The sequence below is a fragment of the Indicator indicator genome, chromosome 1 (assembly GCF_027791375.1).
Source record: "Indicator indicator isolate 239-I01 chromosome 1, UM_Iind_1.1, whole genome shotgun sequence".
NCBI classification, from domain to species: Eukaryota; Metazoa; Chordata; class Aves; order Piciformes; family Indicatoridae; genus Indicator; species Indicator indicator.
In genome coordinates, this window is record NC_072010.1 from 57,347,556 (window position 1) to 57,588,288 (window position 240,733).

The 240,733-nt window shown below is 41.0% G+C and overlaps 1 protein-coding gene across 1 annotated transcript; it reads left to right on the plus strand.

Moving 5' to 3' along the window:
* The first annotated feature begins 9,115 nt into the window (after positions 1-9,115).
* Positions 9,116-234,690, plus strand: FARP1 (FERM, ARH/RhoGEF and pleckstrin domain protein 1). The gene is made up of 27 exons (XM_054389576.1): positions 9,116-9,146; positions 52,290-52,485; positions 160,977-161,081; positions 166,129-166,171; positions 167,284-167,362; positions 170,729-170,826; positions 175,472-175,586; positions 176,727-176,874; positions 179,024-179,119; positions 179,631-179,794; positions 181,375-181,443; positions 182,613-182,688; positions 184,890-185,130; positions 199,135-199,322; positions 201,185-201,274; positions 203,389-203,522; positions 214,532-214,613; positions 217,020-217,257; positions 219,445-219,575; positions 222,278-222,346; positions 225,322-225,411; positions 226,491-226,573; positions 226,928-227,040; positions 227,518-227,681; positions 230,084-230,191; positions 233,007-233,158; positions 234,254-234,690. The coding sequence occupies exons 2-27, from the start codon at positions 52,315-52,317 to the stop codon at positions 234,333-234,335; spliced, it is 3,129 nt and encodes a 1,042-aa protein (XP_054245551.1). The 5' UTR covers positions 9,116-9,146; positions 52,290-52,314; the 3' UTR covers positions 234,336-234,690.
* Positions 234,691-240,733: the final 6,043 nt, after the last annotated feature.

Below are 240,733 nucleotides of genomic sequence, written 5' to 3' on the forward strand. Positions count from 1 at the left end.
GTTTTGTTGGTATGTTTTGGAGGTCTATGTCTCATGTTTGACACAACTGCCAATGTTTTTCCTTAGGAAAAGGACAATAAAAATTAAACTTTTAACCCCCCTTCCCTCCCAAACAACTAACTTCATGACAACAAATCACCTGGACTTGGTGCCTAAATATTTTCTCTCACCTGTGTGCTGAAACACCATCCCTAACAAAAAAATGCAAGCAAGCTTCTATCAGATCATCTTAAAAAAAAGAATAATAATTAGTTTCCCACCGAATTCTAAATTTCAGTATTACTATTATAATTATAGTGGAAGAGCATGATCGTTTTGATTGGAAAAAAGGCAAAGCTAAATGACTTTAGACTGGCTTTCCTTGTAAGAATTCCTCTTACTTCCTAAGGGGAGGAAGTTGAGCGGCAGGTGCTGCACTTGTCACTACCTGGGCTGTGGAGTGTAAGCATCTGTGCACCTCTGTCTCGACTTCGTATGCAATCCTGATGTCAGCACCAGAAAAGTGATATAGCAGAACTGGAAAAGCTGAGCAAGAGGTGAGAAATTAAGAAGTATGCAATGCTGCTATCTGAGGTGAAACTAAAGAGGTTAGGGTTCTTCTGCCTGGAAAAAGGCCACAACTCCAAGGGAAGTAGAACAGATAGCCACACAGTTGTAACAAAAAGCAACAAGAAATACTTTTTTCATAATCTGCAATTAAAGCACGAAGCTAATTTCTCATAAAAGTATCTGGAAGTCATAAGAAGAATTGGACCAATTATTTAAGTGGTCTGTGAATGGTTAATAAAGAAGGTGCTCCTGAGGAAACTATTTGCTCAAGAAGTCCATAAATTGTTGGCTGTCAGAAGCTGCAAGAGGAGGCTAAGGAAGGATTCACTCTACATTTGTCCCGTATCTTGTACTCTTTCCCTCAGGCTCCCTAACTGTATCTCCTGTTAGAGTTCTCTGATCAGGCTTCACATCACCATTTGTACACATCCATCGTTACAGCACTCCTGACCTTTTTTCCCTTTCTAGTTTTGTTTATACAGATCAGAATTTCCAGTCTGTTTGCATGGGGCTCTGAGATACAAATAATCCTTCACCCAGGGTCACACAGAATCAGCTAGAAGGGGAATCACTTCATATAAAATATATCTCAGTGCTAATATTCACGTAGACACTGGCTCTGAGAAGGAGAAAAGTGTTTTCTTACCTTGACGCTCGGGAGCATTACGTGGATTCTAAATATAAGACAGAGGAGGAAAACAATCAAATAAAAACCTAATAAAATGTTTGTTTTGTTTTTCTCTGCAGCATTTGAAGGAGCTAAAAGATTTTTGGTGCATTCAGATGTGGCAAATCTGAAATGCTGAATTTTAGTCATTTGCACAAAGGATCAAAGTGCAGAAGGCATGCAGTGAGGCTTTCTGGCCTTCCCTAGTAGAAGATTAAACCATTTTAATCTTTGGGCAACTTTCTAAGAACTGCAGCTCCTTTGTTACTGATCTGCCTCTTTAGGAGGAGAGACTGCAGCAGGAAATAGGGATTAAGATTTCCTCCATAGTGGCAGAGGGAGATGGGACACAGTACAGTTGTGCAATACTCAGTGTTGTCAGCAAATGCTGATGGAACAGACTAAGCAGGGGATGGTGAAACAAAAATGTTGAAGAAAAGAATGCATTAAGCACAGGAAGATAGACATCTATATTATAACGAACTAGTTAAATTTAGCACAGGCTATTACTAAAACTGGTGCTGTAAAACATTTCCTGGGAACTACTCTGATTAAGCCTGCCCTATTTCAGCAGAGTGAATTCAATCCAGTTACATGTTAAGCTCATGTTCAATTTGAAATCTAATATTTAAAAAATAATATTTGGTTTTTTTAGTTAAATTGCAAATAACGAATGATCACTGCAGAAAATTAATATTTTTTGAAGGACAAATGTATCAGAAAGGTTACTGCTAAAACAGAAATGAATGCATTCTATGTTTCATTGTCAGAGCAAACAGGGAATCTTACCTTTAAAATATTTATGAAGTGGAAACCTGTAAAATAAACGGAAAGACCATGGAACACTGTAAAGCTGAAGGGAATGCATATATGACATGCAGACTACTAACTGAGAAGCATCCAAAAAAGTACTACTAATAACAGACAGAAGGGATTTTTTTTTTCTCTTAAGTACAGTGGGAAAATTATCAAATTGGAAGGAATGGTAACGAATTATGAACATTAGGGGGGGAAATGGGGGTGGGAAAAACTTGTATAACTTTCACCTGCACCCTGCATCTCAGAAAAACAACAGACTGTAAACAAAAACTGTTCCTTGTCCATCTTTCAGCATCAGAAGAGCAGGAAATAAGACAACATTCATCACTCACACCTGAAACTCACAGGCAGAGCCCAAGTTGCTACAGACACAGAACAGGTTAAATAGGATCTTTGACAGCAACAGACCTGCTAATGCATTTACACAGGGAAGAACATGACCAGCAGTTCTTGCCTATTATGACAGGAGCTGATGGGAGAAAAAGTGTACACTTCATCTACCTAGCCTTTAAGGAAAACTTTCCTTCCTGATTCGAAAGTAGACTGTAGCAGAAAGTAGACTATGTCATTGAGGATGACTTTTCTCATCAGCAAAATGGAAATGATGCTTCATATTTTTTTTAGCCTAAATCTTACTTTTTTAGAGCAGTTATTTTGTTTTCATTGACTGGAATTTTATTTCTGGGAAACTTTAGTGGGAAGAAAATATAATAGGCAGGAAAATGAATGCTTTTCAAGACTCCAATAATTTGATTATTTTATTTTATTAAGCATAAATTATGCAGATCTTGCTATGCTTTCTGCAGTGAAATATTATTTCTGTAAATTATTTAATACCTTTCACTTTCTTAACAGAAAGTTTCACAAATCCTTTTAGAAGAAGGAATTTCGTTAATGATAGAAAATAGATGGCCTTGTTTCTCTTTGCCTATGTTTCTCATATGGGAAGCAAATAAATTACCTCCCTTAGAAGACCCAGCTTCTGGTCTGACATTCAGAAATGGGCTAATTTCAGAAGCTGCATTCTGAAATAGCAAAATCATGCTGAATTGATGTTTGCTTTGACAGGTTATACAATTGCTCCCTCTGGCCAGATTTAGATGTTCTTAAAATTAAAACTGAAGTATATGGCAATGCAGAAGACAGTAATTAAGCCACCTGTTGTAACTAGCTATTGTAAAAATAAAATGTCTTATCATCCAGTATGAATTTAGAAAGGACCCATGAGAGATTCTGAATGTGACAGAGCACTAGATAAGGTTCCCCAACCACCACTTTGAAGTGTGGATTATCCCAGAAAGATTTATTCAGATGCACTGATATGTTCCAGATGTATTGCCTTGCAGGAGGTCACAGCACAAATATTAGCAGGGGGGTGAGGGGGCTGAGGAGTGGAGAGCAAGAGTGTTATTATTTTCATGGGAATCTTTAAGTCTGATAATGCTAAAAGCCATGTTTCATGTTCCATAGTCTTTTTCATATTTGCAAGGGGACTCTTTTCAACTGTGTTTACTCATGGTAAAAATTCTGAGGGGCTGCAGAAAGGTCACTTTTTTTCTGTCTTAGAACTATACTTCCTTATATCAGTCCAGGTGCTTAAGTAGCTCTTCTTCATCACAGTGTTAAATAGCTTCAAAATCATTTAATGAATTCAATTGCAGTGTCCTTGTGGAAAGTACCACTTTTCTCTTGGTTTCTCTCTCCTCTTTTTTGTCTCCCCTCTCCCTCTCCCTTTCCCTTCCCGTCCCTTCCCTTCCCTTCCCTTCCCTTCCCTTCCCTTCCCTTCCCTTCCCTTCCCTTCCCTTCCCTTCCCTTCCCTTCCCTTCCCTTCCCTTCCCTTCCCTTCCCTTCCCTTCCCTTCCCTTCCCTTCCCTTCCCTTCCCTTCCCTTCCCTTCCCTTCCCTTCCTTCCCTTCCCTTCCCTTCCCTTCCCTTCCCTTCCCTTCCCTTCCCTTCCCTTCCCTTCCCTTCCCTTCCCTTCCCTTCCCTTCCCTCTCCTTTTCCTTTCCCTTCCCTCTCCTTTCCCTCTCCTTTTCCTTTCCCTTCCCTCTCCTTTCCCTCTCCTTTTCCTTTCCCTTCCCTCTCCTTTCCCTAACCTTTTTCCCTTCCCTTTCCTTCAAGTTGGGTTTTTTAAAAATTATTTTTAACAAGCCTCCATTTTTCCTTGGCTTCTATTTTCTTGAAGGTTCTGATATTTGTAATTTGATAAATGATGATTTTACAGATAATTATAATAAATGTTATTAATGTTTTCATTTACTTTGCAGTAGTTGATAATTTTGTTCATTAACGACTACCCCGGAATCCTCGGTGTCATTTGAAAAATTAACCTGGTTTTTTTTTGTCTCCTTGGATTTGCAGATGGGGAAAAAGCAAGCATAAGGCAAGTATAAGCTGACACAATCTATGTAGTTTTGAGGAATATAAATTGTCCATGAATTTGAAGTGAACTTTTTAGCTCTGAAGGTTCAGGGATGATTCATCTATTAACTATTCCACTGGCGATCATCTTAGCACAGATATGCAGCTAACATAAAAATGCATTAATTCTGAAACAGGCAAATATGTTGGGCAACAGAAGTAAGTAAGATGATGTGTAACAGAAGTGATGTATGTTATTAATACTGAAGTTGGGAGAGGGCATTATTCCAACAGCTTGAGACACAAAAGATCTTCATATAAATTCTTAAGGACTCAGGAAATTTTTTTATATATCATTAAAAGGGATATTACACACTTGGAGCAGACAGTAAACAAAATTTGTTAATTAGCTTATTTTCAATGATTTAGCTTTTCTTTCACGTGGAAACTATGGAATCATAAAATGGCTTAGGTTGAAAGAGACCTCAGAGATCATCTACTAATCCTGAAGTTTGAGAATGGAAATGGACTCCTTGGCTAACTGGCTAAATATTTATTTGGGTTTTTGTTTAGTTTGTACTTTTGCCTCAGAAGTTAAGATAGAGTCTGCTGCTAGTATTGTACACTATTAAGAAAATTGTTAATGACCCTTGCTTCTACCTATAGTTTGATGTTGCATTCTGATGTAGGAGCAAAAATGTTCAATGTTGGTAACCTTACCAGAAGAACCAGTGGTATGATAAGCTTAACAACTGATGACTGTAATAATATTTATAGAAGATATGGATGAAAATGTATTGCAAACAAAAGCCACTGAAATGGTGGGAAGCATTTATACTACAGAATATGTAATACAAATAATGGTGAAATGATTCTGAAAGAGCTGGATGAATAATTCTGTCATGTTCTTGCATGGAAATTAGCAAAAACAGATGACTTAACACCAGGTAACATAAAGCCCTGTGATAAAAAGCCTAAAACTAATCAAATGCCATAGGTTTACATGACTGAGCCCCCAAACCCCATTTATTCAAGAACACACTGATAAATCTAGCAGAAAAGTGTTTGCTGAAGGGATCTTTGAAGCAAAATTTCAGGCTCCAGGGAAAACATCTGTGGAATGTTTTATGAAAAAGAATTGCTAGACAAAAGACATAGCTGAAATATAGAGATTTTGATTAGGGCAGCATCTTAGTTTTTCACCTGAATAAAACACAGAAAAGCATTTGAACTCGAGACATATTTTAGTTTACAGAAGAGGTATAGATTCTGAGGCCAGAAGGACCACTGAAGAATCTAGTCTGACCTTAGCATAAACCTGATTGAAGAAATTAATCTGCATACTTGGGTTTTGAGTCCAGTAATTTAGTCTGACAAAGCACACAGATGAGGCAAACAAGTTACCACATGGCAGGTGAGAATGGGTATTTGCAAGTAGCCTGCCATAACTGCCTGCATACATGTATAGTGTCTAGAACTTCAGAAGTAGGAGAAAATGTCAATGAAAAGATAACTGGAAATCATCCCAGCATACAAGAGCTTTAAAAAGTGAAGACTTTCCAGAGATCCACATTTGCATTCCATTGTAGTTGTTACTCTATGTTTTTGTACAGGGAAAACGACAGAGTCCTTTCAATGTATTTGTCCCCTTCCTTTGGGTTATCTCTTATCATGTAAGGCAGACATGAATGATCATGCCAGCTTGGTCTTGCTTAGTATGAAATCCATTTTGAGCTCTTCTCTTCTTTGTCAGTGGCTGCAGACAAAGCCTATCTGTTTTCTTTCAGAAATGTGAACTGTACTTGAACAATTTTTTCTAATTTCAGAAATTTTTCAAAAGCAAATGCTATTTCTCTCAAATTCTCCTGTTTAGTTGGTGTCCCAACGAATTCCACATCTCATTCAAGACAATGTAACTCTATGTACTACAGGAAACTAACAACAGTGATGAGTGCTTTTCAGTAATCATTTTAGATGTCAGTTCCTAGCTCTCCTGATACCTTCAGAAGGTTCAAGAATCGAAGGGTTAACTAAATAAACTCATGCAAGCTTGTCCATGGCTCCTGGATAAATGAATGTATTACTGTGTTTGATGCTTCAGTAAGTATATCATTTGAGATAGTATTTCACTGTTGTTTTTTGCAGCTCAGCAATAAACGCTCAGTAGCTGCCAGCCAACCTGTTACTTTCATTCAGTAGTGAGAAATGTTTCAAGGTCGTTCAAACTTGGAAGGCACTGAAAATGACCTCACTCATTTGATGTAGATTTACAACACTTCTTTTGTTAGGTGTGAACATTAGTCATCTGGAAGTGTACATAAAAAGCACCAGGAAATTCTAAATGCTGTGACTGACCCTTGCAGTTCTGTTCTTATTTTAACTGCACCTTAAGTAAGAGTTAAAAGCTGATGACAAAAAAAGTATTTGGAAAAAGGCATTCTTTTTTATTATGGCAGTGTTTTTAACCACAGTTTGCATGGTCTAGAAGTTGAACTAGATGTTTATTGCAACTCCCTTCCAACTGAAATTATTATTTCTATTCTATTCTAAATTCTAATTCTATTATATTCATTTTTATTCTATTCATTTTTAGTCTATACTATTCTATTCATTTATACTCATTTCCATTCTATTACTTTCTATTAATTTCTGAATCTTCTCCAGGTAGACCATTTATTTTCTGTGGAAAAAGTTTGGAGCAAAATAACAATAATTACTGAATGGGGTCTGCTAAAAGGCTGGAGAGGGACTGTTTACAAAGGCCTTCAGTCATAGGATGAGGGGCAATGGTTTGAAATTAGAGAAGAGCAGATTTAAATGGAATTTTAGGAAGAAGTTCTTTAAAATTAGGGTGGTTGAGCACTGGAACAAGTTGTCCAGAGAGGTGGTTGAGGCCCCATCCTTGGAGATATTCAAGGTGAGGCTTGACGCAGCTCTGGGTGACCTCATCTAGTTGAGGATGTCCCTGCTCACTTGCACAAGGGTTGAACTAGATGACCTCTAGAGGTTCCTTCAAACCCAGGTGATTCTGTGATTCTACTACCTTATCAGGTCCTGACAACTAAAGGCAATTTCTAGCCTTTTGGTCAGTGACACATGTACTTGGGTTAAGGTTTCAGAGCTGACCAAAGAAACAAATTTCTCTTGATTTCACCATCTTGGTTGACATATGCACTGAGGTATTTGTAGTGAGGTGTTCATGCCTAGATGCATTGCTGTTGACAGCATAGGAATTTGTCTTTTAGAGATTAAGCAAGGCCATTGGTTATGCTACCCAAGTGGATAGTGGTGTTTTAAGAGGTGCTGTGTGCAGACAACTACACTGGTCCTAGGTGTGTCAGCTTTTCTGCTGTAGCTCCAACTCTTCTCTAAGGGAATGTGTAGGGTCTGTGGAAAAAAGACACCCCCCAGCCCTGGCCTTTTCCTAGTGGTCTCCTTTCTGCTGACATACTGGAGTAGAGACTGTTTTGAGAGACAGCATTTGAAGACCAGATTGCTACTACTTGTGAAAATCTTCAGTGCTGTGGTCTGTGGTGGCCTAACAATGAAGAAAATAGAGATTACTGACTAGTAACCATAAATGTGAATACACTACACACACACTTAGTATTTTGGTTTCTCTGGCATCTCAGGCAATCACTTGGGGAGTATGATGCCTGTAGAAGGATATCTCTTGATGAACCAAGCACTGATGGTGTGGATGATACCTCTTGGTGAACCAAGCATTGATCTGTTTTTCACTGATTCCTGAGGCCTCCTAAAGCAAAAGGCTGGGGTATTACGGGGTTTGTACAAACCCCTTGGGGCAATGTCCTGGTTCTGCCGGAACGAGCCACCTAGTTTAAATAGCCTCTCAGCTGCTGGTGAATGAACCAGTTCCCTCTCCAAGGGCAGCAGGGGACAATCTGCCTGCGGCTTCCCCTTGCCTCTGAAGGCATCTACATCGGATGGTAACACAAACCCACAGTAAAGGGCAGTGATCGCGAAAGGCACTGCTCCTCCTCGCCCCAGGGCAGCAAGTCGAGGCGGGAAGGGAGGCCCCGCCACTCTCACGGGCTGCCTCGCTCCTCGGTGCCGCCCTCCGCCCCTCATCTGCCGGACTGCAGCCTGGCTTAACCCTTACCTTACGCCGCGGCCACCTGGGCTCTGCATGGGAGGAGGAGAGCGTCTGGAGCACCCTCCAGCGCCGCAGCAGCTCAAGGTGGTGGTCGCTGCTTCCTATCCTGTCCTCTCGACGGGCTGCGGCCGGGCGACACCGCCAAGGCGGGCACCCCACTGCCTTCGCCGCCGACAGCGCTGAGCCGAACAGCCATGGCGAACCGCCGCCACCGGTGAACGCTGGAGGGGGCTCTCGGCCACCTCCTGCCGCCGGCAGCTCCCCCTCCGGGAGGGGGCAGGGTTAGGGGAGGTGCAGCCGCGGCAGCGCCGTGAGCGGCGTCCAGTTCCCGCTCCCCTGGTCTGCAGGAGGCAGCAGGGACCCCCATCTCCGTTACCGCCTACCCCCTTTCTCCTCAGCGCCCGGCCCAGTGGGCTCACCCCACTGCAAAGCCGGACATGGCGACCCTACTCCTGCGAACCTCCTGCTATCCTCCTCCCCCCGCCGCCGCTACCACTTCTGCCGCCGCCTTCTCCTTCTCCTCCCCGCGGAGCTTTTAATGGCTCGGACCTCCGGCGGCCAAGCGCTACTGCCCCTGCTCCAGCCGCAGCAAGGAGAGCCAGCGGGAGCCCGCGCAGCCCCAGCCCCGCGCACGGTAAGGACGGCACGGTGAAACAATGGGGCCGGGTGGTAGCGGTAGCGGGTGGTGCCTGCCCCTCCGGGCACCGCGGTGAGGGCTGCGGGGCACGCGGCGCGACCCGCCCGCGGGGCGGCGAGGGCGTGAGGGAGCGGCGGTCGGGAGCAACACCCGCCCCGGCCCCGCCGCTGTGTCCCCGGGAGGTGACAGCCGCGAGGCCGCGCTGCCCAGCGGACATCCCGCGGGCGCCACTCAGCCCCGCTTAATCCCATTATCGCGGATAATCCGCGGGGAGGCACCGCAGCGAGCAGCGTCCGCACCTCCTTCTCTCCCCAGTTTTCCCCAGGGAACCGCGGCCGGGCGCGTTCCGGGCGGCAGCGAGGGCGGCCGCTCAACTTGGTGTCTTTTGTTTTGCCCCCGGGCTGGAACTCGGGCCCAGCGCCGGAGCGTCCCCGCAGCGGTTGCCAGGCGGCGGGGCGGGAGCCCTTGAAGGGGTGCTCGGTGACGGGCGGAGTTGGAGGGACGGACGTCCCCGTTCGCCCGAAGAGAGGTTTAGCTTGGGCCGGGAGCTGGCGGGGAGGCGGCGCTCCAGGGGGGCGTGCGAGGGTAGCGCCTCGTTCCGCGCCTCGGACACAGAGCGGCTCGGGAAGTACGGGACGGGACGGCCCAGCCCCTGCGGCGGTGGCTTCCCGCCCGCCTCTGTTCCCCAGGTTTCCTGGGCGGCTGTTACAGCCGCCGCCCGGGCCACCTTCCGCCTTCACACCCGGGGGTGCGCCGAGGTGCCTTCGGCCTGGTTCCCTCGACGCCCTTGCCATCGGCTCGTCCGTGCCCGAGCAGGAAAGTTCGCCACTTTCAAAACAGAGTGTTTCCCGGTCTTTGGTGTGATCGGACTCAACCAGGCATGAACTGCTGGGGAAAGTTTTGAGTAAACAGAAGTTTATTTTCAGAGTGGGAGCTCATATGTAGTAGGCCTTATCTTTTATAATTCAGCTGCCTTTCTTTTTAAAGCAGACAGAAACTCTGGGGAGACTTTTTTTTTTTTTTTTTAAAGTTGCTGGATTTGCTTGATTGCTGGCATGAAATAAATGAAATGCATAACATGTCTTTTTTGGTCATAGGTTTCTTACCAGGGTTTTCTTCAAAGGCATTTGTCCCTGGAGAGTGGAAAGATGACTGCTCTGAAGGAACAGTATCACTCAGCTGTTTTATTATTTCTATCTCTCAGATACTTTGACTCTTGCTCCTTGTATTGCTTCCAGTGTGTATTTACAGCAAGGAGCTGATGTTGGCATCAGGCTAACGAAAATAAAATTCTGAAGGAGTCCAGTCAGGAAGAGATGCAGTTCTCTTCATTTAAGATTTCCCCTTCCCCTACTTATGGATGTTTAAGCGAGGATTGCAGTATCTAGCGAATTAGCAGATCTGAGCCTTTTAGAAATGGGCCTGCGTACCAAGAAAGTACAAAATCCTCTTAGCTATGCCTCACGTGTCCGACCTGCTGGAGTCTTGAAGCTCTGCGCTGGTTGACACAATAGGACAGGAGCTGTCTGCTGTGCCTGCCACATTGCATCCTGGGGCTTGTAGTTACCCCAGCGTGCACCTTATTGATAAGCCGTGTTTAAGGGCTGGGCTGCTAATGAAGCCCGGTGAGAGCTTGCCTTCCCCCTTTGCCCTGGCCTTTCTTGGTACCAGAAGTGTCAGGTGTTGAGCAAAGTGTACCAGTTCTGTGGCTCAGGGATCCTGCTTAATGTTTTTGCCTTCTAATTCAGAGCTTTATTCCCTTAGGTATTACTTTGCTGTAAGATTGGATGGCATCTCTTTTCCTTACTTCGCAAATAGCAAAGATGAGGGGAAGGGATAGTTGACAGTAGGGCCAACTGTCATCATCACAGGAAGGGGCTAGAAAGCTGTATTTGCTCCTTTTTTGCAGTATCTTGTGTGTAGTCAATGAAATCGTGTTTTGGTTTTTTTTTTCATTTTCACTGTTTTCTTGAGCAAACAAACTAGAAAAGTGTGCAGAATGTTTAACTCACAGGCCTTCAAAATGTCAAAAGTTGGTAAGAGATTGAATATGTAATACCAAAGCCTGAGTTTTATTTCATATCTGGATTTCAAATTGGATTTTTTTTTTTAAATTCCCCAGGTTGACACAGTTCATTAGTCATTTTGTAATCAATATCTTAAAGCAGGCTACTTGTTACAAACTTTTGGAAAGAAAACTGTGGATGATAAATGACCAAAGGGAAAACACCACTTAAATGTGGTAGCTTGAAAAAAAAGAAAAGGAGATGACTTTCTTTAGGAAATATATTTCTGTATTGAAATTTAGATAGAGAATTATACATTTGTAGAGCTGTTCAGTAAAATTTCCCTGATGATTTTAATTTGACTTAGGAAAAAGTTCAGACTTTCACTTAAGAAATGGATATATAATCAAAATCAGCAACTCTTTATAAAAATATAAAAAATCTTGACACTGATGAGTATGAGGCTGCTTATGTCTGCTTGATGATGGAGCTATGCAGAAGAAATGCTTCTCTGGTTTGAAATATCTTTGCATTAAGTCTTTGACTTGCTCTTGGGCACTGACTGGTGCAGTGACTTCCAAACTGGGATCTGTTAGGGTACAAGGCTGGGCAAGATGGTCCATGGGACTGTGTTTTTTACAGTGTTTGCACTGGCAAGTTGCCTGGTGGGCAGAGAAATTTCAGGGCTGCCAGTTGGCGTGTCACTGCCTGGGTGTGTCCCCTCAGGTTTTGCAAGGTGGAAGACTGTGTGGAGAACAGTGTTGCATCTTTGCTGGTTGTTAATGGTTGTCCATCCCCAATTCCTGAGACTGGAATTTGAAGTGCAGGTCAGTGCTCTAACCTTGTCCTCCACTCCACTTGGGGAAATGCAGTTCTGTGTTCTGCTGACTGCAGTAGTGATCTGGGTTCAGAACTTCAACAGAATTGACTCGACTCAGCTTTTTAAACTTATGTTCATGACCGGGGTTGAAAAACCAGATTAAACCTCAGTATTATTTATCTTGGTTACATTCTAGTGCAGAATCGATGTATTTGCATGATACTTTCCATACTGTGCTGTGATGTTAGTGATGGGGACTAAACTTGCTGGCTTTGGTTTCTGTTTTCTTTTTTTTAGTCCCACTGTTTGTGGTTTTTTTTTTTTCTCTCCATCATGCTTGTCTGTGCCAGTGTCCTTATTTTATATTGTCTTTTTTAGAAAAGCATGACAAAAATCCTATCTATTCAACTTGGGTCTACCAACTTGCCCTGCGTTTTCTGTTTCCTCTTTTAGAAATTGGTATGTTATCTTAAAAGAACCTTTCCAAACTTAATTTCCTTACTTTGAAAGGTTGCAGTTTGTGTGCTTTCTTTTTCTTTTTTTGTGGGTAGTTTTCTGACTGGTAGGTACTGAGTGCATGGTGGAGTAGTTTACAGATGGATTGCTTGAATTGGGCAGAGTAAAGGCGCTACTTGCTTTTTCCGTTGTAAAGGCACAGAGGATGAATTACAGAGGTATAAAAGGTCATTAAACTCAGTCAGCTTTGAATGTGTGCAAAATGTCAGTAAATTTGGCTTTCAGAAATGGAGGCAAATCAGACAATTAGGTCAGTCTTTATCAGATGTGGGCGCTATCTTGTTTGTAATCCATTTCAGCATGGTAAGCTTTTTAGCCTGGTCAGTAATGAAGTACATTTCATTAAATATTATGAGAAATGAAAACAGGACATGCCTTTTGGGGGATTTGAGGAAGAGGGCATGGAACTATGGTTTTGTTGATTTTTCTTTTTTTTTTTTTTTTTACCTTGGAAGTATAAATGAGGGACGTTATTTTTTAATGTTTCATCATCAAAAAGGACTCCAAGAAAAAAAAAGAATGGTGGCTCTGTTAGTTGGTACTCAAATAAAATGAAGCTTTGTTGGTTAAGTTCTCAGAGGTGCTAAAGTTCCATTTTTCTGTTGATCTCAGAGGGAACTTTGATTTTTGCAGTGTGCCCTTAAATGCTACGCAGTAAAGTCTGTACAGTAAATCTGGCTTTATGTTGCTGTATAAAATGGAGAAAAGAACTTTCTCAGGGCATGAAGTCTGGATAGTGAGGGTTACAGTAGAAGATTTCTGGACAACATGCGTTTGTTTCTAGGCACGAGGAATAGTTGGGAAGTTGGGTGGTATTTAACTACAAGGTAAGGATGGTGTTTCCAGACTTTGTTTTCTTTCCCAGGTTATAAATTGGGTGTAGTGTTAAAGCCCACTGGAAAGTGAGAGACTGTGTTTCTGAGACAGTGTTGCTGGTTCCCTTACTGGTGATGCCTTGCTTATATAGCACTCTGCTGCTTGCCTTGACGATAATTTTAAAATTTTGCTACCTTGGCAGCAGTGCTGGGGGTTGCTGTCTCATAAAGCAAGATTCCTCAAATGAGAAATATTTACGGTGATTTTAATCTCGGTTTCTTTCCAAATAAGCTGACTCAAGGGGGCCAAGGTAATGGCTCAGACTTTGCACGGTGACCGAATTTACCATGGTGAAAGTATGTTAAGAGACTATTTATGCTCCAGTGTGTGTCTCCTGTCTTGTAAGGCTTCTTAAAGTGCCATTTCAAGCTCTCTCCCTCTTTGGGAAGTGAAAAACAAGAGTCATGCAACCATAGGGGATCTTCCCCTCCTCCCTGAAGGTTTAGATCTCCCCAGAGCATCTATTTCTGTAATACACAAAGTAGAAGTTCTGTGATGGGAAAGGACATGGACAGTTTTTCTGAGGAAAAGCTGTGAGTTTCAGAACAGAGATATTACTAGCAAGCCACCCCTGCTTGAAACAGCTGCCTTTGAGTGCAGGCAGTAAACTGTTTCCATAGAGGAAGTGGAATTGCTGCCTCTGGGACAAGCTGCTCAGATACCTGGAGTGCCTTGTACAAAACATTGCTAGGGAAGTGCACGCTTTTCTATATGTCAGTAGCAGTAAACTGGAAAATCTATTAGTGGTAGAAGAAAGTTGGTATTGTTGGATACTTCCTTCTCTGGTTTGGGTGTGCTGCTTCTGCTGGCCGCTCCTGGCCTTTCTGCATCTTTCACTGGTGATTATTGCAGGACCAGTTGTTTCATCACTGGCCACTTATAACACCGACGACTGTGTCTCCTTAATCAAGGACCCTTGTTTTCAGTGACCTGCACCATGGATACAGGTCAAGAAGGCATTTGTTAGTTTATTCAAATAGCAAATGTGGCACAAAGAATCTAGCTGCTCAGTAACCTGTGTACATTTAATTGGCTCTTTCTGCTGTGCATCATGAGATTTTCTGTTGGTTATTCTCTTTCAATTTTTTTTTTTTTCTGGGCCTGGATTAAGCGTTTGAGCTGCAGGCATTGTTCATTTCTTCCATCTCTTGAGTATTATTTTTGGACATGTCCCAGCCTTCGTCTCCCCCCTGAACAATACCAAAGGTGCTCTGTAGGGACCTTTGCTAGCCCAGCAATGGCGCACCAGCAGCCTCCTTATTAGTCTTTTATGTCTCTCCTTATCAGTTTTACTGTGAAACTCCCCATCGCTTCGGTTGCACGTTAGAATAATTAGGCTTCCTGTTCAGCAGGTTTGTGTGGCATTGATTTTGGCCTGAAAGTTCGGTGGAGGGGAAGGTTACTAGAAATTTATATGAAATGGCAAGTGTGTCTTTGGTAGTTGCCTTTTTCCATTACAAGATGGGTTTAAAATACAGGATAGCACAAAGAAAGGCAAGAATGCTGAGCAGGCTTTCATGTTACTTGTATAGAAGGTGTTTTCCCTTGCATTGTTAAATAAGTGAAAATAAAGCTTAACCCCCCGCACTCTTTTAGGAGAAAAAGTGGTGATATCACTGTTCAGTTGGAACAGGGCTTGCCATCATGCAGATGCTCTGGGAACACAAGAGGTATCAGGTGGACTTGAAGCATTTCCCTGGCCACCTTGATCTTCCTACAATTATTGGAAGGGGCAATGTGGTGTCTTTTGGAGGTTGTGGATTTTTCTTCTGGTTGTTTCTTTGTTTTCTTCAATGGTCCTGGAGTTGCTGCTGCTTATTATGGCTTACCATCAGACTGAAATGAATTTGATTTTATTTTGTTAATTCTCTGCAGTCTTATGATTGCAATAACAATGATTACAACTGAGAAGTCTCTGGCCAACTGTTGCTGTGATATGTAATAGTAGTGTCTCTTTCTCATTAAGAAGTGTGCTTTGTTTCATTTGTCCTGCCTGAGGTTATTTTCTCAAACATTAAGGCTAAAAAGGACAGTAAAGTTCTTGTAAAAGTAAAGATCTGCAGTAGTTGTGGTGTTTTGTTTCAGGAGTTTCCTATTTTCCAAAGACCAGTTAGTATTAAGGCCCTTATAAAAAATATGAAAAATATTAAAAGGAGAATGGGGAAGAGACATTCATCTGCAGTACCTTTTAGAGAGTATATAACTTTATATATCTAGTTGTCTTGGTGTGTCATAGAAGTTAAACTTATTTTGGGGAAATCTGTAAGATTAGCTGCCTTTGAGGCAATTTTAATTCATTTTATTTGAAGACCTCAACTCTTATCTTACCTTTGTGGAAATTCCTTCTGTTTTGCATTGTGTTTGTAAGACTGAAACCATTAAAATGTTTACCATTTTAACATACTAAACATTCAATAGTTTTGCTGCTTTTTAGACAAAGCCATGAGTATGTGCGTGTAGGATCATCAGCTGTATGGTTGTGCAGTTGTAACCTGTGTAGTTCATTAGCCATTTCTTGAAGTTTAGCTGGAGTAACTGGTGTGCTGTGGAAAATAAAATTGTTTAATATTTTGGTGCAGAGCACCATTTTTTCCCTCCTGTGTGCTTTGAAATGTTGTCCATGATTTTCAGTGCTATGAAAAACAAAATACTAAAAAACATGAAAAGAGACAAAGCAAGCAAAAAGGAAAAGGTACCTAGAATGCTCAGTCAATAAATATGGCACCTGAAGCTAGTAGAAAATAACCTCAAAGTGCCTTAATAGCAAATAAATAGATAAGGCAAAACCAAAACAGATGGTGTGGTAGTGCGGTGGAGAGAAGGGCAAGTGACTTTCCTGTTTGAATATAAAGAAGCATCCTAATTAAGTGCTGCTCACAGCTCTGTGTTTACTAATAATATTTGAATTTTGAGATAAGTCAGAAATGGCACAATTCCAAGGGTATAGATTGCCTCAAACATGTAAGCTGGAAGTTCTAAGGACAGAATTTCTGAATCCACCTGTAAGAGACAAGTTGCTGATGGTAACCTTATGGGGCAGATTTTTCCATCTCTTCTCCCCTCCCCACCCCCCACCCCCCACCCCCCCCCGTATGATTTACAATTAAGGCTTCAGTGGTAGTGCTGCCACTGTTGGGCGTCTTCAACCATGTTAGATAAACAATGAAACATAATTAAAAAAGTAAGTGTTGATAGAGGAGAGACTCAAATCACTGCAGCTGTTGCTAGAGGTCATCTTGTGTTGCCTGTCAGCTGCCTGATCAGCCCAAGCATTGGCTAGGCAGTCACATAGGTACTACTCACAGCAAATGCAGCCTCATGCCATCTAATTAGCAGTAAGTAAATATGACAGTGTTGAGAGAAGGGTCAGGAAAGCTGGCAGGACAGGAGGCGTGTGGCAGAGTGAGCCATGCAGCAGCTGGCTTTTTGTCGTGCAGAGGCTGAAGGCAGAGCATTAGTTGGGTGGAAAGTAGTTTTTATTAGCTCTGTTGGTCACCAGACATCACCACATATTTGCATTGTGGCTCTTAGTGTGGTCTTGACCTTCGAATGCATGGGTTGTGGCTTAGCCAATACACAATTAGTTGGTCTTAGAAGAAAGAACAGTAAACCATTTCTTTGTGCCTGTCTCTTTTTCTACCCTTTATTTCCCCCTCCTTTCTCATCCTTGAAGTTCCTATATGCATATATTATCAGTGTTTTGGGAGAATATATGTTTTTGGGTTTTATTTTTTTCTGATTCACTAATAAGGCTTAATTTCTTTCAGGGTGAGAGAAAAACATGGTGTAAATCAAATTCTGTAATTCTATTTCTGTATATAATGTGTGCAGCTGTTGGCAGTCCGGGGAAGAACCATTCCTCTTGTCTTAGTTTTAATGGCCGTTTGTGAGGGAAAATAAACTAAACAGTACTGTTAATGTTGCAAGACTGAGGTTATGGAAATGTGTTTAATCACTAGAAATTAATGAATGTATGGATTTTCTTCCGGAAATGAAGTACAAAGAGTCTGAATCATTCCTTTAATGAGGGTGGGATGTTCCAGATGCTACTTTTATCAGGTTTTCAGGTAGTAGGAATTATTTGGTTGTCCAAAGCTGGCTATATTGCTGTTGTTGTTGCCTTCACACCCCACCCCACCCTGCACCCCCCAATTTTTTGTTTTGGTCTACAATATTTGCTAGGGTTTTTTTTTTCTTGATTTCTGTGCTGTTTTTATTTCTCAGTCTCTTTTAAAATGCAGGTACTGTCTGTGACAGCATTCTATAGTATTTATCTGATATTTGTATTTATTTCTTCCCCTGGTAAGTTAAATGTGATGGAAGCATGCACTGCCTATGCCTTGTAAAGTTTTAGTAATACTTACAGCTAAAACTGTTGCTGGTATAGAATCCCAGAACTTGTTAACTGCTCATTTGCATATTTAACAAAATGTAAATTTTTACTAATATTGTTTTTCCATTAGTCCTGCAGCTTTCTTAACAATAAGGAAGGAAAGCAAATCTTTGGAGACTCCTCTGGAGTTTTGATGGTCCAATAAAGCTAATGTTTTTTTTTTTTTTTTTTTCAGCATGAAGCCTTCCAGTGCTGCAATAGATTTTGTTATATGACTGGAATGATTTAGAGAGACTGCAAATGGCAAGCCTAGTGTTGGACGGTTATCTTGATGGATTTGTTAGAGGCTCTTTTCCCTTCTCCCCTCTGGCAAAATACAGTCAGCTAAAGATTTTCTTTGTGATCATCACAAGAGTCAAATTTAAAATGGTTTTTAAATTCTGTGCTCTGTCGTGTAAGTTCTACATGAACTTTGTGTGTGTAGATTAAGAAAGACCTTTAAGAACAATGCAACGATAACGAGCCAGTTATCAACTATTAAGAGTATTGACTATTAATGTTCCTGATTTATTTATTTTGTTTGGTCATTATTCCACTAAGAGAAAGCCATCTTTCCTTTTTTTTAATTGGATTTACAGGTCAGTATCATTTTCTGTCTCTTAACAGATTAGGCACCTTGAACAATAAACACTTATCTTTTACTATGTAATGGACATGGCCATAAAATCTGACTGCTAATTGTGCTTGATATTACCTGCTTCAGCTTTTGTTCAGTAATTTGTAGGGTGAAGTTCCTGTTCTTTCCATTGCTTGCAGAGCTGTATTTTCACTGATTGACTGAAGGACAAGATTTAGGTAACTACAGGCTTGAGTCAGTGTTTGTAGGAATCTTGGCAATAATCCTAAATTGCCTTTTCAGTATCCGTAGTCTGATTCAAGGGTGTTCCTTATAGGAACTGATGTTTTTGTTCAGGCATCTTTCAGATGTCTGAAATACCAGTGCTTCAATTAAGAAAAAGAAGAATAAAAAAGTCTGCTGTATAGATTACAATCTTTCTGTTGGGGATTTTTTCTGCTGGTATACTGGCCTATGTAAAACTGTTCTATTTCTTCCTTAATCTTTAAACTTCCTACTCAACTTGAAGACCACATCCTTCTACGCTTCATGATCTTGCAAATGGTTTGTTCCCTTGCTGCTTTACTGTGGCAACCTCCTTGGTTCTCTGGGAAGCTTTTGTTCTACTCCAGGTTTTCCAGTTCTAGTACAAAGAGTTAACCTGTGGGCTAGAGCCCTTTCGGAAGGGCTGTGTAGGGGTTTTTCTTCATGGCAGTTGGCTTTCCAGAAAGATCATGTGTAACCTAGTTACTGGACCAGTAGATCTATTAGTCTCTGTGCTTCTGAATTTTACTAGTTTTTCTCTAACTGCTATCTTCCATGTTATATAAAATATGCTATACAGTTCTTTAAAATGTGTTCTTATTTTTTAAGATGAGCTAAGGCAAGTTGTGATTAATAATCTCAAGGTTCCCTTTTCTACCATATACGTAGTTGTTTTATCTATGGTAGTAAGGCATGATGTCCTATTTTGTTTATTATGTCTGGTTTTTGAGCTGAAAGATGATAGCAGAAGTGTGTCTTGGGATTTCTTGGGTATGATAGAGACAAGAAAAAAAAAAAGGGAGTAAACTACCAAAATGTTATTAAAGTGTGTATTTTGTTCAGTAAGATGCTAGAAGCATGTTAGGCTATGAAAGCTTTAAACTGTAACCCTTTCTTTTAAAAACTGCCTTTTAGTAAGGAGTACATTCATATATTTCTGATCATTCTAAGACACTTCAAGCAAGCCTGACTGTCCTGTAGGAATTCAGTAAGGTGTCACTATGCCATACATCCATTTACAGAGGTTCTCTGCTGTCTGGCAATGTGTGTTCCTTACTGCAGAACATGCAAAAAGTCAGAGTCACTTTGCAAAGCTGAGGGCTGTGGTAAAATACTGTTTACTTCCCTGAATGCAGTATTCCGTTTGGCTATTCTGCTGGTTCTTCATGCTTAGACTTTACTAATTGGGAGGAAAAGACTTTTAAAAAGGACTTTTTAATTTTTTTTTTTATTATGTTGTCTTCCATAAAAAAAAAAAAACACCCCACAACGTTGCTTTTGTTACCTTACAAGATCTATCCATTTACTCATCTTAAGCATTTCAGATGGATGAGAATCAAGCCATAAACCTCCCCAACTGTACACATAGGTTCCTCTAACTGACTAGTAACTAGTGCTAGTAGTTGCATAACTCATACTTTGTTGCAATACAGGTAAAAATGTTGGGTTTGTACCTGTGTGTCTGTTTAGTTTACAGCCCTAGTGGTTTCCCTAGCAGTTTTATTTAAACTTGATTGATTGAACAGAGAAGTGTAATTCACTTAGAGGCTGAACTTTCTAAGGCAATGATACAGGAAAAAAACTGTGTAGGCCTGGTAAACAGGGATGAAATCCAGAATCCATCAGAGCAAACATGGGAGATAACATGAATGGTGAAACTGCAGGGTTTGGCCTTGAACACAGCTGATAAATGAAGGGTGGGAACAGATTATCTTCTGTCCATGGGATGCTCCTACTGACCTTGCTGTGTTGCATGGACTGAGAATACTGCAGTTTTCACAAGCGTGCCAGAGGTGATCTGGAAAAATCTTATTTGGAGAAAGGGAGAATTAGGGCTTGCTGTAGACACTAGCATGATAGTGTTGTTGCATGTGGCCTTTTTCTTTACTTTTTAAAATAAATATTTTCTCCTGTAGTCCCTTGCTCCAAAGATTGAGTATGTTGTTAACTTTTCGGTATTGTGGTACAATTGCTGAAGAAAGTGAGTTCTATTTCTGTAATCTTCAACAGCAAATAGAGCTTATAAGAATTATTGCAAGGATAGAAAATAGGCTGGTTTGTATTTCAAGTTAGTTTACTGTAGTTAGCATTTCAGGTCCTTTCTGGTGTGCACCTGGGCTGCTTCCACACCTTCCAGAGATGGGGTAACACTTCAGGGGAGGTATACACAATCTGGTCAATTAACACTTGCAGTTGATACTACAGTTGTTATCAGTTCTTAGGTACCATTGTGTAAGTACTTAAAAATGCCTTAGGTTGCCTCTGTACAGCTTTCTCTTGATTTCTGCAGAAACATCACTTTTTTCAGCCAAAAATATTCCAGGTGGTGTTTTGTGGATGGGCAGGAGGGGTGAAGGTCTTTCATGCCTCTCATTAGGTAAATAGGCTCTCTTCCAACACCTGTTTCTTCCTTGCTTGATTCCTTTGTAATCATCTCTCAGAAAACATCCTTGCCTGCACACTGAAGCAGAAAGGTTGGTGTTCTTCAGCTGCATGTAACTTGAAATTCAGCCTCTACTGGTAGGAAAAAAGAATTTGAAACATACTTTCTTTAGTAACCTTATTAAAAAAAAAGGTTTAGATGTGTAAACTAGTAAGATTTCTTCCTTAAGCAGGGCAGATAGCTCTCTTTCTGAGCATTCTTATGACCTATTTTTGCACAGATGTGTTGGGAATCCTGTAACACAAAACGTTCATTTATGGTCTTACTCTGTGGCCTGATTGAGGCAGAGTGCTGCTTTGATGGCTGCTGCACACCATGTCTCTGCCTGCCCTTCCTTGGAGCCCCATGAAAGTCTGTGGGATCTGCTGGAGTGGTTTGAAGGCTTCTATGTTGTCCCTGCTGCGGCAGCATGAGTTCAGAGAGAACTTAAATGAGGAGCCATGAAAACACTGAGAAACTGGCAAAGACAATTTTTAACTTCTTGGATGAGTTTTCTTGAAATAGTAATGAGAGGTCAGATCCTGAATGCTGGCAGCAATCTGCTGGTGTTTCACCAGGAATTTAAGTGAAATTGTTTCCATGTGGAAGCAACAACTTGGAAACACTAAACTGAGGTCCGTAACCTGAGATGGCTGCAGTGTTCAGTACAGACCTTGTGAACTGGTAAAGCTGTGGATGATAATCAGGGTGACACCAGGGTAGATACAAACTAATTTAAACTTTGTTTTTTAAAAAACATCCTGTTAAGAATAAAATGGGCAAATTAAATTTGGACCTTCGGGTAAGGCCTTACCTGCACCTACTAGTAAAACACTTGGTATCAGTGACTTCTCAAATTAAACAGGTCAAACAACATGACTTTTGTCTTGTCATTTACTGTATACAATCATTTAAAATCACAGAATCAACCAGGTTGGAAAAGACCTCAGAGATCATCAAGTCCAACCTATCATCTAACACCACCTGACAACTAAACCATGGCTCCAAGTGCCACATCCAGTCTTTTTTATAACACCTCCAGGGATGGTGACTCCACCACCTCCCTGGGCAGCCCATTAAAGGCATAAAAATGTATAAGGCAACTGAAGGGGAGATACCCTTTAAATTTTTTAGATCTCTGTTTTAGGGTCTCTACACTGGATAAAATTATGCAGAAAAGCTTTCATATTACATATTCGCTTTTAATTCAGCTACCAGATGCAGGGAGGATATTTACTGTTAAATAAACTCAGGACTGAGAACTCGTGTGGGAACTCAGAAAGTCAGAAAGCTTTTTCTTCTTCTTTGTTCATTTTATTCTATTAATAATTAGATGGGAGAAAATTAAGATTATATGCATTAAAGCTTGAAGCACACATAGAGTTCCAGATATCTAACTGAATGCATCATGCAAATTTGGTATCTCGCAGTGTTAGTGGTTTTGAGATACCTAATAGAATTTATTGGTATTTCAGTAAATAGGACTATCAGTGAATTGAGAATTAATTATAGTCACCAAATCTTAATCTTTCTGTTGCATAATAAATTATTCTGTTTTAAATAGTAGTCTTGCTTGTGGTAAAAGGTTTTTCTGTAGTGAGTTTTGTTTTTTAATGTTTTTGGGTACATTTTTGGGGTGACTTTTAAGACATCTTAGTGGTTTAAGTTTAGTTCCTTCCAAATGCAATGTATTGGAAGCTGTAATAAAATTGGCATCTCAGTATAAAGAAACAAATCCACTGCTGATTTTAAGACAAAAGATGTAAAAACAATTAACTTTTGTTTAAGTATTGTGTAACCTGCTGCTTATGGAAACAGATGGATCACAGTATGTAAAAATTAAATGTAGTCTTTAACTGTAAACTTACCTTTGCAATGCATCAATGGATATAAATGAAATTCCATATGAAAATGACAAAAGCAATCTAAGTGTCTTTACTAATGCATCCACTTTCCAATAATGACTTAAACTATCTATTTTATCCTTTCTTTAGTCTTCGCTGACTTTTATTTTTTTTATTTTTTTTTTTTTGCTTCCTCAAGAGCAAGTCAAAAGGGACATTGTCAAGGTGCAGACTACAACATAATGTGATGAAGGACAGACACATAGAAAGTCAGGTGTGGTTTGTTTTTTTTTTTTCTGCAGAAAAACAATCAGTTCTTTTCAAACAAGACTCATGATACAAGTCCTAGACTGGGAAGTTCAACATCTTCTGAGATGTATGAGCCTCAGACATATTTTCAATGTCCTTGTTTCTCAGAGATTTTTCGCCTCATTTTCCCTTGCAGGCTACTGTGTGCATGATTGGTTGTATATTCATATGAGATTTCTGTCCCCTACACATGTGAACTTGAATTTCCTGCCATTTCACATGTTGTGGTGGGGAGAATGAAATAACCTACAAGCAGATCCTCCTGAGCACAATTCCTGGAAACTGTAAACTGTTGTGAGTATGTTTATTTTCTACTTGTGTCCTTACTGTGATAACCTCAGTATTTTGAGGAAGGGAGCACACAGTTTGTTTTAAAACCTGTTAGAGCAAAATGCAATTTACATAAGCAACAGTAGAAGCCTTCTTGCTTCTGAACTCTCTTTTCCTTTGCAGAAACTAGGAAGACTTTTTCTGTCAGTCTAATTTAAAGGATGCCTGAAGTCTAGAGCTACATTACCTTGTAATGTTAAAGACACTTCTTCAGCAAGGCAAGGCTGAAAGCTTAATCTCCTGTATGTGTAAAGCAATTGGAAGGGACTATACTTGAACTTTCCTTTTCAGACTGAAGAGCTTAGCTCAGTGTTCTGGTTCCTTTTCGATTTGTAGTCTGAGGCTGGTTTACCTTTGGGTCTTAGTGAAGTTGGAAGGTAAAAAAATGTCCTTGATGCGATGAAGCTCTGCAGTGCCTTTTCGTGCCCTTCTTGCTTCACTCAGCTGTTTCCCTTGTGTTTGCATCCAGTCTTAACTTTACATTATTGAGACTTTTAGTTTTTGCTTGGATTCTACCTGTATACTGCTTGACACCAGAAATTGGCTGCTTTGCATAGAAGCCTGCTGCCCTTTTTTAACAATACAAAAACCTAAGCATTTCTTCTTTCTGCATCTGGGTCTAGAAGGAAAAATGATACTGCTAGTGGTGGTCCCAAAAATAGTCATCTTGGATTTGTGGGTAGTCACAGACCCAGTCAAGGACAACTGGAATGACAATAGCTTTCCATTTGGGTTAAATGAAAGAGCACCGTTTTGTTTAGGTGAGATAATGACCTTGTGAGACTGAACAGAGTTTTGTGCTGAGCAGTTAGAGCACAGCTGGGAGCTGGCTTTGTTTTATGAGTCCTCAGCTGAATGATTCCCGAACAACACAAAGCAGCATACTAAAACTCATGTCTTTTTATGACACTGAGTATTGTATTACCATTAGCAAAATTTCCCTGGAAAGAATTCTCTGCTACAGCAGTTCAGCTTGTAAATATAACCTGAATACAGGAAAGACTGGGTGATTTCAGACACTTTGTAGATAAGCTGTGTGGAGCACCTAGCAGTTTACAGGAGCAAAGTCTAGATGCTGTATATAGAAACAAATGATGGCAGGGCAGTGCAAAATACCCAAAAATACCTCTTCCAAGTAGTAGTACATTAAAAATGTGTCAGGAATAGGTCTGATACTGGGCAAAGTGTGAACCATTGTGACAAAGTTTCCTGCTGGTGAGGAGGTCTCACAGAAAGCTATGAAGCTTGCTGCAGCATTGTTTCCATTCCTTCATAGATTTTTTTGAAAAATAGAAGTATCATAAGCTGCTGAAATTGGAAACATGCAAGGAATTTCAAGGGCTGGAAAAAAACCATGACAGATGAATATATCTTAATATAAACTTCAAAGGACCTGTAACACAGAGGAAGTTGTTAAGGCTGATTTCTTGAGTTTCTGCAGTACAAAAGGGGAAGAGTTAGTGCTGAAAGCCTGAAAGCACGGAACAAGATAATACCGACCTCTGGCCTGAGAGGGAAGAGCTGGCCTCTTCATTTGGTGAGATAGTTTTCAAATATCTTCTAGTCAGACCTTGGTCTGTTTTTTCTGAATCTGTTAAACTTGCCATAAAAGTACCTGGTGGTGGATCTCATGACTGAATCAGCATGATTTTGGGCCCCCCAATTCAAGAGAGTCAGGGATCTGCTGGAGAGAGTCCAATGGAGAGCTATGAAGATGGTTGCAGGACTTGAACATCTCTCCCATGATGAAGAAAGACTGACAGACCTGGGGTTGTGTAGTCTTGAGAAGAGAAGGCTGAGAGGGGATCTTATCAATATGTATAAATATCTGAAGGGTAAGCATCAACATGAAGGTGCCAGTCTCTTTTCAGTGGTGCCCAATGATAAGACAAGGACACAGTGACAGGTGCAATCTAGAACACAGGAGGTTCCACCTCAACACAAGAAGATACTTTTTTACAGTGAAGGTGACAGAGCACTGGAACAGACTGCCCAGAGAGATTGTGGAGTCTGTTTCTCTGGAGATTTTCAAAACCCATTTGGATGTCTTCCTGTGCAGCCTGCCCTAGGTGATCCTGCTTTAGCAGGGAGTTTGGACTTGATGATCTCTAGAGGGCCCTTCCAACTCCTATCATTTTGTGTTTCTGTGATTCTGGGTGTTTATAGGAAAATACTGGCTGGGGCTCCTAATGGCCAATCACTGTCCAATTGGGCTAGTTGACTAAAAGTATCCTTAGAATACTAAATTACCTATTGTTAAATGATCTGGGGTCGTGGATTCTAATCTGTATCTAGCCCTGGTAAGTTACAGAGTAGTACCAGTCAGACACCCGAAGAGAGATGCCTCATTTTGTCAGTTTGAAAACAGACCAATGGCACTTTTATTTTAGAAACAATTTCAGAATTGGTGGAAGCTCAGAAGCATGCAAAGAGGAATGAAGTACCAAGAACCAGACTAGTGCTGTAGTCCAAATGCTTCTACTGTTTTGCAGAAATTGTAGATAAGATGGAGAGTTGTGGGAACACAGCATTATCAGAAGAAATAGGGCAGCAGTTACGTGATGTTTATCCTCTGAATGGAGTCGCACTTCGGTGAGATAAGTGGCGCTGTTTTGAAATCGCAGTGAGTCACTGAATCAGTCCTCTTAGTGCTAGAGTTGAAATTTGTGGGATAATCACTGAGCCAAGACAAGTAAGACCAAGAAGGTGATAAAATAAGTGCTAACAGACTTACTGCCATCTGATAAGCAGTGGTGATATCTCAAGGAAGAGTTGACCTCTTCACGCAACCCCATAAGGCACATCAGTGACTAAGCTCTGTTGTTTAACAAGTTGCTCAGATGTATTTCATGTCACGCTGAGTTATTGTTAGTTACATCTTCAGCACAGGAAGGAAAATGCGGGCAGCTGTTCCATTGCATGTCTATCCTATTGAGCCAGAAGGAACCAATCATGGGTTTATTTGGAAGTTCATGTGGTCAGAGCTGCAGAGTGGATGAAGGTCATCTCCTCCAGTCTCTGTGCTTTGAGTGATTTGTGCAGAACAGGAAAGCCACTACCCACTGCAAAAGCTACAGGGCTGCTGAAACGGCAGTTGAGCCCAAAAGAGAGTTAGAACAGATTGGTTGTTGATTAGTTTGGGTGGGTTTTTTTGGTGAAACTGTGTGCGCCTGTTTGCAGAGCATAATAGAAAAGTGTAAGAGGTGATGTGTGGAAGCAGAGGGAGAGTGCATGAGGCAAGAGAGGTCTTGTTGGTCAGGTTACTCTCTTTAAAGAGATTTCATGTTGGAAGTTACCACAGGGCTGATTTTTACTTCTGGGTTTCAGCTCATCAGTGTTTCCTAAGAGAAATACCATACCTAAGCCTCACTATTTTGTAGGTATTTGAGCTAAAAATGGGTGATACTGAGAAATGCAAATTCACTTCTCACTGGAAGCTCAGTTAGTGTTTCTGAAAGGGAAACAAAGTTTATATACTTTCTTAAGGGCACTTTGACATTTTTTTGTTTGTTTTTTAAAAAAGATGAAAATCTAACAGGTTAGCTACTAGGCACAAAATATATTTATAATGTGGTGGTAAGGCTGTGCAGGTGGGCACAGATCTCACTTTATGAGTGGCTGCATAGATCTTAGTGCCTCACATCTAATCAAGAGGCCATTTTCCTGACATCTCCTGGGTTCATAGTTTGCCTGCCAGCCATTTTAGGAGGCTCTTGGGAGGAGAATTGCATGAGTGGCAGGGGACATGGCAGAGCAGGCTTTAATACTGTCTAGTGCCTTGCCTTCCCTTGATGATCAGCTTCTGAATCCCTGTAGAAGTGGCCTCTTTCTTCCTCCTTCATCTTACTCAATCCTCTTCTGCTACTGCTTTTCAGAAACCGTGTAACTTCTCAAATTACTTTTGAATTCACTACCACAGCACAGCAATTGAGCTCAGCCACCTCAAGTTGGGGGTGGGAGCTCTTTTTGTATGATTCAGCTTTAACGATGTTTTTAGTACCAGGCCACAAAACAAGAGTAGGTAAATCTGATTGTTTAATGTATGCAAAAATTACAGGTTGGCCACACTTAACCCAGTCTAGAAACATGTAGCACAGCTGTGGTTATGTAACATAAACGTGTAATCAAGTGCAGCTCTCCAATGGGAAGTAAATCTTCTCTGTCTTGTGGCTTCAGTGGGTGGTGCTTATGAATGTTTCCTCAGCCTGGGGTGGTAATGCTTTAGGAGATGGACATCAAAAGATGGGGCTTCCCAGCACTGCACATCTTGCTGAGAATTTCTGGGCCTGTAATATGGGATTTAGCCCACTTAGCTGAATATTTCCAGCCTGAGCCTGTTGTCCTACGTTTAGTAGTAATGCTCAGTGGGAAAGTGTCGTAGTAGAGACAGTAATCCCTCGAAGCTTTTGGCAGGCTGCAGTTCAAGGAGTTTGAGCAAGAAAGTCATGTCTGCACCTTTAACAGTCCTTGACATACTTTCTTTTATAAATTCATCTAACCCTGTGTTAATCTGTTTTAAAAAGTTGCCTTCACAACTTCCTGTGAAAATGGGTTCTGCTGTTAAATGTAGTGTTCAAAAAGTACCTCTTTTTCCTCCTGTGTTTAAACAGCCTTCCGGATAAACTTCATTTTTATACTGCCCAGTTCATTTCTTCTGAGACATGGTTTCCTATTTGCTTTCTCTGTAGCAGCATTCATGGTTGTATGTCTGTCATCCATCTCCCCTTCTAATCTAAAAGCCCTTACTTTAGTTCTCCTTGGGTTAAAGCTGCCCCAAACCTCGCATTGTTGTCATCTTTCTTTGAACCTTTGCTTGTTCTGCTATGTTCTTCTCTGAAAACTGCTTAGAGCAGCAGCCCTAGGCTGCACCAAGGATTTGCAGTGGTATAGTGGTTTTCCCTTGCCTGCTCACTTCTGATGTTCTCTTTGCTATCTCAACTGACACTAAGCATTGCATTCTGTGAGTGAGTGGTTCCTCACTTTAATTAAACTGTGGTGGCTTCAGGGTTTCCATTCACTATATTGGCTATTACTTCATGTTGTCTCTCTATAAATACCTGACAAATCTGTCTGCAACTCTTCACAGTTAGTTCTCCTGTTTCTGTAATCGCCAACAAACTTCATCATGCTGCTGCTTGCTCCATTTTCCACATAAATAATGAATATATCAAGTAGCATAAATGCAAAACCACAGCTGTTGTGAAAACTGCCTATTTATTCCTGTGCTGTTTCTTTTCATCTAACCAGTTGTTACTCACAGAAGGACCTTCCATCTTTATCCCGTTACAGTTCAATTTCTTTAAAAGCCTGTGGTGAGGGACATTGTCAAAGGTTTGTTTGTGTTCCAAGTACACTATATATAGCGTGCATTCCACACTTATCCATTTGTGTCATGGGAAGTTTGTTGTAAAAGAAACCAGGCCATGGGGACTCTTTCCTGTACTGTATTTATTTGTGTGCCTGCTAGTTTATTCTACAGTTTTAATAAATCTTCTCAGTGTAGGGGTGGGTCTGTAGCTACCAGCCTGTAGTTGCTGCAGTCCTTTTATTGAAATTGGCAGCACATCCTTGGCTTTTTGTATTGTGCTTAAGTCTGTCTTGGAGGGAAACATGGTTAATAGTTCTGTTTGTGTGCTGAAGTGCCTTTAAAAATCCTCATTGAGTAGCATCTAGTTCTGGTAGCCTGCTGTTGTTCCTAAAGCCTGATCTAAAGATGCTGTGTTTTTGACAGTCCACTTGCATCCATACCATCTTCTTGTTCCCATATTCCATTTTTCAGTTTCAGTAGAGTGGTGGCCAATTTGTCTCCATGGTCCCTTGGGTCTACTGAGTAGGTGAACTCACCTTCTTTCCCCTGAATTGTTGCCCCAAATGCTTCCTACATGCAAAAGAGGAGCTGGAAAGAAGGAAGCTGCTGTAGAACAGGAATATGTGGCCATGGGGGAGCACTTCTTTCTGCCTCAGTTCTAGTTGGCTTAATAATGTGCAGAAGCCATGGCAATAATTATTTTTATATATATACATGCACATACATGAAAATTTACTTATATTGCACTAATTATTTTCATGGAAGGTGTACTTGAATGCAATTGTTTCCAGTCCTTGTCACTCAGAACAAATTTCAATTCAAATAAAATTATACAGTTAAGCTCTTTCAAATTTTTGCATAGATGATGGATTTATTTAGTATATTAATGTATTCTGATTTTTTTAGGACTGTGTATGTAACAGGATTGTAACACAACTCTTCAAATGTACAATCCACTGATATCAGAATAAAGGGGAAGACATTTATTGTTCAGAAGAGTTAATATGCTTTTATATTTTGAAGCACTTCAAAATTAAGTGTTTCGTATTCGTTCCTGCCATTGATCTTTGATATTTGTAATAAAGATCCTCAATTGTGTGTAAGATGTATTTTTGATGTGGATCAGACTTATGCTTCCATATCTTTAATGGCTTTCTGGCCATTTTTGTGGTGTTTACACCCTGGAACAGAAGATGGAATTCATTGTTCAAGTCTCAGAATAGCTGAGGAGAGACAGCAGTGGTGTTGTTCTTCCTCTCTTACCTGCTTCATTTCCCCTTCTGTCTTTATGTACATGGATGTATTTTTAATTCTACTTTAGTTTGTGTGTGTGTCCCACAGTTTTCTTTAATTGCTTTTTGCTCTGACTGTGCAGGATCTTGGCTTGTGTGTGTGAGGTTTGCATAAGCATTTTTATCTATTTTCTGCCTTTTTCAATGGCTCTCTGAATCAACTTCCCTCCCTTGAATCAGTTGAGGTAATGTGTCATGATGTTGCTTAGCAATGCCAGGAAGCTAATAATGACTGGGTGATGAGTGCACTGTAACTGCACTGAGCAGAGAGACTACCTCTCCTCTGTGGTCCATGCAGACAAGATCTTTCATTTTCTAATATTTTCAGTATTCTTCCCTTTATGTGCTTGGGGGTTTTTGTGTTTCTTTTTTCCTTTAATGTAGCTGAGTAACAGTTTTGTAGACTTAGAGATGTTCCTCCCCCTCCTTCCGGATACATGCAAGTGTAAAAAAACTTTCAAGCATGTAGAATCAAAATATGATTGGGGTATTGATTTTTGAGGAGCTGAGTATCTAATTAACTCTCTTTGAGATGGGTATGTTTTCTGTCTTCCTCCCCCACATACCAAGCAAAGCTGTTGTGAAGACAGAGATGAGCTTTGTAGGATGTTTCAGTCCTCCAAAGCAACATAGACTGACAGCCAGTCTAGTGTGCATGGCAGAGGATTAAAAACCAGGATGGATTTGATATTGCCAACCATGTAAAAACATAGAATGAGTTATTTCAGCAGTGGATGTAAAGCTGTTAATAGAAGTTACAAGCTCTGAAACATACCTTTTAAATTGTTGATGGTTATATCTGAAAACTCTGATGTTTCGTTTCCAGATAGATCTTAGTCTCATTTAAATGACAAAAGAACTAAAATATTTTCCGCATCTTTCTTTTTTTTTTTGTTTTGGTTATTTTCCCCAAAGCCAAGGAAATATACATAAAAATACCCCAACCAACCAAAACCAAACCCCCAAAAGCCAACCACAAACAACAAAACCAAACTCCTGCTACTTTGCTTCTCTTACTTGTCTTTTTTTTTTCTTTTTTTCCAATAAGCACTAGAAAAATATCAAAGGTTCAAATACTTTTGAACCACAGCCTTACCAGGTGGTTGCTCTCATTCTTCACCGAATATTGAGTATTGTGGGATAATCCCATATTTAAGTCACAGGGTAGGATAAATGTGATGGTGATATTTTTCCCTTTTAAACCAATTGGAATACAAACCCAGGTTTTTACTGACGCTCTTGGGAGGAGACAGAGGGGGAAGGAGTTGTGTATGTACTCTGACATCTTTTTTTTAATTTGATGGTAATTGTACTGAGTGTAGCTGGATAGCAGGTATTAAAAAACTGAACAAAAATAAATAAATCTCTGATCACTTAATGCAGCAATATTTATGCTTCATTAAGTGCAAGCCCACTCTTCTTTTTCAGAAAATCTTCCTCAGTGCAGGAAGGCTTGCAAACTCCTTGCAAACCTTGTGTACAGTTAGCCAAAGCAATGGCCAAAGCTTGAGTAAGTGAACCTAACCTTCAGGTGCCTGGTACCTGCTGTCTCAGCACTGCCAGATCACCTGTTCCTTTGAGCCTGGCTCCCAGTGACAGACTGTCTTAGAAAGCAACCTGGAAAACAGCTCTGCTGATCGGGTGGAAGAAAGGTAATGATGAGGTTGGGGAATAGACTTCTGCAGCTGGATCATGAGGGAGCCACTCTGAAGAATGAATCTGGATACTGATAGTGCAACCATTGATGTCAAAATACATCCAGAAGCAGATGGTGGTGGAGAGATGCATTCTGGAGGCTAGTCCCACTTCAGTGCTGTTTTTTAGGGCTTTAAAGGATTTCTTACTAGATATGGGATTGTTATGCTCTTGATCTCTCTGATCTAGAGACTCTTGCATGTCTTAACCAGCAGTTTTCATAACTTGTAAATGCATTTCCAGTAGCCTGCTAGTTGGTTAATTTCTGGTTTAGACCATTTAATTCATAGTACGCACCCATTTATCCTTGTCCATAAGCAAACAAAACATTGAGCTGTGAGGGGATTTATAGCAGGTTCATTGCCATGGTTTCAACAGCCTTACGTAGCCTAAAAATAGATACAGAAAAGAATATTCTCTTCCCTTCTCTCCCTCCCTGTGCTCTCTAATTGGAATTTCCTTTTTTGTTTGTATGTTTTATTGTTACGGATTTGCTGAGTGACAGGTCAAGCAAATTTGTTTGATGTTTTGTTTGAAAGAGGAAAGTTCATCGTAGAATCTAATGCATTGGGGAGTGACTTCCCTGGTTGTGTGCCAAGGCAGCTGCTCTTGTTTCTTTACACTTGAGTAGTGCTGCTCTGGTAGACTGTAGCTTATTACAAACTGGTGCAATAATCCAAACTATGTAAGGAACCATCCTGGGGATACCTTCAAAAATTATAACCGTGACATTGCCTTGTGCTCTGAAGTGAAAACTGGCAGAATACATCATGATGTGCCCTGAGCAGCCTGCACTGCTGCCTGAACAGACTTCTCTGTTGTGGAGTCAGGCTGGCCACTTAAACAACGGGTAACTCTGTCCTGCGACTCTGCGACTAGGATGTTGCAAACAGGCTAAGGATCATGGCTGTAACTGTGGCAGGGCAAGTTTTAAACTAGGCTGTGGGTACAATGGTGCTGGAGCTGCAGCAGCAATATGGTGGGGGAGGCAAACCAAGTGACCACTGCTTCCTCTTCTCCCTGTCTTTGCTGAGACAGCATGACAGTTACATAGTCTTGGATAGCTTGCTTAAAGCTTACATAGGCGTGACATGGGCAGCAGTGTTCATCTATGTATGTCAGAAAAATGGAGGTGAAACACTGCTCAGCAGTTAATATGATCTCTTCTGACAGGTACTGGCTAAACTATGTTTAGCTTTGGGTTGGGTAGTTCAATTTCCCTCCTCCTCGCCTTCAGCAGAGGTGTTGACTGTTTCTGTTAGCAGGAGTCCCAGTTGCTTTTAGATCTTGCTCCCCAGACAGGAAGGGCATGGATTGGAATCACACCGATGCCTTGGATTTCCTGCATTGCTTCCTGTTGAGTTAATGGGCCAAAGGCTAAGAGGGGAGTTAGTGTGTTACAGGGCCTTTATTTAGTGTGCAGCTCCTGAGGCTATCAGCATGCCTATTTATGTTGGAAAGCAAGTACATAGCCCCACAGGACACTTAGCAACTCGTATCTTTTAGTGACAGATTTTGAGGCAAAGGGAAGGCATTCCAGGTTGAATTGCAAAGGGGGAAAAAGCCTGCATGGCCATCTAGCAGATTGTCTGGCAAACAAGGTGTTGGTTCTGCTGATCCATTTTTCATGACCAAGGCTTTGACTGCCCAAGAGAAGCTGCATAAGTTACTGATTTGTATATGTTGCTACTCTTACCAGGCCTTTTCTTTCCTCCTGCTGCTGCTTTTGTGGTCAGGGTGCCCTAACCTCTCCCTCTGAGACTAAATGGAGAAGGGCTGATGTGATGTCAGGGTGTAAATGTGTTAGTGAATAGCTGCAGGATATTGCTTTTTCCTTCACTTTTTGGCTTATTTACTGGTTGTAAACACTTTTAAAATTATTCTGTGTTTCTGAAACAGTTACAACTTCTTTTTTTAAGTACCATATTGGACAAAATGTGTATATTTAGGAAGGAGATGGCTCAGGATAGATAGGACTGTGTATAGGACAACTTAAGGGAGGACTGCTAGTCATAAGAGATTAAACCTAACTCAGGAGTCTGGATATGTGAATGTGTGTATGAAGGGGCAGTAGGTTGAGATACAGCCTGGCAGTTGAGTTTTTGATGTTCTGCTATGAAGTCTTTTCTGTTGCTTGTGTCCTGCATTGCATTTGTAGCTGCACCATGTGCTTGTACCTCCCTGCTTCTCTGTGTGATATTCTGCAGTGTTGACTTTATTAGTTGGAGAGCAAGAGAAAAGCACTGTCCAAGTGCAGATGAGGGAAATCTACCTTTTCAGCATTCCACGGAGACATGGACCTACCTTGGCCTAGTACAGAGCAGAGTATTTGGTGCAAGGCTATGGTGGGTCACAGGGTGGCTGTTGTTCTGAAGAGCTGCTCTGTATCTCTTGAAGCAGAGGTGAGTTTGACATCTTTTTGAAGGATGCATGCTGGGATTTCCAGAAAACACAGGACTTAGGGCTCTAAGGGGTAGCAATGTAGTGTTTTCACGTTTACTGGTGGGTTTTTTTTGTTTGTTTGGGGTTTTTTTTGGTTTCCCAGTCCACACTGAAGCTAAAAGAGTTCCTCCTAGAGGCCCCCAGGAATGAGAGGATGACTGCCATCTGTGTTTGGCCATACGCTCCCTGGGGAGAGGAGCAGACTGCTTCAGGCATGCCAGCCTAGATTGCAGAGCCAGGCCATGTTAGTGACCCTAGGAAAATACAATGTGGTCTGATACAAGAGAGGAAAATTTTCCATACTTGGCAGATGTTTACATATTTTTTTAAGTGAACCTTCCTTCTGCTGTAATGATTTAAACTCTCAGAAATACTCTATGAATTAATTTGCATAAATCAACCTGCATAATATTACATCAATGCACAGTGGTTGATCATCTCTGTCTCCTCCCATCTACCCAACACTTGTGTTTCAAACACAGTCTGTTTACATCCATTTTTTTGTTCTCTCCAACCCTTCCAGCCACTTCGATGTTCCACTCACAGAGCACCAGCGCAATCCATGTGAGAATGCTTCTGTGTGTGCATGCTCCTAAAATATTTGCATGAGTGCTCACTTCCTCTGTCAAAAGATGCAGTGACTGGTGTGCGTGTTTATCTGGGTGTGGTGGATGGCTAGAAGCAGAGATAGGGGATGTTGTTCCTTAGGTTGCTGTCTGCATCTATAGGAGTAGAAACATTGGGGGAGAGGTGAAAGCAATGCCAAAAGCATCAAATTGTATGCTGTTTTGTCTGGATAGAGAGGTGTTACTTGAAGGCAGATGCTTTGCTAGTAGACCTTGTAGGAACTGGAGTATTCCTATTCAGGAGGTAAGAAAATCAAGGATAGTGTTTTCTGGACTCTTAAGTTTGTGCTAGACATGTTATGTGTTTTTAGAGTTCACTTAATTAGTAAATGCATCTTAATATCTCAAATATAATTCATAGAATGGTTTGGGTTGGAAGGGACCTTTAAATGCTATCTAGTTCAATGCTCTTGCAGTGAGCAGGGACATCTTCAGTTAGATCAGATTGCTCAGAGGCCCAAACAACCTGACCTTGAATGTTTCCAGGAAAGGAGTTTCTGCCACTTGTGCCAGTGTTTCAGCACCCTCAGTGTAAAAATGCCTTCCTTCTAGTCCAAATCTACCTTCTTTTAGTTAAAAACCATTACCCCTTGTCTTGTCACAAAAGGCTCTAAAACACTGTTCCCATCTTTCTTACAGGGTCCCTTTACATACTGGAAGGCCACAATAACGTCTTCTTGGAGCCTTCTCTTTTCCAGGCTGAACAACCCTGACACATTATGGATAATGTTTAATGAACATGATTAGTGTTGTGAAGCAAAAATCCATAGCAAAAAGGTGCAATTCTCCCTTTTTGTGACTTATGGCACAATCTTTAATTATTTAATTATCCCCCCCCCCATCTCACAATCTCAAACTTGTTTGTTGAGTGTGGTAGTTTTCCTCTTACAGCAACACACTGTTGTGTATTATGTTGTCTGTGAGAAAGGTCTCATTCCTTTGCAGATGTTGGAAGAGGAAGGTGGCTGAAGAGGGTTGATAGCTTCCTTCTTTTTGAGGAACTAGATTCAACTCTTGACATTTTCCTGTGTTGTTAGGAATTGATTTAAACCCAGAAAATTTTAAACTCTTGATAAATGTGAGATTCATGAGGTAATTTGCAGAAAATCTTTTTCCTGGATGCAGCCTGCAGTAAAAGGATCTGCAATTGTGTGTAAAGAAAGCTGTGAGATGTGAAATACTTGAACAATGGTTTGGCCTTAGGAGTCTCACTTTGGGAATACAGAATCAGTGGGTTTGCTTTGGCCTTCAGTCTCTTTGACCTAAATCAATAAGTGGATTTAGATAACAAACTTTCAGTGGAGCCAAAATCCATGCGACTTGAGGATCTGGATTTTCTATCTATAATTCCCCATATACGAAGTAAGGATAATGCGATACCTCCTCCTCCTCTCACAAGGGTATCAAAGGGTATTGATCAAATATAGAGTAAGTACTTGTTGAGAGAGCAAATCAGCCTGCTATATAGAAAGCACATAAAATTGTTAATTCTATTTTAACATCAGAGTAAAAGTAGTTCACAGAATCACAGAATCAATAAGGTTGGAAAAGACTTCAAGGATCATCAATGTCCAACCTGTCACCCAAGACCTCATGACAACTAAACCATGTCACCAAGTGCCACATCCAATCCCCGCTTGAACACCTCCAGGGATGGTGACTGCACCACCTCCCTGGGCAGCACATTCCAACATCTAACAACTCTCTCCGTGAAGAACTTTCTCCTCACCTCGAGCCTAAACCTCCCCTGGCACAGCTTGAGACTGTGTCCTCTTGTTCTGGTGCTGGTTGCCTGGGAGAAGAGACCAAACCCTTCCAGGCTACAACCTCCCTTCAGGTAGTTGTAGACAGCAATGAGGTCACCCCTGAGCCTCCTCTTCTCCAGGTTAAACAACCCCAGCTCCCTCAGCCTCTCCTCGTAGAGCTTGTGTTCATGGCCTCTCACCAGCCTCGTTGCCCTTCTCTGGACACGTTCAAGTATCTCAATGTCCTTCTTAAAATGAGGACCCCAGAACTGGACACAGTACTCAAGGTGTGGCCTAACCAGTGCTGTGTACATGGGCACAATGACTTCCCTGCTTCTGCTGGCCACACTGTTTCTGATACAGGCCAGGATGCCATTGGCCTTCTTGGCTACCTGGGCACACTGCTGGCTCATGTTCAGCCTACTGTCAACCAGTACCCCCAGGTCCCTTTCTGTCTGGCTGCTTTCCAGCCACTCTGACCCCAGCCTGTAGCTCTGCATGGGGTTGTTGTGGCCAAAGTGCAGCACCCGGCACTTGGACTTGTTGAATGCCATCCTGTTGGACTCTGCCCATCTGTCCAGCCTGTCAAGGTCCCTCTGCAGAGCCCTTCTACCTTCTAACAGATCGACATCTGCTCCCAGCTTGGTGTCATCTGCAAATTTACTGATGACTGACTCAGTAAGATAAAGGATAGAAGAAGGTGGAAAATAAATAGAATCATAGAGGTCTTTGCCAGCTGAAACAATTCTAAGATTGAGTCCAACTGTCAACCTAAGACCACCGTGGCTACTAAAACATGTCCCGAAGTGCCATGTCTACAAATTTCTTGAACATCTCCAGGTACTGTGACTCCAGCATCTCCTTGGGCAGCCTGTTCCAATGCCTGGCCACTCTTTCTGTAAAGAAATTTCTCCTAATACCCAATTTAAGCCTCCCGTGGCACAATTCTCAGGCCATTTCCTGTTATTCTATCACCTGATAGTAGGGAGAAGAGACCGACCCCCACTTCACTACAATCTTCTTTCAGATAGTTGTAAGAGGGCAATGAGATCTCCCCTCAGCCTCCTCCAGACTAAATAATCCGGATTCCCTCAGTTATTCCTCATAAGACTTGTTCTCTAGGCCCGTTTCCAGCTTCATTGCCCTGCTCTGGACATGCTCCAGGAACTCAATGTCTTTCTTGTAGTGAGGTGCCCAAAACCAAACGCAGTATACAAGGTATGGCCTCACTAATGCCGAGTGCAGGGGCACCCCCACTTTACTACTTCTGCTGGCCACTCTATTCCTGATATAGGCCAGGATGCTTTTGGCTGTCTTTACCACTTGAGCACACTGCTGGCTCATATTCAGACTGGTGTTAACCAACACCCCGCTGGTCTTTTTCTGCCTGGAAACTTTCCAGACACTCTGCCTCAAGTCTGTAGCATTGTGTGGGGTTGCTGTGAGCCAAGTGCAGGACCCAGCACTTGGCTTTGCTGAACCTCATACATCTGATCGCAGCCCATTGGTCTAGCTTCTCCAGATCCCTTTGCGGAGCCTTCTTACCTTCAAGGGGATCAACACTCCCACCCAGGTTAATGTCCTCTGTGCAGACTTTCTGAAAGTGCACGCAATTTCCTCATCCAGATCACTGATAAAGGTACTAAAGATACTAATACTGAGCATTGGGGAACACCATTAGTGGCTGACTGCCAAGTGGATTTATCTCTGTTCACCAACACTACTTGGGCCTAGCCAGCCAGCCAGTTCTTAACCCAGTGAAACGTCTATCCATCCAAGCGTTAAGCAGACAGTTTCTCCAGGAGGATGCTGTGCTTAATGGTGTCAAAGGAAATGTCTTCTCCATAACTGACTCTGCTTCCCTGTACAGTGAAAGAGCCAGACTGATCTTTGTCAAGGTCAAGGAGGGAACTGTAAAAAATTATGGTGTGCAAGAATAGGAAGGGGTAACTTGTGGTTTGATAGCATGCTTAAAAGCAAATAATTCCCTAATTCTTAACCCTTCCTTTAAGGTGTGCAGTTTTCCCTTATTTAAAAAAGAGTGAAAATCCATTCTATTTGAAAATGAAAGCTGGCATAGTAGCTGTAAATTTTATTTCCTCAGTGGAGATTAGTGGTTCTGAGTTGAGAGCTCTGAGTGACAGTGGCAGCAGACCTTCATGCTCCTCTGTGTGGCTCTCCGCCATGAGAGTGAGGTCCCTCAGTTGTTGTTGTGCACGTGCAGTAAAGGACTGTTTACTTCAGGTCCCAGCTCTGGAATTAAATGGATGTAGTCCTCCATCAAAGATCACTTTTTACGTCTGTCTCATTTGTCTTGCCCTTCCTCGTGGTGATTTTTTGCTTTTTAGGGCCTATCTCCGGTTCTTAGCTTCTTACTAACTCTGATCTTTTACTTGTGGTTTCTATTTCCTTCCAGATTCAGAGACCAGACACCTTGCGTGTTCTGGGTCCTCTTTCCCCATCCTTGTCCAGTTTTTCTCTCACCTATTTTCCTTTTCCTGCCTTGTTTTGTGCACTGCCTTAAGATCCCTGGCTCCATTCCCTGCCCATTTTGCTCTCTCCCTCTCCTCTTTCAGGCCCTTGTCCCAGTCTGCTTCTTTGCCTTCCTCAGGTCTGGTGCTTTTTGCACTGTGCTCCAGATGCATGCCTTCCGCTTCCTTACTGCCCCAGTGCTGGCAGCCCTGCCATGGCCTGTGCAGAAAAGATGGGCTCTCTTTGCTTCAAGGCCTGGACTTGCTCCAGGACCTGGACCTGTTCCAGTTTGGGCAGCCATGGAAATGAAAGACGTCTTGGGCTGCTCCGTTCCCAGGTTGGTGTGTGCTCACCCGCTCTGTAGGGAGAGGATTGTCACAGGGAAAGTGTACAAAGTTTGAGCACACTTGGCAAAGATGATCAGCCATGGGTATGCTGTATACTACTATCAGATACGTGTATAAAAGCTGCTTTCCGTGTTCAGCATAATCTAAAGGAGGCCCTGGACAGGAATATGAGTAGAGGATGCTCTCCAAGGGAAGAGCAATCTAATACCCAGTCTTCGTGTTTGCCTGGTGCAGCAGTATGCTCTGCTGTGTTGCTTTACTGAGAATCTTTTATTTATTGAGAGTATCTGTCAAAATCTTTCAGGCAGCATTCACTTTGAGTGATTTGAAATGCATTATTTACCATGTCCCTCTTTCTGCTTGGTCTTTCATTGACAACTTCCACCTCATTATCTTAATTTTAAAAAAGAATCTGAGTTTTACACTTCTCTATCCTGCTTGGATTGTAAAGGCTGCTTTGGGGTAATACTTCCAATGGTATTTGAGGAGATCTGTGCAGACCAGCAGTCTGCTTTGATGGTATTTCTGCTTTCTCTTCTTGCAATAAGAATGGAACATGAAAACTGATGCTTTCTACTGTAGTAAAAGTTTCACAGGTTTCACAGGTAGTGCTTTTTCACACTTCTAAAGAGGTGAATAATTAATTTCAAGTATAAGAGCAGCCACAGGGATGCGATTTGCACTGAAAACAGGTTTGTTGATGAAAGGATTAATGGGGAGGTTCAATAGGCAAGCCCTTCTCTAGGTATAGCTTCTGAAAGCTTTCACTAAAGGTGCTGTGTTTTGGAGTGGCTTATGCCAGTTTTCAGTGTGAATTCAGTCACAATGGGAAAAGCAGTTTATTCTGCAGACACAGCTGCAGCTAATAGAACTCTTTTTGGTTTAAGTCTGTCTCATATGAAAACCAACCCTGGTCTGTCTTCGTGCAGCTTATATGATAATTCAGCCATGTATAAAATGAGGATTTACCTGTGGCAGCAGTATATCTGTATATCCATCTCACAGGGTTTCTTATAGTTCTTCCAGAATAAAACCAGTGTTATTGATTATCTAAAGACAGAGGAGTACTGTATCTTGAAAGATTGGGAGAGCTGGCCTCAGACAAACAGGGGCAGACAGTGTCTAGACTGTGCTGTTCAGCACAGGTAGAGTTTCTCCAGGGAGTTTTTAGTGGTACAAGTATTCACACAAAAAGAAATGAGATAGAAACCTAAAAAAATTTGAAAGTTCTACTATAATTTAAAAAACAATTTCTGAAGGAAGAATACAGACATGATTTTAAAACTCTGTAGGATATTTGAATTTAGGTACTACACAGTCACATCTCATGACCCATTAGGTCTCCACCAGGATGCCAAGGAATCTCTCGAGTAGTTTTCTAAACAACAGTATGTAATGCAGTTTGTTTTCTTTTCTTTTTTTGATTGTAGGAGCACTTCTTACTGGAAACTATGTCATTACTAAGTGTGGTATTTCCTTGGTCAAGCATAATAAAAGTTTCTGGTGAAAGAATAATAGTAATAACAATAAAAGTATATTCAGTTATGTAAGTTTGTAAAACTGCTCAATAAAAAGTCTCTTTGGGGAACATATGTTTAAATATGCAAAGCCTGAAGAACTTTTTTCTGTTTTTATAGTGGTTTGTGTACTGAGCATACAACTGTGACCATAAGTACGTTTTTCCTGGTGGAAGACCTATGTAGTAATTTTGTGGGAGTCTGATCACAGGCTTTGGGCAAAAAGAAACTAGTCAAGGCTATTGTGGCTTCAGTTTAACATGTTTGGACAGGCATTTTCCCTGGGTGCATGATGCTGAACGCTGATGTCGTGTTCCTCTGAGGTTTTGAGTCGCTGTGCCATAGGAGTACTTCTTTGGTGCAGTGCAACACACATGGTGGCACGCTTGCAAATGCCTGCTCTGTAACTGTGCACCATAACATCAACTCAACAAATCACAAGCAATCTCTCTCAGCAGGAGAAAAGGGTCTTGACATGCTGACCACTGTGTTTTGGTCTTCTGCCTGTGCTGCACTTGCCCAAGGAAGAAGAGAGAAGCTCTTCCAAAGGGCCACTGAACACCCAAATTAGGCTCTGATGCCTGACAGCTCTCTGGAGGAGCCAGCCTGAATTTAGCCAATGTAAATACCTCTGTGATATACTCATACTTGGTTCAGAGAAATAGTATTTCCCCTGAGCTCTTTTATTTCTCAAACCCAGGACTGTATCAGATTTTCCCCAACTGCTGAACAGTAGTATTAGTGTAATGTGTTATTTATTCTTTTGACATGTTTTTATTTCATGGAAAATGTCTACATTATGCTTGAGGCTGGGTATGAGTTGCTGGATCCCTTTCAGAATTCTGTTAAATCTGGAAGTAAATCAGATTACTTTCTTCTACTATAAGAACATTCGGCTTGGCTTTCACATGAGGTGTTGTATGGGTGAATGAGCCCAGAGCACTCCAGCTGGTGCAACAGCTTTATTTATTCAGAGTGATGGCATGAAAGGGTTTTGGAAAATGTTTTTAATGGTTTCAGGAGTGATTTGTACTACTATTGAACTTCCAAAGTGCTTTAAGTTCTTACTCACTTTGGTTGTGTTTTCCAGTGACAAACCGTGGGCTCAGGTGGTGACCCAACTGATCAAGAAGCTATGCTGTCTGGAAACACAAAAAAGAGGGGTTTTCCTAAACTCTCTTTGTATGTTCCTGGCTTTAACCATGTACCTACAAAGCTTTCACAGCCTTTCTGTTTCTAACATTAAATAGCTTTTTGCCCACCTGGTGATGCTTTTATATCTCAATTGTAAAATGCTTTAGGTCTTCGTAAAATATTAATATATACTTTTTTACCTCTACAACAATTTTATTATCAGTAAAGGACTAGCTGGGTGACTTCAGCATGTATTTTGTGCCCTCTTCACTCCTATTTTTTTTTTAATTGAATTTTGTCACTTGTGCAAGAATGTTAAGGTTTACTTTTTCGTAGGTTTTAGTGATGGAATTGGCTCAAACAGGTTATGCAAAATGGAAGGGCTGTCAATGAAATGGAATAGCTTGCATCTTCTTCCTAAGCATTATTTCTAAAGCAGGCAGTTTTGACAACATGTTAAAAAACATCTCAGAAAGCAAGCTTTGAGTTTCACAGTAAAGAAGAAATATCCTTCTCCTGCCCTGAGCAGAAACTGTAAAGAAAAAATGTGGCCTGTTCAATTAGGAAGGGAAAGTGGCAGGAAAGTATTTTCAAAAGAAAAAAGCTATCTTGAACTTCATGTACAATTAAGTAAGAAACACATACATGGTAGCTATATGGTGATACAATAAATGCAGATCAAATGGGCAATATTTAATTTAAATTTTAATGTGTTTGGTAACAAATGAAGTGTTTATGTAGAAGTGTTTCCCAGTGAGACATTAAGGGATTCAAGGCTCCAGGAGCTCCCCATTTTGCTCAGACTGTGCCTATGGATTTGCAGGGAAAACACAGTTGTGGGAGAATCACTTACTGAGCAATTGAAGCTTATCACCCCCTTGTCTTAGCAGATGAGACATTAATTTTCCTTCCAGGAATAGCTGGAATTGCCTGTTTATATAGTGCCTTCAAGTTGGTTGATTTAAAACTTGAAGAAATAGCTACAAAATTAGCTGTGTTGATTTGAACAGAATACTGGCATTTTTGATTCAAGTAAATCAGTCATAGTACAAGGGTGCCATGAAGGGGTACTGAAGACAAAATAGGTAAGTCCTTGGGGGTTGGGAAATGGTCACAACCAGTCCCAAGAGACCTTGCATGAAGAAGTTTCCAAGGGGGGTTCCTTTGAGAGGGTAAACATGTGAAAGCTTTGTTTAATTGCTCCCACATATATGATGTCTTTGCTTGCTTGTGTGAGATACATGAAAGAAAAGGAAATATTAGTTGTCTGCCATAAGTTTCCAATGCAGGCTTGTCCAGAAAACAGCACACAGCAAATCAATGTTTACTGTCTTGTTTAATATGATTGACAGTCATCAAAAGTAATTTTAATTTTGTGAGTTTAAACGTAAATAGTTGCAGATTAGACTGGCTTGATTCACAGAATGATCTGTATTTATGCTTAAGGGGTGAGCTTTTTCATAGAGGAGGACTGCAAATGCATACAGAAATCTGCTCCTCCACTTGTGGATAGATCCACTGACAGGTGTGTGGTTAAGGAAAAAAGATAGCATACATCCTATTTGTGTGAGATGGGAGTGCTCTTTGCTGACATCTGGCAGAAGACTTGGAATATGGAACAGCTGCTACCACCATAGAATTGCAAACAGCTTTAGGACCTGAATGCAATGAAGATAAATGAGCTCCAGTTGAAAGCCAAATGGCCCTAAAGGTAGAAGTGGTTATAAATGTGGGCACTCCGAGTACTCTACTGGTAGGCTTGGAAAAGGTGGGGTTTTTTGTCCTGTACATACATAAATGTTCATTGTTCTGGATTTCAGACTACATTATCGGTGTACTGAATAGTTTGAGTTTGTAAAGCTTTGTGTTACATACTGGTTATGTCCCTAAATTTGACATTGGTTTCATGTTCTAGCTAGTTTGGTATTAATAACTAAGCTCTACACATCTGGGCACTTCGTCTGTCCATCTACATGACCATACGATAGAAAAGGTCTTAAAACAGCATGATTTAGGGATTTTCAGAGTCTGACTGAGATGTACAACTTTGTGAGATATCTTAATTTTTGTGACAGGTGAAAAATTTTATTTTGCTATGGATGCTTTGCCTTAATCAAGGGATTTTCTTACTGCTGCACATCTTAGAAAGTTGCAGAATGCTGAAGTATCTCATTCTGAGACTTACAAAAAGTAGACAGCCATGGTGTTTTCTTGGGCAGACAGGTTTTAAGAATTTAATTTGCTGTATCTTTAGGGACAAGAAAAAGAGAAAAGGGGAAAAAAAAATCCGTTTAGCAATTAAGCCCAGTTAAGGAGCTTCCCCTCCATCCTGTTCTTCACTGACTCTACAAGAGGCTAGACATGAGCCTCTCTAATGCTGATCTTCTTGAGCATACCTCACTTAGAGCCTTCCTAATTCTGAGTTTATGAAGCAGCCATCATTTACAATGTTGTTTTATTTTTTTTTTTTAAATTCCAGAAGACAGCCCAGTGATACCACATGATTCCTTCTTTATCTGAATATTGAGGATGTGATCAAAAGTGTTCAGATTCCATCTTCCCCGAATCAATAAACTACCTTGAGCTGCAACATTTTCATTAGTCTCAACCGCCAAGCTTAGTCTGCTGGGTGGAAGCAGAGAAACAGGCGCCCAGAGCCTGTGTCTAATACTCCTGCCCTTCAAGCTTGAGCTATTTTTATGTTAACAACTTTTGGTGCCACGTTTCTTTACTTGCCCAAAAATGCGGGTCCATTAGCCTAATGAAAAAACTCTGGATTTATGTCAGTTTTCTAATGTATGTTTTTCTTTGTAAGGACCCTTGTGTAATTTCAAGGGTATATGAGGTTCTGTGCAGAATAACATGAAGCGTGAACAATGTGTTAGTGAGGAAGCTGTTTGTGGGGTTTGGTAGTTCTTTCAGAAAACCAGACTTTAAGAATAAGATTTTTGAAGAAATCTGTAGTTTTTTTACCCCTATGAAAAACTTCCAAAGACTCATAAGGTTATGGTAGCTTCAAAGCTTTAAAAAAAAAAAAAAATCCCTCCTTCTATGCTGTGGTCTTCTTGTAGAATGTACTTGTTTTGTGAAAATGATAAATCTATCACTTCTAGGTATTCCCACGCAACTGTCCCACTTGTTACATGGTGACTTCTTCTCAAGAAATGAATTTTGGTTATTGTTGTTTGCTTGGAATGAGGCCAATGCAGTCACTTCATGTAACATGACTTGAAAATTTGCTGTTCATTACTGCAGTGGCTGACTGCATGCATTGTGTCTGCCACCTTGCAGGCCAGCTTTACCACTGCTTTGCTTGGTGCACACATGCTGTCTGCTGAGCAAGTGCTGGGGATGTTTTTTTCCTTTTGCATTCATTCATCATAACTCTCAAAACTGTGGTTCATAGCAAAGAAATATTTTTTTGTGTTATTTAGATGAATAACCTAGATTTTTTGTAATTGCCATATTTGATTGGTAGAACTCTTTGTGGACTTCCAGAAATTAACTGGGATAATGTTTCGCAAAACATAAATACCTGAGCTGTAGTGATCTGCTGTCTGCTTTCTGTCATTTCAGACTAAATTTGATTGCAGTCTTCCTGACCCTCTTGCTTTGTGACTTTTTTTTTTTTTAATATGATTTCAAGAAACTTGCTGTCTTACTTCATCGTGATAGTAATTCTGGTATGTTACTGAAAAAGCAGCTTCAGTGACAAGTCATGCTGTGGGAATAGGATTTTCCCTTACTGAAGGTGTGCAGGTCTCCTCCATGCATTTGACAGGACTATCTGTTTATATCTACTTTGCTTGTGTCCATGGGGAGGGAAAATAGAATGTGAAGGATCAGCGCATCATACAGTAAGTGGGCTTGGTTGATAAATGAGCCTCTGCAGTGGGGTGGCTGAGGTACAGACACGTCCTGCTCCCTCTGCTTTGGAGCATTCATGCCTGGTGCAGGGGTGAACTGGGCCTTCGAGAGGCCCTAATTTTCACCCCCATGCTTGGATTTGTCACAGTTGCTCTCTCTGAGCCCCGTGACGTGCGTATTATCCTGTCTTTCCTCATAACTTGTTTATAATGATTCTTAAACTCACTCCAATTTGTCAGGTTTTGTTTTTCTGCAAATGTGAAAGTGCTTAGAACTGAAGATGAGTACTTGGCAGGAGTGTTAGATAGCAGTATTCACTGTAGTCCTCTCCACAGCTGAGGCTTTACAAAAGCTTCACCAGAAGCTGAGAGTTAAAAGCACATGTGAATTTGTTTGCTTGAATTGCCCATCTTTTTTCTTGCTGCTTCATGTTTATCCTTTGGAAGATCTGGATTGAATTTGTTTTTTTCTAGACTTCTGGTGCCTTCCTAGTTCTTACTAACGATTTATAAGGCATTGAGTCAGTTCGAGTTGTCTCATCTGGTATTATATTGATTACTTTAATCTTTTCTGTTGCCATGTGATCTGAGACAGTGTTGAGGCACCATCTGGGAGGCCATGACTGCAGCTTTAGCTCTGCAGCTGATGTGCTCAGTGACTTTACAGGCCAGTCACATCATCCCACTGTGCCTTGGGCTTTCACACCTTTAAAAGGCAAATAGTGAGCAGTATGCAGCGTTCTGTTTTGTGCTGTGAAAATGTGTTTTAACAAAGGAAAAAAAGTGTAAAAGGCCTAGAAACCTGATATGATTTTCCCCCTATAACAGGAGTCTTCAGGCTTTAGGGACCTCTTGCATCAAATGCCCAAACCTTATTGTCTGATCTAGAAGAGCAAAGTAGTTAATGGATCAGATTAGCATCTATTCCAACATGAACTCTACTCTAACAGTGCCTTATTGCTTATTGCTTCTCTTTTCCTCGTTTTTGGAGTAACTTTCAGTTACTTTTACCCAACTTCCCCCCACACTCCCTGCCAAGGGGACAAAAAAGAAAAAAAGAAAAGTAAAAAAGTGCTGTTTATACTTCTAGCTTCCATTCGACTAGGCAGTTTGATTGTTTTTTTCATCTTGCTAGAGAAAAGTATGTGGAAATTTTAATTGATCTGACCCTTTCCAATGCTATAAAATGCACCTGTTTTGAACACTGAGAACTACAATGGAGTAATGCTGAACTACATCAAGGCCTTTGTCCAGCTACTGCATGAGTATATACAGAACTTAAAATTGTCATCTAAGCATTTAGTATCTGTGTAAAAGGATTGTTACTGTGATTAGGACAAAACTGCCTTTACTAATGATAGTTACAGCTTTTTGTGCCTTTTTTTAGATAGAGGTAGGTGAGATGCTTGAATCTCTCTAGTGGCCTGCCAGCAGCTGGCTGAGCTTAGCTCACCCTGGTCTTAGGTTTGCTAGCCTGCCAAGAGCTTATTTAATTTAATCAAGCAAAGAACAAAACACTGAGTTGTTTTCTTTGGGGTTAGAGAGGTGCATGGCTCAGCGAAGGATTTGAGGTGGGTGAGAGTCAGTGCACATGGCATTAGGCAGGACCACATGGGTGGGAGCTGGAAAGGAGCAGGAGGGGTCAAGGCTTCTTTGAGGGCAGCTCTGTTGTCTCTGTAAGTTCCCCCTTCACACAAGTTAGGATGCAGGGTAGCTCTCTGCAGCATTGTCTCCAGCTTTGCAGATTCTACAATACTACTAAGAAAGGAACTGACATACAGTAAATCTGCAGCAGAAATAGTAGATGTGATTTTGACCCTGGGTTTCACCAGCTGTCAAAAAGAGCTGGTGGAAAATCTTAATTTCAGATGAGTCCTTTTTATTTGCCATTCCCTTTGCACCTGTACTGGCGGTCTGTCTCCTCTTATGTTTTACTTAGCATTGAAGTCTGGTAGCTACTGCTGCTTCTTCTCCATTAATACCCTACCCAATTCATCAATGTTTCTACTAGAGTATCTTTATAATTCTCCATCCTCTCTCCAAACTTGATCCTCATTGTGACATATGTTAGGTGTCCTAATACCCTCAGGTCTTCTCAATATTTACTTAACACTCTCCTGTTGCATTCTGTGACCTTAGCTTGCTGTCTTCTAGATCAAAGTGATTTAAAGATATGCAACTTGACTGATGCACTTTTATTATTGTAGAGAGGGTAATTGTAATAATTTTTAAAGCCTTTTACATAAGGGCATAATAAAGATACTATGCTGATACGGCAGCATCAGAGTAGTGAGACTACTGTCGTACAGAAAAAGCCTTGAATAATGTCCAGTGCAGCATGCTGATGTTTAGATACACATACAGATGAAAACTGGAAAAGTCTGCTTTTAATTCTTATAAGTAGCAGATGGATGTGATCAGAATGGCAAATATTTCCTAGACTTCTGCTTCTAAAGGGAAATGTGTGTGTGTGTAACTGAATGATTCAGTTCATGTGTCACAAAAGCTTCTATGTTACTGTTTATAATAATTTAAAAAAATATCTCTCAGCTCTATATACATAATCAGAGAATGTTAGGGGTTCAAAGGGACCTCCAGAGATCATAGAGTCCAACTGCCCTGCCAAAGCACGATCACCTAGGGCAGGCCACACAGGAATGCATCTTGGTGGGTTTTGAAAGTCTCCAGAGAGGGACACTCCACTACTTCTCTGTACAGCCTGTCATCCTTGCAGTAGGGAAATTTCTCCTTGTGTTAAGGTGGAACTTCCTGTGTTACAGCTTATACCCGTTGTTCCTTGCCCTATTACTGGACACCACCTAAAAGAGACTGGCACCTTCACGTTGATACCCAACCCTCAGATATTTGTAGATATTGGTAAGATCTCCTCTCAGCCTTCTCTTTTCAAGACTAAACAGCCCCAGGTCTCTCAGTCTGTCTTCATAGGAGAGACATTCAAGTCCCTCAATCATCCTTGTAGCTCTCTGTTGGACTTTGTTCAGCACATCCCTGTCTCTCTTGAATTGGGGAGCCCAAAACTGGACACAGTATTGCAGGTGTGGTCTCACCAGGGCAGAGTAGAGGAGGAGGAGAATGTCCCTAGACCTGCTGGCTGCACTTTTCTTGATTCGCCCCAGGATACCATTAGCCCTCTTGGTCACAAGGGCTGTACCATGAATAACTTACTCTCCAGTAAGACTCCAAGGTCTTTCTCTGTGGAGCTGCTTTCCAGCAGGGCAGCCCCTAACCTGTACTGGTGCCTGTTGTTATTCATCCCTAGATGTTGTTATTCCTCCCTGCGCTTGTCCTTATGGAACTTCCTGAGGTTTGCCTGCACCCAGCTCTCCAGCCTGTCCAGGTCTTGTTGGATGACAGAACAGCCTGATGGGGTGTCAGCTACCCCCCAGTTTTGTATCATCTGCGACCTTGCTGAGGGTACTCAATGCCAGGTCACTGATGATGAAGGTATTGAACAAAACTGGACCCAGTACTGATCCCTGGGGAACACCACTGGCTACAGGCCTCCAAACAGACTCTGTGCCACCAGTCACAACCCTCTGAACTATGTTGTTATGCTAATCTCTAGTGGTTTGGCTTGTACGTTTCCTCTGTGTTTTTCTTGTTTCCTAACTTTGGGTCTTTTTTTCCTAAATTTATAGGCTGGCTGAATGTCTGCACAAGCCACTAGATCAGGAAGGTTCAAGTTCTGTAATATTTCCTGGCATTGTTTGTTTAATGGTATCGCTTGAATTGACTGGATTGATTCCTAGTTTTATGAGTCAATGCAAATAACAGATTTCTTCTAAATCCGCTTTATATACCTGTACCTAACCTAAAACTACCAGTAGTAGCACAGCAATTGTAGAGGTCCTTTCTGTCATGTTGGTGGTGTCCATGGTATGTGGTGACTTAGAAGAGTTCTTAAAGCAATTCTTTAATTAATAAGGACGTGGATGAGTTCTTTGTGTGTTAGTGGCGCTTCCAGATAGGGTGTCTGTATTACCTTTTTAAATATTCCTGTGAATTTCACTGACAAGAAAGTCATATTTATCTGTAAGAAGGCTTGGAGTCTTGCTGTACAGAGCTTGGTGTCTTTTCTTCTGGACTTCCTGCCTCCAGCTCTTGGCAATGCAGTTCCTGCTGGCAGGTCTTGTCTCATAAAAAAAAAAGATTTAATTTTAAGCAATGAAATAAATTTAATTGATTTATTTTACATTTTTAGATTACAATGCCAGTTAAGGAAAAATTTGCCTCTCTGGTAGTTTTTGTCATGCACTTGGGTAGGTTTCACTAGCATCTCCCCAAACCTGATGACTAGGATAGTGCTGATTGATTGATTGATTGATTTGGTGCAGAAGTTTGCCTGTGTTGTTTTTGTTCTCTTGTGCCTGTTAAGCTGCATGTGGAAGCGTGTGATCCCTAAGTTTTTATTCTGTTCCTTCTCAGCTAACACTTCTTTTAATCAAAGTGCTGTTTTAAATAATTATTTTTTTCTTCAAGCTATTTGTGGGAACAGATTAGTCAGGACATGGAAGAGTGATGTGTTAGTGAATACTATAACTTGCCAGACAGGACTGTATTTATTCTCTCTTTATGGAGGGTACTAGTCTCTTATTACTTGGCACTGTTCTTTATAGTACAGTGTAGAACTGGTGATGCATTCACCAATCTATAGCCTGTCTTGTGCTCCCTATTTTTCCCACAGGCTTCTCAATAATTGTAACCTCAGAGTAAAAGCCAGGCAATGATTAGCAGTCGTCTTCTTGTGCCTCTCTTCAGCTGGAAAGTTCCATTCCCATTCTTTCTGTGTGCTGCGTGGTTTTTTAATGGTCATTGATCAGCATGTAAAAGTCATGCAGAATGAAAATGCAATTACCAAGAAAGATAAATAGACAGAAGCAGCAGGTTTCATCAGAAACCCAACTAGACTGTCAAAAAGCAAGGGGAGGAAGTGAAATACAATTCTAGTATGATGTGTAATATTGAAAAGTAAAACTAATGGTCCTTGAATTAAAATAGAAGGTTCAAAGATACGCCAGTTAAATGAAAAATCACACTCTACTCCCTTTTTAGGACCTAATAGCAAACTGATAGCAACCTAATAGTACCTGAAGGGGGCCTACAAGAAGGATGGAGAGAGACTGTTTACAAAGGCCTGTAGTGATAGGATGAGGGGCAGTGGCTTCAAACTAGAGCAGAATGGATGTTAGGAGCAAGTTCTTTACTATGAGGGTGGTGGATTGCCCAGGGAGGTAGTTGAGGCCACATCCTTGGAGAGATTGAAGGTGAGGCTTGACAGGGCAACCTGATCTAGTTGAGGATGTCCCTACTTACTGCAGCTGGGGTTGGACTAGAGGACCTTTGGAGGTCCTTTCCAACCCAAAGCATTCTACGATACTATGATAATTATTTAGCAGGAATGTGCTGTGTAATGTGGTACAATAGCTGCATGGAAACAAAATTAGCAATCCAGTTTCAGAGGTTGCTTTCTGTGGATACAAAGCAGACATCCGCATGCAGGTGAACCCATGCAGGTGTAGCTTTCTCCTTGCAGAATGAGGAAGGTGCATTTGTTGCTCTTCCTATTCTGCTTACAGAGCTCTGTGGGAAGTCATATTTCCCATGCTTTTATCAACTGGTGTTACTGCTCTGGCTTTTTCTAGCCTTCCCAGTGACATGTCCTCACAATCTGTGGTTCAGCAGTCGGATCAGGCTGGGCTCCTAGTTCTACATCAGTTCTGGTCCCAAAAGGAAACAGAATATTTAGGCTTTGCAATTGAGGTTACCTTATATACCTTTGAATTTCCAGCTTCACAGACCTTTAAGTGAGGTGGCAGCTGCAAAGAAGCTGGCCAAAGATGACTGCAGGGACTAAGGTGAAAAAATGCTGATATAGCCAGGAAGAAATAATGGTCAGCCAGTAGCGAGTTGTCTTATCTGCTCTCCTCACTTTCCTCCCTTCTGGGAAGCTGGTTGTGGCTGATAACAGCCTCATTCATAAATACATAAAAATTAGCATAATTCTTTGAAACCTGCATTCTGTCCTGTTCCGTTTCCAATGTAATGGTCTTACCCTTTCCAGGGGAAAAGGAGCATTTTCCAATTATGCAGTACTATAGCCAGTCTATCAACCTTACCCTCAGCAGTTGATGGGCCTATGTGTTTTGAACAGCATCAAGTTTGTCTGGTTTTCTTGTCTTTATATGAGACATTAAAAAAAATCAAAATAAGTATAATGGTTATTACTGTGTGTTAATGGTTGTATGGTTTATTAGCTGCAGGTATATATACCATAATGCTTATATGCAAAACTCTTATTTGTTAGTGACATGGCCCTCTTTGTCCTTATTCTTTTATCAGATATAAGAAACGTGTTTCCCTAAACATGGGTGAAACAGAGCAGAGGCCAACAGCAGGATCCCGATTAGGAGCTCAGGAAAATGCTGGGATCAGTACCTTGGAGCATGGACAGAAACCACCTATGACACCTCCAGGAAAACTCATCTCCATCAAAATCCAAATGCTGGATGACACACAAGAAACTTTTGATGTTCCGGTAAGGACATGAGGGTTTGGGTGACTAAAGAGTATTTAGGCATTTCTACAAACACTTTTTCAAACCACTTCTCTTTTTTTATATCAGCTGTGAATTTTTGGCTAATGAATTCACATTGCAGAGAAAATGGCTGTTATATCATCATTAAATAGATGATGGTGCAATAGAATAACATTAAAGAGTGAAGTGAACTGTGGATTACAGTTATTATTCTGTTTGAACAGCTTCAGAAGAGGTGAAAGTCCTTGGTGTTTGGTGCTTTGTTGGGTTACCTGTGTTGTGGTTTTGTTTTTTTTTTTTATCTCTTCAAATATTACATCAGTGGTTTCTTCTTCTTTATGAACAGTTACTACATTACCGTGGTTCTGTTTTGCTCTTGATCCAGTAAACCATAGATCTACACAGTTGTTTAAATTTTCCTCTGGCAAGTCCTTAGGATAAAAACATATCAAAGTTTTCGCTGATTTGTACCCCATGCAGGCACCAAGTGCTCTCATGCAGCTTGAGTGCAAGGAAGGAATCAAAGCAATGTCATCTAAAGTGTTTTTTATACCCTGTTGGAATGAATCTAAGTTTGTATTTGCCAAGGAAACAGTTGCTACTGCTTGTGTGTGATCAGAAGAATTCATTTGAATTAGTTTTGATAAAAAGACTGATTCTGTTTTAGACTATCTAGCTGTTAGTGTGAAAGTGTACTGGAATGTGTATTTCTCAAAGTCCTCAGGGTTCAGTGAATAGGAAACTGGAAACTGAAGTTCAAATTTCATCCTTTGTTACTTGCACTTTATGTGGCTATGGTAACTTCCACACCTTCATTGGGTCAGTTTCCCCTTCTGTGAAATGGAGGATTACCAGCAAGATACACAGACCTTAAGCATATAGTGCTCTGTGAAAATCTTTATGGTCACTGAAATAATATTATGTCTGTATTAAAGACGAAGGAGTTCTATTCAGGAAGATTCTCTTAAAAAGAAAAAATAAGGTGTTTATAAAGTTTTGTTTGTTTTGTGTGTGTTACCTGCACATGCTTTTTGGTCTGCCCTCTGCTGCTGTTTGAGTTCAGTCTCAGATTTTGTTGAGGTAAAAAGTTAAGTTCTCTGGGCAAGCAATTTGAACGAACTGAATTGTAATCAAGTGAAATGCTCAGGTGTGTAGCAACTTGTTATGCTTTTGTGCCCTTCAGAGTGTCTATCCAATACCCACAGCAAACAGACTAAAATTAGTGGTCTTTAGGTAATCATCACTGTTCAAAAGCCCCATTCTAGATTAAAATTATCAAATGCTAATGAAAAATGTGCTGCTTGTCTTATATGGTACAAATATGCCTATTATCCCAGAGACAATTAGCCCCCCCCCCCACCCTCCGCCAGCTGCTACTTCATCATGCTTTGGAAATGATGTTCAAATTGTAAGAGCTCACAATTCTATTTAATAGGCACTTGTTAGGAACTGTTTTGGATCAGACCCCTTTCATTACATTATGTAGAATGTAAACATAAGTAACGTGGTTGTAGTGCACCCATTAAATTCCAGCTTTGCTTCTGGGAGTTTGAGGAAACTTCTTCAGTATTAGAAGACATTCAGATTACTTTTTTGTTTTTCAAACTTCAGCAACACCTGGAAGACCTGGATGTCTAAATAATTCTGCTCTGATCGCTCCAATATTCTTCTCTGAGGATTTTGTTTCATAACCGTGTCTATTCAAGGAAAGCCCAGTTGGTTTTGAAGTCAAATTTTGTGATGAAATTTGCGGGATGCTTAGATTATGAAGTCTTTAGAGCAGATTCCTAAAGTCATTTGTTTTCAAGGTGTGCATAGTGAAATGGAACAACACCCATAGTTTTCACTTTGCTTTAAAAGGTGTTAGTTTTTTAGTCTTATCACCCAAACCTGGAAAACATTCAATATATCTAAGTTGAGATGTTTGTTCGTGTTGGAAAACCCACATTCCTATTTATAAATAAGTTTGCTGGTTTTAGCCAGATTGGTGCAGTATACACAGAGAAAGAGACAACACCATTTCCACAAAATATTTTAGGAGCAGCAAGTGTGACTGTGGGCAGAGGATTTTAAACATACATGCCTAAGCACATCTGTGGGCTTGGTTTTCAGTGGAGAAGTAAAGGCTTTTTGCGTGTTTGAAGGTCTGAACTAGTCTTGCCAAAGCCTTAGCTGCCATGAGTGTGAAAATCACCTTCCAAATATGACACATGTATAAACTGAGAGGGTTTTGTGTTTCCTACAGTTTCAGAAATTTTTTCTTCATTAGCAAATGGGCCAAAACTTTGAGTGGTTTTGTTGCTGCTTGTAATGTGTTGTGTAGGAGGGTATGAAGTTTAGTTCCATCCAGTTTTTATTCATGAAGTCTGTGGAAAAAGTAGAAACAGATACTAGTACTACTTCTTTCTGAATTTGGGGGAAGTAGTTGGGACTGTCCATCTGTCTAGTTCTTCCTTGCTATTCCTACAGTTTGTTTTCTCATAGGTTCACTGTCACCACCTCATTAGCTAAAAGTGGGAAAAGATCCTATCAGAGTGGTGTTTTACTTGGGTTTTGTTTTGGGGTTGTGGTTTTGGAGGGGTTTTTTGTGTGTGTGTTGTGGGGTTTTGTGTGGGGATTTTTTTGTATCGTTTTTTAATACACATTTGTTTGGTTTGGGTTTGTTTTAAAATTATTTTCCAGGAGAGAAGTTTCAACACCCTTGCATTTAGGCAGTCCCCTTTCTCACACCATATGTAGATGACTTTTTTTTTAATTAAAGCAAATCCTTCAGATTTCTTTATCTGTTCTTTATATAGCAAAACAGGAGAAAAAATTGACCTATTTCCATTCCCCTTCCAGTGTTGCTGCTCTTTGGGCTGTTTAGAGGTGAAGTAACTCTGGTGTTATTTTTCCTTCTAAAGGAAAATGGATTCTTTTGGTGTTAGTGTTATGATGCTATATAATCATACCATGTTCAGCTAGTGTTAGCTTCTCACAAGACAAAAGAAAGTTCTGCCCCCTGTCCCCCCCAAAAAAACCTCAAACCAACCAACCAAACAAACAAACAAAAAAAAAAAAACCAAGAGATGCACATGGCTTCATATGAGCACGCAAATTATTATTTTTTTTTCCCCAGAAGAACTCCGTGGAGAAGGTTTGTATGGGAGACTTGAAAAGCAGAAACCACAGTGAAGGCCTTTTCATCAATCTTTGCAAATGCAGTATTGTAAAAGGAGGAGTACATAAGATTCTTACATGCTGTATGTTGTTAACAAAAAATATTTCATTCCAGAATTGACCAACATTCCTATATTCCAGCAACCCAATGGAAGTTTGAATAGATGATCCTGGATCTTTTACATATGTCCATTTGGCTGGTTGCATGACTCCTTTCAAGCAAAGACAGATGCTTGAGGAAGGCTGGAGGAGATCTAATCACTGCTGTTTTCAATAAAAGATAGATTGCTTTCCCTTCTTGTGTTAAAGGCAGGAAATACAAAGAAAGTATAGAATCCATTAATTATCTTTTCAAGAATATTTTTTGTTTATTCTGCAGAGAAAAGGTAAATTATGTAGAATAACTTTCCCCCTTTTAAAGTTTTTATGACTGAATTTCTGTACCTTTCATTTGAGTCTGTTGTGAACTGTTGGACAAGAGCTGACTTCAGCCACAGTTGTAGGTGATTAGTGCCTGAAAATCGGGCTGTTAGTTGAAAGTTCACAATCATTCAGCACTTATAGCTGTTGGTCACAGTGTTGGCTTTATTGAGGGGCTGCATGCAAGTGTGGGGTGGATTTTTGTGTCCTGCTTTTTGTTTCTAATTTCCAGTTTGGCTGTATTTACTGAGAAAACAGTTAGATATGCTAACTCAAGATTGCAGAGGTCCAAAATATGTGGTCTGTTTCAGCTGTTGTTTGGCTGAATGATAGAATGATCCAATATAATCTCTTTTTGCTAGTCAAGAAGACAGCAGCTTTAGCTAAAATGACTCATGTGAAGGAAAAACATTTTTTTTTGTATACATAATGATGATCATATAGGTAAACCTTAGGCATTTTGAAAGAATGACACTTTTACTGTAAGACTTGCAAACCCCAACAGTATCAGAGAGAAGCTGTGCATGTTTCAGGAGAGTATGGTGTACAGTTCTGCTTGATTTTGCTCTGTGTTTATTTCTACCTTCTCATCTGACTTAGTTGGATTAATTCCATAAAATCATAGTAAAACATAATGGATTTTTTTCTGTTTGTTTTAATACAGTCTCCCCTGTAGATTCAAACCAGATTAAGTAAAGAAGAAATACAGTTTTTAAGGAACAGTAAAAATAGCTGATTCAACCATCTGCAGATCATTCTCGGAAAGAAAACCTTTTAATGTTTAGTGTGTATTTTATTTATATTATATTTACTTTTATAGTTGTTTCAGTGCCAGAAGTAATTGGCTTTTAAAACTACTCCAAAGTAGAAAGAGTCAGTATTGTTCCTTTTTAGTAAAGCTGAAGACATGACTGGTTTTTGTGTTAGACTGTTGGGGTAATTTTGTGACTCAGACCAGGTTTAACCTTGACTGAGATGATGCTTGTCCCTGATAAAATCCTACTCTGTGGATGAATGATATTGATGTGACTGGAATGATACTGCTGATGCTAAGTAGAAAGTCAGAGCTGTTTCTTTCTCATTAGCATCAAAGGTGAGATCAAAGTATATCATAGGAGGTAAGGGTTTGTCTTTTGGTTATGATCTGGTCTGTTTAATTAAAAGCAAACCAATGTCTTCTTTATTGTGTCTGGAAATAAATAGTTGCTTCCTTTTTGTGGCTGTTTTGGAAAGAACAAAACATACTTGCCTGTCAGATTACTCAAGTTTATTAAACATCTGTTTTGTGTCTTATGTAAACTTTCCCTCTGAATGTGTTCAAGCCTTGAGAAATATGCAGAGTTGGAAAATGTCATCTGCTTTGAAGGATTAACACAGGGTTTCTTAAGCAGCAGGAGTCTCTTAATAGAAAGCAGGGCGAGGGTATAATCCTTAGTAAATATCAGTGGTAAACATTTCATTTCAATTTGCTTTTCTCTCAGAAGAGAAAGACTTCCTCATCTTTAGGTTATCTGAGAAGAAAGATGATGAAGACCAAATGCTCTTGGTCTACAGCTTTTTGTCTTCTGCTGGTGTTTGGATGTGGTACCTTGGCAGGGAATTTCTGTGCCTCAAGTCCAAAATTGGAAGAGAAGAACTGCATAATCCTGCTGGGACTCTGTTTCTAAGGGCTAACATTCTGGGTAGATTTTTTTTTTTTTAGGGCGGGGGTGTGTGTGTGTTTTTAGTTGGTTGGTTGGTTTGGTTTTGTTTGGCTGATTTTTTGTTTGTTTGTTTGTACAGCCATATAATGGTGGTTCATATTTCCTTTGTGGGGAAATTGCCTTTTCTGAAGTGTACTCTCCACCAACTTCACCAGTGTAGTATGCCAAAAAGAAAAGCTTAATATTAGAAAATCTCATTACTTAATGAAGATCATATGAGCTTTGTTACAAATTTGCATAAGCATTGTGTTACTCTATTAAGTTTGAAATTTCAGCCAGGGTTTTAGAAATGTTTAAATTATATTCTGTAACATTTATGGGTTATGGTAATCACTTTGTTCTAAGTATTTACCCTTCTCCTCACGACACAGTTATAACCAGTGAATAAAACAGTTTTATAAAAAGAGCATTAGACAGTAAGGCAATACAGAAACATGAAACAGTGTTTTATGCTTTCTTAGCCAGCTTCAACTTCAGTTCAATATGAACTGCATTTTTTTCCAGCTTAGGAAGTGAACAGCAGGTCAAATGTCAGTTATTCATCAGTCTGAGACTTTCTTTTCTTCTCATGCCTGACATTATTTGCCCATCACTGTCAGGCTATTTCCAATGAATATCAAGCATTTAAATATTCACACCATTTTAAATTGTCACACTAACCCTGCTGGATCTTCTGAAACTACAAGAAGGAAAGCACTTTTCCCCCTATAATTCTAAAACACATAAATTGTATTTTTTGCAGCAGTTTATTAGTGGCTACCCAGTAAGCTGTGTTTTTTGCTGACAAATGATTAGAATGTCCTTGTTGGAAGAAAAGGAATTTTAGTGATTTGTGTTAGTAATTTACATGCTTCTCAAAATGGGAGAAGAATCCACAAGCAAATTTCTGTAACTTGAGGCAGCAGGCTGTTTAAGCTGCTGATTTCTTTGCTGTGATACTCCCTAGAATGAACAGAGTAAGTGGGGATATAATTTAAAGTGCCAACAGATCCAGTCCATTTTCAGACTGGATTGATGCGTTTGAAGATAACTGGGAAATGAATGTAATTTTCATGAATGAATTAGCCTAACTTGTAATCAAGAAAGACTTCTCAAATAATGCCTTTTCACCTCTCTGTTCAGCTGACTCACCAAGTCATGCACCACTGTAAGCTGGCAGAAAGCAGAGCACGGAGCTGGCGCAGGGAAGGGCAGCTGTGAACGAAGAGGCAGTGCAGGAGCGTTTCTGAGCACTGCTGCCCTGACTGAAGGGGTCAGTGGAACCATGCTGGTAATTTTGGTAACCATGGCTGTGCCTGTAAGTTGTTTTGCCCAGTACTGATGAGGCTAGATTGCTTGCTCTGAGGGCTGCCTTCTCAGCTACAAGGTGTTCCCCTTGGCCACCCCTATTTGAAGGTGACAGCTGTCCAAGTGGGAGCGTAGCCAGCTAGTAACAGAATTCCACTAAGATGTTTTCTTCTTTCATAGGTGATAGAAGACATGTTCTGCCTCTGCTCAGAGGAAGGAGGGGAGATTAACTTTGTTGTGTGCTTGCTTCCTTCGTTGAGACAGGTTCATACCTTTTACCTTTAAAGATTTTAAAACTAGATGTCAAAGCCTCAGCTAATCATTCCCTTCACAGGGTGAAAACATGGTGCCTTCAACAGGCTGTTCATCATGCCTGTCTTGAACATGTATTCTAGGAGGAGATTAATTGCTCTCTGGAGGTGCTTGTATATCCCTATAAGGGAAGCATAGGGCAATAGCTTAGACTTCATTTATCATTTAGGCACCTAACTTGTTCCCAACCATGCCAAAGTGGTATGTAAGTCTTGCCTGCACCCCATAACTGGCTGTCAATGCTGTCTAGCTCAGATGTGCTGGGGTGAGTGAATTATACCTGTCTCGGTGCTGCTTTTCTTTGTTCTAGATGTAACAGAAGTTGCTAAATAAAGTGCACTGTGTAGGAACAGTGTGTTGGTGCTGTGCTGCCAGGGCCTACATGCATGCCATGAATTACTTAAGCCTATTCTTTGTCAGCACTAGGTGGTCAAGCTTAAGTTACTTTCCTTAAGCTCTGTAGGAAAACCAGTTGTCTTTGCTTGTGGCCATATGCTCTGGAGGGACATAATAAAGAATCAGCATAAGCTTCTGGGAGAAAAGAACTGGCTTTCCTCCTCCTCCTCCTCCTGAATTAAAAGTGTGTTGTCTACAGCTAAGGAAATGCAGCAAAAATGTGATGCTTTGCCAAGAGTGCAATCTGATATTAGACTTCAGACTTTTCAGAGTACACCTGAATCAGAAAACCTGGGCTCATATGTAAAGCACTACTGCTACATGGTTATATCACACAGCATGGTGAAAAGCCATTCGGAGCACTGGGCATTTTAGTAATGGCAAGTAAAAGCCTATCTCCCTGTAAATTGTGCTCTCACCTGCTTGAAAAATGAAGGATCTTTTATTGTGGAATATACCCCCGTGCAGTTGCTTTCCTCCATTATTTTGAACAGAGTGGAAAGCTATCTGTGTAAACAAAGGGTTAAGCAGTACAGGATAAAAGAATAGCAAATTGTAATAAATTGTCCAATCGTTTCCCTTTCAGTTCATTCTCAGCTGAATATGGTCATGTGTTAAGAATTTTTGTCTAGTGATAATGCAATTTGTCGAAATGCCTTTCTCCAGATTTATTTGTCTGCTGTGGATTCCTTGCTCTGCATCCAACCTTGCTTTGCCTTTTAGCTTGGGATACTAATTTTCTCTTTTTGCACTGGGATTCATGTCTGTGTATTTGTCACGGGTCATCACCTGTGCTTTTTGTTTCCTTAAACCTTAAGCCCCCTTCCTCTGCTTCTGCAGGATGCCTTGGTTGCTCAGCCAGTGGAGCACTTAGCAACTGCTGGTAGTCCCACTCACCCTACTGCACTGGCTGGGATGCTTCTCTGACTCTGTGGTATGGCAGCTGTGGGGCCAACTCTGCATAAAAAAAGTGGTTTTCACCAGTTTAGCTACAACCATGATCTTGCTACAAAATTGGATAGGTGCTAATGTGGGTGCAGTAGAGGGGAGGGAAGGAAATGAACTGGACCAGTACCTAAGTTGTTCATACTTGGGTGAAGATGCTCTGGAAGTACAGAGCTACAGAGGTGGGAGAGAGAAAAAAGTTTAGGAAATCCTCCAACCCTTAAAATGCTTAAGAATATGACTTTGTATTGGGTCATATTTTTGGCATTTCCTTCATTTTCTTATTGGTGTTTCTTTCTTGCTTGGCACTAGAATATGCCACCTTATCTTCCTTGTCCTCTCTGCCTCACCAAAGACCCTTTCTAACTGCCAGTTCAATCCCTTGCTATTGATACTCTTCAAACAAACAGGAGATAGCAGTGCAGGACTCCTGGGTTAACTCCTGGGTCTTCAACCAACTGTTTTCTCCTACCTCAGTGAAGTATCAGGTTTTTGTATTACAAGTCATGTGTTATACTGTATAGGGGAGAAAAATGCTCATCGCTTGCACTGGAGAACTAGGGATGGTTTCTGCAATGGCATAGTCCAATTCTTATCCATACCCAAGCTCTGCAAATGACATGATTTATTCAAATTTTACCTAAGATAATGTGTGCTTTTAAAGTGAAATTTGACTGGCATAAAGAAAGCTAGAAAAATACCATGATCAGGCTGAAATAATGAAAACGTTTGTGTAATCTTGGTACATCTGAAAGGGATCCTCTAGTTCCCATGTATAAAAGCCTTCAGAAAGACTTCATAATAGGGTGCTTACCTATAAACTTGCCTCCACTACTCCAAGGAGCTGCCTTGACAAGCTATGATTACAATACACATGCACAACTAAAAGCTGCCTTTTGCATGCCAATGCATAAATCACATAAAATGCATGGCTCAAAATGTCTGCCAAAGCATTTGTACTTATTTGAATAAGACTGGTGTCTTAAAATCATTCTTGGATAAAGATGTGAATTCTCAAATAAGAAGTGGTGCATGAGGCACACATCAAGTACCAGATAACTGGGCAAATACAAACAGCAATAGCAGAAGCAGATTACAGTATCTTCTTTTCTTATCCCCCATCCCCGAAAAGGAAGCTTTGAGTGATAGAAATTGCACAAACATAACGCTGCCAGAATATAAATAGCAAATGGTGAGTTATGACTTAGTGCCAATTTGCCTTCTGATGGCCTGTTGGCAGATGCAAATATTCACACAGCAGCAGGCATTTTTTTTCCTCCTCATTTCTTTCACTGTTGCCTTCTCACATTGTTATCTGATTGGACCTGGAGTCCCTTGTTTTTTCATTCCAGTATGCCTTCCTTTTAAAATTCCAGTCCTGTTCTCATGACATAATATCTTCATACAGTTTCTGCTGAATTTGTTTGTAAGAGTCTCCATTTAGTAAATTGTGGACAGTGTTTATGTGTAGATCATAGAATGGTTGAGGTTGAAAGGGACCTTAAAGATCATCTAGTTCCACACACACCCCCACCCCCCACCCCCCCACATCATGGCCAGGAACAGCTCCTACTAGACCAGGTTGTTTAAGGCTCCCTCTTGTAGAGAAATGGCCAGAAGAGGCCATGAGATGCACAAGCCAAGCTATACTGACTATACACAGGCTGACTTGTCCTTGAGAGGCTGATAAGAGAAAGCTTGGCAGAGCAGTAAACAGGAGATGAAGCCAGGTGCTGAAGCTGCAAGGCAGAAAAACATTGCCGATAGCATATTCCAATCAGCGTCCAGTAACGGACGCGTCACCAATGTGTGTTAGCCAGTTGCAGGTTAATGTTACCGCGTGGACAGCACATAATACTATAAAAGCCTGTGTCTTGTAATAATAAAGGAGCAAGATTCTGAACTCATATTGGGCCTGTGTCTTGACTCTGGCTGAGCAGGACTTTAACTCATATTGAGTCCGTGTCCTGACTCTGGACAATCTCCTACATTTGGCGCCCGAACCGGGACAAATCAGGAAGTCTCTATTAAGGATCTAATCGCATCGCAATGAGGAGACAGGCTATGCCGAGAAGCTGTGGCGGAAGCTGGCAGAGAGACGAGTTGCTCTGCGACTATTTCTGACCCTCAACAGGAGTGGCACTGCGAGGCAAAAGTGGCAGTATCTGGGTGTGAAGTTACGTCTCACCTCCTGTATTGGGACCCAGGAACCCCATGTCAGAAAAAGGTGCGTACGAGGGACAAGGAGATTGAAGCGGGTGGCATCCTAGAGGGAGAGCTGGAATTCAACTGAGCGCGCCAGTTGTTGACCCGCTACAGAAGACCGCTTAACCAAGTATGGTTGGGAGGCAGCATTCACGCTATTGCTTGCTAAGCAAGGTGCTGGTGTGAGCATGAAGAGGCTCAAAGAGCTCTGTCAATGGGTAAAAGAAAAAGGACATTTAAAGGACCTTGAACTCATGTTTAGTATCACAGAGAAGCAGGAGGCAGGTACGGCTGAAGTGCGAACAGGATTAAGAGCAGAAGGCACTCACCCCATCGGAGCCCCGCAGACAAGACAAGACGGACACACAGATGCAGGTTGCTGGACAAGCGGTGACACCACGGCCCAGCCCGCCCGGCCTGGCCCTGGCACGGGCTTGCCGCCAGCTTCCGGTGGCTGGAGTCCAGCCAAGGGCAGGGCAGCACCGACCCACCGCCGTTGCCACGGGCAAGGGACCCAGGGGCCCCCCTGAGCCGAGAGAACTGCGCTGCGGCCCGCCCTCGAGGTGTGCGGCCCTGCAGGAGAAGCCCCCCAACCTGCATCATAGGAATCTGCCTGGCCCGAACCCGTACCTATTAAGGTGAGCCACCAGGAACATAACGGGACAGAATCTAACAAAGGAGATAGGATTTAGTCATTGGAATTTGGGAAATGCTCCTAAAGCACAGAGGTATAAAAGCTAGTGACTATGATTTAAAGAGGCTGCTTCTATGGGGGAAGCAGTAAGGAATTTCTTTCGCAGCTCCACCTTTAGTGTTGCTGCACAGCAGAAGCTGGCTAATTATTTATGGTATGCCTTAACGAAAGGAGATAAAGAACTAAGCAAGAGCAAGGTAAAAAGGAGGAGGAATTTAAAACGGAGCTAAAAGAAAAGGGAATTGAGCTGAGTGTGGGGGAGATAACTAAAGCAGTGGATGACATACCAGCAGTCTCCGCGCCCCTGCCCCTAGCTGCCCAGCTGCTCCGTCGGTGCCAGAGGAAAAGGGTGCTGGAGAGTAGAAAATCCTGTTCCTAATGAGCAACTTAAAATCCCTATGAAGTGGAAAAGTCCCCAAGACTTTGTTCAGCCGTCATTGATCTTCCCTAACGATCCTCAACAGCAGCAGTAATTTTCCTCCCCCACCATCTGACAGTGAGGAAGAAGGTGAGAAGGAGATCTCACCACGGGCTGTGAGGTCGGAAAAGACTGTGGGAGGAGGAGAATGTCGACTTTTACCTCCCTGTGGTCTAACTGTAACCCCTCCATCATCATCGAGACTTTGGCAGCTGGTTCACTAGAAAGCTGCTTCACGGGGTGACTTGAAAGTGCCACATACCACTCCAGTGCAGATGCATTCCCTTATGAGTGTTTCTGATAACTCTAGTGAGCCCATGACTTTCCCTGTGGAAAAAGCAGCTCCAGGGACTAGTCAGCAGCTTAATCACCAGTTTGGGCTCAACAGTTGTACAGGCCTTGCACACAAGAAAGTAAACTGTTTTGAATACTCTTAGAGATATTGTTAAAGAGCAGTGGAGAAGCATGGCTCAGGAGCAGAAATCTGTCCTAGAGGCCTTTCAGCTTCAGCAGATGCTCTTTTCGGCAACCAAGCACCACCTTTCTAACTTGACCCAGGAATCCGGGGTAAGATCAGGGCTAAGTTTTGGGACTGTGCTAAGAAGGAAGATAAAATCAGAGAGATTAAAGCGGTGAGGTTGCCTTAGAAAAGCAAGTGGGAAACATTGATTGCCAAAGAGTTTTGTATGCCTTGGGAAATCCTGCTGTGAATGAGGTGCTAACAGCCTGCACACATAAACATCCAGAGACTGGCAGTGAAGCTTTTTGTAGCTTCTCTCCCCAGCCTTTGAATTTTCAAACTGTACGGACATAAGTGCAGAAGTGGAGGAAGCAGAAGGCCCCTGATTGGGACATTAGGAACCTCAGAGCGGTGATGCCAACCTGCCCTTAGGCCCGAACCCGGGAATACCGCGGGAGCAGCGGCAGCATGATGGCACAGGAAGGGCCGCTCACTATCATAGAATCATAGGATCAGTCAGGGTTGGAAGGGACCACAAGGATCATCTAGTCCCAACCCCCCTGCCATGGGCAGGGACACCTCACACTACATCAGGCTGGCCAGAGCCTCATCCAGCCTGGCCTTAAACACCTCCAGGGATGGGGCCCCAACCACCTCCCTGGACAACTCATTCCAGTCTCTCATCATCACTCTGTGGCCTCTGTCAACATCGCCATAATCAAGTACTGGGGCAAGCGGGACTGCAAGTAGCCCCGGAAAAGGTGCATCAATCAGCGCCTTGGAAATATCTTGGGTGGTCTATTAACGACAGCATCATTGTCCCCAGAAAACTACGTTTAAGACTGAGTTAAAAACTCTTGCTGATATCCAGACACTTATGGGAGATTTGCAGTGGATCAGATTTAGAGTCACTGAAACCCCTACTCAAAGGCTCTGAAGCAGCGAGCAGAGCAGAGCATTCACCAAGAGGAGCCAGGCTGAGAAGAGGATGAAGAGGAGTTCTTGGGGATGTCACCTCTGCCTTGTGCAAACATCAAATTTCCAGAAGCAGTAGAGAACGAATCTGCCCCTGCAGACCTGGAGGTAAGCTACCCCACTGCTCCCAAGAGACCCTCAGAGGAGAGCTGGGCTGTCCTCCCTCCGGAGCCAGCCCCAGCAGAGGGGAGCCCCTCTGAGAGCAGTGAAAGCATCTCTCTTGTGACTCAGATTGCAAACTACGCCAAAGCCCTCAAAATCTGCTCATCCTTCTGCAACTGCATGGCAGTCAGCAGCATCCTCAGAGCCAGCAGAGCACAGGGCAGGACAGAGACTCTGAAAGAAGAAGGACCAACGGATCTCTGAGTCTCTGAGCTGAACTCGGATATGGGAAGTCCACCTCCTCCAGCAATGGCAAGAAAGGTTCCAGCACTAACATCAGTGAGGACTCAGCTGCAGCTGCCCACAGAGGTGAATTGGTGGCAGCAGTGGCTTCAGGCACTTACATGAGAGCATTTCTATCCTGCAAAGGCCACAAGGACTGAGCTGCAACTCAAATATAGCTGTTTTTTCAAACCTTTTACAGACTCATAGTTAGCAGCAATTAAAGGAATTCTACAGAGTCAAATAAAAAAGAGAAGTGCCTCCCCTCCTCCCTCCTTTCCCCCCTTCTTTCCCATCTGCCTTCCCCCCCCCGTCCCTCCTCCCTCCTTATCTCACTCCCTTGTTTTGCAGCTGTTGTAGGTCTGCACAAACCTGTGTTCTAATTTTAAAGTAACAGTTAAGTTTTCTTAAGAAAGGTATCTCGCCATTTTATGATTGTAAGGCATTTGGGAAATTTATTATTTTAGTGTTTGCAATTGTTGTCTTTTCACAATGAGCACTCATATGACAAATTTGGTACTTTGGTAATAAGGTATATTAAGTGTTATAGAAAATGAAGTTTGTTTATAAGTTTTTAGTTATTGTGTTAAAGTATTTTTTCTAATCAAGCATAATGCTGTGTAAGTGCTACTGGTTTTATGAGTTTATAGGTTAAAAGGTTTTTCTTTTTTCTGGTTCGAACCTCTTTTTTTGAGTCTGCCAGCAAATTTCAAAAAAGAGCTCTATCTATATGGTAAATAAGTTTTCATTTTGAAAAGCGCACATTATCCTTTTTTTTGTTGTTGTTGTTTTCTTGCACATTACATTGATGGTTTAATTCTCACGTAATTTTTTAAGTTTTTAGGACCTTTTTTGATATTAACAGGACATAAGACTTTATTTTAGGAATGTTATAGAGTGTTGTTTTGGTTTTTGTGTTTATAAAGGTTTTAAGATAAGGTTATAAGAATATGAAAAGCGACAAAAAAAAAAATTCTTTTCCTTTTTTGGTACAGAGGTTTACCCTAGGGAAAACTCAGGGCTAGGAAGGGGATTCATCTTTTCCCACCTACAGGTTTTCCTGATGCCAGCATGTCTAGGCCCAGTGCAAGACTCAAAGGATGGGACAAACAGCAGCTCCCGTGAAGCTGACAAGCAGCTGACCACTGAGTCTGACCACAGTGCCTGTTTAACTGAGATCAGAAGCGTCGACCTGAAGCTGACTGCACGAGTGTCCCCCAAAGAAATATCTCATTTGGGACTGAATGTCTCAATGCCTTAATGTCGTGTAATTAGAGAATATGTTTATGTGCATTTATATGTTAAGTCACCAAAATGTTATAGTTAAGCAATGTTTAGCCAGGAACAGACAAATGGCCCAGCCTACGTATCTGGTAAAGTTAATTCGTTATTGCAGTTGTGGGCTATCACTCATGTTCCCATTATTCCCCATTCCCCTACATGGCACACTGAAGCAACTTTTGCAAAAACAAAGAGGGGGAGTGGCAGGAGATTCTCCAGAGGCCCGGTTAAACAAAGCTATGTATGTTTTAAACCTTTTGCAGCTCTTGAATGATTCTCAGGAGACACCACTGATACATCATTTCAATTCTTTGACCATCACCAGTGTAGTGCCATCAGGTGTCAAAGTTCGGGACCCAGAAACAGGTCAATGGTCTGATCCCTGTGAATTAATAACCTGGTGTGGAGGATATGTTTGTGCCTCAACAGGTTTTGGACCACATAGGGTCCCAGCAAGATGGGTTCAACCGGTGCCTTCATCGTCCTTTGGATGCTGACTGCAACAGTGGCCTTGCAAATCCCAAAGCAGCTACAACACATCAAATTTAGGAAGACTAGCTTGCTGGGTAGTCAAGCAGGCGAACGCCACTAGTATGGGTGTGATGAATTTGAAGGATTGTGTTGTATGGATCTGCAAGATCACTCTAAATCTATTCATAAAAAATTCAGCAATTAATTGCCCACTCTCAAAAGGTAAAACAACACTTCTAGATGCTTGGCTGGGCCTGAGCGTTTGGCTGAAAGGGTTAGTGCAGACTAGATTCTTAATATTAGACTCTTAATATTAGCAATAGTGTTAATTGGTTTGCTATGCCTTAGTTGTGCTTTGTCATGTATAAAACGCTTATTATTTCACATTACCAATTAGGCCTGGCTTGTGCGAAAAGGAGACAGGGGAATTGTAGAGAAATGGCCAGAAGATAAAAGGCCATGAGATGCACAAGCCAAGCTATACTGACTATACACAGGCTGACTTGTCCTTGAGAGGCTGATAAGAGAAAGCTTGGCAGAGCAGTAAACAGGAGATGAAGCCAGGTGCGGAAGCTGCAAGGCAGAAAAACATTGCCGATAGCATATTCCAATCAGCGTCCAGTAACGGACGCGTCACCAATGTGTGTTAGCCAATTGCAGGTTAATGTTACCGCGTGGACAGCACATAATACTATAAAAGCCTGTGTCTTGTAATAATAAAGGAGCAAGATTCTGAACTCATATTGGGCCTGTGTCTTGACTCTGGCTGAGCAGGACTTTAACTCATATTGAGTCTGTGTCCTGACTCTGGACAATCTCCTACACCCTCTAACCTGGCTTTGAACATTTCCAGGCTTGAAGCTTCCGCAGCTTCCTCGGGGAACTTGTTCCAGTGCCTCACCACCTTCATGGAGCATACTTTCATCCTGATGTCAAATCTAAATCTATCTTCTTCCAGTTTGAAGCCATTGCTCCTTGTCCTGTCACTACATGCCTTTGTAAAAAGTGCCTCTCTGCTTATCTTGTTAGGCCCCCTTCAGATACTGAAAGGCTGCTATAAGGTCTCCTTAGAGCCTTTTTGTCTCCAAGTTCAACAATCCCATCTCTCTCTGCCTGTCCTCATAGGAGAAGTGCTCTAGCCCTCTTCTTATCTGGCCCCACTCAAACAGTTCCATGTCCTCCTTGTGTTGGGGTCTCCAGATCTGGATACAGTACTCAACGTGGGGTCTCACCAGAGAGGAGTGAATGGGACGAATTACCTCCCTCAACCTGCTGGCCATGCTTCTTTTGATGCAGCTGAGGATGCAGTTGGATTTCTGGGCTGCAACTGCACATCGCTAGCTCATGTTGAATTTCTCATTGACCAGCACTCCCAAGTCATCGTCTTCAGGACTGCTCTCTATCCGTCCTCTGCCCAATCTGTATTTGTTCTTGGGATTGCTTTGACCCAGGTGCAGGATCTTGCACTTGGCCTTGTTGAACTTCATGAGGTTGGCATTGGCCCCACCTCTCCAGCCTGTCAGGGTCCCTCTGGATGGCATCCATTCCTTCTACCACACAGCCCGCTGTCATTGCCAAACTTAATGAGGGTGTGTTGATCCCCCTATGTTGCCAACAAAGATGTTAAGCAGTGCTGGTCCCGGTACTGACTCCTGAGGATCACCATTCGTAACTTGTTTTCACTTAGACATTGAGCCATTGACTGTTACTCTTTGAGTGCAGTCGTCAAGCCAATTCCTTATGCAACGATCGGTGCACCCATCAAATCCGTGTCTGTCCAGTTTAGAGGTCAGGATGTCATGGGAGACAGTGTCAAATGGTTTGCACAAATCCAGGTAGATTACATCAGTTGCTCTTCCCTTGCCCATCAACACTGTTGCCCCATCATAGAAGGCCACCAAATTTGTCAGGCACAATTTGCCCTGGTGAATCCTGATTGGCAGGCACCAGTCACCTCCTTGTTCTTCATGTTCCTTAGCAGAGTTTTTAGGAGGAAACTTTGGATGTTGCTTAGTATTCAGAGGCTGGTTCTTTGTGCACAAAGGGGGACATCTTTTGCTCTTAAATGACTGTTCACATTTCTTCATTGCTTCATTACCTGGTGCAGATTCTGTTTTTTTCCTGCCATCCTGCCCCCATCTAAGTTCTTGGTTTTATCCTTTCTTATAAAACATCCATCTTTGTATGAACAAGTTGTGTAATTCCTTGTAATACTTGGTTAGAGAGCACTCTTTCTGGTCTTTTACAAGAAGCACATTTGGGCAGAGCAGCTGATACTGGATCTGAAGTGACTGTAAGTTAGGGGAACACCTTCCCTTTCTGGTTATTGGCAGGAACCACTCTGCATTGTCTTAGATTGACAGGAGTTACTGGAAATAAGCTGTGTTACATTATGCAGTGATGTGATCTGGAGGTCTCCTCTGAGAGCATCATCTATTGAAATGAATCTCAGATACCACAGTTTTGGTGAACAGAATTGAAATAAATGGGATTTTCAGAATTAAGTAAGTTGAAACATGTGAGGTGATTAAAAAAAGAATGCTCTATTAAATCTTAGAAGAAGTGTAAAAGAACCCTATAAAGTATTTTCTAGCACTGGATTCACAGAGGTTAACACTGCAACCAGAAATAAGAGTAGCCTGATGTTTTATGCTCTTAGATGTTCCAGAGTAATTCAGAAACAACCCTTCACTTAGGCACAACCATTGGTGGCTGGCAAAAGGCAATGTTTTTCACAAAAGCACTCAAATTCTCATTCATTGTGTGATGTAAATTGGAAGGGACCTTGGGAGGTAGTCCAGTCCAATTCTTTGCTTGAGGCAAGACCAGTAGTGGGCAGATTGCTTAAGGTCCTCAAGAAACACTAACTGTAAGGATTCAGGACTACTGTGTTTTAGGATCTTTTTTTCCTTTGAGAGCATATGGAAAGCTTCAGGTATCTGTGTGGCAAATAGGCATTTGCAGCCATATCTGAGGGCTTGTAAAAGAAACAAAGCAGCAACTGTTTTATGAATTGAGAGACATGTAATAGGCTTGCTTATGTTCTAGAGTTCGTTAAACCTTTCAGATTTTCCTATTTTTTTACTTCATGTCAGAATCTAGCTTTAGGTATGTGCATTTTGAAAGACTGTGGAAGATTCTAGAAATAAAGTTCAAGTGGAAAGCAGACACTTGAAATGGCTGAATGTCACAACATGTTCAACTCTGTGATATTGGCAATCTCAGGAAGAGCAAGGTAGAAATATCAGGCTGCAGGAGAGCAGGCTTTGTGAACAGAGGAGGCTTTTGTAGCTGCAGCTGCATAAAATAATTCAACAACCTTCCCCTGAAAGTCTTGTGAAAACCCTCTGGATTCACATCATCTCTGCAAAGGCTACATTTTCAGACTCTTTTCTGTCAAGTCAAACTGTATTGCTTGTTAGAGTTATTGAGTTATAGAAACAGAATCGTTTCAGTTGAAAAAGACCTCCAAGATCATCAAGCCCAACCACTGACCTAACACCACCATCACTGTTAAACCATGTCCCAAGGTCCAATGTCCACATGTGTTTTGAACACTTCTGGGGACAGTGACTCCACCACTCCCCTGGCAGCCCATTCCAATGCCTGACCATGCTTTCCATAAAGAAATTTTTCCTAATGCCCAATCTAAACCTCCCCTGGCAAAACTTGAGGTAATCTCTTTGTTTCTTTAAAACAGACTGAATCTAGCTGTTGCCATTTCTTTTTGTATCTGTTCCATGAAAGCTCTTTGGGCAGATAGATGCCTTTCAGTGGAAAGGTCACTTCCACAGAGCATTGCAGATCTGTACTGCTTGCGTTTTGTTAAGGGGAGGATCACATACACAGGGCTTAGCCAGGAGAAGTGACAGAAGGTTACGAGGAAACTGTTCAGCATTTTCTTGAGCTGAGGGAACAAATCTTTGAGGTGTCAGTTAACACTGGTTCTGGTTGCACTGAAATGACTGATTTCCCATATAGGTTGAGCTGTGAAGTAAATTGTTTGTACATGTTTTTCCCCTTTGAGCTTCTTCTATTTAGGATGCTGTAGGGGAAGAAAAATCCAGAACTCAAGTCCTCAGACTCTGCCCTTGTATTCTGCTGGGAGCTAAACTGAAACTACTTCAGCGCTCAGAATTAATTTGCTGGCCACTGCCTGTTAAATAATTACTTGAAAATGGGACTTGTTTCCTTGGCAATAAAGTAGCATGAAGTAGCTAAAATAATTAACACAAACTAGTATTTTTGAATCTGTTGATAGCTTAAGTGTTAACATTTAAGTGTTCTATTCTTATTTAACAGGACTTGCCTGGCTAATTTGATTATGAATTATTATTACTCCTAAAGATAGATAACTTGCCCTCCTCTTTTGCAGACATCTTAACATCTCTCACAGGTAATTAATTTGTCCTTGGCTATCAGATCTTCACACTGATATTTCCCAGGTGAACAGATGCTGCCAATTACTGCTGTTTTCATCTGGGGGCATTTGAAGGCCCTGAAAGGCTGTCTTGTGTTTGTGCAAATTCCTCTGAAAAGGTCATGCATGGGGAAAGTGATACCATATCAATGAGCTTCTTGTAGAAATGGTTCATGGACTCCTGGGCAATTGTTGCCATGGGGTGAAAACCCTACGCTACAATGTGAAATGCTTGGGTGCATATATAGATAGCCATGTTACCTTGGCATGTAAGCTGTTTTTCACTCTTCTTCATCTTTCACAGTTGTACACAGTATTCGGGCCCTGAAGAGCACTGTAGCAAACAAGTGGAGTGTGTGAAGGGAATGCCTTTGCCTTTGTTTTTAGGCTTCAGACCAGGAGTAGGTTTATTTTGCATTCCTGTATACTGGTAGCAAAGAGGACCAGAGACTGAGCTGCAGTATTAGGTCCACGGTTTTCCATGCTCCTTAGTTATTAGCTGTGGTTTTGGCTGTGGTTTATGCCGTTCCAAGGAAATGTCTCTCAGATAATTCTAGCTTTTGAATGAGGACTCATCTAGAAACACAAGTCAGTACATTCATTTCTAGTCGTTGGAATTGGGGTTGCTTCGTCATCCACTTCGATTTACAGCCATAAGGATAGCCTTTGGGTACAGTTGAAGATGTGACAACTCTTCTAGCATGCCAGATAGTGAAATTGTTAAGTTTTCTTCTTACTTTGCTATGTATCAGTAGATGTTGGGGGCTGATCTGCTGGAGAGCAGCTCTGTGCAAAAGGACCTGGGAATCCTCATGGACAACAGGCCTACCATGAGCTAACAATGTGCCGTCATGGCCAAGAATGCCAATGGTATGCTGCGGTGCATTAAGAAGAGTGTGGCCAGCAGGTCAAGGGAGCTTCTCTTCCTTCTCTACTCTACTCTGGTGAGGTCTCATCTAGAATAGAATACTATGTCCAGTTCTGGACTCCTCAGTTCAAGAAGGGCAAGGAAATACTTGAGAGAGTCCAGCAGAGAGCCACTAAGATACTGAGGGGACTGGAACATCTACCTTGGAGAAAAGGCTGAGAGAGCTGAGTCTGTTGAGCCTGGATAAGACTGAGGGGGCTCTCATTAATGTTTATAATTATCTAAAGGATGAGTGTAAGGAGGATGGGGCCAGGCTCTTCTCAGTGGTGACCAGTGACAGGACAGGGGGCAGTGGACACAAACTGGAGCACACAGGAGGTTCCATGTAAAGGAAAAATGCTACTAAGGCTGTCAGTCCTTCTGTTTTAACGTTTTGTCTCCTACTCTGGTACATGAACTGGGCTCTGTGTCTTTCTCTCACTGTCCCCCAGCATCTAAAGTCCCTTTTGAATCTCCTGATGGCTCCTACCTCCACAGTCTTCTGTGGCAGAAAGTTCCAGCAGTTTGCTGCTGCTTATATAAAGAAGCTCCTTCTTTTACCTCCCCTAAACCATTGTCTTAATTCCAGTAACTGTTCCTATTGTCTCTGCTTTATAAGGTTTGAGCTATTTTCTTTAAATGTCATCACAAAAATAAGCAAAATGTTGTTATTTGGATGATTACATTTTAGGTAAAAATGATCTCTTTGGTCACTGACTGACTAGCAGAGTGTTAGTCAGAAGAAGATGTATCTGTTTAGGGGAGGGCAAATCTACTTTGACAGATCAAGTGCAGACAAGGGAGTGATGGGAAAAGGGTAGGATACGTGGGATAAAGGGGCACCTGCAGGTGCAGATGTATAAGAAAACACATTAAGAGAAGGGGAAAAGAAATGTCCTGGGCTTGTATAAATCTGTAACTTTCCTGATTTTTTTTTTAATTTTTTTTTTCTCCTCTTCAAATATACTTACAATGCTGGTGGTCTGATGCATTGATGTCTTAAACATCACAGCATGACAGAGTCACATGAAGGAAGAGTACTACAAAATAGCAGTGACTGTACAGAGCAGTCTGACAGAATTGGAAGCAAATCCCTCACTCCTCTGTTTAATTGCCTCATATCAGATGCTTGCACAAAGCAGAGAGTTAATGATTTAGCTCTTAAAAATTACTGCAAGTTGCAAGTCCGTTACATTAATATGATTAATTTGAGCTAAAAGCTGTAACTGAGATACCGCTAAGGCACAGTTACATATACAGCTGTGAAGTTGTATGTGCAGCCATAGCATAACTATGCCAGTTCCTTTCTCTCCGTGCTGTGTAAGGGCAGAAAGGGACTGATCTGTTAATGTTATTTTTGGCAGTATCAATACAGATGTCAGTAGACTTATTCTTTAATATTGAATCCGTAATACAATGATGTAAAATATATTTTATTGAAGAAAATACTTTCAATAAAATTACCCCAAATCTATACAGACGGTTAGAGATATACCAAAACGATAGACACTTGACTTCCAAAATAAAACCTAGGTGGTAAAGTTAACAGTAAGGTAGTGCAAATCAGCTTATGGCAGCTCCATCCTTTTATATTGCAAGCTGCACCAGTTTAAAAAGAAAGTCAGGCTTTTGAAAACACAAGTGATAGAGAAAGTAATGATTTAGTTTTGTTTTGACTTTTGAAGCTGTTTATCGGAGAGTCAGTTTAATGTTTCAAGTTCTCAAAATGTAGAAAGATAGGGGAATTTTGATCCCCTCCAAGGAACTGCCTTCCCTATGTCCTGCTTGGCTTCCCATCTGCTCATTGCCTCTCTGCTGCCCCCATCTTCACACCAGAGAGCAGGAGTTCTGTGGCTCTCCTGTTTTCCTTTTTCCTATTCCATGGCTCAGCTTCTCTTTTGATAGGCTCCTGTCCCTGTTTGAACTTGTTGCCAACTGCCCAGGAAGCAGTTGCCATAGGATGCCAAGTGTTGAATACCATGTGAGTGCTGACCCTTGGCAAGGAGAGGGAGGATGGTGTAGTCTGGCTCCAGTAGGACAGGCTATCTCTTCCTGAAGGGCAGGGAAGTGAGGCAAGAGCCGTTGGAGCAAATTTCCCAGCATCCGGCTGAAATGGCCACGAGGTAGTTCCAAATTACTGGAAGGATAGGCTTCCTGCTGCCATGGCAACAGAAGTTCCAGTCCTGACTGAATTTGTGATTTATGAAGAAAATAAGAATTGGCAAGGCTAGTCCTGATCAGTCTACACTTTTATTTTCAGTGTCTTAGTGATGAAGTTTTGAGAGAGACACTGAATGGGACTGTTCATGTTTAAAACAAAATTGGAAAGATTTGGGGTTTTTGCATTCTTTTTAAGAGAGTGGAAGCGTTTTCACCCTCTGTACAAGAAAGCTTTTACTGAGCCAAGCTTGAGCTAAGTATGATCAAAAGTCAGCAAAACTTGTAAGTAGCTTGAAGGGGTTTTCAAGTTTACCATGAACTTTTTGTTCAGCGAGCCTTGGTCCTGGAGAGAAAATGTTTAGCTTGAAGGTTAAGATGAGTTAGGTGACACTTGATTATCCGAAGAATGAAGGCTGTGTTGGTACCCTTATTCCTGTTCTTTTGCGTGTGGTTCTTTCATCCGTTCAGCCTGTGCTGGTCAAGGAGGAGGACTGTTTGAAGAAGGCACTATAGAGCACTTTGTCTCATTCAGCAACAGCTGAATACTTTATGGAAGTATATTAAGTCCTTGACAAGAGAAGGTAGCCAGCTGGCTGCTGCAGCAGGATGTTCTTGTTCTCTCTTGCAGCTGAAAAAGAAGAGTTGGCAGAGCGCCTGTGGAGCTTGCTGGAGAAAAGGGGAGGCACAGAGTCTTGCAGTGTTTTAACTAGGTGGGCTGTTAACCACAAAAATAAAGCAGAAAGCACACATTTCAAGAGTGCCCAGGCCACCAACTGGAAAATGGTAAAGGGCTGGCTTTAAGATGAGTAATTGCCACATGAGCCTTCATGGTCTGGGATAGCTTAGGAATCTGCTTACTTAGAGACTGCAAACAAGTAAAGTAAGTGCCCTGCTTGAAAGAGCATGCAGAGTAGTGGTATCTCACTGGTTAAAATATTGATGTGACAGTTCTACAAAAGTAGTAGGTTGGAAATTGTTTCACTGTCTGTTCTTGTCTTAATGTTCAAGTCAAGATGTCAGCATGGGTTACCGAAAAATAATAGAAAAGGAAGGAATTCACATTATAATTGGCAAGTTCAGAAAAGAAAGAACACTATAACAGTGCTCACTGTGTCATGGTGCCGAATCCTGCAACAACATGAGATACTATCCCACTCAATCATCTGTTTCCAAAAAAAAAACCAAGCAGGTGAAAACAATTTTAAGGCACAACCAAGTAGGACAGAAATAGCTGTTTTAGGGGTGGATGACCAAATGTGCAAAAGTACAAATATTTGAAACAAATCAGTCCTAACGCCATTAGTTTTCAGCCTGTGCTCCCCTATATGTTTCCTTCAATGAACCCAAGAAGTGCTGTATTCCATTGACTGATAAAGTGAAACTCCTTATTTAAGCACTGACTTTGGTTGGTTGTCCAGTAGATGTTTTCAGTAATGTAATGAAGGAATCTTACTGGCTTTATAGACTCAAAAAGACAAACCAGATCTGGGTTCTGTGGTCATAGATGCTCATCAATGACTTCCGTTGTATTTTGGAGCAGACCTTTTCCCAGGTTTTTCACGACTAGCAAAGATAAAGATGATATTAACAATAAGTGCAGAGGCCTGTTGGGGATTTTTAGTGATGCAGTTTTGTGTATTTGAAACAAACATATCAGAGATTCAACTATGACAAATATGCATTCAGTTCTTTGACTATATAGTCATACTAAGCTTCCATGTCCAAGACCCAGGTGACCATTTGAGAAGATGACTAAATGTTCATGTGGTCTGGATTGATCTTTCAGAAGGCAGAAAGCATTGGTCTGAATTGCTTTCCCCCAATTTTCTTTTGACCTCTGAGGTAGATTTGGGGGATGGAAAGGCAAAGCACCAATGCTAGTATCAGTTTACTCTCCCTTCCCAAACTGGCAACATTTAAGTAAGCTGTGATACTTCTGTGTTAATCAGGTGTGAATCAGATGTGTTTAATTTGAAAAAAAAAAAAAAACAAACAACAACCAAACCCCCACAAAACACCAAACTTTTAACCCCTAAATGAACTAATTACAGCTCTGGTTTCAGATTACAGACTGTTTTAATAGGCGTTGTTTTAGTGCTGTCCTTGAGTCACTGTTCATCTGCTTCATCAGATTTAAGATTATCTGGCACTGTTTGATGCAAATAGCCAATATGTCTCAAAGTAACAGAACCACACAGAGGTGGGTGAGCTGTGTTGTGCATCCATCTGAAATCCGTTTTTCCTTAGATTTCATTAGCAGGAAGCCTAGTCACACTGGAAGTAATTTAAAATATGGGAACGCTTTATGTGTATAATGTAGATGTGGCTACTAATTGAGATGTTGAAAGTAACTTTGACTCTTTGTCAAGCATACTGCGTAGTCTTTGCTTTCAGATTTGTTTTGCAGCTTGCAGATCTGCTTCAGCTAATAGTAGAGCTCTGTGGGCAAAGGTTGATAGGAGGGCTGGGAATTTATTGTGCTTTTTCAGTTTGTTCAGAGAAGAGAAAATGGATACAGCTCAAGTTTCTTTTTGCAAGTTGAAGGAATTCAGCCCTTGTTTTTGGACTCACGACTGCCTGAGGCTTCAAAGCCCTATATGTGTGAAAGGGAGTAAAGGAGGGGTGGGGGAATATGTAACAGTGCTAATCTTACCTTAACATAAATGTAAGGGTTGCAATCCCAGCTGCAAGAAAACATTTGCAGGAACAGAGAGGATGGTCAAAACACATGCATTCAGTGCTCTCAGAAACAGGTAATGCATCATAAAAACCTCAGTAATCCTGTTCAGCAGGATATTGATTGGATATTCAATTTTTTAAAAGTCTGTAGCTATTTTTCAGTTTTGCTTCCAATGTAACTAGGATATTTTTAGTTACAAAAATATGTGACCATCAATTTTGTTGACCAAGTAATCTATGTAAGGATAACGTTTAAAAAAATATTGTCATATATTGAAGGATTGGATATAAGGAGAGAGGTTAATTTAAGAATAAATAATAATAAATAAATTAGTTTCATTTGGAAGAAGAAAATAGGAAGCCTTAATTGCTTTATTTTACTTCTGGCTCAAGTGCTGAGATCATTTAAATGTCTCTCTCATGTTTTTTACTGTGTGTTTTGTCAGACTTCTAATGTCTCCAGCTGAAGAAGGAAATTAAGTTGGAATCCCAGTTCTGTCTGTTCTTTTGTATAGTGCCACTTTCTCACAATAGGGCAGCTACTTGAAGCAGAGCAGGAGTGTGTTGTTAGCTTGTGTCAAACTCTTGCTAACCACGTTGGAAAAGCTCAAGATCAGAAAGAAAAAATCTTAGCCTTAGTCTGTTTTGTCCACTTGTATTTGGGGGCAGAGGAACTCAGAAACCAGAAGAAACTAAAAGTGGTTGCTTGTTTTTGAGAGGGAAGTAGCTCTGCTATAGACTTGTGTGACAAATCGAACTCTGTGGGTTGCATTAAAAGAATGCAGTTAATAGTGAAAATAAAATGTCTCATTTCTCTCCTACAGTTAGATAAATCTATTTCAAATTCCAGATCACTGAGCAGAAGTTAGATTTTGTATTTGTCAAACAGTAGTTTTGTGTTAATACACTATTTTAAAAGAAAGTGTCTGTGTGTGTTAGTACAGGACATCACAGGATCACAGACTGGCTGAGGTTGGAAGAGACTTCTGGAGGCCATCTAGTCCAACCCCCCTGCTCTGTCAGGGCTACCCAGAACCAGTTGCCCAAAACTATGCACAGATAGCTTTTGAAAACCTCCAAGGATAGAAATTGCATGATCTTTCTGGCCAGCATGTACCAGTGGTTGGTCACCCTCACAATTTCTAGATCATTGATGGCTGTACTGACACTTGCTCTGCAGTGCCCCATATATGCACTTGTCACTTTGGGGCATGAAGACTGTAGTGTTGGCAGGGAAATCTCACTGAATGCATTAGGTTACTTTTATTATTTAACTGGTGAATTCTCAGCAGTGGACAATCCACTCCTATGCTCCACGAGTTAAGGGGTAAACAGCATTTGAATGCTTGCCACATATGGAACATAAAGACACAGAATCTCTTATCAGGAAGGCTTCAAAGGCGCCTGTCATCAGCTGTATAGAAACCTTTGACACATGGGCTATTTCCTACATGAAACTAGGTAGACTGGATGCCATACAGCCCCTGGAATACACTGATTTATGGTGTTAGGCACAGTAGCTGCAGGTGGGTATAGAAAGTTCCTGTTTGTAATCTGTACAAATAATTGTTTCTCTCTACTTTCATTTTCCACTCTTTCTACTTTGCAAAAAGAGAGATTAAGGGATGAAGAAATTCTTCACTACGAGGGTGGCAAGACTCTGGGATGGATTGTCCAGAGAGGTTGTAGATGCCCCCTTCCTGGAGACGTTCAAGGACAGGTTGGATGGGGCCCTGAGTAACCTGGTCTAGTTGAGAGGCATCCCTGCCCATGGGAGGGAGGTTGGATTAGATGATCTTTAAGGTCTCTTCCAGCCTAAGATGTTCTATGATTTGAGAGTTTTGCAACAGAACTGTGAAAAAGTAGAGGTTTTTTTTGGGACTGGGTGCAGTAATAGCAAACTAACCATTTTCTCTTATACGAGAAATTATAGATACTTTAGCAGAGTTCCTGGACAAAGACTAAGCATTTACATTAATTTCTAACTGTTAACGATATCTGGAAGCACTTCTGTAATCCCATGTGATGAGGCTTCATAAACTGCAAAACCATCTGATAAATATATACTTAGAGTTGGTTAGGATCTGTGTTCCCTAGAGACATGCTAAGCTTGGGTTTATCTCATGTGCTATTTGTTTGGGATGCTTTTATTCAATAAACTGTCTTTGATTAATCATAACATTTATTCAGGCCCACTCTTGTTTAATGTTCCTTTATGTTATTTTTCCAGCTAGAAAGAAGGTAGTGGCACATAGGGATGTAAGTGCCTCTTCACTGCAGAAATTTCTTTTACAAGAGTCCACAATAGCTCAGGTCCAAGATTTTTGTTGAAAACATTCTGAACAGTGGTTTTAGTATGTCAGAAATGCTGGATTACTAACTTCATTGATTGTTTTTGTCACATTAACCTTGAACTACTAAACCAGGCAGTAGTTGCTATTTTGAATGCAAGCAGCTACTGGCAGCAGCAGCTATTGTGCTACTTTGCATTCTCTGTCTGCAGTCAGATTCTTCTGTTTCATTTTGGTACCTGCTGACATTTACAGACCTAAATTCTTGAATGACAAATGCACTCACGGTCAAAAATATGCATGCACACTTACCATACTGAAATGCTTCACAAGGGAAAGGAATCCAAAATGCAAAGCCAAGATAAACTATCAGTATAACTTGATACTATTAGCAGCTGTTGTCAGCTTCTGTCAGACAAGTTAAGTGTTTATAAAGCATCCTGTATCCTTCTACCTGAATAATTTACTGCTAAAATTAAGAAAGTTCAAATATAACTATTTTGAGCTATCTGTAGAACAGGGTAACAAAAAATACTCAGACTTCTTTTGTCATTTTTTAAAGTGACAAAAATATTTGCTCTGAATACTGAGGTATATACTTTGTATTAAAGGGATAAGCAAGTCTTTTTCCTTATACTGTATCCCCTGCACGTTTTTTGCAACGTGGCAAAAATCTGAATCTTCTGTTTCTGAAGCCTATCTGGAAATATCCCCCTGATTAAGCTCCATATGAGACACTGTTTATTTGATTTATATGTGAGTGAAAAATACAGCCATAAACAGGAATCTTTAGCTTTATCGTTCTTGTTCCAGTGACTGCCAAACCATGGATTTCCCACCACAGTTCTGGTTTTTGAATATCCATCAGCCACAATTTCATGAATTCTCACTGCTAGCAGTGACACACATGTTTTCATTTACTGCATTACGGGTATTCTCTCGACAGCCAGTCTGTTGAAAAGAAATTAATCCCAGCAGTGAACTAAGATACTGAATTCTCAGCAGTTTGTGAATTCATGTTTTTACATTGAGGCTATTTTTATCTGGATTGAATTAATTTGAATATGTAACCAGGTGGTTGTGGTTACATCTTTTATTATCCATTGGATGTGAAAAGCCAGCAAAATGCAACTGCAGTATGGGAAAATTCAGTAAATGCAGTTGGGAAATACAGCATTGTATGGCTGAAGGATCAGCTTGTACTTCTTTCACTTCTGTCCATAATTTTGGGCATGGCCAGGATCAAGGACAATACATTGTAACTAGAATATCTTAAGTAAGGCACACTATGTGCAATTTTTAGATCTGATTCGTTTTAAAATTGCACTGAAGATGAGAATCTAATACCTTGTTGCTATTTTATGCTGTGGTCCCCGTTTCACCAACAGTGAAGAACAGCAAATTATCCAAATATCTTAGCCTCTTTTGAAGGAGACTGGAGACTTCATAGATAACTCGCAAAACCTATTACTAAGCTGCAGATTCCTACTGAGCAGGGTTGTACTTTTTATGTACATTGGAGACAATGAATATTCAAAACCGTTGGTTCAAGGAAGAAATGGACTTATTCCTGAACTATGTTTTACATGGAGCAAATAAAGTAAAAAATTTCATGTTTTGTGTGTGTTTATCTGTAAGATATTAAACACTTTACCATATTAATTTTCTTCAAACTTGCTTGCTCCTTTTAATAGGAAGCTTGCTTCCAATGAAGTACCTTTCTGTAGTTGTCTCCTATTTCATTAAGATGAAAGTTAGAGGTAAGTGAAAATCTGAAGGGATTTTCGGTATCAATTCTTGATTTGTTTTTCTGCAGTTTGAGAGAGTTTCATAGCAAAAACTGGAGAAAGTGGAAAACTTGGAAAAGTGTGAAGGCAAGTAAAAACTCCACTGGATATTCTTTAGGGTTATATTAATCCTCAGTTAGGCCTGTCCCCAGGATGTTAATCTTAACTGCAATATTTGGTCATTCTTGCTGACTAAGCACCAGTTCCATGGAGTGGGTAGTACTGACTCCTGAAATCTCTGTCTCTCTCTGCCAGAAGAAGAGCGTGTTGGTGGGACATGGATGGTATGCTTCCCAACACTGAGCAGTTTCTGATCTCTGGACAGATGATAAATACACTGGGCTTTTTGTTCCAGAGCTTGCGTTGAAACTAGTCTTGCTTCCTCCTGGGAATTCACCATTTGTGATGTATTACTTTTAGTAGCAGTCTCTAAACATAGCCTGCCTTTTTTCAAGGTGAAAACATGCGTGGAATCAGAAGTTCCTGAAGTGTTAGTAAATAATTGCATACTTTCTTTATAAAGCAGTGTGTGGGCAGTGAATTTAAGTACATGCAGATAACTGGCATTTTTAATAATAAGAGTCTGCACAGAGGATGAGAAAATATCTGGTTTAGAAAGTGTTTCTTTCTTTTTTCAATATCGATTTTTACAAATTCTTTTTATCTAGTGACTAATATATGCATGAATAATATTTTTATAGTCCTTTGTGTCTAAGGGGCAGCATCTCTGTTGAAATGGGTTTTCCAGATCAGTCTCAATCAGAATATTCTCTTTTATCTTGAGTTGATATACAAAGAAGAGGAAAACTTAGCAGATTTATTTTGTAAGTGGTAAAGAGAAAGGGAGCTATATGGTTGTTTTGATAGGGAAACACTAGGACAATTTTTTTCCCTGCTCTGTGTATACATGATACATGTTGATAAAGCAGCATAAATGATTTTGGAAATACCTATCAGACTCACTGTGATCTCATGGGAAACTTCTCATGTGTATTTGGTTTAGAGAACATTGTAGTCTATTCTGGTTTCCCTTCTGCAAATTGATGTGTTTGAATGCACTAAGTATCTTTCTTACTCATTCACTTACTCCTGTGTCTGTCTTTTTTTTTAATTAAATAATTTCCACAGGAGCAGTTTGGGCATAGTGGTGGTACTTTCTTATGCCACAGCAAATAATGTTAAGCAGAGAAAGTACGTTGGAATAGGCTTTTTTTTTGTAAAGAATAACTGTTACTTCTGCAGCGAACACCTCTCTATATTGTGGTAATGGAGAGAAATACATCTGACAGAGAATTTTTTTATTTTGAGGTTTAATTTATTTGTGCTTCAGGGAGCAACCAAACTCCAGTGACTCACACTCATGGCAGGCCTCCTCAAGTTTCCTCTCCATGAGCAGCAGCAACCTACTCTGGCTTAGGCTTAGTTCCCCTTGGTAGGGAGTGCAGGTGCAGAAGACAGCTGTCAGGATACAGCCACTCCTTCCATAGAAAACATGAAATCAAGAGGTTCAAGCCTTGGTTGGCATCTATGGGTGTTGGCATCTATGCAGCTACTGTTGACAGTAGCCCTGAAAACTTCGAGATGCAAAAGAGCATAGAGGCATTGTTCTTTGTGCTGGCATCGTCTTGTGTACAAGGAGGGACATAATTAGGTGACTTGTAATAGTTACAGTATGTCTAGTAAGATGAAAGCTGAAGCTGATACAGGAGAGAAGGGATGGAGAAAGGTCAGGAAGCTGAGCTGTGGATGGAAATTGGGCTATGGCAGCATGTTGTCTGTGTATGAGCTTCAGTCCTGTTCCGCAGGAGATCAGCAGTGTTTAATGGCAAGTGTACTCCCAGCATGCCTTGCTGATTTGGTGGGATGTTAAGGAGGGCTTTACTAGTGTCTTGTCCTTCCTTTTCCCTGCCCCTCACAAAGCTGCAGCATCACTCCTGGCTAAAGGTTGAACAGCAAGTTCTGTAAAGTTACATGCTGCCTTAAGTGGTTTTGTAGCCATCCTCTCTTTCTGCTATCATATTTAATGCAGTGACTTCTCAGAGAGTATGCATAAGAATTTAAATAAAAAAGTAAGTTCTCAGTAGTTCCTGAGGTTCTCTTCAATTTTTCTGGTCTCTGCAGGAATGCCGCTAGGCACTATCTTTCCTTTTTGTGTATGAGAGAGTATGTGCAGGCCATACTAAATCACTGCCTGTAAATGCAGAACAATGTAGAACATGCACAGAGCAAAATTAGGTTGTTTGGAGCAGTCAGTTTTGTTTTTTTTCCCAATGTACAAAATATGTATCGGGGGTGGGCAGGGGAAGGCTTCCACAGCAGGTCATTAGATTTTGAGCGCAGATACAACTCTGTAAGTGTATGTTCTCTAACAGTTGTCTGTGAAATTGGTTTCTGTGATAGCTGCTGTATTCTTAGAGTTTCTAGCTAATCCATAGACTTTGAGAAGGGAAAACAGGCTGGGAAAAATGTGTGTCCATGAAACTTAGGAATGACCCTGGGCAACTCTGTGTAAAAGGCACCAATTGTTTGCACACCAATTTAAGGCTAAATGGCCTACTTCTTATTAGCTAAACCTGATTTTGTTTCTAGTCGGGAAACTAAATTTCAAGGCAGAAAGGGCTTTTTGGATTTTTTTTTTTAAATGACTATTATGTAAACATGTAATTTCAGTGCACCTCTCTAAGGAACAAAGCATGAATGGAACACTTCTGAATCCTCATGGTGTTATTGGAGTTTTCTTTTTTGCTGTTACCACTGTGGTTTAGAAGAGCTTCTAACTTCTGAGAAAGGCTTAGCAGATGTACCATCTCAGTAAAAAAAGCATTCAACACAGCAGTAAAGCCGTGCTCTTTCCAGTACACTGGAAAGTTAAAATTTCACCATACCAAAGTTATCAGCAATGTCACGGTTTTTTTTTCCAAATCAATCAAATCAACCATCCTTTAAGAAGAAAAATCAATTTAGTGTATTAATTAGCTGAACTCAGTATAGTGCCTGAAGGCCAGAATGTAATTTCCTATAAGATTTACTGTTAAAAATATAAACTAAATCAGAGCACTTACAGCTTGTCATCAGAAAGGGTTCCTAATATTTAAAAATACACAAGTAATCTTTTCTCTGCCTCATACAAACCTAACTGAACATTCTAATTAGGTATTTTTAGTTGTACTTGTTTGGATTTTCTTTCTGCCATGTGTTAGAAATGGGAACTTACAGTCAGACAGCATAGCCAGTGCCTGGGCAAAATGTTGCCTACTGCAAGGTATCAGCTGGTTGCACCTGATAGTGGATTATTTTCCTATAGTATAAGACTCTCTTGTTTCTCAGCCCTCAACATAAGAGATTGAGTTGGTAATTAAATTTTATAAATAAGGGAAAACAAAATGAAAAAAGTTATTAAAGTTGGTATGTTGTACTCTTAATGTTGTTAGTGTTCCTCCACCACACTGTCCTCAAAGCTGCATGAAGAGAGTAATAATTCTTAGTGAAAATCTATTTTTCCATGACATCTTTTTGTGAAATGTGTTGCAGTGGACATTCAGAATGATTCTGAATTCAGTAGCTGGTACATGTAGCGTGATTTGAATGACTATCAGGAATAGAGACAGTAAATTCATCTCAAAGCTCTCTACAGAAAATCCCAGCTAATACTCAGTGTCTTACAGTCCATGAAGCAGAAGGAATTCAATTACTATTCAGAAAGACAATGTATAGGCTTGTATGTTCCTGGCTGTACCACGAGCAGAACTCAGAGCTAACACAGTTCTTGTACAGAGGCTTGCCAACCTTTCAGTGAGCCGTTTGTGCTAAACACCACACCAGCGATGGCAGCAGCTCAATAGCACATTGGATTTCTTGCTTGCTGAGCCTGCCAGCTAAATGCTGTAGGAAAGGAAACCCTGGCATATTCAACCCTAAGTAAACTGCAACTGCAAGCACACAGTCTCTGGTTTTTTGTGTGGTTTTGCAACTGCTCATCAGCTAGCAACTTCTAAAAGTGAGAGCTGGACTGTGCTAACCCAAGCCAGGCAATGGGCTCAGCAAAGTAGAAAGGTTCTTTTCAAACAACAAAACAAAAAGTCCTGACAGAAAAACCACTTAATGTTTCGTTTCAAGCCACCTTACTTCTGACTTTGGTATGAATTTTAGGCCATGTTTAGTACTTCCAACTCTAACCACTAACTTTGAATGATGCTGGGCAATGAAGCTTAGTTTTTGTTTGTAAGAATTGTGTGATTCAAGTAATGAACTCTTGCAGTGGCAGTAAGGGGCAGCAGTATAGTGTTCCATCAGTTCCCCTTGTCGTGCTGTTCAGAGGATTTAGATCCCTCATTTGCCCTGATTTGTGTCTGTATTGTACAGTATATTTTTCCAGAGTTGCCACTGGTTTGCACTGCTTAAAATGAGAAAGAAAGAAAGAAAAAGAAAACCGTAAGAACTCTTTATTTGTTAACTGTGTGTTAACCACTTAAGGAACTTCCCTCTACGGAAACACATCTGAGTATCATTTAAGCAAAGATCACATTCTGCAGCTGATCTGACCAGGCAGATGCCAGTGGGGTTCTGCATAGCCAGGCATAGAACAGTATGTGGGATTGAGAGTGAAAAATTCATTAAAACCATTCAAATATTAAAATCACATGCAGAAGGAGACATGAAAAGGAAAATGGAAACCATGGTAATTAAAAAAAATTAAGTTTCTTGTTGCTTCTTCAGCTATTAAAGTGTGCTTTTTAAAAATAGCATTTGCAGAAATATTCTCAAATGTACCAAATCTAAGAGCTTAAACATCCAGTTGAAGATACTTAAGAATCATGTTGGTAGTTCTTACATTCATAACTTTTCTTCTTCAAGCCTTTTTTCAAAATTTCTCTGACCTTCCTGGCAATATCTGTATGACAGCTGTATATTGAAAAACTCAACTTGCAGCACATATAGAACATATGCATGAAGATTGTCCACCTTTCTCTGATGCCTACCCTGTTTTGTCTTGGCACCACCCCAGAGTGGTGGCATCCTTCTGCCTCCTCCCTGTGAAAGGAGTTGTTACTGGACTGACTCTTCTCCCACATGGTGGCTGAGTGCTAGTTCGGGTTACTGCTACCACACTCTAATGTCACCCTCTAGAGCCGAGGGTCTTGAAATTTCTGAATGGAGGGCACACATGTGGGATAAATGCTTGACTGTTGTTTCACAAACACTAGCAAATGTATGCTTATGTCACCTAAGTGCTCTGAGGGATTGTTGTTCTTTTTTTTTATGGATGGAGAGCACTTTGAGAGCACAAGCACAAGCTCTTGACTCAGCTTGACAGGCTTTACACTAGCATCTCAGTTTTCTGGGGTCACCTACTCTTAACCCCAAGCAGAGGTCAGGATGGGAAGGGGCACTTTAGGAACATATTCAAGGTCTGTGCAGTATGTAAAACAATGATGCCAAACATAGACCGCATCCCCAAAACTGAATTAAGAACTGAGAGAAGGGAATCTGCAGTTCTTGGTGCCTTATGCCAGAACAGATTTTGCCTTAATCGCTGGATAGGGTCGTAAATCTGAATAGATATTTAAAAACACTCAGTTTTACAGAAACCAAACATTATGTTTTCTGTGTTTTTGAATTGGTAGGACCTTTGCTTGATTTCCTGTACTTTGGGATTAACCATTCTTGTGCTTGTGTGAGGACATCCCAGTTGCTTTCTTTGGGAAAAACTTTAGGATCTGATGGACTTCTGCAGTGAGACGACTGGCACGGTGGATGAGGGGAAAGCAGTTGTTTATCTCAACTTTAGCAAAGCTTTTGAGACTGTATCCCATAACATTTTCATAGACACTGGTGATGTGTGAGTTAGGTAAGTAAATGGTAGGATGGACTGAAATCAATGGTCTGAAACTTGTGTGAACTGCTGGTGCTCAAAAGTTATCAGAGTTCAGCTAAGGACAAGTCACTGTTTGACACTGAGACCAATATTGTTGACCATCCTTTTTAATGACCTGGATGATAAGGCACGAAGCACCCTTAGCAAGTCTGCACCAAATTAAAAATGAGTAGTGGTTAATATACCAGTTGTTTGTGCTGCCATTTAGATGAACCTTGACAGGGTGAATAAATGTGCCAGTGGGAACCTCACAAAATTCAGCAAACTCCTGCGTTTGCAGTAACCCTTCACACCAGTACAACCTGTCGATGAACTAACTGGAAAGAAGTTTAGCAGAAAAGGCAATGGGGGTCCTGGTGGGGACAGTAAGTTGAACGTGAACCAGTGATACATCACTGTGACCAAGAAAAAACTTTTTCCCTGTGAAAGTGGAATACTAGAACAGGCTACCCAGAAAAACTGTGGTGTCTCTATCTTTGGAGAAGATATTAAAAGCTTTAATTGAACAGGGCCCTAAGGAAGCTGACCAAACTTTGAAATTGGGTCTAGCTTTGGAGCTGGCCTTGCAGAGGCTAAACCAGATGATCCTCAGAGCTTCCCTCCAACGTAAGTTACGTTGTAATTCTCTGATTGTAGCACAGATGTTATAAACAGCACTCCCTTCCTCCAAAGAAGCCCCAGGGGACAACACAGGCAAGGGTCTTCCATGTTCCTGTGCTGCAATACAAGCTAAATCAAAGCATGTTTCTGTGGCTCATCGTTTATAATAAAGATTTTCCCATATGTTGAGTGTATTTGGACTAAAATGGTACAGTTTATACTCTACTGTCATCTTCAGTATTGTACAATTTCTTTGCCACTTTCTAACATGTACTAAATGCTGTTCCGGGTCACTTTGTTGCGTTGGGGGTTTTTTTGGGGTACTCATGGACAGTGTGTTTTTCTCTTTTTCTCCTGTCAATTTTTCTTTTTTGGAAGAAAGTTCTGCAAGACACAATCACTTGAATTATTATTGTAGTTCCTTTTCAAGAGGTGCAAAGACACTACAGTGTTTCCTTTGCTGAAGATGCTGCAAACCAAGCTCTCAGAAGTTTTATTGTGACAACTTAACTTTAATGGAGGACTATAGCAGAATTACACAATTTCTCTGCTAATTTTTTCCCTTCTCCCTCAGTGAAGTTGAGTTGATCCTGCTTTCCCCATCTAACGTGGAAAAACTAGATAATTGTTTGAGTTGACTTGAGTCTGAAAAAGATGAGAAATGGCATATTTATTCTCAGAGGAGTCTACTTTTGATAGGAAATGGAATTCTTCTGAGTCCCTCATAATGCTAGTGTTCTCTGAATCTGTGAAATCTAAAGCAGTAATATTAGATTTGAGTATCTAGATATTTGAGTAGAATGGGAGTTTTGCAAAGAAAAGTTTTGAGTCAGACCAAGCCAAACACCTCCTATCTGACAAACTTTTAGTCAGCCTAGATCAGGATACCTACTGATACCTTGAATTTGTGTTGGTCTATCTGAGGGCCAGATGTAAACATTCATGCAGAAATATTTAAGGTCCTAATTTTCTACTGATCTTGGTAGAAAATTAGGATTATTAGTGTTTGCTATACCCTACACTGTGAATCTCAAGGTTATTTGGAGTCATCTATCATAAATAAGAAAACCAAGCCCCATGCTTGGCAAATATTAACCGGAAGATTATTTTTGCCTTTGAAACATTTTATTTTAATATAAATTGAGCCTCGTGCATAACTCTGAATGATTTTGGCCAAAACTGATTATGCTTGAAGCTAATGTGTCCTAGCATTTTTAGATTGAAATAATTTTTAAACCATTCTGGGAATAAAGGAAGCAAGTGATAAAACCCAAGAAAGTACCCACTTTTGTTTAAAGAGAATTGAAGTGTGAATGTTTTCTGTACCCATTCTGACAAGCTAATGATCTGTGGAATGAGCAGGAGATATGCTAAACATTCCAGCTCAGTCATGTAGTTTATTGCATCCTAGATGCTTCTGCATTGATGTCACCCTAGACTGTAACCTGTTCTGGTTGCAGACCTTGTAAGTTAATGAATGCTCTTCTGTTGCTGTGTATACATATTGTTTTAATTTTGACCTTTGAGATGCCATTTTTAAAAAAGATAATATTTAAGAGCCAACACGTTTTAACATTCCAGTTGGTATTTATGTTAATTTGAGTTGAATTTGTTGGCCAAGTTTTTGAGATCAGCTATTTTTAGCCTGGTTTCCTGAGGAACTGAAGCTTATAGAATGGCTCTGTCTATCCATCTGTCTTCCACTGAGCTTTATGGAGCCAGTGATCAGCCATCCTGATTTGGTGGAAAGTGAGATTTCTGGCAAGTTTCATTAATAGCCTTGGTTTGGTAGAGAGATGCACAAAATACTTCCCTATCTAAGGGAAAAATCTGTAAGATGAGTTCAGCGGGTGTTGTGTATGGTTTGATAGGAAATTAGCTGATCTACATCTCTGTGCTGCTTCTCACTCATGTCGTAGTAGAGAGAACAGGGTTGAGAACTAAGAGTGCTGTTCCCTGGGATTCCAAGGAACTGGAAATATTTAGATTGTGAAACATAGTGGGATGTGTGGAGGTTATAGACGAGGACCCAAGTTCCTGTGCTGAGGAGAATGTGTGAGCATGAAGTCTGTAGGGCGTTAGTTTTATTGTTCTGGAAACTGCTTGCCTTTAAGGAAGGAAGTTTATTGTATGGACACAATCAATATTTCTGGAACGTGGCTTATTCTTCATGTTGAGAGAAGGCTCTTGGACATGGCACACACACTTTTATATGGTGAATTCGAACCTACAAAACAAATGATCTCGAAGTCTTTTAGAAACAGTGGGCTTTGTTTCTTCTTAACCCCTGTATAAATCAAGGTAAGATTTATTTCTCTTTGGCAAACTGAGCACAAGGGAAGAAACAAGACCTAAAATTTTCGTTATTAATGGTAATGTGATTGTGGAAACAAGCTCTGAGCTGAGCTCTTAAAATCAAGTCTCAAAGACATGACACTTAGTGATGTTTTTTTAAAAAACTTTTCAAGCAGAAGTGGTGCCAATTGAGTTTACTGCTAAAAGACAGTTCTCTGGTTTTGGTGACTGAACTTAAAGTATTTGTATGTGCTGGTTTCAGGCCAGACAGATCCTCTCTTGCCCTGAAAGGGACGAAAGAATGACACTCACACAAACGGATTGGAGAGTGATGGAAAGTTTAAATGGAAAAGCAATTGGTGAAGCTACAAAAACACTACAAAGCATAGTGGCAAAGAACATCCTAAAGCATACACAGTCCCTTACATAATCCCAAAAGTTTCCCAATCCTTCCCTTCTCCCACCTGAGGGTATTCCCAACCCCCAGGGCTCTTTCTTCCCCCTCCCACTGCTAGGCAAGTCTCAGGCTGGCCAGGTCTGAGACTGTTCCCCCCTCCATTCTCCTCCTGGCATTAGGCCTAGTCAGGCCTCAGAGGCCTGAGATACTCCCCTGGCATTACCCGATAAGAGAGCATCTTCCACGGGAGCAGAGAGGGAAGAAAGAGAAAGAGAATGACTCTGCAGATGGATTTATAGGGCGCAGGATTTATGGGTAGCAATACGCCGTTTCCTGTGTCCACCCCTATTGGGTGGGCACCTGGGACACCAGAGGTGTATCTCATGTGGCAGTGGCAGGGGGCACCCAGCCTAAATTGCCACAATGTGCTGAAATGTAGCAAAGTTTTTAATTTTTCAGGAATTTACCTTGTCTTCTTTGGTATTTAAATATTTCTTGAGAAGCGTAGCATCTAGATAATCAATAGCCATGATACTTGTTAAAGGAAGAACATTTCCTCTACAGAGAAAAACAAGTAAGTTCGAGACGCTCCTATGAAGGGTAGATTAGCACTAAGAATCATCATATGGCCTCTGCAGTTGTGCTCATTGTAAAATGTAGGAGTTGAGTTTTGTTGAAGTGCCTGACAGCTGTGACGCTTTGTTTCATAAGCTGTGTTAGCAGCAAAATCTTTTCAGCTTTAAGTCTCCAAAAGATTTTGGTTTATGAATGCTTATAAACAAAATGAATGTTACATTGTATTGTTCTCTCTCCTGCTTTATAAAGCAGGTCTAGTTGCAGATAAGCTTGTAGAGAAGCTTCTGTGACAAGTAGACACCCTGTGTTTCAATCTGGTTTGGTAAATTTTGTTTCACTTTACAGAAGTCATTTCTCAAAGAACAGAAAATGTAGATTTGGGTTACAATAAATTAGAAAGGCAAGACAAATGATAAGTTTTGCGTTCTCTTCTTTAAATCTGATTATCTCTTGAATTTGCAGAATTGAAATTAAAAAAATCAACCCCCCTGCCTTAAGTCAGCTTGTGTATCCATTCAGCTCAATTTGTAATGGAAACTTAAAAGATCACAAAGTAGTTGTCTAGAATGCATGTCTAGAAAATGTGGTCATGTTATTTGACCTACAGTTGATTCTGCATTGCCCTCTTGTATCACTGGAAGGCATTAATAAAATTCAGTGCATGTATGATTTCAAGCATTTTAAGATTTTACAATTCTTTTACTGCTTGTTTCTGCAGTCACATTTGGGTTATTTATCCCAATCAATCTTTCTCTGTGCCTCATGTATGAACATATCTATAAAGTGTCTGCTGTATAGAGATCTATATACAGTAAAGATCTGTCATTTGTGAGCTTGTTTTATTGAAAAGCTTCCATTTTTGGTAGTGACAGTATATTAGGAGCTATATTTTTGTTCTGCCATTGCATAGCCCAACGTAGACTTGTTGAGTGAACTACCATTGGAAGATAGCTCATTGGAAGGTCTCTTCTTGTTTCCTTGTTGCCTTCTCCAGGAGAACATCAGAACTGTCCTTCTGCTGGGCTTGGTGGCTGTCACTGACCCACCTAGAAGGGCAGCAAGAGCTGGAAGAAGTGTAGAGTTAAGCTAGAGGAGCTTTGGGAAGCACTGCTCTGACACACAAAAGCATCTGCAGCACCGTTCCCTGGAAGTGCCTGGCTGCTTTCCCAGAGGAAAGGGAGACACAGGAGCTGAACAGCACAGTTTGGAGTGGGGTTATACACGGAGGTGTTAAAAGGGTCAAGCAGTTATCATGGTGCTGTGCTTTGGACAGAGCAGTGCTTCTACATTTGTGTGCTGTGGTCCTTCATTCTGCTGTAGCCACTAGGCTGGTAGAACCTAGTGGAGTGAAAGGCAGGTGGCTGCATGGTGAGGGAAAAGGCTAAGATCCTCATTGTCTGTGTGGATGAAGAGCTCAGCTGTGGGACAGAGTAAGGAAAACAGTAGAAAATGTTTATTTAATTGATTTCTTAATGTTCTTATTCTTTCTTTCTCCTATGTTAAAAGTACAGCATGCTATGCTTTCAGTTCTGTCCCCTTCATGGCCTTTAGGCTAGAGAAACCCATGCCTTACCATGAAACTTGCTCCTGACAGTTATTTTCAGGTACAGCCACATTGTAATGCTTAAAGATACTGAAAGCAGCAAAAGAAATGAGGATACCAGGCAGGAAAGGATAATTACTGTGGAAGAAAGGGAAGGCAGATGAAGATTAGACAAGGTGTTGAAACAGAATGCCCCATGTGAAAACTGTTGGTTCAGGTACACCTGTGTGAGATGTAATTCTGCTTTTACAAAAATGACTTTTTCATTGTAGAAGATAGCTCAACCTGAAGGGGTGAGGCTGGGCCTTTTGCTTTTGCCTTGAGCTACTTTCCTTACCACCCCTTAACTTTAAATTCCTATTTGAGAGTTTGTTGATCAAATTTCCAGGGTACCAACTTTATTTTCTAAAGAAAATTGAGTATGCTTAACATAGTAGAATTTCCTGGGTTGCTTGATTAGATATGGAACTCAGAAAAACATTTTCACATTTTTGTCAGATAAATTTTACTACAAGGAGATAAATACAGTTATGTGCAAATACATCGGCATTTCCATGTAATAACAGATGTGTGTACTGACATGCAGGTGCATGAGCAGAAAATGGTATTTAAAGACATGCTGAGAACCAAGTGTGAAGTATGTACTGATAGTAGCAGGGCATTTGCCACAAAGCTTGATGTCATGTTAGCAGGTAGATAGGCTGTAAACATAAGCACTTAACACAAAAAAGAGCAGATACAAGGGTGACAAATATGAAAGGTTAACAGTCTTACCTTCACAGCTTCTTGCTAATTACATGTCTAAGGATAGCACTGATACTTTGCTTGACAAGGGAGCTTTGTGTGTTTCCATTTTTTCATCATCAGTGCATCAGATACATTGCACTGAATTTCTGTTGACACATTAACCTAAACAGTAATTTTGCCAAGAATTCGTGTTTGAAGGCTACAGCTATTCTTAACGCTGAAAGAAACCAACCAACCAACCAACCAACCAACAAACCCCCGAAAAACCAAAACAAAAACCAAACCAAACAAAACCAAACAAAAAAACCCCAAACAAAACCAAAAAACCAACAAGTGAATTACATTTCTTTATCAAATACATCTTGTATATCATACACCTTTCCATTTCTTTCATACTGGTTTCTTCTGCTCCAGAACTGGAGAGGCAGTTAGCAGAGTAGTACATTATAAGCAAGAGGTTTTGAAGCTATCAATAGCCACTACTTACATTTAATATCGTTATTGAAATCTTTACCCTCCCTTTTGATCTTTAAAAAATGCTTTAGGTAATTTAAAATTCAGCTGAGAAAATGATTTAATTTTTTTCCATTATAATATTTACTGCTACAAGAAAATAAGGAATCAAATATTTCTCCTGATCTTTGAAGAGCTGTGTAATTTTTTTACCGTATCAAGTGTTAAGGTAATTGTAATTAAAAAAAATAAAAATGTAATCAAAACAAACCAGGGCATAAAATAGTTGTGCTAAAGAGGCTAAGAAGAACTCTGTGTTCTCTTGGACCCCAAGCTCAATAGATCATAGCTAGGTGGGAGGTGACTAAAGACTTTGCTCTCCTCTGCAGGGTCACATCAGACCCAGAGCACTGAAATGGATTGGCCGTTGATAGGATTTGCCATACTGGGTCGTGCTTTCAACTGAGTGCTTCTTTTCTAGCTTATTACAAGCAGGCAGACTGCATGCAAAGGCTGTATTGAAATATAGGTTAGCTTATATATAGTACAATAGATAAGAATAGCCTCTATTTAATGAGAGGTACATTCTGAAAGTGTCATTTTTATTGTTATATGCAACAATTATCTTTTCAGTTCAGAATTTGGGTTGAGATGTTTCAAAAAGTATTTTCCAAGTATTTCTGACAATTAAGAATAGAATCCACGTAAAGGTAGAATAGATACATTTTAAGTGTTTGAAGCTTGATCTTTTGCATTGAAGAGTAGATGAGGTACATGGAAGGGAGAAAATAATAGCACATTGTATTGTTTTCTGAAAAAAAAAAACATAACTTGCCATTTCTTAGTTCTTCCTCCTGGAGAGAATAAATAAATTGATGGTTAGAACTTTAAAAGCTGATAGAATACATCCAGAGTTTTAAAAACTATTTTTGGATTTGCTTTAAAAAAATCCTGAACCTGGCATTTCCATAGAGTTTAGATATGATAGACCTTATTTCTTTTAAGTACATTATGTTGTTGGTCAGCTTAATCTAGTTCAGTAATTCAAAGAACAGCAGCGTGGCAAAGCAAGATGCAGTTGGCAGAGCAATGGCAGAATAGGTTGATCTGGTAGCAACCCTGAGGTTTTGGAGTGTTAAATTCATGCTGCCTGTGTTGTCAGTGTTTCAGGCAGAGCTCTCTGGGATGATTATAAGGAATTCTTTACAAAGGACAACTCCTCTGCATGTCATGCTTCTCTGCTTTCTGACCATACAGTCAGGGGCACCACCACCATGTGCTGGGTGCAATTTTCCTGTACCTTACAATTCTTCTGGTTTCTGTAGACGTGTAGTGACCAAACTCAGAATTACTTTTCAAAATAGTCAGTAATCCACACTAATGTGATGGTGATCCAGATATGTTTTGAAGTTCAGAGCAAGAACCTAAGCTAAAGACACAGGAGGAAGTGACCACCAGTAGAAATGGAGGTGACTTGTCAGCTTCAACAGTGGAAACCTGCAATTTCATCTTCATGTCATCAGTGACCACCGACACCCAGAAGAAGTGCTGAGATACAGGGCTGCAGGCTGGTCCCAATCTGTCGAGCCACCCTAACCCTACAGGTCTTGCTAAAGCAGGACTTGCTTCTGGCTGAAAATAACCTGAGTGATGGCAAAGACAAGGCTTTTCTAACAGCTCGATTAAACACTCAGCACGTTTAGACAACGTACGACAATACGTGTGCCAGATAAGAAATGGTGATCTAAGAAGCCAGAACATTTGTGATCTGCTTATATGAGCACCACAGTCCTTGCAGGATCTAACAAAATAATTAGATAATAAGCTTCCAGCCCTTGCTTTTGTTATACCTAGTCACAAAAAGAGGAAGAGGTAAGTCTACACCATATCAGGAAGTGATACAGAAATAAACAGAATAGAGATAAATTGAAAAGGCATAGGTTATTATGGAAATGAAAGGTTTGCACACAGGAGCCTTAAACACTCTGATTACTCAGCATTATATTCTTGTTTGTATGTGACTTACTTTTCCAGAGGACAGGGTAACAAAACTGAACAAACTGCTCTCAGTCAGGGAATTCTTAAAGGCCAGATTTCAAAGGACATTGCAACTCATTTCTGTCATAGAAAAAGACATCTGGTAGCGTGAGCAGGTTTTGTTTGTGTGTGTTTGTTTTAGGACAACCAAATGCTAGTGGTATAGATGAGAAAGAACAAATCATCAGTAACTATTTTCTGCATCTGCTGCCTTGTCTTGCAGAACATTCACTTTTCAGAGATAAGATAAAAATAAAAAATATAATAAGCAGATTCTGTTACCTGTTTACCATCCTTTTATCCCTTGCAGGCTTTCTGTAGTCTCATTCTTACAGTTTTGCTTATTCCTATCCATTTATTAGCTTTTCTTCCACTCCATTCGAAACTTATATGTGTAGTACAGTCTCTCGGCAGGGCACTTACTCTGTCTATATTTAAATCTTTCTTGATTCAGTTCATTGAAAGTGAGTTTTCAAATGATACATATTTGCTCTGTTTTCTTTAAGTTCTTTATACTTCTTTTTCTAGCCTTAGGTTTTGACTTAGTCTAAGATGGTAGATCTCATCTTGAAAAACTAGAAAGACCTTCACGTGTTGTTAGCCTACATAAACTGAAAGCTAAATACTGGGACACTGTTGAGGCAAATGGGAGCATGACTGTTGCCACTGAACGAAAAAGTAATGGCAGCGGTGCTCCAAGACAAAGCTGTCTAAGGTACCATGATAATTATTTTAGTAAGCAGAGTTGGTTGAGTGGATTGACCAGCTGCAGACACAGTAAGTGAGACATTGATCATGCCCATTAGGTTGGATGGTTTCAAGGAGGAGGATGAAATTGGCGATGACATTTCTGTACGTATTAGAGCAAAGCTCTGGTCTGTAAAAGAAACGAATGTATCTGCTCACAGCTCCTGCCCTGAGTGGAAAGCATATAGAAACATGGGAAGATTACAATTGTCACAGTCTGTGGATTGTCCCAAATATATGACCCTATGCATGCATTTGCCTCAGATAATTAAAAACCAAACAGACAAAATAAACCCAAAGCACCCACCTATTTTTACTGAAAAAGTCTAGTATTTGAGGTGGCTGGTGTCACTGGTAGCTATAAAGCAGGCTCTGTCTCTCTAAGAGGGACAGAGAGCTCACTAAGAGCTTGCTTTTTGGATCCAGGGTGGTATTTTGAAGTTTGCTTTTCTGTTCGCTCCCTGCAGCTACTGGTCTGACCTTTGTTGGCCTTTGGTCAGGCTTCCATGTTGATGGGCCACATCTTACACAACTTGATAATACAATCTCAGGAAACGATTCAGGCACATGTGTTTGCCCTGTAAGCATTCACACTGTTTTTTCTGGACTGAGCACAAGGAGGGCAACTTTTATCCTCTGAAGCCCATCCTGTGAAAAATGCTAATTCTGAGTGGTCTGTTACTACTCACTAGTTACCTCCTGCTTACATCACAATTCTTGATTATGTAGAGTCACTTAACAGCCACCTACCTGAGCTCAGCTTCTTCTCTTTGCTTGAGGATTCCTTTGGGATCTCTGCTCAATGCAAGTAAGATATATTGCAGGCTTTAGAAGAGGCCTCTCTTGCCTGCACGTTGAGTGTTACAGCTCCTCAGGGATTCAACTGCAATAGTATTATGGCAGTGACTTACAGCATACTGATGTTAAGCGTAGATCATTTAATTGCATTTGATGCCTGATATTTTCAGGCTTATGAGATACTTACGTTTTGCAAAACCACCAGGTGAAACAGGTGTTATCAAATTAAAGCACCAATTAAATATTTTTTTAAAACCTATGTTGGAACATACCCACTGGTGGCTAAGTGTAATTTGTTTCATATGCACATCCTGATGCCTTTCTGGCATCAGATGATACTTTGTTCTGATCTCAAGTTGGATCACTTGGAGAAACATTTTCTGCATGAAATGAAGACTTGTTCTGCATCAACAAGGGAACTGTATTAAGATGAGAGTTGTTTTTTTTTTTTTCAGTCTCTCTTAATCCAGTAGACAAGGAGGAGCATTTATTTCAGTCCAAAAGTATAAGATCTAGTCAGTAGATTGGGCTTTGTTGTTGTTTATCCACAAAAAGGCTAGAGGGGGAAAACGTGATAGTGAATGCTTGTTAGTGAGATCCTTTTCTCTCAGAGAACTGAGCCAGAGCCTAAAGTGAAAACAGCATTTTCTTGCAGTTGTGAATTCAGTTTTTGAATGGTTGGTAATGAAAAATGTCTTTTTAAACATAAAAGGATTGTAATTAAATTTGCAACAACAGGTTGTAGTAGGCAGGAATGTGACTTTTGGTTTAAGTGAGATTGTGTGTTCAAAAAACCCACACATTCCAAAACTGAAGAATTATTTTCTCTCAAGCATAATAAAATTAAATTTGATAGTAATGTGGGCAAATATATCTCATAAGTCTGGCTGAAGAGAAAACTGGCATTGACCTTAATGTGAAGATACAGCAATGTTTAAGGTTTTCCAGGCTGGATCAATTCCCACTTAGTCAGAAGCAAATTTAGAGGGGTGACTAGGAAAGAGATGTATAAATAATTGCCTTCCAGTCTGGAATTTCTGCTTGGTTCCTGTCCAGCTGGAGGAGTGGACATCTTGAGGCAGGATAGTGGTTGGTCGTTTTTCTCATCATTAACAGTCAAGAAAGCTTGTTCTTCAACTTGCTGTTAACTGAGAAAAGATGTCGAACATGTGAAAATAAAGCTGTGCATGGATATGTTCTGTTCATGCAGCAAACCACATCTTTTAAATGCGGTATCTTAAATTAACCATTAAAAATTGCTACCATTAACACATCTACTATGTGTCTGTTCCTATACAAGACTTATTTTAGTACGTAATTTAATAATTATGCACTATGAGTATTGATATCACAGGCATTCTTAAATGCTGGTGTGCTGCATGTGCTAACATGAATGCTTAAATGTGGCCATGTTAGTAGCTCCATAAAATGCAAAGGCTGCTGACTTGTAAGGCAGGCCTAGCTGGATCAGGGCCTGAGGGACAAGTTGTCTGTTAGCCTTGAAATAAATACAAATAACTTTAACAGAAATAAAACAAAAACAAGCAAAAAATTCCATTTTCATTTTGTGCAAATCAGAGGATTATCAGGCTTGGTTTGCTATGGGCTACAGGAGTAGCAGTGTCTGGACTGTGTGAGCCCAAGTGGCATCTTGAGCCTTGTTCATGTTCTCAGTGCTGGGAAACATCTTACAGCTCTTTCCTCCCTGCCTGAGCCTTGCCACTGGTGCCTCTTCATCTCGTAGCCTTGGCTGGCCCGGCGGAAAAGGTGTGCTTGCTTTCTGTCTGTTTGCCAGGACCCTGAAGGCATGGCCAGGCTTGGCTGTCCCTGCCCATCCCTGCCTGTGGCCAGGACCCCATGTCAGCTCCCAGGCCATCAGTCCTTGACCCAGAAATGGCCCAACAGGACTAGTCTCCTGGCCATGTGTCCTTTGAGCTAGGCTCATATCCTGGCCTAGTCTCAACCAGCGCCCACTGGCAGCCCAGCTCCTGGCTGGGGTGGTGGGATCAGCCCTGGTTGTCAGACCTTGCCCTGCCACCCCATGGGGAGCCCCTACTTCTAGGGGTGGCTCAACCCATGGGGGGCCACTAGACAGTGCTGCTCCTTGACACTGCGAGACAATGTGTCATCTTCAAACCAGATTGCTAATGTTTATTGCGGTCAGTAGGCCTAGAGGGGTTTCATAAGCAAACTGTAGCACAAAGCTTAGGGATACATTCCCGCTTCCACACAGTGCCCTTGCTCCTGCCAAAGCCTGTCTACAGCTTGTGGTGATACAGGTGACAGTGGAGCTGTCTACTTCTTGATGTGCCCTCTGCATCCTCAAAGCTGACTTCTTCTGCTAGATCTTTCAAGCACTGACAAAGCAGCTGTTATAATTCTCCTTTAATGCATGATGGGGAGTAGGAGGGATTGAAGATGTGTTTTGCTGTCACACAGTACTTTCAGTGCCAGGAGCCCCACTCCAGCTCCCTTCAATTACTCTGAGTAAATGTCTGACTTTCTCCTGAGTCATTTGTGTTTAATTCTACCTCCTAACCTTCAGGAATAAATTGTCTTTCCTCCACCTCCTCCACACCCTTTAAATGAAAACTCATTCACTGGCTTTCCATCCCTAGCAGAACAGAGGGAAACTGAAGAGACTTAATTACCAAAGATGTGCTGCAGTACATACAGAACTCATTGATAGCAGAATTAAACCTTGGTGAGAAAAATTAACGCTGAGTGGATCTCAAATAAAGCCAATTAAAAGAAATCAGTGACTTTATGAGCACTACTGTCTGCTGCTAATCAAAGCTGTTATTATAGAAAAAGCTCTGTGCTTATTTATAAAGTTACTTCCTACATGGCAAGACACTCATATCTTCAATAAACTAGTTATTTATATTCCTTGTTCAGTTTTCTAATGCCAAAATTCTATGGAATCTGTGTAACAAGAAATGTGACAACACTGTATAGTTAAGTATTGTGATGCAATATAACTCAGAACAAGTAATGAAAAAGAGGTGCAATGAGAGACCAGCCTACTACAAACCTTTCTGTCTTCCCCATTGTTCAGTCTGTGGGAATAAGAACAATGACCATTTTGGCCACAGAGAATGTGCTTACCCGTTAAATAGTCATGAGAAAAGACCCTCTGTATATTGCTGTGTGTCTTATGCCTCTCAGTAGGGCATAATGCATGCATAAGATCCCTATGTAAGGAACACACACTTACTTGTGCATAAGATTTATGTATTAAATTTTATCTGTGCCTGGAATGCTTCTCTGATTAATGACTATAATTATAAGGGTGTGTGAGCCATAGCTGTCATTCCCACAGGCAGCAGTCCCTCACCCACTTATTCACATCCCCACAGTAGCAGCATCCTTTTAGCAGCAAGCTCAGATTTCCTCAGCTCATCCTGTTCCTTCCATCCCCTCTTTGCTTTTCCCTCTGGTTGGCAATCCTAGCTCTGCACTATCCACTGTCCACTGTGGGCTCTCAGCCTAGACATGGGTAACATAATGCCAGTACAGCATTGCAAACTGTGTTTGAAATGGTTTTTCTTGGTGTACCTTCTGTTACTTTTAGGGCCCAGCTAGCAGTGCGTGGAATAAACAGTAGTTCTCTTTCAGGTTATATTAGAGGAGTCATAAGGATTTTGCAAGTTGTTTTCAAGTCAGGTTAGGTTTCTTTCAAAGATACTATATGCTTTTAAGGTTTATTTTAAAAACAGAAGGTCTTAAATAATTTCTACTGTTGTTCCTTGAAAAGCAAAGATTTTGATTTTTTTTCTTGAAATTGAAGACCTTGTGTATTACAACTTACCTTGAGTGCTTCAGACTCATGTTTATGGCTATGTATCAAGTTACTCTCACAATGAAAGTGTCAAGGAAGACACAAGTACCAAGGAAACAGTTTTTTGAACTTTTTTGAACATCAGAGGGTGTTGTCAACCTGTGCTGCATGAGCATAGTCAAATCCAGAAGTATTCATTCTTTCTTTCTTTCTCCTGAATGTATTCTGCACTTTTTGGATTGTAAATTTACCCTCAAGAATGAGCCAGCCTGGCTCTGTAAACATAGTGAGTGGTCCAGTCTCCACTTCTCCCAGATATTTGTCTCCTGGCCCCTGTGTGTATATCTGTGTAGGCTGTGTGTCTATGCAGTGGGACACAGTGTCCTTTGGTAGAGCGTATCTTGAGACCTGAGAGGTAAATTTAGCTCAAACAATGGCCTCTTATGTTGCCAATCTGATAATAGCCATCCTGGTTTGTGGAGATTGCTATCTGTTGTATGCTTTGTGCACTGTCATTTTTTTGCATGTTAAAAATCAAGTACAATTTATACAAAGAAACAAAGTGGAAAAAATAGTTTTGTTCCTGTTGAGAACTTGTCAATTTATGTTACTAAATGTCATATGTTGTTCCTGCCTGCAATCGTTTTTTGCTCCATCAACTTATGGGGGAAGTGCTGTGCATCATCTCATGGAGAGGAAGCTGCTTGTTCGCTTCACTGACCTCGGAGCGTCTCCTGGCAGCCTGTCCTCAGCCCACTTCCTACAGCTTTTCCCACTGCAGAGCTCTTCCTCTGGGGACCAATCACACTGGGCTCGGGATTCACAAAGTCTGCTAAGTATATGTGCAGCTTGGGAGGTTTTTAGAAACTGTTTGCGGAGTGCCATCAGTGTAGTGGCTTCCCTCTGATGTGGAGAGCTGAGGCTGAGCTCCCAACCACAGAGATGCAACCTCTGGTGGTCTTGCCACCCACTTCTAGCTGGGTGTTCAACATTACAACAAACCGTTGTGAGCCAGATGGTCACCCCTCCCACAGCAGCTCCAGTTTAGGGTGGAGAAACACTGGTGGCATGAGGCAGGGAAGAGCAAGGACAGTAACCTAGAGAGGTACCTGTGTGGTTAGGGGTCCATGGGTACTTCAGCCAGGTCCTAGGCTGTAGTCTTACCAAACCTAAATTCTCTTAATCTTGCAGCCCATGCTACTGTATCTATAAAGCATTGCCTATTCATGAGAACAAACCCCTCCAAAATCCTATTTGTACAATTAAAGTCACTCTGACTCTTAGCATGCAGATACTCTTGCCTTACCTTCCTGACACTCTGAGGTGTAGCCAGAGATGTTTACTCTTATGCTGCAGGAGCTGTTTCACACTTTTGCACTATTCTTTAGTAATGAAAGGCTAATCTCACAGTTGCCTTAAACTGCAAGATGGAAGCTAATTCTGCGATCTTCAGACTTCCTGGTTTGGTGTGGGTTTTTAAAAATTAGTTAGGTTGAAAATAAACATGCCTTGAAAAATCCCCTTTTCAAATACATGCTGTGCCATTTTACTGGTTAATACGCATCCCGCAGTCTTACTACATGTTGTGCACTAACAGCTTTAGATCTCTATGTGATACATGAGAATATGTTACCAGTGTGAAGCAACGGCATCTGTGTTACAGGTCTGGTAATCTGGAGTCTCAAATTGCGTGCCTGTCAGTAAGGGTGCAAGATTCCTGCATGCTCTTAACGAAAAGGAAATTAAATCTAAAAGTCTTTGCACTTGAAATATTGAGAGATGGTAAAGGTCTAGTGTGAATTGCCTCAAGGGAAAAAACAAACCAGACATCCAGTCATTTTTTTGTTCATATGACTGAGCATAATTATTTCACAGTATCACAGTATATCAGAGGTTGGAAGGGACCTCAAAAGATCATCAGGTCCAACCCCCCTGCCAGAGCAGGATCACTTAGGGTAGTCCGCACAGGAATGCATCCAGGTGGGGTTTAGATATGTAAACCCATTTGCTGTTTGACAAAGACTGCAGGATCAAGCTTTACAGTTCCTCCTTGAAATTCTGCCACAGTAGCAAGGTATCATGTAATGAAATTGAGGTAAAGAGCAGCTCACACTGCCTTCTGGGGTTTTTTGAGGGGGAGACTGTGTTGCTTGGGCAGCACTTCATGTTTAGTGTAGCATTCTGAATGTGATTGATCTCACGACACTATGTGGGTTTTCATTATTTTCTTCAGTACTCTTAAGAAGGTCTGTAGGAGAGGTGGCTTTGCTGTAATGGCAGCTAAGTAGTTTAACTTAATCCTGAATAAACAAACAGATGCTCTCACTGAGGACCTGGCATCTGGGGCTGTCAACATTTATTACTGCAAGGCTGAGAAGAGATAAAATTATCATTAGCCTTCACCATGGATACATTTTGAAAGGAATGTGCTTTAAACTGAAACTAGTTTAGATGTTTAGGTGTTTGTAATGACACAAACAAAATGCTGCTTTCTTTACTTGATTTGTGCCACGTGTTTGTGATTCTTCCCTGTGGGCCAAGTCTGAAATAGGTGTGCATCTTTAATACAGATGCCTGTGTAAAATACCAGGGTCTAGGATTATTCAAGCTTTCCAGCCATTAGTTTTAAACCTGTATGTGTCAAAAAACACTAAATCCATAACTATGTGCTTTACTTAATGTGCAAGAAGTTGGTGTGTTTGTTTTCTCTCTGATCATTGCTCTTGACAGTAGTTTAAACACAGCCCTTCAAACCCAGATTTCATCCCAAAGAAAGGTATTTTAACAAAATTTGTGTAAGTATTTGAAAGCAAATTTATAATAAAAATAGTAAGTTAAAAATTTACTCTTAAGTTTTTCTCTGAGCAGAACCACTCGTGCCCCAGGAGAGAAATCAAACGATTCTTGGATTTCCATCTGAACATAAGGAAAAACTTCTTCAAAGGTGACAGAACAGTGGAGCAGGCTGCCCAAAGAGGTTGTGGAGTCTCCTTCTTTGGAAATACTCAAAACCCACCTGGACATGATCCTGTGCAACCTGCTCTAGGTGAACCTGCTTTAGCAGGGAGGTTGAACTAGATGATCTTTAGAGTCCCTTCCAATCCCTACCATTCTGTGATTCCAGTATTCTGTGGATGGACCACCATTCCTTATAAGTCTGGCCTCAAGAACCATATTTCAGTGAGAGAGAAAATGTTTTTTGAAGAAACCTTTTTTCCTCCAAGCAATGATCTCCCTCTTTTCTACTAAAGCTAGTATTTTCTGGAACCTGCTAGGAACCCTCATGCAGCAGGATTATTGACCACTCCTGCTTGTGCTGTCAGAAAGATTCTGTATGTGTTTTACATACAAAAGTCAAATACTGAGTGGAACTCTATGCCATCCCAAGGTCTCATCTTCTATTTATAGCTGTCCTTCCCTAAAAAAACCCTGTGTGTGTACATCTCAAAGAAGTTCCTCCAGCAAGGTTGGAGAGTTATGTGTGATATATTCAAAATTTGACTTGTAGTGAAGTTTCCCAGTAATGGGTTTTTTAAATTTATTTCTGGTTTATTTTTTCAAAAGAATGATTCTAGAACGCAGATTTGGAATTGAACAGATCAGAACAATTTGGTTAAAACATTGTAAAACTGCATGAAATTTCCTCCCAACATCATCTGAGAGGTCTCCAGTCCCCATTACTTAAGTTTTCTTCTTACTCACAACTTGCAGTACCTTATGCCAGATGTAGTTGAGTTAAAGTCAATAGGCTAGATTATATCCCAAGGACTTGACCCACAGTAATTGTGGTATGTTGCTGAGCAACCTTGCAGGACGCCCAAAGAATGAGCTATGCTTAGGGAGCCACAATTTACTCTTCCTCTCCCCCCCTTTCCCTCAGGGTTTTGGCAATTTTTTTTCCAGTAAACTGCTTCTACTTAGCTTTTTTTCCAGTACTTACTCGGTTCTAAACCTTAGTTGTTCTCCAGCTACCTGTCCTAGGGAAAGCAAACAGAGGCCTGTCCCCTGGTCCCCCACATGCTTGTATTCCAGCAAAGAGCAGAAAGGGGCTAGTTACATCTCTTTTTTTTTTTTTCAGGAGCCAGGAGCCCACCATATCAAAATCAGTCTTGCGAGGTCTGAGCTGCTTATTAGTGTTAAAAAGACAAAGTGCAGTCTGGGTTAACATTTTGATAAAAAACGAACTTCTTTTTCTGTTGTTGGTTTTTTTTTTTTTTTTTTTTTTTTTTTTTTTTTTTTTTTTTTTGTTGTGTCTATCAAGGCAAGAAACTTTTTACTTTGAGCAAGTTATTTGCATGAAGTTCATATTCTGTGGTTCTTTGTGCTATGCACTGAAAAGAGTCGGTTCTTTCAAGGCCAGATTTACTGCTGAGCTTTTTGAGGAAAATAATTATTTTCAGAATAAAGTGACTTTTATTTCAGATCAGTGTGTCTGCAGGGAGAGTGGAGCTATTCTAATGTCGTTTATTATTCAATACCTCTTCCCATTAATTTCTCCATATAAAGAGGACATCCGCTCTAGCATTCTTCAGGAGCTATGCCACCAGTGTTTAAACTGGATGACCATCTTGTCAGGAGAACAGTTTGTAACTTAAACCAGCACCACAAATAGACTTAGAGTCATAGGTGTTTGTCTGTGGGTTCGAACTGGTATTATAAATAGCTTACAGGAAAATATTTTTATATCCACAAATAGTCAGCAAACATTTTTTTCTTAGGTGGAGAAACAGTTTGGCAACGGGACCTTAAACATTTTAAAATAATGTTGCAGTAAACTCATAAAGCATTCTGTTAATATATGGAGGGGAGGAACCACCCCCCTGTAATATTAGTGCTCTTAATTTTGACATTAATTGTATCTGTTAGGACATATAAGGAGTGAGTGATGTGAAGGTACTTTTTCATTCTGTTTGTGCACAGAATTTCATGTCTCTTGTCTTTGTGTAAGCTGAATGAACTTGCAGTAAGTTTGTAGCTTGTAGGAGTGGGTTTTCAAAATAGCTTCTTTGATGATGGGTGTGACATTCGTGCCTGCAAAAGGTGAAATCTCTCCTTTGAAGTTTTCCCTGTGAAAAGTGATACCATTAAACTGCTCCAGATGAGACTTGGGAGTATTAGAGGGCTAGAGGTGTGAATTTTACTTGACAACACACACTTTCTGTAGGTATTGGTTAAGTCACCGCTTCAGAAGGTACAGAAGCAACTTCAGTAAGAGCCTTTCCCACAGACAATATTTGAAATGTATGAGAGTTCAGGGGGATTTTTGTTTGATGACGATAGAGTTACATAAATTATTGCTTAGTCTGCTTGGTTTTTGTTTGCAAAACTCTTGTATTTCTTGACTTTGGTAAAGGGAAAGCTAATAGACAACAGAATTAAATTAAATGATGGAAAAGACAGAAGAGGGCATTCTAGGCTCTGACGTTAGCAAATCCATCTCCCTGTCAGGGTAGAGGCAACTAATTAGCTAGTTCCATTGAGGGAAAATTTGAGGTTTCTCCCTCTGCACAAGTTGCTGGAAGCTGAGCATGTTGTAGCTGTTGTTCTCTGCTATGATAGCCTACTGAAGAAGCACTGCAGTTTTGGTCCTTACAAACTATGAACTGCAGGCTGGCTGTTAATCATTATGGACTTTTATCAGGTTTGGGGTTGGGAATCTGTAAATAATCTACCTGTTTTATCTTTAGCTTTGTCTGTCAGTTGGTCAGTCATCCATACTGTTGAGCAGAAAACCCAGAGTAGTTGGCTCAATGTTTAGCAGCAATCTCATTGCATGGGTATCTCCTATATAGTGCTTAAGTAGGGAGGTTGTTAAATGTCTTCTTAAATGGGTGCAGTATGAGACATATGTATACCTGCGTAGTGGGAGGAGGGAAAGAGAAGATAGCTCATTGCTCAATTTGAGAATCTGTTTACTTAGTCAATTCTAGTATTAGTACACTTCAGACAAATACTTGGAAAAAAAAGCCCTGCTTGCAGGCTCCCTGCAGGCTTTATACTGCTGTGTGGCTTCTGTGCAAAGTTGGTCTCAGCATTACAGTATGTAGAAAACAAAAAGCCAACATGAAGTGATGCAGAGTCATGGTTGATAGACAGGTGAGCAGAAGCTGAAAGTGTAGTTCTTCCATCATGACACTTAATGTGCTGCATGGATTAATTGCCAGGAAAATGTCAGGGCTTGCAAGGCTGTATTACATTTGTTTTTGATATTTGAGAATTACCACTGGGATGTTGTAGCTGGGTTTGTTACACAGCATTGAAAAAGATAGCTGCTTAATTTGCAGATGTTTCAGGAAGTAGCCGCAAGAGTGAATAAAGGGAAGAGATACAGAAAAGCTCACTGTGGAGACGTGAGGTCATTTAGGAGAAAAAGCTTGATGTTTGAGTTGTGGTAATAGAGGAAAGAACACCATGTGAAGCAATATACTGCAGTGAAGGAAAGAAAGTACTGGCATGCAGTTGAAGTACAAGCAGCAGGTGGATCTATCCTGAATGCTGCACAGGGATTACTCAACAGCAAGATCAAAGGTAAAAATGAAGATTTGAGACACCTGTAGAAAGAAGATGAAATTGGATGCTGTTCCGGCCAACCATCACAAATGTTCCTTATACTTGTTGGAAACCTATTCCCATCACTCTGAAATGAACCAGACCTTTTCCAACCAGTGTCAATGTATCATAAGTTCACAATTACATCCCTAAGTTCTCTTCCATCTTTGCTTGCCAGAATTCCTCTGAGTGTCTGCCTTCTGCAAGCTTAAAATAATTAATTGGATTTTTGCTTCCAAGACTTCAGTCAAGCTGAGATTCACTGATTTGTGATACCACCAGATACTGAAGTGTGAATCCATCTGCTCACCATGCAGAGGAGAAACAAAGGAAAGTACTAAGGTAAAAGCTTGGCAGCTAAAGAATATTGGCAGCTGGAGCCTCCTTGGTGGTATTTCTTACCGTGTCCATTCTTCCACGTATGTAGGTCTTTTATACAAACCCTTTTTTGACAGACTTTGAAGGTTTCAGAGAAGATAAACTAGAGGAGCAATGTAAGTAAAAATCCAGCATTTTCCCACCCAAAAAATATAGAATAATCAAAGTGCTGTAAAAGTAGCTGAATTTACGCAAAATGATATAAATAATTATTTGCCATATTGGCTGGAAGCAGATGGTGATTGTCCCTCTCAAATCTGCTTCTAGCTGTTGATTTTGGGAACCTTTCTTGGTGGCCAAGATGGTTTTTTCAGCAGAAAATTATTTGGTAAACTGCTGTCTCCTACTAACAGTGTGCAGTATGCAGCACAGCATGCTGTCGAATCACACCTTACTATGAAATTTTTGGTATCGCAGCAGTCTGTTAAGGCCCATGCAGCTTGTTAGCAGAAGAAAAATTTGCATAAAGTGATAAGGGCACTTTAAGGATGAGGGGAAGAATACGTTTTGGTGCAGCTATTTAAAGTTTCTTTCTGATTCAGGTACTTTCCAAATTGCTTGACACTAAGTTGCTGACATACTTCTGTTTTGCTTAACCAGTGAGGGATCTGGAGCACAAGCCCTGTGAGGAGCAGCTGAGAGTGCTAGGGTTGTTTAACCTAGAGAAGAGGAAGCTCAAGGGAGACCTTATTGCTCTCTACAACTACCTGAAGGGTGGTTGTAGCCAGGTGAGGGTTGGTCTCTTCTCCCAGGCAACCAGCAACAGAACGAGGGGACACAGTCTCAAGCTGTGCAGGGGAAAGTTTAGGCTTGATAGTAGAAAGAAGTTCTTCACAGAAAAGAGTGATTGCCCATTGGAATGGGCTGCCCAGGGAGGTGGTGGGGTCAGCGTCCCTGGAGGTGTTTAAGAAGAGACTGGATGAGGCACTTAGTGCTGTGGTCTACTTGATTAGATAGGGTTTGGTGATCGGTTGGACTTTATGATCTTGGAGGTCTCTTCCAAGCTGGTTGATTCTGTGTGATTCTTTGTAACTTTTTCTAGATTGCCAGGGGAGGGAAGGAGAAGGTGGTATTTTATTGGCACCTCCCCTGTGGCTTTGCCACAAAAGCATTTTATGAGTTACACAAGTTTTTCTTTCACTGTCCGAGATGTAAATGTGGTAAATCTGTGCATAAGTCCAAGTTACAAACATCTCTGAAGCAGAATGAGAAGTCTCTGCTCTGGCATGCTGTTTTGAAAGCTGCGGTCAAGGAAGATTTCAAGGGCATGTTCACCTTCAGCATTTGTAAACCTCCCTAAATCTGGAGAAGGTAACTTTAGAGGAAAACTTTAATAAAAGAACAGATATCACTCTCTTTTGTTTTGTGTGGAGTTTTGTCATGTGACATACTAATCTGATGTCATTTTAGGAATTTCTCCACTTTTTTTGACTCATTATTCATATTTGATGTGTTTTAAACTAGGCCAAATCTTAACGCAAACTAATCTGTCACATCTAGATGAGCTCTTTTCTTAAAATTCTACACTGCATGAAATCCAGCTGAGTGACACAGTGTGTTCCACTATTCGTATTACTAAATACTAAAATAAATATGGCAATTTAGTTTTCTCTGTGATAAGTTGATCAATGGTGTCTTTTTCAAAATGAACAAAATATGACCAATGTAATTCATTGCATCCCTATTACTGCAGTAATAATCATGAATAGCAATCATGGTTTCCTCTCATGGTTGTATACAGGAAACAAATGGAAGGTTTTGTCATTATTAGATTTTTTTTCGTACAATAGCACTTACGTTATTAATGGAGTAAGGAATAGAAAGGCAGGTTTAAATTGAAACTCTCCCTGCTGCATCAGGAAAGCTTACACCACTAAGAGTTTATTGTGTGGCATTTAAGAGACTTCATGTGAAAACAAGTACAGCAGAAAGCTACACTGCATCACCTAGGAATGCTCTGAAGGACATGGTTTACCGAGAACACTCTTAGTAGAAGTTAGATACTGTTGTACTAGCTCTGTACGTTGTGATTGATGTTGAACTTTCATCTGCAAATATAACTGAATGCGGGATGAAAAATACTCGTGTGTAGTGCACCTAGTGACTGTAAAGAGGCAACCTTGTAGCCAGCTTTTTATACACTGGAAAATGCAACCTTACAACCACTGAAAGGGCTTATTCAACCAGCTGTAGAGGTGAACTAAGCTGGCAGGATGTGTTTTTCATGATAGTTTGTGTTTCAAGCTGAGCAAACTTGTAGAGCTCATTCGAAAACAAATTCCTGAACACTGCTTTAAGCTCCAAAAATTTATAGAAACGTTTGTGTCTAGTAAAACCTTTCCACCTTGACCACAATACCTGTAAAACTGACTTTGCTGCTCTCTCCATTTTCTATTTTCAGTGAAAACACACATGCTTAAGTCCAACAGAGGGAGGTGCATGAGTGACTCGGTAGACTTCTCTAGGCACATTATGGCAACCAAGCTTTTGATTTGGAAGGTAATTAGGTGTTTACAAGTTTGGCTAAAAGTAAAGTCCTATAAAGCAGGAAGAGAATGAATTTTTAAATTCATGGGACATAATTGGTATACACTAAGTATAGGATGTAACCATAACTTTGTATGATTGTTTGCTGATGTAAGAAATAGTAAAGGAAAAAGAAAGCGTGATGTTTTAAACAGTACAGATTCATCCTGGAATTCCCCCTTTATCTGTTGTCCAGTTTAGAAACATTGCCTTTACTTACGAACTTGCACATTTAAGCCCTCTGACCTCACTGCTAAAGACTAGCCACGCTTTGAGACACTGGGAAAACAGAAAAATCAGCTGGTTTCACTTTCTGCAGAGCGAGTTCTGGTGCATGTAGGGTGTCTGTCATTGCTTAATACTTTTTTTGTTACTGTTAGGATAATCATCTTGATATGAACAAGAGCATGTCTCTGTTGCATCCAGCAGCATAGTGTAGCCTAGTTAGATGTGAAAATAACAACGAATAGCATAAGAATGTGTCAGCAGAGAACTCTGTGTAAAGGGATTTCTCCTCCTTAGTGTAGAGAACATCAACCCACACCTCAGTGTTCCCAGTGGTGCATCTCTTCTGGTACTGTAGATAGCTGGGAGATCACCTGAGTGTCACATAGGCATATCTTTATATTGAATTGGCAATGACTAAGGTCACTGTCTCCTGGTCATACAGGAAGATACAAATGCAATTAACTCCAACAGTAAGTTTACTGTTTGACTTCTACAGGATCCCTAATCCTGAGAGACAGTGTAGCTCCAACATACTTAGTTCATGTAATAAGCTGTGTTAACTTTTCTTGTCTTTCATGTGAACAGTTAGTCTCAAACGCTGTAGGTAGGACGGACAGTTCAGACTGAAAGCCATTTTGCTCTTTTGGTAATGACTTACTTTTGATAGAAATTAATTTAGATGTGGTCACTAGTCCCCACAAGGATTTTAACTGCACGAACTACTCATCTTTGGAATATTCTCCTTCAAAAACCGAGCTTTCAGTGCTGTCCTTCTGTATCTGTCTTGACCTTTGCTATGTGCCATTTTGTACAGAGCATGAACAATTTTGCTCCTGCTTGGATGAGGGAGGGAAACAGCACCTTGTACAAATAGCATGTTGAGGTCAGATGGTACTAAAAAATGAAGCCAGTTTGTTTCCCAAAAGGTGGTTTCCTAGATTTATGGACTCAAATAGTAAAATTAATGTAACTGTGTGTCCTGGGTGTTCTTTGCCCAATGCAGTTAAGTATCTGTAGCTCTCATTGTCTTTAATTACAATTGATTCTGATATTGCTCCAACTTTAAGTGACTTTTGAATTCGAAAGATACTTTCTTCTGAAATTTTGTCCGAGTTGCTTCGATTTTACTGTATCCTCCATGCTCTGCTTGTACCTTCTTTGTAGGAGGTATTTCTGTAAAACAGTTTAACTGTCTATGCTGAAAACTGAGGTTTTTTAAAATTTCTCCCTAGTGAAATGTTGAAATTTCCTTTTGCTCCCTGTTTTCTGTCCCTGCAACAATTGCAGTGGAAGACAGAGGCACTGTACTTTCCATTTTTATGGGTTTGCAGTAGTGCCATTGCTTAGGGGCATGTTACGAAAAGCTTAGTACATCCTTGTTCAGCGCCTGGAATTTTTCATTCCTACAACATTCACTCCAAGTGTAAGCTTTGGTCTGGTGTTTAAATATAGCACAAGCATTCAGAAGGATTTTTCCCTTCTCATGCCCTCCTACCCTCGAGCAATCCTCTTGGATGGTGTTGCTTTCCAGATGTTCTTGTGAGAAGCAGAGGATAATCACTAAGGTCTGCACAATGGGAGATAAGTTGTGGGTTTTTTTCCATTAGCTCTGCCAGGCAACAAGAAATGTGAGATCCCAACAAGTTAAATTAGCTTCTAAACTTGGATGGACGAGAAGGAATAAATATTCTGTCAGTAGCAGAAATTTTTTATGTCACTGTCTTATTGCTGTTCTTCATGCAAACAATAACTACTGGTGTAAAGGTGAAAGACTGTAGGGAATAAGAATTCTGCAGACTGCATGGGTCATTTTACATTCTGGGTTTGCAACTGAATTTCAATGTACAGCTAAATATAAATGTGAAGATTCAGTTATGCCAGTCCTGAGCCTCTAAGGCATGAATCCAAACCTAGCAGTTCAGTGGTAGGCTGCAAGCATCACAAGTTGTTCTGCTGTCTATGAGGTCTTTAGAGTAAGGAGTGGAATACTAACAATGGAAACAGGACAAATCCCTTCTGGGTCAGAGTGTTATTGGGTTCCCTTTCTGGAATTTTAGCACTTTGCAAAAGCTGGACCCTTTCCTTCTGGAATACACGGCATAACTTGATTGTGAGGAAAAGTCTTCTGAAATAAAACTCCTTTTGTCTGGTTCATTACTCCTTGCAGTTTGGACAGGTGTAATGGGGAACCTGCTGACCTGTGCCATCCTGGATCCAGCCTTTTGCTGTCTCATGAGCTTGTACAGACACTGAATTGTTGTCTTGCTACTCCTGAGTTTCTCTCTGACTCTATCTACTTACTAAGGTCATTGAAGAAATGTTCCTGGTAGTATTCTGGTAGTAACATTGGGATCTAATTTGATATACAACACAGTGGTGGTTTTTGTTGCCTTTTATAGTGCAGAAAGGTGTGCCAAGGGCCACCCAAACCAGATAAGGCTATGTAAGACTTTTCAGTCTGATTTTAACCATAATTAGAGTAGGTCATATATAAAATATGTGCTCAGACAGAGAGTTTTGGCTTCTTAAGAAATTAAAAATACATACCTTTGACTCTCTTTTTGTACGAGTACTGTGTTAAAAAGGGTCATTCTGAAGGCTTACGCAGGGTGGGCACTGTCTATGTCAAGAAGAGTAGAGTAAAAAGGGTAAAGCAGAAGTTGAGAGAAATGAGCATATGTTGTGGATGGAATTAATAATGGGCCTTTGTCAGTAATAAGATACACAATTTATGTTTGACTGATAGGAGCTTCACTGGAGAATCTTCTTAGTTTCTAAAGAGCTTTCAAGATCTCCCTGGCTTTCCACAAGAACTTGCAGTTGACAGAAGTGTGTTGGAAATGTGGTGGCACTTTCATGTTCCCAGAACACCTTTCCTGAAAATGAGGAGTTCTGCAATGAACTCAGTAGTGGTTTTCCTTCTGTCATTTCCAAAGTTTGAGTATTTTCAAAGTGAAGTGATGACATTAAGTCATATGAACGCTTTTTCCATTGGATTTGTCCCTGAAAACATTGCAAGCCATTCATTTCCACTCACTCCATATGGGAGCAGAGAGCGCACAGGATCTTGCTAATTTTGGCCTTTAAATTGCAAATGAATGTAGAGCTTTTGATGTTGGAACACTCAGGGATACCCTTCTTTTTATAGAGTAGCTGATTACTTGACTCATTAGAAGTGGTACTGTATTGCTGTGAATGCAAGTCTTCCTTTCAAACCTATTGCTCAACTTCCCAAAAGCACAGTACGTGAGGTCAAACATGTGCTTATTTTACACCCAACTCGTGTATCATAACCTGATGATCTGATGGCTTCTAAAGGGCTCCCCACCCTTCTGTAAATTGTATTTGGCAAAACAGCTGTCACACCACAGTTTAGGTACTTAAGCATCTACATATACTTTACATATACTTTAGAGCAGCAGTTCATATTTATGAGATTTCATAGAGTGGAATTGTTAAATACTGATAGATTTAGAGGTTGATGGTGAAATGCCTTTCTTCTCTTCTTGAAGGTTTCCGGTAAATTTGAAGCTTTACTCCCCTGTAGCTGCTGTTCTGTCTCTGTTTCCTTATTGTTGAGGGGGCCAGCAGGACATCTAGTTTTATTCTCATTTGCATGCTAGGTTCTTCCTCCTGTAGCAGTGCCTTGCCATCTACTGTGGCTGCTTTTACTTCAGTAACAGCTGTCGGTGTTAAGTGTATGTAACTCCCACCTGGTTTCTTTTGGACCAGGTAGTATGTCAGCATAGCAGGAACTGTTCTGCTTGGTGTTTTGGTAGTTCCATGCTGTAGCTTCTTAACAAAACTAAGCCTCAAAATATTTGATGTGTCTCACACTCTGGAATATGGCATTGCACTGGTGTATGCTTGGTTGAACATCTGTGCAGGTATTTTTGCCACCATGAGAAAGCAAGAGAAATTCTAGGGTCTCTAAGAAATTGGTGTATTAAGTCCATGCACATAGAATGATAGACTTGTTAAGGCATGCAAAGCCCTCTTAGATGTTCCTGGTGAACTGAATTCTTATGCACCTTGAGTGTTTTTTGTTGGAGCAACGCTAGTGTGGTCTGCAACAGTAAAAAATGATCACGCAGTTGCTGTTCAGCAGAAGATAACTAGTAGTACAGGTAACCCCAGATAGTTGCCATTTAGACAATTTCTGTTCTGATGTACATTTACAAGTGATTTTTACCATCTCTTACGTTGTTTTAAGTGTGAGGCAGGACTTCCATTTGAGCTCAGCCACTGGATCAGTTCATACAGTTGGTCTGATTTATATTCTGCTATCTCAGCTGCTTACTTTTTCAGTTAAAATGCAGCTAGAGTGAGTCTAAAGATTACTCTTGCAAAGAATAATGTGTAATTATACATTTACAACATTGAAGTAGGCTACACTTTAGTAATACTGTGGAAGTTGCAGAGCAGTAAGCAAGTGCATTGGAGTGGATAAAAATTTATCAGGTAATTTCTAGATTCCTCTGCTGCTAAAAAATGTCCTAATGAAGGCTCCAGAGATTAACTATAATGTGTGAGTCTATTTGTCACACAGTCATTAGCTGAGATGTGATTCATATTGCTGCCATCCCCCAGTATAGTGGTGATTGGTAAGTTAGAAAAAAAATCCAACAAGTTATTCTTTCAATTTGCACTGTTGGTGGAAGATTCAAGACATGGTACATAAGTGTATATGTTGTAAGCATCATCTAAATTTTCTCCATCTCACATATTTGGTTCCTCTGGATTAATGGCAATGTAGCGTGAGAAAATCCACACTTTTTCCTCCGATTTAGACATCTCACTGGAGTTTATGAAGGCTGCCCCTGCTTAGTAGGTGCTTAAAACCTTCCAAAATTACTGTTGCACGTCATCGCAGCCACACAGTTGGCATTGTCCCAGTGGTCAGAGTAGTTAAGTACAGCTGAGAGCATCTTTTACATTGCCAGTAGGCTGGGTGATTAAATTCGTGAGAACAGTTTTTCAGCCTCACAGAGAGGTGTGCTTGAGAGAACAGGCACTTGCAGTAGCTTATGCATCTAAGCCCCTGCCCAGGGAAGGAGGTAAAGGGGTCCACATGCCTGCTCTGCAGCAGACCATGTGGGGATTCGCACAAACAGGTGAAAATACCTGCTGCTCTGGGGACTGGAAAGGGTGGCCCTGGGGACTGCGTGGTTTCAGGCATGCACCTTGGTTTGGTATGCTGTCTCTGACCTTGTGAGCAGAGAGGAATGGTTGCTGGGATGTGCCAGGATCCTGCTCCCTGGGAGATCCGGAGCACAAATGAGCCTAGCTCCTTGCATGGCTGGAGGGTGAGTCATGCCTTAGAATAGCTGACGTTTTTAACACTGTTGCTGCCCTGAGTTTCCAAAAGCTGATGGGTCTAGTCCCAAGCACAGTTTTCTTGGGCTTCAGCACCTCAGCAGCTGGCACTTTGTCCTTTTGTACATGGGCTAAGCTGTTACGTTAAAACTGAAACAGCATGCTTATGGTGGCCTGCAAAAAGATCATGTAAGAAGGGCTTTTTCTGTTGGAGACCTGAGACCATGACTTGAGGGAACACTCACTTTGCTGAACTCATGAAAACTGAGTGAGGCCATAGTTCCCCTCATGTTTCCACCCCGCAGGCCTGCCAGTATGACTGGCCAGTCCTGAGCCAGTCCTCTACTGCTGCTCAGTCCCTGCTGTTACAACCACCCTACTGAGGGGGGAGGCCATGGCTTGTTCTCTCCTCATCCTCCCCAACTGTATCACTTGGCCTAATTTTAAAAGACCCAGTACCTCCACTTCTTCCTACAAATCATGCCTCTGCATGAAAATGCGCCATATAAATTTAAGCAACTGATGATTGCTTGCAACTGGTGCAGCATTTGGTACTGCAGCCTGTTTGTGCTACTGTTGTGCCCTTCTGATTCTTCCTCCCACCCCTCCCTCCCCCACTATCCCCTTCGTTTACACAGGCAAATTACCGGCATGCTCGTTCTCTAAATTGGCTGCTGTTCCTGTTGATCAGAGAATTGATTGTGCTAAAACCCAATTCCTCCCTGCTTTTCCTGTCTCTGAGATCCCTTTTAGTTAGGCTGGTGCCCTGCCCCAACACAACAAGTGAATCTGTGGCTGCAGATGCCAGTGGCAGGGGCAACCAGGATGAGCCCACTCCTATCCATGGGAGGTCAGGGTGGGCTTTGGTCTGCTCTGTTTGTTAGAGTCAGCCTGGGGAGCATGGTGATGGGCCATGAAAACACGTGAGAGGAGAGATTGATTTTTGTCACCAATGAAAGCATGTGGGTGACTACATCCAGAGTGGGTCAGATCACATCAGTTTATATCCTGGATGAAAGATTTCTTGTGTTGACCTCTACTGCTAATTAACATGGAAAAGTAATCTGAGGTGGCCCAACTATTTTGGTACTTCACTGGTAGTTGATGCTGATGATCAGAGCAAAAAGCAAATGAACCCTTTATCAGTTTTATTTCATATTTACCTGGATCAGGTAAGTGTTTGCTGAACAGCCCAGAGCTTGTGAGAACAAGAATGATATGCAGAAAACATTTTCCTCATAGCATAACTGCTTCAGATGGTTGTGGTAGAAGAGCTGCACTGCCCTTTGCAAATGGCCTGGCTTTAATCAGCAGTGGTTTTCTTCACATTTTCTCAGCACTGTATGCCTTATTTTGATTTTGCTACCACCACTTCAGTCCAGCTGCGTTTGTTTTCTTTGCAGGGAAGCAAAGAATCTCCCTACCTCTTCCACTTCTGTTTTGAAGTTGTTCCCTCTCCCCTGACTCACCTTTCAGCTTGTGGTTTGTAAAGGAGTTTGTGTATGTCGTTACTATGGCACACGTTTTTGATGAGAGGTTCTTGTTACGTCTATGGAAATTGTGCAGAAGAAAGAATTACTTAAATATATCCTGGTGACACAGTCTGCAAATCACATTTTACACTGAGAGATTTCCTTTTGATCTCTCTGATACCTTAGCGTCTTGGATAAGACTCAAATTTCTGTGTTCTTCTCCAGGGGTGTTTACATGGTGCTTTCTAGACTGCATTAGGAAAAAGAGTTGTGGAGTTGAGATAGGATGCTGTTTGATACTTAGAGTTTTGTCTTCCCTTGGAATTACTTATCTTTGCATATGTAAAAACCTAGCACTGTGCTGAAAGGGCTGTTCTATAGCAGCTTCGGCAAGTGCCACTAAAAATTGCAAGTTCACCTTCTCTTAAGTTGCTTTTTATTTTTCTTAGTGTGGCTTGGTGAGTGAACTTTGTTCTTCGAAGAGCTAAGCACTTGCAGAGTCTATATAAATCCCAATTTTTTTTTTTTTTTTGGATTGTTGTTACTGGCTATGCTGGGCAGGGAGGAAAAAAAGAACTCAAATTTATAGACTACTGTTTTTCCCAGATCAGCAGTCAAGACACCTACTTAGTTCGTACACAGGGTACACTGGGTGTTAAAGATGTCAAGGAAATTATGTATATGGATTCCCACACCACTTCTCCCAGGAATGCTTTTCAGGTATTATTGAATTATAAGTAAGCAATCATTTTAGATGAGATGATGGTGGGAATGCCTCCTGTTTACAATCATTACTCCTGTTTACAATCATTGAAATTTCCTTTCCCTTCTGCCTCCACTCCTATCAGTACCACTCACCTTTCTCCTCTACTGTCTCCTCCACACTCTCTCCTAGAAAAATTTTGATTTGCGTGAAAAGAGAAATGATAAGCCATTGGCTATTAGCATAAGCAGAAATTTAATCAAGGCATATGTTCTCCTTCCTTCACCTTTGACGCTAGAGAAGTTTATATAGGGTGAACTGTTAAAAAAATCTTATCTGCTTTACAGAGTTTGTTTGCACCTATTGTCACTATTAGACAACAAACTCTTCTATATTTTTAATAGCATTGTATTTGGTTTTGCCATGGTGCTTTCCTGGTTTGGCTTTTCCCTTCTTTTTGTCTAAATATTCAGGAGATCATATCAATGCACTTGAATTTCAGCTTTTGTACAGATTATCCTCAAAGAGACACCTACTTTTCCAGTCTGGAGAAATCTGAATGATTCAGTGTTTGTTTGATGGGCCGTATAAAGATTTTCTTTTCATGCTGAGAGAAAAGACTTTTTGAAATGTGATGATTTTATTCCCTGTTGATAAATTTGCAATATTTATCACCTTAAAAATATTAATACTTGGCCAATCACATTTTTATACCAGTGCTGTTCTAAACTCTTTTAATTTATTTTCAGTTCCTTCATTTCAACCTTATAGACCTTATTTTGCAGCTTTTTGAATCAGTCAGGGTTGGAAGGGACCACGAGGATCATCCAGTTCCAACCCCCCTGCCATGGGCAGGGACACCTCACACTAGATCAGGCTGGCCAGAGCCTCATCCAGCCTGGCCTTAAACACCTCCAGGGATGGGGCCTCAACAACCTCCCTGGGCAACCCATTCCAGGCTCTCACCACTCTCATGGTGAAGAACTTCCTCCTCACATCCAGCCTGAATCTCCCCACTTCCAGCTTTATTCCATTCCCCTTAGTCCTATCAGTACCTAATAGCCTAAAAAGTCCCTCCCCAGCTTTCTTGTAGGCCCCCTTCAGATACTGGAAGGCCACAGTAAGGTCACATCGGAGCCTTCTTTTCTGCAGACTGAACAGCCCCAACTCTTTCAGTCTCTCCTCATAGGAGAGGTGCTCCAGCCCTCTGATCATCCTGGTGGCCCTTCTCTGGACACGTTCCAGCATGTCCATATCCCTCTTGTAACAGGGGCTCCAGAACTGGATGCAGTACTCCAGGTGGGGTCTCACCAGAGCAGAATAGAGGAGGAGAATCACCTCCCTTGGCCACACTTCTCCTGATGCAGCCCAGGATCTGGTTGGCTTTCTGGGCTGCAAGTGCACATTGACAGCTCATGTTGAGCTTCTCGTCCACCAGCACCCCCAAGTCCCTCTCCTCAGGGCTGCTCTCCAGCCAGTCACTGCCCAGCCTGTGTTTGTTCTTGGGATTGCCTCGACCCAGATGCAGGACCCTGCACCTGGTCTTGTTGAACCTCATGAGGCTTGCCTTGTGCCCACCTCTCCAGCCTGTCAAGGTTCCTCTGGATGCCATCCCTTCCCTCCAGCGTGTCTGCTGCACCACACAGCTTGGTGTCATCAGCAAACTTGCTGAGGGTGCACTCAATGCCAGCGTCCATGTCACCAACAAAGATGTTGAACAAGACTGGTCCCAGGACTGAGCCCTGAGGGACTCCACTTGTCACTGGCCTCCACTGGGACATGGAGCCATTGACAGCCACTCTTTGGGTGCAGCCGTCAAGCCAGTTCTGTATCCATCTTGTGGTCCACCCATCCAACCCATATGTCACCAGTTTGGAGACCAGGATGTGGTGCAGGACAGTGTCGAAGGCTTTGCTCAGGTCCAGGCAAATGACATCAGTTGCTCTCCCCTCATCTCTTAATGTTGTCACCTGTTCACAGAAGGCCACCTGGTTTGTCAGGCAGGATTTTCCCTTGGTGAAGCCATGCTGACTGTACCCAATCACCTCTTCACTATTCTTCTGTCTCAGTAGTGCCTCCAGGAGGATCTGCTCCATGATCACAGAGGGCACAGAGATGAGACTGACTGGCCTGTAGTTCCCTGGTTCTTCCTTCTTACCCTTTTTGAAAATGGGAGTTATGTTTCCCCTTTTCCAGTAAGTGGGGACTTCCCCAGACTGCCAGGACTTCTGGAATATAATAGAGAGGGGTTTAGCAACCTCATCTGCCACTTCTCCTAGTACCTGTGGGTGTATCCCATCAGGTCCCATGGACTTGAACACTTTCAGGTTCTTCAGGTGATCACGAACCTGATCTTCACTCATGATGGGCAGTTCTTCCTTCTGGTTCTTGCCGTTAGCTTCCATGACTATTCCAGGAGTGTGCTGTGAAGGTGGACTACATGTCTTGTGAATGTCTGGGTAATCCTCTGGAAATATTCTCTGCATTTGTAGCATTTGGGGTTTTTTGACACTGATAAGCTAATTGCTAGCCCCTTGCAGTTTCTTCTACATGCTTCTAGGCTGGCTAAATAAGAGATATCAGCCTTTGGGAGAGGGCTGCTGTTTGCCAGCTATGTGGTTCTCCTAAATCCAGGGGGAGAGGGCAATCTTACTCTCTAAACTGCTGTCAGGTCATTCAACTGATTTTCTGAGGTAGTCAAGTCCCTGCGATAAGCATCTCTCTGATGTTTATCCAATAGGTAATCTTGCCTGGGTGAATAGACCGAGAAAGGGAGCCCAGTCCAGACCACATCCCTTTAGATGCCTCTGGTAGTGTAAGTGCTGCTCTGTTCAGAAGTGAAGGTCATCTTGATCTGGTAATTCCCTGATATCATTTAAAGCCTTGGCTTACCATGCATATGTATATGTGTGTGTGAGCCCAGATACATGTCAGAAGAAACTATGGCTCCAGGTTTTCAATCGCTCTTGTTCTCTGGTTTCTGGATTCTTGGAAAACCCCAAATACATCCTTAATACCTATGAAATAAGGACACATCCCTTTCTCTCGTTCCATCCCCCAGCTTATATGGATGGGTGATTGTAATTACATGTTGCCTTTACCAATAGCAAAATTTGCTGCAGATGAGCACAATTGAATGGAAGTCACTCAGTTTTTCTTTCTGAAGAGACATAAAGAGCACTTTGAAGTCAGAGTTTGGAATGGGAATCAGTATTCACTAACAGGAGTACAGATTATTCAGCCCACATATGTGCTCCCCACTCCATGAAACTCTAGGCAAAGTGAGGGCTGTGAGATGGCAGATCAGCTGTGGCAGAGCGCTGCTAATCACATGCTGCCCTGGGTAAGCGTGTGTAGATTGCTGCTGTAAATGGGTCTCAGAAATCCTTTTAACTGGATGATGGGCCTTAATTTTGTTTTTGACATTTGTTCTGGCAGGTCAGTAACTCTGTATGGATTTGATGACATTTCTGCTGTTGCAGGTGTCCTAACAGAAATAAGGCTGTTTGCTTAGTTGTCCTGAGAAGCCACGGGCATTTGGCAGAAAGCCCAACCTGCTAGGATTTTGTTTCCAAAGAGGTTTTTTAACTGCTTCCCTTTGTACTAGTTGTTCTTTCTAAATATGGAGGCAAGGAGCATCCCAATGGAAAGTAGCCAGGATGAGTGTACATCAGGAGTAATGGAAGCTTTTAAATTGAGTGTCAAATTCAGTGGATTTCATTACATTTACACTAAAATAAGATTTCAAGATTTTAGAAAAAGATACAACTTCAGAATCATAGAATGAATCACAGAATGACCTTTTAAAGGTCATCCAGTCCAATTCCCCTGAAGTAAGCAGGGACATCTTCATTCTTCACCAGGTTGTTCAGAGCCCTGTCCACCTGACCTTGAACATTTCCAGGAATGGGGCTTCTACCACCTCTCCAGGCAACCTATTCCAGTGTTTCACCACCCTCAATGTAACAAAATTCTTCCTTGGGTCTAGTCTAAATCTACATTCTTTTACTTTAAAAATATTACTCGTCGTTCTGCTGTGACAGCCCTTGGTAAGATGTTTTTCCCTGTCTTTCTTGTAGTCTGCCTTTAAGTACTGAAAGGCCTCAGTAAGGTACCCCTGCAGCCCTCTTCTCCAGGCTGAACAACGTCAACTCATTCAGCTTGTCCTAGTAGCAGAGGTGCTTCAGCACTTGGATCATTTCTATGGCCCTTCTCTGGAACAGCATCAACAGGTTCACATCATTTTTACGTTGAGGGTTCCAAATGTCATACTTCAGGTGACCTCTCACCAGAGTGGAGTAGAGGGGTGAACTCACCTCTCTCACCATACTGCCATGCTTTTTTTGATACAGCCCAGGATGCAACTCGCCTGGGCTGCAAGTGCATATTAGCTAGCTCATGCCCAGCTTTTCATGTAGCAGTCCACCATCTCAAGTCCTTTTCAGCAGAGCTGCTGTCTATCACATCATTCTCCAGCCTGTATTTATACCAGGGATTGCTCCAACCCAGATGCAAGACCTTGCACTTGGCTTTGTTGAACCTAGTGAGGTTCACACAGGCCCACTTCTTGAGCTTGTCCTGGTACCTCTGGATAATATCTCATCCCTATAGCATGTGAACTGCACCACTTAGCTTGCTGTCATCTGCAAACTTGCTGAGGGTGCCTTGCTGTCTATGTCACTGATGAAGATACCAAGCTGCACTGACTCCAGTACAGACACCTCAGGAACATGACTTGTCACTGATTTCCATCTGGACGTGGAGTGGTTGACCACTACCCTCTGAATGCAACCATCCAATCAATTTGTAATCACCAAACATTCCACTCATCAGATCCATATCTCTCCAATTCAGAGAGAAGGGACTGTGTCAAAGAAATATTTCTGGTGAAATGTTATCTCTGGTTTGGTTTTTTAATTTTTTTTTTTTGTCAATTTACACTTTCTATAATAGTAGCCAATAGTATACCCTCTGTGGAGTGCTTGCCATAGGCAGTATCACAGCGTTAATCTCCACTTACATTGCAAGATATAGAAGTATGTGTCCAGAATAACTTACTGTCATAGATCTTCCATTCCCCAAAGGAAGATTTTGATGATGTTTTTGTCTTGTCAGCAGGTTTTTCCATATTAACATGCAAGTCATGGACCCTCAGAGATTAAAGGTTGTTACAGTTGTTTTACTTTGCACAGTAATGCAAAACTTGCGTTAAAATCTTCTACATGTGTATTTATTTCATCAGTTTTCTTTGCACTGCAGTGCAGAAACAGTCCTGGAAGTCTTCTACAGCACTAAAGTTCTCTACTACTCTGGTGGAAGAAACTTGCATGAGTTTATTTAGAAAGCTGCATTGCCAATATGATGGTGTACTTCAGCTGCAGTGCTCTGAGATTTGAAGAGCCTCACAAACAGAATGGTTGTAGGCAAGAAGAACATTACTGTGCTCTGTAAGACTACCAGAGGTTATCAGGTATCTTTAGAAACACGATGCACTGTCAGAGTTAAAGCCTAAACACTTCACTGCAGGCATTTATTCATTCTGCATGTGGATGGAATATATGGAAAAGACATCTCTTTGGGTGAGAACATAAACCACACTTTTAACAGGGGTGAACTGTTATGTGTGTTAAACAGCATGCCACACTAAAATAATGGTGCCAATCTGCCAGGAGAGTTCAGCCAGCCAGTGGTTTGCTTTCCTCTGCCCTCTTCTCATGACCTGTGCAGGGATAGAGCTGTGGCACTATGGACTTCTGCAGTCTTCTCCTTGGTATTTTCCCCACTAGGAATCCTGGAACAGGACTGTATCTACCAAGGTACACAGCAGGTATGCTTGCATGAGTTTGATGATGTGTGATAGGGATGGTCACAAACAGATCAGGCAACAAGCACCGCTCTGGTTATGCCATACAACCGGGCAGAAGCCACAGCATCTCCCTTGCTTCACCACAAGAAATGCTTTAGGCTCTTTGCACAGTTGTTGGCCCTGCTGTTTTTATTTCAGTGGTTGAAAGAAACTGGTTTTGACAGAAGAACATTTGATATTTTTAACGTCTGTTGCTGAAATGAGTCCAGAGCTCCAGAGTGATGTTTAAAGCCCTGAATGGATCAATGCCAATCTTGGTGCATCCAATAAATTCTTATTTAGGTCGAGCCTCCGTGGGGCATCCTGTGGAGAGCAGTAGGCTAGATTCTGTGGCAGCTCCCTGAACAGAATAAGCCAGCCCTCTGTAACTGGCCTACTTTAAATTTGGTTTTTTTTTTTTTTTTTTTTTTTTTAAATAGACCTGTCATCATGCTGACAGATGATTTTTATTTCTTTTGTCACAGTAGACCAGCTGTCATGCCAGATCCATACTTTCCTCTTACTTAGCAAGATAAAGAGTACCTGTTGCACAGTTATCCTTTTGCTGTCTTGCAGGCACTGTAAGGACAGTTGGAGGAACAAGGGGTGCTTTGAAACGCAGCCTTATCTCTAAATGTGCCTCTGGCTCATTTCCAGCCTGAGCACTGAAGAAACTGAGCTGGCCCAGGGCAGGCAAATATTGCTAAAAGCATCCAACCATAGCTTCTGTCACTGAAGTACTCCAACCATAGACACTGTCACTTGCTGCCCATTGTCCTGCTTTGAAGACTATGAATTTTCAAGAGCCTGAGACAGATTTCACAGACCCAAGCATCAGAGAGAAATGCTTTTGGTGTAAAAGGCAAGGGCACCCTCTTCCTGCCTGGAACAGCCTGAACTGGTTGTGAGCACAGAGCCGCTATTGTTCAGCCCTGGGAGATTGCGCTAAAAGCTTTGAAGCGGCGTTTGCACGTAGGTGTCAGTTTTCTGAGCACTTGGGGTTTTTTTTCTTTCCTTGTTAAAAATATAAAAAGGAACACAAAAGAAAGAGACCTGCCACTCTCCCCTCCCAGCCTTTTCTCGGCAGTAGCTGTTTGACTTGTTAATTGTTGATTTTATGATGTGTTGTTTAGGCTTCCCGGTTTTAATTTGGCCTGCCTATTCAACTTCTTTTCCTTTGTTGGATCAAAATCAGCATGTACTCAGTGAGTTAGTGCAGGAGCTTTGCCATTACAGATAGTGGAGATTGATAACATTAGGTTATGCATTATATTTTGTGAAATATTATAGGTGATACGTGATAAACTATTGTGCATATCCAGCACGCACGTTTTAAAAGTCCTTTGTGAAATCAAAAGATCAATCAAATGGCTGCAGTATAAAATGTGGGCAGGAGCTTAAGAACTGCAATACACAGTAGGAGTGCTTCTGGAGTGAGAACCAGGTGTCAGCAGAGGAGGGAAAGAGTAACACAAAGCCATTCAGAAATACGGTGCAGAAGCTGGAAAGAAGATGTAGTAAAACTAGAAAGGTGTAAAGGTACAACAAAACTATGGGCTATGATGTCATTGGCATTGAGACATGGTGGGATGGCTCTCAGAACTGGAGTGTAGAAATAGATACGTATAAGCTCTTCAGGGAAGACAGACAGGAGAAGGGGAGGGGGTATTGCCCTCTATATCAAAGACCAACTGGAATTCATGGAGCTTCACCTGGGGGTAGATGAAGAGGTGACAGAAAGCTTATGGGTATTAAAGGGAAGGCAAAAGAATGTGACATCACAGTGAGGGTCTGCTACAGACCACCTGAGCGAGAAGACCAAGTGAGTGAAGCTCTCTATAAAAAGATAGGAGCAGCTTCGCATTTACAAGCCCCAGTCCTCACAGGAGATTTCAGCTACCCAAATATCTGTTGAAAGGACAACACAGTGGGGCACCAGCCAATGTAAGAGGTTCCTGGAGTGCACTGACAATTTCCTCCTCCAAGTGGTAAAGGAACCCACAAGAAAAGGTGCTATGCTGGACCTTGTCCTCACCAACAAGGAGGGACTGATAAGCGATGTGAAGCCTAAGGGCAGCAGCAACCAATTTAAGATCCTCAAGGCATCAAAAAGGGTGCAAAGCAAGCTCTTCAAGGATCTGCTTGGCAGAGTGTCATGGGATAAAGCCTTGGAGGGAAGAGGGGCCTAAGAAAGATGGTCAGTATTCAAGGACCATCTCTTCCAAGCCAAGGAACAGTGTAACCCAAGAAGGTACAAGACAGGCAAGAGTGCTGGGGGGGCTGGCATGGATGAACAATGTGCTCCTGGATTTACTTGGGGAAAAAAAGGAGTCCAAATGGAGACCAGTGATGTGTGGGATATCTCCAGGGTCAATACTGAGACCAGTACTGTTTAACATCTTCATCAGCAATATAGACAGTGAAATTGAGTGTACCCTCAAAGGTTGTAGATGACACCAAACTGTTTGGTCCAGTTGACACATTGGAGGGAAGGGATGCCATCCAGAGGGACTCGGACACGCTTGAGAGGTGGGCCCAAGCCAAACTCATGAAGGCCAAGTGCAAGGTCCTACACCTGGGTCAGGGCAATCCCTAACACAAATATAGGCTGGGTGATGAGTGGCTCAAGATCAGTCTCAAGGAGAAGGACTTGGGCCTGTCAGTTGACAAAAAAAATCTCAACGTAAGCTATCAATGTGCACTTACAGCCCAGAAGGCAAACCGTATCCTGGGCTGAATCAAAAGAAGTGTGACCTGCAGGATGAGGGACGTGATTCTGCCCCTCTACTCTTCTCTTGTGAGACCCCACCTGGAGTACTGTGTCCAGTTCTGGTGCCCCCAGCAGAAGGACATCAAACAGCTGGAGTGGGTCCAGAGGAGGGCAATGAAGATGATCAGAGGGCTGGAGCACCTCCCCTATGGGGACAGGCTGTGAAAGCCTGGAGAAAAGAAAGTTCCAGCAAGACCTTATAGCAGCCTCCAGTACCTGAAAGGGGCCTGCAGGAAATTTGGGGAGGGACTTTTTACAAGAGAGGAAATGGATTGAAGCTTGAAGAGAGTAGATTTAGACTGGATATTAGAAAGAAATTCTTTATAGTGAGGGTGATGAGACATTGGAACAGGTTGCCCAGGGAGATTGTGGATGCTCCCTCCTTCAAGGTGTTCAAGGCCAGGATGAGGCCTTGAGCAATCTGGTCAAGGTGGTGGTGGTGTCCCTGCCCATGGCAGAGGGGCTGGAACTAGATGTACTTTAAGGTCCCTGTCAACCCATTCTATGAATCCATGAAAACAATGAGATACTATGTTTTAAAATTAAGTTATAAAGAGTATAATGAATTGCAAGAGCTTTTGGGGTGGGAAGTGAAAGGGTAATAGCACTCCATACCTTTAATCCTCCCATAGGAGGAATAATACTTGGATGAGAAAGTAAAATCTGTGAAACCTCATTTTAAGGTTAACAAATAAATTTTTCTGGGATGCTGATGGAGGGTGTTGAAAATGAAGCCATTTGCCACCTTCAAAAGGAAGTGTGGATTTTTTTGTTTTGTTGTATAAATAATTCAGTAACTTCTTACGAGCATTTGTAGGCAAGCACTAGCATGGGGAAGTTAAGTTCTTTATCATCTCTTTTGATCTCTGCTAATTTGTTGTTGTGAGAAGTGTATTTTGTCCTTGAGTTTGAGCTGCTTAGTGCTGGTCGCAGCGCTTAAGTACAGAGTGCTTATTTGACTAGGACTGCACTGCCTGTGCTTGAGCCAGATGAGAGAGGAAGAACAGTTCTTAGGGTACTCTTTACCAAAGAGGGATGCAAAGGTTTCTGATGGAGGAGAAGATCTGGTGCTTTGTTTCTGATATGTCAGAAAAGTTGAAATGATCAAGGAGCTGAGAAAAATTCTGATTTAACTGAAAAAAATAGTGCAGAACCAAGCAGAGGGAAAAAAAGGCAAAGCTGGCATATGTGTATATCGTTTTGCCCATTTAGAGAGCAGATGTGCCCAGAGGAATGTGCCTGCCTTCAGGTGGGGCTGGGAGAGTTGATGGGGTGGTGTGATGGAAATGGACTTGGCAGCTCTCCCTCAGTGGCTTGATTAAGGGGAAAAAAGTGGTAGTTGCTGCATGACAAGGGAGGCTGATAAACCCATCAAAACACACAGAGGGAAGGTATTTTCAGCAGATGTAAGACATTTGCTTTCATATTTGTCCCTGGAGCTTACCTGAGAAAGCTTTGTCTGCTTTAAATCATGAAAAGTATACATCTACATATGCTAAAAATAGTCTCTTTAAATTGCCGCTTCACTTTTACTTTAATCTGATTTTTATTGTGTAGGTTTCAAAACAACCCCTTAGCAATCTTAAGCATGTTTAAGTTGTAATAAAGGAGAATTTCTGTGTGTTTGTCTCTCTTCCTGGCCTCCACCAGGGAACCTGGAGGAATGTTCTCTAATGAGCAGTTTTGAGACCAGGTGGCAAGATAGAACAGGGAGAACCAGAGTGCCAACAGCAGGGATTTGGACTTGGAATACAGTCCTAAAATGAAGAAGTGGTGCATTTTGATGTGTTTTTTTCAAACTGCATAGATAAAAAAATGGCTCATCTGGGTAGTTTGGAGCTATGTTTGATGTTGCAGAATTCTTTTTTTTTAAAGGTGTAGATTATGAGGAAGTAAACTCAGGTGAATTTCTAGAACACGCTGTTTGTTTCTTTTTCTGATAGGAAAGAGGAAGGTGAGATCAGTGTTCCTGATGTGTCAGTCACAAAATTTATGTTAAATATGTATGCATGTTTTAGTTTGCCATTCAGAGTACTGAGTACTTTGAGGGGGAAGAAGAGTCAAACATAATTCAGGTTCAGAAAAGTTCCCAGTCAATCTTCATAGTTTCTACTTGTATAACATGGCATATTAGCTTCTTTGCACCCTACCTGAGTGATCTTCATCAATCTTAGAGAGATATGTGACAGTCACTGTAAGTTTTTTCTCTTGATAGCCAAGTAAGGAATACAGCATTTATCTCAGTCATTATGTTAAATTTATCACTAGAAAGATTCTTGTGATGTTTATAATGATGCATATGAGATGTTTTTTATTGTGCCTGGTTCTGACCTTGTCAAGGTGGGAGCCTATGAGTGCTTGAAAAGGAAGGGATAATAAACCTGTAACTGCTTCCTTGGTTATAGTTCTGGTTACCACAAAGCTTACTAGTGCACACGTAAGGGCTTGGTGCCCAAAGAATCATAAAATGTTGCATTCTGCCAGCTTCTCTCCTCCTGTAATTGTAGAATAGGGAGGAGAAAGTTGTTCAAGACAGGAATTTTGCTTCTCATGAGTGGTAGCTTTCCTGATGAATTAATAGAAGTGCAAACAGATACTAGGCAGGTTGTGGTTACTCTACAGTAGAAAAACAAGATGCAGTTCTCATATTAGCAATTTACAGCCCCTGCCAGTAGGATTTCTATTGATGAAAGATCAAAGTGTTACAATTTTTATTTGGGTTTTTGGGGGGGTTTTTGTTTTGTTTTGTGGGATTATTTTTTTGGTTGTTTTGTGGTGGCGTTTTCTGGTTGGTTGGTTGGTTGAAGGTTTTTGGGGTTTGTTTGGTTTGGCTTTTTTTGTTTGGGTTTTGTGTGTTTGGCTTTTTTTAGTTTGGTTTTGGGTTTGGGGGGTTTTTTGTTTGTTTAGTTTGGAGTGGGTTTTTTTGTTGGTTTTTGTGGTTTTGTTTGTTTGGAACAACTGGGAAAAGAGAAAAATTGACTTCTGAACCCGGTTAAGGATAGGGTCGTTGTAGGAAAATACATATGTAGTTTTGTGAAGTAGCATGTAATGCCTGTAATTATTTTTCTGGGCTCCACAGGAGCATCTCTTCAGAGTTGCCTAAAACTTGCCTAAAATTTAGTTGGAGAAAAACAAGGTCAGCGAGTCATATAGGAAGTTGGCGGGGGGGAGGGGTGTTCAGCACCCAAGCGTCACAGAAGAGACAACAGGAAACATGCTGCTCAGAAGGTATCTCTTCCAGTGAAGGGCTTGCCAGGGAGTCACAGCCCAAATGACAACAATGCAGAGCAGAAGGGTAACAATAGTTTTCCCACCATGTTAAAAATGTGGCTTAGAGAGCTGTGGGAGGCCAGCTGGAAGATTCATGCTGTGAGTGTGAGACTTAACATTCTTGTTCCTGCTTATGGTTGAAAGTTTTGATGTAAGAGTAATACGAATTTGTGTTTCCAACAAATAAAAGATAGTACAGAATTCTGGAGCTTACTCTTTGCTCCAAAAGGCAGGGAGAGTTTTACACATGAGCCAGCTGTATAACTGGATGTTGTCACTTATATATCTTTAACTCTGAGCGCCAGCCTAAGAAAGAAAAGAAGAAATCTCTTGTCTTCAGGTGAGAGTGACTGGGTGGAGGTTTACCTACCAGCTGGGGTCAGCTCACCACAGGGCAGAAGGTTCAGCAGAAAAAAATTGTTTAGAACGTGTTTTAAAGCCTACTCATTTCAAGAAAGCTTGCTTGTTACAGATAGTGCCCATGTCCAGCAAACCCACTCGGGTGCACCAGGCACAGGCACTGTGCGTGGACATGGCCTGCAGCAGAAGCTTTGGGATGATGGTGAACACAAATCCTGTTGTTCCTTAGAGGTGCTGCCACCAACACAGGTGTGAGAACAGAGGAAGCCTCTAGGCTCATTTTAGAAGCTCTTCTTTTTGCCTGCCTTTGGTTCTGCCAAACTCTAAGTGCCAGGATTTCCCGAGAGACCAGTGTTAGGGATCGTGGTTTCTAACTCTTGGCTTTATTGCAAAGTTAGGATGGTTGCTTGCTCTCAAAGAATGCATGCAGTAATGCTCTTTGCTTGCTTTGGTAGAGTACACTTGTCAAGTGCCAGTGTTTGAGATCTATTTCAGCACAGGAAAAGACTTCACCTTCAGATTTTAACATCATACTGCCAAAAGGAAAGGAGCATTTTCTTCCTGACAGATTGTTTCTTCTTGGATAAGAAGCAAGCAGACACTATCTTGTTCAGTTTACCTCTGAAGAAGTGACTAGATGGTTTAATCCTACCCAAAGAGCATAAGCATTTCTACAAGTTTGTTGAGGGCAGGATGTAATCTATTATGAAAAGAACATTTTAGTTAATGTTCTGTTGTCCTTCTGAGGAGCAGAAGATTTGAGAAGATTTGAATGAAGGTAAACCCCTAGGAAGGCTGTTCTTATAAAGAATGGGCTGTCCCCAGGGTAGGCAAATCTCAGGATTTTGAGCTACCCTAGGAGCTGGCAGGGCTTGCATCTTCAGAGCTGGTGGGTACAGACAAAGAGAAAACCTCCAGCCTCTAATCTGCAGTACAACTGAAGTTAATTTTGGTCTCTTGTTTACTAAAAAAATTATTGTCATTACATCTCTTTGTGTTCAGATTGTGTAAGGAAGTTCTCAATTCTCACCCTTTTCTGGTTTTAGGGGAAATTTCAGAGTGACTGTCGCACACCAAGATCTTCAGTTGTCATAGGTGTGGGGATGGCCAGGTGCCAAGCATCCCAGCACAGCTCTCCTGGGCATTTAAGAGCTGATACACTCACAAACTGCAGTCCCTGTTGGCAGTTACTACCACACTAATGCAAGCTTCTCTGTGATTGAGGTGCATTTAAGGGGATACAGCAGTGCAGTCACAGGGAGAGAGAGCTTGAAATGTAGGGATCTCCTAGGGGATTTTGAACAATATCTCAGTTTGATTTTGCATGTTCTTCTGGGTATATGCAAATGACAGCTTCAAAATAATTTCAGTCTGTGTTCCTTTCTACTGTCAAAACATCTGATGCTGCAGTGGATTCCATAGTTATAAAGCAAAATCCTACATTAGTTTCAGACTATAAGAAGCTGAAATCATTAAGTCCTTCCAGAAGACAGTGTTGGAGTCAAAAGGAAAGCAATCTTACGATAATAATTTTCACTCTGTTCACTGTCTTCAGCTCTCAATCAATCTTTTGGATGTTTGTTGGTATGAAGAGCTGGATGTGTGTTTGTGTCAATTCTTTTATTACGAGCTGTTTTGGTTCACTAGGATGGAGCTTTCACGAAAATGATTTTTTTTTTTAATAAATCTGAAATAGTTGAATAAAAATGTCTAGGGTAATGTTGCAGTTGTTAACTTGAGCCTTCAAACATAAGCATATTGTAGGATTAAGGCTGCAGCCTTATTCCAGGCTCTGATCCAGGTGTATTATGCCATAAATTAGACTTTCTTAAAACAGTATACTTCTTCCTGGAATGGTTCTGACCTTAGGCTATTCCTTGTCGATATTTTAAGCTCTTTCTCAGAAGCATGATACCAACTGAACCTTTGCAAAGTAATATTTGCAAGACTGGTTAAGAGGGGGGAAAAGTGGATGCTTCCATTTTCTCATGTTTAGTAGTTTGCCTAAAGCACTGTGGTTGAAACTCTCCTAGGAAAATCTGCTTAGTGTGGAACACAACCTAGCAAAATTTTAGAAGTGCCTGACAAACCCAGGTGTAGAGTGCACTACTTACTTCTATGCCCCATAGCATGTTTTTCATGTGTTGTCTACTTAAAATGAGTTATACAAGTAAATGTTGCAGCATTTGGAGGCTTTATGGCTTGTGTAATCTTTTCATGTGTCTCCAGTCTGCTTCAGTGGGAGCTGCTAGCTATATTTTCCTGCCTCAAATTTTTGCTCATGGAGTATTGTAAAGACTAAGAAAAATCTTTCTGTTGCTGTCCATATCCAGTTAATTTTCCAAGTAATGATGGTTCAACAGCAAATGTTACAATGTTGTTGGTGGTGTTGATACACCAGAAGGATTGGATGTCATCCAGAGGGACCTTGGCAAGCTGGAGAAGTGGGCCCAGGTGAACCTCATGAGGTTCAACAAGAGCAAGGGCAGGGTTCTGCACCTGGAATGGAACAATCCTCACTATCAATACAGACAAGGGGATGAGGTGATAGAAAGCAGCCCTGTGGAAAAGGACTTGGGGGTGCTGATGGACAAGAAGCTGGACATGAACAGACAGTGTGTGCTTGCAGCCCAGAAGGCAAATCACATCTGGGCTGCATCAAAAGATGCATCACCAGCAGATCCAGAGAGGTGATTCTGCCACTTGACTCTGCTCTGGCAAGACCTCACCTGGAGTAATGCCTCCAGGTCTGGAGCCCTCAATATAGGAAGGACATGGACCTGAGGGAGCAGGTCCAGAGGAGGGCCACAAAAATGATCAGGGGGTTGGAGTGCCTCTGCTACGCAGACAGGCTGAGGGAGCTGGGGTTGTTCAGCCTGGAGAAGAGAAAGCTCCAGGAAGACCTAATAGTGGCCTTCCAGTACCTGAAGGGGGCCTACAAGAAGGATGGAGAGAGACTGTTTACAAGGGCCTGTAGTAATAGGACAAAGGGCAATGGCTTCAAACAAGAGAAGAGTAGATTTAGATTGGATGTTAGGAACAGGTTCTTTGCCATGAGGGTGGTGGAACACTGAACAGGTTACCTGGGGAGGTGGTAGGGGCCCCATCCCTGGAGATATTCAAAGTGAGGCTCAACAGGGCTCTGGGCAACCTGCTGTAGTTGAGGATGCCCCTGCTTACTGCAGAGGGGGTTGGACTAGATGACCTTCAGAGGTCCACTCCAACCCAGACCATTCTCTATTATTCTATGTTGTCACCTATTCTATAGCACTTTCCTTTTGTGTGTTTGACCTCAGTGAGAAAGCATCTCTCTTTTCATCCCTCTCCATAGCTGAGTTGAAGTGTATGCCCTCTCTTAACTGATGGCAGGAGAGCCCTGTGCTCAGTGATAGGGTATTCTTGTAAGGACTTGTAGTCTTGCAAGCATTGGGATTAAATCTGAGGGTATTTGTTGGAAGTAGATGGATTCAAATGGATACACAATGATTATTTAATTGAAGAAATTTTGGGTTGCAGAGAAATGCATGTACAACACAATTCTGTGTAAACAGAGTTCAAGAGAAAGATGATGAGGTGGAGAAATAGTGGTGGCTTCATTACCAAAGCAGCAGTTTCTTGAGCTGCAGGCACTAGCTGCAGAAAGAATGGCTAATAGTGAATTGAGTATTTTTTGAAATGCACTTAACTGGTCACTTTTTAAATGTGACCACATCTTTTTTAAGTGAATGGGCATGACTCAGAAGGTCATTGTATGTGTTTAAAAATTCACAGCATGTCGGTGCATTGCTGGATGTTCGGTTTGATGGAGAAAGATTAATTCACAACACAATCCATTGCCTCTGGTGGGTTGAGGAACACTAGCATGCACATTATTATGGTCATAGATAAGCAGACAAAATAAAATTGAAGTATTAGAGATTGTAACTTTAACACACGGTGCTTACCAATTTCTTTCTTACTTTTAAAGAAAAAATTAGTTCTTGCCATGTGATAAGCAATGCTATTTATATTGCTATCTGTTAAATGTAATGCTGTTTCATTAATCTTTAAATTTTCTCCATACCCAGCATAGCTCAGAACTACTGTACCTTTAAAATATGAATGTGAGATGTAAGAATTACAGACTTTAGAAGTTGTTGACATTAATTATAGATTAAGGACCTCTTGAAGATGTTAGCAGACTTTTCTTCTCTTAGCTGTATTGTAATTTGCTTTTTGGATTCGAAAGAGGACAGGCAGGGTTATGTGTGGTAGGTTAAAGGAAATCAAGAATTAATTGGTATAACCACCAAAAAAGTCCTCAAAGGCTAGAGAGAGTCCAAGGGAGACAGGCAATTCCTCCCAGGATATTGAAAGTTGTTATTCTATTCTGTTTCCTTGTATTCCTCTACTTAAGGAGGGTGCACAGCCAATATCTTTCACTTCTTTTCTCTTCTCCTTGGGAAGAGCACACATCATATCCTATGTGGGGAAGATGACCTTGGCTGGCAGGGAATTTCCAGCTATGCCACAGGGCCTGTAGATGCCTGCAGTAGGCCTGCTCGGGGTGGGGGGAGGGCAGGGGCAGTTTGGCTGCTCTTGGGCCTGCTGAGGATAAGGGGGGGTGGAGGTTTCTGGAAAGCTCTGGAAGGTTTTGGCCTGGTAGGCCCAGGTGAAGGACTCAACCTAGATCGTGAATGTATTCCTTCTACATGAATACCTTTTGTGTATATTTGTAAATAGAATTTCCATTTAGACATCCAGTCAGTGTGAAGCAATTTTTATTTTTTATTCCTTGGGAAAGGGGTAAAATAACTTTTCTGTCCTTTTGCCCTGTGCAGTTTGTGGCTCAAAACTTGGACAGTTATACTTGTATATTTTTCTTCCATCTGTGTGTTCAGAAACAGAGTTCTTTAAAAAAGTGGAAAGGGATTTGAATTCTCATCTTCTGGATGACAGACAAAACAGCCTAATGCAGCTGTAGAGATGTGCTCAAACGAGGGAGTTTTATGTTGTGAAAAGGTTATTTCTGAGTAATCATAAACAAAATCATGGCCCTTGGGATAATATAAAACTATTACTCATAGAACAGTTGTTTTGTTAGCACCAGATAGTTAACCTTTTCATACAAAGTCAAGGTTGGCCACTGCTTTCAAGGTCCAAAACAGCAATTCCACTACAGCAGCCACAGTGCTTGAGGGAAATGGATGGCTCAGACTGTGTCCTCATGGCCACTTTTCACTAATGTACAAGCAGTAAGCAGCAAATAACAAGAATTTTTTAAATAGTCTTCTGTTTTTGTAATTATCTTCTAAAATACAGAGGGCAGCTGAAAGGTGGAAGTAAATCTGTAAATCTTTCTATTCATGGATGTGACACTGTTCTTTACTGATTCTTTAGGTAACAAGCGTGCATTACAGATTCATTGAATAGCTTTGGCTTTGCTCCGCTGGGTGTTAGGCACCTGGAGAGGGATAAAGAGGCACAAAAGGAGTTTGCCATGTGAAATGTTGACCAGCAAGGGCAGAGTGCTTTAGTTAAATGTCATGCCTTGCACTGAGTGAGAATCCTGAACCCAGCCAGCAGAAATTGCTGAAAGAATTTTATATGCTTATATGTGACTGTAGGCTCAAGGGAGAGCAGGTTGAAGGGGCTTAGCTTTGGGCTTTGCTGATGAAAATGCTTCAGTTGCAGTCATGAGCTCACCTCCCTGCTCAAGAGGTCATGGATGTTATTTTCTCACTGAACTTGAATTTGATTGGAGGTGTACTTGGTGTTGCAATGGAGAAAACCAAAGCCCAGGTCAGTGCCCAGGAGGAATGTATTTGTGAAGGGGCTTAGAAGTTGATACTCATTACCTTCTGACTCATATTGCTCGTTAGGGTAAGGCAGGGTAAAGGTAGAATAGTTTTAGTATGACTTGGCACCTTTAAAAAAGAAAACAAGTGTAAAACAAGAGGTTATTCTTTTACTACTGATACTGAAGTGTTATGCTGTATGTAGCCCATTTTTAAAAGGAATTTTCTAATGCACTCTGTTTATCAAAGCTGCCTGACATATCTTCCCCAAATTATTTTTTTTTGTTTGTTTGGGTTTTTTTTTAGTATATGCATTCCCTTGCTTGGTATCAGACCTGACCTGGTCCTTTCATTTAGACAGATATTTTCTTTGGACAGTAATGGGATGCTTGCTTACACACTGTTCAAAGTGCCTTCAAATACAATTTGAGTGCTAAGCTTACAGAGTGGAACCTGTATGCAGCTCAAACAAAAATGGAGTTGTTTGTCAGGAGAGGGAGAGGTTTGGAGGTTTGATTTTTCCATCAAGAATCTAATCAACTCTTGAAGTGCTTTTGCTCTGTAAATAATGGATGGCTTACTGCTCTTAGTATAGCAGAGTCTATTGCTGGTTCTTACTGTTTTGTTTGTTGTTGTTTTGTGTTTTTTTCCCCTTGTATCTACACTTTGTCCAGGCTATCAAGGTGGTGGTAAGGTCTTACTGTGTCCTGATGTTGTACCCTAGGAAGAGATTCCTGCTTCTCAGATGTGTCATGTCAAAGGTAGCAGATGGCATAGAGTCAGTCAAAGCTGGAAAAACATCAGCGAAATGTGAAAGGATGAGACTAAATAGCCATAGCAGTTGTGGAAGTACTGTGGACAGGACAGCATATGGAAGAAGGGAGTTCTTCAGAGACTCAGCATTTGTGCTTGAAGGTTGTGTCTGCCTACATCTTGAAAAATTACTTAGAACTCACAGTCATCCTCATTACCTCTGCCAGATACTTGTGTTTGATCCTGCCTTGAATGCTGAGCAAATTGCTCTCGAGTCTGCTGGAAGTAATAGAAATTAATTTTATAATTGTAACAATTATTTTTAGTATTACTGCAGCACACTGGTATCATTGAAGTGCAGATATACAGAAACAATATGAGTAAATGTTTGAGAGGTAAGTTGCCTTTTGAAAACTGAGGTGAAGAAGGAATCCTAAGTCTGAAAAAAGCTGGAGTTTTTAAAATTAAATGGAGTTTTATAAGTCTGTTAGTGGCAAGATGGAGTCCATGGTTTAACTTATGTATCAACATAATTTTAAAGGGTTTTTCTTAATAGGCCCATTGACTTTTGCTTAGAATCAATCAGCTTCTCAAGGAAGAGGAACTGTGACTGGCTATGAATCAGGACAAAACCAAGGGAGAAGACCTCAAAGCAGCTGAAAAACAAAAAATCATTGTGGCTTGGACAACAGGCTGAGAGAGCTCCTGCACAGCCAGAGGTCTGTGGTCAAAGCTCATAGCTACTTCCTGCTCAAAAATGGTGGCAGCAGCAGCAGCAAAGTTCAAGATGTCTCATTTCAAAGTGGAATATTTAAATTAGACATCTACACTCTTCCATTTTTAGGCATCCTAGTGCTTTTGTGTGCTAAATTTTGGACTTTTTCAAAATTCACTTATTTGAATTGTCAACCTAAGCATTCAGAAATCATGAATCAGCCTCCCTCTGCCCCCAGTGGCTTAGAAACCATGAGATTTTAAGAAGTAACAGATGTTTTGTTCTTTTTATTTGCCTTCTGGTTTTTGAGCTTGCAGAGTTCATATTTTGAAAGTGTTTTTCCTCAAACCCCAGGCTAGCACTTTATTTATTCACTCTTTAAATTTAAAACAGATTCCCCTATCAGCCTTAGTAATGGGGACCTAAAGAAGAAAAAATTCCATGCTCATGACAAAATCATGAATTATATTTGTTTGGTTCCTTTAGGTTGTCTGGGAATATAGGATAAGACTTGATTTTTTGAGTTACTGAGCATGGTCCCATCTTAGTGCAAGAGCTGTATTATGTAATCTCATCCAAAATGTATTTTGACTCTATTTTAAATACGCTTCTATTTATATACTTTTATTTATTGTCTTGTGTGTTCCCTATGGAAAACTCATTCAGAACATCACTAATCAAACAGTTTGGGATTTCTTCTAATTTCTAGTCTAAACATAATCATAACCAGGCTAATACCCATTTGTTCTTGTCTTGATATAGTGCTTCAGCTGACATGAGTGTAAAATGTTCCTTGAGCTTTATTTCTGCTTTTACTCTCTTTCTTGACACCCAGTCTTTGTTCAGGTGTGGTCAACAAATTCATCATTGCAGACTGTAAGAAAAATTGCATTAAATCAGCATGGCCTCCAGTGATTTGAAACTTGTAAACCATGCTCACTACACAGTGGTCTATCACATATTTGATGTGAACAACTTGAGGGATTTTGTAGATTTATGTATAAGGCTCAAAAATTTGACTCAGTTACAGTCCAAGTACCAATAGCCTAGAATGAAGTAAGGTTACGTTGCCCCTAGGAAGCAGTGTAATCAAAAGTCTGCAAATGCTTTTGATTAACAATTCATCCTAAAGATTAAGTAGAAGTTAATATGTAAAGTGATTTAATGGCAGTATGAAAAAGAAGTGGGGAAGATATGCTGCTTACCTCCCAGGTTGTGTAGTCAAACCTAGCCATGTTACTAGCTAATTGGTGGTGTATGGAAAGTTTTAGTGGAAATGATGTAAACATTCAGGCAGACTGGAGGTTTCAGGCATTTTCTGGAGGTTATCCCAGGTAATCATTGCACATTATGTTACCTCGCATTTCAATCATGCTTTTCAAATTTGAATAATAAAAAAAAATAGGCTGGCATTCTGGGGCTTTCAGTGGTGATTCAATGCACCTCAATTGCCTAAAAGATTTTGTTTGAAATTTGTGAGTGCCCTGGGCTTGTTCAATGAATTTAAAGCCATGTATGTGGATATATGTGATACTGTTGTCAAAGCCTGTGCAACTAGGTTCCTGATAGACAGCTTTGTAGAGGCTTCTATCTCCATCTCAGATCACCTCTGTGTCTCAAATTTGGTTTTGGGCAAGGAAGGTGAAAAGTGAGATGCCTGAAAGTAAGATACTTTTCCCATGGCTGTCTGTTCTCTGTTAATAAGCAATCGTGATCGTCTGGTTCCTAGAGGGTCATGATTGTTAGTGGTTGGCAGGTAAGATGTTCACAGTGAAAGACTTTGAAGACACAACCTTGAAGTAGCTAAATGAGGAAAGATCATAGAATAGAATAATAGAATCGTTTGGGCTGGAAAAGACCCTTAAGACCATCAAGTCCAGATGTCCAGTTGCTAGTGGCATTACCACTTTCTCAAATGGTAACTGCAAGGTCATAAGGAGGGATCTTTTATGCAGATAATTCATCATTTAAATATATAAATTAATGTTATTCCATGTTCATCAATCTGATACACTGTGGCCACACCTAGATTACATGCATGACCATTCACAGTAACAGATTTTCTGGGAGTGAGTTTTTACAGAAAAACTTGAGCTGTAATAGTAGGGGGTTGTGATTTTTTCTTGTTTTTTCTGGATAATTGTCACTGAATGTAGGAACAGTAGACTGTGATCAGACATGCTGGATTTTACCTGCATTTGCAGAAGACTACTGCTGCTTTTGTCAAAAACATCTTCATTTGGTGTATCTTGGTCTCACTGGCTACCATATTTTGAATGATGTCTCTAGAACTTTGTTTTACTTTTGCAGGGATTGTTTCTATTTTGCACTGCACAGAGAATGGTAATAGGCTAGAAATTTGTTCAAAAAGGTATAAGGTGGTTTTTTAATTTTTTTTTTTTTTAGGCATTAATCTCTTTTAAAGAAGAACTTGCCACTTTGAAGATAAAATAACAGCCTAAGGAATATTAAAATACACTGTGCATGGTTGTTTCTATTTTGTTCTGTTTGCCTCCCACTCAAAATTGTTTGGTGTTCCTCTCTCTGCTCTTGTCCAGCACAAGTCTTCTCTGAAGTGCACTTACACTTCCTTCTCTCCAACTTTAGTGCATGAATACCACTAATTTCACGCTGCTGTGGTATGTATGAGTCACTGGACCTTTTAGGAACAGGAGGTCTGGGTGCTTCTGCTGTGGTGACTTGCCAGACCTAGTGGAAAAACAAGGTATGGTGACATCCACTTACAACATAGATGCGCCCCAAAAAATTTTATCACTTACACAAGTCCCTGCGCTTGGAATTAGTTATGAAGCCGATTGCCACTCCAGTGTCAGGGACTACTTTAAAGCTTTTTATGTGACAATAAAATAGATTAGCTCATATTCCTCATCAGAGCTCCCACTTGGACTTCTGTTCACCTCTCAGGGAATCTACAGTTGGTTTTTTTTTGTTGTTGTTGTTGAAGACATTCAGACTTTTGAAGTGAAAACACTAAGCAAACTCACATTCAACTCAGAGCAGCTGTTGTTTTAGCTGTTCTCTCTTTTTGTTAGGGTACTTGGCTAAAAGGATGGGATTTTTATTGTTTATTTGTTTGAACCGTATAAACAAATGCCAAGAAAGCAAGATGGCTTCTAGGCCTGGGGCCTTGTGAGAACGTAGGGGGAATTTCCAAAGAGAGAGCTGCACCAAATCCTAGTGGACTTTAGGAACCTCCCATTCTTGCCTGCCCTGTGCTTGCTCTTGGTTTAAGAATACAAGCCAGTTTCATAGTAGTAAGTGACTTCTGGGCAGCACTCTCATGTGCAGGCTGGTGTCCTTCACATGGTTGATGCCATAGGGGTAAGCTTTCCCCAGCTGGACCAGTGAGCACAAGCATGTGCTGCTCCCGGGGTACCTCTGTGTTGGAGGAGCAGGAGCTGAGGTTACAATAGCTACTATAGATCACCCTTCCAGTTGCAGATAAAGTGACCTCTTGCCTTTTGTGACTAGAAACTACATGTTTAATAATCAGCAGTGTAGTGACCAGCATAACAAGGATGATTAGGGGACTTGAGCCATCTCCCCTATGAAGAGAGACTGAGATCCCTGGGGCTGTTTAGTCTTGAGAAGACTGAGAGGGGATCTTACCAATGTGTATAAATATCTGAGGGGAGGGTATCAAGTGGAGGGGGACAAGCTCTTTTCAGTGGTGCGCAATAATAAGACAAGAAACAAGGGGTATGAGCTTGAACATAGAAGATTTCACCTCAACATGAGGAGAAACTTCTTTACAGTGAGGGTGACAGAGCACTGAAACAGACTGCTTCTCTTTGAAAGTCTCCTTATCCAGAGACATTCAAAACCCACCTGGATGCATTCCTGTGTAGACTACCCTAAGTGATCCTGCTTTGGCAGGGGAGGTGGACTCGATGATCTCTTAAGATCCCTTCCAACCTCTAATATACTGTGAGACTGTGATAATCACTGTCAAGTTTAAGAAAACTGAAAAACAGAGAGAAGAACATGTTGCTGAGTGGGAAACTCACTGTTTAGTGAAAGCAACACTCACAAAGTAATTTAGACATAGTGATGCTCTTGGTTTAGGAGACATTGTGGAGACATCAATTCTGGTTCAAGGTGTATGATTTTAAGGGACCAATGTTTGTAGTTCTTGGCAGCTTTAATATGAAGAGTGAAACTGCTCAGAAAAGTAACTATTGAAAGGTGAATTTGAGGACAAATTTTTGGTTGAAATTTTCCAGCAGTCTTCATACAGGTAATCGACAGTTTGAAAATGTAATACATGGTGTTGTAGCAGTGGCTTCTGGTTCTATATGAATAATGCCCATTGTTTCCATGTAAAGGCCATCAGAAATATTAGTGTATGATGTATTCAAAGTATTATATTGATTACTCTGACTGCAGGATCAAGTCTCTAGTTTGACACCTGCTGAAAACTTCATAAGTGATATTTTTCTTTCCGAAGCATGGATCTAGCATACAGCTGTTTTATGGCATTATTAGAGTCTTATTTCTACAAATATTTAGAGGTTAGAGAGCAGTTTTGTTAAAGATGTTCTACTGTAAGGATCTGAATATTTTTACTATTTCTATTGTCAGCTTTGGGTAGCTTCAGACATTCTCAGTAGAGAAAGGAAAATCTTTTTTTGTTTGCATGATTTTATTTATCCGTTCATTGTGTATGACTTCTGTGATGCTTGGAGCCATGATTTACAGTGTAGCATTTCAGGCCCATTGTGAATACTTTAAAGGTATCTCCCGCCACCGTGTAGGATACTTAGCTAACAGTGAGAGCACAAAACATCTTAAATGCAATCACAAAACCAGATTTCTCAAACCGCTTAACAACAACGTGAAATGTTAGTGTGTTTTATGCTGCTTAGGTTTTTGGGGTGTTTTTACATGAGACTGGCTCTTTAGTAAAATGTACTCTTGCTAGAAATAAGAGTAAGCAGATTTTTTGCCTTTGGCAAATACAATCATTAGAACAGGGCTATAAATTGCCCCTTGTATAACTGCATGCATTGTACATGCTATGGGTATTTTTCAGTCTGTTGCTCTTAAGTGGTTAGGGAAAAAAATGTGTGTACATGTTTTCAATATAACTGTATAAAGATATAGCTATCTAATGCTTTTTAGAAGGTGTATTTTTTCGCAGTCACTTATTGATCTACCAGTGTGGAGATACTGAAATCAGAGACTGAGTGTATCAGGTACTTCACTGTTTCTTTTAGTTGATAGTGCCAGTTCTTCATAACTAGAAAAGTAGTAACTATTGAACAGACATGTTCCTTTATTTCACATCTATTTTAAGACCTTAAGCATCTGTCTACATGTAAAGTACTTTGAGCTCCTTCATTGTTCTTGAAGACTGTTGTTGAGCAATTTTCTGCTAGCAAAATTTTGCCTATGGGGCCATGTGTGCTTTGGGAAATACTGTGAGCCGTTCCAGCCATCTGGCCTTGCAAGCTGCTTGGTTTCTGAAGAGCAGCACCACGTGTTTGCTGGGCTGGGGTCACTCAGCACAAGGGCTCAGCACCTTATGAGAGGGATCTGCTAAGATGAAAGTAGGCTGCTGTTGGAATCTGAATCTCCTTAACACTACCACTTGAAGTCTGAAGGAAGACAGATTTCCTTCTTTTGATCAGGATAGTGCTACTGAATATTGTGTTGTTGGGTCTTGGGTTTCCTTTCATTGATGCTCTAGATATAGAAAACTGCTCAGTGTTTGTGTTTAGGTAACAAATCTACTGGACTTCCTTTTCAATATAGGTCTCAACATGAGATTGAATGGAATTGTTTTTACTGTGAGAAAACACGGTATTTACATTTTGCTTCTAGTTCCGATTTGTAAGTGTTGGGCAACACGTTTTAAAAATGGAGGATTTTTCTTACAGTTTGCACTTTAGCTCAGCTTTGGGGACTTATTCTTCTTGTAATATATGTATTCTCAGTGCTACTCTCTTCTGCATTGCCTGATGTTGTTGTCTTAAACCCTTTGCTTAAAACAAATACACAGCTTTCTAAGAATGCATCTTACATTTCCCCTCCTTGCCCGAAAGAAAATGCCTTAGGTGTCATATCTTAGGCATGTGGAAGAATTACAAGCTAAAATTGTGCCAGACTTCTCCTAAAGTTTTAGAGTAAGACTGGTCTCACCTGAGTTTTGTTGTTTGAGCATTAGATTTGCAGGGACTAGGAAAGGCTCTCCTAGTTTTTGGTGGAATGAGTGGTGCCCTCAGTGAGCAATTCACCTCAGGTGTGTGTGATGCATCTGTCTTCAGATGGGATGAATTTTCTCTGATGATTCTTCTCCCTTGTCTGACTGCAGAGGGACAATCCAGATGATGAGCTTAGACTAAACACACAACTTCTAGACAGCTGAAGCTGAGTGAGTTGAATTCCACTGTGGTCACCAGTGCAGCTGTGGGAGTGCTTTCCATGAGTTCACTGCTCATCCCACAGCTCAGCCTTGACAGAAATCTGTTACTTCTAATGTACTCATTGCCTTAGCTAAAAGCATATTTAGGATCATCTGGGGACACTGTTGCCAGCAGTTGTGAGGACTTAAATGGATTTTAATAGTGCCCTTTCCTGATTGTAATTATCAGGAGTGGAAGAGAGTAGGTCATGCTTTTGTTGAAATGCTGTTGATAGGGCAAGTTTCTGTCTCCACTGCTTTCATGGTGAATGTCTTTTTGTGTGTCAGCAAACATGTGGTCTGTGGAAATTTTATGTTCAGTATTGGATACACACGTGGTGTCAGAGAAATGACCTCAACAGATCTTGTGATTTCTCAGGCTTTTGAAATTACTCAGTGTAATGCTAACCCTAATTATAAATCTCCAACAAGGGCACATATCCAGACACACTCAGCATCACTCAGAAAAGAAATATAAGCCCTTCCATAAATATTTGATTTAATGTCAGGGTATCCTGAAATAGCTGGTGGTGAGAGCTGCTTAATGGGTATGAAATACATTTTTTTATTGGAGAATGTTTGTCTTTAGTAGTTTGGTCATTTGAATTCGGTTTCAGGCGGCTGTTTAAAATATGCTGATGATGTCAGCTAATATGCGTAATATCTTTTGTGTAAGCACTTATCTGTTTCCTAACAACACAGTAGACAAAATAGCTCATGAATGTTAATGACAAGAAAAAAGCATACCACCACGGTAAAGATCACATAATCCAGAGGGAGAAGCAAAGCAGCAATGAGATGAGGGCCAAGTTTGTCCTTACAGTTTTGGCTGACGTCAATGTTTCTCCTTTAGCCATGAAGGAAGTCCAGGGCAACTAAGATGCTTAATTGTGTTTAAAAAGGGATGAATCACAACCCAAGACAGGCACTGAGGGTCATGGAGGAAATTATGCCCCATCAAAATGTCTCCTGGTTTAGCACGTAACTGTAGGTGAAGAGCACCATGTTTTGGTGCTGGGAAGTCACGTTACTCTACTCGAGAAAAAAGTGTGTGCCCTCTGGATGAGCGTTTTCAGACAATGATGATCATAGCTCACTGTTTCCTGGTCTTAATTGTTCACAGTCAGCTTACAGTTGTGATGGATTAGATGGAAGGAATCAGCTGGAGTGGGATCAAATTCTTGGTTTAGATCACTTTCATGTTTATAGCCCTTTTCCCTTTCTCTGTAGGCTACAGAGAGAAAGTAGGGACAGCTTGTGGCTGCATACAGGAGCAACAGGACATATTGCCTGCTAGCATTTGCTCTGTTCTTAACAGCAGTAGTAGTCCTCTCCAAGGCAAAGACTGTGCCTGGGTATGATGGTTTCACAGGTGAAAGCCACATGCTAAATCCATTGTTGGTCTAATTTCTATAGTGTACTGTCACTGGGTAAACCACTCTGTTCTTGGAGCAAATTGCCTGTGCCGTAAGTACCCTTAACGCATATTGATTAGTTATGTAGATATTTTGGTACCAGCAGAAGTGATTCGTTATAAATTCCAGTGATGAAGGCCCCCTGTGTTTGCCAGTCCTTGCATTTCCTCAGTTATTTTACTACACAAACGAAGACTATTTTTTCTTGATGAGATCTCTGAATTGCTAGAAGCAGAACTGCAGCACCTTTGTTTGATCACCAGGTCTGAGAATCATAGAATCATTAAGGTTGGAAAAGACACCTAAGATCATCAAGTCGATCTGCCAACCCAACACCACCATGCCCTCTAAACCGTGTCCCAAAGTACCATGTCTACACATTTTTTTAACACCTCCAAGAATGGTGACTCTACCACTTCCCTGGGCAGCCTGTTCCAATGCTGTATCACTTTCAATAAAGAATTGTTTCATAATATGTAATCTAAACTCCCCTGTCACAAGTAGGTCTTAGGCCTACCTGGAATGTGATGGTCAACCTCCTAAGCTCCCCCACTGTGTGGTCTGCAGGAGTCTCCTCCTGTAACTCAGAAATCGTTGCCTTTGCTTAGCTTTTATGAACCTGCTAAAGAGTGTCAATGAGCTGGTAAGAATTAAAAACCAGCAGGATGCCAGTGACTCATGGTTCCACATATCTTTCTCATCCTGTGCTGTTCTGCTGGTCAAGACCTTGTTCAATATTTGAGAGTAGACAGGATGCCTTAAGCTACCAACAATTTAAGAACTATTTACATTCTAATAAAAAGCAAGAGCTTGATAATATTGTCTCCTTAATGGCAAATCAGGGTTCTAGCTCTCCCTGGTTTAGTCACATGGTGTTTTGTCAAGCATTAGGAGACACTGTGATTAAAATGGAGCTCTCCCTCTTTTAGTCACATGGTATTTTGTCAAGCATTAAGGAGACACTGTGATTAAAATGGAACACAGTCTAGTACAAGTAATGGAATTAGTAATCATGGTTCAGTGCCATTGTGGTCTTCTGTATGCACAAGTTATTTCCCTGTGGAGATTTATTCTCATTCTGATAGAGTAGTCCAGTTTCTCTAAGTAAATTATGATGAAGAAAGATGATTTCGGAAGCTGGTAGCAACACAACATTTGGATGGAGATGACTAAAGTATGTATATATGTGGATCCAGAAGCTCACTTGAGGGCTGGTGAGAACGTTGATAACAGGAGTGCCTGTTGATACCTGAGGTTTATCATAAGGTTTCTATATTCTGTTAAAGCTGTTTTCTAGAGAAAAATTATTTGGTCCTTTTCAGTACTTTGGCAAATCCGATCTCATCAGTGCAGCACTGATCAGGTGGGCCCTTGCTGCTTTGTAGAAGCCCATTGCCCTTTCTTCTTACATGCCTGGCTAGGAAAAGGGTAGTTGCTCTCGAGCAAGCAGCAGCTGATGGTGTGGAATTCTGGCTACTACTGGTAGAGCCAACCTTCTACTGACTCAGTCTTTGTGTGCAGGCATCTTCAGCAAGTGGTGTGCTCTCTTGTGTGTGAATTTGCTTAGCTTTATCTCCCTTTGCTTTGTATTACAGAGTTTCAAAGAAATGAGAACAATCTGCCTTTTTTTTTAAACTTAAATATTGTAAAGAATATATATTCATGTAAAACTGTCTTTCAGTAGCATATTTATGCCAGCTCTAGTTCCTCTAGTTTATTAAGAAGTGGGAGAAGAGGGACCACATCCCAGATGATTCAGATTTTAGGCTGACTGGCAGGTAGTCTGAAAGCACTTATTTCCTCTCTGTTAATCAGACAGGAATCTGGGAAAATTACTTTCCTGCCTTAGGCAACTCGGTTAAGTGCTTAGATTTAGAATGGGACTGATTTAGATTTACTCTTAAAAAACAGAAGATGGAGAAATTTTTCTGACACGTTGCTCAAACCCTGACTGATAATAACTCCATGGCAATCAAATACATACTCAATGGCAATCAAACATATACTTAAATACCATCTCAGTAATAATAATTTGTGGCATCCAATTATGTTGTTACGTTGTAGGGAAAAAAAAAAGGTGTTACCTCTACATAGCCCAGGAATTTGGAAGTTACCTGAATATTAACATTAAATAAAGTGTATTTGTAAATGTAAATTTAAAATGAGATGCATGCTATCTTTAAGCACATAAGGGCTTGGTTTTCAGCACTAAACCCCCCCCACAAATTAGATAAAATCATTTACACACATTGGTCTCAAGGTTATACACCTTATTCTCAAGGTATTAAAATCTAAGACTGAAAATGTGGTCCAAAAAGTTGCATTGTGTCAGCCTGACGTTTGACTTCTGATAGCACATCCCCAAAGACTTCTCTTTGACGTATCTTGAACAGAGAAGGTTTGTTTCCCACGAAGTCTGTTGTTGCTGATAAAGCTCATCTATATCACAGCGGTATCTAATACGGCACTTCTGTGATTTGTCCTTACCAAAAAAACAGTTGAGTGGCTCAATTTGCCTTTGTGAATCTGCTGCACCTGAAGATTTAACACTTTGTCCAAAACCCAAACCACAATAACTGAGTCTATACCACACATGTTTTTAAACAGAGCATAAAAGAGGACAATATTGTGTGTTTAAAAAAAAAAAAAGTCATAAAATTTGTGTTTCAGCGATTGCGTTAATGTGCTTGTGCTTTGGTGCTGCATTCCTTTGATGTTTGAGGCCTCAGAGTGACAGAAAGCAGATCTATTAGGAATCTCGTAAGCATTCTGTATGGTTAAATGAGCAATGAAGCAGAAGTGGGCAAGCTATCCCTTCTTTCCCTGGTTTGCCACAAATGTATAAGGAAATCTATGGTCTGTGTGCACTGTGCTAGACTCAACGTCTGGGTCAGTACCAGAAGCTTTGAATTCCAAAATCCAAAGTCACTGGAGTCTAAATCACTGTTTCTCCAGTGCACACCAGCATCTCTGTGCTCTACAACGATCGCTGTAGTTATGTGTTGTTTGCTAACATAACCATTTGTCAGACTTCTGAAATCCAGAGGCAGTTTCATCTGTCAAAGACCTGGAATGACTCATGAGTGGATTTTTCAAAGCATCTACTGTCTTAGAAGACACTGCAAGCTGCAGGCAGGCTGCAAAGAATGAGCAGAAAAACTTCCAAGGACCTTTCTGAAAAGATGTGTAGCTGTGAGAGGGTTTTTTTTTCTCTCCTTGAAAATGTGACTTGACTACATGATTGTGAAGTGCCTTTGAAATCTGCTGATAGAAGCAGCCATTATTTTAATATCCACTGCACCAATTTCCCTTGTTCTTCTTTCTGTTCTAATTCGTGTCTCACCAGAGGTAGCACATTACAGTGGTGCACAAAACATAGAGCTCCTCATACCTTCCCTTGCAAAATCCCGTAAGTGTATAGACAGTTCTCTCTTTTTCTTATGCATCTTCCTTTGCATATTTGAAAGACAGTTCAGAGTCTCAGTGTATTCAGTATTAAGGTCTCTCAATTTGGGGCGGGGGATTGGGGGTTCTTGTTTGATGTTGTAGTTACTTCTTGGAGTTCTTGCATTTACATGGTTTCTTGTCTTCAAAGAGTTTTACTAGAGTCATGACTAAACTAAACTGTATCCAAATAAAAAAAGTATATAACCACTCTGTGCTTTTATAGTTAATAACTCCCTTATAGTCATAACACTCCATATTCTCATGTTTCCAGCTTGCATATAAGAGCTCAGTTTTCACATTTGGTGACTTCAGAATTGCCCACTCCTTCATTCTAGTAAAGTATTTGCTTATGGCTAAACAAAATAAGGAAAAATGAGCAGGCAAAAACAGACCAGAGAAGAAAGCGGTATGAATAGTAGAATGATTTTATTCTTTTCTCAAGCACTACTTAAAAAAAAAAAAAAAGAAAAGAAAACTCAAGTAGATAGGTGGATGATTTTTATGTTGAAACAGACAGGAGTGGTAAAGTGGGAGACAAGGGATGAGGGGTGTCACAGAGACTGGGATTTCTATCCCCAATTATGCGCTGGCTGCTATGCTGCAGATTTACACTGAAAGCACTGAATGGTCCTATTATATTCCTTTTTCAAAAGTTGTGGGCTATGAAATTCAATCTGAGGTATTTTTAATGAGTGTTCTGAGCCTCAGTTGCAGCTCTTCCCAAGAAACAAGGAGCACAGTGTGCTGCTAAATAGCACAAAGGCCGGGGGTTAAACTCATTCAGTTTTTTTACTCACAGGGAGTGAAAGTAATATCAACATTTATTTGACAGGTATATACTTGCTTCCAGGGTTGATCTTCAGTAAAACACCTTTCCATAAAGCAAACATTCTGAAAAATTAGGTTCTATCAGCTTCACATCAAGCTTCCATCTAGTTTCTGAAACAAATCTTGTGGTGCATTTTCCAAAGCCAGTGCCCATAGCACAGATACTGGGCTTGTGCTGTGGGTGTTCCTGCACTGCAGGATGCTGTGCGTGTTGCCATCAGGTCTCATCTCTGTGGGCAGAGGCTTGTGGCAGAGATGCAGCTTATGCCAGATGGGATACCTGGCTGTCACTTAAACATAGATAATTCAATTCTTTGTCAGAGAGGTGCCTGCTGACATCCCTGGGCCTCCACTAAGGGTTTTGGTGGTGTGGTAGTGATGTCTCCTTTCTCGCATCTCTCAGTGAGACACAGCTCTTCAGGGAAGCTTTTTGGTTGTTGTTTGGTGTGCATGGTTTTAGAAAAGCCACATAAAACAAACGTGCCTTCCATTTTTTTTTACTTGCTGACGTGCAAAGCAGTTTGTTTCAGGTCATGAGAAAAGCACTGTTTAATGCATTTGCCCTGCAACTGACTCCAAGATCTGAAGTTCATAATGTCTGGCTCTGGTTCTTGCAAGTCATCACCATACAGTGTCAAGTCTCTGAAGCTAGAATATGTTGTACCAATGATACTTTTCAGAAAGGAAAATAATCTCTTCCAGCAGAGGATGTTGGCCTTGTTAAGGGGATAAAGAACAGCCACAAACCACTTTTCTTTTCTTTTCTTTGTTTTGATAGTAAAATTAGACAGGCATGACTCTGCATTTGCAGGAGCTAATTTAAGAAGTAAGGTGACGTATTTTTGGTACACTTTCTCATCGTTCTTTTAATGCCTCATTTTTCTCATCCACACTCTGCATTGGAAAAAACGTTCAAGGAAAGTAATTTGATTTTAGCAATAGTGGCTCTGGCAAGTGTCTCCTGCTGGAAGTCTCCAAGAACTGAATGGTTGCTGTGTGAACTTTTGCAGCCTTAAACAGTTACTTAAAAGACTCACTTGGCCACCACTGATTGCCCACAAATATTTTACATCTGTCTGAAGGAATTTAGCAGTAATGGTTGTGCTACAAGAAGCAAAGTTTGTCGTGTTTTGGGTTTTTTTTTCATGACTAGTTAGCTTGGGTTTTTTTGCATCTCAAATGAAGGCATGCATTGTCCCCTTTGGGGCAATTTCTTATTGTTAGGCAGACAGCAATGAAGTTTTTTAACATAATTGATTAGCAGAAGAGATCAGAGCATCCCTTTTAATTTGATAAAGTGATTTTTAGGTGCATATGTCTCAAAAAAGTAGTTTCTTTTTAAATTGGTATAGAAAAGTTAAGACAAGGTCTAGTTGTACTTCCTAGCTGAGAGGTAGATGTCAGCTACTTAAAATTCTGTAAATGCAGGAACCAGTCAATCAGAAAACTAATCATGAGGTTTTTTGTTAATGCTTTTCACCATGAATAAGACTGTGTAATAAACATGTGTAATCTCAGACTACAGTGACCAAAGGCTGAATGTTTTATTGGCCCATAGAGGTTGTGGTGTTTAGCTAGTGAGAAGTTCCAGATTTCCTTCAGCATTGATGAGAGTGGGATGGATGTGCAAAAGAAATTCTCCTGTGGGATTTTGTCCCTACAGCTACCCAAGCAGGTGTCGTGGTAGGGCCAAACAGGCCCAATACAAATCCAGAACAAGTCCTGGCATGTCCAGGCATGATCCCCCTCTCCCTCTCCTTCCTGCAGAGATCTGGGAAATGTAGGAGAAAGACAAAGATCCCAGGCATCAGAAAGTCTGGTAAACAAGGGATATGTCCTCCCTTTGTGGTAAACACGCATGTGCACTGCCCATGCTTCACCTAGACTAGGCTTATGTCTTCATATGGTCATGGCTTGGTGAAATCCCATTCTATTAGTCACCAATTGGCCAAATTGATTCTCAGGCAAATGATAAAAGCAAAGCCAAACTGTAAACAAGTGCCTTGCATTGTCTTGATGCGCCTAAAATCTGGGAAGAGAAGCCACAAGCCTTGCAACTCAGAATCTTTGCTGTGCCTCAGTTTACCTGATGCAAGCCCCTTCGTGTAAGCTGCACTGAGACTGTAGTCAGCCTCTTCATGTCATAAAAGCCCAGGAGCAGACAAAAGTGTCTCACTGGGCAGGAGGGACAAAGCCTGGGTGAGCCAAGACCCTGGGAACTGTCCCCTTGCAGTGATAAGTCACTTCCAGCTTAAGCGCCCACTCCTCAAACCCAGACCTCGCAGCAAAGAGTCAAGAGAAACAGACTATTGGTGAGAGCCTGAAACCTTGGGACAGCCTGTGAACCCTGGGAAGCTTTGAGAGCCTCCTGCTGCCGTGCCGCAGGAGCCCAGACATTAGGACAGTGAGACAACCCTGCCAGCAGCCACTGCCTGAAAGCACCCCAAAAGCCCTTACTGGCTAATGTACAGCAGCAGCACCCCCTCCACGTGGGTGGAACTCTCGTTGCTCTGTGTAACCTGGACTACATTGCAGCCCCGGAGAGAATTCCAGAGAAATAATATTGTGAGTAATTGGTTATCTCTATAAAGCCTCTTTGTAAAAGGTTCTATCTCTTTAACTGCTGCCGTTTTGGCAAGGTTCCTGTTGAGACTGCCCCTAGTGAACAAATGGCATCACAAGCTGCAGATTCTTTCCCAGTGTTATTTCCCTCGTTTGCTTAATAGTGCTCGAATTGTTAATATTGCCTATATACTGTACATATCCATTGGAAATATACTGCAGCCAGACACCGAACCTATAAGTAAGTTCTTGGCAATTTTTCATATTAATAAATAATAATTAATAGTTTTATTAATATATTTTTTGCCTTATTAATAAACCATAATTCATATTCATAACAGCAAGAAATTCTTCAGGCTACAAGAATTTGCCTCTTTAATCCCCTTTCTTCTTCCACACAAATGGCTCCAGTAGCTTTGTGGTAGTTGCTGCTGGCTTTGCAGTAACAAACTCCTTGTCAACTAGACACTGGAGTAATTTGAAGGTGGGAAATGCAATCAGTATTAATATCAGTTTGCATTTTTTAGAACTGCAAAGAAATCACATGATTGGAGAATTGCACTTGAAGATGACAGGCTGCTCTGTGGTATGAAAGGCTTACTTCTGAAGGTACCCAGACCATCTCCTCTCCTTTTATATTTCATCACTTGCACATTGAAATGACACATATAATACATGGTGGGTAGTATTTGCCCATTAGGTTTCAAAGCTATGATTTTATGAGCTAAGTGAAAAGCGACCAAACAGAGCCTCCAGTTCCATTGTCTTTACTGTAATTATGAAGATGTACAGTTACCTGAGAATTTACTGTAACTGAAGTTTGTATTAGCCTGACTCTGCTGAAAGCAAAAGTATAACCAAGCATTACTGAAAATAGCCTCATCATAAAACTTTACATTAGTTTTCCAAGACAATATTTTTGATTTAGTCCTTCCACACCATGCAACTATTAAAGGGAATTGTTTAGATACTTCTTTTCCTTATAAGTATTTAATTTTCACACAAATTTTACTGTTGGCTATTTCTAATAAAGTTGACTTGGGGCACTGGATGAGAGTTTAAAGTCTAGTCAGAGCAATTGTTCTGCTTTTGCCTATTTTAGAAAATTTTTTTTATATAAGCCAGTTTGCTGTGATAAGAAATCCAAGAGCGTGGTTACAATAACTGTGTATTTTCAAATGTAGAAAATAGCGAGTTTCTTTTGGACACTATGCTAGAAGCAGAAGCGAATGAGATGGTTATTAAAATTAATCTCTTTGTAATTTTCCTTCAGTAATTGTATCTACGTGAATTCTTTTTTTATTATTATTAGTAGCAATCTCGTACCTAAAATAGTAATTTTTGAAGTTGTTTTGTTTGCTGTAGCAGATAGGTGGGCAGAAAAGAGGTAACTTTGCTGCTGTATTATTTTTTTAAGGGTAGGTATTCGGAGCAAAACACACAAGAATTAAGAAGCACATTATCTTAGTCATGCTGTTGAAAAAGACAGCACTGCCAACAAAATAAACTGGGGGGTTAAACTATACATCAGAGACTATGGAAGGCAAGCCACAGGCATTAACAGGAATAAACTTATGTGGTGAGTGTAAAGAAGGAAAGCAGTCCACTAAAATCTTGAAAGAAAACGACACTAAATAGTCTTATTGTACACGCACAGCAGATGGTCAGTTGCCTGTTTTTAGGCAGTATAAGAGACTTATTCTGTTACTGCATTTGGCCTCAATCCTGCCTTTGATGGTGTGTGCAGAGTCTGTGCAAAAGTGTGTGGGATACATGCCAGGAGTGGAGCCTTCAGCTACATCAAAACAGAAAATATCTTAAAAGGAATGAGGTGTCCGTAGGTTATCATGAACATTTGCCTCTTCTAAATCCTCCTTCTGAATGGGGAAATTAGCTGGTGTCTGTAGGTATACAGTGGACATCTGCATACTTCCAAATAGTGGTTGGAGAGTGTGGCTGCTCTGTGTAAAAGTGTCTCTTTTCTTTGGTTTCACCAAAGGTAACGAATCAGGCTTCTTACAACACTCCCTAACTACACAGCAAAGTAAAAACTAGTAAGCCCAGGTGTAAGAGCTATCTTTATAGTCTAAAGCTATTTTTATAGTAATCTAATCCTTTCTATAGGATTAACACCTATGCTTTGAAAGGGAGGAGAGGAGAAAAAGGGCAGAGGACATCCAAATGTCTTGGCAGTGTTAGGTCCAGAGCAACAATGCTCAGACCAGTGCTTCTTGCTTTTAATCCCAGTCTTTGAGCAATAGGTTTTCACTAAATATGAATTATGCATTTCATTTTATGACAGAAAGAACTGTTTGAAATATGAAATTTATCTTTCTATACTGACAGCATTGTTCTCCTGTGAGTAGTTTTCCAGTCTCCTGTGAAGTATAACTTTCTGGCAGGATTGTTTAAGAATACTGTTGCTCAAGCTCATCTTTAAGGTTATTTTTATTCCACTTGCTTATCATGAACACTTGTTGGTTGGTTTTCTGTCCTTTCAGAACATATATCATTTTAAGAGCTTTGAATAACTCAGAAAACTTACGTTGTTAAGAATGTGGAGTTGTTATTTTTAGTATTGATTTTGACTATGTGTGACTTCAGAAGTAGTAATGAAAATACTGGATAAAGTTTTCACTGTCATTCCATGCAGCTGTTAAACTGGAGTATAAAACATAATTTGAGAAGCAGACTGAACTGAAGTACAAGGGGTTTTCTGTGTGACTACCTGCAAAAGAACACATAAAATTTTAAACTTTATGTTTAAGCTTTGTTCAATTAAAATATGTAAGTATTTGTAAAATACTTGACATGACTAAATTGTCACATTTCATTTTTGAGCACTGAAAGTGTGATAGGAACAGGGCATTAGAAACAGGGAAGAAATATCTTCCTTTATATTGTAAGAGGTATGAATGATGAGATAAACATAAAGGAATTATTTCCTTTCCTTAGCAGCTTTTTTCTGATCCCATTTGCATCAGTCTTGAGGAATAAAGGAAGGAAAACAGAGTGTCCATGCTTCCGTATGAAGCTATCTCTTCCTATGACCAAAACACTGATGGAACTGATGCGTTTCAATGTTCCAAAGAAAGTTCTTGGTTTATTTTTTGGTTTTTTTGGTTGGTTTGTTGGATGGGGGTGGGGGGGTGGGGTTGTTCGTGTGGGTTTTTCTTGGTTTTGGTTTGGTTTGTTTTTTTCTCGTGATTTTCTTTTGTGATTTTTTTTTAACCTGGTATTACTGCTCAGTAATGTAAAAACACACAAATGAAGAAAAACCTTTCAATCAAATATGTGTCCGGTCTAGCATCTGAGATTAGTCGGCTGGACAGATAAAAAAAGTAAAATCACTATTTGGTGCTAAACAGACATTTAGTGCTATGTAATAGGTAAATTAGCTGGAGGGTGGGGAAATGTGTCCAAACTCACTTCTTTTAAAGTCCTGAATATCTTCCAGATATTTCTATGCACCTTCTTTTTTTCTTTCTTTTTTTTTTTTTGTTAAAAAAAATAATTTAAAAAAGGTCTGTATTGCCATCTGTACCAAAGACTGGCCTAAACATGTAAAGGGAGATTTTTTTTTTTTTTTGTTACAATGATTGGTGGTTGCTAGAACGTGAAACAACTGTGGAACCTATTAAAATATTGGAAGATCATAAGCAATGTACTGGTTTGGGTTTTGGTGCGAGTAGAGGGAGGGTGAATTGAGTAGGACTGAAATAATGAGCAGAGAGCACAATGTGTAAAGCAGGCTGCTTTGACTGGGTACCTCATAGCTTGCAGCTAAATGTGGTAATGCACAGTATTCATAAGTTAGAACTAGTGGCCTGAAAGTATAAAGCAATTTTTAAAATCTGATTTTACAAAGCTATAATGAAATGCCAGTTCAAAATGCATTAAGCAGTAAGGATGTGTGGCTGAGAATCAGTAATCATCTTCTCACCGCAGTAAATTTATAATGTTATTTTGGTGTAACTAAATACCACCTCAGGAGAACAATAGTAATTCCCTGCTGTCAGTACAACTGGGAGTCACCTCCTCTAAAATGAAGCCTATAACACAGGTGTCTGGTCCCCTTGTCAGGAGCAAATGAGTACACCTCTATTGCTAAGGAAAAGTTCATTGCCAATGTACTCAGGTGGGCATTTTGAGGTGGGAGGAATTGCTCCCTGGAGCTGTAATATTTCTTCATTGATTATACAAGAACCTGGCTGTCAACAGAGACAGAAGCAACACCTGCTGCAGCTATTTCCTACCTTCTGGGTGGCAAATGGTCTGGCAGTATAGTCTTGCCACCAACCTTCATTGTGACACACTCTATGTCAGTATCTCACTTGCATGCCTTCTCCTCCTCCTTGTCCTGCTTATCATCACCTCTGGGATAGTTCTTTCCCTTTCTAGTGCCAGCTCTTACTTGATGATGCTCAGGGAGAACAAGAGAGAGATCTCCTTGCTCTCCTTTCCCATGTCCTCCATGTTTGGCCACATTGATGACCTTCTGTCATCGAGTGTGTGAAGCCTTTGTGATGGTCATGTTATGGGCCTGTGCTCTCTTGCTGTAGCAGGGAAAGGGCCTCCTATAGCACAGTCTATAGTGCAGCCTTTTCCCACCCTGCAAACTTACAGGCATGTGTAGTTATACTGGGGGAGGCTCATGGGCCCCCATGGATCAGACCAGCAGTGGCATGGAGCAGGGAAAGCATCCAGGCTTTGGCTCATGGAACATGGGTGCAAATGCAGGGCTGTGGAAGGGAAGCAAATCAACCTTGCGTAGTAGGGCAGCAGGGCCACAGTTGATGGCTGGAAAATGCCTTCCAAGTTCTGTGGAAAACTTGTGTTGCCCCATAGCCCTTGTAACTACATTCAAGTTAGACACAGCTGTTGCCTACAGATGATGTAATCGGTGTGGCACACTCATTCCTGAATGCTTCCTCTGTCAGCTTGTGTTTGCCGTGCTCTGAGTGTCTGCTGCTTTGCTTCCTTACCTATCAAACTGAGATTTTAATTTATTGTGTTTAAATTTTTTAGTGGCGGTGTCATGGAACTGCACTGAATCAACATCACTGTGAGACACTCCTGCTTTTGTGGATGTCGTACTTCTCCTTCTAGTCCTACAAGACTGGAGTGTCATCAGGCTCTAAATCTCAGCAGATTTTATGTGTACAGTTTCCCTTGAATAAACTGTCAGATTTTATTTTGAGGTCGACTGATCACAGCTAAGATGAGTTTAGAATAATAATCTTATTTACAACTACTTGAGTAAGAAGCATTTCATGTTACCAAGGCATGCTCCAGACAAAATGCCAAGTGACATAAATGCTCCAAGACTGACGTTCCACCATCTAAATGGCTTTAGGAAAAAAAGAAATAAAAGCTTTATGGAAACACTCAGCAGGTTTTAATCAAATACTTTTACTCATGGTCTGAGATCAGACAAGCTTGCTCTCCTCAGCTAACCTTGGGTGGTAGATTCTCTGCCTTTTTTCCTGTTGGTCAAAAATTGTTGCTCTCACTGAGACAACTTTTTTCCCTGAGAGGAATGATGAAGTTTGGTCTTCATCAGGCAGGAGTCCATCAGGTGCTTTAGTAGACCCATGTGCCGGTGTATTTCCATTGTTCTGGTGGTGGATGAGGGGATAAACAAATATCCTATGACTCTTTCTGTGAGGGTGGCTGATAAACACATCCTTCCACTCAGCCCCATCCAAGCTATGGAGGCCTGAGACTAGTCTGAAAGCAGGAGCATTTTCCTGAACTTTCTAAGTCATTCGTAGGCTTATTTTTGCAGCAGTAAACAATATCATTATTACACTAATTCTAGTGTCTTTTAAATATTATTTTGTTGCCTCCGATAAAACGAACTTACTGGGAAGCTCTTTTAATAAGGGATGATTTATGTTTGAGTATGCTTCCACAGAGTGAAAGGAATGGGAAGCTTTCTGCTACAACTGGAGGCTGGGCAGTGGTCATTTGGGATGCGTTCACTTTAATGAACTACTGAATGTGAAATGAGTGTATTCAAATATATTTGCACTTGAGACTTGGATGGCATTACATCAGATCAAAAATGTTCTGTCTAGAAAAACAGACGTCTTTTTTTCCTCACATTCTCTGTGTCCTCTTATTTGGCATTTTGGTATGAATTATTTTAGATACTGCAAGGCTGGTTAAGAGGAATGCTTAAAAGACCCCTAGTACTTCTGTCTACAGTTGTTCCTGATGTGTTTTTCTGACATTATTAATGAGTCTAATGTTTGCTACAGCTAATATTAACAAACAGTTAATAAAATAATCTAACTAAGTGATCATTGTTTCCTGGTGGCATAGGTCTGTTAAAGGCAATGGGAGTACGTTGGGCAAAAACCTGCTCAGCAAGTTCCTGGGGAGGTGAGGTTGGCTTTTCCCTTCTGACTTTCAAAACCAGCCAGCATTGAAGGGTTTGGTCGTTGTGTCCTGCATCACCAGGGTGACAGCGCCACTGTGGTGGCACGTATATTCTGAGCCTCCCCTAGAAAAACATCATCCTTTTAATTTCCCTGATGTAAACCATTCTACTGTATATTTGCTTTTCTCAATTTGTATTAGATAATATTAGATAAATTGCTTGTGGGAAAATGCTGTGTACTTTGGGTTGTGGCTGCAAATCAAGTATTACGCTAGGTAGAAAAAAACCTAGGGATTTATATTTTGGTATCCCAGTGAAATAGAAACAAAACTGTGTAGTGACACATCTGGGAGGAGGTGGGATTTGGCCAACTGCCTGCTAGCAAGTAGACTGTGGTATGGGCACTTCCTGGAGATGGGCTCAGACTCTTGTTTGAGCCAGGTCAGCCAGACTACCCACCTCTAATGGTTTTCTTTTCTTTGTTCTGTTATTGCTGTTTTATTTTGCTGTAGTAATTATTTACTGGGCAGAAAGGGAAAGGGCCAATCTGTAGGTTGAGTGCAAAGGTACTTGTCTGGGGTGTGATGGGTCTCTTGTAATAGAGGAGTCTGTTCACTTCAGTGGGTTATTACTGTTTTGAAGTGAGTGGAGATCTCTGTTTCAGGGCCTCTTGAGTTAAAATAGGTACATTTGTTCAAGGAACAAAAACATTTGATTTCAGTGATTGGCCTTTTTATACAGAATCAGTGTTTTTTTGCTGAAGACGTGCTGGTGAGCTGTAATTTACAGTATTTGCTGCAGGTGTGGATTTAACTGATATGCTGATGAAAAGAATCCTTACAATGAGCAAAGCGGCTGCTCTGAGAGCTAATATTGGACTCTGAGAGCTAATATTGGACTAGAACATCTGGTCCTTATAGAGGGAAGGCTTTCAGTGTGTGGAAGGAAATGCTTGCTTTTGACTCCTTCAAATTGCTCTACAACTCTGTTCAGTAGCATAGATGAGCCTTGATCAGCCTCAGCGCCTCACAGCAGGAGGCTCAGGATAAGACCATATGAAGTCAGAACCCAGGTCTTGAGCCTGTTGTGTATCAAGTGGTGTCCACCAAACCCTCAGATTCTTGTTTAGTATGACAGGTCTGTTAGTGAGCATTTTGGTTTCAGTATGTTGTATACAGATGTGCATTGCACCATCTGACACAGCTTGAAGGTCCACGGGATGAGATGGTTATCTTGCGAAATTCACAGTAGAAATAAGCCTTGGCAGGCATAAGAAATTTATAACCCATATCCCCCTCTTCTATCTCTTCTATTTCATAGTATTTTTCCCTCAAAATGCTTCAAAGATGGATTCTGAACTGCCATCCAGGGATGGATGAATATTTTCTGTAGCTTTAAAGCTTGTGTAATTTTTGTAAACTGCCCTGTGGGTATGGTTGGAATATCCACTGACTTTATACACTGTTTTGACAGTGTTGTTTGCTGGACAATTTCTTAGCACAATAATTTTTCTGCCACTAATTGAAAGCATCTTTGTAACCCTAGGCTTTGTTTTCTTCTTACAGCAAAGAGCTCCAGGGAAAGTTCTGCATGATGCTGTTTGCAACCACCTGAATCTTGTTGAAGGCGACTATTTTGGCCTTGAATTTCCAGATCATAAAAAGATGATGGTATGTAAAAAGATTAATTCTCAGCTGCTTTTCATCTACATACACACTGTATTCTCTCCTTCTCCTACTTACTTAAAAGATATATTTAATATTCAGTCTCCAAAAGAAAAAAAAAAAGAAAATTAAAAAAGTAATTGTTCTTGCCTGCTAGAGTAGAAGAAATGGTTTTTAGAACCTGTCATCATCCATGGTGAAAGTAACAGCCAATTCAGACACAAGCTGGAAGAGCATTTTTTCTTTATCAGTTGTAGTAGAGAAGCCAAAGATAGGACTGTTGCAGACTCTCAGCTCTAATTTTACAGTCCTGCTTAATTTTGAGTGTGGAAATAATTCTTGTCTGTAGACAAAGAGTTGGAATGATTGTGACTCACTGGAATGAGTTCCATGAAAAACATCATAGAGCAAGAAAATGAATAGAGAGAATATAACAAGCTTAATAAAAAGGAAAGCAAAACCAGAAGATCCAAATAAATTGATGAAAATTGTGTCTGGGGAGCTGAGTGGTGCAGGCAGGTGGCCTGGTCCTGACACTTTGGACTCAGAACAGCTGCTGACTACATTCACTCCTTGCACTAATACTTCTAGGGAAGAAGCAGTATCATGTAGCAGAGAAAGCCAAAGGCTAATGACTTCTCAGCCCTTAATGACTTTTTTTTCTGAAGTTTCTTTTACTTTAGACTTAGTATGTGACCTACTGGCATGTGCGCTCATTATCTGGATAGTTTGACCATTACATTCTAGTGTATACTGGATTTTTGCCTGTTCAGTGAATTCTGGCTGATCTAAAGGAGGTTACTTTGGGCAACTAGAAAAAAAATTTCTTTTCTCTCCATGCATATAAAATTTCTATAGGAAGCAATGTTTCTTAACAAAAGAAACAAAAGAGAGTTTCTCTGCTAGTACAACAATGCGTCATCATGCCTCAGTGGAGGCTTACGTAGACACTAAAACTGAGCACTAGTGGTCACGGTATTTTAGGTTGGCTATAATTAAAGAGGAAATATTTTTAATGGGCATTGATCTTTAAAAGTGATCCACCTCACAGTTTTCTCCTGGATTTACACGAAACATAGTTTACTAGAAAGTTTTGTATTCTGCCAGATGTCCTTGACTAAAGCTTTAGGTAACTTGAGAGCTTAACATAAATCTTCAAAATGATGCAACTCTACAGTACTGTTAAAGCAGAGGGGTCATGTAGCTATCTTAATAATGACATACTAACATTCCTGATGTATGTATGTTTGTTAAGCTGAAGCAAATCCTAGCATCTTTTGTATATACAGTTGCCTAGGATAACAGTAACAGTTTTCTAGAAAATAGAGGTCGTTTGATCAGCCTTCTCTTCTTCACAGGTTATTAAGTTTCAAATAGATGACTCTCTTTTTTATGCTCTGGGACCTGAAGTAAACTATTAGTTTTCCGTCTTGTGAAGCCAAAATGGTTGGTTTGCTTGAGGCAGGACACAGGAGAGACTGAGGTGCTGCTTGAGGCCTTCGCAGCAGTGGGAGTTGACTGGCTGGAAATAGGCCTAGACTATCACACTGAGGAGGTCAGGGCTCTGGTGAAGAGAAAGGTGGAGAAAAACACCTAAGGCTATCACAAGCTTGACCTGAAGGGAAATTCCTCTATGCATTGAGCCTAGTAACTCACCTGGCCCCTACTCTTGCAAAAGGAAATATTAGCCAAGTATCTGAATGTGGCAGTTTAGGCTGGGTGCCCCCTGCCACTGCTACATGAGATACACCTCTGGTGTCCCAGGTGCCCACCCAATAGGGGTGGACACAGGAAACGGCGTATTGCTACCCATAAATCCTGCGCCCTATAAATCCATCTGCAGAGTCATTCTCTTTCTCTTTCTTCCCTCTCTGCTCCCGTGGGAGATGCTCTCTTATCGGGTAATGCCGGGGGAGTATCTCAGGCCCCTTAGGCCTGACTAGGCCTAATGCCAGGAGGAGAATGGAAGGGGGGCTGTCTCAGACCTGGCCAGCCTGAGACTTGCCTAGCAGTGGGAGGGGGAAGAAAGAGCCCTGGGGGTTTGGGTATACCCTCAGGTGGGGAGAAGGGAAGGATTGGGAAGCCTTTGGGAATTCTGTGAGGGATTCTGTACGCTTTGGGATACTCTTTGCCACTATGCTTTATAGTTTGTAGTTTTCTGTAGTTTCACCAATTGCTTTTCCATTTAAACTTTCCATCACTCTCCAATCCGTTTGTGTGAGTCTCATTCTTTTGTCCCTTTCGGGGCAAGAGAGGTTCTGTCTGGCCCCAAACCAGCACACTGAGAGCACCAGTCCATGTTCCTGTATCTTCCAGTCTTTGCTTCTGGAAAAGGGCAAGATCCCCAAATCTTGCCCACAGTCAGCTGTGCCCCAGACTGATGAGATTCAGTGGAAGTAACACCTTCAACCACCTAAAAGCAACTCACAGAAACTCTGAAGCAGGAGATTTGATTATGCACCATTTCAATGTGGAGCAGCACTCTGAAAAGAGTATTTACACTTAAATTATCATAACCAGTTTATATGATGCAGTTGAGATGAATGTACCTGTGGGATGTAAGACTTTCTGAGCTTCATCGTGGCCCTAATGTAGAATTCAAGCATTGTGCAAATAATAAAAAAAAAATAAATTACACTTAATGGTGTGTCTGAGAAATAAACTACACATGCATATTTTACATTCATATCATCTAAAGAGAGTGAGTTCCTTGTCCAATGTGGAATGCAATGGAAAAGGAAAAATAAGCATTTAGAACATACTTGTTTGGATGTAATCATACATACATAAAGTCATATATTCACAGTTCAGCTGTGTTTGTTTCAACGTGCAAGGCTCCAGACCTCCCATCTGACATATTGACAGCTGTATACATTCATGTGTGCTGTGCTTATGGCAGGCAAGATCTGCATGGGAGGTGAGCATGGATTGTTTGAGGGCTGCACCTCCTGCTGGGACAGGGAGAAATGAGGCACTCTTGCCAAGCCTAGGGTTTCACAGTGTCCCATTACACTCGATGTCTGCCTAAATTCTCCAGCTGCTGAAATACAGTCACTATCACAGAATACCAGACCTTGTTTAAAAAACAAATAATTTAGCCTTTGTAGATCTGGAGAAAATTGAAAGTGTTAATCTTAATTCAATTCTCAAGCTATTTTTCATTTCCAGTTTATAAACCAGTTGTAGGTTGGCTGTGTTTAGATACAGTGTGGGAGTTGCATGATGTGTAAGTCTTGTTTGCTTGTGTCTGGTGAGCAGTAAGTTCATTGTTTTGCCCACTGTTCTCCCCACACAGGCTCAGTACACCTTTCTGTTATTCAGCATTCTGGTCAAGGGTGTTGTAACTCGCTTGTAGGGTGAATGGAAAACTGGAGAAAGGAATGAGGCACTTGCATGCTGATGCTGTATTATAAACTCTCCCTGGAGACCAAATATTCTTGTGAACTGGCTGTTTTGTATTCAAGATTTATTTTTTTTTTATCCCGCTAAACTTGGCAAAGTCTCTGACCTTCACTGCAGGTTTTGTACACACCAACATTATGAAACAAAACAGTTTTAAGTTACTGAAATGCCAAAAAGTGTCAGAACCAGTTTAATGTGTGATAAATACTGTGTTCCTGTTCTTGGCTTTCCTCAGCCCTTCCAGAAAAACAAAAACTTCCATAGGCTGAGAAACATAGAAAGAATTCAATTGAGAAACTGAGGGAGTATGAAAGAGCAGCAGTGTGAGGTCTTTGTTAGTTGGAGGCACTCAAATTAGTACTGATGAAAACAGCAAGCAGCATTGGAGCAGTTAGAGCAGCAATACCAGGCCTGTGCTTGTTTAGCTTCTCAGGTGATTTTCTAAAATGGACGTTAGGAGTATATTTCAGCCTCTACATAGTCTGAAATTATTAAAGGTCAAATATGTATTCGTTTCAATATATATTCTTTTTCTAGAGGAAGGCTCAGTTAATTTCTTTTTTAATGGCTTTAACCTTTGTGATGGTTGTAAGATGTTTCTTCGCATATTCCAAATGTCTCCAAGGGAGGCTTCATGCAATTTAGTGAGATAACAAAATACAAATCTTAGGCATATGTTGTTACAGGATGAGGACTGTGAGCTGTTGCACTTATCCAGGCTTTGGAAGTCATCTGGCTTTTACGTTCTACGTCCTTTGGCTTTTCATAGCATTTTCTCGGGCCTTTCTGACTGCTCAGAGTAGGGATTAGGATCTGAAAACATTTATTCCAGCTGCTGCTTCTCTTTCCAAAACCAAGGGAAAGACCCATCAACCATCCTGAAAAATGGGCTTTTGGAAAACAGATGAAAGGAAGCTATATGCAGAAATTATGCTCTATGCAATTGAGAACGCATAGATCTGAGCTCCCCAGGTTTATAGAAAAGAGAAAATGTAACACAGCTCAAAAGTAAGCTTCCACCCACCCATACTATGTGCTGCTGTCTGCCTCATGCCGTTGACCTGAGAGGACATTCCAGGTTGTAGTAGTGAGACTCCTTTATCTCCATAGGGCCAAGCTAGGGAGCTCCACATTTATGCCCAGGCTTTACAGTGGGACTTCAGTTGGGTCCCCAAAACCAGGAGAAGGTTGCACCTTCTCTTTTCTCCGTTTGCCCAGCATTCCCAGCTCAAAGGCAAGCACTAGACCCTTTCTCTTGCCTTTCTTGAGATTAATTAGGGTGAGAACAACAAATAACACTATAGGACTGTCTTTTTCTGAACTCCATGTTTCAGGTATTGTTTCTACAAAATGAATGGTTCCTGGTCAAAGGTGCTGTGATTGTTGTTATCTGAGACGAGTGAGGTGGAGATTTCATTACTGTTTCCCAGCTCATTCAATCTGTATTGCTTCAAAAGCCATGCCATGGAGACAGCCTATTAACAGTGATGTTTCCTGAACGTCTTCCATAGCTCTGGGGAGAAAACTAGGGAGAGCACAATGATCACAGTGTGAAAAAGTAACTGCAAATTTAAGTAGTGCAATGAGAAATGCTCCTCTGTGAGCAGTAGTTTTGTTCAGAGCTGATAACACCACCTTCTTCTGTTTTCAGGTATGGCTTGATCTTCTGAAGCCTGTTATGAAACAAATTAGAAGTAAGTGCTTCCTTGTCATTTATTTTGTTGATCTGAGAGTACTTGAATAAATTAGGACTATGTCAGTTGGGATCTTCTCACATTTGTTCACTGAATTTTGCATGGATTATTTTTTATTTCATGTGTCTCCTTAAAAATGCACTGTGCGTGCTGTAAAGTTATGTCACATAAACACATGAAGGGACTAATCCAGTAGGAGGCTTAGATTTAGTCAGTCTCCAGAAGAGACAGTGGTGTCAATGGAGGGAACAGTTTTATAGAGGAAAAAAAAAAGAGTACAGTAAAATAAGGATTAATGGAAGTATATACTGCCAAAAGGTAGCAGAAATTAAATAAAATAAAAATAACAGGAAGATGTTATTATTATTGGAAGCCACTAGCAGATATATTACAACTGTGTGGGACACTGCTCTGGAACTTGGAACTATGAGAGCAAGAAGAGGAAACAGCATAAAGCCATCAGGAAAGTTATGGTGTTTGGTGGGAAAGGACAGGAAACTGTAAATAGCCATCAGCTCTGGGAGGAGTAGAAGCAAAAATGAAAGCTTTAGGTGATTTTTTTAATTTTTTTTTTCTCTGTCAAATATCAGTAATGTTTTTTATTTATTGAGTTTTGCCAATTGAGATTAAGTTTCCCTAGGTGACTCTCTGACCATATGAGTCTGAACATTTGCTCTGGCAATTCTCATGAAAGAGAGATGCATTGGTCCTTTTATCACTGGTTGCACTTGTAAGAGTCAGAACAAATGTGCTGCTGTTTAAACAGAAATTTGCAAGTGGAGTTGAAAAATAGAGTGCATTTTAGCTCCCTCCTGTTCTGAAGCAAGAAAAATAGGCATGTGTAATGTATTTTATTGGATTAACTGATGCAATTACTAAAACCAGACACAGTTTTGGCAGAGTATCCCTTGACCAAGCTACTGTTCTCTTTTATTGTGTGTAAATTTTTATTGTGCAGTCTCTAAATAATCCCAATGCTATCAAATGACAGAAGGTTAGGGTGTATGTATGCATGGCAGGTTCCATGAGCCCTCCTTGTAATTCATTCTGTGTAATAAGATTTGGCCAGCACGTTACTGATGTTCACTAATTTCCTTTAATGTTTGCCCTAGGACCGAAGCACGTAGTGGTAAAATTTGTGGTAAAATTCTTCCCACCTGACCACGCTCAGCTGCAGGAGGAACTGACAAGGTTAGTGGCTACATGGCTTTCTGGGGGTTTTTTGTGTTTGTTTTTTGGAGTTTTGTTCTCTTTTTTTTTTTTTTTTACAAATTAAATATCTGGTGGACAGAGGTAAGAACCTGGAATCTGAGATGACTGGGCAATGATCAATGGCTGCCCCTTAGTTTTATCTTGATGTTATTTGCCCCAACCATGAATGCACCTGATAAATAAGCCCTAAGGTTTGGTTGCAGTCTGTGCTGTTAGAGATTCAGCAAAGCATACCAGAGTCAGGAAAGCTTTGCTCACCCTAAGAGAAAGTAGATCTGTAAGAGTTCTGCAAGCCCCTTTGGCAGTGGTTGGAAGAGACCTGCCTAAGGCTCATGTTGGCATCCTGGGGAGCACTTCTGCACTCGTTTTTGGGAGAGAGTTGTTTGGCATGAATTGCCAAGTTGCAGCAGCATTGGACCCTGTTTGTATAGTCAGTGCAAATGCCAAAGGTTTGCACAGGGGGAAGCGTGAATTCAGAGGTGAAGAAATGGGAAGGAGAGTGAATAAAATGAAAGGTGAGAGGAAGGTAGACAAAGATATACACATATGCTGTACACATATTAGGTGTACACATTAAAGGTGTGTTTATTTTAAGTACATTTCAAAAACTTCATTTAAGCTCTGAATTTCACACCACATTGGCATAAAGAGTCATATTTCTCTCTGAGAAAATATCTATGTGAGGGACCAGTTAAGGTTCTTCCTCATTAACGGATCTTTCTTTTATGGTCAGAAGCATTGTTTTATTGCAGTATTTCCTCACTGCAACTTTTCGACTCTTTTTCTGATCTACAGTGTTACTACTTTTTCATTATTTTTCCCATTCTGATTCAGTATTTTCCTTATTAATTTTTATTTTTGATCTTCCCACAAGATGAAATCCCCTTTTACAAAGAGCTCTTGTGTCCTTATGACCTACACAAGTCCACATTTGTGTTTAATCTTTGTGATTGAGTAATTGAATGGAAAAAAGAAATTGTTGGCATCTCTTGTTGACCTGGACAGATAAAAGTAGAAAAGTAGGGTAGGAAGATGGAATATTTACTTGAAAGACTGAATAAAACCAATAGAAGTGTAAATGAAAGCTCACAATATGATGTTATTAATGAAAGATTTCTGTTTCCAAATAGATATTTTGCATATCATTGGCCTATTACATGAGCTATAGATTGATTTTTGGTGATCTCTTTCTGCACCTGGGGAGGTATCTCTGAATCCTAATATATATGTACACAGCAGTGCATAGGGTGTGAAAACATATCCACAGGGAACAGTTTCATTACTTGAATAGGCAGAAAATACAACACTTCAGTGCTCTCTTCTTCTAGTAGGTTAAATGTTGTATGGGTAGGCAGAGAACTGCAGGTTTCAAAGGGACATTGTTTAGATCTGCCATTCTATTTCATATACTGTGTATGTTTCCATAATCATCTTCTTCAAATCAGCTCATCCTTTTAATTTAATTTACCTTCATCTCCTGATTCAGAAATTCATTGTTCAAATGAGACTTTTTAACTGAACCTGTTAAAATTTAATCTTATTAAAAGCAATTGAGATCCTAGTGTGAGTTCTCCAGAGGAGCTGTAGTCTTGGGAAGGCTGAAACCTTAAGTTTCAGGTTTCATACCACCTGTAGGAGAAATGCCCATTAGGGTTAGAGTTAGTCTCTAGGTTGTTTTTTGTAGGGACTGATTTGATACTGAGCAAGCTAAGCATTTTCTGTTCCTATTGAAGCCAGAAGAAATTTAAATGTTGAAATAAGGTCATAGAATGCTTTGAGTTGGAAGGGACCTTTAAAGATCATCTAGTCCAATCCCCAGCGCAGTGAGCAGAGACATCTTTCACTAGACAAGGTTGCTCAGAGTCCTGTCCAACCTAAACTTGAATTTTCAGAGATGGGGCTTCTACCACCTCTGTGGGCAACCTGGGCCAGTGTCTAACCACACTCAGCATAAAAATTTCTTACTTGTGTCTTGTCTAAATCTATCCTCTTTCAGCTTAAAAACATTAACCCTTATACTGTGCAGGAGGCCTTGCTAAAAAGATTGTCCCCATCTTTTATATAGTACTTCTTTAAGCAGTGAAAGGCCACAACAAGGTCTTTCCAGTGCTTTCTCTTCTTCAGGCTGAAAACTCCAACTTTCTCAGCCTTTCTTCATAGGAGAGCTGTTCCAGCCCTCTGAACATTTTTGTAGCCCTCTGGGACCAGCTCCAACAGGCTCATGTTCTACTTCTGCTGAGAACTCCAGTGCTTGACGCAGTACTCCAGGTGGTGTCTCACCAGAGTGAAGAGAGGAGAAGAATCACCTCCCTTGACCTGCTAGTCATTCTTGTTTTGATGCAGCCCAGATTACGGTGTTCAGGGACGTGAGCACACACTGTCAACTCACATCCAGCTTTTCATGCACCAGTACCCCAAAGTTGTCTTTCACAGGGCTGCTCTCAATCAGATCATCCCCCAGCCTATATTGATACCAGGAATTACCTCAATCCAGTGTAGGACTTTGCACTTGGCCTTGTTGAACCTCATGAGTTTTACATTGGCCTACCTCTCTGACATGTCAAAATGTCTCTGGATGGCATCCTGTTGCTCAGGTGTGTCAGCTGCACTACTTAACTTGCTGTCATTGGCAAACAAGGTTGCACTTGATCTCACTGTCCATGCCATCCAGGAAGGTATTAAAACAGCACTGTTCCCAGTATGGACCCTTGAGAGTCTTGGACCCTCGTATTGATGTGGAATTATGCTATGCACTTAAACTGTTGATGCAGAATTGCTTTACATGACTGAGGTGGTTTGGAAGCAGTGTTAAAAATGTCTGGTGCACAGGCAGTGCAGTTAATGGGGCCACAAAAGTATCAAAGCTAGCTAGACTCGTTTGATCAAGATTTTACTCCTTATTACCAGGTCAGTGCCAAGGTGGAAGTTTAGAGCTCACCTTGTATTCCAGAAGAATTAACTGATAACTCTAAATCACTGCTTTATCTGGCATTTCTTCACGGATACAGGCATCTCCATTATCTAGTGCTTCTTCTTGTGCAGTTGCTGAGCACTTAATAGCTGTCACATTTGCTTCCACTGTCATATCTCACTGCTATAGTTCCAAGGGAGGGAAGGAAAGAGAAAAAGAAAGACATCTTGGTTCTGCAAAACAGCCACCATGTAAGACTCTTAATGGTTGTAATAAGGTATCTATTAGGTTTTATTTAGCCTTTAAACCTAGGAAATTCAGATCACTTCTTTGGATTCCAAAAGTGAAAAGAACATGTAGTTAAAACCAGAGCTGGCATTGAAATACTTGCCCATCCTGCATTGTGTAACTTTTTGTTCACTATTGTTTTGCAGGTACCTATTTGCATTGCAAGTGAAGCAGGACCTGGCACAGGGAAGGCTAACATGTAATGATACCAGCACTGCCCTCTTAATCTCACACATAGTACAATGTAAGTTCCCTTTTTTCTTCTTTCCAGGAGGATGGAAAAGATGACTGGTTGGACATACCTGTCTGCTTACCTTGTAGTGGCTGCCTTAGGGACAGGTTTAAGCCATATGTACAATTTATTGTATTTTTGTATAATGGCATTCAAACGCAGGTAACAGTCCTGAGCTCCTGGACACTGGATTTCCATTTTTAAAGCACTACATTTAATAGTATTGCTAAGATTATTATTGCTAAGAAAAGAAAACTTTGCAAGCAGTGGCAAACGGGCCATGTTCTTCAGAATCCCTGTATTCCTATACTTTATATTATGTTGGTAGAGCATTCACATTCCATGAGGAGATCTGTATGCTGTCCACAGAATATAGTAAATAAACATGCTTAGAATGCCAGACTAGTTCCTGAAAGGAAACTAGGAAGTTTTAAACATTGGTTTTTTTCTCTTTTTTTTTTTTTTTTTTATATTGCAAAGTATGTGCGGTAAGATTGTTCAGTAGAATCACACATTAGACTTTTTCATCACATCAAAGCTTCTTTTAGCTTCCAGGTCACTTGAAAGGTAGCATATGTTTTCCATTTCAGGATTTTATGGATATTCATCTTGAGGAATAGTTAGGAAAAGCCCACTTAGTAGCGTGCACGATGGTTGTAGCAGACCTTTGTTTTGAATGGTCATTGTACAATTCAGTATTACATGTTTCCACTGGAGTGCTGTTGTAGGGAAATTGCGGTCAACAAAGACATTAAAAAGTCTCACGATCCTTTGTTATAATCTGAGTGTTAGGGCTGTTCCTCATGAATTGCTGTTGGAAAAGCAGGTATTGCATGGCTTTCTAATTGCCAGGTTTATCATTGCCCAGAATGACTGAGTGGCAGTAAAAAGCTGTGTAACAGCCTCTGTGAAATTCTGTGTTCCTTGTACCATTTTAAAAACAAGTACTGTACAGACTTAAAAAAAAAAAACAAACATCTTTGGCTAGTGAGCTTTTTGTGTCTTTTAGGTTTTCCTGTTGGAGTGTTCAGCATGCCAACTACAGTTCTTTTCTTGGTTAAGCTAGTTCTACCCTTGGTTAAGCTAGTTTTACCCTTCATCTCAGGGTAAAAAAAAAAAAAGTCTTGATCATTTGGGGGAAACTGAGTATCATTTGTTACATTGTATTCTAGGAGGGTGATTTTCCTCCTAAATGTCTTGTGCACCAAAGAAGGATGTTGGGTAGAGGACACCCTAATACATGTGTATTAATTTGAGGTGTTGCTTCATGATCACCCTTTCTTGGAGCTCTTATACTTTATATGTGTTATTTTCCTTATGATTTCTACTTATAACCTATTTCATATGTTACTCGTCTCTAATAACTCAATTAAGTTCTTCACTAAGCCATTGACAGCTCTGGTGTCTGAACTTGCTCTGAGTGCTAGCTTATTTTCCTAAAACAGCAGCACAAGAGGATGTCTTTTGACCTTTACAGGCTGTCCCTTTTCCTTCTGCTCAAACTCGAATTTAATTCAGTGGTTTTTTTTCCCCTGTTATGCACCTGGCCACTCACCCTGACACACCTATGCAGGCCAAAAAGGAGGATTCATTTCAAAGTGTGCAAAAATGTCAAGTTACCACCCTTGCTCTTATGTTGATGCAGTGCATTGTATTATTGTAATAAATACTCTTCCTTGGTTGCTGAAAGCAATCGTGATGCATTTGAAATCTTTCTAGTTGTTTGCCCCCTTCTCCTGTGAGCTTGAGGTACAGAATTATTCTGAACTGGGAATTTTAGGAATCAGTACTCTCCTTGGGGGTAAAGTAAGAGAGCTCTGTACTGAAAACCACTAGTTTTCCAGTGTGTCAGAAGGAGCAATGTGAGAGATTCATCTCACAGAACTGCAACAGTATTCACAGAATCCGAACTGCCATTGTGGTCAGGAGGATGTTGTGCCTCATATTGCATCTGCAGTGATGCTTCCCCTCATCATGTCTTTACTGCAAGCTGGACCTATTTCTTTACTGTTTATGATTTTTCTACTCTCCCTTTTATTGTGTAACAATGTTTGCTAAAAACCTCTGCTAGAAGTTTGTACCTACTACATTTATTTATCCATCTTGAAATCTTTGAGTATCTTGTCTCATTAACACTTTTCTATGAACGTTTTCTCTGGTAAGAATCTAAGGCTATGTCTTACCTATATGGCTGTCTTCTGCATTTGTTTTCTCTCTAGCTTATCATTCGATAGCAAAAAGACTATATTATGTATTTGAACTGGAAAGCTGATACGAGTAATGATATCAAAGTGGAAAGATGGAGAATGCAGGAGGTTAGGTATTGTAAGTCTTATCAGTGCTGTGTTTATGAACAGTTTCCATGGAGGATATCTGATTCCAAGAGGCCCTCATATTAGGTATACAAGCTTATGTCACTGTTATATACTCTTATTTATATGAATATGACAGCATATATATGACAGCAAATAAATTTGTGTTAAATTAGCATGTATATTGCAGGCTGAAATTTATATTTGAAACACAAAGTGTTAGAAGTAAGAGGACACTTTGATACTGCAAATGGTGCAGTAAAGCAAGTGTATGAAGTATGAAGATGGACTGATTAAAAGAAAAGAGCTGAAATGCAATGTGTTAGATTATCAGAAGTTTTAATGCAGGCAGAATACAGCATGGTGTAATGCACTTGCAAGATAAGAGAACAGGGAGCATCAGTGGAAATCAATCTTTGGCTAAAACTTATGGGAAGATTTTAAACAGTTATATGTGAGGCTGATAATATTAAAAATATAGCTCCCTCTCATTCTAGAGGGAGTGCTACTTAGAACGGCTTTTAAGGTAGAAAAGGAGGGCTAAGGAGAAAAGTAAAAGCTATTGAATGCAAGGTCAAATTCAAAAGTAATTTTCAAGTCAGGACAATTTTGGTAATGCGTTTGCAGTTGACAAATGCACAGAACATTGTAGAAATCATGTAGAGGTGAAATAAGAGTCCTCTTTATTCTTTGCTCTGAAGAAAACGCTACAGAAGGTGGTTGAAGTTCACCTGTGTACAGGACTTACAGTGTAACACCTGCATTTTAAAAAATCAAAGCCCATGCTATTTGAGGTGCCACAAACTTAGGTGGTCTTATGGCTTCCTTAAAGAAGTTTGCCTTTCATTTGAGTTAGGGTTAAAAATAGACCCTAAAGATTTGCGATGCTTGGGCAAGCCAAACAAGTGAGGGAGATGTTTCTGAGATAGGGGACAAAAAGGAGAAATTCTCTTTTACAGAAGAGAAATCTCAAAGATTCTGTAGTATTTCTGCTGTCTCAAGGAATGATTCAGAGTAGACGGGGTGAGGGAAGGGGTGGAAATCAAATAGTATCAGTTGTCAGCTCTTTTCTACCTCTGACCTCCAAAGTATGAAAGTCATTGCATGGCTGCAGGCAGTTTAGGTTGAAAGACTATTGCTCTGTCATTCGTAGATGCATTGGTTCTCACCTTCTCTTCCTACTACTCCCCTTCTGCATTTGCAGGTACATCTGATCTCAGGCAAACGTTTGTCAGAAATCACCTGCAGTGTTTTAAACATTATCTGAAGCCTTTCTTATTTTTCTAAACTGGCTTATTTTGGACAGAACTGGATTAAAGGTTCATTTACATGGGCAGAACAGAAGTAAGGATGAGACAAGGAGCTGAGCTTGGGTTGGCAATATCCTAGGTCAGCTGCACAACATGTCTGACTGAAACCTGGATCGAATTTGAGGGTGCTGCGATTTAATTTCACTGAGGTTACTAAGGAAGCAGCCTTTGTTGTACTGATGTTGCTATTATTACTCCAATAGGTTTGCAGGCAGAAGCTGTTACGCTATTCAGTGAAAAAGCTAATGGCAGGATTTTTCAGAGGCAATCCAAAAATAGCAAGCAACAAGATAGTAATCTGGCACCCACACATAGATTGCCTGCTTCATCCCCCTCCCCACCATCCCAACCCCCTGTCAAAAAAAAAAAAAAATCTGACTGAATGGGCTGCAAAATGGAAGGTGGGTGTGACATACTGTTGTACACACAGTATTGATTAACTGCAGCAGATGGGAGCAACTTTGAGGAGGAGGGAAACAGAATGTGTCTGAAGCGGCTGCAAAATTAGAGGAAGACAAATGTTTCATAGCCCCATGTGATGGAATACATGCTCGTGTTCAAACAAGCAAACAAAACCATTTTTCAAATTTTGCCCCAAAGCTTACAGTTTGGTGCATGGGCTTGAGGAAGAAGCTTGTGCTTAGCTGTCATGGGAAAGGCACCTGAGCACCATAGTGGGAAAGAGGGATGAGTTCTGCTGAATTAGTGCTATCCTCCCAGTGATCCCCGACCCTTGCCCCATACACAAGACACGGCAGCACTGGGATGGCTTCATTTGTTCAGTTGACATCCAACAGCTACTTACTTGATTGTGGTGAAGGGAGGAATCCTTGGACTTCTCACATATCATGTAGTAAGAGGAGAAGGGAGGAATGCGTGGAAGATAACATAGTGGGAACCATGAAACCATGGTACAGCTTGCAGGAAACTTACTTGCTTCTCTGCTTTCTTCCCAGCTGTCTGCACCTTTTGGATTGCCCAAATAATTAAGATGTAATATAATGTTTTAATAAATTTTCTTAAAATTCTTCATAGCTGAGATTGGAGATTTTGATGAAACCATAGATCGTGAACACTTAGCGAAGAACAAATATATACCTCAACAAGAAGCACTAGAAGACAAAATCATGGAATTTCACCGTAACCACATGTAAGACTTTTTTGTTCTTGTCATTGGCCTTCTTTCCCTTCAGAGTAATTCTAACTGTAAATATATCCTAGATCATAAGTACAAAAGAGATTTGGACTTCTGAGTTTCTCAGCAAATGTTCAAGCCTATGAATTTCCTGAAGGCACTCCTGCCTTTCTCCTGTCATTCTAACAAGGTGTTTAAAGAGCAATTGATTTTGATATTCATTCAAGCATGCCATTATTTTACAGTCTTATTTCATACGAAATGCTTCACTGCTGATTTTGTGCATGCAGGTTTGATTGCCAATGATAACTGCTTAGTCAGGCACTTCCCACAACAGTCTTTTTGAATTCAAGGACATCAAATGTTACCTTTTCACCCTTCCATGCTGTACTTGGAGATAGGTGAAGAAGATGTTCCGTGATAGTTTTAAGAAAAGCACAAAGTGCTTGCAGACTTAGGGATTTGTGGGAATAGGATTCAAGATGATGCAAATTGTTATGCTAAGGCCTGGAGAAAAAAGTCCTAGTAAGACGATGGTTAAAAGAACTATGAGTAAGGTATAAAAAGGTGAGGGGCTTGCTGTCAAGAACACTTCAAAACTTGAACAGTTTTGATTTGAGCTACACTGAATTAAATATGAGTGGTAGGGAATTTTATAGCAGTAATTATCAAGGTTTTTGCATAATTGCATCATGATTAATTTAGTGCTTATGAGTTCCCAACATTTGTATCAAGGCTTTCATGTCTTCTGTTTTACTTCCTTTTGGCATTGCATTCACTTCTAGAATGAACAACATTCTTACATTCATGGTGTTTTTTAGGAAAACAGCATGCTTTTCCAATGGAAAATACAGTTAGTGAATTCTGTTCAGTTAATGGTTCAAAACCTAGTTATATCAAGTGTCTCAGAACTGGAGCAATCAAAATTTCTAATAGACTGTAAAATGTGTGATTTTTTTGGTATTGATTTAGACTGAGATGAAGTTGTTGTTCAAAGTGGTATAGGGACATAGGAAAAACACAGAGATACTGTGTGTCTGGCAAGTTTTAGTCTCTTTGATGAAATGTCTCTTTCCTCCCTTCTCCAGAGGACCTGTTGATCTGTATTAAAAAGGTGTGAAGAATTTGTGTGTCTTCTCTGTCTTGTTTCTCAAGGGGACAGACACCAGCAGAGTCTGATTTCCAGCTTTTGGAGATTGCCCGTCGACTGGAGATGTATGGAATACGCTTGCATCCAGCCAAGGACAGGGAAGGGACAAAAATCAACCTGGCTGTTGCCAACACAGGCATTCTGGTGTTTCAGGTTAGAGCTGCTCAGGACATGACTTTGTACTTTAGAAACTGGAGAGATTTCTTAGAGCAATAAGAATTAAGAACCTCAGCCACGTCTAGAAGAATTCAGTTGGAAAAATTCAGGAGCTTACAGATTTTTTGCAACAATGACTGTTTAAGAACAGCTTTTATAGCTGCCTTAGGCCCTTCATTTCAAGGAACTCTTACCTTAATTGCATGCACAGGGTAGAAATTTATCTGCAGCAACAATGTGCTAGTCAAGGTGCAAACTGATCCACAGGCCACAATTTGCAAACTGGTCATGCTGACACCTCCTGCATACAGGAGCAGGTAGGTCTTGCAGGCATGATGCATACAAAATGAGTGTGAAGCAGGGACAAATAAAGCAACAGACCTGAGTACCTGGAGAAGGATGTGGGTAGTGAATGTAAGCTCCCTGTAGCATTGCTTTGTCAGAGTTTTTACAATTTTCACAAGCAGCATTGGCCATGCTAACTTTGCTGAATGCATGAATCTTACTTCTTTCCTTAAAAGATCCTGTTGTGGTTTTAGGCCCAGATAGCAGCCAAGACCCACACAGCCGCTCACACAGCTGCTCTCCCCATCCGGTGGTGGGATGGGAAAAAAAAATCAGGAGAAAAAGGCAAAACCTCATGGGTTGAGATAAGGCGAATTTAATAGAACAGGACAAAGAAAGAAAAAAATAATCAGGAGTAATGAAATAGTATATAAAAGTCAGCAATACCAAATCCAGTACTGACCTTGATGGCCACCTGATCCTAGATTTAGTGTCATGCTGCTGCTGCCTGCTCAAAACACTCCCCCCTACCCTGACAGGTCCTCCACATATCTAGCAGGCATGATGTCAGTATGGCATCAAATACCACATTGTTTGGTACTGCTGCCTATCTTCATTGTGGTCTCTCCCAGCTTCTGGGGGGGGCACAATAATTAAACCTGTTCTGGCAAACCCAGGACAGATCCAAAGTATCTTTCTTCTACTTCTTGCCTCTTCTCTCCTTCAAGCATTTCATAGTGCGAGAGCCTTAAGTTCATCTTTTTGTTTTTGGATATAAACTGAAATATGAAGATGTCATTAGAATGACCTGAAGGAAAATAAAGATTCATTCACAAACAGTACTCAGACAGACTTATTTTGAAACCTGACATTTATTTAGAAATCTGTGCCAGTGCTGCTGAGTATTCTAAGGGAGATTGTCATTCTTAGACAGCAGGTTGACTTAGCAGAGATATCATGATGTCACTACTCCTACAGCAGTCTGGTGCTGGTGCCCAAATCAGCATAGATTTCTGCATTTAACAATCCTGTAATAGCTCTCTGAAAGTTCTGTGCTGTGAGAATGCTTGTATTAAAGTCTTTACTGAACAAACTGCTGTAATGAATCTTTTTAAAAATGCTTTCCATACCTTCTAACAGATTAAGAGCAAGTCTCTTCTAGAGACCTCTAGAAAGGGAGGAGAGGCTAATGATGCAGCAGTTGGGAATTGTAGTATTTTGGAGGTAATTTTTTTCAGGGTTTCTGTTTGTTTCTGGTTGCTTTATTTTTGTGGAAAGCATATTGTTACTCTTCAGAGACAAGTAATTTATTCGGGTCCCTTGCTCCCTATGAAAGGTCAAAATCATCCCAATATTTTGTATTTCCAATAAAAAACTTTCAGTTGCTGGATTGGTTTTTCCCCCTGTTAAGTAGACAAAGAGGAAGGAAATGACCCCATCAAAGTGAGGTGACATGTTGTGTGTCTGGATTCTCTGCATTCTGTGTTGCTGTTGGAAAGAGGAGGAGGCAACTCTGAGAGGGTGGCTTCGTCCACTGAAGATCTGAGTCTGTATAGTGGAACAAAATACCATCATGCAGGCAAAAGCTGGGACACTGTTTTGTGCAGTGGTACTGGATCAGATACTCTCCATTCAACTCAATGTCCCTAGTCCTGTAAATATCCAAGAGTTTACGCAAAAGTGCATGCGTTTAGTCACAGCACCAGATGCTTATGATTTGCATTATCAGATGAATGATAAGAAATGCTGTAATCTCAAGCAAAATTTATTGATTATTAATATGTTACAAGCCTTCTTTAGTGGCTTAGATTTCTCCATTGAGATCTGGAATGCTTAAACTCCGCCGGTTTTTTGCCTGTAGGGTCATACCAAGATCAATGCCTTCAACTGGGCTAAGGTTCGAAAGCTGAGCTTCAAGAGGAAACGCTTTCTTATAAAACTACGGCCTGATGTGAATGTAAGTCCTTGTCAGGAGTTGATGAAGTTGACAAAAGGTTATTTGGTAAATTTCTACTCACAGATCAAACATCTGTTTTTATCTTCTTGAGACTGTTACTTGCCTATATTCACTGTTGGTACAGCATGCCTCAACTTGGCATCTCAGGTGAGCAGTTCTAACAAAGGAAACACAAACCCAATATCACAGTGTCATCGTCTGGCTGTCACTTTGGTACTATATTATTAGTTCTTAAGTTGCAGCATGTAAACCACCCCTTCTTATTAGTGTTAAGACCACTGTTTTATCTCTGTCATAATTACCAACAAAAGGAAATTGGAGTAATAGCTCTGATACTGCAAGGCAAATCAGTAATGTCTCAAAGTGGCAAGGGGCTTGTTAAGCCTGAAAGGACAATCAATGAATTGGGAAAAGCTTTTTTTTCCTGCAGCACAGTGCGTGCTTTATTAATGCATCTCTGTAAGGTATGTTGCTTGTTTGCTTACGTTGCAAATGCCATCTCAATTTTCAGAGTTCATTCCAGGACACCTTGGAATTCCTTATGGCCAGTCGAGATTTTTGCAAGTCTTTCTGGAAGATTTGTGTGGAGCATCATGCCTTTTTCAGGCTTTTTGAGGAACCTAAACCAAAGCCTAAACCTGTTCTTTTTTCTAGAGGTTCATCATTTAGGTTCAGGTAAGACCTGCACTCTTCTTTCCACCTTTTTGCCTCCTGATTTCAAAGTCACACCCAGAATAATCAAGGATTAAAACTATTGTTTTCAGCTCCCCTTTTAAAACTTGTAGTTAGCTCTTCTATATTTTCCATTGCATCTTCTCAGCCAACATTAATGTTATAGTAGCTTTTATAACATAGCTTTCTGAAGGTAAGACAGAAAGTAGCTAGGTTCCAGATGATTTGACATAAGAAAATCCATCTGTGTCCTAAGCAACACTAGCTAGGAACTTTTTGGCACTCTTTGGATTGTCTGCTTTTAAGATTGGATCTTTCCTCTGTATCAGAGTAGAGATTTTTATTTTCATTGCATGAGACTTTGGTAAATCCATCCTATGCAGTTAAAAGCAAAGGCTTGTCTTTATGCTTACAAAGGATTTATGTGAGAAGACCACTTACGCCAAGACCAGGTCTACCCAAGATATTGTTAGAGCTGTAGAAAAGTTTTTAATAGTTGAGGGCATTTGTGGTTTGTTTTTTTCTTATACTGGCAAAAGCCTCATTGTAGATATTGTTCTTTGTATGCTAGGGGGGAAATCCTTTTATTCACAGAGTTGGTTTTGTTTGCAAAGGTGGTACAAGCTGAACAGCCAGAAGCTGTCTTTGCTGAGATAAACTGTACACTCTAGTTACCTTGCACAAGAATATAGTAGATATGGCCATTCTAACTCCCTTCCCACTTTGTTTCCTGCCTGCAAAGTAAGTAACTGAGATGAAAAGGCCTATGTTAGGGTAAACATGGTCTAACTTGTTAAGTTTCTGGCTGAGCAAATAGAAGAGCGTAGGCGCTTTCAACTTATCTCCTGATTTGGAGAGCAGGTTTTGGCTACCACCTTCATTCACTGTGATCTGTGCTTCATACATGTAGTAACTTTTTCCAGGCTTTGTGGTAATTCAGTTAGTTGAAAATTTCTAATGAATGGGAAAGATATGGTTCTCTGTTGAGCCTTTTTGAGGCACAGGTTCCCTCAGTTCGCCTTGGAGATTGTAACTTTTCACATCAGGAATTGTGCTTTCCCACTACTTTTTCACAGCCTGTAGCAGAAGGAGAGAAGGATTTCCAATATAAATCTCTGCAGAAAATGTATATATGTGTAGTTGATGTGTTTAATAATAGAAACTGAGTCATGGAATGCATTTCAGTGGTTTTCATCTTGGTTTCAGGGTTTGCTGATAAGGCTGGAATTTGACTCAAAATTATTCAATGATGTTTTTTGTTCATGACAAGAAAACATAAACCCTGCTTTGGTTTCTATTGTGGTGCCTTCCCAGTAATGTAGTGCCCTATAAAGGGCACACAGCTGAATTCAAGCAATTCTGAAATGGCATCAAAAAGTTGTTCTGTAGCAAAAGAGGCTAGTAACAAGCAAAATTATAAAAATTTGTATGTGTCTGACCAGGTCCCCTTCCTTATGATTTTATATGAGTTTCTGCTGATAGTGACAATTACTTTTCTTGTTACTGAGACTTCATCTGTAGGCCACATACATGTTTATGATGACCAGGTGCTATATTGATTAAATATTTGAACTTTCTTCCAGTGGTCGGACTCAGAAGCAAGTTCTTGACTATGTTAAAGAAGGAGGGCACAAAAAGGTGCAGTTTGAAAGGTGAGAGGAAACAAATCAACTATCCAAATGTTTTAATTAAAGTAATGATTTCCAGTAAGTTATAATCTTAAGATCTTGGCACTGTCTAATAGATTAAACCCTGAGAACAGGTTAACCTGTCTGTTTCCCCAACACAGAAGTGAGGGAAAAACACAAAACAATTCTGGGTTGAGACAAAGAGACTGAGATAAGAGTTTAATATAAATAAGACAACATAAATGCAATGACCTTAGCCTATTTGCAGAAAAAGCATGGCAGAAATCAGCAGCAAGCAGAAAGCCAGCAAGATAAAGACCCAAGCCAAGGAGCTAGTCCCCCATCCTTCCCTGTCCTGCTGCCATCACAGCACTAGAGAGCCAACACCCAAAACTCCAGAACCCAAAGCAGCACAGGAACCCACAGCAGAACCGGGAGCCTCTCATGTTACAATGTGAACTTCAAGCCCCACAATACTTTGCTCCAGCCAGCACTTTCGTTTTGAAGCTGGCATGAGGCAGGATGGTTTTAAATAACAGCAGCAAATGTTCCACTTAACCCATGACACAGTGGTCCAATTAAAAAATTCTTTCTTTGATAGTTTGACAATTTATCGCTTGTATAATATCCCCTTGGTCCTGAATGTTTTGGTGAAAGTCAGCATAACTTATAGTCAACTTAAAATCAATAGTCTTCAATCTGTTTTTCAGCAGTGAGTGTCCGACCATGACAGGTAACTTCCTCCCATGTTCGTTTGCACCCTCTTTGGTGGGATGTGGTTAATGTGTGTGAACAGACTTACTCACCTCGGAACAAAACTGTGAAAGTGACCAGGAATAGGTATAGCCAACTTCAAGAGGTCTCTGGGGAGAACTTACTGGGGCCTGTCCTATCTGAACTGGCCATATTGCTTATGGTGGGCTGACAAGACTGTGACAGCAGTTCATTGCTTATGACCCATGTTCTGGTGACAGACCATTCTTGTTTCAGGGCCTCTTCGTTTTCTTACAATGCTCTGTTTGCAACATGTAGCGCATTTAAATTTTACAGAAAGGTGAAATGTTAATCTGTTTTGGATGAAAGCTGCTGTTAAAAGGTTTTGTTTTAAAAAGGCATGTCTGTTGATCCCTATTCATGATAAAAACAAAACAAACTGAAATGGCTTCTTATTGTGACTTTTGTTTTATCTCCAGGAAACACAGCAAGATTCATTCCATCAGGAGTCTGACTGCACAGCCTTCAGAACAGCATACAGAGGTGCCAAAACAAGTCAGTGATATTGATGAAACCCTGGATCACGCCTTTTAAACTTTTGTTTTTAGAGTACCCTCCATTAACTGCAGCTTTGAAACTCTAGGAGCATAGTTTTCTACTCACTTTAACTAGGAGCCAAGGAGCCCTGGGTGTCATAAATTTTAGGTTCTGCAAGTGGAACAAGTTGATTTCCACCATGGAACGGCATTGCTTCAAGACAGCCAGACAAATGTAAATAGTGAGCTTGTCCGAGCTGTACCAAGGACCATCTGAAAGGTTGCAATCCACAGTGTTACTGCTGGGCTCCTAGAATGTTACTGTTTATTGCATCTGGAAAAATTCTCTTCCTTCACTGGGGAGTCTTGTTTGCCCATGGCGACGCTTTTGTCCTGTTAACTAGGGAACAGAAGAATTACTTCTTCAGAAAAATTACAGCTCTAGATTTTAAGCCAATATCTCTGGTAGATAAACCTAATGTGGTTTATGTTAATATTAATACCTGTTATGTGATTGCAAATCCAATAGTGACAAGGTTGCAGCAGCTACATATTCCCAGGTCCAGCTAGTAATAAGGCTGAGCATGTATTCACTACAGGCACCTGTGTAAATGCACATATTCAATATATATATACACAAATACATACACAGCCAGCCATGCAGGTAAACACAAACACAGAACAACACTCCCAGAGGTGCATACAGTGCCAGTGGCCTCACCTTGTTCCACTCTTTGGCTGATCAGGATGAACGTTCATTAGTGAAAAAAATGTATACACACCTACAATGTGGATTCTTCCTGCAACTGCTCTTAGACACTCAGCCCATCCCGTAGTGGGCAACTGGATCTCCAGGTCTCTCAGTGGATGGTGCCTGGACTTACAAGTCCCCAAGGCTCACAGCCCCACTCCAATTGCTAATACTCAGATCTTACAGAAACAGGCACGCACACACACACTGTGGGTTTCTCCAGTAATCCATCTAAAACATTGAGTCTATCCAGTAGCTGACACTTGGATCCTCTGGTTCCCAGTTATTTCATGTACAGAGGCACATGTGCAGTAGTGTCTCTCCAATAGCCAGTACAGATGTAGGACACTGCCAGCAGTTGACCCTCAGGCACCATGGTCTTTCCAGTGTCTGGGCTGATTTATGGCTGCTCTAGTTGGCTCCCAACTCTCTTACCCTACTTATCAGTTAATCCAGTTTAATGTTTGCTTGCAATTACACATTGACCTAACCACCAATATGTATGTCCTCTGGTCTCTTCAGCTGGTGGTGTCCCAGATACACCTAGACCTTAGGCTGAGATGGCTGTCCTGGAACAGCTCCCAGAGGACCTGGTTAGAGAGCGACATTTTCCTGACTACATTATTTGGGTTTCTCCTGCCAATGTTTCTCTGTACTCATCCATGTTTGTGGAAGCAAACCTTTAATCACAGGTTAGGTAGAGCTTAATGGCAGGAGCAAGCTACTAGGTTAATATATGTAAGAATGCTACCTAAACCTTCGCCTTCCTTTTATTGTTTCCTTTTGATATCCACAGGCTCTCTCATTTCTGCAAATCTAAGAACTTCGGAGAATTCTGTTGTAAATGCATTTCAAATATCTTTTAGCCTTTTAATATTACTAAGACAAGCACATGTAGATGGAGCATAGCTACTGGGCAGATTTGACATTCTTATGTGTGGAGAAATGCCAGCCCATGAATTAGTGGCAGATACGCTCCAGGGACTGATTTTGGGTGCTCAAAAGCCCATACATGGCTTTTTGTAGTGTGTATAAGTAGGCTGTGCACACTTTGTCTTACGTGTTTATCTTTTCTTCCACCTTCTTAAAACAGTGTAAATGGGTTGATATTCTTAAGTGTTGATGGCTGCCTTAGGGCATGGAAGCAGCTCAAATACACGTTTTAAATATCACCACATTCTGTCTGCCTTCTCTTCCCTTGCTTAGCTTACATATTTTTCTGTTCTTCAAGATCAGAGACCTCTTTTTTCTTTCTCTCCTTTTTTATTTTTAATTTTAATTCATTTGGAAGCTCAGGTTACCTCTTTGCTTTCAAGAAACCCCTATCTTGCTGCAGATGCGGTGCAAATTCTGGTGTGTAATTACATGTAGCCTTTTTTCCTCTGATTCCCTTCCCTTCTCAACCTCTCCCCTTCCACCCCTCCCTCCCCCTTTGTCTCCCCTTTGTCTCCCCTCTTTTATCTTTCCAGAGCACTAGCTTGGCCCATGGAGACGACAATGATATTGCAGCAGTACAGAGTTCCCGACAAGAAAAGGAATTGAAAGCTTCCACAGAAGACACTGGACAGCACAAGAGCCCTTCCTTGAAGAAGAGCCCAAAGGAAGTCAAAAAGGTGGACGGAGCAGTGGTCTCAACAGTGGAGGAAGAAGAGGAAGCTGCTAAGGACAGGATGCAGCAGAACAGACCTCAATCCCAGCAACCAAGCACAGGTCCAGCTTCCAGGGCTGCTCATGGCAGCAGCACCTCCATTCCTTTCATTGACTGCAGTGATGTAGATAGCGAGTATGATCTCCTCAGAGGACAAATAACCCGGTCATATTCCCAAACAAATGACAACTATGAGGGTGATCTGACCAGTGGTGCCTATATTCACTACAGAGATGAAAATCGCAATAGAACTAGATATAGGGATTCCTCAGCCTCTCTAAAGTCTTCCCAGTATCTCTCAGAAGAGTACCTTGATGATAATGCAGCTAATGTCTCCTTCTACACTGGGGGAAGCCCCAGGATGCCAAGGCACAGCTCATTGGTTGATGAAATGTTTAGAGGGCCAGGGAGCCGTAGTCCGCTGGCCACTCCATTGCCTCCCAGTAGCAAAGGGTCAAGCCCTAACATGAGCCTGAGTAGAACTGGCTCTCAGGGCTATGTCTCAGAAAATGGTAATGACTGCAGGGTGAGGACTGGGGAAGAGGATAGCCATGCCAGTAGCTGCCATGGCTATTGCAGATATTCTCCAGGTTCTCAACGGTCTCATGCACAGAAAATCCAAAATCTCTGTAATAAATCTGTTACAGATCCATTTATTTTAAGTCAGATATCCTCCACACCTGGGCAGGAGTATAAATCAGAAAGATACTGTAAAGGAGGTGGGATGACTAAGATGTCTTCTCCAGAAAGCAAGATGATGCCCAATGGTATTCCAGTTGGGGCACAGTCAAAGCAGAGCCCAGTCATGCAGTCACTTCATGCCAGTGGTGTGATGGATCACATGGCTGCAATCCAGATGATGGAAGGCTCCACCAGCAGTGGGACAGAGTCTAGTGACTCTGACTCCGAAATCATTAACCCCTTCACTCACCCCCTGGTGTTTGGAAATCCCATTGTGCTGAGTTCCTCTCCCATGCCTAGAAATAAGTACTCCTTTGGAAGCCTTCAGCTTGAGGAGGAGGTAGAGGAGGATGTGTCCGTTGGCCTCAGTGATGAAGATGGTATGCAGGTCTTCAGCTGCTAGAGACTGGAGCATATGAAACCAATGGATACTGTGATTGTTCATTAGAGTGATTGCATCTTCTGGTGCTCATGGAGAGTGGCTGGTACTTATTTCAGCACATGGGCTATTTCAAATATTGTTGTACTGAGCCGCCAGAGGGGAAGGATGCTAGAAGTACAGTAATAAAGCTAAGTCTCCATGGAGTTTAACAGTAATGCATCTCCTCTGAAAGAAAAGAGGAGAGAAAAATTATTGCTGAGTTAGGTACCTTTGTACAAGTTTATGCACTTACCTGTTCTTTGTGTGAAGTCATGTTGTAGGCATATACATTGTAGCTTCTTTGACACTTGACTAGTTATTTCAACAAAGCAAACAAAAATGAAATTAAGTAGGTACCTTGTGCTTTTTTGTATGTATATTGCTATCTTATTTTTTTTCTCTCTCTCATATAAAGAGAGCAGTTTATGAGTGCCTCAGCAGATTTAGGGGAAAAAAATTAAACTTACGGCCAAATGCAGGCAGCTTGATAGTCAAGAACAAGATTTGCTGAAATCTTGAGTTATACTGGAAAATATTTTCATGGCAAGAATGTGTTTGGTCTACTCATCTTCATAACCCATTTTATAAATTTAATTGATGAAATGAGGATGCAAATTAGGCAAGGCATGTGTATAGTATTGGCCTTTTTTTCCTTTTTTTTCTCAGTGAATTCAACAGGCCAATTTGGTCATGGAGACTTTAGAACTCCAAACTCTTGCTTAGGCAAGAAAGAGAACAAGATGAAAATATAGTTCAAATGAAAAAAAATATATTGAAACAGCTCTAATGAAGAGTAGTATGAGAATTACTTGCAAGGCAATCCTTTCTATCCGTTATCAATGTGGCAAAAAGATTAATTGCAAGAGATTTTTTTTTCCCCTTATTCTTTCAGTGGAATTATCGTGGAGACATCAAAGTTCTGTTGTGGGTGATTTTTGATCGGGGGGGTTAGAGATGGTGGCTGTTTCATTTTATTTTTTGCTTTGATCATGAAAAATCTTTTATCTGTACAGGACCCAATTAGTCTATCACAGGCTATTTTTTTAATAGTGTCACCTCATAAATTTTTCATCCCCTGACACAGAGAATGATGAGACTGTTGTCCAGGCTGATTGTCTTCTGTACTGTACATAGAGTAGTGAGATTTGCAGAACAACAGAGATTATGTCTTTGTAAACTTCCTGTTCACAGGCTAAAAGTATTGAAAATTAAGGTTGTATCCTAATAAAATCCGATTCTAGTTTTTCTGACTTAATTAAGAAAATCCAGATGAAAGGTGTCCTGTATGAAAAGTGTCCTGCAGTTATTAGAGCTGAGAGACAAGATGTGCTCTTTAACACTGGCCTTAATTTTAACTTTTATATATTTCTCTTGTGGGGGAAGGGAACCGAACCTGAGAATTTTAGATGATGAACAACAGCATTGACAGTACTGCAGGTCACTTGCAGCTATCTGCATCACGCAGTACATGCATGCAGCAACAGTGGATCCACCCACATATGTAAGTTACAGGACTTTGTAAATCTAGACATTATAAAATTTTCAAGATTGTTTTTACAAAAATAATTAAATTAGTCTTTTTAAAATTTTTCTAATGCCTTGGTCTATGCACACTTTTAAAAGAGTTTAATCTGAGTGAGGATATTTTAAAAGATACCTACAGTAGTTAGGCATGTCTTGTGATATACTTTACTTTTTTGCAGTAAAATCTTTGTGTAAATATAAGTTCTAACCTGCTCATCTCCTTTAGTGCGTTGATTTTCTTAAAGCCTAGATACCTCATTTTTTAATAGGAATAATTTAAAGCATCTCTTTAGACAGTGAAATTTTTGGTCACAGGGAACACCCCTGCTCTTTCCTGTAGTTTAAAACATGAATCTAGAAACAGTGAGATTGATAACTAGGGGAAAGCTTGCATGTTTATTATTCTAAAAGAAGGTGGTTTGTGTTTTGGATTTAGAATAGGTGTGAAGTAATTGCCTTGAACTTCTCAGTATTTAACGTGAAATATAAGTAATTGAAGCCTGCATTAGCAGATAGCGCGAGCATGAAGAATGGGTGCATGAGCCTCCTTTTGATTTCTTTTTGCTGCCTGTGCAGCAAAAGTACCAGTAGTTATATTATGCAGTAAAATAATAGCAAACTGGACAGATTCATTAATTGCTTTGTTAGCCAGTAGAATTAGAGTTCAAGTATTGGGTTTTCAACAGAAGGATTTGCAGTCGTTTCTGCTACTTAAGAAAACTGAATAGATTTCATGTTGTTTCAAGTTAGGTGAATATAAAATTTTGTAAGTGGTGTTTAATATTTTGCATCCTTTCAGATACTGTTTTCAGGCTTGATTTCTTCTCTCATATGCCTAAGATAATGGATATATAATTTTATAAGAACCGATCTGCTGGTAGCTGCATTAGTGTAGTTGCTAATAAAATATCGCAACAGCTTTTGTTTTCCCTTTTGAGTATTATTCTAAAAAATGAAATATGAGGATTTTTCTCAGACTGTTTTCTGACAGATGGCATTTTTTCAACTTTAAATGTTTAAGTGATTGTCATTTTAACATGTGGAATTTTTCCAGTTTCAAGGAATAAAGTTAGTCAATTGCATAGGAAATAATGTCATTTAGGATTAATCATTTATGCAGCATTCTTGTGCCACTGAAGTTCCATTTAATATCAGTAGACAAGCATTTAATTAAAAACAGTCTGTGGGCCAAATTCCTCCACCAGACATGTGGTTAATATCTGAGCACTTGCCAAGAATGGTAAGTGAGGGAGCAGTTTTAAACTGCCGTTTTCACATAGGATCAGGTCCCTCAGAATTCATCTGCAAGTTTGTCCCTGTGGGACAAATACAAAAAGACCCTGCAGGAAAGAATGGAAACATTCAGGGCAAGAATGCAGATGAGATGAGATGGGGGAATTCCTGTTCTAGTTCACAAAGCACACATGGGAAGAAGAGCCTGTCAGTTCAAGTTAGCCATTGCAAGCGTTGATTAATGTACATACACTTACGAACAGCAGTGGTCTAAGCATACCTGTGTCTCAGGGTAGTAATAACAGAGGTATCTATAGTCTAAAAGATTTGATTCTCTCACCAATTTCAGTATATTTTGGAGTATTGCTGTAGCTGTTCTAAATTTTTTATTTACAATAATGACATTTTAAATCTCATACTAATCAATTGCCCAGATACCCTTAGGCAGTTGCTACAAATGAGGCAACTGATTCCCAGCAAGATCAAGCAGCTACATCTGCTCTGAATGAATAGTGCTAAGCCTCACATCTCTTATCTTTGCAGAGGATGTGAAGGAAGCCTCTTCTTGGACTATCCAGACAGCTTATCATTGGGATGAACCAACTCTGTCCATCCAGTTGGGTGGATATGGAGACTGTTTGCAAAAGCAGTTTAGTGTTTTGTCCCCCAGAAACATGCAGATGTAGTTAGTCTATGGATAGAGGCACTCTGATTCTTTCCTTGCCATTCCAAGTACTTGGTGGCATTCAGTCATCTTCTATGATGACAGCAGAGAAGTAATGTCAGACAATTTTAAGTATTCTCAGCTCAAACTTGCTATGTCCTTTTGGGATCTTCTCCTTGAGTATTTTTTTTTTCATATTAGCCTTTCCTCAAATCTAATTTTCCTTGGTTACTTGGGATATAAAATCTGTGAATAAATTTGGCTTGTTGAAGGAAACATGGACAGTGGCAAGTTGATGTAGGAACCTTTGTAGCGTATTGCAGGTATGGGGTTTTGGATAATTAGTATCTGAATGGCCTGAACTGCACTGGTTTTGGTTTAAGTCCATATCCCCTAGGAACATATTCCTTATGCATGACAGAGAAGGGTGTTCCCTGAAGGTGATTTGCACCCTGTCACTGGGGTTGTCTGAAAACACCCATAGCTCATAGTCCTGCCTAACAGGTACCATCCTGTTAACTATTGTAGTGCACTCTAAATACAAATTATGCCAAAGAGAATCTGGAATAGAAGTTCTGTAGCTAAATATGTCAACATGTAGCTGAAAGCTTTTAGGTTTATGTTTGTATGTACACTATGTAACCTATAAGGAGCTGAGGTCAGTTAGAAAGTAGATGGATGAGCACAATGAAAGAATTGCTTGTTAATAATTTGAAACATTATTCTGCCAGTTTGCTTCAAGATTAGATGGGAGGCATGCCAAATTAGACAGAATTTTCTCAACAGAGCAGCATTAGCAATACTGAGTAGAACTCAGCAAAGAGCGAAAAAACAATGGTTTGTGAATTAGTTCACTAAATGGACCTAGTATTAGACCAGACTGCTTCAGCACCTGTATTTTTCCCTTTGAATATTTGTAGGGCTGGTTTCTGTTTGCACAGACATTTGTGGAACAGCTTTTGTTAGTTGAAGCAGCTGTATTCATTCTGGAGCAGCAGCATCCATGCCTGAAGTTCTTGTCTGGCCTCTCTGTACATGCATTATTTTGCTGGTGACCAGAAAAAGTCAAATGGAAAATAAGTTAGATCTAAAATCTGTTCATAGCTTTTCCTGTTTTTCACTAAGAATCAAATGTCTTTTTAATTCTGTCATCTTCTGTCCCAAAATAAACACACACACACACATGTGGAGTCTGCATACTCAACTAGAAGTTTCTTTTGGGGTGCTCCAGGGTTGGGAAGGACAAAGGAAGAAAGAAGAGTAGAAAGTATCTTACGCACACTAGACAGACCTAGTCTTGTTAAATAAGAGTTCCTTTGATGTAGCATGCTTTCCACTCTTTTCCTGACAGTTTAAACCCCCAGTAGTTTCTTAGGGTAGTCAGAAAGCAAGAGTTGTATCGATCACTTGAACTGATGATGCAGACCTGGTTTTGAATATTGAAAAGAAGTGATTGAGATGCATCAGTATCATTTATATTCAATTAGCATCAATTGTGGCTATTTCTAAAACAGTTCTTCAAGAGAAGAAAGGATGTCTGACCTAAAAATTCTGTCAAATACCATGTTTGTTTAGCTGGTCCCATTTGCCATAATGAGGCAGTAGGCTGCTGTCGGAAGTGACTTTAGAATGAAATTTTAATTACAGCCCTTTAGCTTCTGATCGTGAAAAACAAGTTAACAATCAGAGTTTTTCCTGACTTTCACACATGTATGAAGGAGTTAGGTGTTACTTACCTTTGGGCACAAGGGTATGTGAAGCGCTTTAGGTCCACTTCATTCAGCAGAGTGGTTGTTACCAGCTGAAAAGAGCAGTGAGTGTGAAGGAAAGAAGTCCTGTGTTCAGGCATGTATAAAGTGAAGGAAACCAAAGTCCCTTCTAGTCTTCCAACAATGCTTCTCTTTCTGAATGATGGAGTTTCTTAAGGCAGCTTCCTTATGTTTTAGTGCATCTCTTCCTTCTCCATTTAGAGGACCAGTCATTTTCCCTATACCAAATAAAAGAGATCCTAAATATATGAAGGAAATTGAATTTTCTGGAACAATTTTTAATATATACACCTTTCTTTGTTAACTGCTGTCAGACACAGGTGGTAAGAGAGCAGTTCTTTTGTGAGAAATCCAGCTGCTTGTTGGTGTCTCCTATTTGATGATGATAGTTTTGGGGTTTCTTATTTTAAGTGGCTGATGCACAGTGTTAACATAGGAGGTTCCCAAAGATTAGACTAATGTGTATCTTTTCTCAGAAGTGATTAGCAGCAAACTGTGGTTTGAGTCAAGCTACATACGGAAAAACTTTTGCCCATACGCTCAGGTTCTAAAAAGGAAGAACATTTAAATTCTTGAAAACTAAAATTAGTAAAAATCCTTGCTGTTTAATTCACCAGTTTTTGTAGTTGCTGAAATAGGCCCAGACAAGGGCACATATCTATCTTACTTATTTATGAGAGATAATCCTTGTGAAGTATGTGGATCCTGAACCAAGGCATCTTCTGTGTTCCTCCCTATGGTTAGCCTATGTGGTACCATTGATCTTTTAAGATACATAACTTCTACTTAAAAATCAAAGGTATCCTATGCATAAAAAGCCTAGTTTGAGTGATATGTAGCATCTTTTTATTCTGTCGTCTGTTCTAATTTTGTGTTCTCTAAAGATTGTGTAGAATAAGCTTGGTTTATGTTGTTTGTTACTACAAGCAGTGAGCACTTTCTTTTAAATATTACCAGAACTGGAATGCTGTGTGCCTGCCTGAACTCTGTTTTCACAGGCATGGTTTTCCAGGAGTATGAGTATAAGTAACAGTGGTGTTATTACAGTAAAGAGGGTAAAGACCTTAGGATCATAGATTTGCATGATATGGTAAATACTTAGATTGCTCTAGAATGATTACAGTTTTGAGGTATAATTTTTACTGTTGAGTTTTTGGTAAAGTTTTGGCTCCTGACAACCATAAGAAATCTGCAGTTCCTACTGATAAAAATTATCTCTAAAGCCATTAATGATACAGCTGTCACTGATTGAACATAGAAGGTTGAAGGAAAATGAATGCTTTCTGATTCAGGAGCTTTCAAGCTTGTTAAAATTAGATGCTTTCTTTAAAATGCTGCAGATCCTATTTTGAGAAGAAAATGTTTTTTTTTTCCTTTGATTTACTGCAAGATTAGAAGTAGGTCTCACTGTTTAGTTCAGTGAATGTTAGAGCTCAGGCCTGTTGCTTTTCCATGAAGCACTTAAAAATGTTTGATTAGTCGAATCCTTATTTTTCCTCTCTCCTGCTAAAAAAACCCACCTGAACCCACTAACAAAAGTTCATAAGCTTGGCAATGTTTTGCTTACCCAGCCCTTTCCTGATTTCTGTGTGTGCACATGCATAGATTTTAAAAATAAATCTCAATAGTAAAAAATATTTTTTAAAATTAAAAATGCTGGGGACTTCATTCTCATTTTTGTCATTTGTTTAATACTGTTTAAAGAGAAACATTTTTTGTTTCATTGTATGCACTGTTTTGTCAGCATGTACCTCTCTGGGAGAAAAAGCCTTTTCAATGTCTTTCCTCAAAGCATGGTGTATCTTCTGTTCCTTGCATTGTTCAGAGCACTGTCTCAATGTCCTTTTACTGCAAAAAAATACCTATTTGTATTGGGAGTACCTAATTCCTCTTATTACAGTGATCCTGTCTCATAGAGCACTCCTGACCTCAGTGTTGGAAAAAAAACCTACTAGATTGCTAGTCTCAAGTTAAGAAACCACACCATGCTGAGGAGCAGAAGAGTGGAGGGAGGGGGGAAGGTCTATTTTCTAGGCTATTTGGGCTCCACTGACCATGATCAGATTGCCCTTCATTTCCTAATGAATGCTGCACCCAACTATGAGCAAGTGCATCTGCTGGAGCTCTTAAGCAGGATCACTGCAGTCTTGGGGAAATGTCTTGTTGAAATGGACAGTATCTGTGGCAAAGCTTACATGGGAGGTGAATGTTTCAATTTTATTGCAGCACTGTGTCATACTGGTTTAAAGACAAACAAAAGCAAACCAACCCTAACCCTGGGTACAGAAAGGAATCCTTCTATAGGTTGCTCTATTTCTGTCTGGAAAGATCAAGGCTAGACAAAGGACTGATGCCCAGTGACCCTGTATTCTTCGCAGGGTGTAAAGTTCACTCTTTGTTCTTAAGATGCGAGTGTACCCTGATGTAGGCCAACAGCAGTTACTGTCTGATTTCTCACTCACCACTGTCTAATACTGCAGAATACCAATACAGCATGGACCTTTACCAACCAGAGAGGTTGCTGGCTACTAAACCAACACCAAGCTTGATGAGACAATAAGCATGTCAAGCCATTTAACTGTGTATGCATGGAATTAATTTTATTTATTTATTATTTTTAATTTTACTTGTACCTGAAGGCTTTTACTCATTCTAACTGGTATTTTGCTGTAAAACTGTCACTGGTTTATTGTTCTGTCCATTTGCTGACTGATGCTTTGTCCTAAATATGAGGAAATTGGTTCAAATACCTGTCACTCCTGCCATGGGCATGCATTTTGAAGCTGTAAGGTCAAATCAGACCTTTCCCCCTGTCATACTTCTCTTCAAGCCAGGCAAAGGTATTGGTGATGTGTGACACAGGATCTCTTCCTGAGCTGTTTTTAATACCTGTTCCTCCTCAAATTCTTTGGTGCTGGATTCGGGGATGTTTGTACATCGTTTTATGGCTGATGCATAACTATTTTTCAAGATCTTTAATTATCTATCCATCACTTCAGCTTATCTTGTTTAGTGGGGAAGAGAAATGCAGTTTAATGCAGATGAACTGATCCCCCTCAAGCTTTCATGGAAGTCAGTGGGATTTTTTTCTTGCATTGAAGGAGAACAGAGCAGAATCTCCATCCCATAATTGTCATCTCAGCGGTGTGGCTGTGCTTAGTTCACAGGGATGGACATGGTTATTAAACATTTCTCCAATCTAAAGTACTTCAGTCACTGGCAAAGTGCAATGAGAACTCCTGGCACTTCGTCTGGTGCTCTCTGTTCCCTATGCCATTTTGTACTATGCATCTTTCTCTGACCCAGACTTGTAGGCAGAAGCTGGGGGTATGCAACCACTGTGACTATGGAAAATTAAGCTAGAGCTGTGTGGTCACAGCAACAACAACTCTGTCAGATACTTTATTTCTAAAAAGCCTTCGTAAGAGGTATGCTCAGTAATGCAAAGGACAAAGGGGCACATTTTGGGTTTCATCTACCAGACTAGAGATATGAAAACACTCTTCTGCCCTAAAAGAAGAATAACTAGGATCTGGATGCCACAGACTGTAGAGTGAGCTGTGGAGCAGGCCTGAGAGAGAATAAGCCCTGCAACATTCCAGATACTGAGAAAGGCACTTTTGTGGCTCTTCATACATTTTCATTTCTAATAATACACCTATAAACCTTGAGAACAATATCACACTTAACATTTGTGTTAGTGAGAGTTATAGCTATACATAAAGCTTTGCAGCAGAACTTCAGTCATCTTCAGTAATGGCTAATGTTTCCTCCCAGTGTCTGTAACAGAGCCGTTTTCACTTTTTGGTATTCCACAGAGGAACATACCCAGGAGTACATCTTAACACTGCTGTACTCTTCCTTGCTGTTAAAACAATATGTAGGGATGAGAACTGTTTCTTTTGAAGTAGATACAGAACACTGAATGGCCTGAGCTTATTCAATAATTTCAACAGAAAAGGAATAGAAGAGTATCTTCAGTTTACATTGAGTCTCATTTGTCTTCCTCAAAAAAGGGCAGCCCTCCCATGTTAGGTTAAAGTCTCTGACCAACGATTTCAGATCATGTTATGCTGTCTGTGTAGTCAAAAGAGGCAGCATGCACTTTAGCTTAACTATGATTTGAATTAACCTCTGGGAGGTACTTTCTTCATCAACTGAGAAGTACTGAATTGAACTGGTTTTTTCCTGGTACTAGCCAGGTTTTGAACCAATATAGCTCTAGCCAGCCCAAAGCCTCTGTAGGCACCAACCTTGACATCAGTCCTTATGGGTTAACATCTGTGCATTGAGAGGAGCCTAGAGTAAAGCAGATGCTGCTAGTGGGATGGCTCACAGCTGGCCAGCTGTACTGGGCACCCATAGCTTGCCAGCACTCCCATGCATTCTTACCACCAAACTGCAGCACAAAACTGTGATATGTGTTTCGATAGTAGTATAGCTATTAAGTATTTTATTTTAGCCACTGGCTTCATTTTGCTTAGCATGTGGAACATACATGTTGGTGGGGAGTGATCTGAGACGTATAAAGCTAGAATGGTAATCCACAGTTTCATGACTTGTGGCCATGTAAGATGCCATTGTGGTTTCACAGAGGTTTTTTTTCACATTAGATTTCAATCAAGGCTTACTTTTTCTGTCACCTTCCCTACTGCAAGAACTTTCCCCAATGTCTGGAGAGTAAACTGGCTTGGTTCAACTAAGAACCACTCCAGGTGTTTTGGCATTGATGGGCTAATCTGGCACACTGTGGTAAAGTGCATTCTCATTATTTGCCACTGTCATCAATCAGTGTTCATTTCCCTTAAACTCAAGCTCAGAAAAGAAGCACATGCTTAATTCCCATCCACTCCATCAAAAATATAGTTTTGTATGTGCTTAAGAAATTCTTCGATAAACGTCCTTTTATACTTGTGTCCTGTTTCATATGTATTTAGCTGGCTGCATTACATCTGAAAGATGGCACAAGTCTGAATCTAAATAAAAATCACTTGAAGTATGAGCAAACACAATTCTGTGCTACCAGCCGCAAACCTTTTGGTCCTCCAATGTGCAGTGCAGCACCACTTGATACCTGGGCGCTGACATGCTACTAATTTCCTGTCTGTCAATGAATCCTTTAGGGTAAAATGTGAGACATTTCAGTACCTTGTAAATAAGATTGTTTTTCCCCCTTCTGTTTCTGTTTATATTCTGTAGTATGTAGTTGATGAGTAGAGCCTGTATGAATATACTCTTCCGTGGCAGGAGGTCAGATGAAACACTGAGGAAAGACCATTTGGTTAATACAGGTTATGTGTTCCTCACCTCCAGGAAAGAAAGTCACTCTGCAGCATTGCCATGACCTGTCAGCATGACACATGTCCTGATTGATTGGCAATGGGAGAGAAAAGAACTTCCATTTTCATTTCCTCATGACTGACTGACTTTCTCACAGCAGAACAAGTTTGTACCCCAGCTTTACCAGAACAACATCCAACGTGCTGATCTTCATGGCTGCGTGGATTGTAATTAGGCCCCAGCAGTTTGAGGCCCTTTTGGAATATAGCCACTTTCTTATACCTAACTTTAATTTTTCACTTGTTCAGTATGTTGGCAGATAGAGTCTGAGCTCTTGCTTGTAGGTGGTGGAGCTTGGATTTGGTCACTGCTTATGCTCATGTTATACCAAAAATGCAGATGTAGCATTTCAACTTGCTGCAACGTAACTTTGAGAACGTCAGTGATGTATTGATGTGTAAGTCTTTAATCAACAGGAGGTACACTCAATGCTGTGAGCCACCAGGCACATATTCTTGTGGTACTTTCCATAACACTCTCCCCAGATCAAGTCTTCCAAGTGTAGGTTAGGAAGTATTTTTAATTCGTTGTCTGCTGGGTATTTTATAGTTTGTAACACTTGAGTTGTACTGATAAAAAATCTGGTACATCAGAAGTTAGGTCTAGGTTTATAAATAGGTGGGTAGATGTGTCAATATATCTATCTATCTGTCACAGATAGGTGCTATTTAACTTCTAGACTACAATGCCTGTGAACTTCGCACAGAGGTGCAAATCATTTACTCGCTGTCGTATGACAGGCATAGTGCCAGAATTTGTTTCCACATTTGAGGTGAAATCACTTTTCTTATGTCTTTTGTAACGTAGAGTGAAGTACTTTTAACCTTACAACCTTGCTATTAATCTGTTTCACTATTTCTCAATGATGAATTCAAGTTCTTTTGAAAACACTGTGTACAGTTGTGTGCTAGTGTCAATAAAATTGACATTTGTGTAACAAGCTGTGGCATTTTCTCAAATCTTACTGAACATTGATTTAGTGTGAAACTGTTGGTAAATCCCTTTTTGATAGCTGTAATAATACCTTCATTTCAGACAAATACTGCTTTGACTTTATAATAGGCTGCATAACTGTGTCACAATTACATAAATTGATAACTGTATTGTTGGGTTTTTTGTTCTTTTTTTTTCCCCTTCTCTTTTAAAGGAATTACATATAAACATGAACTGGTTTGGAACTGTTCTAGCAATAAATCTTGAGTTATCCCAGAAAGAAATAGGTTTAACTGATGGCCTAATTATATTTATTGGTGCCTGTGTTTTTACTGCAGTATCTCCACTGTGTTGTAGCAACAGGAACACTTGCCTATCACAATCTAGGGAGGGGAGGGCAGAAACATATGATAGTAAAATGTATTTGCCCTTAATTATATACAGCAATGTATGTGTTTGAATCTTAGACAGCCTATTACCTCTGGTAATCAAGAGCTTGTCACTATTTTTTTTTTTTGGTTGGATTTTAATGTATGATGTCAAAATGGTACAGTCTGTAAATGTTCTTCCACATGATAGATCCATCTTCTAAAACAGGTTTAGATATTCAGAGGTTTGGAGGAGGAGTTTTCTGGGAGAACACTGGGTGGTTTTGGCACTCTTTCCCTCATGCGTTCAGTAGTCTGGCTGCCTCACAGAAGACAACATGCTAATTCCAGTAATATTTAATGTAGTGTATGTGAATCCATGGAAGTGTGTTTAACTGTCTAATTTTTAATATTTTAAATCCAAAATTAAATGGGACTGTAATGATCTGAAGTTGTCGTGCTTTGTGCATTAAAAGTATTGCTTTTCTTATGTAAATGTAATGCTAGCATTTCCATCCCAAACAATCAGAGGAGCATGGAAAGACCTACAAGGTATAATATGCATACTTGTGTTGTGGGTAGAAATTGGGGAACCAGTAGTTTTCTCCTTTGTGTTAGCTCTGACTGGTCTTAGCAGCGACACTGCTATAGAAAGTCATTGTTTCTTTTTCTCTAGACTTCCACTAGATTTCTAACTTGTGTCCTGTAGTTTCCTATGAAGTACTGATTTGAGTCTTTGAAGTTCTACTTTTCTAGAAAGAATGGCACTCTTAGGGTGATTCGCTTACTATTGTATTTATTCTGTTTCATTGAGTGAATTACAAAAGTGAAAAATAAGGCATTAATTTGTTTAACAGTAAATATTACAGCTGTCATATTATAGCTTGATCCCTTCCCCACAGAGACACTAATTTCAGCTGGTTTCATCAACTAAAAGAACGCTCCAGTCCTTTGGTTAATGCAAGGATATGCAGTTACTCTGGCTTCAAGTCCACTTGGACTAATTTGAAGACCCTGATGTCTGTGTCTTGTAACATAACTTCACATGCTGTAACTTAAGTTTGTAACTCTTTTTGGTACTTTCTAGAGAGAGCCTGTCCTAACTGATTTCTCTTTTGCCATTTTTTTAGCAGGTTCTCTGACTGGCAGCCCTCACCTTTCAGAACTTTCCATCAATTCCCAAGGGGGACCATCCCTGGTAAATAGGTCTTTATCTCCGAATTTGAGCCCTGATGCCAAGCAGTCATCTCCCTTGATTAGCCCTTTGCTAAATGACCCATCATGCATCAGAACTGATGATGAGGAAGAGGTCAAAAGAAAGGTAAGGCAGAGGCAGTTGGCCTCAACTCTATCTGTGTTGTGTTGCAACTGCCTCTCTTTGTCAAAGTGACTAATATCAAGACTCCCTGCAGCTTCCTTGTTACAGATCCACACAGATTACTTGAGTCGGGTTCCTTAGTATCCTCTGTCGTCAGTCATGATGTGTCCAAGCGCATCCCTGTGCTCCTGAAATTGAACTCATGGTTTGGAGCGGGTCAGGCCTGCATGAATACTGTAACTGAGGACTCTGTGCCCTGGATTTTATCTCCTGAATGGTTAGGGTCCCCATCTCCTCTTAAAGCATCAGAGAGAAAATAGGTAGCTCTGTTCCTAAGGTTAATGTGAGATATATCTGGACCAGTCCTGTTGGTTGCAGCTTAAAGAGCTTGTTTTGACAACCTCCTATAAGTCTTGCATGCTTCTAAGGAGTGGAGGTTGATAGTTTGTTAAAAGTGTCAGTTCCGATGCATTATCGGACGAAAAATTTCCAGTTGACAGAAGAAAAAGGAACAGCGTTGAGCCTGTGCAGATGTGTCCAACCCAGGCTCTTCAGTCTGTCTCTGCTGGAAGGTATCACTGGGAGTATTGGGTTGTGGGAGCAGAAAATGCTCTCTTTAAGCCACAGCCTGCAGCATTCATCTGGGAGTGTTTGGCTCAACCCCATCATTGCAGCAAAACCATAAGGGAGCATCACATCCAAATCTGCCTGCTGGCTCGTCTCTCCTGTGCTGCTGAATGAGAGCGGGTTGCTCTTGTCTTTATGTTGGCTGCTTTTTCTCCTGAGCTTGAAGCAGTTCAGGAGGAAGAATGCAGGAACTCAGATGGCTTTGCTGGAAAGCGGGAGCATGTGTAAGGAAGATCTATTTTCCCACTGTGCATACTTAGCAACATAGTGAGAGAAATTTGAGAAAAATGAAAAGCCAAGAATCAGTTAACAGACTCACAGTTCTCTGTGTCAGTCCAAGGTACAGCAGCCAGTGACTGTTGTATATGCCAGCTGATGATGAGTCCTGTGGGGTTATATACTGACTAGGAAATGCCCACACAGTCTCCCCTTGCATCCCTTTCTACTTCATCCTCTGCATTGCTGATTTTCAGGAAGGAAATGAAGCAAAAGATGTATGGAGGTTTTGTTCTTCCTTTTTGTTGCCTGAGCAACACAGAGCCAGATCAAATGCAATCCTTTGGCCTTTGAGAATTAAGAGGTCAAACCCACTTTTGCCTCTTGGATAACACAGGAGGATTTGTTGGGTTTTTCACCCTGAAATTTGCAATTGTAGTTACCCTAAAATCTTTACCCTCTCCCACTGTTAGGTTGTCCAGCCACAATGGAAATATCCTAGGGTTTTTGTTTCTGTTTGGGAGGGTTGGGGGTTTTGGGTTGTTTCTTTTTTGTTGTTGTTGGTTGTTTCTTTTTTAGGTTTGGTTTTTTTGAGAGTATTTTTACTATGGATTCTTACACTCACAAAGAAACTTAGAATAATCAGACACTCATTTTTGTCATTTTGTCAAATCTGACATTTGTCAAATTTGATTCAAATGGTTATCTAGCCTGCAAACTTCAGAATACATCCTGCCCCAGATGTGTGGAATAAGCTAAAAGGAACATCAGCACCCTAAAACTGTAGAAATCACCTTTAAAGAAAAAATGTCTCTTAAGAACCCATAGCAAGTGGCTTGTTCTTTTGTATTTGCAAGGAGGGATTGTTTTCAGGGCTTAGGAATGTTAAAGCATGACTCACAGTAACTACAAGCAAGGATCACTACTTTGTAACTCTCTGGGTGATTGTTGTCTGCAGCTTTCTCCTACAGAAAGCAGCTCCACAAAAGCAGCTGAAAACCTAATGTGTTTTCAATTTGCAGAGATTCCCAACTGAGAAGGCTTACTTCATTGCTAAAGAGGCAGCCACCACAGAACGAACATACCTGAAGGACCTTGAAGTCATCACATCGGTATGTTTACTTCAGCGTTACTCATGAAACGTGAAGCTCTAGTCAGCAGTAGTGTTTCATCTGCTCCATTTAACATCTTAGCTGTTCCATACTAGTTTTGTATTCTGCAGTACACAGGAGTACAGCTCTAGGGAGGAAATAACACAAGAAGCAAGATGTAGAGAATTGCACTGTGGTTAGTAACGTGCACTATGAAACTATATCAGGTTGAGGACGTGGGGAACAGTTCAGTTGTGTTTTCTGGCTCTCATGCTTTGTGGCTGTAATTATTGAAAATGCATGTGGGTTTTCAATGACTTCTCTTAAAGTAGCTCCCTCATGGGACATATAAATGTTTTCTCCTGGATTAAATGCCCCTCCATTTGACATGAAATATTGTGGAGTACCTATTTGAAGGATTCTGATTTCTCAGTAAGTGGAACTGTTAAACGAGTTATTAATGTGTAGCATCTGATCAGAGTGATTACTAAAATCACCAAGGCAAAAATATGCCTTCCTTGCACACATACTGACAGTCATCTTTAACTTCCAAGAGTGATGTGTGTATACATTTGGCCTTAAATAACAATTGCCTCTAAAAGAGCACTGGATCCAAGGTCCTCCCTCATGGTGTTTAAGCAGGGCTGCCAACTCCAGACCTCCCAGTTCTTTCATCACCCAGTGTGTAAAACCTGCATTGAGTGTTGTAGTAAGGATGACATGCTGCAGGGAAGTGACTGTTGCTATCAGGGAGAGACACCTTCTCCCCAGCTTCTCATCTGTTCCAGGAGCCCACATAGCAAATGCAAGTGATCTGAAGCTATCTTAGACATGGCTAGTGTAGGCTGGAGTAGCATGGCTGTTACAGGCAGAAAGATAGCCATGGCTCCGCTGCCTACTTTCCCCGGCTTTTTGGAAAGTCCGGGCACTGAGAGAAGAGGCCAGGTACTGAAAGATGCTGGTAATAGCTGCAGTCTCAGTAACAGATGTGCTGTTTTCATCTTTTCTTTCACCCAGTGGCTGCAGATGCAGAATGTTTGAGCTTATCAGAGCTAAACTCCATTTCCCACCCTGGCCTTTGTTCCTGTGGTAGGCAAATTAGAATTTGCTGTCCCACCAAGGCGCATACACCTCTCTGTGAACTAATCAGATGACTGGCCCAGAAGGGCACAAAAGGGTGAACAAGTAGCTAGGATCAATGGAAAAGGCAGAATGAGCAAGTGTCATGCATGAAGCTTGAGACTTAGTAGGTGTGCAGTTCTTCAACTTTAGCTCAGTGCAGAGATAAAGCAGGGGAGAGGGAGGCTTGAGAGGGATCTCTCTGTCTCAGATCTAAGTCAGCTCCAGCTGATGTAGTGTCAATCAAGATTGCTGTAATGGCCTTCTGTGGTCCCAACAGCCTTTTAGGCACTGCTGGAATTCAGCCATAGATGGCTGGGAACCCCTCAGGGCAGCAAGTAGTGTTATGATGTTGAAGCTAACAGCCTGTCACCTTGGCTAGGCCCCTAGTCCTTTTACATCACCCACAGGTTTGTTGGGGTGAAATAAAGAGAATATGGAGCAAAATTGAGCACGAGCAGTTGTTGAAGTTTTAGTAGTGCACTGATCTTTCTATTTTCTGCTACTACACCTTGTCTTGGAAGTGCAAAGTACCTTCCTTTTACTTGTTCACTTTGCATGATGTTCTCAATCTGCACACAGCAACATGGGCATGAGTGCTTACTGCACCAGCTCCTGTCACAGAGGTTTCAGAGAGAACTTGCAAGAAAATGCAGAGCATATTTTTTGTTTTTACTGGAATGCTTCCAAGTGTTGCAAGTATTAAACTACTCATTCTCTTGCACCTACAGCATTTTCAAATTGAGTTTGTATTAGCCAGCCACTTTGGGCTTGGAAAGAATTTTCAAGATTTGATCAGTGATAGCAAATGGAAAAGGAGTTTCTGTTTTAATTATGCAGGGCCTGACCACTGATAAGAGCCTAAGGTTAGCATGTAGGAGTGTCAAGGGTAGCCTGGGTTGTATTCCTAGTGCCAGCTACATAAGGTCCTTATTGGGTTAGGTGTATAAAGACAGCAAATGGTCATTCTTGCTGCTTTCCATCCCCTGATAACTTCACTTCTTTTTTCTCTGTAGTGGTTTCAGAGTGCAGTGAATAAGGAGGATTGCATGCCTGACACACTGAAAAATCTCATTTTCTCCAACTTCGAACCTTTGCACAAATTTCACACTGGTTTTCTCAAGGAAATTGAGCAGAGACTTGCTCTGTGGTAAGCTGGTTGGTTGTTATGTATCTGTGTTATTTCATGCACTTCAGCCTTTTTGTGTTCTGTTTTTGCTAACTCTTTGTAATTGACTGTAGTGATTCGTTTGTGAAAGTCACAGATGTTGGTTATTAACAGCCTGGGTATATAGAATCATGCTTTTTTTCACGTTTGCTCAACAAACTGTTGTTCAGATATCTCACTCAGGTACAGACATACACAAATGAGATCATAATTCTGGATGAGGCTTTCTCTTGCCAAATGTCAGTGTTTCTGTATGGCAGCTCTTCTGGAAAGCATGTTGCAAGCAAGGCTTATCAGTAATAAAGAGGGAGGGTTTCTGTCAAGTATGTGTAGGCAGGGGGAGATTTCAGAGACCATCTTCCCATTCTGCAGCACCACAGCTTTGATGCTCTCAGGTTCTTCTGTGGACTCTACAGATTGACAGCATGCTTGAATTAGACGCTGGGCTTAACATGACATTACCTGTCCTTAGCACAATAGTGACAGTAAAGCATGGCATTCTTCTGAAGTAGCCATGTGGTGAGTAATTTTTCCCTGGCAGGACTTGTAACTGAGTTCACTTGACCACTGATATCTGAGTGGCACACAGAAACCCTCTCCTTGCTCTGGAGAGGGTCTGGACAAGGTTGTCTTGCTCTGTGTGGGCATTTTTTTGGTAGTTTATCTTTGGTGCTGGGACCCAGCTTTTCCTTTGTGGTTACAAAAGTGACAATGGAAAATCGTGTGAAAACAGAGCAGCCAGACCTGATGAGGGCTAATCAGTTTAATGCCTCTTTAATTAATCAAAAACAAAAGCAAAACACAGGCTTAGTGTGTGTGAATTTAGCACTTATGATGAGTGAGGTGACTGAATGAGAGCACAGCACATGGCAGAGTAGTGCTATCCAAATCCACCCTGCACAGTTCCAGAATTAGCAGGTGTTTTCTGAGAAGGAGAGAATGTGACACTGCCTCTTAGAGCTGACATCCATCTCCAGGACATAAGGTTACTCCTAAGGCATGTACTGCATAGCAACTCTTCTTGTATCTCCCTTTTCTTATTGGGCTGTGTGGTAGGTTGAAATTACCACCCCAGCTAATTTGGAGAACTACCCCCAAAATAAATCACCAGACTAGCTCAGTTTGGGATGGAAGCAAATGAAGCTGTATTTACAAGCAAAATAAAATCTAGAAATATGAAATGCACTGTAATTTGCATTTCATGTATGTACAAAAATGTACAGTATATGTACAATATATGTGTATTTACAATTTATAAACAACACAGAATCCCCTCAGACCCCCTGGATGGACCCAGGGGCACCATTCACCTCCTTCACCACTCCCTCCTTCTTTCGCAGAAGTGACAGAAGAAGAAAAGAGAGAAAGAACTGTTTATGCCACTACTCTATATCCACATTAGCAAGCCAATGAATTATATAGACCTTATCATTATTTTTTCTTTTGTGTCTAATGGTAATTCCTTTCAGTCTTTGCAGTCAAGAACTAGGCAAAAGTTTCCCCTTCAAACTGTAATGGGCTGCTGCTGTTTTAATCTGGTCAGGATTCTTACAGGTATTAATTGCTTTCCAGTAAGGAACACTTATTGCAGGTACTCCAAGAAGGCTCTTTTGAATGTTATAAAACAGTGATTTTATGTTTTTTTTCTGGCTGTGGGGTAGGATTAACCATAGTTGGGGTTAATCCCCAACAGGTTGGGGTTAAGAGTGTGTGAAGAGAAAAGGAAAATGTACAGAGTTAATAAAGGGCCAGGTTCTGATCTCTGTCAGACCAGTCTAATCTAATGAGCATAATGGGTGTTGTTTCTTGGAGCACAAGTTGAAATAGAGATTCTCCCTGTATCTTTCTGGTTGCTAGTGGCATTACAGGTGGATGACGACCTCCTGTTCAAGTGTGATGTTTATCAAAAATTGGATGATGCTGCAAGAGCAGCCTGCTGTGGAAAGGTAGCATTGCATTAAGCGTGTGGGGAAAGTATGTTAAAAGAAAGAATATTTAAGCTTTAAGACTTTCCATGGCTTTTGTTTTGTTACTCCTTTTCAGTTAGCTTCTTCTAGAGCTGGGTAGGGCTTTTGTTTTACAGATTTTCTTTGTATCCTAAGGCTATGGTTTCACAGAGCAGTAAACCTCAGTTTAAGGCTCCTCATATAATACTTAAACTGCAGCTACCCTGTGATACAAAGTGCTGATCTGCTATCAAGTTACTTTACAATCCAAATGGTTCAGAAATATTCTGCTGAGGTAACTTTGTCACAGCTGGGCACCTCATTCTGACTTTGTCAGCTCAGCTATTCCGTGTCCTTCTATGCTTAGCGTAAAGCCACTGGGAATTTCCTATCAGCTTCTCTGATTCACTCGACAGAAAAGCAGTCATGTTCCTGTCCCTGGTCTGCATCCAGTTTGCAACCAACAGCATGGGTTTACCTAACATAATACCACTGTTGTAAGTGGTGTTTGTTTTTAAAGTCCTGGCAGATCTGAGTACCTGCCTTAAGAAAGGAGGCAGATTTGCTGGCAGGTCTTATTTTGGAGGTGTTGGTGTTTTAATATAGTGCCACAGATGCTGAGATAAGCTACAAGCAATAAACTATCCTATAGAGATTATTGTTTAATTAAACAGTGAGTGGCAAAAATCCATGTCCCTCAGCGTGTAGAAGAAGAAGTTGGTGGCTGTATGGTAGGGAATTTCTTCACTTGTGTGTTCAAGGTCATTTAGTTCAATGTCTGTACTTCTATGACTGTACCTCTCTCTTTGGCCCCAGGTGATTTTAAGCCAGTGGGCTTTGGCTGTGTTTGCCACTGCAGTGCAGAGCATTCTGAGCCTTTTCATCATGTGTAGCCCCTCACGGCCCTTTGCAGAGCTGGTGGCACTGCTGTGGGCAGGTGTGGGCAGGATTCAAGCCAACTCATTTAAATCTGACTCTTATGCATCAGCTTTTTCCAGGCAGGTGGAGGGAGGAAGAAGATAGGATGCTTGTTCTGAGATACAAGCGTGTTCTGCATTAGTGTGGTATGTCCTACAAAAAAATTACCTTTGAATGAAAAGGTCATGGACTTAATCAAGCTACTAGAAGCCTCTGGCTACCCAATGTGTTGTGGGAGCTTGTCTGGGAGTAAGAGCCTCCCATGACCAGTCATCTATGTTTGTCTAGTGAGTAGGATGCTGGATTTTATCAATTTAAAGTGCAGTTCTTCCTGCTTGCTCTGCCTAGACATCAGTGTGTTTGTCTAAGGTTTGTTTCAAACCTTCATTATACATGTAAGAATCTTTTATGGGAGGCTATTCCCTGCTCTCTTAGGACTTGTATCACGTTGAAGCTGATGCTCTGCAAAAGAGCTATGAGGAGAGCAAGGCCAGGGAAGGTTCCCACCTAACAACTGTTAGATGGCTCTGTGCTTTTAGTTTGTTAAAACATCAACAGTTTTCTAGTGTTTGGCTGAAAGAAGCTAAGGTTGTACACGTTATTAAAAGCATTTCTGGCCTGCTCACAGGCTTCTGAACTCTTTGAATCTGCTGTCAGAAGCAGGCTGTTCTCTACTGAATATCTTAAGGACTGTATCCTTTTGACCCAGTTATAGATTCTGGCAGGTTTGATTTGTCTCTTCACATGATTCACCCATTTTTCTCTTCAGTCCTGCACTCTCACTGTCTCCTGAATAGTGATAAAGGTTTTAGCAAGATGTGAATTGATGCTGATGCCAATAGCCAACTGCAGAATACAGGAAGTTGCTGCGTTTTTCACAGCCAGTGTTTCTTTCTGGCCATGAAACTGAGTAGATTCCTGGTGGTTTTATTGTACAGCATCCTAAGATCAGTCATGCCATGCTCTGAGTGATGTTTTCTGCCCTGCTTGTGGTGTTTCACAGCCAGTGAAGCCACTCGTGAATCTCCTCAGTTGCCCCAACTTTTCTGAGCCCTCTGTTCATAAGACTGACCATGTTTCTGGGACTAAATGAAAATACTCCATTAGTGGCCTTGTTTGAAGAGAGGGAGGATGACCTTTGGTGGGTGCAAGCAGGCCACCAGCAGGCGTGGGGCTCTGACTTCTTGCACAGCGAGGGAGGAGGAAGAAAGAAGTACAGGAAGCAACCTGAAGTTGGAGAGGGAACAAAGCACATCCATGCTGTCCTGCTACCAAGTTCCAGGAGAGTTGTAAGTCCTGGTCCTGGCTACCAGGACTCATCCAGATTGCTCCTCAGCAATGCTTTGGGTGCAAGGTCAGAAGTTCCCAACCATTTTTGCTGGGAGGATATATAGGAGTTGTAGCTCAGTGACTGAAAAGCTGGCTCCTATTTCCCTGGGCCTGGAGGATTTTAAGGCAAGGAGGAAGAAGTATGAGCAGTGCAGGCAATGGAAGACATGCTCCCTTAGCATCTAGCCAGTTGAATCTGAGAAGTTAGTTTTTGCTCCTTCATTTATCTAATGTATTTAATAAACTGTTCATTTGGGCCACAAGCACCATTTTCCAGCCAAAAAAGAATGAGCTCATTGTCCCACACCCTTTTAAGTGTTTGTACTACAAGTTTCCAAATGAGTTTCTGTAAATTCTGACAGAAGATGCCAAATGGCAAGCCATGAATTTCTCTCCTTGGTCAACTGCTATGTGCTGCAAAGAGCAATGCTAGGGCAAGCCAGGACAGCCATTTCTGCCCCAGAATGTTCTATCAGGGAGCATGAATCTACGTTTTGGGCCTTATCCATGTGCTAGGAAGAAAAAGCATTACATGTGTTCTGGAAATGCAGGCATACTCATCTTCACTCAGAGAAGGCAGTGCTTTGACTCCCTATTCACAGGCACTCCTGCAGAATGCTGCCACTCAGTACTACCAGATGTAGCTGAGAAAAGTGTGGCTGGTAATTTTGGGGGAGGGGGGGGAGAGGGGAAGAGCTCTTAGATCTTAACATATGAAAGGAAAAGGCTCAATCAGTATTCATGAAAGCCAGCTTGAAAACCTGTAATAAAAAGCACTCAGGGAAGTGTAGGAAGATGAGCTAAATGTTGATTTATTAACTATTTTTTGTTTGGGAAGTAGTACTTGTGGTCAGGAAGAACAGCCTAATAAACAGTTTATATAAACAAGGCACCAACCCTTATCTGCCTTCCCAAATGCACAAGTGCTGAGTGTTCAGCTGGTTCTGCATGCCTAGTGAAGAGGGATGAAGAGGACAGTTTCAGAAGTGTTTTTGTCGTGTATACAGAAGTGGAGTATGCATTGTAGTATAAACCTGTGAGTCATGCAGTGAAGATTCCTGAGACAAAGACATTAAGAGGGGCTTAGTGCCAGTGCATTGCTTTCTCATTTGAGAGGACAAAATTGCTGAAGTCACTTCTAGTACTTCTGGGGATTACAGCCATGCTACACCCAAATGAATTTGAACTGGTGGGAGAGAAAGAGATTGTCCAGGATCCATTGGTCATGCTCAGAGCCATGTTGTGTTCATCTCTGCGGCTCTCTTGGCGAGATGTTTCCAGGATTGTCTCTGAGGAGGTGCCGTGGCAAAATATGAAATGTTGCAGTCTTTTCAGTATGTTTCCCTGCAGTGGTGTTACTTACTCTGGTCTCTTACCATTTAAAACATTACTGATGCATGCTTGCTGTAGATTGGGTTTCTCCCAACACAGGGATAGCCAGCCGAAAGTTATTACATGTGTGCACACTCCCTGAGGGTTTGATGGGACTCTGGGAAGCTCTGGTGGCTTCATCACTGCATTTCTGAGGCTCTGAGCAGCATTTCATGCACCACTTACTGCTGACAGGACAGCTGCAGTGTCGGCTGGAATAGGCAGGGCAGTAAGAGGCACTGTGTAATAGCAGGGTGTGAGCAAGAAAAAGGGCGTTTTTCTCTTATTGGCTCTTATTTTCCAGTTTAAAAAATGCCCCTCTTGTTTAAAAGTCAATTGTAATGGGGAATTATTTCCCATTATTTCTTCATATTAGAGCTTTAGTTAATAATACTCATTAAAAGTCAAATGCAATGCTGTTCCTCAGCATATAACAGAAGGTCACTCACTGTAAATATCATTTGCTGCAATTGATTTTCTTTTTCTGCAATTGAAGGGCCCTAGTAGAGGTTTTTTAGCTGGGAAAAAAAATCTCTGTTGAGGTATCTTTCTCTCCTTCTGTGCCTTCTCACCATCCCCATCAACTTTCTGTTCCTTCTAATGCCATTCCCAGATGATTGAGGATATTCTGGGCAGACTTGAGATTTCTTTATATTCCTTTCTCCATGATGTACACTGAAAAGTTCATATGATTTGAAAATCCAACCTAGCTCAATGTCCCTGTGACACAAGCTGGTGGCCATTTTAGTAATAGAGAGTGGCTGAGTTTATCAGGTATAGAAGTCTTGTCTCTTCCTCTCTGCTTGCAGTAGTCCACTTGCAATACTGTAAAAAGCAAGGGCCTCTTTAGAGAAAAATAGGAATAAGAACTCCACTATCTGGCATGATTTGAGTGACTTTAGACCTTCCCACACAGTGTCACTGGGGTGAGGGCACATTATGTGCGTGGAAAATAGCTCCTGCATCTTCTATGGAGCTGGGAGTCATAGATCAGCTCCTGATGGAAATTTGTGAAGCCTAGTCCCTGAGCTCTGTCCCTTGTCACTAGCAGATAGATACCATGTTCAAACAGTGACCTGTGAAAACAAGGAGTAAGAAGAACAATTTAGCCATCCATGCACAACAAATGAGCAGCTTCTTCCCCCCCAGCAAGCTGAGTGTTGTTGTTCAAAACATACGCCACAGGGAGAGCTCTTTTCTCCGCTGCTGTGCTGTGGGCTATTGAAGCAGTAAAACACCATCTGATGGCTTGAGTGTTTGGAGTGTATTTTAATATTCTGTGTATTTGGATGCATTTTTTGGGAGGGCTTCTTCCTGTTTACTTGGGATTTGCATGTTGAGGAGCTGGGGCAGAGAGCAGTGTAGCGTAGGGGTTGCTCTGGAGTCCCAGCAAGGAGCTGGCTAGAGTGGAGAATGAGGTTTAGGAGGCAGATGTGAAGCCTTCGTGTTGCCCTATGCCTGACTTCAGCTTTATCTGGCCCTCTGCTCCACATCACAGCTGACATCTATGCACCATTCCCAGTGAGAAAATCATCTCTACTTCAAGAGACAGCATTTGTGTGGAAACAAATAACCAAAGCAATGGAATGGCTGAAACAAGGAGAAATACCTGGCCATCACATTTCTGGATTTTCTTAGGGTTCCATTTCTTCCAGTAGTACATACCGGCCCACAGCACAGTTTAGCTGTCCTGACCTGGGCTGAAGGCTCTGCTACAAATCAGCTCCTCACTGTTGAGCTGGAGAGAGGCTGTTGCTTTTTTGAAATCTCCTTCTCCCCATCTTTGTGTCTCTGCCAGGATTCAGAATAAGAATTGAAAGCCCTCTATGTGTTTTCGTTTTCTTTTTTTTTTTTTTTTTCAAGCCTCAGACCACTCTGTGGATAAGCCATTGAAGGAGAATGTTCCTGGTGCTTTGTGTGTGACGAGTGTGATGACATGCTGTGCAAGCAGTCAGTGCTGTCTGTGCTGAAGAGGGACCAGGGGGTCAACTTTTAGGAAATAAGGACCTGACTGTTCAATAAACAGCTGCACTAAATATTAGCTGAAGTTCACAAAGTCAGTGGAAGCATTCAGTATGACTTCAGTAGGCTTGGAGTTAGCCTTTGAGTAGCTCTCTAGCAGATAATAAATTTGCAACAAGTATTCAACCCATGTATATTGTAATCTTGAGATCAGACAAGCCATTTCTCTTTAGAAATAGCAGCAGTCTATAATAATGTACTTAATATTTATCTTGGCAGTAAATCAGAAAGGTACCAAACTGCTGATGTCCATTAGATTAATTCCAATGCAGAGTTGTAAGAAAGGATCCAGGCAATGCCAGAGAGTTAGAGAATAATACATAGAGCGAGAATTCTTCTAGAGATAATTACCAAATACCATGTCATTAACTGGCAGAAGAACAAATTCAGCTGGCCTTGACATTTCTGGGATTGCGTGCAGCAGCACAGCATGAACCATTGGGGATGGGATGCTGCATGCTGGCTGCATGGGTGAAAGGAAACTTTCCCTTGCTTCTTGCCAGCACAGTGCTACTGTTCTAGACTCCAAATGGTCGTGGTTTTCAGCTGGGGGCACTTTGGTAAGCACCACTTTCAGCAGAGCTTGAGTGGCTGGAATGTTTTATTTACAGTTTCTCAGAAGAAATCTCAGTGGGGAGAGCTGCTGGATGGATAGGGCATGGGAGAAGGGAAAGCAGGAAACAGCATAGAAGTGAGCTGACTTGACCAAGGCTTCCTGGACTTTTATCGTCAGGTAATGTGGAAGCTGTAGCCTTGTAACTAAGGTTTGTACATATCTCTGCTCTTCCTTGCAAATAAAGACCATTTGGGGAGCATATTTGGACTACAGCAGTGTTTAGATCATGCAGTGCTTTTGCAAAACTGACAATGCTAATTAAAGTTACTGTTGACACAGCCCTGGTGTAACCTTTGGGTTCAAAGAGAAACATTAGAAGTCTTGTTGAGAGCTGTATTTTTCGTGCTTAAATAGGCATGTGAGTGCCTGGGAGACTGAACACAATAGGAAATAATTAAAGACAGCCTGTGAAACTGGCTTGATTGTTCAGCTGAACATGGAATAATCCCTTGTTTATCAAGCAAGTCTCTACGTCTATTGAAGGATAAAATAGGAGATGTTTCTGTGTAGTATTCATAAGCTGCACCCACCACATTTCCCAGTTACAAAAACATGCAGAGAAGTTATCCAGCATGAACATAACCACATTTAAATAAAAAAAAGTCTGCATATGCATCTATTCATGTTATAGTATGGATTTAAAAAAAAAACAAGCAAACAAAAAAAAACCCTGTGTCCTACCATTGAAAGTATATTCCTAATGACAGCTGCATCCTGCAGAGATGGACCACCTAGTTGTCCACTTAGTCCTTCACTGCATAAAGAATTTTCTTAAGTGTGTGTGTGAAAAAAATATGTATCCCTTTAGTGGTAACACAAACCAGAGGCCCTGTTGTTCATTTAGAGCTTGATTGCATTTCTATCCTCTTCCAAGGTAGTGCATTTCTTTGGATGAATTTCAGTTGCTTCACACCAGGCCTGGATCTGTCTCACAATACACAGATGTAGGAGTCGAACTGAATTTTACAAATTGAGGACAGCACGTTAAAAGCCATGCTACAGGAAACTTGGATGCAGTAGTAGAAGTTGGAAAGGGGAAGGAGACAGTGCTCCTCCCCACACACCTCCTTAAACCCCCCTTAAACCCTCTGAGTTGAGATAAAAAGTTTAATGTAAGTGAGATAATATAATGCAAATTTACCTTAGCTTATTGCAGAAAAAGTGTAGCAAAATGCAGAAAGCAGCAGCAGAAACCAGCAAACTAAACCCTACGCCAGAGAGCTACGCCCTGTCCCTCACCATCATGCTGCCATCTCAGCAGAAGAGACCGAGACCAACACCAAAACCTGGAACCTGAAAGCAGCAACTGGAACAGGAAGTCTCTCATGTTACAGTCTGAGCTTCAAGCCCCATGATACTTTGCTCCAGCCAGCACTTTCATTTTGAAGCTGGCATGAGGCAGAATGGTTTTGAATAACAGCAGCAGATTTCAACTCAACCCATGACAGTGATCCAGTCCAAAGTTAAACAAATTTGTTTAATTTAGGAGGTACCATGAAGACTCTGTAACATACTAGAGAACATATTAGGTAACATATTAGAGAAAAAAGGGCCACAAGGATGATCAGAGGGCTGGAGCCACCTGTCCTATGGAGATAGACTGAGCGAGTTGGGGCTATTCAGTCTGGAGAGGAGAAGGCTCTGAGGAGACCTTATCGTGGCCTTCCAGTATCTGAAGGGGGCCTGGTGAAGAACTTTTTAGGATGTCAAGGAGTGATAGGACTAGGGGGAATGGAGCAAAACTAGAAGTGGGTAGATTCAGATTGGATGTTAGGAAAAAGTTCTTCACCATGAGGGTGGTGAGACACTGGAACAGGTTGCCCAAGGAGGTGGTAGGTGTCCCATCCCTGGAAGTTTTTCAGGCCAGGCTGGATGTGGCTCTGGGGAACCTGATCTAGTGTGAGGTGTCTCTGCCCATGGCAGAGGGGTTGGAACTAGATGATCCTTGAGGTCCCTTCCAACCCTGACAATTCTATGATGATTCTATGATTTTAGTGATTTGGTTTTGAAAACCTAACTGTTGAAGCAGATCAGTAACAGTTTCTTACATTCATAGCTTTTCCTCCTATATTCTCTAAAAGATGTGTTTGGATTCAGTCACAGTGCGGTATTCCTGCCTGTCTCACACATGGGTTTAGAAGCAGGAATATCTCTTTCATCAGGAGCTGGGTTTCTCCCAAATGCAGCACCCACCCAAGTGCAGCTGGCTGGGTGGGAGGGAGCAGTTTGCATTTTTAGTACCATAAGTATGTGACGCACTGAAAGAAAATTCATGCTGGTATATAACACTTACTAGTCAAATGCAGATCCCAGACTGATTTTTGGTGGTTTTTTTGTTTTGTTTTGCGGGTTTTTTGGGGGGTGTGTCCCTTGCACAAGCAGAAAGCTTTTCAGAGGAGATACACCTGGGGGTCCTGTGCCAGGGTGCAGTCCTTGTTTCTGAACAGAATTACTCTTTTGCTCTAAGATCACGTATTGTGATGGGATTTTGATGTCTTCCTTTTTTCTCAAGCCATTTCCAGCCTTGTCTGGTGTGTTTAAAATGTCTAATCCTTCTGCTAAGTGCCAGCCCTTTCTGTTGTTGAGAGTGGAAAGCAAGGCAGGGCGATGGGCATACCGTACTTGGGAATTACATGTCCGTCAGGAAGATTCTTCACATGCTCCTGAGTAAAGGAGCATGGGGGTCAGGAATTTACAAGAAGTGAGCTGTTGAGTTCCTTTCTATGCTCATAAGTGATTATGTGGTTTTATTGCATGACTGAAGCGTGTGATATTTCTATTGCCAACAGGGAAGGCCGCTCTAATGCTCACATTAAAGGAGATTACCAAAGAATCGGAGATGTTATGCTAAAGAACATTCAGAGTATGAAGGTAAGAATGATCCTATAACTATTAAGCTTTGACACAGATTAGGATTAGTGTGCTTTTGATTTTCATGTGATGTTGCCTCTTGTGCTGTTTTTTTCCAGTTGTAATCAAGGCTTATGCTTTAAAAGTTTTGTTTGAAGTAGCAAGCAAGCAAGACTGATTCAATTTGGGAACCCCACATTTGTGCACTACACTGACAGGTTAGATGAAAGGGAGTTGAATATATGCAAATAATTGCCTCTGATCCTTTTAAAGTAAAAGGCAAAAGTATATATATGAACTGAAAATCTGGGCATAGTGTTCAGCAAACTTTTCACCTGCTTTTAGTCTGGACAGAGTAGTATTTTTTATGCTCTGTATTACCAAGCAAACAATGTGGAAGGCAGGCACAGGAGCTTGTGAAAACCTTACAGACTTTTACAGCTTGGAAGGAGAGAAAACACAGCTCACCTTAGTGTAATGTAGCTGTGCATCCAGACAAAACATGGCAGTGCACCTTCAGCATGTGGATCTCAAAGTGTTCTCAAAAATGTCTCATAAGTCTTTCTTTGGTGATTGCCACCTCAGTGTTCTGCAGTTGGTAAATGAGGCAGCCTTAAGGCCTTGGCTGGAGGAAAGGACAGTTTAATCTTTACAGCTCTCCCAAGACATGAGTTAGTACTGGGCTTATCTTTCAGAAGAATAGAGAGAGATGAGGAGAGGTTAAGTGATGTACAAGTGATTATACAGCAAATCAGAAAAAGAGAATGTGGAAATCTTGATTGACAATCCCCAACACAAACAGGTCTGTCACCCATAAGGTGTCCTTACCCTTTCTGCAATGTACTTAGCAGGAATTGCCTTTTTTCCCTCAAGACACAGTTCAGAAGTATTGGAAGAAACACAGGGGGGACTTTTCTATGTCTATCTCTGCTCTCAAGAAGTACACACCTTTTCACAGTTTTTGAAATCTCAGCTTCTGGCAGAGTCTGCTTCTACTTGTGGTACCTTGCAACATGAAATTGTGTGTCTGCAGCCTGCAAGGCCCTCTGTGGCACTTGTTTAACAGCAGCATACGATGTGCTTTTGTCTTCACCATTCTCCATTTCCCACTAGATTTTGTTCTCTTCACTCTGAGAACTGTCACCTGTGCTGGTAAGCACAGGTATTTGAAGGAAAGCGGCAAAGCCTGACTTAAGTCTAGCTTAAGACTTTAAGTCTGACTTAAAGAACTGCAGTGGAAATGATAGTTAAAACTCCACATATTATGAGACCCGTTAAAAGACCCGAAAACTGGCAATCCTTGTTCAGTTAACACAGGAACAAAGTTAAGAGCAAGTAATTAAAGGGGAGCCTTTGTAGTAGTCCAGTCCAGAGGGTCTGCTGTGTCCTTGCTTAAGTTACAGGCCTGTAAAATTAACATGCAGTGTATGGAGGAAGTGGCTTGGCTGTAGGGAAAGTACATCTCTTGTAAGAACATCACAAATCACAGGAAAAAGAGTGAGTTGATTTCAAATGTTTCATAAAGCACAAGCTTTGGATTGAACCAAACTGTCCTCTCAAGTCCAAAAGACAATCAGTTTCTTTTCGTGCTGGTTAATATTCCACGGTGTACCAGGAGACTTTATTTGGCAGCTCAGAGAAACTGTGCATCCTGAAGAACCAGTTTACCTTTTCCAAAACACAAATGAAGCCCCTGTGTTAATTGTTTAAAAAAGTACTGCTGAATTCTTTTAAATGGGAACTGTGAATGCCTAGGTTACTGGGGCCTAAATGAAGTTGCATATTTTGTGCAAACATCATTCACTTGCTGGTGCAGAACTCCCCTGCTGCCGGTAGGATCGTCTTAGACACTGCACTAGGGAGAAGAGGATGTAATCCAAGGATGAAGAACTCTTACATAACCATTTCTGTTAGAAAGCTCCTCTATTCTTGCATTTGTTCAGATTCCCGGAAGATGCAAAATCTTGTTAATAACAAGGAAGCAGAAGCTAGAAGTCCTTTTGCTACATCTTAGTTCCCCTACAGCACCTAAGAGGACCGGGGCAATTAAATCCCTCCTAGAAATCCTCCTAGAAAGTGCATTTGCGTAGTCTGACTCCCTGTTGCATCTACTTACAGGAGCTATGTTCATGTTATCTCCTTGCCTTTGAATTTCTCACTGGTATCAGACTTAGTTTTGTTCACTCACGTGCTTCTGTTTTACAGGGAATGCAGGGGGGGCGGAGGGTGGGGTACTTCAAACAAGTAATGCCATTTCTCCTTTTCAAGTGAATATTGGAGTCATTGTGTTGTACGGTGATTTTGTTTGCAAAATCCCACCTGCAGTGCTAGTTGGATGTTTTTTACTGGAATAGCTTTGGGCTGTCAGGTCTCACAGTGATTGCTAACAGCTCTACCACGTATTTTTTCTTTCTTTGTGCCTATAAGCAAATGACAATTCACCTGAGGAAGCACAATGAGATTTTAATTGAGTTGGAGAATGGGATTAAGAACTCTCGCAAGCTGGAGACCTTTTGCAGGGATTTTGAGCTACAGAAAGTCTGCTACTTGCCTCTCAATACCTTCCTTCTCAGACCTTTACACAGGCTTATGCACTACAAGCAGATAATGGAGAGGCTTTGCAAACACTACCCACCTGACCACATAGACTTCAGGGATTCAAGAGGTAAGTACAAGAGAAACAACCAATCCCTGGAGCTCGGGAATGGTGTCTGAATCCATTAGAGGTGCATGGGTGGACTTTAAAAGACAGTTGCTTTTTTTTTTTTAAGCCTACATTGAAAGAGGATTGCGTTGCAAAATCTAAGCACTCAGAAGACCAGAAATGGTAGGATTAAGGTTACTTTTGTATATGTTATGCCACAAGTACTTGGAAGAGAAACCTGCTGGGAGTTATTAACCACACAGAAATGACATGTGGTTCAGGAAGTCACTTGAACTGAAAACAGTTAGGAGACTGGGGGAGAGCAGAGGGAACATACCATATGTGTTTGTCTTGTTCCTGGATTTCTGTAGAGATCAACTGGGAACACAGCATTAGCCCAGGTGAACCCTTGGTCTGACAGTGTGGCTGCTGTTATATGTCTCTAAATGTTGTCTTTTGTTACAGCCGTACTGTTCACTCTGTTACCATTTCCATGATTCGTTTCAGGAACTCAAACTGCCAACATATGTTTCTTTCCCAGTGTGTAGAAATTTTCACCCTATAGTCTAAACTCACTGGCTGCTGTTTTTTTCTGATTATTTGTTTTCTTCCTTTCTTAACCCCATCCCCCACCATTGTAAGCTACCTACATGTGAGGATAGTTATGTTAGCTGTACAATTAGCACTCCATGCAGATCCACAGAAGAACTTGGGCTGGAAGCAGTGCTTGGTATGATGGCTCCCAGCTGTAAGGAGTTAGCTGGCTAAGCTCCCCTACATGCCATGCAGTGGGACCCGCAGCAGGCAATGCACAAGATGTGGAGGTAACCTGGTTGGAGGTCTGGGGCACTGAAGTGCTGTGTTACACAAATGTTTGCCAAAATGTAGCTACTGCCTGATGACCTCAAGGAACACCTTCATTTCTTTTAGCCAAGGATAGATGATGATGATGATAATGTGCCCATTCCCACTTTCCCAGGCAGTGCAGCAGCCATCAGGGTTTGATTCCTGCTCCACTTTTGAAAGGGATACAAGTACAGGATTCAGGGATGTAAATAAGAGAATATGAGGACAGTGTGACTTGAGATACCGTTACTCTGGCATCAGTCTCTTACTAAGACATTTGCAAGCATTTGTTAATGATCAGAGTGTAAAGTCTTCCACTAGAGATGCTGAACACTGAGCACTTAGAAAGAGGCACCACTCTTACTGTTCCCTTTTTTTTAACCAAATGATTGTAAGTGCTCTTCTAGTACTAAAGTCAGTCAGTGTTCAGCCCAGACAGTTCAGCTGTTCAGGTATATCAAGGCGATGCTCATGTACACAATGGGACAAGGAGCTAGACTGTGAGCTGGTCCCCCTGAAAATATCAAGTGATGAAGTGATTTCCAGCTTATTTCTCTGAGTTGACTTCCTGTGTTGTTGTCACATTAAAAAAAAACCAAGACATGGGAAGCAGATTTGGCACAGGAAACGTGGGAACCAAGCCTGCACTGCTTTGGCTTTGGCAAGCATATAGACTTCATAGTGTCTGCTTCCTTCTATATCCCACCTCATCCTTCTTCGCACAAGCAAACATCCCTTTCTATGATGAAGGTGTTCCTTAGCAAAATCACTCCCAGGCATTAGGTCACTCTTTGGTCGTGTCTTCAGAGAGAGTGAAGTAGAGCCATGATGTGAGTCACTGACATGCAGCCTTCATAATTCTCATTCCTGGGACTGAGGACACACCCCAAGATTACTGTGTTTACCATCTGAAATGGTACAAGAAACGACACTGCCATTTTCTACTGTTTTCAAATATGGACTTGAACCAATATGCTGCAGGCAGGAGGGGAAATGCTTTTTCTTTTTTTTTTCAAGCATAGAGAAGGTCCCTAGTTTAACTGGAGATGTAGGAAATGAAATCATTCTTTGGTGATCCTCATTGATTCAAGTATTCTTCCAAAGTTCCTGGGGCTAAAATAGAGCAAAAACTTTGGTTGAGGAATTCAACTGTTGCTTCATTACAGCACTCCATTCTCTCCACTCCATAAGATGGTGTCTTTAGTTTGTGTGGTTTGTAGTCAAGTAGCTTTGCATTGTGAAGGAGAAGGGTAACACAAGAAGGGTGATGTTCATGAGCCTGGTGCTGCAGACAAAAGACATCTTTCTTCTTGAACATTTTTGTACCTTTTTGACATGCATTTTATGTTTTTGTCCATGTAGCTGCTTTGGCTGAAATTTCTGAAATGGTGGCTCAGCTCCATGGCAATATGATAAAGATGGAGAACTTCCAGAAGCTGCATGAACTCAAGAAAGACTTGATAGGCATAGACAATCTGGTGATCCCAGGAAGGGTAAGTAAGCAATGGTGTTCTGATCAAGGTCTGATACAATTTTAAAGCGTCAGATCATAGAAATCAGTCAGGGCTGGAGGGGACCACAAGGATCATCTAGTTTCAGACCCCCTGTGGTTGGAACTAGATGTGTTTAGAAACCTGTTTCTTAGGAGCAGCAGTGGAATTGCCTTTCTTCATATGAACCTTTTCCTCTCACCAAAAACTATCAAATGTATAATGATACTAGCATAGAAAACAGCAGCCTTTAAAGTGGGAAAAGGCAGACACCTTCATTAGCTTTTTACTGACTTTTATTAGGCTGATTTTTATGTAGAGATTTGGATGTGTTTAGGCAATTCCAAACATCTATTACAACAGAAGTGGTAGAAATGTAGTATTTATCACAGCACTCAGAGCTTGAGTGGTTACACATTTCCTCATTTCTTCTGTCCCTGCTTTCTTTTCTTTTTTCCACCTCTTGATGCTGGAGCATGGCAGATTAAAGGAAAAGGAGACATTTGTGCTGGAGGACCTTAAGCCCTTTCACAATGCCCAGCTTTGAAACTCATGGTGCTGGGGCCAAGCAGTCTCTTTAGCTTACACGTAATGTTAGGCAATAATTTTGGAGGCAGTGTTGCCTTAAGTAAACACCCTTAATAGTGTTATAAAAATATCAACATCTCTTTCTTCCTTGCCATGCTTCTTTAAAAACGGGGGCTTACTTCAAAATAAAGGAGCCTCAGTGTAGCATTTGTAGCCTCTTTCACTTTTCTAGGTGCAGGTGTATCTCTACATGCAAGCTTGAGTGTTGTCTGTTGTTGAAAGAATTTCCTCCCCGCTCCCCTGACTTCTGTTTGCAATACGCAGCAATAGTACCTGCAGCAACAGATACTGAGGAAAATGCATCACTAGGCAGCTCTCACCCCTTATGCATTTCCTGGAAGCAGCTTGGAAAGAAAAGATGAGATTAGCATTGAACTGCAAATATAGCAGAGCTTGAACTTGCCCTGCAGCCTGACCAATCAGCCCTGATGCACTCCTGCAGGATGGTTAGGCCACCACTCAGTGAGCGCCACATCCTGGGGTCTGCTTGCCATGCCCCTGCTAGTGCTGCAGTGGGGTCATGGCTCTAGACACAGAGGCAGCTTGCTGAGTTCTCTGGGGTCTAGTTCATTTAAAGATTCAAACCTTTAGAAGAGGCTTGCAGCTGATGTGCCATTGGGAATGCAGTGCTGAGCAGAGGGATTTACGGATTTGTGGCTGTTCCTTGCTCCCTGACTTTGCCTCTTCCCTGTCTCCCAAGCAGCTGCCACAGTTCATGCTGCCTTCCACTGATCCACAGACTGTTTGCTTCCTTGGCAAGCCCCTCAGGACATTTCACAGCCTGTGCATATCTCTATCACATTGAATTAAATGCTGTCATCGGGTGTTTCTGCTCCCCTAGGTCTATTAAAGACAGAGGAATCTTCCTGTCCTAGGCAGTTCAAGAAAAAGCAGACAGGGGGCAGAGGTTGTTTGCCATGGCACATGCTCAAGATGTTGCTGCTTCCAGCCCTCTGGCTCCTCTTCTGGCTCTGCCTGAAGTCCCTGCCCCAGTACAGGCTGGGCTGGGAGGCAAATACTAGTGTCATCCACAGCTGGACTACATATTTCAAAGAAGAAAACTAATGTTAGGCCCTGATTCAGAAATTATGACTGATACTCTTTGGTAGCCAACAACAGCTTCCAGTGGCCTCTCTGGTAACTTAAGCCTGCTGTGATGTAGGCATAACTGCCTCTAGTCACTTTTTCCTCCACTGAGCCCTTGTGCAATGCAATTAGAGGGGACTGGACACATCACAGCAACCCTCAGGCAACCAGAGTACCTCTCTGAAGAGATTAAACTTAGCCAGTTTATTCCTAAAATGTAGGTGATTCTGATGCTTTATGTGCTTTTTACATGCACAATTATCAGTAGAATGACCTTAGAAAGACTGTCATAAATACGTTTAAACCTCTTGACAGAAGCTGGAGGGAGTTAACTGAAAAATTATGTTTTCATGGGTTTCAGGTAAGTGGAAGGGTGAGTTACAGTGTAGTTCACAGTGAGCCCAGGAAATCCAATATTTTGCAAGTTTCAGATGTGCTATTTTTCCTATAATTCTATCGCTAAACATAATTAAACAATCTGATCTGAATTAATGTACTGTATTATGTAACATGGATAACTCACAGGATACATACAGGATAACTCATGCTGCGAGACAAATTTCCTTCTTTTTCTGCTGCTAATGGTGATGTTGATTTGTGTAGCTGGTTTTACATCTCAGTGAAGAGCTGTGTATGCCATATGCACAACAGAGGTCACCAATGACTAACCAATAACATACATGCCAAATTATCATTAATTTTTACATCATTTGTATCATGAAAAATTCTCCTTCAGAACTGAAGAAAGAGGGAGCTGTCTGAAGGAACAGATATGAGGTAAAAAATTTGCTTAGCTGAATTTTCTTAAAATGAATGAAAGAAAGACTATGAAGGACTTTTATCATAAAGACAGTTATGAATGGAAAGAAATTATCCTATAAGTAAGATTTTTAACATATTCAAAAAAATAAAAAGCCCTGGGGACTGATTGTCAAATCAGTCCTATGACCAAGCAGCCATATTTGCATAATAAAAAAAATTATCATCATTTTTGCAAAAGATACATACTTGTTTTGTACTTGTTCCCACAGGAGTTCATTAGACTTGGCAGTCTTAGTAAGCTGTCTGGAAAAGGTTTACAGCAACGGATGTTCTTCCTGGTAAGCAAGACAACATTTTTTTCTTTTCTTTTTTCTTTCTGTAATGCAAATGTAACTACAGGCAACCACTGGACATGCTGTTAGACTTGAATTGTGAATTGCAGTCAGTGTTTTTAAACAGCCTTATTTACAAGTTAACATAATACATCACCTACGTAGCTGTTCGTTAAAGAGGTATGTTTCCCAAATGAAATACTCTGTGACTGCTTCTTACAAAGATAAAACTATTTATTTTTGTATGACACTGTGACTATCATGATAAAATAATACTTCCTAACATGTTGTCTTAAATAAAAGCAGAGTTGTCATAAAATTAAAGTGACACCAGGGTTAGTGATCATGTCCAGAAAAAGATAAAGTCATGGTGGTATGAACAGTAATCTGCGTAATGTTCTCGGGACACATTATAGAACCAAATTTCTCCACAGACCATCCAGTTTCAGCCCCTGAGTGCCCAGCCTGTTGATAGACCTGCCTTTACCTGGAGATGCATTTTGTAGTTCTCGCTCTAGGAAAGGTTATCTCCTCCCATCTCAGTCACAGCATTTTCAGGTTATGGTGATCCCACTCAGTCTCCAGTCCACAAAAATTGACCAGATGGTTCCTTCATTATTTTCTCCCCAGCCAGCTAATTTGCTGCCAAGCTCCTCATCCTGCTGCTGCTGCTGAGCCCTTGGTGCTGGGCACTCAGATGCCCAGCAGACTGCGTAGATTTTCTAGTCTGGTATTACAGAGCGAAACATTGAAGAGTCAGTGCAGTGTGGCAGGAAAACAGGTTCAAGAATCATAGCATATAAGGTTGGAAGGGAACCTCAGGGATCACTGGGTCCAAATTTTCTCAGTAACAGCACACTCTAGAAAAGATGGCCTAGCACCCTGTCCAGGTGAATGTTAAGTGTCCAGTGTTGGGGACACTTGGCTTCTTGCATGCAAAAGGTGAAGACAATGAGTGTATAGAAAAGCTTGTGAGTGTGCTAGGTTTTATGAGGTGTTTGACATTTAATCTGTCAAGTGAGCCAAAGATAAAACTGCTAAATATGCCTGGGCCTGGATTATCCTCTGCTTTTAAAGGCACTAAAGAGGAAGCCTAATGAAGGTGATGCATATTTTCTTGTATACCACAGTTCTTGTTAGCAGATGATGTCTCAATATTATACCTGTATAAAACATTAAAGAGTTCAGACTAGACTCTCAAGTCAGTTGCCCACACTGTCAAAGAAGTCTTTGGTCTGTCTCAAGCACCAGAATCTTTTGGAGGTAAAATCCTGGGTCAGTATTCTAGGAATCTGAATACAAGTGTAACCATTGGCAAAATCAAATCCCCCTCTAGTGGCTGATCCATATAGCTTTGTGAATTGTTGCTGTTGAGTGCAAGTGTCTGTGGTGAGAGCTGTGTTTCACACCACGGAGTACAGTTATTCTCAATGCAGCTGCCTGGTTTGAGAAAACCATCCACTGACCCAGGTGACACTGTGAAAGTATGCCCTGTGCCTGTCCTTACGAGGAGAGACTGAGGGAGCTTAGGCTCTTCAGCTTGGAGGAGGCTGAGGGGTGACCTCATTAATGTTTGTAAATTTGTAAAGGGTAAGTGCCAAGAGGATGGAGCCAGGCTCTTCTCAGTGATGCCCAGTCACAGGACAAGGGACAGTGGGTGGAAGCTGAGGCTTAGGAAGTTCCGTGTAAACATGAGGAAAAAGTTTTTCACCTTGAGGGTGATGGAACACTGGAACAGCCTGCCCAGGGGGGTTGTGGATTCTCCCTCTCTGGAGATATTCAAGATCCATCTGGATGTTTTCCTGATCTGGTATCCAGAGCAGGTGATCCTGCTCTGGCAGGGGGGTTGGACTAGATGGTCTTTAGAGGACTCTTCCAACCCCTAACATTCTGTGATTCTTTTTTATGGCAACAAAATGTAGGCAGTCATTGGACATGCTCTCAACAACTGCTGTTACAAGCAGAAAGCTCTAAAAATTGAGATACTCTTTCTCTCCACCTTGTTATTTCTAATCTAAAGCCATGTACCTTACAACAAGTCTCCCGGCTTCCTTCTGAATATAGGGAGTACTAGAGAGCCACTTCATAAAAGCTACAGTAGACACACCTTTTTCAGGCATGCTTGCTTACCTTTCCACACAAATCAGAAGAAGTTAAAGGTAAAAGACACTCAATCTTCCATGGCTTCAAAGTGTGCTAGAATGTGAAACACAGGGCTTGCTAGTTCTGACCCAGAGATCACAAAGGGAATATTAGAAGGCACTGGAAGATACCCAGTGGAAAACTGTGAGAAGGTGCCTGAGATGAGCTGGGAAGGAAGGCAGAAGGATGAGATTAGCTGGAAAGGAAGAGTCACAAGCATGATTAGGGGACTTGAGCATCTTCCCCATGAAGAGAGACTGAGAAACCTGGGGCTGTTTAGTCTTGAGAAGACTGGGAGGGGATCTCAGCAATATCTATAAGTATCTGAGGGGTGGGTGTCAAGTGGAGGGGGCCAATCTCTTTTCAGTGGTGTGCAGTAATAAGACAAGAAACAATGGATATAAACTTGAACATAAAAGATTTCACCTCAACACGAGGAGAAACTTCTTTTCAGTGAGGGTGATGGAGCACTGGAACAGCCTGCCCAGAGAGGTTGTGGACTAGCTCAAACCACTACACTGGAGGCATTCAAACCCACCTGGATGCATTCCTGTGTGGACTACCCTAAGCAATCCTGCTTTGGCAGGTGGGTTGGACCCTATGATCTCTGGAGGTCCCTTCCAACCTCTAATGTACTGTGATTCTGTGAAAATAAGAGGTGCTAATACAAGGTACTGGAGTATTGTGGAAGCCCATATTTTGGATTCATGCATTAAGGTTGCCATATAAGCAGTCAGCCAGCACTGGCTGGCATTCCCACACTGGCCATTCTGGTTTTATTTCTTTCTACCTACGTACGTGTCAGCATCATTCTAATAATGCTTATTCCTGCTTTGTAGTTCAACGATATCTTGTTGTACACCAGTAGAGGCCTGACAGCATCCAATCAGTTTAAAGTCCATGGGCATCTTCCACTGTATGGCATGGCAGTAAGTATTGTGAGAACTGAGGAGATTTGTGTTTACATGAATTGGTTGATGAATTCCTGCTGGACTGAAAGCACGGCAGCAAAGGGCTGTTCACTGATGCAGAGAAGAGGTGGTTACATTCTGCAGTGCCTGCTGGGGCTGTGTTGGGTTTGACCTTCTGCACAGAGGTGACTGCACAGCAGAAGTGGGAATAGAAAGGCATTTGGGGGAGGAGCTTCTTTGTAATGCAAACTTCTTACGAGAGCGGGTTCTTTATTTTGTAACCCTTAAATTTAACCAGGATTCTTAAAAGTAATTCATCACCAATTGCTCATAGACACACTGTGCAAGGCCAGTAAACATCAGCAACAATCTTTTCTCTATAGATATCTATTTCCTTATGTTTTCAGCTCTGTATCTTGAGGTCCAAGTAGTAGGAAACTAGCAGCAATAGGTCATTTGGAGCCCTTGTTGCAATACTTCTGCAAAACAGCCAATTCAAGCCAATAGCAGCCACTTTCCTATTCTTCTTAAAAGGATTTCAAAAGCATTTTTGCAAATTTTGAAACGCTTTCATTCCTGCCATTATTTCCCTGAGTTTATATCTATTCTGCTCTGCTTGCCTGCAAATTGAATTAGGTCCTCAGTACCACAGTAATAAATTTCTATAAACCCCTGCAAGGCTTCAAAGTTTTATCTGGCATTTCTAGGAATCTCCCCAGTTACTGCTGTCCATTTGGTGTGGACTTGTTCACAACAGAACTGTGTTGTGCTGCTGTGTCCAGTGCACTCCCAGCTTCTAACATACCCTTTTGTATGGTTAATCAGTATTCTGATGCAAACACTAGTATTTTCCTTTGGGTTTTTTTGACACCAAGCAGACAATGTCATGCTTTGTGTTCAAGAGGTTACTGTGCAACTTACTTAGTGTTTTGCCAATTTGCAGGCCTCCTTTTTTTTTTTCTCCTCAGTACCTAGCTCAAAATTGTTGTTTGTGAACATTCCTCTTAGTTTTGTTTTTCTCAGTGGTAAAATCTTGTTCAGTTCACTGAAGTAAGCGCTTCCTGCATTCTAACTGCATCTGGGCTTTTATCTTTCAGATGGAAGTAAGTGAAGAGGAATGGGGAGTTCCTCATTGTCTAACACTACGAGGTCAACACCAGTCCATCGTTGTTGCTGCAAGGTAATTCAGTGAAGACAACATACACATGTGAAATCTATTTCTCTCCAGCTTTCACAGTGGGACAGATAGAAAAGTAGAGAGGTGTCATTTTGTTTGGATTTGCTCCTGAAACAATTTCAAAGGCTTATTCTTTTGTGGAAAGTCACATGTTAAAAAAATAACAAAAGGCAAATGGGATAAAATGGAGTGGCAGCTGTGCAAGTCAAAACAATTGAGGTATTGGGAGGACAAAAACTAGCAGCTTGTGCCTGAATTTAGTTATTTAAATTAAAAGTAAGCGCAGCTTTGGACTATTTCTTAGCGTTTGCTTTCAGCCTGTATGAATGTGAGTAAAACTTGAGTTTTCATTGTTAGTAGCCGTGCTGAAATGGACAAATGGACTGAGGACATTCAGATGGCAATAGAACTGGCCGAGAAAAGCAGTGGCCCTACTCCAGAGTTACTGGCTAGCAGCCCACCTGATAATAGTAAGTAAATGCTAGAGGGTAGGTTTTATTCACTTTTATCCCTATGATTGCTGATTGCTTCTAAGAAAGCAGTGAAAAATGCTGCCCACAGGTGGAACTGCTACACATGAAGTTGACTTTTAAATATATATTTATGTATTTGCCATTTTAATGCTCTTGTTGATGTTAGCAGAAAGTGAATAGAGAAGTGACTTGATCATAACAATTCCAGGAAAAACTTAACAAGATTTGGGCAGTGCCTGTCCTTGGAAAGTATTGAAAGCACCATCAAAGCGTGGTAGTTAGTATTTTGATTCTAACACTTGCAGAAACACGTAAGAAAATCAGAATCTACTTAATGTCTGCACAAAATGATTTCTAGAAGTGTGTTTTAAAATTAGTCCACAATATCGTGGACAGCATTGATTTGTTTAATTTTTCCGATTATATATGTTGTTGCATAGAGGAAGAAAGATGCTTTTTCCCTGCATTTCATAGAGTCTCCTGATGAAACTACTGTAGACCAGGAATCTGAGGACGACCTCAGTGCATCCCGCACCTCACTCGAACGTCAGTCACCACACCGTGGCAACACTACGGTGCACGTCTGCTGGCACAGAAATACCAGCGTGTCAATGGTCGACTTTAGTATTGCTGTGGAGGTATCTGCCTCAGAACGATATGAACTGCAGCTCCAGACACACTCTTGAACGACAATTTCCTTTTTGCTCCTCCTTATTAAGTGCACTACTCCCCTTGTCTCCTCTGGGAAACTTTCAGGCACACCTAAGAAACTGACTCCCTTATCTTCAAATGATGGCACAAACCATCAGTCAAGAAGCACATATCCACTCCCTTAGCACATCTCTGGAAATCAGCTAGAGCAGAAGTTTTCCTAGAAGCAAGTGTCCAAAAAAATGCTGATACCCTTTAAAATTTAAATTGGGTCAAACTGTCTTAATGCTTTCACTTAGAGGCATTAAGTCATTGCTCGAGCTGAAAGGATATTGTCTTTAGCAGCTGCAGCCAGAGTTTTAATTCTGTGTATTACTAACGTTCTTTCCTTACCTAGCCATCTTTTCTGGAACTTTGTCTCATTGCTCAGTCTCATCTGCTTTTTCTTTATTTGCCTTTTCCACCTCAAAATAAAAATCCCTTTCCCCCCCTGCTGCAAACACAGCTAAGCCAATTGAATACACCTTGGTTAGTTCTGTACTCAACAGAGGAGGTGCAGACATTGACTTTTCAAAGATTAAAATGAAAGACTACTAGTTCAATGTAGGTTTTAGGATGAGCTGGTATATCTCCTTAGGTGTTGTTTCTTCCCCCAAGAGAGGCCCCAGGAAGCTCTGACTACTCTTATCACAGTCCTCATCAAATGGAAAATCATGCTTAAATAAAACAGTAGAAGGAATCTGCTGGGGAGGCAGCACACAGACATCAGGTCACCGTTGCTCTAGAGAAGATGCCCTGATACAGAACCTAGAGGTGCAGGGACAAGTGATAGCCGGATACAAGGACAGCTTCTACAAACACCTGTGTTATTAAATAGAGTTGATCTAGTGAAGTGTAGCAAAGAAAATTGTGCTGTACTGGAAGGCACTAACTGCAGAGCCTCACTTCAGTCCCATGCAGGTGGATTTTCTGCTCTTTATACCCTTGTATCCTGCAAGAGAGGAACAGTTCAATACAGAACAAGGTCTTGTATTTTTCCTTAAAGCACAGGACTTCTTATAAATAGGTGTAAAGCACAAAAACCGTGACTAATTTTAACAATTAAAACATTTAGTTAGGCAAATCTTTTGGTCTGAGGTTTTTTGTTCCTTACTTTTGTTCCTCCCCATGCCTCAAATGAACACAAAGCATCGAAGACCAAGCACACCCTGGAGACGTAGGTTGCTCTGTGAAAGCATCTTCAGCTCCACTGCTGTTCCATGTGTGGCAGGTTACACTCATGTTCACATCATTCTGTTGGTGCCTCTCACTTCAGCATATCGTTTATTTTCTTTGTGTCTCTCCCTCCTTTCTGTCTCTCGTGTTAGAAGATCCTCTCTCTGTCAGTGACTGTTCTTCCCTACCTGCTGGACTGATCAGTGATCAGCGGCCTGTTTCCATTTCATATGTCTGCTGGTACCGAATGCAAAGCCTGTCCTTTTATGATATCCTCCAGAGTAATGAGGTAACAGAAAATTAAGGAGTACACCTGTAATTGAGGGCAAGGAGACGGCACTCCAGATGTCAGAGAATGGGATGATTTAAAGCAAAGGCTTTAATGTGCATCCAAGGCTGGTGAAAACAAAACGCTATCAAGAATATTTCATTTGTGGTAGCTACATCAGGCTTTGACTATTAAGCTTTGCAGGTTGATTAGCTTCTGTGTTATATAATGAGAATGTTGTAAACAGCTATTTTGATACAGGGGAAAGCCCTTACAAGGAATGGGAAATAATTAATAATTAGCCAAGAACTTCCCTTCATTTGCAAGGCCAAATAATAAAAGCCTTTGCCTTGTCATGATGTGAAGAGCAGATTCTTATGTAAATCATTAAATACTTGTAGTTGGTCACAGCTTCCTCCCCTCTTCTTGTTAAAATATCCAAAAATCCAGCTAAGAATAAGGTTCACAGTCCTGGCTTTGGAAGTCTTTGAAAAGTTACCATGTGAAATCACTGGGTACTGGGAGCAAAAACTCTTTTATCTCCCATTCTAATGTCATAACTTTCCTTTACATCACAAATTCATGTCAGATTTTCTGTTTCCATTATTCTATTTAAGTATCATTTGAAAAGAGCAAGGGCAGATGTTCAGTAATGCTACTGAAAGCCTCCTCAACTTAAGGAGAAAATGTAGCAGCTTGAAGTTTTTGGAACTACCCAGCTAGAAAGAAGTGTTCATAAAGCACTGCTTTGTAGTAGAAAAATGCAAAATAAAAAAAAACACTACGTCTGTTCAACCAAAACATTTTCACATACAAACACATCAAACAGATAATTTTTTTTTCTTACGCTAATTAAACTGCAGGTGCCTTTCACTGGTTTACTTGGCTATTTTTGATCTGTTTCAGAACCAGCTGTCTGGAAACCTCCTAAGAAAATTCAAGAACAGCAACGGGTGGCAGAAGCTTTGGGTGGTGTTCACCAACTTCTGCATGTTCTTCTATAAATCGCACCAGGTAACAGACCGTGCACGGCGGGGTGGCTGGAGAAGGCCTCCTTTGGGCTTTTTCAAAGCAATAGCAGAGAGAAAAGCAGACATCACTCATGGGTGTTGTAGGCAAGAGGAGCAGGTGCTCTGGTCACAGAAAATCACAGAAATATTCAGGTTGGAAAAGACCCTCAGGATCACCAAGTACAGCCGATAACCTACTCTGCAAGGTTCATCCCTAAACCATATCCCCAAGCACCACATCCAAATGACCTTTAAACACGTCCAGGGTTGGTGACTCAACCACCTCCCTGGGCAGCACATTCCAATGCCTGACCACTCTTTCCATGAAATTTTTTTTCTTAATGTCCAGTCTTAACCTACCCAGTCATAGCTTGAGGCCATTCCCTCTTGTTCTATCGCTAATTACCTGTGAGACCAGCACCAGCCTTTCCACAATGTCCTTTCAGGTAGTTGCAGACAGCAATGAGGTCTCCCTTCAGCCTTCTCTTTTTCAGACTAAACAGCCCCAGCTCCTTCAGTTGCTCTTCATAAGATTTATTCTCCAGGCCCTTCACCAGCTTCATTGCCCTCCTCTGCACTCGTTCCAGCACCTCCACCTCCTGTATTGGGGTGCCCAAAACTGGACACAATACTCAAGGTGTGACCTCACCAGAGTTGAGTACAAGGGGGCAATCACCTCCCTACTCCTGCTGGACACAGCATTTCTGATACAAGCCAGGACACCCTTGGCTTTCTTGGCCACCTGGGCACACTGCTTGCTCATAGTCAGTTGCCTGTCGATTACAACTCCCAGGTCTCTTTCTGCCAGACAGCTTTCCAGCCACACTGCCCACACTGTAGCCTTGCAGCAGCTGAAACACAGAGCAGAACCTGTTCTCACTCTGCTCACTTGTCAGTTAAAGGACACGTTTGTTTCCTGAAAGTTTCAGCAGTCACTGTGTTTATCATCCATCCATCTTGTACAAATTCTGATGTTATTACAGTCAGTTAATGGTGACTTAGAAATTGTTTACCGCTGCTGACACCTAAATCAAACAAGAGAGAGCCACACCAAATGATTAATCCATCTGAGTAAACGTCCCACTGCAAAAGGAGGCTTCTGTCTAGAATCTGTTGGACTTTTGAATCTGTGTTCAAGCAGGACATAAGCATAAATAATATTAATTGCTGTGTTATCCTTTCATTGCTGTTGAAACCCTTAATGAGGCTTTACAAGGCCAAGTACAGGTCCTGCACTTTGGCCACAATAACTCCATGCAGTGCTATGGACTGGTGGATGAGTGGCTGGAGAGCAGCCTGGCAGAGAGGGCCTTGGGAGTGCTGGTTGACAACCTGCTGAACATGAGCCAGCAATGTGCCCAGGTGGCACAAAAGGCCAAAGGCATCTTGGCTTGTGCCAGGAATAGTGTGGCCAGCAGGACTAGAGATGTTAATTCTCTCCCTGTACTCGGCACTGGTGAGGCCTCACCTCAAGTAACTGTGTGCAGTTCTGGGCCCCTCCCTTCAAGAAAGATACTGAGGTGCTGGAGTGGGTCCAGAGGAGAGCAATGAGACTGGTGAAGGGAATGGAGAGAAAGGCTGAGAGAGCTGGGGTTTAGCTTGAAGAAGAGGAGACTCAGGGGGGACCTTACCACACTCCACCTACCTGAAGGGAAGTTGTAGTAAGGTGGGGGTTGGGCTCTTTTCCCAGGCAATTTGTGACAAGAGGGCATGGCCTGAAGCTGTGCCAGGGGAGGTTTAGGTTGGATGTTAGGAAGCACTTCCTCACAAAAAGGGTAATTAGACACTGGAATGGACTGCCCAGGGAGGTGGTGGAGTTGCCGTCCCTGGAGATGTTTAAGGAAAGATTGGATGTGGCACTTAGTGACATGCTCTGGTCGATGTGGTGGTGTTAGGTCATAGGCTGGACTTGATGATCTCAGAGGTCATTCCAGCCTCAATAATTCTGTGATTCTGTGATGATAAGGTTTCTGTGCTAAATAAAAGGAAAAGAATGAACTGTAGGATACGTAAGTGGAATAAAGAAATTATTTGTTCAGATGTGCCATGCCATGAAGTGAGAGACCTTAAGCAATGAGTGTGGCAGTGGCCAGTAAATATCTGAGAAGGCTGAGAGGGAATCTTATTAATGTCTATAAATATCTGAGGGATGGGTGTCAACATGAAGGTGACAACCTCTTTTCAGTGGTGCTCAGTGATAGGACAAGGAGCAACATGTGTAAGCTGGAACACAGGGTGTTCCACCTCAACATAAGTAGAAACTTCTTTATGGTGAGGGTGACAGAGCACTGGAACAGGCTGTCCAGACAGCTTGTGGAGTCTCCTTCTCTGGAGACTTTCAGAACCCACCTGGATGCATTCCTGTGCAGTCTGCCCTAGGTGATCCTGCTTTGGCAGGAGCATTGACTAGATGAACTCCGGAGGTCTTCTCCAACCCCTAACATTGTGTGATCTGAAGGAGCAGGTGTTTGCAAGCCTAGGATGAACATGCATGGTGCTCTGCTAATGCTGAATGATGGAGCTTTAAATCTGTCAAATTGAAAGTAGTGAAAGTCCAAGATTTCAGACAACCTTCTTATGTGGAAATACTGACTGATAGGATCAGCCTGCAGCTGGTGCATATGAGAAGGATCCATAAAGATGAACAAGCTGAAACTACCAGGCTGTTAAGGTCATTGTGACAGTATAAAGCTGGTATTTTTTCTGCACTTGGAAGCATGATGATGACCTTTAAATGATTATGTATCTGTCTTCCATTTTACTTATGTGTTATCCTAAGGGCATTTGATCTCACAACATTTTCTATCATTTCTTTTCAGGACAATCATCCTTTAGCCAGCCTTCCTTTATTGGGATATTCACTTACCATTCCTTCTGAATCTGAAAACATTCACAAAGATTATGTGTTCAAGCTGCATTTCAAATCCCATGTGTACTACTTCAGGGCTGAAAGTGAATACACATTTGAAAGGTAAGTCAGCCTGCTGGGTGAGAGAACTTGTAAAATACCAGGCGTTCTTTTTTTCCCAAACAAGGTTACCAGATGCTTAGTAAATCGATTCAGTAACTACGCAGGCAAGTTGGCACAACTAGAGGAAGAACCCTTTAAAATTTTAAGACATTTTAAACCTGATATTGGTAGAGCCAAGTCGTTGGTTTTGATACTGTGATAGCTGCAACAGTGATACAACAAACCCTGTGTTATGCACAGGGATTAATCCAGTCTGAGCTGATCAGGCTGCATAAGGAGCTCTGCCTCAGTCTTCAGGAAGCCTGTAAACAGATCACAGGACTTGTCAGTAGCTCTCCATCCCCTCTAGTGCAGCTGGATGGAAAATCCAGACCTGAAATAAAACTCTAATTTTTCACAGAAACAGCTGTTCTTACTACATTATTTATGCTGCTTCAGCATGGAATCTTTACACCTCCCACTGAATTTCAGCTACATGGAGAGCCAGGAAGCAGGCATTATTCCCTCCAAATTGTGGTTTGAGGTTGTTCATACTGGGAAATAATTTAAATCTTTTATATGAAGCATCAACCTGTCAAAACCATTAATGTCTGCTCCTTCTGAAGAGGAGCACTACTGTTTTTAGTCATGTCAGTCTAAAACTATAACAAACTGTGGGAAAGACTCGATTAAATAAATTAGTAGAATAAGAAAAGTCACAAAAGCCCTCTCTCAGTTCTAGAAAAAAGAAGTCGAAACTGCAGCTAAATTGCAGTTTTTTTCATTCTGGAATTAAGAATGGTTGGTCTCAACTGCTCAACACTTGGACAATCCAGAAAAGAGACCCGGTGTCTGCAGAACAAGTAAAGCCATGACTAAGTTCATGAATTTTGGGTCCATCTCTGCTGTTTATCCTCTTTAAACCTCCTTTCATCTATTTGTTTGGCAGTCGTGTGGATCTAGGGCCTCTTGACTTTGGATAGACTTAGGAGTCAAGCAGCTATTGTAGGCACTGGAAATAAACCAGTACAGCTACTAGCACAGACTCTTATCTTCTGAGAAATCTTTCCTTAGGAACTGACTGTTGTTTGTGTCTCCCCTTGTGCCCCTTCACAGATGGATGGAAGTGATCCGAAGTGCCACCAGCTCTGCCTCACGCACTCGAGCTCTGAGTCATAAAGAGCCTCACGCCTATTGACGGCTGAAGAAGCCGCCATGTTGATTGTCCAGCAGCTGCTGATTTTCTAGAGGACGTTTAAAACTCTTTTCTCCCTCCAAGTTTAGTAAAACTTGCAATTTGGTAAAAGAAAAGAAAAAAAAAAACTAAGTATGGTTTTGCAGAAACTTTAACAATTCCTCTGCAAAACAGTTTTAAGTTCTCCGTACATTCAGAGTAGCTTTCCATCCTCCCAGTGGCTGCGGTTTGTTTCATGTCTTGTATTTTGTCATTCTGTGCTGTTTTTAGCTTGTGCCAGTATTAAAATATTGTCCTTATTAGAGTGCCAAATGCCAAAAGACATTTTGTTGCCTCAAAGATTGCACCTAAAAAAAGAAAAAAAAAAAAAAAAAAGGATGACTTCACAATCTGAAAACTTTCTTCTCTGAGGCAAACACTATTTCTTCTCTTTTCATAAAAATATATTATTTTTTTTTACCATGTTAATCTGTAGACTGCTGGATTTTTAAATGTAGATGGACTTTCACAGTATAGAATATAATTATATATACAGCAAGCAGTCTAACAGGAATGAGATAACTTTCAGATTTATTTCGTTTTGTTTTCCCCTCCCCCCAGCCTCCCCCAGCCTTTCTACATTTAATCAGCAAGAAATTACTAATTTTCTACCTTTAATAAGGAAACAGTTTACAGCTCGCTCTCGTTTTTCCCTTTAGGGTTACAAATCCATGTGGTATAAATAAAGCCTAGGATTCTTACCTAACCATATTCGTGGTGCAAGTTGACCAAATTGCTCATCTGTTGGCTTTGAAAAGTGAATACTACTTGCAAGATGGAAATTTTTTTGAAATAATCCAGTGCAATATTCTTTGGGCTGTTAATGTAGTGTGAATGGTATTGTACAAGAAGAAATTAAAGGCTGTGGTGACATTCTGCTGTTTGTTTCACAAACTTGAAAGAAAACCTGTACGCTATGAGGACCGCAGCTCTTTGTGATTAACTTGTAGAGTGTTTTGGTAACGACATTGCTATAAGCTGGGGGTACTACTGAAGCCCCAAGTTTTCATCCTGCCTTGCTACACATCTTAGTGTGACTTCTGGTTTGTTGTTGGACTTTGTCTCTCCCTCTTCTACCCCAAGGCCCAGTATACAGACAGCGACAGACACACCCAGCAGCCAAAATAGCCATGGCGTGCAGCTGGCTTTAATGCTAGCTAGCACTGCCTTGGGGATAAGCTGTTGGGCTGCTCAGCAGGTTGGCAGCACACATCCGCTGTGCTTAGATGCTCTTCCTGGTTCCAAGAAAGACTTCTTCATCACGTGGGTGACGCAAAACTTCCATTAACAGGAGGTCAGTACACTGGGATCACATCCATCACCGTTATGGGCCTTTGAGGAAATGCAGCACTAGGTAGAGGGGGCTGGAAACAGATCTGGGAAATGAAGCTGGGACGATTCTACCCCTACTCTTTATTTTGTCTAGCTGCTCACTCTGTTAATGGCATACCTATGTGCGATGTATAAAATGGCTTACAGCTTTGCTCACAACAAAAGGGAATAAAATACCTCACAATACTATCAATCATACATATTTCTGTTTCAAGACAGTAAAGAATTATTTCTTCCCCCCCTCCCCCTAACAAAGATCTATTCCTATCTCCATTGAAGGAGAGGATAGGCTCCTAACCCCTTACAACTAGCAGCAGTCATTATGGCCAAATCTGAGCCATCCTGAGAAAGGGAAGCAAATATTTCAGCATACTTCAGCTGCATGGAAACCCCTGGGCAGGTAATTTGTTGCAGTTGCTCTTTTCCTTAGCTGTTATGTTCCCCTGAGTATCAATATGGATATATAATGATCACATCTACCCTCCAGGTTTGCCTCTAGCTGTTTATGACATGATGAAGGACAAACTTGGAAAGTTGGTATGAAGACCTTGTTAGTAAATTCCAGGTTGTGCTGGCTTGTCCATATCTCAGCCTGTGACCCTGCTCTGTAAGGCCAAAGCAGGGAAATTCAGTGAACCAGTAATGTACAGGAACTACATATAGTGCTTCAGTCCTGGCCAAGAATGTGAACAATGATCTATAGAGTGATGAAAAGGGGAAATAACACAGCAGAGATCAACAACTCCACAGCAGCCTGCAGGCCTGGAAAAACAAAGCTGTGGAACTACTACCATGTGGTCTTGCTGTGAAGTAAAGGGCTGCAGACCCTATCCCTCCAAAAAACTATTACTGAGCTGTAAGATATCTGCAAAGCCTCAAAAGCTAGGTCACTACATCAGAATCGTTATCTGTAATGGTGAAAAGATTTCTTTTTTTAAAATGGGAATTACATTGAGGACCATGCCCTTATTTCAGCTGAAATGGAATTTTATTTTAGATCACTGGGAGTTGTTGGAGACAATCTTCATTACTGCTATCTGCTGCAGTAGTTTATTCTGAGCTATCGAAAGAAAGGCTTTTATTTACATTACTGAAATCAGATATCATCTTTTCTAGGTATGTTTCATTTTCATATAAAATAGATTTGGAAAATAATTCTTCTGTAAGCTCTAAGGCAAAGATCAAGTTTTACTTCTCATGATGCCAGAGACTGAGCTAAGCTGTGGATGCAACTTCAGAGTATCCACCTGATTAATGTTTTACCATTCTGTATTATCTTTTTGCTTTCCTATAGAAAAAAAGGGGTTTTACCAATGTGATATTTTTTTTTCAAATGAAAGCAGTTGAACTGGTGTCCTTTGCCTGCATTTTTCCAGTTCTTTATTCCCAAAGATAACCTAAACATGAAATAATGACAAGAGGAGATAAAAGCAACTGTCTTGACAGTTGTATCTTACAATCAGGTGCTGCCTCTGTCTGTGAATAAAACTCAGAGTTTACTAGAAAGCTGTAGTACAGAGCCACTTATATTTAACCCTGATGCACATCATAGTGCTGTTCATCTAGTCAAGTGAGGTGTGGAGACAGGGAGCCTCATGGCTAGAAATTTGGCACACATTCACCCCAAGTCCTCCATTCTCGTGTTTGAGCAGTGGGAAGGGGAAATAAAAAAAAAAACACGCAAAACCACCAACAACAAAAACCTCAAACTGGTCACTCCGAGAGATTCACATTTCTTATTGTTTGCCATGAATGCTCAGTTGCTGGCTTCAAATAATTAACAAATAAAAGCCATCTGAAGGTTGCACTATACACAAAGGGATCAGCAACACCCAGATTCCTGTGAGCTTTTTTTTCTTTGCTGCCTCACAACTACCTTTAAGACACATTTTTTAGTCCGTCTTAAGCCTATTTTCACAACATTTTAATGAAATACTCTTGAGCCTTCAATGCCTTTGTAAATGTATTTGGGTGTAACCAGACAAATAAATGGCAGCATGGAAGACAACAGGCAGGGAAGCATGCTGTGACTGCAGAAGTCTCTGACTAAAGAAAAGAGGTCTTGAAAAGGTAGAGCCAAAACCAGGTGCAATGTCCCATTTCATCAGCCTAGAACAAAACAGAGAAACAACCAGGACCTGGAAAGCCTGCTCTTTTGGGCCAATCAGTTACACAGTCTTCCCCCTCAAAAGACAACTCCGATTGCTAGAGTACACAAACACCTCTCAAACCCCACTCTCCCAGGGGCACAGAAAAGTTGGTAGAAAAGAAAAAAACAACACTTGGCAATGTGGCACATGTACTTTTTTTTAACAGGAGAAAACAGTAATTAAACATAGTTACAGGTGTGCAGCTGTCACAGTTTGTCACTCAGTTGTGTGGATAATTAAGACTGCATGATGTTTGGGGACTTTGTCAGTTTCACTGGGCTGAAAGGATAGTGACTACCAAACAAGTTTTAATGCATTGCCATCTGTAAATTGGCACATTGTCTTACTGCACGGCAAACTGCAATACACAGCTGCACATGTTTAACCCAAAGACTACCCTGTCAATCACTTGTATGGTAGACAGATAAAACCTTCATCAGCTGCTAAACTTCCCAATGGTTAGTCCATCTGTGAGATAGAGACAAGCTTAACTGAATTCCCCAACAGAAAAAAAGTATTCTCAACATTCTGGCTCAGAAAGTGTTGTCTGAGGTTAAACAGAAGTTTTCTCTTGTTTAAATTCCAAAGTAACAAACTAAACACTGATTTATAAACTTTCTGCTTACCATTACTGAAAAGTGGGCAATAACTGAGCTAGAACCGCCCTCAGAAGCATCCCCTCTGGGAGGAAACACACACATACACACACCTCACATCTAATCTTACTGACCACTCAGATGGCAAAATTTCATTAAACTTTTCCTTCTTTATTTCTAGGTCATGTAGTTTACAAGGAGTTTTATTATGTTGGTGTAGAGTGACAAAAGTAAAATTTAAATACACAGTCATAAACAGGCAGCAGTATTACAGAAAATGAGAGATACGCTGTAATTGTCCTCTCTAATCAGGCTTTGAAAGAAAGCAGGAAACCATTACGTACAGTTTGTCTACAGCATATGCTCAGTGCAGTAACCAGCACATCTGCAAAATACAGTTAAAAAGAGCAAGATGGCAGATTTGTGCTATACTTCAAGCTACTCCCCAGCAACTTACAAAAATAATTTGCAATTGTACTGATCCTTGCATTATAGCTGTGCTTATTATTAGCACTTATGACAATCTTCCAATGGGGACCTTTTGGAAGGCAAAAAATAAGTTTCCTTAAGAGTAAGGCTAATGTAAAACCATTGCAAACCACATAAAGTAGGAAGAGCTACATGAGACATTTCACAAGTGCAGTAAAAAGCACTGGCAGGTGAAGGAGTTACAGTGGAGAACATAGGATGTAAGTTCACAACACTCCAGCTGTGCTGCACTTCAGCACCAATGCGCATTGTTTGCCTCCCCTCCTCCGCCCACCCCTCCTGGACAGTGAGAGCAGAACCCCACAGTTACATCACTGCAGCAATGAGTTCATCTGAAGTCCATGCCCAGATGGACAGCTACAAACGTTTGAAATGATAAAGGAACTGCAGCGGCACTTCAGGGAAGGAGCTGATTTTTTACTACACCAAAATCATCCTGCGCTACAGCGATCGTGCTCTCACCCTGTAGTAAACTCTAGTGATCCACTACAAAGTGCAACTGCAAGGGAGATTAAAAAAATAGATTACGCATCTGATTGATTGATAGTTACAAAAAGCAAGCTTCAGGTCCAAGGACTGACTGTATTGTTTTTAAACAGTTTATTATTTACTACCAAACCTTGAAATCCCTGACAAATAAGCAGTTCCATTAATTTAAATGTCTGCATAACTAGGGTTAGTTTAGTATATTAAGGAGTGAAGAAATACTACCTGCACAGGGAAATCCTCAGTGCAACACTGTAACACAGACATATTTTTAGCATGAAACAGCCTCTCAAAAATATTCAGTACCAGTCTTTCTTTTCCTTTCAGGAGCTGAGGCCCCACTTCTCTCAAATGAAGCTCCTCTCCTGTTACCAATACAGATCTGATTTTTAAAGCCTCAATGTTTTTCAATAGCAAATTACTCCTAATTTTACATTCAAGATACAGCACGCTCGTTTTTTTACTGAATCTCAGTTTAAGATAGTCTATATTTAAATAATCTCTATATTACATATAAAAATACATATCTCTACCATAAATGAGGTTGTGTCTTTTTTCAAAACGTCCTAGCCTTCTGGGCAGTGGCCCTTGCCATAGGTCAGACTGACTGACTTTAAGCTAAACCAAGGGACACATTCACCAAGCAAATCCTGCCACAATCTACTCAGAGAAGTATTTCCTCAGCATACAGTCCTAAAATGCAACTAAAAAAATGCAACATATAAAGACTGTTCAAAAAATAGAATACATCAGAATTCTGTTTTTCTGATTGAGAAAGTTTTGAGATTCCAGCCAGCACTGCAAATTTAACTTCCCTACTCAATCTCTTGAGCACTATGCATCTCCACTGAAGATCACTTCAATTTCAAGTCCTTACAGTAAGAGATGACTGGGGAAGAGCTTTCATTATTCTATTTATGTCCCAAAGGCAAACACAACTTTTTATTCCCCCATGCTGTAACAGGCACATATTTATTGAATGGCTGAATGTTCAAATAGGAAGAGACTAGCGGGCAGGTTTCCCATTGTGCTGTATTCAGATGCACATCTCACAAGGCCAGAGCTAAACTTGCTTCCTCGAGGGTAAGCCTATCCTTAGCATTTAAAAGCACCCAAAACAACATATTTGTAAAAGCTTAATCAAGGAGAAATGATAAACCATTGCTCAGGCTAACACATTGCTCAATTTACCTTAAATTCACTTTAGCCATGAAGGAAAGCCCTTACCTCGTAATGCTGGCAAATGTGTTGTGTGTACAAACGCAGCTACAAGCAGGAGTGCGTGCACACACACACACACTCTCATTTC

Coding starts and splice junctions, on each gene's coding strand:
- FARP1 (XM_054389576.1), top strand. CDS start 52,315: ATGGGTGAAACAGAGCAGAGGCCAACAGCAGGATCCCGATTAGGAGCT. Junction 166,172..167,283: donor TGTTATGAAACAAATTAGAA/GTAAGTGCTTCC, acceptor TGTTTGCCCTAG/GACCGAAGCACGTAGTGGTA. Junction 227,682..230,083: donor ACTTTAGTATTGCTGTGGAG/GTATCTGCCTCA, acceptor GATCTGTTTCAG/AACCAGCTGTCTGGAAACCT.